The sequence below is a fragment of the Misgurnus anguillicaudatus genome, chromosome 3, assembly GCF_027580225.2.
Source record: "Misgurnus anguillicaudatus chromosome 3, ASM2758022v2, whole genome shotgun sequence".
NCBI classification, from domain to species: Eukaryota; Metazoa; Chordata; class Actinopteri; order Cypriniformes; family Cobitidae; genus Misgurnus; species Misgurnus anguillicaudatus.
In genome coordinates, this window is record NC_073339.2 from 34,534,542 (window position 1) to 34,757,219 (window position 222,678).

The 222,678-nt window shown below is 37.4% G+C and overlaps 10 protein-coding genes across 31 annotated transcripts; 7 read left to right on the top strand and 3 right to left on the bottom strand.

The window, feature by feature from the left end:
• Positions 1–220: 220 nt before the first annotated feature.
• Positions 221–90,479, top strand: sorbs2a (sorbin and SH3 domain containing 2a). Of its 16 annotated transcripts, none has more exons than XM_055205661.2 (28): positions 221–352; positions 43,662–43,717; positions 44,317–44,412; positions 46,939–46,965; positions 47,167–47,291; positions 49,169–49,693; positions 50,285–50,677; positions 52,978–53,098; positions 57,175–57,350; positions 58,018–58,084; positions 58,244–58,294; positions 59,873–60,077; positions 60,169–60,283; positions 62,592–62,675; positions 65,000–65,056; positions 68,790–68,836; positions 70,397–70,557; positions 71,220–72,875; positions 74,156–74,217; positions 74,435–74,532; positions 75,068–75,182; positions 75,375–75,503; positions 77,497–77,667; positions 78,055–78,858; positions 79,430–80,326; positions 84,971–85,008; positions 85,103–85,209; positions 88,328–90,479. In XM_055205661.2, the coding sequence occupies exons 2-28, from the start codon at positions 43,708–43,710 to the stop codon at positions 88,387–88,389; spliced, it is 6,399 nt and encodes a 2,132-aa protein (XP_055061636.2). In that variant the 5' UTR covers positions 221–352; positions 43,662–43,707; the 3' UTR covers positions 88,390–90,479. The 16 variants fall into 16 exon arrangements, with proteins under 16 accessions (XP_055061636.2, XP_055061643.2, XP_055061633.2 ...); XM_055205658.2 differs by lacking the exon at positions 221–352 and adding an exon at positions 12,407–12,942; XM_055205663.2 differs by lacking the exon at positions 221–352 and adding an exon at positions 12,407–12,942 and having other exon boundaries at positions 74,486–74,532.
• Positions 90,480–94,314: 3,835 nt separating this feature from the next.
• On the top strand, positions 94,315–101,434 carry pdlim3a (PDZ and LIM domain 3a). Its single transcript, XM_073865432.1, has 7 exons — positions 94,315–94,684; positions 98,719–98,877; positions 99,216–99,293; positions 99,388–99,575; positions 99,699–99,832; positions 100,570–100,678; positions 100,972–101,434. Exons 1-7 carry the CDS (start codon positions 94,592–94,594, stop codon positions 101,138–101,140), a joined length of 930 nt encoding a protein of 309 aa, XP_073721533.1. The 5' UTR covers positions 94,315–94,591; the 3' UTR covers positions 101,141–101,434.
• Positions 101,435–101,543: 109 nt separating this feature from the next.
• Positions 101,544–103,521, top strand: LOC129444785 (uncharacterized). The gene is made up of 3 exons (XM_055205680.2): positions 101,544–101,914; positions 102,255–103,146; positions 103,248–103,521. The coding sequence occupies exons 1-3, from the start codon at positions 101,899–101,901 to the stop codon at positions 103,315–103,317; spliced, it is 978 nt and encodes a 325-aa protein (XP_055061655.2). The 5' UTR covers positions 101,544–101,898; the 3' UTR covers positions 103,318–103,521.
• An 869-nt stretch (positions 103,522–104,390) lies between these two features.
• Positions 104,391–112,315, top strand: ufsp2 (ufm1-specific peptidase 2). Its single transcript, XM_073865410.1, has 12 exons — positions 104,391–104,541; positions 104,715–104,793; positions 104,940–105,117; positions 106,408–106,465; positions 106,564–106,718; positions 107,555–107,747; positions 107,853–107,999; positions 108,263–108,427; positions 108,543–108,667; positions 109,010–109,086; positions 110,548–110,672; positions 112,057–112,315. The coding sequence occupies exons 1-12, from the start codon at positions 104,539–104,541 to the stop codon at positions 112,141–112,143; spliced, it is 1,392 nt and encodes a 463-aa protein (XP_073721511.1). The 5' UTR covers positions 104,391–104,538; the 3' UTR covers positions 112,144–112,315.
• ankrd37 (ankyrin repeat domain 37) lies at positions 112,241–114,303 on the bottom strand. Its single transcript, XM_055205682.2, has 4 exons — positions 114,077–114,303; positions 113,726–113,878; positions 113,531–113,622; positions 112,241–113,233 (listed from the first exon to the last, which is right to left on the bottom strand). The coding sequence occupies exons 1-4, from the start codon at positions 114,098–114,100 to the stop codon at positions 113,011–113,013; spliced, it is 492 nt and encodes a 163-aa protein (XP_055061657.2). The 5' UTR covers positions 114,101–114,303; the 3' UTR covers positions 112,241–113,010.
• Positions 114,304–115,370: 1,067 nt separating this feature from the next.
• cfap97 (cilia and flagella associated protein 97) lies at positions 115,371–123,200 on the top strand. Of its 2 annotated transcripts, XM_055205685.2 has the most exons (6): positions 115,371–115,587; positions 116,098–117,031; positions 117,128–117,417; positions 119,169–119,210; positions 122,438–122,585; positions 122,686–123,200. In XM_055205685.2, the coding sequence occupies exons 2-6, from the start codon at positions 116,125–116,127 to the stop codon at positions 122,790–122,792; spliced, it is 1,494 nt and encodes a 497-aa protein (XP_055061660.2). In that variant the 5' UTR covers positions 115,371–115,587; positions 116,098–116,124; the 3' UTR covers positions 122,793–123,200. The 2 variants fall into 2 exon arrangements, with proteins under 2 accessions (XP_055061660.2, XP_073721553.1); XM_073865452.1 differs by lacking the exon at positions 119,169–119,210 and having other exon boundaries at positions 115,374–115,587.
• Positions 123,201–125,564: 2,364 nt separating this feature from the next.
• On the bottom strand, positions 125,565–127,982 carry slc25a4 (solute carrier family 25 member 4). The gene is made up of 4 exons (XM_055205686.2): positions 127,795–127,982; positions 126,483–126,969; positions 126,260–126,400; positions 125,565–126,181 (listed from the first exon to the last, which is right to left on the bottom strand). The coding sequence occupies exons 1-4, from the start codon at positions 127,903–127,905 to the stop codon at positions 126,024–126,026; spliced, it is 897 nt and encodes a 298-aa protein (XP_055061661.1). The 5' UTR covers positions 127,906–127,982; the 3' UTR covers positions 125,565–126,023.
• A 1,228-nt stretch (positions 127,983–129,210) lies between these two features.
• Positions 129,211–177,028, top strand: LOC129444791 (EF-hand calcium-binding domain-containing protein 6). Of its 4 annotated transcripts, none has more exons than XM_073865460.1 (20): positions 129,211–130,287; positions 130,768–130,862; positions 132,707–132,807; positions 132,895–132,972; positions 136,786–136,929; positions 138,589–138,720; positions 138,808–138,941; positions 139,327–139,472; positions 139,575–139,771; positions 145,277–145,384; positions 145,764–145,829; positions 146,658–146,768; positions 159,123–159,222; positions 160,312–160,436; positions 164,160–164,270; positions 165,064–165,307; positions 165,419–165,591; positions 167,826–167,973; positions 169,818–170,103; positions 174,974–177,028. In XM_073865460.1, the coding sequence occupies exons 1-19, from the start codon at positions 129,978–129,980 to the stop codon at positions 170,064–170,066; spliced, it is 2,772 nt and encodes a 923-aa protein (XP_073721561.1). In that variant the 5' UTR covers positions 129,211–129,977; the 3' UTR covers positions 170,067–170,103; positions 174,974–177,028. The 4 variants fall into 4 exon arrangements, with proteins under 4 accessions (XP_073721561.1, XP_073721563.1, XP_073721559.1 ...); XM_073865462.1 differs by having other exon boundaries at positions 169,818–170,066; XM_073865458.1 differs by lacking the exon at positions 174,974–177,028 and having other exon boundaries at positions 169,818–170,623.
• Positions 177,029–178,144: 1,116 nt separating this feature from the next.
• Positions 178,145–180,977, bottom strand: helt (helt bHLH transcription factor). The gene is made up of 4 exons (XM_055206685.2): positions 179,720–180,977; positions 178,974–179,078; positions 178,772–178,868; positions 178,145–178,682 (listed from the first exon to the last, which is right to left on the bottom strand). The coding sequence occupies exons 1-4, from the start codon at positions 179,747–179,749 to the stop codon at positions 178,237–178,239; spliced, it is 678 nt and encodes a 225-aa protein (XP_055062660.2). The 5' UTR covers positions 179,750–180,977; the 3' UTR covers positions 178,145–178,236.
• A 3,340-nt stretch (positions 180,978–184,317) lies between these two features.
• On the top strand, positions 184,318–219,812 carry acsl1a (acyl-CoA synthetase long chain family member 1a). 3 transcript variants are annotated; one of them, XM_073865490.1, is made up of 21 exons: positions 184,318–184,400; positions 196,193–196,435; positions 203,170–203,279; positions 203,372–203,436; positions 204,329–204,430; positions 204,567–204,666; positions 206,015–206,190; positions 206,271–206,303; positions 206,382–206,433; positions 207,511–207,584; positions 208,073–208,150; positions 208,601–208,735; positions 208,818–208,952; positions 210,796–210,891; positions 210,982–211,054; positions 211,140–211,228; positions 211,753–211,864; positions 215,330–215,478; positions 215,638–215,739; positions 218,489–218,560; positions 218,674–219,812. In XM_073865490.1, the coding sequence occupies exons 2-21, from the start codon at positions 196,236–196,238 to the stop codon at positions 218,812–218,814; spliced, it is 2,094 nt and encodes a 697-aa protein (XP_073721591.1). In that variant the 5' UTR covers positions 184,318–184,400; positions 196,193–196,235; the 3' UTR covers positions 218,815–219,812. The 3 variants fall into 3 exon arrangements, with proteins under 3 accessions (XP_073721591.1, XP_073721581.1, XP_073721588.1); XM_073865480.1 differs by lacking the exon at positions 184,318–184,400 and adding an exon at positions 194,176–194,394; XM_073865487.1 differs by lacking the exons at positions 184,318–184,400; positions 208,073–208,150 and adding exons at positions 194,176–194,394; positions 208,191–208,268.
• The last annotated feature ends 2,866 nt before the right edge of the window (positions 219,813–222,678 follow it).

Genomic DNA, 222,678 nt, shown 5'->3' on the forward strand with positions numbered 1-222,678 from the left:
TCTTTGTTTGAGGAGAGCAGATTTCTGCGTTATCTAACAGTTTTACTGATCTCACAGTGTTGCAATATCAGCATCTATCAGTACAAAACACTGCATTGCACTGTAGTACACACAGACTAAAATGAAAAAAGTTGTGAGAGAAAGAACGAGAGAGAGAGAGGGGGGAATCAGAAAGAGGGAGATCAGCTGTACATATTCTCATTTACACACTGGAATCTACTTATAAAGAAACACATGCATAGATACTATAGGACATTTATTATAAAGCGAGAGAGTGAAAGCAAGTGGGTGCGTAATAAGGTTTCAGGACACGCTGTAGCTGGATTTGGATTGTACTGAAACTCTAGACAAGGTAAGATCTTTGCGTGTTTGCTGGCATGCACTTTTGCAGTTTTAATGTGTTATGTTGACATCATGATTTCCTAGACAAATAATTGTGCTGATGTCGTGGATGTGTGCTTGTGCTCATGCAAAATGTCAAAAAAGTATGTTGCTGTTACCTGTCTGTCCCTCTCTCTATATATTATTATATAAAGACATGTCTGTCTATCTATATATCTGTCTGTATATGATGGTGAAAATGAGGTATTTAGCCTACATTGTTACTGTAATATTACACTGTAGTAACAAGCCTGCTATCTTGTTCCCCAACAAAGCATAGTGTTTGGAGGTCAGCTTACTCCATTGTATGCCTACTTATGTTTGCGTGTGTGTGATTGTTGTTGTTATGCTGCAACTTACAGTACAGTATGCCTTAAAAAAGCACTCTGGGTTACTTGCAGACAATTCAATTGAAATCCTCCAGTACAATAGAGCTAAAATAGATGCTTAGACAAGACAGATCTTATAGCGAGCTCCAATAACTGAAAACATCTCAGCATACTATCAATCACCTGCTGAAATGACTTTTAATGGAATGTCAGACACGGCTTGACATTCGTGTATGGACCATAAAACCCTCATCGCTTTATATGTGAATAATTGGTAGAGTCTGTGCTTTGTGATTGTACAACAATAGCTCATGGATCTTTTTCACATTAGGAGGCTGCAGTACAGTCCAATCGCTGACTCAGCCACACACACATAATGTGCCCCTCGGGGTAGCAGGGCATCAATACTACACCCGGATCAGCAGCATAGCTCAGCACAGAACAGAGTAGAGTCTCTAATACAACACAAAACAGCAAGAACAACATTAAACTATATAGAAAACATTTCAGCAAAGGCATTCTGGATGGCGTAAATCTTCACAAATGATTTGTTGAAATATGCTGACCCCACAAGACCCTGAAGCATTCTTAACATGACTTCAGATAATCGCTGTTTCTTTGTACAGTGTGTAAACAAAGTCTTTTTAAGTACGTGGGATGAGCGAAGCCATTAGGTTAAGCCGTTTAAGTAAGTCATCACTCCTCACTCATAACGCTTGCTCTTTAAAAAAAAAAGTGCCTTAGGTAGAGGAAGTTGAACAGCCTGGTTGTCCCTTCCAGGAAATACCAGTTTGTTGGGAATGTGTGGGAATGAATTCTTAAATTCATTCTTGGCATTTTTGTCAAACTTGACTCGGATCTGGGAAAAACATAGATCCCTTTTTGGATATGATGATGATGGAGTAAATTTGATCTTTTAAGTGTGATTGAATCTTACAGGATTGCTTCCAAAGAAGGGCAAGAAACAGCTGTGTCTATCAGCTTTAGGTAAAGATATCTTTCATTATTACAACGATTGTGAGAAGACTTAGTTGAGATTTCTGCAGTCAATTTTGAATTTGATCCCTATTGTAATATTCTATTAGGTTGCTGGAATTGATTGAGCCATTACACGGTGGCGGCCGGTGACTTTTTTTTCGAGGGCGCTCGATGCGAAGTTCGTCACAACATGTATGTAGCCCATCATGCATGTGGTTCGTCATTTCAAAATATGTGTTCTACGCGTCGAATGATCCTATGTGCATCATGTGTCTTGTCAAAATAAGTGCCTGCTGCAGATGCGTCTAAAGGGTTTATGATAAAAGAGACTGGCATAATCTCATGCGTAATCAGAGTTTACTGTTAAGGGAGTGTCTTGTGTGTATTTTGTGAACGTGAGCATCTCATAATGGGTTTTGAAGCATGTGCAGCAGGCACTTATTTTGAACAAACACGTGATGCACATGGTTCAGATGATGCAACAAACACATACAGCGGGGAAAATAAGTATTTGACACATCAGCATTTTTATCAGTAAGGGGCTGGACACACCAAAGCTTTTTCGCCCGCGGCTGGCGCATGTTTTCAGTAGTTTCCAATGGAAGCTTGGCGCTTTTCAAATTAGCCAGCAGCTAGTGGTTTTCTTCCGCACTGAAACCCGGCGGTTTTTCCGTGCTCAGCGCTGAGCACCGATAGTTGAAAAATGTTCAACTTTGGAAGAAAAGCTCCGCTTGTCAATGTCAGTTCTCACGCGGCCGTCCAATCACAGTGGAGGAGGGGCGGGACAAGTTAGCTTAGCTGAAGAAAGCTGGCACTCAGCTGAAAAACAGCTGGCATTCTGCGTTGTCCAGGCGTTTTCAGCCACGTTTAAATGTTTTGGTGTACACAACCCCCAAGGGGATTTCTAAGTGGGCTATTGACGCAAAATTTCCACCAGATGTAACCATCAAGCCAAATATTAAATTCATATAAAGAAATCAAAACATTTAAGTATACAAGTTGAGTCATAATAAATAAAGTGAAATGACACAGGGAATAAAGTATTGAACACATGAGAAGAACAAGGTGCAAAATGGGATAGAAAGCCAGGAGATCACCTGCAATCTGTCAGTATTGAGAGTATATCAGTAATAATTGATATCAGCTGCTTTTGTCCTAATTGATGGCCTATAAAGGTTTCTCATTACCCAGGAGGCACGCAGGAAAGACTTCATGATGGGTAAAAGCAAATAACTCTCTCAAGATCTTCATAATCTTATTGTTGAAAAGTATGTTGATGGGAATGGTTATAGGCGCATTTCCAGAATGCTGAATATTCCTGTGAGCACAGTGGGGGTCATTATCGGGAAATGGAAAGATCATCACTTCACCATAAACCAGCCACGATCAGGTACTTCACATAAGATCCATGCATGCTCACCACGCAAGACTCCATTGCTGAACAAATAGCATGTTGAGGCTCGGTTAAAGTGTGCGAAAGAGCATTTGGAGAAGCCTGTGGATTATTGGGAGACTATAGTATGATCAGATGAAAGCAAAATTTAACTTTTTGGCAGTCATTCTACACACCATGTTTGAAGAAGAATTGGCGTTGGCCACCACCCCAAGAACACCATACCAACAACAGTTAAGTTTGGGGGTGGAAGCATCATGGTTTTGGGCTGCTTTTCAGCAAGGGGTACTGGCAGACTTCATATTAGTGAAAGCAGGATGAATGGAGCCGGGACATTCTGGATAAAAATCTGCTGCCATCTACCAGAAAGCTGAAAATGAAAAGAGGGTGAACATTTCAGCAAGAAAACGATTACACATGCAAGGCCAAGGAAACAATGAAATGGTTTGAAAGAAAGAAAATCAAGTTGCTTGAATGGCCCAGTAAAAGAAAACGGAAGATCAAAGTTCCTAAAAGAGGCCCATGGAACCTTCGAGATTTAAAGACCATTTGTGTGGAAGAATGGGCCAGAATCACTCTTGAGCAATGCAGACGACTGGTCTCCCCATACAATAGGCGTCTAAAAGTTGTAATCACCAACAAAGTATGAAATTAAGTGTGTTCAATACTTATTCCCTGTGTCATTTCACTTTATTTATTATGAGTCAACTTGTATACTTAAATGTTCTGATTTCTTATGAATTCAATATTTGGCTTGATGGCTACATCTGGTGGAAATTTTGTGTCATAGCCCACTTAGAAATCCCCTTACTGATAAAAATGTTGATGTGTCAAATACTTATTTTCCCTGCTGTATTTTGAAAACACAAGCAACACACATGACAATCCGAACACATATTTTGAATTTGCGCCCCTTGGATGAGCAGTCACGATCCGCCACTGCCATTACCTAATTACTAACCAATAAAAAACTGGGTCACTTGAGGTATGTCGTTGACCTATCTATCTTTTCCTGACCCCACTTTGCTAAATAGGACGTGTTTGAATCAACATCTTTTTTCTCTCCTGGAACCTTCTATTGTACAAACATTCGGTCCATTAACTACCCCTAAAATTAGATGAAAATGATCGATGAGAATGTTGAACGTCTCACATCCCCAAACCGTTGACGTAAGGCTTAACATCTGGTCCACTGGAGGAGACAATCTTGCCAATCATAGTTGTGGGTGTGTCACCTGAGGCTGAGACTAAGCAAGCCCCATCAACCTTAGTTAGCACTAAAGTTAATCTAACTCTAAAATCTAATAGAAATGTTGTTGTGACCAAGAGGACCGCTAATGTAGGAACAAATTATTTATTCAAAACTGTAATGATAAGCCTTTTGTGTATATGTGTGTGAATCAGAAGAGATAAGATTAATCTTAGCCATGCAAAACAGACAATGCTGTACTACAGCAGAAATTGTGTATCATCTTGTGTATGTGTGTGCTTGTGCGTTGGTGTATTTACATCCATATTGCAATATAGCAATCTTGTCAGCATCATCAACATATGCCAGTGTGCCTCAGAGGCAATCTATAGCATCCTCTTTTCATTATTTTTTGATCGATTCATATATTTTGCCACTCATAATCTCTGTTTGAAACTTAAAATTGCAAGTTGCTGAGTTATTTCAAATGAAGTCAAACTGACTTTACCTACAATCTCTCTCTCTCTCTCTCTCTCTCTCTCTCTCTGTCTCTGTCTCTGTCTCTGTCTGAGTGTGTGGGTGCTAGCTGTTATAAAAATGGTAGAGATGCTGATTGCTAAGTGCTGCTGAGAGCGTCTTTGTTTATATGTTCTTGTTGTGCAGAGGTGGCTTTGATGTCTACTGCGTGAGTGAGGAATGGCACTGATAGTGTGTGAATCACATCTTAGCATAGCAGGCCATCTACTGAACAATTTATGTCACCAATTTAATATTCCATATACTTCCATTTATAGCAATAAGGCCTGTTTTTAGGGTTTGGTATTTGTTTCATTGTGGGGACGAAATGTATAACAGAACAGCCAACAGGGAAATGGACATATTCAATGTCTCATTATAAATCTTTCAAAGATGATTCATAATAGAAAATGTGAGTGATGAAGTCCTTGCCATGCTAGAAAAAGACATGCATGTGCATTGGTGTCCATTATTGTGTAAAAAAATGGGAATATTTTCCTTTCCCCCATTCTTTGAAGGATCTAAGTGATGCAGACGCTCACCATGCCAGAATCACACCTCTCTTCTCACTTCTGCTTCATCCGCTCTTCTCCACTCCCCCTTTCCGCTTTTCTGAAGTTCTCTCTCAATCTTTTCCCTGAGGTTTCTTTCTCACTTAATATCCAGACATAACAACATCTCTCTCTCTCTCTCTCTCTCTCTCTCTCTCTCTCTCTCTCTCTCTCTCTCTCTCTCTCTCTCTCTCTCTCTCTCTCTCTCTCTCTCTCTCTCTCCCTCCCTCTCCACTTTCTCAGTATCAGGCAATGAATGCATCACATATTTAGATTGGTTTCAAGAGTGTCTAGTGAGGGTTGAAGTGGATGGTTAAATATATGTGTGTGTGTGTGTGTGTGTGTGTGTGTGTGTGTGTGTGTGTGTGTGTGTGTGTGTGTGTGTGTGTGTGTGTGTGTGTGTGTGTGTGTGTGTGTGTGTGTGTGTGTGTGTGTGTGTGGTCAGACTCTGACTCTAATCTCAGGCCTTAAGGTCTGTACAGTGGCCGAGAATGTGTGTGTGTTTCTGAGGGCAGTTATGTAACGCTAGAAGCAGACTGTAGGGTCTGAGGAATTATGTGTCTAGATTTAGATGATTTCTGTAAAAAGACACAATATCATAACACAAAACAGCTATTGTAAATGTGGAATACATCTATGCAGTACTTCATTTGCTGTTTTTTGTTGTTTAATATTACAGTTTTTCTGAATTGCCAAAACAAATTTTTAGAAACCATCACTCATTTTCTCAAAACCTTAAACACAAATCCCAATTTCAAACAAAATTTACAGAACCCCTGACTCTTCCAGCAAAATCAAACAATTCCTTCAAAACCATTTCACTTGTACTCAAAATCAAACTAAGCTTTCAAATCATACACACATAAGTCTATAATATAAAACACTACAAAGCATCCATTAGACACTACCTTAAAATATGGAAAACACAACATCCAGGACATCTGCTTACAATGTTTACTGTACATAACAACACACTTGACAAATACTGTTAAAAATCTATATTACTGTAATCACAAGTTTAGTTTAGTTAATATACAGTAGTGAATACTTTACTGTAAGTACTGCAAGTAATAGTAAGTTTTCAATATTACTGTATGCAGCACTTGTATTGCGTAAGTCAGCAATATAACTGCAAATTTTGCCAATTGCATCGTCTCTGGTGTCCTTTTCTTCCTCATACTCTTCATCTGCCTCTCAGACTGTTTCCAATCCACACAATTGGTAAAAAATACCATTAGATAAAAGTGTGTAGAATTTTGAGTTGTTGTGTTTACTCGATGATAACGGTGTTGTAGTTGTGTTCAACTTTTGCCTGCCTGTGTTTAGCATTTATAAAACAAGTGCATTGCAGTGTGAAATGTGTGTTTTAATGAGAAGTTTGTGTTTAGAATTTTGCAAAAAGAGTGCATGATTTGACAAATGTGTTTAGGCCACTATGAATTTGGTTCAGAGATTGGGGTTTAGTGTTTTAGCATTTCAGAAAAACTGTAAAAATATATATTACACATGTTTGAGAGAATGAGAAAGATATTCTTGTACATTCTAATTGGAACATTCTTCTAATTTCTGAAAGTCTACAAGACATGCTCAAGTTTATCATGTGTCATAAGAAACATTTAATAAAGCTCACTAAGACCTAACCATTGAGGATGTAGTGTGATCATGTGCTAACAAAGTAAAGAAATGAAAACATTCTGCAATAAAATCTCAATGATTAAAGCACACCCGGGCCTTTCTAAAAAAGAATGTTCATTCTGTTAATACATGATCAATACCGAATTAATTCTGCTTGAATGCGGTGCCAATAACATGATTGATGTTACAAATAAAAAGGGGATGAGAGAAAGAAACAAAGAAATGCAGCAAACACAGACATGCAGAGTGATACAAACAGTCCCACACTGCAAATAAATCAATTTCTTACTTAGTATTTTTGTCTTGTTTTCAGTAAAAACATCAAAAAATTCTTAAATTACTCTAATTAAGAATATTTTCTGGATGAGCAAAATGACCTAGGAAAATAAGTCTAGTTTTTAGACAATAAATATATAAAATTTAAGTAAATTAGTGCTTTAAACAAGCAAAAAAATCTGCCAATTGGGTAAGAAAATTAATCTTGAAATAAGTTTACTTTTTATAAACACTTAATTCAAGAAAAAAATTCTTATTCCATTGGCAGATTTTTTTGCTTGTTTTAAGCAGAAATTCGCTTAAAATGTATATGTTTTGTCAAAAAACTAGACTTATTTTCTTAGGTCATTTTGCTCATCAAGAAAATGCATCTTAATTTAAGAATTTTTTGATATTTTTACTGAAAACAAGACAAAAATACTAAGAAAGTAAGAAAGTCCTTTTTTTTGCAGTGCAGTGCTTTTATATTAAAAACAAACCCAACTACCGCATAACTTATGTCCATATTTGACCCAAACATGGGTTGAAACAACCCAACATTACTTTTTTCATGTTTAAGGGCTATAATTGGGTCCCCGGTGTTTCTATGAACCTAGAAAATGTGAAAAAGATTAACCCATTAACTTAGTTTTGTTAAACCATTCTCTGCAAGCATGTGAAAAAATAGAATAGAATTGAAATTTGACTCCCCTTGTGATGTCAGAAGTGGATAATACCGCCCCTTTATCTGCACTATCCAACCACAGCACTGCCATTTAGTGCTGAGATCAGCTCATTTGCATTTAAAAGGACACACCCAAAAATGACACATTTTTGTTCACACCTACAAAGTGATAATTTTAATAAATTATCTGTATGGTTTTAGAACTTCACTGACGTACCATGGGGACACCAAAGATTTATTTGACATCTTATAAAAGTCTTGTAAAATGTCACTTTTAAAGGGTGGTCACACTGGACTTTGAGCATGTGAATATTTTTCGGACGTTGCTGCAAATATGGGCGGGAAGTGATTTGTCCATCTTTGCTTTACAGAGTGAAAGGTCATGACGTGACATGTTTTCTACTTGTCACATGTCTCCACGTAATACAAATTCAATGCGTTACAATCTATACATTTTATCAGTACATGTGTTTCCTGGGATCAAACCCATGATCTGTACCATCTGAGCTACAGGAATACCGTATTTATTCTTCCCTGTAGTTTTTGCTTAGACATGTAGAAACTATATAAACACCATAATTGATGGTTTATTCAACGCTGTAAAGCTGAACATCTCAATCTGTTTAAGTGATCACAAGTACAGTTGTATGCAAAAAGTTTGGGCACCCTGACAATTTCCATGATTTTCATTTATAAATATTTGGGTGTTTGGATCAGCAATTTCCAATCCGAACAATAAACCTCATTTCACTCCTAAAATATTACTGTGCCCTTCAGTTATTTGATAAATCAAACTGAAACTGCTGATCCAAACAAATATTTAAAAATGAAAATCATGGAAATTTTCAGGGGTGCCCAAACTTTTGCACACGACTGTGTACTGTACCAAGACTGAGAACATCTCAATCTCATTTCTCTCAACATCAAAGGTGAGTCGAAGAGCTCTCGAACCTATTCATTACTACTTTCCCAAAAATGACCTCATGCTGGAATGTTCCTGTCTGGAAAGCTAAGCGGGCAGTGATACATTATCAAGCACAGGGAATGCGACGCTTTCTAGAAGCAGATCACATGTGAACAGTAGCTGGAGATAAGGTGATATTTTTTCCTGTGTGCTTCATCACATATGCAGACACAGACAAGTGTATGTGTGTGTAAAGAAAGCATGCAGAGTGCGTTTTGTGGTATTTTTAGTACCCACATGTGAGATAATTAAAGTGCAGGGTGACGTCATGATTGGTGGGCTGTGATATGTGTCACCCTGCATGCGTATTTGTCTATTCACGTGTATGCGATTTCAGTAACACTCAGGGTGTGTACTGTGTGTCTGGATCTTAGTGAGGGAAACCAGCATAGCTTGGTTTTAACCCAGCTACCAATCAGGGTGGCAAGAATTTGACTTTCTGAGTAACTCATAAAAATGTCTATGTTTGTTTTTAGTCAAATGACTTGGACAAGTGTATAGGCTATAAGCTTGTTTTAATTTAATATACACCATTTTGTATAACAATTGAACACAATTTCATTTAGAATATATCAGTTTGTTGGTGTTTGTTCACTGACAATCACCACATCCTTTCAAAACAAGTTTAAGAGTTTATATTGAAGATAGATATTAAAAGCATGTGTTAATCACTACTGTGTCTTTCTTTGCAGTGGAAGCTGGCGTTTTGTTAAATCACAAACAGACATTTGTAGACCTTTAACCATTAGGTTATCTCCTGTTTAAGTGTTATTTAAGAACATCTATCTATAGGCTTTACTTATGGAGTGGTTTGTCGCTGACCCCTCCATTATAACCACATACAATCACCCTTGCAGTGCACTCCCTCAGGGTCCTATGTGTTGATGACTGGGCTCTCAAAAACATCCCCTCAATGTCATAGCGATTTTCCAGTCCAGATAACCAAGAGCTCTGGCTAGCTTCTGAGACTAGACGCATACACACTGTCACTCACCTGCGCACACACACCGTTATATTCTATTGCAAAGGTCAGCTATGAGTGAAGAGATTTATATTTGGACATCTTTGATCTGTAGTTGGTAAAGGTGATACTGATGTGTCGTGTGACAGAACTGAAATTTGTGCTAAATACACTGTCTGACTGGTACTGGTACACCATCTCTAGGCCTATATATCATCTCCAGTTACACTAGCGCCTCTCCAAATCAGAAATAGATAGATTGCTTGGTATATGGGTTAAACCTCTAACAACAGGATTTCTCAGGATAAATCAGATTAAAGTAACACGTTTTTAACAACTGGTTATAGGGGGCGGATTCAGAGTGTACAATAATAACTTACCTGTAAGATAGCTTACTGAGGTCTCTATGTTCAACAAATGTGAAGACAGATGTGACATTTACTGTTTTTTAAGAATGCCGACAGATGAATATGATCAGAATAAATGTGTCATTTTAAACACAATTAGTGCATATGAGAAGAATGTCTATTTTATTATAAGAGGAGATAAAACCAAAAGCCTGCGATTTTGCTCTCGGTTTCAGAATTCCAAACAGATGATGACTAAAGGTCCTCTGTGGAAAAACAGAAAAACACATTTTAATATTGCATGAAAGCATGGCATCCACCCATAATGAAGCCTTTCTTATTGCTCACTGTCTCAGTGACTGCCAGATTACTGTATTGGGTTTTAGTGTACAACATATATGTTAAATATATATATATTTTTTACACTTTATCACTTGTATGAGGTAAAAAGCAATATTTTGTGTGCTAAATAAGCAATCTAAGATAACAATGAGAGTCATTTTTGTGATTTATTGTTTTTAAACATAAAATCATTCTACACATGTAAAGAACATTCTGTGAAAATATAACTTTGATATATTTGATATCGATTGAGTAAGACCATGACAATGATTGAAATCAAACTTCGATGCTCCTAATCTCCTAATTAGATTATGAGACTAAAGCCCTATTCGGACGGGATTAGTTTTACAGGGGGACCTCTGAGAAAATCATGCTTTTCAGAGGTCCTCTGTGTTTTTAATCCAGTCCGAATCTGCCATTTCTGTGTTTTTCTCTTCTACGCAGCGTCTGAAGTTTGCATATTATATATTATTTCTCTCTCCAAGATCCACTCGCGTGCATTTTTGTTTATGATAAGATTATAAAGTAGCGCGTGAGGTGCCGTTCTATGCTGGTGAATGATCTCAGCTTCAGAGTGGATATTTGATGAGCTCCCTGATCTCTGCTTTAATACAGTTTTCAGACATTCTCATCGTGATTGTTTATATGCATTTAAAACCTGCATTTTGAGGAGCTGAACGATATATCTTGTTGGGATGACGCACGGGTATTTTTCGTTTATTATAGCTCAAATGAGCACGTGACGCAATATTCTTTTATGCTGCTGAATGATCTCCGTTTCAACGCAGTAAGTAATAAGCTAACTTACCTGATATCTGCTTCAGTCCAGTTTGCTGACATTTCTTGTCGTGAATGTTGTAAATCCCTCATTTGAAAGAGTTGAACCAACTTCATGTTGCCCACACTATGGCACGTGCGTCATTGTTTATGCGTCTCATTTATCATTTCCTGATTACTGCGTCAATCTAGTTTGCAACATTTCTCGTGGTGAATGTTTATATGCATGTTATCTCTCGTTTTAAGGAGCTGAACCATAACTTTTGTTGTGATGATGCGCGCATCCTCACTATGACACGCCCATTACGGCATTCTTTCGGCTTTTTGTTCACACAGAGGGTTATCCGGGTATCTGACTAGGTCCTCTTTCCGGCAACGATCCCAGAAGATTAACGGAACGAGTTTTTGTTCACACAGACCCTTGTCTGGCAATTTTACGGGAATTTTCCGGGACCAAAGGTCTGTGTGAATGGGGTTTAGGTCCTCTTTCCGGGAACGATCCCAGAAGATTAACGGGACAAGTTTGTGTTCACACAGTCGCTTGTCTGGCAATTTTACGGGTATTTTCTGGGACCAAAGGTCTGTGTGAATGGGTTTATAAGAGTGAGGCTCATGAACGTTGGATTACCCAAATGTTTTTTTAGCAATGTTTTTTCTTCATGTTGGGTTTAAGATGTAGTTTGAAACACTTTTAAATAAAAATATTTTAATTAATAAATTTAAATTATTATTTTTTTAAATATCCTAATTTTGCTAAAGCTGTTACAAATAAGAAGACGGGATCTTTAATATTCTCTGGAGTATAAAGTGTGGCAACTAGCCCTTGTCTTCCTCTATCTTTTACACCCTGCATTCCTACAAAAGACTTTCAAAGCGATGGCTGTGATGTAAAAGTAATTTCAATTATCAGAGATGCCTTTCAGTTGTCCCATGCTCTGACTTTGTACATTTAATTTAATACAGGCCTATCACTGTAATATAACATCTTATTAGTGCAGTGCTTTTGCCCTTGAGTGTCAGAAGTGACCTCAGCATCTCCCATCCTGCATGAGGCCAAGCGCTGATTGAAATGTTCTCGTTGCCATGGTTACAGAAAACCGCGAGGGACCAATGCGCGGCGCTGCTCTCCATCTCACACACACAGGAGGGCACAGACTCTATACGCCATGCTATAAAATACTCCTATTTCCTGAGAAACAAGGCAGCGGTCGGTATTCATTGGACGACGTCTGGATAAATCGCTATTCGTGGACTTGCCCAGTGGGCTTGTGGCGCGCTCGCACGCGCGCGTCGGTTCGAGCATGCACAGCGGGTGTGATCTTGCGTTTCCATCTCCACCTCCTCCCGGAGCCGACACGGATAGGCGTTTCGTCATGTGTAAAGAGACAGTTTTACCGCAATGCTATTCCAATAGCTCTCCAGTTCCGCACGAGAGCCACTGACCCGCGTCAAGAGAAAGGGAAGTCCATGCGCATTCACGCGTTCATCTGGAGTCGACTCAGCGGAATAGGAGCAGGTGGGCGCTTTCTGGACTTCTTCACTCTCATCTCTGATATTAATGGACTCATATGCTGATTAGAACGTAACTGCGGGCTCTTGGGTTTGGTAGAGGACTCCGTATGCGCGTGTGTTACTCAGGGTAAGAAGGCTGCTTTTACCGGTGACACTAACTGAATTATAGCGCAAATGCAATGGAGTTGAGGACTTCAAAAGCACAGGTTCTCAGAGGCATCATTTCAGAGGTAGAGCATGATTTGGGAGACATAATTTTGAAGCTGATTTTGGAGGCATCATTTTAGAGGTAGAGCATGATTTTGGAGACATTATATTGAAACTAGAGAATTGTTTTGGAGGCATAATTTCAAAGGTAGGGAATGATTTCAGAGGTAGAACATTTTATAAGAAATAAAAGGCAAAGCAATTTAGATACAGATTTCAGAAGTCAGCAACTCAGCATTGCCCCGCTCTATGCATTAACAGAATGTAAAGGTGTGTGCACCAGAGATGCGGTGTTCATTACACAGACCACATCAAAACAAAATGTAGCTGACAGATGTTGAAACACCCCATGTTAATTTATTTCTGTAGCTCAAATATAGTGCATTACATGCAATGTATAGATCAAATGCACTTTGGCTTAAAATGCTAAATGTAGCTGCTGTTTTTCATTTTGAGGAGTGACACATAAAGTGCAATACAGCTTTATTCAATAGTTTATTCAGGAGTATTGTCATCTGTATATTGATCAACCTACTGTATAGTGAAATTGTTCTTCTCCAGATCAAGCAGCCGCAAGCATTATTTAAAAAGATCTGTGTTTCTAGTTGTCTTAGTTGACACAACAAGTGTATTGAGATGTAATAGAGTTGTGTCAGTTTTGTCCTCTCATTCCGATCATTTGACATGTGGATTGAGTTTGTGCAGAGAGTGAAACCGATTACCAGTAACTCAATCTAGCATGACCTTCCACAGCAACAAAAGAGCGCTTGTGTCCCAAAATCCTGCGCCAAGATCCTTTGGCTTAATTGATTAACATAACAATTAAGCAACATGTCATTAGCAACTCGGTGAGGCGAGTATCACTGATTATGGTCAACTATGTGGCTTTGCAGTAGTAGTTGGGATTATGTTTTTTTATGCTTAAATAGTTAGTCCGGACCTATTTGTTAATAATCTGATGTAAGCATAATTTTAAGCAAAGCAAAGTCTATTGCACAACTGTAATGCGCAGTGTATTAAAATCCTACCTGGCTTTAAAAGTGTATATATAAATATGCTTTACATGATCTTTACTTAATATCCTAATGATTTTTGGCATAACAACCTATAATTTTCCCCTATACAATGTATTTCTGACTGTTTCTGTAAATATACCCAAGCTATTTATGACTAGATTTGTGGTCTGGGGTCACTTCTGGCGAATAGATATAACCAAAATGTTGGGTTGTTTCAACCAAAAATGTGTTGGGTTTGCCCCTTTTTGGATCAACCATGGGTTGAAAGCAACTTAGCCTTTTATCAGTGTAAATTTTTTAAAATCCATTCATGTCATACATTTTATATGCTGTATTTTATATTTAGGCATACAAAGCGACTTACAAGTGAGGAAAACCAACCCAGTATCACGAAATTATGTACATAGCCACGTAAAGAGTCTTTTCCGTGACACTGACACGTTTTTCCGCCTTTTCGTGTGAACATGTCACCTATTTCTGTTTACATGTCATTGTCACGTATTTGTTACTCAACTGTTTTTTCCTATTTTCTTACCATTGTCGCTTTGGTTTAGGGTTAGATTTACATAATGACATCCTTACCCAAACTCAACTCTAACCCTAACGGCAGACGACAATGGTTTAAAAATCATAAAATATAAAAAATAAATCATGAAAAAATATATAAACCAATACTTAAAGTGACATCCTAACGCAAACACCAAATCTTATCCTAAACCGAAGCGTCAACGGTTTGAAAAATAAGACAAAACAGTTAAGTAACAAATACGTGACAATGAAACAGAAACAGAAATACGTAAAATGTTCAAGCGAAAACGTGTCAGTGTCACGGAAAAGACTCACAAATTTTCGTGACTATAGATACATAATTTTGTGATACAGGGTTGGGAAAACAATATAGCAAGTCATAATTCATTTTTATTAACTGAAAATTATTTTGATACCATTGTCAAGTCTAACCATCATAATTTTCAATTCAATAGTGCTTTTCACAAAACATTGTGTCAACACTGTAAAATTCCGTAGAAATTGCAGCTGGGTTGCCAGTAATTTGCCGTGGATTTCCATTTGTGTTGTTTGCTGGCAAGAGTTTGTTCAGGGTTGGGTGAACATTAAACATTTGCAGGTCTTTGTCTTTACAGAGCAAACCAAAACTAACAGCCTCATGCAAAGCATTCTGTGAAACAAAATCTGAAGCAAAAAACAGAAAAACATTGATGATGATTTCTGTTTCCCATGAGGCTGTTAGTGTATAGTTTTATTCTGTAAAGATAAAGACTTGTTAATATTTAACATTTATTTAACTTTGAACAAACTCTTGCCAGTAAATAACATAAATGTAAATCTACGGTAAATTACCGGCAACCCAGCTGCAATAACATTGAAATTTCTACAGATTTTTTTTACAGTAAAAGCAGCTTTATAAAAAATGTGCATGTGTAATACTGTATTTTTACATACAGTATACCTTTACGAGTATTTTATTGCCGCTTCGTTGTCTATTAAAGGCTGTTAATTGAAAAATTAAGGCAACCCTTGAAACCCAAAACACTTCTCTCTGAAGTAACATTAATTCTTCACCATTCACATTCATGGATTTTTATAGCTTACAATCTAATCTTCTGAACTCACTATATGTTCTGTCTATAAACGGACTTGAAGCATGTTCACAGAGAGAGGTTAATACCCAGAAAAATCCACACCAGAGGTAAAAACTTCTGTAACACTTTAGACAGACAGACGCATGCACCCAGTGGTGCAAAGTGCTAAAGAAAGCATCTCCATAAAGCCAATGCTGAGTGTTTGTGCGATGAGCTCTGCATGCCTGTAGCCAAGGTGCCTGTATACATTTGTCTAATGTTACTGGGTAGAGAGCCCTAGAATAGTGCCGGATAAAAAGTACAGATCATCATCACATCAAGAAGCAATGGAGATATTGGAAATGTTCTGGTTGTTATACTGAGATGTTTGATCACACTTTTGATCTATAACTAAAACCATTGGACAAATGGGAATACAGTAGGTACAGTATATCACATTGTCCGCTGTACTGCAGATGATTATACTGTACATGTTTACTCAACACCAGTGCTTTTTATAACCTAACACTTGATGTGTCAGGAATGTGTAGCACATATTCACTGTGATAATGGATTGGGTGTTGAAATGGGACAGTAGAGGTCCATTTATTCTCACCACTCAGTTTGTGTGAATGTGTTTAAATGTACGTCTTCAACAGACTGTGTCTGTGTATGTTTGAAATTAAGTGTTTATAGGATCAATGTGTCGTATCTCAAAGAAGAATTGCTGCAATTGTGTCATACATTATTTTGTTATTCTGTTCTGACAGATAGATGGAATCAGTTAAATTAATTGTGTAATTACACTGTAAAAAGTGAAAGTTAAATTAACTTCAATTGGTAGAAAAACAGATTTTTTTACTTAAATTTTCTCAATTTAAAGGGACACTCATTTTCCAGCTCCCCTAGAGTTAAACATTTGATTTTAACCGTTTTGGACTCCATTCTGATCTCCGGGTCTGGCGGTACCACTCTTAAGGGGATCGCACACCAGCCACGCAGCTCAGCGCCGCACAGCGCCGCGCCGTTTAAAAAAAATGTAACATTGTTTTTTATGAGTATTTGCACACTGGCGCCACCAGGTGGTGCCTGTCCGCGCCACCCAGCTTTGACTCTGGAAGTTGCTCAAATCCCTGTCGTGCCACACAGCGCCACTCACATAGTTTAACATTAAATAACATCATATTTGTCCCAAATCATTAACGATTAACATTGGCTGCTAACGTATACTTTGCATTTTGAAGTAGATGCTATAGCGCTATTTAATGTGCACTTCCGGTTTACGATACCTCCAAGTTGGCCCAGACGCAACGCTGAGCTGCACTGCCGGTGTGCGACCCCCTTCAGCATAGCTTAGCATAATTCATTGAATCTGATTAGACCATTAGCATCGTGCTAAAAGATAACCAAAGAGTTTGGATATTTTTTCCTATTTAAAACTTGACTCTTCTGTAGTTACATCGTGTATTAAGACCGACATTCTGGCGTAATAATCAAGGACTTTGCTGCTGTAACATGGCTGCAGGAGGCGCAATGATATTACGCAGTTCCCCAAAAAGTTCCTTTAAACACTTGCACATGAATGTTTTTATGCAAGTAGATGATAAAAATATCTGATGTTAAGCTTTTCCTCTGGACTATGAAAATGTTTTTGTTGCTTTTGAAGCTGCCTGGCTGCATTTCTAATATGTCATGTCACAGTGTCATATCACAGCGAACCGATTATGTAAATTAAGTCAAATAAATAATTGGATTAGGATCAGATTTCCTTTTACCCCTAGTACCTGTTTGTACTTTCCTGACTGTACTTTTATCAAGCTCCCTGAACATTTTCTCACCATTACATCATCTCTGTGTGTGTAGTGTCAGTTTGCAGCTTGTTCTGATATCACAGTCATCCGTGGCATGCACAGTAGCCACAGTCACGTCCTTTTTCATCAGCGCTTACTGGCCAGCAGACAGGCGTATCAGAGGTTGTGTCATACATCACCCACTAGACCACTCATAGACACCCCTGTGTTTGACATATTGCTGGATTTGAGGATTGCTTGATTTTAGATTAGTTGCAAATTTTAGATTACAAATTATTACACTTTTAGATGTGCAGAGAGGTGTACAATTGTTATGGTGTTTTTTCTATATTAGATGTACAGTACAGCTGCTTAAATGATGTACTGTAATGCTAAAACAGCTGATAGCTGAATGTGACCACACAAAAACTCATATAACGTAAATTAGCCTGCACTGAGAGCATTTTGATAGGGTGATGTATGTTTATAAGTGCTATTTGAAATGCTAGTGATAAATGCTGTTGAACATCAAGTCCTGTTTTAAATCTACCATCGTTTATATGCTCTTCTGTAGTTGAACTCGAAAATGTGTTATAAGGAAAAGGTTTTGGATTCAGTTTCAGAAAACACACGGCCTGGTTTCATAGACAAGGCTTAGCTAAAACCAGGACTGAGCCTTAGTTAAATTTAATGTTTAAAGGTGGGGTGCATGACCTCTGAAAGCCAATGTTGACATTTGAAATCACCTAAACAAACACGCTAGATAGACCCACCCCACACATACGCAACCCAGGCAACGTTTTCGGGTAGCCTCCTATGGAACGGCTGAGATTCCACAAGGATGCGTATTTGTTCCTCAGACGTTGCACAATAAACGTGACATCGGAATATATTCATTATAAATCGTGAATGAAAAGTGAGATTCAAACGAATATCCCTTAGTGAACTAATTGTATACAGTATTTATATCGTAATTCGGTCAGAAACGTCAAGATTGTGAGATGAACAGATCGTCTTGAATATTCCATTTCCTTGGACTTTTGGGGATTTATGAACAATTTGTTTTGGACAATTTCACCGAAGCGGATAAAGGGAAGATTTTGAAGGTAAGTAAATATCCTAAATCGACGCAGCCCGGTTCAGGTAACTAACAACTAGATTACAGTTTTATGACTGCTATAAAACATATGATGCTTTGTGTGTGGGCTTAATGGAATCCTGAAAGTCTAAGCTTTCAAACGATGTGCCGCATGACCGTATATTTTGAAGATTTAATGCTTCAAAGTTACAATGACGTTTATGCAGCCTCACGTGCAAGGGAGGGGGGTGTACGGCACAGTGATCCTTATCAGGTTAATAGACATGCCTCTTACTGCTGATTGGCTACAAGTGTGTTTTGTTACTCGGCCCAACTCCCTTTTCCAAAGCGTTTCTCAAAAACCGCGCACCCGCCTTTAAGCATCTTTTATAGACGGTTTCAGCAGCAACAACATAAACAAATTACTTTTGTGGACTCAACGCAACATCCTGTAGACTTCCACATAGAATCAATAACAACAGAGTACTTTTACAGTAGTTTATTTGTCATAACAAGGAAAATGACAAGTAAAGTACCTTCGTTCAGATATCATATCTAACGCGTATCAACTATTACAATGAGCTTACGTTAGGGTGTAAAATTAATAGAAGTAATTATACAATTTAGCTACAGGTCCTTGAATTCTTGCATGGCTGCCAAACCTCTCCACACAGTTGTGATCCATGTTTGTCGTCTCCCCTCATCTTTAGCAAACCACCAAAACATTTTATTTTTGACAGGTATTTGTTTCAGAGATCTGTTTAGCCACTAGCCAGACCGATAAAAAAATATGGAAGTTCACTTCGGTTCAGGGACATAACCGCGACAATGCACATGCGGTAAAGCCATCTATAAACATTCTCTAGAAAAAGACATTACAGGTGTGTATCTTCAGACAAATCAATGGCACCGGTCTATTTTAAAGAGCACCTATGGTCCGATTCATGATTTTATATTTCCTTTGGTGTGTAAGTGTGTATTAGCACATGTTAATGATATGCAAAAGGTACAAACCCCAAAGTAGACGATGACGAGTTATCGTTTCCAACGTATAACTCTTTTCTTGGACTACAACAAACACACGGACTGTAGGCAACAGTTTACTTCCTGGGCTTGTTTATGTAGACAAGACCGACATTATCATAATTCATTCCGCTTCTGACTTACAGCCTGTAAGTTAACTCCTGTTAGCATTGCATTGTGAGCGAATCTTTCAAACATGGTAACACATTTCCGACTGACGTCAGAGGTAATCAGGCCAATCACAACGTACAGATTAGCTGGCCAATCAGGGACACAGCGCTTTTCAAATCAATGAGTTTTGTACAAAATCTGTGTGTTTCAAAAAGAGTGTGAAATCTGTATCTACAAAAATGTACGTTAAAATAATGTGTTTTTTAACATTACCACATAAACCACGCGAACACATTGTATTTTACCAAATACACAAAATAACATTGTTTGTTAGCAATGAAATAGGTGCCCTTTAAGATCAAGTTATTTTCAGTTGAGACAACTCAAACATGTGTTTTAGTTTAGGACTAGCCTTAAAGGGACCATTTAAAATATACGCCAAAAAAAAAATCAATTCATACTCCACACTCCAAACAGATGGGGGCAGTATACCTCCAGAAAGTGAGTTGGTCTATTTTAATTTAGCAGCTGCTAATTTAGCAGCATATCAAGTCTGATTTACATTAGAAACTAAGTTATCATTAGTCACAAAAAAAAACATTCGGTCTCATTAAAATTGCAATGTTTTCCACTACGTTTCGTGTGTCCATTTGGTGTTCATTATCATCGAAGACATTTCAAGCTTCTTAGCTAATGTTACATTTTAGCATCAGCTTGGTAGATAACGGGTGAAAACCGGATCGGATCCGTGGGTAGAGCTAACTATTAAACTCTAACAGCTAAGGATGCACAATAATTTGCATGCGATAGTCATTGCGCTTCTCGTCAGTGAAGCCGGTTTCTTGATTAAAAGTGAATCGCCATCAGCTGCTTTCGGATGGAGCCACATTTACTGCACAAAGCCGTAGTTCATGTACAAGCTGAGCATAGGTTATCGCAATGCCTATTATAAGTGAACTTCTAGCGAAATACTAACAGCATCTTACTTACCAATCGAAAAGAAATGTTGTCATTTCGGAGTTGAACCTCATTTCTTTCATGTCCATTAGTTGTCTCCAGCGATGAAAAGCAGTGCCAGTATTTACTCTGGTTCGGTTCCTTTATTTATCATATTTTATTTGTGATTCCGAGCGCGTTGTGATTCCCTGCAGCAAATGGTTGTGGTAGTGGTAAATGTCTCTTGCTTTAGCCATTCTTCCGCTCTCTTCCCTGAACTAAAATACGTCCGAAAACCCTATTGCAAGGCAGGAAGGCATGTCCGATTCCATGGCTGTCCGAATTGCATTTCTCTGAGCTGCCTTCATGCTTCTTAAGTCAACAAGTCAGCTTCGGACGCAGCGATAGTAGTAGAGGGCTGTACTCCCACACACGCGACTTATTTGTGTACTGCAGTTTGGCTGGCGGTTATGTGCGTGGCCCGCATACCGCCTCCCATGGTCGAAACTGGTATTACAACACCAGTCGGGCTGTAGCTAGTAATTTAGCATGCTAATTCAGATTGATATTTCTGCAGCACTACCTTGTCATTTTTTTAATGACATCTTTGCCCTTATTTCTTCTCATTCTTTTGATGCGTGTAGCTAATTTTCTAAAATCTTTTACATCAATTATTACAAATGGCACCTTTAAGCCTTGTCTGTGAGGGAATGTGATATAAAATGCGATATAAGTCGCTTTGATTAAAATTGTCTGCTGAATGTATAAATAATGCATTTTAATTAACGGTGCAGTGTGTAACTTTAAAGCTCACGTAACACACGCTGTTTCTGCATTTCTGATATTAATCTGGAGTACCTATGGAGTAGTATGACATCCTTTATATCTCTGAAGAGTCTTTAGTTTAATCAGATTTATAAAAGAAAGATTAGCTTTACCGAATCTTTCCGATAACGTACGAAAAAATGAAGGAGGAGTTATAACACGGGAGGAGCGAGTCATACAACACTATACAACACTGTTTTAACTTATGATTCACTACATGTTCGTGTCATTTATATAATATACACGCGCCTATTTCCAACATAAGACAGAAGTCTTACTTACCACGTGTAACTCGTCATGACCCGGTTCTGAAAATCCACCGCATCAAACACACACGCAAAACTCCGCTGCTAATCCGGATAATAAACTATATCCATTGTTTCCATAAGGCTGGATGTCTTCTCCTTACATCCAAAAACACACTTCTTGTTGTGCCATTGTTGACTTTTGAAATTAAACAAGGCTGAGTGGCATGATAAGCTGTTAGCAAGCTCTAGCGTCTCCCGCTGACTGACGGCCGGGCGGGGTCTTCCGGGGGAAGTTTTCCGGCGGAAGCCCATACAAAGAAGTGATACGTATCGAAAACCCCCGAAACGTCAGCCAGAACCGTAATCGAAAAAAATTAGCCGAAACTTGTACGAACCCTGGCGAAGTGCATTCGGCACAGAAATACTCTGAAACACGCCCAACTGCATTTTTGACACTTTGCCTACGTTTAGCATGAGGAAACAACTCTATAACTGTGTTAATAAGTCAGAATGCTTGAAATACCATTAAACCCCCCCTTTAAGAAGGATCTGTTGACAGAAATGCAATATAATATACATAACTATATTATCAGTGGTGTACAAAGACCTTTCATAATGAACCGTTATGTTTTTATTACCTTAGAATGAAACGTTTTATCTACACCTTACATGGAAGTCGCCATTTTGTGCCGCCATGTTTCTACAGAAGCCAGACAGTTGTCTCCAACAAAGACATGTTTGTCCTGTGGCGGCTACTGTAGCTTCTCTAAGCATTTCAAAAGCGAGGGGTGCTGCAGTGGACCGAGTCGTTGCTTTCAATTCACAACTTCACAACTTCATGCAGCTAAAATTTACACACTGCACCTTTTAACACTACAATAATATATAACACTTTAAGGCTCTTTATAGCTTCTTAAATTTCCATACATTTTAGCAGATGTGAGAAAGTTGGGTTACTAATTGCAACAAGAACTGAATGCATGAACCCCAGAAGAAAGTGTTTTCCTATAGTGGTAATCTCTGAATGTTAAGACTTTGACAAATATTCTGAATCCAGCAGAAAAGGTCAAATAAAAAATAAGAAAATCAGTGCAGTGAAAGAAAGCAGGAAGAGACATTTGACATTTATTCTTTTATAACAGTGTGTGTGGAATTTCTCTGACTGTATGCGCTTCAGTAAGTCATTGATGTCAGCTATAAACATTTGACATACGATTTTTTAAAAGCAAGTGCATGCTGTAATGTAAAAGCTGGTCTTTCAAAGCAGTGGCTGATGAGTGGGTCAGCACAGTTGCAAGTCATATTACGGCAAAAGCTGCAGTAAGTCTCCTAGGGGGAATTGCAGCATTTCAGCCTGTGCTAAGTCAGAAAGATTGTCCTTATAATTTTCATTTATCACTGCAGACCTGTCTAGTGCTCTTATATTGCCATAGTAAAAAAACAAGTGCATCTCTCTATGAACCTAAAGCATACCAACCATTCTTTCTTTCTTCCTTCCTTCCTTTCTCCCCTTGTTGTGAAAGAAGGTTGTGGTTCAAGTCCAGCACTGAAATAGAGCATAAAATGTCAGTGTGCAACTTAGACCAGAGATGCCAAATAAAACGAATAAAATAAATCCTTTAAAACCTGCCCGTTTACATACATTCTTTATTTTATGACCTGAACTGTGAAGTTTCTTAAAATTTTCAGCACACAATGGGTGCATGAGTAGACAGAATTTATGTGTAAATCAATTCTTATGTAAATTATCGCATTCAGTTCAGTCAAGTTTACATATTATTGTGCCGAATAATTTATTCATAAAGCAAGTTGGTAGGATGTGCACTGTTGTCTCTTATGTCTGTTTGCATGCCTTTTACTTTTTTTCTCTAGAGATGTTCTGAAAGCCACCTTGACTTTATCACCCCTAAAGTACATAGAGAGTGAGATCATCAATGTGTCTATTGTATACACATACACACGTGCACACCTGCACCCAACAAATTGGTTACTGTTGGAATTCTCTGCATCATTGAATGCACAGTACAGGATAGCACAGTAAAATGTCCATCTATCTCTGGCATTGAATTAAACATCCATAACATCATAACATCCACAATCATGTTATTTGACACAGTTTTTCTCGCGTCAGTGGAAAAATAAATGCTGGGTTGTTTCCACCAACACATCTGTTGGGTTGAATCAATCTATGCTGGTTTATTTCAACCCAAAATGCTGGATTGTTTCAAGTCAAATGCACTTTTCTTGGTTAATTTAAACAAACGCTTGGGTTTGTTCATATTTTACCCAGTCATGCATTAAAACAACAGAGAGAGAGAGACAGAAAGAGAGACCAAAAGAGAGAGAGAGAGAGAGAGAGAGAGAGAGAGAGAGAGAGAGAGAGAGAGAGAGAGAGAGAGAGAGAGAGAGAGAGAGGATGGTTCTGCAGGCTCTTTATGTGTATATTTTCTCTTTTCCTCATTCTTTTGTTTATCTGGTTTGTTTAAGCTCGCTGGCTCTCACCACAACAAGCCTTTAAACGAAAGCACAGGAAAACAGTCAGTTTGAGTTTCAGGAGTCTGGGAATGGTACGAAACTTGGCCCGACAGTGTATGCAGACACAAATACACGGGCCTTTAAAACTTCTGGTGAGGCCCCCGTATTGATGTAACGCTACTGTATAAGCTACCCGTTTCCCTCACAGAAAGTGTTATTTTTAAAACAATACATAAAATTGGCTTATTTACAAGCTTTTCAGTTAGTGAGGACCACTTTTGACCTTTTAAAAAAAGAGGCTGCACAAATATAACCGAACCTGTTAACATGCACACACATCCAAAGTTGAATTTGATGATGGCAAAATCTATTTTCCCATTCTAAAAACTGGATTAAACAATAAGAATTGAGTGGGCCTGTCAAACCCTTCTTGATATACAGATTTGTTAAGGATTAAATAATATTAACACTAATGTGTTATAACAATTGATAGTGCATTACAGTTAAGATCTTTAGAGATGGAAGCTTTAGATTCATTATACTGGTGACATATATATAGTTCAGCTGGAATAGCTGACTGATGTTGCTTTAATACTGTATAATGATACTTAAAGGAATAGTCAATTTTCTTAAAAGAAAAATCCAGACAATCCACTCACCACCACGTCATCGAAAATGCCGATGCCCTTCTTTGTTCAGTCGAGAAGAATTTCTTTTTCCTTGAGGAAAACATTGCAGGATTTTTCTTATTTTAATGGACTTAAGGGTATAAGTTGTGGCATAAGGGTCTTATCTAGCGAAACGAAAAATAAAAAAAAATCCACTTTTAAACCACAACTAAATTATGATTTTTCTTTTAAGAAAATGGACTATTCCTTTAATATAAGGAAACTGAATAATACTGAAATATAATTATTGCATTTATACACTTTCAGTATATGCTTTCTGTATGATTCACATCTTTGCAAGTGTGTATTTTGAGTGATCATGCACTGCAGGCAGGTGCATAGATTACACGGAGGACATGTCCCGCTCACTTTTTATAAAAAGTAAATTCGTCCTACGCACTTTTTTATTGGAGAGTTGTGTTCATGTTGAGGTTTTAATGGAGCAATATACTGTATTTAAATGCAGAATGATTTAAAATTCAAAGAGGCAAAATAGTCTATAAATGACGTTCACATTTCCATGGCAATCCATCATTCACTTGTCATGTCATCATCACACAACCTAACTACTCCCATGACTCGCTAACATTCATAGAGGTTGCGATGAGTTCAAAGCTGCAAATACTCTTCACTCCTTTTTTACGAAAAAGGTCAAGCAGCTTAAGTTGGCATCTGGTATTCGAATTATGTTGCACAATGTTGAGTAACTCTGCCTGTTACTTTTGTTGAATAAAGTTTTGTTGGAAATTATATTGCTTATTCACTTATTTTCTGTGTATTTTGCTTAACTCTTTTATAAAGTCTTTTGTTTTAACAATTATATCAAAGCCTTACAAATAAGAATAAAGACAATGTTGAACTAAGATTTTTCAGCGTTTACGGCATGTTTAACTCTGCCAATTCTACATAATATAAATCAATGAAGTATAATCTTAATTTATGGTGTGCTCTATCATTATTGCACTAATTTTACATTTTATGTGTTGTCAAGAATGAGCAAGAAACAGACAGCCTTGGTTTGTCACACAAGAAAAAGAAACTTCACATGTGAACACAGATGTGGCTTTAAACTATGGCTGCTATTGTTGCTGTTTTTTTTTTTGTGTATAAAATCTATTAATACACAAGTGTTTGTAGAATTATACACTCACCTAAAGGATTATTAGGAACACTATACTAATACTGTGTTTGACCCCCTTTCGCCTTCAGAACTGCCTAAATTCTATGTGACTTTGATTCAACAAGTTGCTAAAAGCATTCTTTAGAAATGTTGGCCCATATTGATAGGATAACATCTTGCAGTTGATGGAGATTTGAGGGATGCACATCCAGGGCATGAAGCTCTCGTTCCACCACATCCCAAAGATGCTCTATTGGGTTGAGATCTGGTGACTGTGGGGGCCATTTTAGTAAAGTAAACTCATTGTCATGTTCAAGAAACCAATTTGAAATGATTTGAGCTTTGTGACATGGTGCATTATCCAGCTGGAAGTAGCCATCAGAGGATGGGTACATGGTGGTCATAAAGGAATGGACATGGCATTTACAGTAAACAATGCCCAATTGGCACTAAGGGGCCTCAAGTGTGCCAAGAAAACATCCCCCAAAACATTACACCACCACCACCAGCCTGCACAGTGGTAACAAGGCATGATTGATCCATGTTCTCATTCTGTTTATGCCAAATTCTGACTCTACCAGCTAAATGTCTCAACAGAAATCGAGACTCATCAGACCAGGCAACATTTTTCCAGTCTTTCCAGTCCAATTTTGGTGAGCTCGTGAAATTGTAGCCTCTTTTTCCTATTTGTAGTGGAGATGAGTGGTACCCGGTGGGATCTTATGCTGTTGTAGCCCATCTCCCTCAAGGTTGTGCGTGTTGCGGCTTCACAAATGCTTTGCTGCATACCTCAGTTGTAACGAGTGGTTATTTCAGTCAAAGTTGCTCTTCTATCAGCTTGAATCAGTCGGCCCGTTCTCCTCTAACTTCTAGCATCAACAAGAAATTTTCACCCACAGGACTGCCACATACTGGATGTTTTTCCCTTTTCACACCATTCTTTTGCTTTTAAAAAGCTTGAATTTAACTCAGGGGGACTTAAAAAAAACTACTGTATCTTCGTAGATTTGGTCTTAAAGGAACAGTGTACAAAAACAAATGTTGTGTACTTTTTACTTTATTGTTGTCTTTTGAGGTTTAGTGACACATGTCCATGTTTCTACATATCGTATGGGTCTGTTTGATGTGTGTGTGAATGAAAGAGACATTGTTCATGTTCCTTTATTGTGCCAAGTCTTCATTGTCTTTTAAGCTGCACACAAACTATGTGGACAAATGTCCAATTAGAACTGAGTCTTAATGAAGTTCACGCTGTGCGTATGTGCATGAGGCAATGCGCCTCATCAGTGTCCCAAACTGAAGAATCACATTCTTCTTACATAATGCTCGATAGCCTTTCAAATACTTTCTCTTATCAGCCTTTCTTCCATCTCTCGTCTTAATTTATGCTTTGTTTTCCTGTGAAACAGCTATACTGTACTGTACTGTAATTTGATTTCTCTCACCGTACCACATGATGCAATTTTTCAAAAGTTTTATTTTTCCCATATAGAAGTTCTAGGCTATTAGATCTTTCTTTGTTTGCTTTTTCTGTGTTATGTTCATCAGTTTTGTTCCCTCTGGTGCATGAATATTTTGTTGGCTCAGTAAGGAGTAACAGGTTACTCACAGTGAATATGTCACCAGGGCTTTACTGCTCTGAGAAGATGCTATATTATGTAATCAAAAAAGCTTACGGTACAATGGCTTTCAAAGGGTCCTTGCTATCTTTTATGTAGTGTGTGCTTGTAAGTTACATAAATGCTGAATAAAATACAGTTTCTGAGCAGTAAAAAATGTATAAATTATGCTCTTTAACTCAGATCTATATTTAATTCAGATCTACTCAGACTCTATTCAGTTTAAGAGAAACAGTTTTCTGTTTGGAATAACATACAGCAATTAATAGTTTCCAATAAAACCAGGAACATTTATTAGGAATGTAAGGAATTGTTGAGAAATTCCGAATTGATAGTGGTTTAATGATTACAGTCTTTAGTGGCCTATTGCTTTTTTCTATTCCTTCCTAATTGTCTGTGTATTGTTCGAGTAGCCGGAGCCTGCTTCTATTATTTTGGATTACATTTATCTAAAAACACAGTTTGGGGACTGCGGCAATTCATTAGCCTTTATGGTCTGGTTTGGTTTTGGAGATTATAAGGGCAAAACTTATGGGAAACAAAAGTGCCTTGTTGCAGTCAACTAGAATATCTGTGGTCAGCTAGGAAAACAAGAGAGCAATCTGGACCGAGCAGCTGGTATTTAACCACCCCGCGTATTGCAAAACTCCTTGCAACCCTTGATGCAATGATTCCAAGGTTATAAAGCTTTGACGAATAAACCACAAAATACCAAACAAATATCTTCATACTCTTTCAGAAGCTGTTTCGCTTGGAAAAAATGAAATGGACTCTTCGTTATTTGGAGGGGTTTTGCTTTTGCATGGTGGTATAAGAGGGACTCAAGACTGAAGACAGGATTTCCTTTCACAGTCGGTGTGGATGAAAGCATCTGTCAAATGCGTAAAAGTAAACGTACTGTGAATATCTTTTAAAGCCATACAACTTTTTTCTTATTATCTGAACATTTCAACATCCTTCTTAGCTTTCTTTTGTGTGTTCAGTTCTTGAGTTTCACCAAAGTTTTTTTTAAAGAAATCATAGTTTAAGTTCCTACCTTAATGGCCTACTATTTTTGGTGACAATTTAAAGTGTGAAGGACGATAAACTTAATGCAAGAGGCAGCCAGAACTTGACTTTCTTGGGAACATGTATGCGAACAATACCCAAAATGCTATATTTAACCTGAAAAGGATCACTGTGCCATACGGCACACACCCTCCCTTGCATAAACGTCATTGTAACTTTGAAGCATTAAATCTTCAAAATATACGGTCATGCGGCACATCGTTTGAAAGCTTAGACTCTCAGGATTCCATTAAGCGCACACACAAAGCATAATATGATTTATATTTACTTACCCTCATAATCTTCCCTTTATCTGCTTCAGTGAAATTGTCCAAAACAAATTGTTCATAAATTCCTAAAAGTCCAAGGAAATGGAATATCCAGGCCTTTTAATCCAAAACGATTTGTTCACCTCAAAATCTTGACTTTTCTTACCGAATTATGAATACTGTAAACAATTAGTTCACTAACTGACATTCGTTCGACTCTCACTTTTCATTAACGATTTATAATGAAATATTCAGGTGTCACGTTTATTGTGCAAGGTCTGAGGAACAAATACGCCCCCTTGTGGAATTTCAGCCGTTCCATAAAAGGGTACAGTTTAAAACTTTTAAGATATAAATATTTTTCTTACACAAACCCATTGGTTTGCTTAATGTATTAACACACTGGGTGGATTCCATCCAATGACATTATAAAAAAAAATATTAAAATAACTCTGGGACGGCATAAGGATAATTAAAGGGATACTTCACCGATTTAGCATTCAGCTTTGTATCTGTAGAAACCCGGCAGTATTACTGAATGACCATGTTTCCCTCCCTCATTTCCCCCTGAGAGGAGAGATATCTGCATTTTGGTTCTGCAAAAAAGTCCTCCGATGATGTAATATGACGATTTTTGCATCATCGGAGGACTTTTTTGCAGAACCAAAATGCAGATATCTCTCTTCTCAAGGGGAAATGATGGAGGGAAACATGGTCATTCAGTAATACTGCCGGGTTTCTACAGATACAAAGCTGAATGCTAAATCGGTGAAGTATCCCTTTAAATAATATGATGACTTAAAGTCGCCATGAAACAAAAGTAGCACTTGTCTTATTTTCACCTTGTTGACGTACATACAAGTGAAATGGCTTCTAAAATAAAAAAGGCAGGGCTGGATTCGTCAATCGAGATCTGATTGTATCATTTAAAGTTGGGTCATGTTGCTATTTGCTAGAGACAACTTAGTAAAAAAGTTTGTTTTTCTGTGGAAACATGGCGGCACAAAATGGCAACTTCCATGTAAGGGGACCCTCGTGTATGTAGATAAAATGTCTCATTCTAACGCCTGTTTCACACATACTCCGTATGCAGTGCGTTTGCGGTACGTAATTTTTTACGTAGCCATGTTAACAGGTTAGAGCTTTCACACAGCATACGTATGCGGTCCGTCCTGTCCGTTGCAGATGCGGTGCGGTGCAGCAGTGCTGCGATCGTTTCGGCAGCTAGTCTATTTTTGCTGTATGGCACGCAAGCTGCACGCGCTGATTTAAAGTGATAGCACGTGTTTTGTGGTCAGAATGAACACGGATTTACACAAAAATGCAGTAATTTCACTCTAAATGGATGTAAATAAAGTTTGTCAGTGGTTTTTCTGTAATCTTATTTGTTTAATCCCAGCATGAAGCAATTAAGGCAAAACACTTACCACGAGTTAAAAAATTATATGTATGACATGTTAAATATTCTACTTATATACATTGCATATACATAAAGTATGCTATTAATTTTACCATTGTTTAATTATACTAACATAGTCTTTTAGTTTTTATTTGTAAAACAACAGTAACCAAATTTATAACAATATCCATAACCATGGAATTTTTAGTTAAACTAAGGTAATACAAATCATAATCAATCTGACAAAAACCGTTTTGTCAACCGTTAAAATTATGGTTATTTTTTTTAAAGAGAACTATACAAAATGATCTGTTTGATAGACGGGGAAGCGCACCTGTCAATCAGCGCTATTATAACAGAGCGAGGCGAGAGACGAACGTGCTCAGTAATATGGAATAATGTGTTGATCTGGAATGGTTGTAAGAATACATTTGCTTTAAATATAATGTTTGTCATACAACGTTTTTGGAGATAATAATGATTTTTTTCAACTGTTATTGAGCTTATTTAGACTTGTTGCAGTTATAACAGCGTGTTTTACCTCAGAGTTTGTTTCAGTAATATTGCTGTTTTTCCGGTAATAATACAATTTGCATGTCAATCTTGCTTCCTTGTCTGTTTATTCATGTCATTATGCTGTTATTTTAATTATTTGAGAATATTTCTTGCCATATGAGCTTCATCGCCGTTATATAAATACTCTCGTCTATGCAAATATATAAATAGTATAGGAAATGTAGCCTATAATGTAACCATGCTTGTCACCTATATTTTCTCTTCAAAAGTTATAATGCTAATTTATATTTATGATATATGTGGAGATAAATAGACCTTTGATCCTTTCATGTGTCCTGACCATTACACTAGAGATTTTAAACATCCTAGTCTATCAAATAATATCTATTGTTTTGTGAAGAAAAAAAAACACAGCAGGCTATTATATAGCTTATTGATGAGGCGCTTTTCAACAGAAAGTGTCAATCACATGATTATTTGATACGCAGAAGCAGCGGTTAGCAACGCACTGCAAACGGAGTATGTGTGAAAGCACAACGGATGCTTGACGGATCGCACCGCATACGTACTGCAACACGCACCGCAAACGCACTGCATACGGAGTATGTGTGAAACAGGCGTAAGGTAATAAACACATAACGGTTCCTTATGAAAGGTCTTTATACACCCCTGATAATATAGTTTTGTATATTATTTTGCATTTCTGTCAAAAGATCTTTCTTAAAATTACACACTGCACCTTTAACCATGTTGTTTTTTGTCACAGTTTTTTTGTGATTTTTCACAAAAGTTTCGCAAAATGCCTTTCAGGAAAATTTTCTTCTAAAAATATATAAACACACAAATAATATCAAATGAAAGGACAGACCCTCTGCTTTCAAACAAACAATAAGCAAACAAACCAAACGGGGGAAAAGAAACAACGTTTCATCCTATCTATATTTTTTCTCTACTTATAAATTCTTAAATATTTTTCTTCAAAAATATTTTTTAGTAAAAAGCTGAAATAATTGCATTTTTGTGAAGGAATTTTTTTTAGAGATCAGATTAAGAACAATTATCAAAACATACACAGAGTTTAAAATTAGTAAATTTTTTTTTTTTGCTTCAGTTTTTTATAAATTGGGTAAATGGTATTACAGATTAACATAAAACCTCATCAGGAACAGTTTTTTTATGCAAATGTTTTCTCTTAATTGACGATATAACTCATCAATGGTGAGGAAAGAGTTAATTTCATTGTGACTTTAATGGTAAATTGATGAGAGAGGGGTTCGTTTAAGGTGACTTACATCCAGAAATAGCTGTCACTTACTTCCAACTTATCAAAGAGTGAAGCATGAGTACAGATAGGTGAGTCTGGTATATAAAACTCTTTATCTACCCTTTTGGTACAGCTTTAAATAGTTGTATACACACCCACAGAAATAGCACTTTGGTGGTGACAGTCTATAAGTGTGCCCACCACTGTGGCCTTGACATGTCACAACCTTTCCCCTTTAAGAATGAGCAGTTACCTTATCTCAATCACGCTTTTAACGGTCCCCCCTGTACATTTCAATACGCATTAAGCATTTACTGAACATTATTTTCATACTTGTTTAGATGCACTTGTAGTAATTTTATTTTGTGTCTATTTGAGTGATTTCCCATAATTGTTTGAGAGTATGAGGATAACACATGGACTAACTGTGTGTTTTGCTTTATAAAGGGCTGTTTCTGAATACAGAATCTCTTTGCGGTTGTGGCTTTCACCAGCGCAGGCTTTTCTATGTTTGTCCCGGTCGCTGGATCATGTTCTGATCATCTTGGTTAAAATAATACGAGACAGCGCCGAACTGAATTAAACTTGACTAAGGGAGCACTGCTTTATTTCAAAGCATCATGAGTGCCACATTTAACTGTGGTGCCCTGGGTTACACACAAACAGTTAACCACAACATACAGTAAAAATAATCTACTGCTTCTGCCTTAGACCACATTCTCGATTTAAAAATAACAAAATATATAATAAATATCCATCTGCGGTGAACACAACCATTATTGTGTTTATGGCGTTAACTAAACATTAAACAATGCCTCTAATACATTATTGCTTGCATTTCCTATTAGATCGCAGTAACAAAATTATCCTATAATTCTATTTATGAATGATTGAAGAATAGCAGGGCTGTCAATTGATTTTTAATCAATTTAAAGGGATAGTTCACCTCAAAATGAAAATTGTTATTACTTACCCTCACACTCTAAAAATGGCTGGGTTATTTTTTACTCATAATGCGTAAATATTGGACAGAACACATGCTGGGTTAAAATGCCCCAATGCTGGGTTGTTGTTATGCAACCATGGGGTAAAATAAGCAGTTGGTTTAAAGATGCAATTTGTATTTATGCGCCGCTAGATGGCGCCAGATCAGATCAATAACAATGATGTTGTTTAATGACGCTCTGAAGCAGCGTGGAATTATGGGATTTGTAGTCTTTAACTCAACCGCTGATGGCCATCAATCAGACGCGAACGAGAAATGATGTTGATGGATAAGGTAATCAAGTCTTATAAAAGTTGCGTTTGATGACATTGTTTATTTCATTATGTAAGTTTATATGTGATGTTCAAAACGAAATTGTTAGTCATAGATGTTACACTTTTAGTCCAAAATTCGATGGTTAACACAGCACAGAATTAAGTTTCAACTTACAATCTACAATGATTTTTCACATAATGTATTGACAGTACAAATCTTATTTTGAAGTGTCTTAAAATGACCATTTATATTGCTGTACAATACCTTTTGATGTGCATATCGTTCGCGGGAAGACGCGCTGATTACAATAACGTTACACACTAATGTTGTGATCAATATAATAGCATACGTTTTTTGAAGGGTTACGAATCAAAACAACTCACCCATCGCGTAAAACACAAGCAGGATCAGAATCTCTGTCTAGTTAAATGTTGTCGTGAAGCTCTCTCCATCCAGATAATGCAACAACAAATTGATCCTCTCTCGTTTTGTTCCACACTCTTCTTGGGTCGTTTGGTTGGACCGTACGCTTACAGGAGCTGACACAACCAGCGGCAGGTGGTAAAGAGTTATCCATAAGTTCATAAGCAAGCGCGTAGCCCGACAGGCGCTAACGCATAGTTCCGCATTTGTCCACGACACTGGCTGCGTGCGAAAACTCAAGGCAGTGATGACTTGTTGCCTCGCTGCCTCATGAGGAAATGACTTCGGAGGCCTGAAGGCAGCTCAGAGAAACGCTTTCCGACGCACTTCAAAGGCAGCGTGTTTGAAATATAAACAGAGAGCGCCTTTGTGATAACTAATCACATATTTGAAAATTACAATACTAATTTCTCGCTAGAAATGCAATTAAAATGTGTAAAAAGTGAAAATATATGTTTATTTTCACTAAATTTGTGCTCCAGTTGCTTCCTTGGCTGCCATTTTATATTTTCGAACTCGACCACTGTTGTCATGTGGTTTTTACGTCAGTAAAGGCGGTGACAAAGGGTCACATGGATATTAACGTCATTGACAGGAGACACTGCCCCGTGTCAATGGCAATTTTCTCACGATTTACAAGTAGTTGAAAACATTACAGATATTAATATATTGATATATTGATATATTAATCAGCTGGACAAAATATATAACACTGGCCTAGTGGTTTTTGGACATTTTACTGCAAATATCTTACAAATTGCACCTTTAAAACAAGCGGTGTTTTCTGTCCAATATTTACCAACTGTGGGTCAAAAATAGCCCAGCCAGGGCCGTACACAGGCTTTTATAAATACCGAGGTCCATATACGTTTTTTTCTAGGGCATGCATCCCAGGAAAAAATGTGTCTGCTCTACATATATGAATTTTAATACATCAGAAAACCAAAGAATCAAATAACTATAGATTTCAAACCATGTCAGTATGCAGAAGACTTGTGTTGGTCATTAGAAATACATTGTCATAATTATTTTACCATCATGGGCACACTGGGCTGTGCGAGTAAAGTAAACATAGGCTAAGTGAATAGAATCATTTTAGTGAATTAACTAAAGGCTATCAATAATTAGTTTATTAAATTAATTCACAATATGCACATACTTATTATACACTTAATATGCTGAAATACAACATCGGTAATGCAGTGGTGGAACTAAAATTTTATAAATGGGTTGGCCAAGGCTACTTTAGAGGGTCCATATCTCATGAAAGAAAACTCTAATTATTAAAAAATCATAAATGAATCTATGATTACTTCACATTACCCCACATTAGATAAATATTCTTCTTGTCCTGCATGCATTATACTAACTTTAAGATGTAAACATAATGCAAGGCTGAATTTTAAACTTCTCACATCTGATATACTGTCTGTTAATGAAGCAAAATGCTCTGTGTTAACTGCAGTAACTTTAGTAAAAGTTGTTCAGGAAATCAAAATTCCATGATAAACCTTAAACTTATTTAAATAGCAGAGCTCAATACTATAGGAAGAAGTTATAGTCAGGAGTGATTTTCTTTTGTAATTTAATTAACTTCAACAGGTACTGTTTATTAGGCTTTAAGACCGAATGCAATAAAATGTTTAAGCCAAAAGATGAACATGGGCTAATTTAAACTCCGTGCACCCGCGCTACCAGTGGATGAACGTTGTACCGCACACGTGATGCGTCGCGTTTTCAAGTTCAAGCTTAGCAGCAGTCCAGTACAACACAGTGAATCTAATCATTATATAGTAAAAATACCACTTCAAGAATTAAAGGAAGGGTGGCATTGAATTTTGTTAATAAACACGCTGAATGAGTGAAAGCAGCGCATTAAATTTGCACACCCATGTGGCTCAGTTGCAGTAATGTTTCTTGTCTTGTCACCTTGACAATCACTGCGGTTTCATATTTCTCGTCATTAAATTTCTCGCAGACCTGTTGGCCTGTGACATCACACTACCTCGAGATCGATTTAAAAGCATACTGAGTCATTTACTGTTGAATCTGTCTCGCGGTGCTAAGACGTCACATGCCGATCGGTCTGCGCAATGCAGCAAGAAGCTAAACGAGCGCTGAACGTTGAGTCAAATAAGACGAGCATCAGAAAATGACAGAGGTCCGCACCTCGGGGACCTCAATGGTGGGTACGGCCATGAACCCAGACATTTTTAGAGTGGAAGTTGTTATAAACCTGTATAAATTTCTTTGTTCGCCTAAACCCAAAGGAAGATATTAGTAATCAAGCAGGAAACAGGATCACCATTGACTTCCATAGTATAAAAAAACTATTATCAAATAGCTTTCTTCTTCAATCAGACGGTTTTGTGTTGTTTCTGGACAGACTGTTACAGATTGCGACACACATTTCCTGGAAATCCTGTGTAATTCAACCATTCAGAGGACTTTGAATCTGCTAAAGTGTTTTTAGATCAGTGTACATCAGACATTCACCTAACGGTCCTGAGGCTCAGACTACAAAGTTGAAAAATGTATAGAAGAACCATCTGATCATTTAGCAGTTGCTTTCATCCAAAGAATCTTACAGTGGTACTGTACGTTTTATCAGACCGTGCTTTCTTTGTGCTTTTGGAATTTTGTGCAAACAAATCAAAACACAAATGTAGTTTACATGCTGCATACTGTGCCAGACGCTTCACTGGGCTAATAGGAAGTTGAATGTGGTTTGTGGTGCGCAGGAGAAACCACCAATGAATCAGCGTCTCTGACAAAAGGAGGCAGAGAGTCTCTGTGGTTCGGGCGGGGATGGTGCAGGCAGGAGCTTAAAGCATTTAGACACACACACATATTCATTCAGGCATTCAATAGAATGCTAATGACAACGTGAGTAAAAACCAAAACAACTTTAGAAACCCAAACAGCCTCACATTTTTCTAATGGCACAAGCGGACCTGCATGACAGCAAAACAACCTCCCATAACTTCCCCTCCTCCCTGCTGCTAGCTTTACTTGGCATTTTTAACCTCCCTGAAGATTAAAGAACTGCAAATCAGACTTAATATCAACATTTGTTTTGTCGTTTCAGGACAAGCTCGATATTGCCCTTCCTGTTTTGAAGAATCTGTCGTCAAGTTATGTAGAGTTGATTTATTTGGCTGACTCAAATGGTCCTTTAAATCTGTCATGGTGTTTTAAAAATATCCCAAAACAAATTCTTTATGTGCAGTTCATTGGCGGTCGATGGCGGCTATTTCTGTGTGATTTTATTTATGCTTACTTGACAAACACACATGCTCACACCCACAACAGATTCATAGTCTGTTACAGTTTTATGTTTAACTCAACGGCTATATGGAATAAAATACGACCTTATAATACAGACATGTTTTCTGCCACCAGCTGTGTTGGATGAAGATGATTAAGTGTCAAAGACATAAACAATAAATATACGTCAGTGCGAGGTGTTTTTCAAGGCAGCTCAAACATGCATTTTAGTGTGGGACTAGGATAAGCGCTGTTTAGAGTTAGTTCACCCCAAAATTAAAGTTTTGTTTTTTATTATTTAGTTTGACCACCTTTTACCTTCAGAACTGCCTTAATTCTACGTAGCATTGATTCAACAAGGTGCTGAAAGCATTCTTTAGAAATGTTGGCCCATATTGATAGGATAGCATCTTGCAGTTGATGGAGATTTGTGGGATGCCCATACAGGGCACGAAGCTCCCACTCCACCACATCCCAAAGATGCTCTATTGGATTGAGATCTGCTGACTGTGGGGCCATTTTAGTACTGTGAACTCATTGTCATGTTCAAGAAACCAATTTGAAATGATTCGAGCTTTGTGACATGGTACATTATCCTGCTGGAAGTAACCATCAGAGGATGGGTACATGGTGGTCATAAAGGGATGGACATGGCCAGAAACAATGCTCAGGTAGGGCGTGGCATTTAAACGATGCCCAATTGGCACTAAGGGGCCTAAAGTGTGCCAAGAAAACATCCCCCACATCATTACACCAACACCACCAGCCTGCACAGTGGTAACATGATGGATCCATGTTCTCATTCTGTTTACGCCAAATTCTGACTCTACCATCTGAATGTCTCAACAGAAATCATCAGACAAGGCAACATTTTTCCAGTCTTCAACTGTCCAATTTTGGTGAGCTTGTGCAAATTGTAGCCTCTTTTTCCTATTTGTAGTGGAGATGAGTGGTCCCTGTTGGGGTCTTCTGCTGTTGTAGCCCATCCGCCTCAAGGTTGTGCGCGTTGTGGCTTCACAAATGCTTTGCTGCATACCTCGGTCGTTATAAGTGGTTATTTCAGTCAAAGTTGCTCTTCGGCCCATTTTCCTCTAACCTCTAGCATCAACAAGACATTTTCGCCCACAGGACTGCTGCATACTGGATGTTTTTCCCTTTTCACACAATTTTTTGTAAATCCTAGAAATGGTTGTGCGTGAAAATCCCAGTAACTGAGCAGATTGTGAAATACTCAGACCGGCCCATCTGGCACCAACAACCATGCCACGCTTAAAATTGCTTAAATCACCTTTTTTCCCATTCTGACATTCAGTTTGGAGTTCGGGAGATTGTCTTGACCAGGACCACACCCTATAAATGCATTAAAGCAACTGCCATGTGATTGGTTGATTAGATAATTGCAAGAATGAGAAATTGAACAGGTGTTCCTAATAATCCTTTAGGTGAGTGTATAAAATGTATTTAAAAAATCCCATGTATCGCAAGAAAGTTTATATGCTCGTATGAGGTGGTTTTCTGGCAATTCGGAAAATATGTATTTCGCAAACCTGCAATGGAAACGCGATGTACGTAAGTCCCATAATCATTATTTGAAGATAATTGTGAGACGTTGTCTCTGCAAGATATAAGGGCTTTTCTTGGCATTAATGTTTGGATAATACTCCAACGTCTTCTTCGGGAAAAAATTATGGCTAGTGTGGTGGATGTGATATTAGTAAACCTACCAACATCTGTCGACGTGATGTTTGGATTGACTTGTCGCAAGAGGAAAAACTGCTTTTTAGTCGCATTCATCGGTTAGTAAACGCCGTCCTTTCGTATTTCGACATTTAAAAAATATTGCATACGTTATGCGCAAATCTGTAATGGAAACGCAGCAAATGACAAGGGCTAAAAAGAGCCAACAATAAATATGAGTGAGACAAATTTTGTCAGATCTGAAATATTGCGCATATTGATGTTAACACGGTTGTCTGAACCCCTCTGAATCAACTGTCAGGTCAAATCTGCAGAAACACTAAATTCACGAATGGAGACTGAGAGCCATACAATAACCTCGCAGTGGATTTTATACTTTACCTCCTCATATTTCTCTCATTTCTTTATCTTTACACAGCTGCAGTTTTTAGCTCTTGTTTAGTTTCCTGCAATATTAGTGCAAAGCCCTTCGGGTGCACTTATGTGTGACAAACATTCAATGCCATCTGCAGCTTGTGTTAGCAGGCAATTAAGCTGCCATTTCCGTAATATAATGGGCTGGCTGACATGGCTCTACACTTCTCTTTGACTACTGTAATTCTGCATTGTTCAACCAGGCTCAGCTGCAAGATATTTTTCAGATTGAAGGGTGAAACAAATAGCCAAGTATGTGTTTATTTCATCAGCCTGACGTGGGTTTTGTCAGTAAACTTTTAAGAAAAAAATGTCAAAATATGTATCCCAGCTATCACTGGGGCAATACCCATTAGGTACAGATATGTATGGTACCATAAATTGTCTGAGGTAATAATGTGAACTCTTTAGGTGCAATGCTGTACTTTTTGAAAGAGTACAGCCTCAGTGACTGGGGTACATATATTTACATAGTTTTTTTTTTCATTATTCTGTATGTATTATGCATTTTTTATGACTAACAAATTATCTTTGGGTGATCATAATTGTAGGTACATTTGGTGTCCGTGTCAATTTTTTTCTGCTTTTTCAAATGGTTATATTTTTTATTATGATCACAAGATGTTGCAGGGCAGGCCATAACAATATAATATTTTCTGTACTGTCTTATATAGCTAAAAAGCATGATTTTCTGCTGTCCAAATTGAGCTAAGAGAAAACTGGGATAGTCAACTTGAAAAACACATAAACCTGGACTTCCTCATTTTATACATCAGGAATATTAAAAAAGGCACCAAATGGCTGATGTTGAGGTGTAGACAAATAAGTGTTATGGGTCATAGCATGACAAGTTGTCAATTTATTTGCCACTAAATTCCCTTCCCTTCCAGATGTCTCACCATGTACTGTATATGATGAGGCTTATGAAATATGACAAGGTAGAAAGATTGTAAACAGAGCTGGATAGTCCCAATGGTTTTCTTTTCATGTTGACCCAGAGACTTGTTCTTTTTAAAGATACATACAAACTAATTTTAGTGCTTTTAGTACTCTTTATTTTGGGGGTCAAGATGATGGTGTATACAGATAGTTAAAGGGACACTCTGCTTTATTTAATAATATCCAGCCCCCTAGAGTTAAACATTTGATTTTTACTTTTTTTGAATCTATTCAGCTGATCTCTGGGTCTGGCAGTACCACTTTTATCATAGCTTAGCATAATCCATTGAATCTGATTAGACCATTAGCAAAACTCTTTGGTTATTTTTTAGTGCGATGCTAATGGTCGAATCAGATTCAATGGATTGTGCTAAGCTTTGCTAAAAGTGGAAGCGCCAGACCCGGAGATCAGCTGAATGGATTCCAAAGCGGTAAAAATCAAAAGTTTAACCTGATAAGGAACACGGATACACGGTACACCCCCTCCCTTGCACGTGAGGCTGCATGAACGTCATTGTAACATTGAAGCATTAAATCTTTAAAATATACGGTCATGCGGCACATCGTTGGAAAGCTTAGACTTTTGCGATTCCATTAAGCGCACACACAAAGCATAAGATGATTTTTAGCAATCATAAAACTGTAATCTCGTTGTTAGTTACCTGAACCGGGCGGCGCCAATTTAGGATATTTACTTACGTTCAAAATCTTCCCTTTATCCGCTTCAGTGAAATTGTCCAAAACAAATTGTTCATAAATCCCCAAAAGTCCAAGGAAATGGAATATCCAAGCCTTTTAATCCAAACCTTTTGTTCATCTCACAATCTTGAGGTTTCTGACGCAATTACGATATAAATACTGCATACAATAGTTCACTAACGGACATTCATTCGAATCTCACTTTTCATTCACGATTTATAATGAATATATTCGGATGTCACATTTATTATGCAACGTCTGAGGAACAAATAAGCCTCCTTGTGGAGTTTCAGCCGTTCCATAAGAGGCTACATCTTGGGGAGCTGGAAAATGAGTATATTTTCAAAAAAAGTGGAGTGTCCTTTTAAGAACAACATAACATCAAATTATAAATGTAGGTGCTGTAAAGCCATGGCTACGATTTCAAAGATTGTTCATTATTAATAACCTTGTTTAGATGCTGGTTATGGTTCTAAAATTCTAACAATATAAAGAGAAAAAAGAATGAAAAAAATCCATTCACTCTATTGGGTGTACAGTGGCAGAGAAGTTGACCAATGTAAGCTGTCCGGCCGGCGTCAAGGGGGGGCATTCGCGGGCAGTGCCCCCCAAACAGGTTGTTGTGCCACCCCCCCTAAAAAGTTTTTTATTAATTTAATATATATCAAGAATAATTAAAATAAATTAAACATTGAATGTTTCATGACTTGTAATGTAATCAAATGAGGAAAATATAGTTGATATATGTTTTCTTTCATTAAAATAGACCTTAGCAATACTAACTAATAATTATTGTGCAATTAATGTGCGCTAGGTAGCACTTTTGACCAGGGGAAACGAGGCTCAGGAGGGGAAACGTATGCCAAACGTTGTTGTGAAAGTAAATAACGTCAATCAGTCATAATTGTAAGTGTTCATTCCTTCAAGGCTTTATGTGTTTACTGCTCGGTAAATCTCTGTTCCGATGTTTACTACCGGTGATCACAGCTTGACTGTGAGTAACGTTGTTCAGGTCATTTCCTGGTGGGAGGGATCAGGTAGCACAGAGGGGCGGGATGAGTTTTTTAAAACTTACTTACCGTCTCAGGCTTTCTCGACCGATTTTCAACATCGTAGACTACAGCTTTAAAGCAATATTTGCTTTGGCATATTGTTTTTTTATAAAATTGTTATGGCTGCAGTGATTCAGAGACGTCTTTCTCCCTGTGTGTAACACGGCTATCTTGGCAAGCAATAAATCTGTCAGTAGCAAAGAACTATATGACAGCTGAATCTTATTTTTATGTCATAAGGTCTCTCTCTGCCCCTCTCTCTCTCTTTAATCCATTATGATGTATTGTCCCTGCTCACCTCTGTGAATAAAGGAGAAGTTATCAGTTGTTATGAGGATTACAACAACATTATCTCATACTGGCGCTGTTTATGTGTCTGTATATTTAGTGTGTTTGTCAGAGACAGATTTGGACGCTATGATCACTATACATATTCCACACCTTATGCTGCTTGTTTACAAATACTGACCGCAGACTGTCCGGTGTCAGTCAGAGTATATTACACCAAACTTGCATACTGACGCCCACGTTTCTAGGCAGTACACATCATGGACCCATATTAAGGTGTAGGTCTCTATTTGATACACCACAAACTTGTTTAAAACAGAATATGCATCTGACACACTGACTGAATATAGTGTGTGTATATATAACTGTGCCAGATATACTGTAGACCAGATTAAAAAGCATTAAGTCATCACAGTGTTAAAATAATAAAAGATATTCTTAGTGGTCATTTATTTTTATGCATTTATCCAAAGCAATATACAGGGTGTTTGAGGTATACATTCTACAAGTTTTTACTGGGAATCAAACCCACAACATTTTTTGCTGCTAACACATTTTTTTATATTGATTTATGATTTGCGATTCTGTTTAAAGTCGCCATAAAAAGGGAGTTGCGACTGTCTTTATTTTTGTCTTTATTAAATATTTCATCCGTCGGGAACTGGTTGGATCGTTGGAAGATTGCCGTTGCTAACAAAACACGAGAACAATCAACTGCAGCTAGTGCCCAATTATAGCCATGCCCTTATGCCTTAACTTGTGACAGGAAGAGAGGAGTAGCTGTTTTGAGAGGAATTGGAGGATAACATTTTTGATTTAAGATGATGAGGTTATAAAGTGCACATAAATCATTTATAAAAAAGTACAATATTAAAAAAAAGAAAAGAAAAATGTATCCATTTCTAATTCATGGTGACTTTAAAGCAACACTATGTAGTTTCCATGTAAAAAAGACTTACAGCTCCCCCATGTGGTATCAGACACTCTTCTGCAGGCAGGGGGAGGGGCGGGCTGTGTGCTCTACCCTCCACCGCCACTTTCAGAGTGTGCTTGTAGCAGCTAGGAGGCTGCTCAGGTTGCAGCAACAGTACAATTTGTCAAGTTAAAAGCTGTTCTATCACTGAAATAATTTTAGAGACATTATTTAAAGGTAAAAAAACTACATAGTGTTGCTTTAAAGGGCACAAATTATGCCCATTTTTACAAGATGTAATATAAGTCTAAGGCTAAAAATACACCTGATTCCTGATAATATAGTCTGATACAATAGTATCTATAGCCGCATAAGCACTACAATGTGCTGACAAACACATTTAGAAATGCTTTTGGTTAAAATTAACCAGTCAGTCAGTGGACGTGGACGGGGCTTTGTTTTTGTGATGTCACTTAATCAACAGAATCAAAACAGCATGTTTGGGTGGATATTTGTCATTGTAGGTTGGTTGTGTTCACACACTGCCCACACACATGTCCAAACACCTTGTAAAAGTGGATTTATTTATTGGATTTATTATTTAAACCTTATTATCTGGTTTTTGAAATAGATGATTAGGTAAAACATAATCTTATTTGATTTTGTGATTGTTATTAAAAGCAGTTTGATGTATGTTGCAGGTGAAAGTGTGCTTCTTCAGAACATAGTTTGGTGGAGTCCTTCATCATGAATACAGGTATATCAGTTTATCACTGAAATTTTAAGGTGCATGATTGCATTTCAAATGCACAAATGTATTTTGATTTGTTATGCTTTGATTTAAGGGGATGGTTCGGCCAAAGAGTGGGGGTCGCCCCATGATTTGCTCACCCTGGGGCCACCCGGTTAACATATGTCCATCCTTTTTCATACGAACACATATTTTGATATTTTTAAAATATTTGTATTTATCCCTGGAGCCATGTGGATTACTTTTGTGAAGGATGGATGCACGTTCTCTGGACTTGAAGGAAGTAGAACCCATATTAATTTATTATAAAGATTGGAAGAGCTAGGACATTTTCAAAAATATCTGAATATGTGTTCGTATGAAAAGGATGGGCATGTGTAACTCGGTGGTATCAAGGTGAGTAAATCATGGGGTAATTTTCATTTTTGTTCGAACTATCCCTTTAAAATGCTTCCTTTATTAGATATGTATCATTTATTATAGAGACAGTTCATACAGTAATATTAATATTGTGAAAATATATAATTTGATAATGCATGTGATTGCTTTCTATTTGTTGTGCATGTATGCTTCTGCTTGTGTGCATGAGTAAAAACATAATCCAGATAGCGGAGGATGTACTCGTAAGAGTTCGTCATTGTCTCTCACTCTGTGGCCTGTGAAGAGGGTGCAGAGTTCACCTAATTTGTACACTACTACAGGTATCAGTAATGTAGCGCAGCTATTAAACAAATACAGATATTCAGAACTAGATTTAGAGGTGTGTCCTTAGTTTATCATTGTTTCATCTGTCTTTAGTAGAGTAGAAGAGATCTTTTCCCAGACCCCCTCTGTGTGCCTGTGTTACATGTATTTCACCACATACTCTTGCTTACCTTGTCTGTCTAGTTCATTTCTCACTGTAGCTTTTAAGTAATTTACAGATTTAGATTTAGAATTTTAATTTAAATCCTGGGTTATTAGAGGCTAAATTGCATTGCAGTGCCATAGGTATACAGTATTTTCACTTTCAATTTTATTTATTTAGCACCTTTAAAAACAACCATAGCTGACGAAAGTGCTTTACAGTTTCAAAATGAAATAAACACACTTAAAAAATACAAACAGAGTACAAATCAAAAACTTAACTTGAAGGCTAAGGAATATAGGTGAGTCTTAAACCTTTCATTTGTCCGAGCTGTTCTAATGTGAACAGGTAAACTGGAACCATCCCATTTAAAATCTTAAAAACAAATAATAAAATCCTAAAATCAATCCTTTAACGATCCGGAAGCCAATGGAGGGAGGCTAAGATTGGGGTAATATGCTCACGCTTTTTTGTCCCTAACTGGTGCTGCATTTTGCACTGTAAATGCTGAAGAGATGAGTCAATTTAACAGTGACTATATTGAGGCTTTATCATTTCTTTTGACAAGCAAGTAAATCTGTACATCATTCGTGTAACAATGAAAAAAGATGTTGTGTTTTTTTTTAAAATGGACCTCACAGGCAGCATGTAAAGACAAAACAACATGGGGCCCAATATGGACCCTTGGGGGACACCACAAGTAAGAGAAGCAGCAGACAAAGAAAATTCACAGAAAAACTGTTTGTCAGTCAAATATGATTTAAACCATTTAAACGTTATGCCCTTAATACCCACACATTGTTTAAGTTGAGTTAAAAGAATCATGTAATTGACCGTATCAAAGGCTGCTGTTAAATCCAAAATCACTAAACAGCAGAGTTACCAAAGTAAACAGCTAAAAGAATGTCATTATAAACTCGTAAAAATCTCGTGTAAAATCATTGAATTATCAGTTTAAAGCTCACGTAACACACGCTGTTTCTGCATTTCTGATATCAATCTGGAGTACCTATAGAGTAGTATGACATCCTTTATATCTCTGAAGAGTCTTTAGTTTAATCAGATTTATAAAAGAAAGATTAGCTTTACCGAATCTTTCCGATAACGTACGAAAAAATGAAGAAGGAGGAGTTATAACACGGGAGGAGCGAGTACGAGTCATGCAACACTATACAACACGTATAACGTATGATTCACTGCATGTTCGTGTCATTTATCTAATATACACGCGCCTATTTCCAACATAAGACAGAAGTCTTACTTACCACGTGTAACTCGTCATGACCCGGTTCTGAAAATCCAGCGCATCAAACACACACGCAAAACTCCGCTGCTAATCCGGATAATAAACTATATCCATTGTTTCCATAAGGCTGGATGTCTTCTCCTTACATCCAAAAACACACTTCTTGTTGTGCCATTGTTGACTTTTGAAATTAAACAAAGCTGAGTGGAGTGATAAGCTGTTAGCAAGCTCTAGCGTCTCCCGCTGACTGACGGCTGGGCGGGGTTTTCCGGGGGAAGTTTTCTGGCGGAAGCCTATATAAAGAAGTGATACGTATCGAAAACCCCTGAAACGTCAGTTAGAACCATAATCGAAAAAAATTAGCCGAAACTTGTTCGAACCCTGGCGAAGTGCATTCGGCACAGAAATACTCTGAAGAACGCCCAACTGCATTTTTGACACTTTGCCTACGTTTAGCATGAGGAAACAACTCTATAACTGTGTTAATAAGTCAGAATGCTTGAAATACCATTAAACCCCCCCTTTAAAGTATCCAGCACCTTTATTGTCATATTGTCATACTGTACTCTGCTGTTTAAGTGAGTCTGCTGGAAACTGGCATCTTTTTTCAAGACATGTCAGAGAAATAACTGTAAATTATGAAAAGCTGTTAGCCACAGGCAGGCAGTCAATACACATTTACAGATGCCCTACCATGCCCTTCATCACTTAAAGCTAAGCTGTTTGTAGGCACATACGAGTGATGCTCTGAATGCAAAAAAATATGTTGCAGTGGCTTTCACACATCATAGATAGACCACAAAAAACCATAAAAAACATATGTGACTTCCCATACAAACCCCTGTCATTCTGATGTATATTGATTTTTACAGTAATATTTTTACATATATTTTATCTAATTTAACTATTGTACACCATGAAAAAAATCTAAATGGTGCAAAATTTACAATTCTGCCATCTTTCTTTTCTATATTTTAAGCCATTGTTCACTCTCTTTACATGCTTTACATAAATGTTTTGTCAAATATTTTCCTTATACAGTTTGTTACAGTAACTTTTTGTCTGTGGTTATTCGCAGTAATGACTCATGTAACTGTTACATTATGTATATATTAATATATTTTTTTTTAACAGGTAGTGAATCTCAGTCATCAGATTCAGGCAAGTGTTTGTTGGATTTGTGGGTGTGTTTTTACATGAGTTTGTCTGTTGATATTGATATTTTTCAGTCAGAAATACAGACAGAAATATAAAAAAATTGTGGTTATGTATTACTGTGTGTGAATGTTTTTTCATGTGCAGTATGTTTATACATTTTTGTGTATTCTAAGTGTCCTACTAAAATAAGTTTGCTGTGTGCAGATCCCTGGCGTTCGCGCAGTGTGTCCGAGCGGTTGAGGAACGGAGATGCCAGTAGCTCGTCGCTGAGTGCCAAAGGTTTCCGTAGTGTTAAACCCAACCTGCAGGACAAGAAATCACCCACAGTGGTAATTTCCTTTTTATTATACATTTTAATTTATTTTATGGACAGGTAAATTGTACTGTTCCTTTTATGTTTTTCATACCATAGAATTCAGAACAGGCTACTTAGAGGAAAGAAAAAATTACAAATGATAAATACCGGGGTGTGTCATTTATTTCTCCAGTATGTCTCTTCTCAGGTTTCAGTTTCAAAATAAATGTTATCATCATAGTGTATACCAATGTTTCTGAATTTGTTCAGTCAAAATTTTGTGAAGTTTTCCCAAATATGTCTTATTCTTACAGCAAAAAGATACGCCATCCACATATAGTGTGTGGCCCTGACCAAAACCAATCATAAGTAGCACAGGTATATTTGTAGCAATAGCCAACAATACATTGTATGGGTCTCAATTTTCATATTTTTTATGGCAAAAATAATTAGGATATTATGTAAAGATCATGTTCCATGAAGATATTTTGTAAACTTCCTTCCATAAATATATATAAAAAATATGATTAGGAATATGCACTGTAAAAAAAATGTGCTGCCTTAAATTTCTTTGTTAAATCAACTCAGATTTGCAAGACATTTCGACTTACTGTTTTTATCTTGACAAGAGATGAGTAGCTACAACTTTTAAAATTAGGTTGACTTATTTAAAGCATATTTTGTAAGTTGTAGCGGCTCATCTCTGGTCAGGATAAATAATAGTAAGTTAAAATGATTTGATTAAATAAATTAGTTGATTAAACAAAAAAATTAAGGTAGCAAAGATTTTTTTTACCGTGTTTTTTTATTATTTTCAAATAGTTGGATATCAGCCAAATATTGTCATATCCTAACAAATCATAAATCAATGAAGGCCTATTTATTCAGATTGTGTATAACTTTCTATTAAAAGAATTATGACTGGTTTTGTGGTCCAGGGTCACATATGTTTTATAGCTGTTCTGTATATTCTTAATGTCAACAACTGTATTTGTATTTCTCTGGAATCTTAACTCTTTCCCCGCCATAAACGAGTTATTTTGTTAATTAAGAGAAAACAAATTTTTGTTCCTGATGAGTTTTTATGGTAATGTGTAATACTGCGATTATCCACTACACTGAAAAAAATAAAGGCTGGATTTACTTAAAAATTTTGTGCATCATTTTTGCATTAATCCAGTTGCTTAAAATTTCAAGTAAAACTTACTTAAAAAAGTGGATGCAAAAATGATGCACTATATCCAGCGTATTATTTTTTTACAGTGTATCCACTTACCCAATTTATAAAAAACTTAAGCAAAAAATTAATTATTAATTTTACACTACGTGTATGTTTTGATAATCGTTCTGAATCTGATCTCTAACAAAATTCCTTCACAAAAATCCAAATATTTTTAGCTTTTTGCTAAAAAAAATTTTTTTTGAAGAAAAATACCAATATAACCAAATTTATAAGCAGAGGGAAAAAATTCCCATTTTGTTTGTTTGTTTGTTTTTTGTTTTTTTAAAAGCAGAGGGTCTGTTTTTTATTCATTTGATATATTTGTATGTTTATATATTTTTAGAAAAAAAAATCCTGGAAGGCATTTTGTGAAACTTTTGTGAAAATCACAAAAAATGCTGGCGGGCAACTTTTCAAAAAAAGACTGGCGGGGAATGAGTTAATAGAAATATCTGAGAAAAAGTTGAAACATTAAAAAAGAGTTGTCAATTTCCTCTGGGAATACTTTTTTCCTATGTTTTTCAATTTATTTTGTTAATTCAAGTAATCATTTGAGTTCTTTTAGCTTAATAATTTTTTTTTCATCTGATTAGTTGTTATTGTATTTAATTTGTTTTTAGTGGGTTAAATAGCAAAACTCAATTACATTTACGCATACTCTGTCTTCATACTGGCCTTTTTTCTGTCAGGTTCCCCTGCCACCTCCTCGGAGAGAGAGCTATCACACAACTCCTAACCCTCCCTCTTACAGCTCCCTCTCAATGCTCTCCGACACCCCCCTTTCTCTCCCACACAGTGATGATGTCATTACCAAAGGCACCATTAAATCAAGTGCCACCTCGTCATACTCTTACTCCAAGAGCACCAGAACTTCCACTTTGACATCGGGAGCCCCCCTTGAGGAGCCCCCCTTCTCTTCCCAGCAGGCCAATGCTAACAGTTTTATCACTCGGGTTCTAGAAGGCAAATTGTCCTCAACTAAATTCTCTTCTGACAACCTGAACGCAGATCCCAACCCCAAATCTCCACCACAGCGAGACTCAAGTTTAGATACACACGTAGCATCTCTATCCATCCAGTTAGCTCCCCGCAGCCCAGAACCAAAACCAGAGACCCAGTCAGGGCCTAAGACTGAATCCAGGAGAAACGCACTGGACACGGCAGACCCGGCGTCACCCCCTGTTGTACCACCAAGACCAACGGGCATTGTGGTGGTATTACTGTCATTTCATTTACCGTGATTTGTATACTTGTCTTTCTTGAACTAACAGACTTTAAACATGGCAGATTCACTCTCACCTGATTGGACATACTGAACATTCACAGACACCACAATGTATGAAAGCACATACTGATAATTGGGTCATTCTAGGAAACGAGTGTCTTTTCCAGTTTGATTTCGTTTGAATAGCTTAGACAATATATGCCATCTCAAGGTAAATCTATACATTATATATTTGGAGTGTTATTGTACCCTTATAATTGTTAGGATATGGTTCCAAATAATACAAGGTGTATATGTTGTCCATTTCTTTAAAAGGGAAAAACATGAGGGTTTGGCATACACATATAAGGCACCCAGATCACACGAATGACCCAATTACCCATTTTGTTTAACTACATTTTTATCACCCCTCTTAAAAAATAACTCATTCCTTTCCACAGATTCACCTGCTCTTCTTCACATTATTGCTCAACATGGTTCGATCCACCTGTGCTCATGTTATCTCACTTCCTGCTCACCAGCGTTGCTGTGCGTTCACCTAATATTTTTTTCTTCCCTTTTATTTACCCGCTTCTGTCAGCGTGAGTTTTCCCCAGTTAGAGGGGGCACCAGACCATTCACCTCTGGACCACCCTCCCCAGACCCAGCGGCTCGTCGTTCACCGTATAGCCGGGCCAGTCAGGACTCTCCCGACTTCCTCTCTGGGCTATTGCCCAAAGCCCTCTCGCCTACGCCCTACACCCCTCTGGAACGTTCCGGACTAATGTCGGCCTCTCCCATCGCATCACCAGTAACCGTATCAGCGCTGAGTCATTATTCATCTTCCACCGTCGGCTTGGAGGAGCTGCAGATCTGCGGCTTGGACTCCTCCCCCACAACCACACCCACCCCGTCCCCAACACTCAGCCATGCCTCCAATGCCCCCGACGAGGTTCCCGACCCTACCGCCCCATCAGCTGCCACAGGCACTAACGTAACTATCACGCTCAACTGACATTGCTTACCTCAATCTGATGTCACATTTGAATCAACTCTTTTACTGTACGTCCTTACTAGTCACTCATTCATTTATTGTTCAGTGTCATAATAACCATTAATATGTCAGCTTTCTGCAGATGGCTGCCTTGTGTTGTGCTTTTTCTGTGTTTTTACTGTGTGCTCTATGTATGCAGTTGTCCATTGTGTTATTGTGGGCTACTATTTATGATACCCAATTAAAGTCAACATGAAATGGCATTCACAACCCATATCATTGCCTTAAGGTGCCATGTTTCCAAGTGAATCAAAATATGTCATTTTTATTCTTCGGGGATGGATTGAATCGTAAAACTTACGAGAATAGAGCTAGACCTGAAGCCGGGTTTACAGTCAATTTTGAAGAGAGTAATTTATTTATTTTTTAATTAAAGATGCAGTGTGTAATTTTTAGAAGGATCTCTTGACAGACATGCAAAATAATATACAAAACTATATTATCAAGGGTGTACAAAGACCTTTAATAATGAACCGTTATGTGTTTATTACCTTAGAACCTGGGAATGTGAATGAAGAAGCGATTTTATGTTGACCTTAATGTTTCAGTAAATGTGTGACATTTTTGATGTTTTGGAATATGAATGTATAATGCGACCATATTCCAATGCTAACACACTTAACTAAATACTGTAGGTTGTCCTGCACCTGTTATTGTTTTGTGGTCTAAAAAATATTATTATGTAAGGGGACGTGTACACCAAGGTGTTTTCACCTGCGGTCGGTGTATGTTTTCAGTTGTTTCCAGTGGAAGTTCCGTGCTGTGCCCACAGAGCTGAAAAATGTTCAACTTTGGGTGAAACGCTCAACTCGCTAGGGGATAGTTCCGGTGTTTGGCACTTTGGGTCTCGTTTCTGGTTTGTTTTGGATGGGCTGCAGTGATGGACACTGAAGTTTTGACGGTGGGTTGTGTCTTGACTTTTTGGCTCGTTTGGAAGTGTCTCTTGACTGCTTCAGGGTGGAGGTCGGGGGCCATGCACGGGCATGTCGTTGAAACAGCACTTAACGTCCATTTTCAAAACTGTGCTACTCACCGAGTGGTTCATGGTGTTCGTTGATGATTAAAAACAAATATATCAGTGCAATGTATGATTTCAATCCGTGTTATTTGGTATAGTGGAACTATTTTTTAGATAGCTCACAACTGCGTATATACTTCCACTCTATATTTGCGTCTGAAGCGTTAGCACACTTCCGACCACTTGATGGCGACAACCACTTTACAAGGACGCTGAATGGAACTCAGTGTTTAGCGTATAGACAGTCACAATCGAGCTCAACTTCAAATCCAATGCTGGTCACTGAGCCATCAAATATGGGAAAAATTTCTTCTGAGAGAAACCGAGCGAAAAAACTACAACCACATGTAAACAGACCCTTTTCCGTTTCCGGCGGCGGAGTGATATATCAGCGAGCAATGAGTCTTCCAAGAGAAGTCAATGGAATTTTACAAAATGCCAAATAAAACACGACAGAAACTGTATTTCGCTACACTACTTGTTTTTAATCATCAACGAACACCATGAACACCACTCGGTGAGTAGCACAGTTTTGAGGTGGGCGTTGGGTGTTGTTTTGGTGACGTGTTTGTGCATGGCCCTTGACTTCCATTCGGTCGGGAGACGCTTCTGGACGGGTCAAAAAGTCAAGACACGACCCATTGTCAAAATTTCAGTGTCCATCACCGTAGTTCATCCAAAACAAACCAGAAATGAGACTCAAGGTGTTAAATACCGGAATTGTCCTTTAATGTCACTTTTTACTCAGTTGTCCAATTACATTGGAGGAGGGGCGGGACAAATTCCACAACAACCAACCAGCGCATCGTAAAACAACTGATAAACAAAACAGAAGTATCAGAGTATACAAACCGTTTAGCTGAAGAAACGGCCCAGTTTTGGTGTACATGCCCACTAAATCCATTTTTTCTCTCAGAACTGCAGATGCACCAGCAAAAGCTTTTTTGTTACTCTATGTAATATAGATTTAATACTGCAATACAATGTTTTTTCTCTATAATAGTGTCTTGTGTATTTGGTGACATTTGCCTTTTCATTGTGTGCTCTGCTGTCTCTCATATTTCTAACATTGTGTTGTTTCATAACATTCATCCATGCCTAGTTGTTTAACTTAAGTGACTTCACATTTTATTAATTAACTTTATTAATCCCTGAAGGGAAATTAATATTACTACACATGCCATGAATCCATTTCTTATAAACAGTTTTTTTTTTTGCCCAGGGTCAGATGACAATGAACGGCAGCTCTCAGTCTCAAAGGCCCTTCTCTCCGCCTGCATACCCCCCTCCTCCACCAACCTTCAGCCCAGGCCTAGTAAAGGTCCAGCAGGGTAGGAGTTCAGGTGAGTGAGGCTCAAACAAACCTCCAGCTATTCTTGCAATGAAGAATGCATTCAGAAAAATATCTATTTTTTTGGATGTTACATATGCGACCCTGGACCACAAAGCGGTTGAAAATATGTACAAATATAAATATGCTTCAATGATGGTTTGTTAGGATAGGAAAATAGGATACAACTATTTGAAAATGCAAAAAATTAAAAATATTAAGAAAATGGCTTTTAAAGTTGTCCAAATGTCCTTAGCAACACATATTACTAATGATATAAATGTTTCATACTAAATGTTTGATATATTTATAGGAACCGGACCTGGAACTAGATCTTTACTTTATATAATCCTAATATTTTTTGGCATTAAATTTTTTTATTTTCACCCATACAATGTTTTTTTTTTTTGGCTATTGCTACAAATATGCTACAAATATTATGACTAATTTAATCTGGGGTCACTAATAGGAGCAAGAAAATCCAAGATCAATTCTTAAAAAAACAATAGACCATTGTACAGCAAAGGAAAACTTGACGGGCTGTAGACTAAGCAATAAAACTATGTATTTTTTGAATATAGTTTCTTTTTACTATATACCTCAGAAAAACGGAATATCTTAAAAAAATGCAAAGGCTCTGATAAAATTAATAATGCGCTAATAACATAAAAAATAATAATTATTATTTATAATGCGCTTTTCTTAAACCCAAAGAGCTACAATACTACTAAGCATAATATACAAAAGAAAATAATAATAATAATAACCAAATAAAATAATATTATAAAGAAACAAAATAAAAAACAAGAATAATAAAAAATTACCATTTACAATAATCCGCCTTAAAAAGAAAAGAGTCTTAAGAGATTTTTTAAAAACAACCAAGAGTTAAAGAGTGTCTAATCGTTCTGCATTAGGCAATGACAGAGAAGGTAGATATCTGGCAATGTTTCTTAGATAAAAAATGCAGTTCAAAAATAATTTTAATATGAGCATCAAACAATAACTGTAAGTCACAAATAACACTTGGGAGAAAGGAGTACTTAAATTACAGTCAGTATTAAAGATTAAATATATTAAATTATTGAAGTCTTTTAAAGATTCTTTATCAGTACTGCCCGATAGTCTCCAATTTAAAGTATATTATTAAAAAGTGAGATAGATAGAGTAAAAATCTGTAAATTTTCCTTAGGTACACCTAAAGGCTGATTTTTTTCCTTTTTTTTGTGACAGGGATTTTTTATCTTAATTGTATGTACGTTGTATCAAAGATTCAAATTTTTAAGTTAAATTTTTAACAAATTTTAGTTAAACCCAAAACTTGAAGAATGTGTTTGTTCATACAGTGAAAGTGAATGGGACCCCACTTATCACGCCATCTTGCAGACAACTGCAAGTGATGTGATTATAATGGTTTATGAACATGAGCGCTAACATGTTTTGTGTCTGTGTATTGACTGAGTCCCAGTTCCAGTGCTCTGATTTAATGGATTTGTAATGTACATTTCTTGTTAGGGTCCTGGCAGCTTGCATTGCAGTCCAGTCCTCAGGATATGATGCATTTACATCCATTAAATCCCACCAGAGCAATCAATACTTGAACAAAATAGATTTGAGGATAGGCGACGCACTGACATTTGTATGCATGTGCTTATATTAGAAAAGCAAATTCATACTACACTGTAACAAATCTTTGCTGCTTTATATTTTTCAGATTTACAAATCATGTCAACTTATTATTTATTATTTATCTTGACTAGAGATGAGTTGCTACAACTTCAAAGTTGACCACAAAAAAGTAAACTTCATTTTATAAGTTATAGACCGTTTCAGCAGTAACAACATAAACAAGCGGCTGTCACGGTCCGCACGTAACTTCCGGTAAACGCCGCTAAGAATAAATAACAACAAAGTTCTTTAAACGTAGTTTATTTATATAACAAGTAAAAAACAACACATAGATTACAAACCGAAACATTTGTTATTTTTGACGAGGCATTTGTTCAAGAGATCAGTTTAGCAACTAGTCAGGGCCGGGTTTCCCAAAAGCATCGTAAGGCTAAGTAGATCGTAAAAACGATCGTACGAATCATCTTAGAATTACGGTCCGTTTCCCAAAAGCTTCGTAGCTTAAGTTGCACTTAAAAATCATCGTAGATCTACGAGTGGTCTGGAGTAATCGTTAATTCATAAGTGCATCGTAAGACAACAGTGTTACAAGGTAACCTGCAGGACAACCAGCAAATTACACTCCTGCAATGACGATAATGTAATGTTTAAAATGTAGGCTATATTTATTTATTGGGGTTTTCTTTGCTTATTTGTTTAAATTACTTTAATATAATATATTTAAAATTCAAATGAAAAATACAATTTAAATGACTAAACATAAATGAACAAAGAAGGAAAACGTATTTGGTACAATTTTGGTAAAAGTTGGTACTAGCAAATTGATAATTTTTTTTTTGAAGGGTTGGCATCTGATTAAAGAAACCAAATAAATATTTACGGTACAATGCAATACTCCATAATAATAAATAAACATAGATAATAAACAACAAATAATAATATTAATCTAAACTATAATATAAAATGCAGAAAGCATTTTGCAATGGGACAAGTCCTAACTAAATACGAAAAAGGATATTTCATTATGAACAATTTTAAAACATTTAAAAAGTCATTGAACAATAATAAAAAATATTATAAAGAATATTAGTGCACATTGGCTAAAGATCATTAGCCTAAACAAACTTCTGCTACAAATTCGAATCATTCTAAAGGTGACATTTCAGCACTTGAGAAACGGATAGCGACTCGTAAGTAGCACTTAAAACCCAGCTGCAAGCGATCATTTCACGTGCATCTTTGGGGAACGCACGTAAATGAACAACGAATGTTCGTTAAGTAGCTCGTAGAAAGCGCTCTTAAGTGCTAAGTTCAATCGTTATCGGGAAACCCAGCCCAGACCATTAAAAAAACTAAACCGGAAGTAAAGTTCGGATCCAGACGTGTATCACGTGCGTCCGATGAAACCGTCTATAACAACTCATCTGTAGTTATAACGATTCATCTCTAGTTAGTTGGAATGACTTGTAAATTTGAGTTAATTCAACAAAGCAAAAAAATTTTTACAGGGTACTGTTTTTATTAATGAAAAAAACAAGCTGAAAAATGTTAACACTCTAAAAAAAATATGCCTTGATATTACTGAAAACTTGCATATTGTAGATCTAAAGAAATTAATGTAACTGTCTTATTTATGCTGTGTTTCATTATGTATATGCTTAGTCAGAGTGATATTGTGCCATGTCAGTGGTTCTTCTAATTAGAAATTACTATGAAAATGTACAGTACGCGCTATCCTGAAACATGTTGTTTATTTTTTATGTCACTTTGTCACTGTCTCTTCTTATTTACTTCAAAATATAATATTTTCCAAACACCCCTCTCACTATCTATACCAAGATTTTGCTGTTTTTGGTGTGTACTGTAGTGTGTAATGTAGTGATAGACCGATATATCGGCCGGCCGATATATCGGGCCGATATTTGCGAGTTTTATGTGTATCGGCATCGGCCGATACATGGCTGCCGTGTTTGCCGATTTTTCCGGCATAATTTACAGACAGAGTGCTGGAACCCGCAAGCGATTGCAGGTCATGTGACTAAAAACAACCAACCTTTTCACGACAACATTGAAAGCTCGGCTTAACAGCTGATCATAGCTGAACAAAGTGGGGTTTTTTTTATCTCTATGGGGCGGTTTCCTGGACAGGGATTAGACTAGTTCTAGACTACAATAAATGTAAGAACTGTGCAAACTAATAACATCTCTTTTTAACAACATGCCATTTTTTACATAATTTTTATGATGTAAATTGAGTGAGCAAAACCAGTATCGGCTCCAAATATCGGCTCCAAATATCGGCTCAAGAAAATCGGCAGCCTGTATTGGTCATCGGCTAAGGCTGATGAAACAAAAATCGGTATCGGCATCGGCACTGAAAAATCCATATCGGTCGATCCCTAGTGTAATGTAAAATAAAGTAAATCAAAGTAACAAGTAATATCTCTCTCTTTCTCTCAGAGGGTTCAGAGACAGTGAGGAGAGAGACAGTAGTCTCTGGACAGACAGTGGTCAGTAGCTCTGTCCCCATTGCCCGTTTCTCAGAGGAAGAGAAGAAGGTGTCCATCATAAAGGCTCCCCATTACGAAGGCATTGGACCAGTGGATGAGTCGGGCATTCCCATTGCCATCCGCACAGTGAGTGATATCCACTATACACATTTTTCCTATATGCACATGATATCTTCTATATTGGTTTCACTGTTGAGATTCGTATGGTCGTACAAAACCATGAGAATTTTAGATAAAAACAATAATGAAGGCCTATCCCTAAAACCAACGTCACAGTGACATTGGGGTGAAGCACATCGTACTGTATATAACCATATAAATAAGATACAATTTATACAAATGAAGCACCTTAAAAATTATTACGAATTACATAAATTTTTTTTGTAAGACCCTGTGTAAACTAACAGAACCAGCCAGCGTTGTGGGTCATTTTCTAAATTGAGATAAAAGAGATAAGTCATTAGTTATCTGTTTTGAGGGAAGTGTACTTGATTTGTGTTGGGGTTGTTTTGACATTTGATCCTCTCATTGTGGTTGAAGGAATGCTTTTGAGCTGTGAGCAATTCAGACTGTCTGTCATTGTGTGTGTGTTTGTTTGTGTGTGAGCTGAGGAGAGCATTCCTGGCTCTTTCCAAGCAGGTTACTATGTTACTCTCTCTCGCTCTCGCTCTCTCTTTCTCTCTCTCTCTCTCTCTCGCTCTCTCTCTGTCTATGATTGTGACTTTGATGGTTGTCAGCTGATGACAAATGCAACGTATTTTGCTTGTGCATGTGTGTTTGCGCTTCTATTTAGACTGTGGACAGACCCAAGGACTGGTACAAGACCATGTTCAAACAGATCCACATGGTTCATAAAGCAGGTGTGTATGATGTGACAGAGTGGGAGGGATGACACAACATGCCTGTCATTTTGATTTACCAACACAAACATACACTCATGTACACTATATATGAATGTTATAAACAACTTAAGCAGAATTTTTTTAGTTTAATTCTGTAAAATTCTGTTTTTCTATCAGATGATGACTATGCAGACACATATAATGCCACATATGCTGTCATAAACAACGGTGAGTTGAAGTCTATAAAAATGGCAACCTCAAGATTTGATGTTAAAGGTCCCGTCATTTCTGTGTTTTTGAAGCTTTGATTGCTCATGTAAAAACACGGTATTTTTTTACACAATTAACTTATTTGTATAGCACTGTTTTCACTGTCGTCACAACGGGCTGATGTCTTCCTTGTTCTAAGTCCCTCCTTCAGAAATACGTAACGAGTTCTGATTGTGTAGTTTGTTTAGTGTGTTGTGATTCGATAGCAGCTTAGCTTGCCATTAGCTTAGATGGCGACTGACGTATTCCTGTGGGCGGAGTTAGGTCAAAAAAACTGTTCTAGTGACGTCATTAAAGCAGGAAGTAGAGGGCTGTAGTCCAAACCGGCCATTCGCTGTAGGCTTTGAAAGGCGAATTCTGTTAAAGAAAATAAATTGCCTGACAGTGAACTTTGAGCTTTATCATTTTACAGGTATTATTGCTGCTACTCAGTCTCACGAGGTTTCATGATATAGTCACATAATTTTTTGATTCTTTTTTCGTGATATTATCACAAATGTCATTGTTGTTTTTTTTTTGTGATCATATCACGAATTCCTGTTTTCATGTAATTATCACGTATTGGTTACTCAACTGCTTTTTCATATTTTTAAAGCATTGTCGCTTCAGTTTAGAATTAGATTTGGTGCTTGCATTAGAATGTCACTTTATGCATCGGTTTATACTATTTTTTTTCTGATTTATTTTTTTATATGTCGCCTGGCGTTAGGGTTAGAGTTGGGTAAGGATGTCATTTTATGTAAATCTAACCCTAAACCGAAGCAACAAAGGTAAGAAAATAGGACAAAACAGTTGAGTAACCAATACGTGATAAACACGCGAAAACAGGAATTTGTTATACGATCACGAAAAAACGTGGAAAATCACGAAAAAAGAATAAAAAAATTACTTGACTATATAACGAAATTTCGTGAGACTGGGCTGTATTTATGCTATTATACCAACATTACACACTGACTAAGGTTTTAAAAAATAGGATAAGAAAAAAGGTAACCTTTAAAAGTCAATACCTGCTTAAAATGTGACACTGTTACAGTCTGCAATGTGTACTTTAGATTATCAGACTTTAGCCTGGATTTCACAGGGTCATATATAATGTAAATTAAACAAGTGTTAATATATAGTCAATAAACATTTTCCCAAAGTAGATACTGATGCATGGGTGGGTCGCATTTCCCTAAGGGGTTAATTTTCTAATAATGACCAACTTACTGTATATTATTTGCCTTATTACTTTTACCACTTAAATCAGTATACATGGACATGAAATATTGATTTAAGAGTAAGAGCTCTATGTCAACGTTTCAGCATTTTGATTACTAGTAGCACTATTACAATAAATAAATAAATATGAAGTTAAAATAATTGATAACATGCAGCTAAACATAGCCTAGCGGCTTTACCCTGACTAATCCGAATCCATTATTTCAACAGCTTTGTAATATTGATGAATTAAAATTAATTACTTTATTTTTATTTTTAGAGATACACATTGCTTACTGACCTGTCATACTGGAATGATATTGTCTTTTTTAGACAACTACCCTGCTGTCCATGCTCACCCACCACCTCGAACACACACCTACCGGCCTCTCTCCAGAAATGCCTCAAACCCACCAGATGATGCCACCCACCGGGAGCTTTCACAGTCACCGGTGCCCCCGCCGCCCCCTCCGATGCCCTCTCTCCTCCAGCTCCGCTCCCGAGACATGGACAGGGACAGAGAGTTCTCACATGACCCGTAAGACAACCCAAATTACTGTACATGTCATGTTTCCATACATCTGACCAGTCTTGATGTCACTCTGGACTTTGTATGTCCTCATCTGCAGAAATGAATGGGGTCCAATGGATCGCAAAGTGGACACGCGTAAATACAGGGCGGAACCGCGGAGCATCTTTGAGTACGAGCCTGGAAAATCATCCATTCTTGAACAGGAGAGACCTGTGAGTGATCTTGATCAGACAAATCATTTCAATATGAGATTTTTATTTATATAAACTGGAAAAAATTAGACACAATCATACACTGTCAGAAAAAAGTACAAATCTTGGGCTGCACTCTTTGAAAAGGACCTAATGTGTACCACTTAAAAATATGCAGTGTACCTTTGAGCTACAGTATCAATTCTGTACAGTATGTACTTTTAGGTACTAATTTGCACCCTTTGGGTACAAAGGTATACACCGCCCTATAGTGACAGCTTTACCTTTTTTCTGAGAGTGTATAGGTTGAAACAATGCAGCAGTTGAAACTGGTCTCTATTGTTACTTTCCCACTCACTTAAATTTCATTATTTATGCTACAGTAGGACGTCAGTTTAGATTTATGTTTTAGGCCTGATTCAATGTTTATTACATTGTCGAACTCAAATTTTCTGGCCTGCTGATTCAACAACTGTTCAGGCTGGGTTTTTCCCTTCCATGGTCATGGATCATTTGACCAAATAATGGAACATTAGCTTTGTCTGGAACTTGCTGATGGTAAGCAATGTGCTTTTGAAGAAAGCTTTCTTTTCTTTCGTTTGATTGATCATTTCGTAGGCAGAGCTCATCAATAAAGAAGGCCTGAGTGCTGAACTGTCACTACATGTTGAATATTAATCATGTACACTGTGTATTACATATGTGTTCAATAACTTAAAGGGACATTCCACTTTTTTTGAAAATATGCTAATTTTCCAGCTCCCCTTGAGTTAAACATTTGAGTTTTACCGTTTTGGAATCCATTCAGCTGATCTCCGGGTCTGGCGGTACAGCTTTTAGCATAGCTTAGCATAATCCATTGAATCTGATTAGACCATTAGCATCACACTCAAAAATGACCAAAGAGTTTTTCCCGTTTAAAACGTGACTCTTCTGTAGTTACATCGTGTACTAAGACCGGCAGAAAATTAAAAGTTGTGATTTTCTGGGCAGATATGGCTAGGGCAGGGCATAATATCATTTATCATGCCATGTTACGGCAGCAAAGTCCTTGATTATTACGCCAGAATGAGAGTATAGTTCCTAGCCATATCTGCATATATAATCGCGGATTGTGATTTTCTGACGGTCTTGGTGCATGATGTAGGAAGAGTCAAGTTTTAAATAGGAAAAATATTTAAACTTTTGTTAATCATTTTTTGGCGTGGTGCTGGTGGTCTAATCAGATTCAGTTGATTGTGCTAAGCTATGCTAAAAGTGGTACCGCCAGACCCGAGGATCAGCTGAATGGATTCCAAAACGGTAAAACTCAAATGTTTAACTCTAAGGGAGCTGGAAAATGAGCAAATTTTCAAAAAAGTGGAGTGTCCCTTAAACATTCATAGGCGGAAATCCCAGGGGGACAAGTGCAAACTTTTTGTCAGCTAAATCCCTTTGACCTAAATGATTTACTTGAAGTACCCCCTGCAATTTTAATTTCAACAACACTTATTTTTGTCATTTTTCATTATTTTATCAGTATTTATTTACATAGTGATATTATTACCAGATTAATCTTTTAATAATTTTCTTTAATTGTTAAGTTCTTAGTTTTCGTATTGTGTTGTTGTTATTTTTTTAGTAAGTGTTTTATTAAGATTGTTTTATTTTAAAATAATTTGTTTACATTTTACAAGTTCATTATATATTTTTTTCCCATTTTGCTCATTCCCCTCCTGCAGCGTTCCCCTTCTTGTGTCACTTTCACAAGAAATTTCTGTCTCGCTGTGTTTTAAAACCCAAAAATTATCCAAAAAGTAATGGCTCAATTTAGTGGTTTCTGAAAGCGTTTTTGATGCTGTTTTGCAATGCAGATGTAAAATGCTAAAAGCCCATCAGACAAAGCTGTGTGGTTGTAGGAAACAACGGGAAGTAAATGTCAAGGGCTGAATCATAGCATGCCGTCAGCAGAAGCACAGTGGATGTGGCAGTGTTTGATGCCCCGGGTGGCAAAAGGAGTGGGCAGATTACCCAGCACACGCAAACATACTGTAGCTTAAGGCGGAAAGTGAGAGAATCAGAGATGCAAAAGGCAACTTGTCGCCCTCTTGTGGTCATTAGTGAAAGGCACAACTTGCAATAATTATTGTTATTAATAATTTGTTTAATAATTTGACATCATATTGACATAATTGTGTGATCATATACCTCCATACCCACAACAAGCTCCTCCATCTCTTCTTTACATCTTGCTTGTTGTCTTACTACTCCTGATTCCCATCTTTCCATTCTTTTCCGTCCTATTTACTTTTTCTCTATGTACCTCTCTTCCATGTTGCTTCTCACGCAGGGGTTTGATTTAAACCCAGATGACATAGATTTAGAGAATGAGCCTTGGTTTAAATTCTTTTCCGAACTGGAGTTTGGACGGCCGGTAAGTTGAGTGAGGGTGCATGCTGTAGTAGGCTGTTATCTCCTTGTCTTGTACACACATGCTGTGGTGTAGTGACAAGTGTCTTTGTGTGTGATATTTTGATATTGATATCAAAATATGAAAATATGTGTGTGCATAGGTCGCATAAAAGCACTGATCCTTGCACTGACTTACCTTAAAGGCCCTGGTATACTCACAGCAAAGTTTTTCGCTCACGGGTGACATGAAGTTCAATAGTTGAGTAACAAAAAAAGAAACAAAAGATCTTTTTGGTGTCACCCACTCGTTTTAAAGCAGAATTTAATTTAGTGATGCACGGTCAGAAAAAATGGCCAAAATATGTACCTAAAGTGTCCATATTAGTTCCTCAGTGGTACATATTGGTACCACAAAGGTACATATGTAGACCTTTTAAATGGTACAGTTTTGGATATTTCAACCATTTTTTCTGACAGTGTGGACAAAGTGAAGAAATAAAAGAAAAAAAAGAAGTTTAGGCTAGACCCACCTATTACATCTTGCCGTGACAGTGACCAATGACAGTTTGAAGGGGTTAAACAACAGTACATTGAAGGTTTTATTGACAGGTTATTGCAAACAACCTAAACTAAATAAAAAAACAACCTTGTGGGCAGATTTTGTCTAAAGTTACATTGCACCTTTTCATTTCGCTTGAAGCATATCAGGGCCTCAACTTGCACAATAACAAAGCTTGAAACACCTTGCAGGTGATACGTCAGATACAAATATGTCTAATGTCTAACAACTAGTCTAATATCCTAACTTTGTTCTCGGAACTGTAGGGTGATGTAAGCGAAACTAGAGGTCCTTTACTAAATCCATAAAGGTATTTTAGTGCCTTATAATCAGATGATAATTTGACCTGTCATACAGCAAGCCTGCTCTTATAGCTTATAGCTGCAGAACTGTGCAGACAATTATTAATATATAATAAAATATATCTTGGTAATAATAAATAGATGAAACAGTGGCCCATAACAGATTTAGAAACCATAACCACATCTGAATATACACTAATGTCCTTGCTTTGAATTAAACGTCATACAACATCAAGTGGCAATTATTGTAATAAAATTACTTTTAGGTTTTATGTACACCATTTCATTCCAAATAAGTAAATGAAAATTTGACTTTAAAAGTGAAGTTGGTTTGGATATGCAAATAACAATGACATTTTATCTTTGCAAGGAAATGTATTCATTTTATATGTGATTAAGGTGTCCAAGTACGTCAGGCTTACTGTATACTTTTTTAGGTTAAGCACAGTTTCTCCAGCTAAACACCACTGTAAAAAAGTTTGCATTTAAATTTTTAAGTATAATCAACTCGGATTTACAAGCCAGATTTTTATCTTGACTAGTGATGAGTTGCTGTAACTTATAAAAGAAAGTTGAATTAGCTTAACTTGTTTCAACTTTATTTTATAAGTTACAGCAACTCATCATTAGTCAAGATTACAAAACAAATTTAAAATGACTTATAAATCCAAGTTGATTATACTTAAAAATTTAAGAGCAAAAAATTTTTTTTACAATGCTGACTTGTTTACTGGTTCTTTACCATGTCTAAACAAGCGCGATAAAAGGCCCATGTATAGTTGACAGATCAGTGTTTATAATTTGTATTAAAGGTGCAGTGTGTAAATTTTAGCAGCATCTAGTGGTGAGGTTGCGAATTGCAACCAACAGCTTAGTCCACTGCTCACCTCTTGCTTTTGAAACACATAGAGAAGCTGCCACCGGACAAACATGTCATCGTCGGAGACAACTTAGTAAAAAAAATTGTGTAGAAAAATGGCGGCACAAAATGGCGACTTCCATGTAAGGGGACCCTCTTTGTATGTAGATAAAAAGGTCTCGTTCTAAGGTAGTAAACACATAACGGTTCATTATGAAAGGTCTTTAAACACCCCTGATAATATAGTTGTGTATATTATTTTGCATTTCTGTCAAGAGATCCTTCTAAAAGTTACACACTGCACCTTTAAATACAAATTATAAATTAAATAGCATTTATAATTTGTACACACAACTGGCATTGTGTGAAAAAGACCCTTGAAACCTTAAATTCTGACGCAGTTCTCTAATTTTCACGCTTGTGCTTTCACAGTGTGTGTGTGTGTGTGTGTGTGTACAGTATGTGTGTGTTTTGTGTGATCTCTTGGTTTCTCTCCATGCTCTAACTTTGTCACTTTTTCCACATGTGTCTTTTTCCCATGATGCACCTGCTTCTGCACCTGTCCACCTCATCTTCACCCCTGTCCTCCTCTCGGCTGTTCGTTCACTCGGGTGGGGGGCTTTTAGCCTCCTAAAAAGAGGTTGGATTATAATCCTGACTACTCCACACATGCTGTGGCACAGGTAAATGACCTCCTGTCCATCCACCCCTTTCCATACAGTTTGCTATTCTACTTTGTCTTTTTTCTTGTCCCAACTTTTTTTTTCTACCCACAATTATACTTAGTAGTATGATTTAAAAAACTCAAAATCGATCCTTACCAAAAACCATCTGACATCTTGTCCCCAGGTACACCTTTTTGGACACATCTTTGTTGTTTCTTGTGCCTTTTTTAAGTTATGCTAATTTATCTTTACACACTTTCTCACTTCTTCTTTCTGTGCGTGTGAGTGAGGTCGTCTTAGAGATAAAAGAGAGAGAGAGAGAGCCTGCAGAAAAGTTACTGTAAAAAACACTTTTATGCATAAGCGATACCCCGCATTCCTTAACAAGGTAATTTTGTGACTATATTTATTTTGGGGGATTTAAACTTTTAACATTTAACAGGTCAGGTGTGCGGTTATCGAAAAATATTGCATACTTCGTGGAACATTTCTCAAACAATCAGAATAAAGCCTTCAACACCCCATGGTATAAGTCACAATATCAGACTGTCACTACACTGTTATTGTGGGCCAAAAGAACTCACCACAATGATTTTATCACGGTATATATTGAAAGGGGTTTTTTTTACAAATAGATAAAAATACTATGTCAAGTTCATCTTTAGTATTATTTATATTTTGGGCTGATTTTGCTTTATTTCTTTGCATTTTATAAGTGAACATGTCGTGTGTTAAAGGGACACTCCACTTTTTTTAAAAATAGGCTTATTTTCCAGCTCCCCCTAGAGTTAAGCAATTGAGTTTTACCGTTTTGGAATCCAGCCGATATGAGCCGATAATGTGGAAAAACAATGAAATTATCAAAAAAATATTTTTAGCTAATTTCAAAGAACAGACATTAAAAAAGAATCTCCCAAAGTTTTGTAGTCCAAATAATTGAGTAAAGGTGTTTAAATGACTGTTAAAGTTGAAACGTCACTATCTCTCCAAATATGGTGTTACACGTTGTTTTTAGAGCCAATCAGAAATCTACATAAACGCTGATAATTGGTCCAGCCATTCTCCTGTCAGACTCGCAGCACTCTGTACCCAATACTTAACTCCTTTATAAATTTGTTACACTGTTATTGTCAACTAGCCTACACAAAGATATGATTGCACAGGCAAGCATTATTTGTTTTCTTTTTGCTTGATCTGCCTCTCTCAATTTCTCTCATACGCACACACACACACACACACACACACACACACACACACACACACACACACACACACACACACACACACAAACACACACATTTCCATGTTTTGTGGGGACATTCCATAGATATAATGTTTTTTATACTGTACAAACTGTATATTCTATTCCCTTCCCCAAACTTAAACCCCAACCATCACAGAAACCTTTCTGCTACTTCACATTTTCAATAAACATCATTCTGTTTGATTTATAAGCTTGTTTCTTGGTTTACTGTAATAGCATTTATATTAATGTATTTGGTCAAATTAAGCTGTAAAATAAAAATGCAATGGATTTTGAAAGATATCTACAAAAAACGGGCAAAAAACTTTAAAGGCTATTTTCTAAGGTTTTAGTTGGAAAAAGAGGACAGACAACCTTAATTCAAATGTCTATATCTTTAAAACCATTCAAGGTATGACTTTGGATATCATTTGAAAGCTTATGATCTCCTCTCCTCTTTGATACCAAAATCTAAATTTTGAAATTTGGGTCACTGTGACTGATTTTGCTGGATCAGGTCACATTTAGACAATCCCCGCATCTGGCGCACCGCTTTTAGCATAGCTTAGCATAATTCATTGAATCTGATTAGACCATTAGCATCGCGTTTAAAAATAACCAAAGAGATTCAATATTTTTCCCATTTTAAACTGGACTCTTGAACGTGTACTAAGAACGATGAAAATGTAAAAGTTTTCCTGCAATTTTCTAGGCCGATATGGCTAGGAACTATACTCTCATCCTGGCCGTACCATGTGTGCAGCAGGCGCAATGATATTGCGCAGTGTCCCCTGCTATCGAAAGTAACCAAGGGGACTATTTTCAGGCGCTGCGTAATATCATTGCACCTTCTGCAGTTATGGTACTTGATTATTACAGCAGAATGAGAGTATAGTTCTTAGCCATATCGGTGTAAAAAAATTGCACCTTTTCATTTTACATCGCTCTCAGTACACGATGTAACTTCAGAAGAGTCAAGTTTTAAATAGGAAAAATATCAAAACTCTTTGGTTAATTAATTGTGCTAAGCTATGCTAAAAGCGCCACCGCCAGACCAGGGGATCGTCTAAATCAGGGGTCTCCAACCTTTTTTCATTGGAGAGCTACTTTCTAAAAAATAAAAGTGGTCGAGAGCTACTTGTGTCACGTTATACATAAAACACCGGTCTATTAACTCACTGTGATTTGAACTCTTTCCTGCCAGCATTTTTTTTTTAAAAGTTGCCAGCCAGTGCAAGCATTTTTTTGGTATCTCTTGACATTTTATGTTTAAATATGAGATGATAACCCATTGAACCTGTGACGACGACTGTATTTTCGTTTTATCAAAAATGAATCCGAAAATGACGGCATCCATTTAACCATAGTGCTTCGACTCGAGATGTGCGCGGATCGTCCGGTTGCCATGGCGCGAGCTTCACAGCGTTGCGCGGATCGTCCGGTTGCCCCGGCGCGGGCTTCACAGCGTTGCGCCTATCGTCCGGTTACCGCGGCGCGGGCTTCACAGCGTTGCGGAGATCGTCCGGTTGCCGGGGCGCGGGCTTCACCGCGTTGCGCGGATCGTCCGGCGTGGGTGCGCGGACTTATCTGTTTGTTTTTGAATCATAAATGTTAAATTACTGATGTCATATGATACGCCGGTCTACACAGCTCAACGCGACGTCAAACATGTACCCAGTCTTTACTACCACAGGCGCTTGTAAAACTAACCAGACATCCAAATGCGGCATAACCACAGAAAATAAATAAATAAATAAACCCGCGAGCGAGCTACCTGCAATTAAGACGCGAGCTACCAGTAGCTCGCGAGCTACCTGTTGGAGACCCCTGGTCTAAATGGATTCCAAAACGGTAAAATCAATTGTTTAACTATAGGGGAGCTGGAAAATGAGCCTATTTTCAAAAAAAAGTGGAGTATTCCTTTAATATCGGAATGAGTTAATTGTTTTTTGTTTTTTATTTGAGAAGGATTTTACATTGTTTAAAAATTATTTTGTGTTTTAGCATATAACATCAGAAGCAATGCATAAATGCACTTTCCAGTGCCAGATTTTCATTGTAAAGCTTTCTAATTGACCTGTATTACTGTGTTAAAGTCGCTGTTGTTAGTATTGCCCCTCCCTCCTTGCATTGGATCAAAGTCGCACATGGATGAGCCAGAATTAACCGGTCAGACTGCTGTATTGTGTTCAGATTTGTTGTAATTTACCCCGGCTGTGTCAAAGGAAAGGAGGCGTGGCTTTGTGCAGCCTCTGTACGGTTTTGTGTGCTGGCTTTTGTTGGTCTGTTTCGAGGGTCTTATTAACTCTTTCATTCTAGCAGGAGGTCCCAGTTCATTTTCCTGGTCTCTTAAGGTGGTATAGAGAGACATGGAACCCTTGTCAGTCACGGCTATCTTTGCGCATGCGGGGGGAAGGTTTTGAGCGTGGCGCAGGATGAGAGAGTAATGTTATGCTTCTTTGTTTCCATGGATCTCACTCATCCCTTTTGTTTTCTGTTCTCTTCCAGTCATCACTTTATCTCTCACCTTCGGAACGACCCGAGAGGCCTTCAAGGTAAGTTCCTGTATTGGGTCTTACCCTTGTTTTTCTCCCTAAGACTATTTTATTTTCTAGAGCGATGCTTAGTGGTTATCAACTGGAGGACAGAAGCTGAGCATCCTCAGTGTAATGCAATATCCTCATGTGTTTAAGAGATATACAACTCTTTATTTATATGTGTGATTTTGTGTGTATGTTTTTTCCAGTTATTCACATCCTTTGCTATGGGTCATTTGCATTTGTATCTTTATACCTCCTGTTTATTTTCTCTGTGTATTGAGGTGATGGGGTCATTACATTGTTAGGGTCTATAAGCCATTAACAAATTAGTTATTTTGTTATTTGATACCCAGCCTGTAAAAACCCAGCTAATTATTTTTTTAGTAATTGAATGTAATATAAAAACAAATCAATTACGTAATGTAACATTCTGTGAAAATTTGACCTTGATATCTTTATTGACCATGTCAATAATTGAAATCAAACTTTGATGCTCCATATTACATAATTAGATTATAAGACTTTTGCGTTGATTTCACAGACAGTATCACATTTATTATTTTTATGTTTAAAGGAAGACACCACCGTTTTTCAAAATTTTGCTATGTTCTTACCTCAACTTATAACAAATTAATACATACCTATCTTTTTTCAATCTGTGCACTTAATCTTTGTACAGCGCGTTGTGAATGTGTTAGCATTTAGTCTAGCCCCATTCATTCCTTAGGATCCAAACAGGGATGAATTTAGTAGCCACCAAAAACTTCCATGTTTTGCCTATTTAAAGACTGTTACATGAGTAGTTACACGAGTAAGTATGGTGGCGCAAAATAAAAATAAAGCGATTTTTTAAGCGGATAAAAAGGAGAACTATATTGCATGGCGGAAGAGCACTTAGTTTGCAGCACTTCGACCTCAGGCGCAGTAACATCATCACTACTGACTACTCCACCTCTCGCTCAAACTTCCATCAATATTACCACCTCTCGCTCAAACTTCTGTCAATATTACTGCACCCGAGGTCAAAGTGCTGCAAACTAAGTGCTCTTCCGCCATACAATATAGTTCTCAGTTTTTATCCTCTTAAAAAATCGCCACGCTTTTTTTTTGCCACCATACTTACTCGTGTAACTTGTAACAGTCTGTGTTTGGTGGCTTTAAATTAATTCCTGTTTGGATCCTAAGGAATGAATGGGGCTAGGCTAAATGCTAACACATTCACAACGCACTGTACAAATATTAAATGCAGGCATTAAAAAAGATGGGTATATATTAATTTGTCTAAGTTGAGGCAAAAACATAGTAAAATATAGAAAAACGGTGGTGTTTTCCTTTAAACATAAAAATAGTAATATTACACAAGCATGCTATATTATTGTATTTATTTATTTATTTATTTTCATTTTAAACCGATGTAATGTGCTCTAGAATTAATTATTTCAGTTTAATATTGTTTTTAATTCTTTGTAAATTCAGAAATACTGAAGAGTAAATATTATATATTGTAGTATTTAAATAAATATTGTGAAGTCAGAAACCTTTTTTTATCTACATTTTTTATTTGGGATTTTTTAGTTCTGCAAGCGACTACCGGAAAAGACGGAAGTCCGAGCCATCTGTCACTCAAGCCAACACAAAAAGTGAGCAGAATGCGCGTCCAGTGGACTCCCACAAAGCACAGTCACTGAAGAAGCCCACCATACGCTCATCCCCCTCATCACCATCTAAAGCCAAAGGTAAATGTAACACGTAAAGTAATAGCACTGATTACTATTTTTAAATGATTTTCCAGTGTAGCTGGAAAAAACTTCTGTAGAAATTACAGTATTACTGGGTATTACTGGCAACTAGCTGCCAGTAACTTACTGTAGATTTTACATTTGTGGTATTTACTGGCAACAGTTTGTTAAAAAGTTAAATGAAAATGAAACATTTCAATCTTTATCTTCTTCGGTAAGTTACTGGCAACCAGCTGCATAATTACAGCAAATTTTTACAGTGTATGCATAAAAGAACTTATAGCATCTTGAAGAGTTATTTTTTGTGGAGCACTAAATTAGTTTTGTTGCCAATTTGTGGTAAAGTGATTTTTATAAAAAAGCCTATCTGTATGTTTTATTAGTTTCATACCAGAAATCAAAATAAGTCTCTATAATAAGCTGGCAATGAAGGTGGTTATACAAAGCTGGTGTATTATATTTATTTTTGATAAAGAACATAAAATGTGAGGCTTCGCTTTTTCCTCTTTGCCTTATGTTGTAAACTTAAGAGTTTTCTTACTAACTCTAACCTGTTTTCTTCTGACTCTCACTGTCTCTTATACTGTCAGCTAAGCTCACTAACCAGCTCTCCTGTCTGCTCTTTATCATGCTGCGCTGGATGTTGTTTTGATTCACAGCTGGAGACGCTACAGAGTCTCTCTCTTCCTGTATGAGCTCTCCAGGTATGGAGCGTCTCTCTACAGATTCCCTCTCTCTCTCCACGCCAACCTGGCGTGGCTCCAAACGCTCCATCTGCTTCAAGAACGGCTGGCAAACAAGCCGACACGAAACTGCTGAGACTTGGAGCAGTGCTGATGACGAATCTGGCGCGACCCCTACGTCACCACGGCTGAAATCACGCAGCTGTGATGATTTGCTGTCTGATGGACATGGTGCTAGTAATGACGGAAGAACGTTGAATTCTGTGACTTCTATTCGAACTGAGAGCACAGGTTCATTGCTTGATGAAGATGCCACGCAACCGCCTCAAGTAAAAAGTCTTACCTCATCCCCCAGGGGTCGCCGACATCACAGACGTAAGATGCCCCATGATGCCCCTGGTTTCCTTCAGCTTTACAAAACCATGCACCACATTGACCGTGAGCAGCTCTTACCCTCAGATGTGATTCGTTCTGTACGTGCACGAATCCTTGAGTTGGAACGGCAACAGCAGCAGCAGAGGCACAGCCTCCATGGCTGGGCATCTTTAGGTCAGGAGGTGCCACGACAAATGGTACCCAACCGGATATCGGAGTATGAGCAGCTCATCCAGAAATCGAAGTCCATGCCAGACCTTGGTGATGACACTGTCCCTTCAGGCACCACAACTCCAGGGTCCTCGAGGGCCAGCAGTTGTCCCAAGCGACGTTTTTCCGTTGAATCACTTTTGGAAGAGGACGACAGTCCAGAAAAGGCACGGAGTCCCCCAGAGGGACAGCCAAGATCAGGACCAGACAGCAATAACCTGGTGCCAGTTCGTGAAAAGAACCAACAACATCAAGATTACTCAGACAGCGAACAGGATGCGTGTGCTTCCGAAATAAGCGACATCCAAATAGAAGGATCATCGTTGTGCAGTGAGAGCGACCTTGATCATTGCTCGCTCACCTCATCTGAGAGCTTCTATGGTCATCATGGGCATCATCACCACGGACACCGTTTCCACCGACACCATCACGTGCACCAGAGCTTGGGTCAGAGTCAAGGTTACCAACATCGCCACCTCATCAGCTCCTGTAAGGGTCGCTGTCCAGCCTCGTACACACGATTCACTACCATGTTAAAGCATGAACGCCAACAAGAAAGGGCTCGGCAAGATTCCCGCCCTGTTACACCTCCACCAGGCCAGCAGTCCCCAGGTGAGTCGGGCCTTTCCAAACTTGCCTTCCTGGTCAGCCCCGTGCCTTTCCGCCGAAAGCGAGGCTCCCCACCCACCCATCGGCGACACTGCAGAGGTGGGGGGTCAAAATCCAAAGCCGCAATTTATGAGGCTTTAGATGCTGCGTTGCAGGACATTTATGACCACATAAGGGCAGAAAAGGGGCAAGGGCCAGCAAGGTTGCCAGATGATAGCATACTGCGCCGGTTACTGGAGGAATTGCTACCAGACGTGCCCAAGCGTAGCTCTTCTTTGCGGGTTCAGAGAGGGTCTGGCTCCCCCTCCTCTTCCCACATCCACCAGCCTTACCATGGAGCCCACCAATGTGCCTCCTATCAACAGCAACACCACCATGCAGACGCCTCCAACAACAACCAGCACTCTAATGCTAATGCTAATGCGCACTGCTACTCAGGTGCTGTCTCATAAGCTTGTTTTTCTTCAGTATCATTATGTCAATACCTCAGTTGTTCCCAAATAGACACATGCAAACACTTTCGCTTCTTTTCCACTAAGTCACCATGTTGTAGTATCAAGCATCTTGATGAAGCATATTTAGTCTGGCTATTCGTGCCGGTTCCGCCGGGCGCGTCCCGGGCAGGATTTCGGGTGCGTTCTCCGGAGGTCGCGTTGCTTGACTCCATACATCATTGAGGTTCCCACATTTCAGTTAAAATACATTAGAAAATTGAAATTTAAGACATACAATCATTGTAGTTTCATTCTTACCTTGAAATGTAACGGTTGCTTTTCTGAAATTGAACCTGAAATATTAAACCTTGATGACGTATGCGGTCGACCAACGTGACTTCCGGAGAACGCACCCGAAATCCTGTTCGGGACGTGTCCGGTGGAATTGGCACGAATGGCCACCCTAAGCATATTAGCTAGGCATCTCCTGTCATCTTAGTATAATGTATGTAATATCAAACAAGCAAGAGAGCTGTAATATTGAGACAAAATAGGAGGAGAAAATATGGATGCTGTGGCTTAAAAAATTATAAATGTTTTGGAGGATATTCTCAGACTTTAGACCTGGTGTCTACACCAAAAAATGCTGGGTTGTTTCAACTCGTGGTTGGGTAACATATGGACAAACACAACCGCTGGTTTAAATGAACCAATAAATGTCCATATTTGGTCAAGTCATAGGTTGAAACAACCCAGCATTGGTTCATTTTTCTGTTCATATTAAAGGAGAAATGTTTGTTACCATACTTACTAAAGTGTTTGTGCTTTACAAAAATGTGAAAATATTAAAGTGGAAAAGAAATGTCAGCGGTTGTATGTTTATGATCCCATACGTGCTACAGTATGCATGATGTTTTTACTATGCTTAATTTATGCTTTTTTACCTTTGCTTGCTATTATCTTTATTTTTTTTAATGTATGCAGTACACAATTGTTTTGCCACTTTTCATTTTATTTTTCTATATTTATATTTTTTAATCATTGTTTGATTCACTGTTCTGTGATGGCTGTAATATTAAAGGGGCTTTTTTCAATGCATGCGGTTTTTATGCTGATGTATCCTCCTGATTATCATCTCGTAGTTTTTGTTTGACCCAAAATGTGAAATAAATGTGCATTTTTAAATTGTCTAATGTTCCTTTTGGTCACACTGGCGTCCATGTAGTGTTACCATGGACACTATCACCTGTTTTTGTTCTATTGATCTTTTCATTTTTCCCAAAGATCAGGGGTCTGACACGGGCCGTCTTACACCACAAAGCAGAAGACTCACACCGGAAAGAGAGGTAGTACTTTATCATCTTTTATACAATATATACTTTTTTCATTAGAATTAATCGAAGACTAATATATTCAATCTGAATCCTTGTTGTACAGCAATTTTAAGCTTATGCTATTTTGTCTGCTTGTGATCTTTAATAGCATATTCGTCTTGGTTACAGTTACACAATACTTGGCTTAATGTTAATGTTTAGGCTGATGGTATTTCTGCTTGTCTCGTAGGTCTTTTCTAAGCAGATGACCTATCTTATATTGTCTTCTCTTCTCTATCAGAAACAGTCTGCCAGGGCTATTTATGATTTTAAAGCTCAGTCTGCCAAGTGAGTATAGATCCAAGAGTCTGTCTGGTGCATGTTAATGACGTCACAACATGTTCTCAATTCACTGAAGGTTTTAGCATGGTATGCTGTATCAGCTTTTTGATTTTTTTGCTTCGTACATGTTTGCAAGCTTGCTGATGCCAGACTGTATGGCTGCCATGAAAAGAAATGTTTGCATTTAGCTTTTGGGCTTCTGCTTCTTTATCACCTGCTATTATAATTTGCATCTGGTAGCAGAACCGTCAGTCATTGCATGAATATTTTCACTTAAATGCAGACGCCTGTACAACCACTAAAGAAATGTCAGCACCTATGAATCTTTAGCTAAAATTTGCAAGTCACTATATGCACTAACATTTATTAGACTCATCATTAATTATTATGGTCATATATTGCATCACCGATCTGTTATATCTGTAAGTAGTAATGGGAGTCAAGCTAAACTCACAAGTCACTGGTTTAAATGTGTTATTGTTAGACCTATACAATGCATGTTTAAGCTCACACATTTTTGCACGTGTGCGTGTATTCGCAGGGAACTTTCTTTTAAGAAAGGAGATGCAGTCAATATCATCAGACAGATTGACAGTAACTGGTTCGAGGGGGAACACAAAGGACGGATTGGGATTTTTCCCATCTCATATGTAGAGGTCAGTAATTTGGCTCATGTTCATCACTGCAGTGATAAATATTTAGTTTTTTATATTTCTTTATACAGTGACATCTATATTCACATGTTTTGTTACTATGGCAATCAAAGTAGATACACCAGATATTGACCAGGTTGTGAACAATCTAATCTACATTTATTCTTTATTACATTTTTTCATTCTCTTCTTTAGAAGGTTGCATCTCCAGAGAGGAGGCAGCCTGTCAGACCTCCTCCCCCTGCTCAGGTTAGAGAAATGGGAGAGGCCATAGCTCGATACAACTTCAATGCTGACACTACAGTAGAGCTTTCTCTTAGAAAGGCAAGTGATTTACCAAGAGGATAAAAAAATTGTCAGATGAGATCTCTTCAATGTATTTTTTCTCATAGACTGCAATTAGATGAAATGAAAAGCAGATGTTTTAATCTGAGCATAGTTTCATACATAAATTTAGCATAGTTTCATACATAAATTGTTTAAAATGTTCATTATGAACTCATTTATATGATATTCTTCCAAGACTATTTAAACTGAGCTATGCTATCTGTATATTTGAAGATTTTGGTTCCAAAATGCAATAAAGCCATTTTTACTAATTTCGGTAAAAATGTGTTTTCTATACCAAGAAAGTGACAAGATGAAACCACTATTTTCTGTTACAAAAGTTCACATAGCATCTTTAGGTTATAATAACATAAAAAACTTCTAATCCATAATTTGATTTTTAAAGATTTATTATAAAACTGATTATTTTTTCCACAAAATGCAATAAATCCTTGACAAGTTTTTTTCCAAAATGCTATAAATCTATTGAATCAATATATAAATGGGCATTCATCTTTGCCATGTTATATTCATTTAGTTGACTAGTATACACTGGTTAAAAAAATAAACATTAATGGCATTAATCAAAACACTTACTTTTTCATATTAATAACACTGTCATTGTCACTGGACTGGCGCTTATCGCGTTTTGGATAAAAAACGGAGAAACGATGATAGAATAACATGCCGGTTATCAGATTTTGTGTAAAATTAAGAATTAGCTTTTTTAATACTGACCAGAGTATGTGAGCGGTGCGGTGCGGAGTGGGAGCGGAGCGAGGAGTGGAGTGGGATGATTTTGCCAGGAGCGAGGAGCGGATTTTTTGAATGTCGGAGCGTCGTGATTTTCTCTCGCTCGAAAAAGCTCCACTATTGCTCAGTCACGAGCAAGAACCAAAAACACTGTGAGACAAGGGAGGGACACTAAAAATGTTTCTAAACATATATTTTGGCCCCAATTGCATTTGTTTTGTATTGTTTAATTACACAAAATTAATATAATATCATGTTATTTATGATATTTTTAATTATATTTTACTGACCCCCTCGCGATTTCCGCCTTTGCATTATATGATGGACGAATTCATAAGTTATTAATAAGCACAGTTAAAGAAAGACAGAAATAAAGAGTTTCTGAAATACTACAGTGCAATGGGGCAAAATACAAATGTATTTTAAAAGGTAATGATAGCAAAGAAGAACGCGAGTGCGGGAAGGTGATTACAACATCAAAAGATTCCTTGTGTAATCTTAAAAGGCACGTGTCAAGAAAACACACGTTTTCTGCTTACACTTGGAAAGAAAATCTAAAGGTCGGTATTAATACAGCTTTAACAACCTAAACCACCAACAAAGAATAAAAGAAAAAGCCATTTAAATTTGTAAATAATTTGCGGCATTTACCTTGCTACAGCGCGGTCCGTGACACAGTTATGCCATATGCTTTATTAGAGTTGGACAATAAATTGCGCAGTCTGCTACAGAACTGCAATTGACTCTGATATTTTAACGAGCCAACGAGGTTGGTGTTGTTTCAAAAGAGAATTAAAATTTACAATGGAGCGAACACGGAGCGAGGCGTTAATAAGGAGGGCGTGGGGAGGGAGCAAGGAGCGGAATATTGTACACCCAGAGCGTAGCTTGAGCGGAGTTATTATGAAATGCTTTGAGCGCGGAGCGCAAATTCTTTCCACTCCACTCCGCTCACATACTCTGATACTGACCTGATACAATACTCATTTTGGCTGTAATTATTTTTTTTAAATGGCGTTTCTCGCGTTTATTCATTTATTATACTATTCAATTTATAGCTGTATACACATACTGTATGGAATCAATTGTCCCATATGTGTGTGTTTTAATATTGGAATGAAATATTTGGGAACACCATTTATGCTTCCGGAGTAATTAAAAAGCGCAACCTTTGAGCAGTAACATTTTCCTCTTCCCAAAACATTCCTAACCCTATATGTGCACGTGTCTGTTTTAGGGTGAACGGGTGATCCTCTTGAGGAAGGTTGATCAAAATTGGTATGAAGGAAAAATTCCTGGCTCAAACAGGCAGGGTATTTTTCCAGTGTCCTACGTTGACGTGATCAAGGGCTCCCCATCCAAGAGCCCCAGTCACCAAGGAGACGCGCACACATACAGGGCACAGAAGGTAAGACTGCAGCACCATTATACACACATCCATACATTAATGCATGCACATCCACAAACAAATATGACAAATATGATGTATATTTTTTGGGTGTGCACCCTTTTCAGGTGCTCAGTACCTCTTAAGCAGGTTTGTGTGTTATTGTATAGGATTTTTACGTTTACGATTGTTAACCTCTGTACTTCTCATGTTGTTTGATGAGGGTAAGTTAAGTAGGTTACTTTTTAAATTTCTTTTTTCAGTGTGTGTTTGTGTATTTCATACAGGCACAAAAATCAAAAGATACTCTGTATCTGTCCTATATATCTGTCCTTATTTAAAGGAAAAGTCAAAACAGCATTATTTAAGCAAATAAACTCATAATTGCTTTCTTTCCCCCTGCTAAAGCATGACACAGACTCCTCCCCCCAGTTGCTGTGGTTCGATTATGCCACTAGGACACACCTCCGAGCAGTCACTAGCGAATGGCTATCCCTCACACTGGGTGTCTCTACCTCTTACCCATCGTCTTCTTGTGGCAGTCCAGTCCCCCCCACCCCTCCTCCCTTACCCGTCGGCCTACAATGCACAAGCCCCCAACCTCCTACTCCACCTATGAGAAAATTCACCCCATCACCACAAAACCCCTCCTCAAAGTCCTCCCCCATATCCATACAAAGACCAATCATAGACTCCTCAAATATTTCTCTATATTCCCATGAACATCTCTATGGGCATAGACTGAAATCACTAGATTTCGGTTTACCTCAGAAACTGATCTCAGACCATAACCAGGAGCTGTTCAGACCAGTACAAAAATTGCCTGGTGGTGGTCAAAACTATGACCCATCAAGCCTTATAACCACACCTGATCCATATGACCAGCTCATGTTTTTAAGACGTCAGCTTTACAATGAACTTGAAGTCAGGCTGGCTAACCAATCAGCAAGCATAGTTAATCGCGAGGTGTTACCGGATTGGTCAAAGTCTGAGTCTATCAGTGCAAAGCAAGAAGCAGTAAATATAACAGATAGAGGTCATAAGATCTACGAGAAAAAGACTGAGAACTTGTCAGTCATTTCAAATAACAAGTCAAACTTTCACAGCCCTATAACTGAGATAAAATGGGAGGGAATTCCTGAGTTGTTCATACAGGAAGAAGATGATGAAATAGTCAACAGATCAGGCTTGGATGATGTTTCAAAAAAAGAGGTAGTGAATATTGTGTGACGTATTATATTAGTGCATGACACAGTTTACTATAGTTGTGTGTACTAGAACACCCTCTAATCATCATTCCAAATCTCTTACTACAATTAAAACCCATTTTTTATTCAAAATTTTTATTTCATACACTGTCAAAACAATTTTCAAAATGGGCACTGTCCCACTGTCAGCTAGGGACCATTTTTGACCATGTTTTCAGACAGTGAATTTACTGGCTATATTAAAGGGGCCATATTTTACATTTTGGTGCATTTAGGACTGGCATGTCAACATGAGGCAGTCAAGTCTATGCATGTGGTTGTGACGGAGAAAAAACATGTGAACAAGTTTTTGGTTTTTGCTTTCAATTAATGGTTTTGGCATACATTGGCTTAATGTATATATTTACATATTACATTTAACTTTTTCATTTCAATAGTTCAAAGGAAAGAAATATATACCTTAAAATATTTTTGCATGTACAATAATGTGGACTATCAGGCCCAAAATTGTAAATTTGTAAGTAGGATATATTCATAGTGGAAACACATATTCAGCTCTGTCCTTTTTTTGCCAGGCTGACTCCTCATCTGTTGCACAGTGCAGCACCTCCTCTTTCATTACTTCATCTCTCCCCTTCACCTCCTCCCCCTTTACCACTCAAAATTTCTCACTTTCTCTTTACACCACTAGCTTTTCTCCTCCTCATATTAAATCATCCAACTCGACTGTTCACTCCTCACCTCTGTCGGCTATTAAACCCATTCCATGCGTGTCACCTCCATCCACACTTTCTTTGATACCCTCTTCTTTCTCTGTCCTTCCATCTTCCTCGTTGTCTTCCCCTTCAGACTCTCCTCTCCCTCCATTATCTGTCTCCTCTCCCCCTCCTTCACCTCCACCTTTCACTCCAATCCCTTCATCATCTTCTCCTCCTTCGACTCCTGCATTGAAAGTGTCTCCACTTTCCTCACCACTTCTCCCATCTTCCTTACCAGTGTGTTCTCCTCTGTCATCTTCACCTCCTATTTCTCAATGCCCTTCATCTCCTCTGTCCTCTCCACCCCTCCTCCATTCTTCTGTCCATCCTCAACATTCCTCATCTCTTACCACATCCACTAATGTCTCATCTCAAATCGTAACCTCTAACTGTCCATCATCTTCTCCTCACTCATCCCATATCCCTCCATCTCCTCCTTCATCTCCAATTCCTTCTCATCCTCCTCTTTATTCTTCCAGCAAGCCTCGTCTACCAACCATCCCCGCCTCTCCCCCCTCCTCTCCCTCTCCTCCCCCTTCTCCTCCTCCATCTCAGTTTTCCTCAGATCTAACTCCATCATCTTCTTCTGCTCCTCGCTGCTCTGCTTCTTCCTCTCCCTCTGTCCCTTCTCAAACCTCTCCATCCATCCCACCATCATCTCCCTCTGTTCCTCCCCTCTCTCCTCGTTCACAGCCTCGCTCTCCTAAGATCAAGGTAAAATAGTGAAAGAAAGAAAGAAAGCTTTTCTTGTGTATATTTTAACAAAAAAGCAAGGTTGCTGTGGGGAGCATGTGTGTATGAGTTGATGTATAAGGCGCTGCAATATGTCTGGTCGTGTGTGGTGAATCAAGCCCCATGATTTACTTACAGTTTAAAGGTATTGCGGAGGATTTTCTATTTCCGGGTGGATCATCAACACTATTGGTCCTCCTTAATGTCAATCAGGAGTGTTGTGCAATTGCATTTTTTAAAACGTGGAGAAGGCGGTTCTTTTCTAAAATTCGAGAAAATCCTCCGCTATACCTTTAACTATACAGAATTGTGTGAGTGTGAATATGCATGCAGTTGACCTTATTCATTAGATGAATGAAGACGGGGTTGTGAAAGAGATGTACACTGTTTTTAGTGTATGCAACAGTACAGTCATTTGAACAATTGCCTCTAGGAACTAGCCTAGATTTTATTATATAGCATCTGTCTTGACTAAGCTTTAGATTAGTGATGCACCGATGTATCGGCCACCGATATTTATCGGCCGATTTTTGATGAATTTGAAACCATCTGCATATCGGCAATAGCACGAGAAAGGCTGATACCGATTGTTTATGAATTAACTGCATAAAGAAATCCATTATATGTAAAAAATGAGTTGATGTTGTTAATAAAATAAATGCTGAATAGCAAAAACCACCTTTGAAGGTTGTCATGCTGTCTTATTATATTTGTTTTAGCTTAATTTGTGCCTCTCTTATTATGTTGGTCAGTTGAATGTTAATTAGATCCAATTCATGTTCAGTAAAAATAATTTGATGCAGAAATGAACTAGCTAATAGACCAACTGTATAGTATGGTATACAAGTGTTTAATATCGGTATCGGCATCGGTATGGGCCACAAGTTGTCTGTTTAAATCAGAATCGGTATCGGCCCAAAAAATCCTATCGGTGCATCCCTACTTTAGATACAGCGTGTTCGCATGTGTGTCTTTCTTGGACTGCACATATCAAATCCCTAATAATTTAACCCTGGAGAACCCAAAAAAATGTGTCAGCAATTAACATTGGCCAAATTTGACCCTGTGAGTTCTTCAGGGTTAAGACTTTGGCATGACGGTTAAAAGTAAAATGGAATTAACATCACACTAGGAAAAATATTTTCTTTATCAGTGTTTGTGTCTTATTTTCCAGCAAAATTCTAAACATCCTTAAACCAAGATAACTGAAGACTGTCTTCCGTCCTTTCGAAAACATGATACACTAAAATACGTTCATATGCTAACATATTATTTCTTTAACTCATTCCCCGCCATTGACGAAATATCTCAACACTTAAGAGAAAACATTTGCCTAAAAAAAACGTGTTCCTGGTGAGTTTTTATGGTAAACTGTAATACCGTGATTGTCCACTAGGTGGATAAATATGGATTACCCAATTTATAAAAAAACTAAAGCAAAAAATATTTATAAATTTTACACTCCGTGTATGTTTTGATAATCGTTCTGAATCTGATCTCTAACAAATTTCCTTCACAAAATTTCAATTATTTCATCTTTTTGCTCAAAATGTTGTATTTTTTAAAGCTCCACTGTGTACTATTTTTAGTTAATTCTTAGCAAAAACCCATGTTTTCTTTCAAAAGTATGTGCTCATTCATGTGTAATTACGCCCACCCCACTAATCAAAGTGTTCTCGTAAGTGTAGAATCTGCTATTTAAAATACATACGGTCGAGTCGCTCTCTGGCTGAATCCATGTTGTGCCTCCATCTTTGAAATACATTCGCCGACGAGAGACATTCCTGAAATTCAAGCTCCGCCTTTCGCGCTTTCAGACTACACTCACGCTGGTTGCACGGAGGTTGCATGTGTAGGCGGTATACGTCATCAAGACAGACTTATTTCAGAATATTAACAATTATAAAGCTGACAATTATTCTTAGTTAATTGTAAATTGATGTAATATGCTTATGACTTGCGAATGTAATGCTCAGTTAATTTAAATAAACCAGGCTTGATGACGTATGCAGCCCGGATATGCGACCTGCGTAGACTGAATCCTTCGGCCGCACGCCAGGATAAACCTGCGATCTAATGCTTTGATTTGAAAGCCTGTTGAAGACATATTCTCGAGGACATTAAAACAAGTCGCCAAGGAAGCGAAATGGGGATTTTAAACGACAACGGGACAGGAAAAACATCAAGACCAAAGTCATATTGGAGTTAGTTTTCCAAGATGAGCCTCAATGGACAATGAAGTTGCTACTTTCTATTTTCACCACAGGTAATTCAGCATATTCGTTTACATCTATACAGTCTATGTTGTAAACTTGAAGTTTTATAGTTCCTTGGCTAACTATAGCATGGTTATGCAGTTAGTGTAAACACGCATGTGGTTTAATGTGTTCGAACAGCCACACGCCGTCTCTCCGCCCATTTATGTAATCTGAGGTACTGAGATAAATGTTTTTCATCTTTTCTGACCTCTAACGTAGCACAAACACACGGTGACAGCGCTATTTTTAGCCTTTCATTGATAAAACGCCGCTGATCTGCGCGTCTTTCGTTTCATTTTACAAGCGTGTGAAAGTTGTGCGATCTTATTTCACCAATATCAGAGAAAGCTCTTACATATACACGGACATGTAACCTTTACTTAAAACATAAGCATTGGACTCTGACATATTAGTTTCGCGTCCATTTAAACCCGTCATTACTCCAGCTCATGATTAAATGACAGGAGAGGAACTCGTCCACAGACCATCTCCTCAGTAATCTGGAAAGAAGCGGTTGAAAATGGACAAAAAGAGACAGATTTAAACACCAAGTGTAAACGTAATGTCTTTCTCTCGTCCACTTGTGATCTGATCGACGAAAACGCATCTAAATACCAAGTGTAACAGCCCCTGTGATATTTTTCCTCGCGTGGATGAAAAAGGAGTGTCTACGTTTATGGTTGCTTTTTGTATGTGATTTTAAGCGGACATATCATGACAATCAGACTTTTTACATGTTTAACATAAATCTGTGTGCTTTGACGGATCACAGGCAAAGGACAATGCAAATTGTTCATTTTTTTTCAATGCTTTTGCTTTAGCTACTGGAAGCCTTGTTAACCTTGGCATGACAGGGCCACCGTACTAGTTAAAACGTGTTCCGAATGGGGGGGGGTTAGAAAGTAATAATCAGTTGGTTGTCATATAGAGTTTTACCGCTAGATGGGAGTAGATCCTACACAGTGGGGCTTTAAGAAAAATACCCATATTTAAGAGTTTATAAACAGAGAAAAACATAAAGATAGGATGAAACTTTTTTCCGTTTTGTTTGTTTGAAAGCAGAGGGTCTGTTCTTTCATTTGATGTATTTGTATATTTGTTTATATTTTTTAGAAGAAAATTTTCCTGGAAGGCATTTTGTGAAACTTTTATGAAAATCTCAAAAAATGCTGACGGGCAACTTCTCAAAAAAAAGAAAATTAATAAAAAATAGAAAAATTTATATTTGACTTTACAAAATATTTTGATCTTGAACTGAATAATAAAAAATAAGATCCCAGAACAGCATTTTAGGATACGACCTTAAGCTGCTCAAAAAAATGACAAGACATGCCAAGTATTTTTTTGCATAAATCTTTTTGGCTTAAAGGGGGAGTGCACAATGTTTGAAAATTGCTTTGGAAAAGGGAGTTGGGCTGCCTAACAAAACTCACTTGTAGCCAATCAGCAGTAAGGGGCGTGCTTACTTACCAACATCCTTGCCGGGGTTACGTATGTGTGGGGCGTGTCTGTCAAAAGAAGGTGCAGATTCTATTAGGGTAGGGACATGTTTGTTTAGGTGATATCAAATGTCAACATTGGCTTTCAAACATTGTCCACTCCACCTTTAAACATCAATGTGAGTATAAAGATGGGGTATGGAAAAATGAACCTATGAATTTCATTTTTAAACAGTAGGGTTCTTGTAGGGTCTCGACTGATAAAACATTGTGTTACCAACACAAAGGTCATGGGTTCAATCCAAGGGTGTATAGATTAAATGCATTGTAAGTCGCTTTGGATAAAAGCGTCTATAAAATACATAAATATCTTGCTTTAAATATATCTAACTAAAGCAGGAAAAAATACTGATTGACAAAAATATTCGGCATGTGTACATGAGATTAACATGAGTGGGGATGTGAATAATCCTGCATTGGATTTATACGAGGCTGCTGATCTTTGCTGATGGTTTTCATGCATTTGATTCTTGCAGACAGTTTATAAGCAGGAAGGGGTGCTTGATGGTAAGCCACCCCGTAGCCCCATTTCCACCAGGAGGCGCTGTTTATCTCCCAGTATATCACCCAGTAAAGTGCGGAGGGTAGGATGGAGTGTGCTGTGACACTAGCAGCATTGGCGGCTGGGAAATGAAGTCCATTCTAATCCTTTACATTGTATTTCTTTGGGGTTCACGTCATTGGTGGATTTCCTCTCTGTGTGAATTATAACATATCGGGTCTTCTCTAAGCTCTTTGTAGATAAAGACTTACAGAATGACGTCCTGTGCCTGGATTTGGTGTGATTTACTGACCCGTGGATGTGTTATATACACTATACTGATTCTTCTTCTCTCTATTTCTCTCTTTCTCTCTCTTTACCCTCATAGAAAATGATGCAGGATTCGTCGCATGCAAGTGGTGACCCGTTTCAAGTTGTATATTTTTAATTTTTCATCTGCAATCTAGCTGTAAATTTTCCAGCAGAATGTTTAAAAAACGTTGTTTCAATGTTTCTCAAGGTTTCAAGTTGTATACAATTACGTACCTCGTAACGAGGATGAGCTGGAGCTAAAGGAAGGGGACGTTGTTGATGTCATAGACAAATGTGATGATGGCTGGTTTGTGGGTAAGAATACTTTAAAGTTACTAGCTATGAAAACTACATATTTTTAACATGACATGCTTTTAACTGAAACAGGAAGTCAGTGCGAAACTATCAAGAAGACACTCCCTCTTAAAAAAAAAATAGCGTTTTGTTTAAGGCAGTGGTTCCCAAATTTTTCAGCGTGCGGGCCCCCTTGTGTACAGTGCATTTTTTTGCGGCCCTCCGAAAATTTTTTTATGACAAAAACAGTTTTTAAATGTAATATTTTAATTAAACAAAACATATCAAATTATACCTAGTAGTGCTGTTGGTTAGTTGGCTTATTATTTTTTAGGTTTAATTACACAGAATTCATGATAAATTAATGTATTTTATAAAAGGTCATAAAACCGAGACCCCCCTGGCACCATCTCGCGGCCCCCAGTTTGAAAACCACTGGTTTAAGGCACAGTCTGGCAAAGTCACATTTGACAGCTTGTGAGCACCACATCTGTATTATAATAAAGTCTAATAGAGTCCCGATTTAGGTATAAAATGAAAGTATATATATATATCAATATAAAAATATGATAACATTGATGTGCAATTTATGCTTGTGTGTAAGTAGCAGTTTTTGCTTCTCATCTACTCAACAGTGGTGTTTATAATGTTAAGGCTGTCTAGCTGTTTGTGATGTTTTATTTCCTCTGCACTGTTTTTGGCGTAGATTTGCACATATGATCCGCTCTGTGCTATCGCGCTGGACCCAGAGTACCCTGCTTGTGTATACGTATAAGCAGTTTACATGATGCTGACGCGATATCAGACTTTATTCACCCCCAATGTAAAGCATATTTACACTGTTGGATAAGTTCTTATCCACTAGATAGTGCACTACGATAAAAACTAGTAAATGTCTTATTTCAGGCGCTTGTAATTTCAGGTGGGACGCTTTAGCGTCTAGAGAGCATTTAATTGGACAGGAAATTTGATGAGAAGCTAAAGTGTAGGATGATGTCATAAAATTCTAGACTTTTAGCGCACGTCTCAAATTCTACGTTTTGAATGCTTATGTTTTCTGAATTTTGTGAGCGTTTAAGATCATATCGGTTTATGTATGAAGAGTTTGGTTCCGAAACGCAATAAATCCATTTTGACTAATTTGGGTAAAAATGTGTTTTCTATACCAAGAAATTGACAAAATAAAAAAAACTATTTTCTGTTACAAACTTTCACATAGCATCTGTATGTTAAAAAACAGTAAAAATTCAAATCCATAATTTGATTTTCAAAGATTTATTATAAAAACTGATTATTTTTTCCACAAAATGCAATAAATCCATGACAGTTATTTTTTCAAAATGCTATAAATCTATTGAATTAATATATAAATGTGCATTCATCTTTGCCATGTTATATTCATTTAGTTGACTAGTAGAGCTGTATAAAATGAGAATCATGATTCTTTTGCTTAAAATAAAGAGCACGATTCTCTCACGATTCTCAAGAACTTTGTTAACTTTAAAGATGTTCAACCCCTGAACATTAGTTTTTACAGGTGCAAAGAATTATGCTTCTGAAAGTTTCAGATAAGTGTACATAATCTTTAAATTCAGTTAATGTTAATTGTAGAGTGATTATGTATTCATTTTATTTAAAGAAAAAAAATTTAATATACATTTTAAGTAGACATGGATTAACATTACTTTATGGTAATGAGGTATGACACAGTTCGACGGCAACCAATCGCAAGGCAGAAACCTCCACTTGAGAGGATTCCAGAGAATGCATTCGAGCGTCACGGTACATTGACAGCGTTTTTGATGCTCTCGCTGCCGGCGTGAACGTCTATCGGTTGAATAAATCTACATGCACACTTAAAATTCACGCCCACTAGCTACTTGGGCCAAATACAGGAAAACGTAATGTAAGCAGTCAAGTGGTCAAGTGCAAAGACAGCAAGTGTGGTTATTTGGACGCAGCCAATGAATGTTTCCCCCATGCTAAAAACCCTTTCGGAAGGGATAAGATCCGGAATAAGATCCTCTTTTTGGTACTAAAACAACGTCAAGGTTCTTGTCAGACGTACCTGCGCATTGCTCTGCCTCACCCATTCTCTTTAGTTTCTGTTTCTATATGTCTAACTTCTCTGCGAATTCGGGCGAAAGCATCCACTGTACCAGTGGAGCGAACACAAGCACATCTGGTTTGCGCAATAAATGTAATGTCAAGACCTCATCCCGGCCGCTGTGATTGCGTGTTGTCGAGAGAACTGCCGAAACTGCTTCTTTCCTCCTTAAAAATATAATTACCTGAATCGTCGAAATGCTGGATTAAGATCGTTTGAGAAGTCGAATCGAGATTACGATATTTTAACGATTAATCGTGCAGCTCTATTGACTAGTGGAATATGCCATCAAAATTACTATTTTGTTTTTGTTTGTTTGTTGATCACGAAGTACAAGTAGATGAGGAAAACTAGGATTCTGTGTGTATTCAAAGCCGCCATTATTATTTACAATGCGTGGAATGGTGCACTGTGATTTGTTGAGCGGATTTATTGCATTCTGCAGAGGAGGAGGACTGGCGTTTGTTCGATTTTTTGTAAAATGAAGAATTGAATTTTTAATGCTGACCAGATACAATACTGATTTTGGCGGTAACTTAAAAAAAACTTTAAAAAAAAGGCGTTTATCGTGTTTTGGAACCAAACTCTTCATTTATTATACTATTCCATTTATAGCTGTGTACTCATATATAATCAATTGTCCCATATGTGGATATCGGATTTTGCATAAAATGAAGAATAGAATTTTTAATACTGACCAGATACAATACTGATTGTGGCGGTAACTATTTTTTTAAATGCCGTTTATCGCGTTTTGGAACCAAACTTCATATATCCTTAAGCCTAACGTATTTATGCTAAAAGGTAAAAGTTTCATTTTGATTTCATTGAGACTTTATTTAATAAATAATACTTAATAAATTATCCCAGAAAATTTTTATATTTGACCCAACAATCAAAAGCATTTCGGGTTGAAACAACCCAGCATAGGTTAATTACAACCCATCAGGTTGGGTTCATCCCTTTTTAGCATGTATATGCTATAAAATGGACAATACTCGTATTTTTACGCTTACTTGTCTTTGTTTTCAGGTACGTCCCGAAGAACAAGGTTATTTGGAACGTTCCCAGGAAACTATGTTAAACCGCTTTAACAAATAGGAAACAATGGCACAACTACGGCCACTCCAGTGCCTACTGTGAAGGGCCAACAAGGCACCTCACCTTTGAAAAAGTGTGTGTATCCGTGTGTGTGTGTTCACAAACAAACTTTTCACAAAAAGTTCTGCCATTTCTGCACATACAAACCACTGATGTTTGTTTTACCTTCAGCACTTTTGTTTTGTGCCATTTCACATTCTCTTCACTGATCCTTCATCTGCTAATCTGACAACAGCACACTGAACGTTTTCCTGTTATTTAGGACTATTTAGGTGATATTAATGGATGATGTAAGTCAGAGTTTAGATGGTAAAGATTCAGACAGCAATGAAGAGGTCAGTAGATCAGTATACATGTGACAGACCTCAGCCATCAGTGTTAACCTGTTTGTGTGTGAATGAGCGTGTGTAGAACGTAGACTCTACAGTAGATGAGTATGGATCATATGATTTAAACGAAAAGTGGCATCATGGACACTGACTTGTGTAAAAAGCACAGAGAGTTTGCTCCTGTGTGGCCAAACAAGTGAAGTGTTCATGCTAAAAGAAGATATTTTACACATGAATTGTATCAATACTTTTGGAAACAATCATAACAGACTTTGCCATACAGATCTACTAAGTGGCAATCATTCATATAGGATGATGTTCAAATAATTATCAGTGAATTGTGAGTATTTGTATAAAGTGTCATTTAAAGGTGCTGTGTGTAGATTTTAGCGGCATCTAGCTGTAAAATTGTGAAATGCAACCAACGGCTCAGTCCACAGCTCAACCCTCCACAGGTCTAACATGTCATCTTCTGAAACAACATAGTGACAAAACAAGCTCCATTTGTCCATTTAGGGCTACTGTAGAAATATGCCGGTGCAAAATGGCCACTTTCATGTAAGGGGACCCGTTGTGTATGTAAATAAAAATGCCTCATTCAAAACCTAGGGTAATAAAAACATAACAGTTCATTATGTTAGGTCTTTATACACCACTGATAATATAGCTATTTATAATATATAACATTTCTGTCAAGAGATCCTCCTAAAAGTTACACAGTGCACCTTTAAAGAACGAAAATGAACATTCTGAAGAAGAAATGTGCTTTTTTTAAATTTGCTAACTTAAATGTTTGATCAATGAGCTTGTTTTCTAATTTTTACTTCAAAGTTTTTGAATCATAAACCAGGTGAGTTAGTCACCTGACTTTCCTATGGTAAGAAATCATGTATAATACGATGAAGTCACTGCTTGTATAAGAAATGAATGGCGTTGTTACAATAACAAGGTGAAACTGCTACAGTATATTTAAACTTTTTCTGTAAAATTCCACAAAATATAAAAAATTACTGATTTTCATTCAAAGTTGTTTATCACTTACACAATGTAACTTCAATTCAAAGGATTCATAAAACTGCATCATACTCTTTAACAGAGAGAGCTGGTGGTCTTTGTTTATTATAGTTTTCTGACATTTGGGTCAAATGAAGCTTCATGTTTAGTTTGAAGGATTTGGATATCAGTATTTTCTGCACTAAGTGTATCACTTGTGTTATTGTGTTCTCATTTGAAAGCATATAGCTTGTGTTGCATTGGCTTTGACCTGTACAAATATTCAGTATATGAGAAGTGTGTCTATGAATTTCGCACACAGCAGAGCAATCCTAAAGCACCTTAAACACAATTGTATTATATTTTCTTTAAAGCTGAAGTGTGTAATTTTACAACTTTTGACGCTTAAAACTGTAAGTAAGCCATTTGCATTTTTTTCCCCCAAAAGCTTACATTTTGTTACTTTGTGGCGTTATCAAAACATTGCTCTGTTTGTTTGAGCAGGCTGATATTAGCTCAACCAATGACATAAGGATTGTGGTGGGACTGTTTTTCTGGCCATTAGATGTTCAAGGGGAGTGTATAAAAACTTGTTTGAGTAACAATAGCATAAAATTGCACACTTCACCTTTTTTATTACACTATTTGCTTTTTCTAGCTTCACTGCTGTGTTTGTTGACATTTGACTTTGTGTCATTTTTTTTGTATTTTACTGTACATGAATTTCACATACAGTACATTATAAAGTCCTTCTTTTCACACTCTGCATCTCATTTTGATTTCTTTCATCTTTGTTATCCATCCCATGTGCCAAATATATTATACACACTTAATCTCTTTGGTGCAAAAAGAAAATGTATGCAAAAAAGTAGGTCAGGAATATTTTTTTGGATTAATAAATGACTTTCTTCCGATACACACTTTAGTCAAACTGGCGTCACGGGATTTTTTCCGTTTGCCTATGCTAGAGCCACAAACTATTTTACTAAGGACTGAACCTTTTGTATGATATTTATTCCTTATAAGCTTTTGAGCTGATGAGTTTGAAAAATTTTTAAATGTCCTGTCTTACTTTTTATTTTTTACCTAAATACTGAGATTGTACTGTAGATATACACTCACCTAAAGGATTATTAGGAACACTATCCTAATACTGTGTTTGACCCACTTTCACCTTCAGAACTGCCTTAATTCTATGTGGCATTGATTCAACAAGGTGCTGAAAGCATTCTTTAGAAATGTTGGCCCATATTGATAGGATAGCATCTTGCAGTTGATGGAGATTTGTGGGATGCACATCCAGGGCACGAAGCTCCCGTTCCACCACACCCCAAAGATGCTCTATTGGGTTGAGATCTGGTGACTGTGGGGGCCATTTTTAGTACAGTGAACTCATTGTCATGTTCAAGAAACCAATTTGAAATCATTCAAGCTTTGTGACATGATGCAATATCCTGCTGGAAGTAGCTATCAGAGGATGGGTACAAAGTGGTCATAAAGGGATAGACATGGTCCGAAACAATGCTCAGGTAGGCCGTGGCATTTAAACGATGCCCAATTTGCACTAAGGGGCCTAAAGTGTGCCAAGAAGCATCCCCCACACAATTACACCACCACCAGCAGCCTGCACAGTGGTGACAAGGCATGATGGATCCATGTTCTCATTCTGTTTACGCTGAATTCTGACTCTACCATCTGAATGTCTCAACAGAAATCTAGACTCATCAGACCAGGCAACATTTTTCCAACCTTCAACTGTTCAATTTTGGTGAGCTTGTGCAAATTGTAGCCTCTTTTTCCTGTTTGTAGTGGAGATGAGTGGTACCCGGTGGGGTCTTCTGCTGTTGTAGTCCATCCGCCTCAAGGTTGTGCGTGTTGTGGCTTTACAAATGCTTTGCTGCATACTTCAGTTGTAACAAGTGGTTATTTCAGTCAAAGTTGCTCTTCTTTCAGCTTGAATCAGTCGGGCCATTCTCCTTTAACCTCTAACATCAACAAGGCATTTTCGCCCACAGGACTGCCGCATACTGGATGTTTTTCCCTTTTCACGCCACTCTTTGTAAACCCTAGAAATGGTTGTGCGTGAAAATCCCAGTAATTTAGCAGATTGTGAAATACTCAGACGGCCCGTCTGGCACCAACAACCATGCCACACTTAAAATTGCTTAAATCACCTTTCTTTCCCATTCTGACATTCAGTTTGTAGTTCAGCAGGAGATTGTCATAACCAGGACCACACTCCTAAATTCATTGAAGCAACTGCAATGTGATTGGTTGATTAGATAATTGCATTAATAAGAAATTGAACAGGTGTTCCTAATAATCCTTTAGGTAAGTGTACCTATGATAAAAGTAAAAATACACTACAGTCATTACAGTAAAATACCATGCTGGTTTAATAGGGATGAATGGATTCAGCAGTGACAACATAAACAAACAATTTTTTCAACTTCAGATGAAACAATCTATCAGTCCTTCCAGAAAAACACAAGAGTTTTTTGTGATTGTTGCGGGCAAAAATCCTTGATCTTGCGGCAATGTGATGGAATATGCGGAATATTTATGCATTTTTATGTGATGAAAAACTGTTTGGAGCTTTTGCAGCTTTTTAATGATGTTCACGTCACACAACGTCACTTTACAACGTTCCCATGGCAACAGGTGATATGGCTGCGCTTGTGTGAAGTAAATGCAACATTTTTCAACTTACTGCTAAGATATATGTGATTTTTGCTACGAAAATGCGGGGATTATGAAATCATGCAAGCCCCGCATATTTTGCACACGGAAAACTGCCATTTATGCTGCGGCGTATTTGAAAAAATGCAGACTATGGCTGATTATGCGTTGAATCATACATTCGCATAATTACGTTTTTCTGAAAAGTCTGATCTATGTTAGAATCATCAGGTTTTTTGCCACTTGTAGGGTCATAAGGAGTGCAACCTATAGTAGCATGCTATTGGCAGGCCAAAGGGAAATACCCTAGATAGGTGGCCAGTCCATTAGGAATACACCATCTATACTACCATACATCACAAAAAATCTGGGTTGTTCTTAACCTATGAGTGGGTCAAAATGAGACCCCACTGTCATGCCTGGGAACTCCAATTTCCACCAGTGTACTGTAGATATAATATACTTGCAGCTTTACATGTTGTGTCTCAATCAAACATTTTATTTTATAATTGTTTAATTTTGTAACATTTGATAAAGTTTGCTTTCTCTTTGGAATAATGTGCTTTATCTTCTAAATACACTGCAGGCATTGGAGGAAGTTACAATGGAAGCACTATAGTTTATCAATATGACATAGTTGATACCATCAATATATGCCACCGTTTACAGGTGTCTCATGTCATGTGGAAAGCGCCAGTCAAAAACCTAATGGTAAGTACTGCGCACCTGCAATTTGCTTATAAATCTGATTTATTTCGTCCGATACTGATATAATCAGTGATAAATTGTAAATCCTTACATTTTTGTTAGTAATATTAAACTTTGATAGTGCAGAAGCACATTGGCTGCAAATACACAGATGAAGGCTTTAGCAAAGGCCATGCAGTCGGTGTAGCCAGAGGGATTATGAGGATCAGATTTACTCTGTGACTTTTTTATTTTCTTTGGCCACATACCGAAAACCTTATATGGAATAAACCAATCACGCTTGCTAAAATCTAATTTCTGCCAATGTCCCAGTGGATATACTCTATAGTTAGAAAAAAGTTCACTTGGATTATAACAGAGTGCAGTCTTTTTAATGATGGTATTTGTTTAAAGGAATGCTTCAAAATACATAGAAAAAAAGGAAACTTAAGTTATTAAAGTTTACATTTGGAGTCATGGAGAATTTAGTGCATCATTACTGAGAGCAAAAGTAAAAGTAGGCCTTTTACTTTGTAGAACTGAGCAAACAGGGCTGTTGATCATAACTAAATGCGGAGGATGAGAGAGAGACACATCCAGATTTGTAATAAAAGAATGTGCCTGTGAGACTTCACAAGCCTCCGCTTCATTCACTTACCAAATATGGGCAGAAGCAGTGAGCTCTGTTGTCAGGTCCATACAAGCACCCGGCCTGCCATGTGGCCCCGGTCACCAGAGGGCCGGAGTGGGAGGCGATGGGCTGGAGTTCTGCCTCTGTGTCCTTTGGCTGTATTTAGTGCGATTGATGTTTCTCTTAAAGGCTTTGATCCAAGATCAGTTTTCCTTATCTCATGTTAGAAGAACTCTTGGAAACTTTGAATTAATGTTTTAATGGATTAAAAATGGCGAGTTTGAGCAATAGCCAGACAGGATGAATTTTTAATGCTGAATGCTTCGTCAATGCTAAAAGGATGTAGATCTTTCTGGTGAAGTTTATACAGTTCACAATATAAACAAAGAAAGTTGTTTATCTTAAAAGTCACGTTGGGAGACCAGCACACCATGCTACTGTAGAGACCAGCATCCAAAACAACACATACTGGTTACCAGCAGCAACTGTCTTTTCAACTGGGGCAGTGGATGGAGTCAATTGGGCAGTACCTTTTTCGAAAAGTACACCTATATTTGTACCTCAAAGGTACATAAGTGCATATGTATGTACAGACAGTATACTAATATCAGCTTCTGATGGTTGACTGTATATGTAAGGTGAGATTGTAAACAGATGGTGCAGAGATATCATGAGAAAAATAAGGGATTTGAGGAAGGGAGGAGAGTAAGATGAGATGGAGGGAAAAGTGATAATAAAATTTAGAAAGGAGAGAGAAAGATCGAGAGAGCCCTCGCACTGTAGGAGTGGTTTCTCATCTTCTCTTTAAAGGTCCAGATCCGAATAAACCATCACTCTCTAGAGAGAGACTTATTGTGACACACACCTGCTGGGGATATGCCGTTTAATGTTGTGTTGGGAGGTCCAGCACCATGGGGTTTTCGGCTTATTGGAGGAAGGGACTTCAGTCAACCTCTCACTATAGTCAAGGTAAGTTTGTGAGTTTTGTGCAGTACTTTATTATAGAATATGCAAAAATTCGTTTGATTTATTTTTGTTTTTAATTTGAGTTCAATTTGACTAAAAAAAATATTGGCAAAGTGTGTGTGAGTTGTAAAAGACTCACTGTGCATAAATAATAATAATACTGTAACAAAAATGCTTGACAGTTATAAAAACACAAAATGAATAAATAGAGTACAAAATACTAAACAGATAAGTAAAACAATAGAAACAGACACAATGTAATACTAAAATTTATACGACAAACATGAAATGAGCTTTGCAACACATCCTATCCCATCATACCAGGTACCACCAAAGCATTTATTGGAAGAGAACAATGGCTATTCTGATCCTATTAATGCTACACAGTGTGTGTGCAGCTAAAAATGTTCATGATGAATCATTCATACTAACATTTGGATCCTCGCACGGTCGCACCTGTTGTGGCTATACAGAGATGTGTATTCTACATCCAAACAAACAGACAAAGTGAAAAAAAGGAAAAAGAGTGAATGTTGTGTTCACTTCGTAAAGATATAGTTCACTCAAGAACAGAAAAAAACATCATTATGTATCAAACCAGTGAGACATCTTGAAGGTGGGCATGACTTTCTCTTATCCTGTGGAAGACAAAGGGAATTGTTGGGGATTTTAGGGAATTTGATTAAAATATCACTTGCAGTAATAACCAGTGGTCCTCAAACATGCCCCCCCCCCAGGTAAAGTGCATCCCTTTCAAACCCCCCCCCCCAAAAAAAAAAAAGAAAATGCATGTCATAAAACAATCTTAAAGGATTTGTCCATTTTCTTAAAAAAAATCCAGATAATTTACTCACAACCATGTCATCCAAAATGTTGATGTCTTTTTTGTTCAGTCGAGAAGAAATTATGTTTTTGAGGAAAACATTGCAGGATTTTTCTCATTTTAATGGACTTTAATGGAAACCAAAACGTAACAGTTTTAATTCAGTTTAAAAATGCAGTTTCAAAAGACTCTAAATGATCCCAAACAAGGCATAATGGTCTTATCTAGCGAAACGATTGTCATTTTTTAAAGAAGAAAATAAGTGTTACATATATGAAATGCACATTTGCAGACCATTTTAAACCACAACTTCTCGTCTATCTCCGGTCCTGTGACCTCACGCAATACATCATCACGTCGACAGGTCACGGAGGACGTATGCGAATCTACGCCCCAGTGTTTACAAGTGTGGAGAAAGTGGACCGTTCCGAGGTTGTTGTATGTGGAATGATACTAATTAATGTCTTTGTGTAAGTTTATTGTCTAAAATGGTCGTTTGTGCGTTTCATATATGTAACACGTGACCTCTCGACGTGATGATGTATTGCGTGAGGTCACAGGATCGGAGATAGCCAAGAAGTTGTGGTTTAAAAGTGCATATTTTTTATTTTCTTCTCAAAAATGACAATCGTTTTGCTAGATAAGACCCTTATGCCTCGTTTGGGATCGTTTGGAGTCCTTTGAAACTCAGTTGAAACTGCAATTTTAAACTGCATTAAAACTGATAAGTGTTGGTGTCCATTAAAGTCCATTCAAATTAGAAAAATCCTAAAATGTTTTCCTCAAAAAACATAATTTCTTCTTGACTAAACAAAGAAAGAAATCAACATTTTGGATGACATGGTGGTGGGTGGATAGTCTGGATTTTTTTTTGGGAAAATGGACTAATCCTTCAAACTTGAAATTTGAATTAAACAAAACATATTAATTGACACAAGGTACTCCTGTTTGTTAGTAGCCTTTTTCTGAGGTTTAATTACACAGAATTTAGGATAAATTTATGCCCCCCTGGCATCATCTCGCATCCTGCCCACCTCCCATTTTAATAACCACTGCTTTAAAAAAAATTGTGAGCAGCTTTTTCAAATTAAAATTTTATTTATGTATTAAAAACGGCATCTTTGTATGATAATCATCTCCAAACAAGTGTACTGTGCTCAGATGCAAAACACTCTAAATGCATCAGACTTTGGATTCTGGCAACAAACCAGTATTTTTAAATGGCCTGAGCCACGGATTAAGTGTATTTGGAAAAGTATTTGATGAATGTATAATACGTGCCTAGTGCATTTGGTAAATGTCATTATTTCATTTATGATGGAGGTGGCGTTTACAGGCATTTGCATCTGAGCTCCACATATTTATTTGGGATGTTTTTAAGATTTTTGCTGTTTTAAATGTCCATTAGTCTATTGTGCGATACTGAAGATCTAATGCTGAAATACACAATACAGTTACTGTACAGATCTTCTTGCCCAGATGTTTTATATTTGGTTTTAATGAGATTTCACATTTGGAACAATGTGTCTCCAGATCAGTGTGACAGTGTTTCTTAATCTCAACATCACAGAGCCATTTTTGGTCAACCACCCTCCTGTCTTCTCTCTCTAGACCTTGGGAGTCGTTTTAACTCGCAGCTAGCTGTGTAACCTGGAATTTATTAATCAAAGTATGCTGTGTTACCAATAGCACATCTGGTCTGTGTTCAAAAAGCAGAAGATTGGCTTCAGAAATTACAACGGACTGAGAAGAAGAAAGAAGATGAATTTTAATATACTGTATATATATATATATATATATATATATATATATATATATATATATATATATATATATATATATATATATATATATATATATATATATATATATACAGTGCTTTAGTTCTGAGAGCTGATAGCAGTAGGACATGGGACTATTCCTGAGAGCATGTTTACGGTGGAACATAGTTTGCACATGCACACATACCATTCATGGCAAAGACTTAAACATACACATTCACTCTGGCTTATACATAAACAATATAAAGGTGGTTTATGCTTATGTGGTTTTGGATTAGGAACTCATCAATTTCTTTATGCATTAGAAAGTAATTTATTGGCACACACTGCATCAAGGCTGTAACCACATGCAAAACATTGGAAAGACCAAAACACAAAAGCGTCTTTTGCAGCGATTTTTGTGTGAGCATATCAGTGAACACCCCTGACCACTCGGTGAGTTTCACGTCTTTGTATATGAAAGTTTAATGCATTTTAGGAAGGATTGTTCCAGTGCAGCTATGCAGCCATTGTAGAGGTGGGAGGTGATACAATAAACACCCGAAAATTCTCAGGCCAGCATCATATGTACAAATTTCAGTCAAAACCGTTCTATTTCATCATAAACAATCTGAAAACAGGGCTTTAAGTGTAAAATACCAAACTTGTCCTTTAAACGAGTCGTGGAATGTAAAACTGTGTTTACCTAGGCATAGATGAATAAATAGAGTTCTGTACATGGTAATGACATTTAAACAGGACTGTTTTCTCCTTCTTATGTAAACCTTGTGCATGCAAAAGACAGCTGGAAAACTGACCAATTTCAACATAACACTGACATTACAGTCACAATTAAATACAATGTTGTTACAATGCTAGGAACAAAGTTGTGACTGCTGAGTTAGCGCTATATGCTAGTTAATGCTATATGCTAGCTTTTATGCAGAAGTTCTACTATTAACTTAGTTACGTTTTGCAGGTCCATACTGAACCCCCCCCCCCACACACACACACACACACACACACACAAACTTACCACTCAGAAACGTCCATTAACAATTATTTGATTATTCCACCTATCTTTGTTTGATACAGGCTCAAACATAGAGGCTGTTTACACACACACAGAGCTACTGAAAGGAGCTTCTCTGTAAAACAGCCTATCAGAGCAGAGCTCAACCTTATTATTCCTGACCCTTTTAAATAAGGTAATAATAGACTATTTCATTCTAAAGGCAAATTCTAGGGTTTTAAATGGACATGTTAAAACCATCTCTGGATAATTTTTGCACTTAATAAAGCCACATGCCTTCTATGTAGATATCAAAGAACCGAAGTGACCGATAATAGATGTAAAAATCATTGCGGTTTACACAGTGATATTTCACAGCACTTACTTGTGAATAAGATGCTAGTTTTGTGCTAAAATTACCTCAACCCCTCTGTGCTTTCAGATATCTCCAGGAAGTCAAGCCTCCAGAGTCAACCTGTCTCCGGGTGACATTCTCTTGGCAATAAATGGAGTTTCTACACAAAACATGATGCACTGTGAGGCTCAGAATCTTATAAAGGATGCGACTTATCAGCTTACTCTTACTGTTGAAAGACCAGAGGTCACCTATGCTTATATAAATTACTAGGCCCTATGGGGTAGTTTCCCGGACAGGGATTAGTTTAAGCCAGGACTAGTCCTTATTTTAATAGAAAATATAACTAGTTTTAACAAACATGCTAAAAACATTACCTCTGTGCTTTTTGAGGCAAAACCAAGGGCATTGATGTATTTTAAGATGTCCGTGCAAGTTTTTTTCAGTTTGGACAGTTCTTACATATATTTTAGTCTAGGACTAGTCTAATATCTGTCCAGGAAACCACCCCTATATAATGTTGATTAGTACAACTCACTTTCTCATTTATGAACTTGACTCTATAAATGTCTTGCAGACCAGAGACAAAATTGTGGTCACCCAAAGTCACAAAAGATGGCCAAACCAATCAGTATAAAGTCAACTTAGAGGCAGAGAGACATGTATGTGTATGTTTTCCATGTGTTTGCACAATGACATCTTACTGTAGTTTGATATAACTTACTGTAAAAAAACAACAACATTTTTGCTTGACAGGAGCAAAGTCCGATTGGAACGGGCCATAATCGTAAGGCGGCCCCTTTTGTGGCAGCAGGTAACATTGATGACACGCGACAGGTGGTGAGCCCAACGTACAACTCCCCTATTGGCCTTTATTCTTCAGGCAATATCCAGGATGCCTTACAAGGACAACTCAAGGGCCTCATCCATAGCAAACCAGAGAGGTGATTTAGAGACCATTTCACCTGTGTGCCTAAACCGGAACAAAACCTATTTTTTATTTATTAAAAATGTACATTTTATGTTATTGTGTTATTTTTGCATAATTTGACCAAAACAAATTTTAGTCCCAGGAAACTTAGCTGTATAGAGGAGTCAGCTGTGTATCAGATGCTGCAAAGAGATGAAGATCAGGAAGAGCTCCATGAACCGCGACAGTCTGGATCCTTTAAAGCATTACAGACTTTTATCAATAGTGAAGGTATGACATACACACACAGGACAAATGAGAAATTGTATTATAAACAATTTAGTAATGAAAAATTGACAACGGGCCATTGAATTATTCAAAAATAAGGCACACCCAAGGTGGTAATGTAATGCGTCACAACACGAAGCTGAGTTACACCGCGGAATAATTGACGACGGGCCATTGAATTATAAGAAAATAATGCACTTCCAAGGTGCAATGCGGCACGTCGCAAAGTGTAGTGCCGTTACACCGTGGGTGTGCATTATTTTCAAATAATTCAAAGGACCGGAGTCAATTATTCATCTTATACCACAGTTACCACAAACATTGCTCTGGTGCCTATTTTTAAGACATTTGACAAGTTAGGTGTGCGGTTATCAGAAATTAATGCATACACATGGAACATTTCTCAGCCAATCAGAATACAGCATTCAACAGACCCGTGGTATAATTTCAAATAATTCAAAGGACTGGAGTCAATTATTCCATTTATACCAAGGTTACCACAGACAAGACATTGCTCTGGTGTTTTTTTTAAAACATTTGACAGGTCAGGTGTGCATTTATTCAAACCAATCAGAATACAGCATTCAACAGCTCCATGGTCTAATACTATAACTATAAACGATAACACACACTGACATGCAAAGCACAATTATTATACAAAATAAACCATCTTGTGGAAATGCAGAGCCCTCAAAATAAAACTGAATATTAAATAATCCATGCCATATAATTATTTTCAGGTACACGCCCATTAGTGACACGGAAGGTCCGCGCCCCCACAACCAAACCTTCTCCCGCTGGGAACTTACACAAACTGCCCATGTGTGATAAGTGTGGTAACGGTATTGTGTAAGTTAGACATATTAATGCACATCTACAATTGTTGCATAAAGTAACTATGGGTAAAAGTGTGGTCCAAATCTGACCCTGCCTGTGTAAAACCCAGCTAAAGTGATTTTTTGTGATTTACTGTTATAAACTCATCCTACATAATGCAAACATTATGTGAACATTTGGTGAAAATATAACCTTGATTTCATTTATATTAACTGAGTTTATTATGAGACTTTAGATTATTAGACAGACAGGGTCACTTCTCCCATCCCATCTCTAATCTGCTTTTTGTCTGTGTGGTTTTTCAGTGGGATGGTTGTCAAGGTTCAGGATAAGTATTGTCACCCAGACTGTTTCGTGTGTACAGACTGCGAGGAAAACCTAAAACATAAAGGATACTACTTCATAGATGACAAGCTGTACTGTGAAACTCACGCCCATGCTCGGGCAAAACCTCCTGAGAGTCCTGACCTCTGACCTGGTTCATTTAGACTTCAATATGGGTCAGCGACTGTTGAGTGCATGAACATTTTAAATAAAGATACTGAAGTCTCATCACAAAATACATTTTATCCAGATACTAAATCACACAAGTTTATGGATAGCGAATTAATAGATTTTGGTTGTTTTGTTTTGTTTTGTTTTGTTTTGTTTTGGTTGTTTGGTGTGTGCTGGGATGCAGTGTTTTGCACTTTGTATAAAATTAGTGTTAAATAAACAGAGATTTTATGACTAAAGATTTTAATTACCATAACTTGGAAACACTATGCATTATGTCTCCTACTTTCTTATTTCTAAATTCTTCCTATACAATATAAATATATTATATACATTATCTACAAACATTACACACATAAAGAGTAAAAATGCAAGGCGTCATTATGCGCAAATTGTTATTAGAATTATCAATTAAATAATTTTTGAAAACAGCAAAATAAACAAATTGAGCTGGTTTCCCACAAAAACTAAATGGATCCCCAACAAACTAAATAATAAATAACTATAAATTAACAGACAACTAAAACCAGTAAACGTTTCAGTAAATGTAATAAATTAATAATTGTTGTTAAACGGAAATGCAAAAAGGCAAAAAAATAGGTACCAATTATTGTTATTGTTTCGGCAAATACTTTAATAAAAGTAATAAATTGACTTTTATTAAGTTGCCAATCACGTTGAAATCATGCTCACGCAGGATCTTTGACTGAATTTAGGCCACGCCCCCTCAACGAACAATGGCCGTCAGCAAAGGTAAACGGTTGATAATTTTACGGATTTACAGAATTATTTACTAAAATAATACCTTATTTACACTAAATTAATATTGATTTACACTTAATTAAAACACATAAATATAAGGAAAATATAATAAAACGACAATGTAATAAAAATAAAAATATACCATTATTATTATATTAGGCTAGCGGTAGCTAACGTTAACGTTACATCAGATGTCTACATTTCACATCTTTACATATTATTTGAACTAATACCTATGAAAATGGCAAATAAAATAACACACAATGCTTTGTTATATAAAATATTTGTTTATTTTCCTATCATAAACTATTAATTAGTTGTTTGTGTACAGAACCAAAGCACATTTGCAGGTACAGCAAGAACAATGCAATAATGCCACACAATGAGACGTTTACTGTAAACAGAAGATTTAAAGGACCTATAACGCATAAAACCAGCTCTCCTGATTCTAGTCCAGCATCTAAGTCAACTGAGACTCATTTAGAAAGGTGCACGCGATTAGAGAGGGAAAATGTTGAGGTGAACAATAAGCTGAAAAAGATGAAGAACTATTGCAGGGAGTGCAAAACAGATCTGCAGAGATTTGTGAAGAGATTTAATGAGTTCAAAAACATCAACAAAGAGCTGGACTCAAAGAACAGACAGCTGCTTATCAAAAACCAGCAAATGAGGCAAAGAGTTACAGATGTCTTAATGGAGAAAAGACCTCAATTTGAAGACTTAGAGAAGGTCACAGGTCAAGAGAAGCCGCAACTTACTGGGACAATTATTCAACTCCAACGAAAGGTAAAACACTTGACAGAACAAGTCAGGGAAACTTACAAAATCCAAACTGAGACTCCACAAGATTCACAAAAGGGCATAAGCCAAGAGAAAAAGACCCAACTACAGCAAGAAAACAAGACCTTAAGAGAGACACTGGAGCACAACAGACAGGTGTTAAAAGATGCTGAGCTTAGAGCAGAGAGATCACGGATAGAGAAAGATGAACTGGAGAAATGCTTGCTCACCGTGCAGACTGAGAAAAATTTACTGCGACAGGAAGTGACACAGCTCCATAAGGAATATATGAGCCTTACTAACAGAATCTTACTGCAGCTGCAAGAGAATAAGAAAGCTAAAGTCAATGATGTAATGAAACAGCAGGCTTTTAGGGACAGCAGTAGAGAAGCATGCATTACAAATCACCACAGCAAAGCTATACACAGTTCAGCACTGTGTAGGTAAGTAAGAATACAACAAGATATAAAAAATGATTATTTACATTGTAATGATTCTTATTATGTTAGTATGGAAAGTTTTACTGTTTTATTTATGTGGCTAGGATGAAGCCGATGAAGATGTTATATGAGGATGAGAGAGATACAAAAACTTGGAAACCTGAAGGACAGTAGTCTTTCTCCCTTAAAAGATTGTAAATTGCATTGTTATTATTTTTATTCTGAAGTGAACTTAACTAAAAAATTGTCAAGTTAGTAAAATATTTTTTTTTTGTTTTTGACAGTGCTCTTGCATTAAAAATGATATTTGTTTATTGTGTCATGTGTTCCCAGTTTATTTAAAAGTTGTTTAAAACCGTAATAAACAAATAAAGCAAAGAGCTTGGTGCAGTGCATGATGGATGTGTTTATAACCTAAAATCTGTTCACCCATTGGAGAAGTATAGGTCTCTGCGGAACAAAAAAGGGGTGTTTCCCAATTTTGGGGCATTTTTAAACTGGGATTAGACGTTTTTAAACATCCAATCAAAAAAGTACAGATACCCTGAAAAGCCATACATCGTTATTTTTTTAATACTTATTTCAGTTTGAAAATGCCCCAAAATTGGGAAACGCCTCTTTTTGTTCTGCACAGACCCCAGTCTCTCTCATTGGGGAATTCAAGTATGATGCCAGCCTTGGTTTGGTCAAAATCCCATATAAATTTCCCACAACTTTGTTTTTTGTTTCAAATGCCAACTGGTACAGAAGGTTATAGATCACATAAATAATAAACATACAATCTTTCTGTTAAAAAAAAAACTGTCTACACAGTTTAGGACTAAAATGTTTTTTTCATAATATTAGAAACCTTTTGATCTGAAGGGATATATCGGATTCTTAAAATTAGTTGATGTGCAAATATAATTGTGCCTATGTCTTTCATTAAATTTTTGATTTAAAAATGCATGATATGCCCTAAATAATAAAGAAAAACTGCAAATAAGAAGCTTGTTTTTCTGCATATTTTAGGCAAACGTTTAATACTTTGTAAATGCTAAAGTATAACATAGTTTTTTTTTTTGTTATTTCATTGTGTTTAAGAGTTTACTATTATTCTAAATGCAGAGGAAAAGAAATAAAACAACAAGTATATGACGCTGAACATTTCAACAGTAATGCATATAGTTAAATTACAATACAATACAATACACCTGAGGCAGCTTTCTGTCCTTGTTTAATGAACTTTTACTATTGAGCAGTCACCTTCAGGTCAGTAGGGGGCAGTAAAAGACTGCAGTAATTTCAACGCTGCGCTGTATCAAATATGCGAGGAAGAGACGTGCGTGTCGTGATACGTCATCAAACATGTCAGCCTCCGAGTGACAGCAGCTGATTTGATCATTGGAAATTAAAATGGTAAAATATTATATTTGTAATACAGATTTCTTTATGTCATTTCGATATTTCAGTAGTTGCATATAACGACGATGTAAATATATCATCCACTAGTCGATTTGTTAACATATGTTTTGAGAGATCTGCATACTGTGACAAAAACAACCATATCTAAGTGATCTTGATCTTCTCAGGTTCATTCAGAGGATTGCAACATTATTTTCCGGGTCAGAGGCATCTTGGAGTTTGCTTGCCAGCTTGACGACTCTAATGGTAAAGTTATTCAAAGACTTTGTAATGCACTGTCACGTTGAAGTACTCAACCTAAAATCTCAGCATAGTCCTAACTTACTTTAAATGAATACTGTAATATTTAAATATTGCTTGCTTGCTCCAAAGTGTCTCTTTGCTTTTTACAGAGGCACAGAGCACCATCTCAAAAACTTTTCAGAGTCTCCGTTCCAAAGTATCATCAAATAAGCTTGTATTCAGTGTCACTAACAGTCCAGTGTTAATATGGCCAAACAAGAGTTTCCAGTCGAGCGTGGAGAGTTTGACAGAGACATCAGCATGTGGAGATATTCTGAAGTATATAGAGTACGTTGTGCCACCTCTTTCCTTTTTCCTCACTGATAAGTGAATAATAAATGTGCATGAAGGTGTCTTTACACAGGCTGCTCTGTGCCCGCATTAAAATTCTGTGTAAAGATGCAATCCTGCATAAACGCTAAATGATGCTGACCCACCTCAGTGTCAAGACAGTTCAGATGAAATGCACTTTTCTTCATGTCATCATTTAGTTTCATGTTTAATAGCATAATTTCCTATTTGCAAGGGATAGTTCACCCAAAAATGAAAATTATGTCATTTACTCACCTTAATGTTGTTAAAAACCTATATACATTTTTATGAACACAAAGGAAGCTATTTTGAGGAATGTTTGTAATCAAACCATTAATGAGCCCCATTTACTTCTATAGTATTATTTTTGCCTACTATCAGGGTTCCTATGGTTCCTTGAAATCCTTGAAAGTTTGTTATATCTTCTGTATGCGAATGTTGATTCTTACTAAAATGCTTTTTTGCATAGTTGTGAAAACGTCTCTGGTTAGGTATGTAACTGTTGTTCCCTGAGAAGGGAACAAGACACTGCGTCTCTCTTGCCATACTTCCTACGTCCCTGTAACGCCGTCTTTGGCAGTATTTCAGATAGCAATATACTTCCTGGCTTCCTTTTCACCCTGTCTTTGTTGTTAAGCCTCACCATTGGTTGATTTTGATATACACATTAAGCCGTGCCTACCCCTGGAAGGGTCACCAAAGTGTCACCGCTGTGACGCAGCGCGAGTTCCCTCAAAAGGGAACTGTAATAATGTATCTTAAAAGGTAACACGATGTAACCTTGCTCTCACTTGAAATGTTTCCCCACATTTAGTCCTTCAATTTGAGGGTATTGGACCTGGAAAGTCCTTGAAAGGTCATTGAATTTGAAATTAACTAAGGTGTGGGAACCCTGTACTATAGAAGTTACAAACAGTCCTCAAACTATTTTCCTTCGTGTTCATAAGCAAAAAGAAATTTATACAGGTTTAGTACAACATGAGAGTGAGAAAATTATGACAGAATTTTTATTTTTGGGTAAACTATCCCTTTCAATAGCACTATATATAACCGTTTGATTACACCTGCAATTATGTAGTACTGTCTTTTCTACTACATATTTACCACAAGCTGCTTAGCAAAAAAAATTTGCGAAAAAATAAAATAAACTTGAATATGTGTATTCTTTTATTATGCATTATTATGCATTTGTAATATACAGCCATCTTTGCAGAATATGTAAAAACTGCTTGAGATAACAAACTCTGTTTTTTCTATGTTTCACAGGTCAGATAACAGTGGAAGCAAGAAGGCCTCTAAAAAGAAAGATAAATTTACTGGACCTGTAAGTCCTGGCCAGATTCTTCAGTATTAAAATAAACATTTATTAATTGTAATTATTTGATCCATTAACGCTCACTGTTTTCTTTTCATGTGATCTAGACTGTAGTGAATATGAAGATGTTATTTGAGGTGACAGAGCCTGCTGGGAATGAAGCTCCTAGTCTTAACAGAGTGATCAGACAACAGCATTGTGTGAGGATGCCACTGCCTATGGACTGCGTTCTGTCTATAACCAATAATGAAAACCTGGCAAAGTGAGTGGATTATTATTAATCTCTTGACTTAAAGTATCATGATGGTGAGAGTAAATCCCAAAATAAGCATTCTGTTATCTTTCATTTGGTTTCTTTTGTGAGGCCCTAACAGGCGCTATTCCTCTTTTCAATGCAATTAAAGCTTATAGTCAACATAAAAAGTAGTCCATATAACTTGTGCACTTCTGGAAGTCAAAATTTAAGATCACTTAAAATGTCACAGTTATTCAATTTCATTGGTTTGCATAATAGAAAATTGGTAAGTACAAATCGAGATAGGAGCTAATAGTTTTTACTGATGTCAAACATGGTGCAACGCATCATCATACACCAACTAAAGTCAAGAGCCAATTTTCTTTAAAACCCATAAGGTCTGTAAAACCATTGCTGCTTTTTAAATTGCCAAATTTATGAAAAAACTGAAGCCAAAACGTTATTTACTTATTTTAAACTCTGTGTATGTTTTGAGAATCATTCTGAATCTGATCTCTTACAAAGTTCCTTCAGAAAATCGCAAATATTTCAATATATATAAACTTTTTTTAAGGTAAAATACTTATATTTAAGAGTTTATAAGCAGAAAAAATATATAGATTGAATAAAAAGTGTTTTCCTGTTTTGTGTGTTTGTTTGAAAGCAGAGGGTTTGTTCTTTCATTTCATATATTTGTATGTTTATATATTTTTAGAAGAAAATTTCCTGGAAGCATTTTGTGAAACTTCTGTGAAAATCACAAAAAATGCTGGCAGGGAGCATTTCAAAAATGGCTGTTGGGGAATAAGTTAAGCATTGTTAAATGACATTGTTCTGTACGATGTGTGTGTGTGACTAAACAGTGCATGTAAAGGACTAGTGGAGGCATTAAGTAACCAAGTATCAGACATGGAGGAGGTTGTGCTACGGTATAGGAAGGGCTCTTCTCTCCTGGTGCCGCAGCCATTTCACTTTCAGCTCCCCGAACCTGCTGGACTCAACACCGTGATCTATCCTGCAGGAGTACCAGACAGTCAACTGCAGGCTGTTAGAGAGGCAAGACACATGCACGCATACAGTACACACGGAAGTTCAAAACATTGACGTTTAGTAGCAAATCAGGTGTGATTTCTCCCAATTGAATAAGCTTTTTTTATACAGGATCTGCACAGGAAGTTTGACTTGCCTGGTGACAGGCCATGTCTCAGACGTGCCAATGCCTTCCGATTTCCTGATGAAGCATATAAAGACGGTTACCTGCGCAACCCCCATGTACACCTTAACCCCCCTAACATTGAAGATGCTAAGGTAAGGCAGTGGTTTTACATTTTTAAATCAAGTTAAAAATACATAAGCATTACATTTGTTGGGGAGCCACCTACTGGCAGACCAGGATACACACTACTTGTCAAGAGTGGGACTTCATAGTTTTTAAAAATGGTTTGATGAATTAAAAATATTACAATATTATACCTGCTAAAATAAAAAGATAAGACAAATAAAATGAGAGATCACATTTAGCTTTGGTCTACTCCACATTATAAACTCCTGTTTCTTCTTTCTTTCTGTAGCTGTATCTAGTGCAGGGTGTGTACAGCTATCATCACTACATGCAGGATCGAGTAAATGATGACGGCTGGGGTTGTGCATATCGTTCGCTTCAGACCATCTGCTCTTGGTTCCAGCAGCAGGGATACGTGGAGACGGCTGTTCCGACACACACACAGATCCAGCAGGTACACAAACCCTCTCAGTAACTGTCATGGTATGGGCTGTTGTTAAAGACATAGACCTGAGAAACTGCCTGTATTACAGCCACTTTAAAAGTATGTGTTTTTGTTGGCTTGTCAGGCTTTGGTGGATGCAGGGGATAAAGAGCCTAGTTTTGTCGGCTCACGTCAGTGGATCGGCTCCATTGAAGTTCAGGTTGTACTTAACCAGCTGCTTGGGGTCACTTCAAAGATCATGTTTGTCAGGTAGACAAAGTTGTGTGTGTGTGTGACATGATGGTTTATGTACATTTTATGCTTTTGGCAGACATGTTTATCCAAACCGCATTATAGTGCATTAAAAAAATAAATTTGATCAGTATGTGTAATGTATATTTCCTGGGATCAAACCTGTGATGATTTGCACTGCAGATGCATTGTTCTACCAAATGAGCTACAGGAATACATTGATGGAAAGATAACATTAATACATTTTAAACTGTTAATGCAATATCAGTGGAGACGTATTAGAAAATTTGATGGACAATCTGTTGAAATAAATACAAATTTTCTGAATAGGTTAAATTGCTATGTTTGTCTTTCTGTTAGCCAAGGATCTGAGCTTGTAACCAAGGGCAGAGAACTAGCCAACCACTTCCAGACTGAAGGGACACCTATCATGATTGGTGCGTTAATATTATTTTGGCTCCTCCCTTCATCTTGTAATTGCATGGGAATATATTTAATGACACAAATACATGAACCTTTTTGTAAAATAAACAGGCACATTTTCTAATAATGTAATCTATTAAAGACTTTTTTAAGATGTTAAATAAATCTTTGGTGTCCTCAGAGCACATATGTGAAGTTCTAACTCAAAATATCCCACAGATCATTTATAATAAATAGTAGTGATACACCGATGTATCAGCCGCCGATATTTATCGGCTGATTTTTGATGCATTTGAAACCATCGGCATATCGGCAATAGCACGAGAAAGGCCGATACCGATTGTTTAGTAATTAACTGCATAAAGAAATCCATTATATGTAAAAAATGAGTTAATGTTGTTTATCAAATAAATGCTGAATAGCAGAAACCACCTTTGAAGGTTGTCATGCTGTCTTATTATATTTGTTTTAGCTTAATTTGTGCCTCTCTTATTATGTTGGTCAGTTGAATGTTAATTAGATCCAATCCATGTTCAGTAAAAATAATTTGATGCAGAAATAAACTAGCTAATAGACCAACTGTATAGTATTGTATACAAGTGTTTAATATCGGCATCGGCCAGAAGTTGTCTGTTTAAATCGGCATCGGTATCGGCCCAAACAAATCCTATCGGTGCATCCCTAATAAATAGCATGTTAAAATTGCCACTTAGTAGGTGTGAGCAAAAATGTGGTGTTTTGGCTGGGCACTAAATGGCAGTGCCATGGTTGGATAGTGCAGATTAAGGGGCAGTTTTATTCCCTTCTGACATCACAAGGAGAGCCAAATTTCAATTGCCTATTTTTTCACATGCTTGTGGAGGATGGTTTAGCAAAATTAAATTACTAGGTTGATCTTTTTCACATTTTCTAAGTTGATTAAAGCCCTGGGGACCCAATTATAGCACTTAAACATGGAAAAGTCTGATTTTCATGATATGTCCCCTTTAATAATCTCAGTTACACATTAATAAGGGTCCATGAATCATAATGAACTAAGACCTAAATTTAGTACTAAATTATGAACAAATTAATAGTTATGAAATGTACTATTCATAAAATAATGAAGAGTCATCAACTTGATATGTTTATTAGTGGTTCATGTTAGTTAACAATGAATTCATGTGTTAAGTCATGAGTCATGTTGTACTTAATGATGACTCTCCATTAGTTTATGATTCGTACGTGCCATTAAAGTTTGATTTTAATAATAGATTTCACATTAATTTAAATCTTTGACATGGCCTTACTCTGTCAATATTAAATATATCAATGTTATATTTTCACAGAATGTTCTTTACATCATGTTGGATGATTTTGTAAAAAACTGTAAATCACAGAAGAAACTTTATATGGGTTTTCAGACAGGTTCACATGTGTATAAAAACTAAAATTACTAATCAAGTTAAATATAAAGCACATTTCATTGTCTCCAGGTGGGGGTGTGCTTGCACACACTATTCTAGGTGTGGCATGGAGCGAGAACTCTGGACAAATCCGGTTCCTTATCCTTGACCCTCACTATACTGGTGGAGAGGAATTGCAAACCATCATTGACAAGGTGCGTTTGACAACTTAAACAAAGCTTTACATTGTAATCCTAAAGGTGCATTGTGTAACTTTTAAAAGGATCTCATGACAAGAAGCAATATAATATACATACTATATTGTCAGTGGTGTATAAAGACCTTACATAATGGACTGTATTGTTTTATTACCTTAGAAAGAGCAGTTTTTGTCTACATACACATTACATGGACAGCGCTGTTGTGCTTCTACATTAGCCCTAAACAGACAAACTGATCTACAGAGCATGTTTCATCCCTACATTGTCTCAGGTGACGACACGTTTGTCTGTGGCGGCTAACATATGCGTTTTGAAATTAAAGGTCATGTTCTTGGTGACCAAATTTTTCAAACTTTATTTATTTTGTAATGTCGCTGATAGAGCATAAATAATACCTGCCGAGTGATAAAGCTCAAAGTTCACTGCCAGGCGATATATTTTCTTTAACAGAAGTCCCCTTTCAAAGCCTACAGCGAACGGCTGGTTTGGACTACAGCCCTCTACTTCCTGATTGAATGATGTCAATAAAACAGTTATTGACTAAACTCCGCCCACAGGAATACGTCAGTTGCCAGCTTTGGCTCAAACGGCTCTGCTAAGCTAAGCTGCTGTCGAATCACAACACGCTAAACAAACTACACAATCAGAACTTGTTACGTATTTCTAAAGGAGGGACTTCATAGAACAAGGACGACATCAGCACGTTTTTAGGACAGTGAAAACAGCGGTATACAGATAAGTAAATTGGGTGAAAAATACAGTGTTTTTTTACACTTGAAACATGAACACATGTTATATTACGCACTGTAAACACAACCATAGCTTCAAAAAAAAAAAAAAAAGGAAAACGGGACCTTTAAGAGGTGTGCTGTTGGTTGCAATTTAAAATCTCACCACTAGATGTCACTGAAATTTACACACACACCACCTTTAAAGGTGCAATCAGGAAACGTCATCTAGCAGTGAGACTAGAGCCGTTTCTCAATGTCAAGGATACTTCCTTGGCAGGACTAGTCCTTACAAGTCACTTTCTTCAGATTCTAGGCGAGGCTCCTTTTAAGCATTCGGAGAACACGTTAAATGGAACAGGCTAGCAAGTGCACGTCATTACGTCATTGCGTGATTGAAAGGTGTGCATACTTTTGTATATAATATTGCATTTCTGTCAATATATATTCCTAAATTTTACACATTGCACCATTAAGTTTGAGTTTGTCTCCATTATACCAGTTGTATAGTGCTTTTTATGAGATTTTTCTTTCCTTTTATTTCCTTTTTCCAAATCTGCTGAGTTTGGGGTTTATAATGTTTAGTCATCTTTATTATTAATAATATATATATATATATTTTTTTTTTATCGCTTTCTGTTTGCATCCAGGGTTGGTGTGGATGGAAGGGGCCGGAGTTTTGGGATCAGAATGCCTATTACAACCTCTGCCTTCCCCAGAGACTGAAGACAATCTGAGTCACGTACAACACACTGACTCGCCTTTATTTGTCCAGGAATTAGTGAACTGGCAGGACATTTCTTTGTTTGAACAAGTACAAAACAATAATCTCTGTGACGTGAAAGCTGAACGGTTTATTTAACATTCTTTGAAATATTTCATTTTTAAAACATTGCTTTGTTTTTCCCATCACACTCTTGGTTACACTCATTGAAGTTTGTCCATATAACTATATAAATTGTAAAAATGTACTTGAAATTCCTGCCCAACAACAAATTCATTTTTATTCCAACTTCACAAACTCGTTTAACAACACAAAAAATTACACTTTTACATTTGGCAGATGCTTTTATTCAAAGTGATTTACAGTGCACTCAAAATATTTCATCAGTATGCATTCCCAATTTCCCTGCTATCAGACCCACACGCTGCTACTGCTAGGCTTACAATTGAGCTACAGGAATACTAAAATAAAGCATCTTCAATTGAAACCACTTGCCACATTCACAGGTCCTTGAATAAATTAATTCCTTTAATGTCTCCCTAAACAGCACATGACTTTTTTACTGGTGTTTCCTACAAGTTGCTGTGTTTAAAGGTATGTCCATCCAACAAGGAAACATTGCCCTGACTCCCATCTCGTGCATGCTAGCAGGTATCCGGTCTATGTAGAGCATGCCGCATTCCCACATCAGAATATATTCCTCACCCTAAATTACTGACCACAGAACAGGCCCAAATGTCCTTCACTGTTAAGGCTACAGTAATCATATTCTGACATAGACACACCCATCCATCTGTTCACCCATTGAGTTCTCGGTTTCATAATGGCTGAACAACAGGGTATGGATATTACTCGAATGATCCCCTCTTCATGGGAGCATTTACGACCAGTCGCAAGCTTTCTTGCAGTCTATGGTGTCAGACATGGTGCGCCCTCGTTTCTGCCCCGCCAAAGAGTTGCTCGGCTTGACCGGCAATGAGGATGATGATGGGATGTTCCTTAAGTCTTGTGTTCTACGTTGTGTACTTAAAAACTTAGCGCACTCATCGAACCCACAAGACCAAGCTATATCTTCGGCGGTCTGTCCGGAGTTGTTGCAGATGCTGAAAGCCAATAAACAGAACTGTTAGAACAGTGCTGTTACAAATCTTGTAATGAAGCAAAAAAAATAATAAAAACTGAAGCACCATTTACTTTCATAGTAGTTAAAAATAATATGAAATTAATACAGGTTTGTAACAATGTGAGGGTGAGTAAATGATGACAGAATTGTCATTTATGGGTAAACTATCACTTTAATAGATGCTCTTTAAATAATTATCCAACATTTAGCTGTATCTTTTGGTTAGTACAAGAATGTGCAAACTCTTGAGATCATAAAATGTCAATGATTTACTTACTTGAGTTTTGCATCACTCGCCATCAGCACACTTATGCACTCCACACTTCCAGATCTGGCTGCTTTATGCATGGGTGTCTCTCCATTTGCATCCTTTAAAAAAAAAGTGTAAAATTGATTAACATGTGACAAGGCTGTGTGCAATAACAGAGTAATGATGTATCTGCTAAAAGACGTTTTGGAGAGATGACGGTACCTGCTCGTTTGCATCAGCGCCTGTCTGGAGCAACCACAGCAAGCAGAAAGCTTGATCTCCGCATGCTGCTAGATGTATAGGTGACTGCCCAGAACCATCTAAACCACCGTTTACTGCAAAACCGCTTTCAAACAGATAACTCGTGCAGTCCATCTGTGGTAACGTGCAATGAGGCATAAAACACGTAAATACAAAGAATGAACAATTAAACTTCCTACAAACAGAACAACAACAATTGCATGTTTGGGTCCATCATGATATCTTAATTCTTACGAATGGTATAGCACTTGTTAGACAACGTAATCGATCTCTGTAATATACAACAGTATTTTAATTAAATGAATAACTTACCGATTCAGCCTCGAGTAAAAACATATCTGATATCTGGTTACTAAATCAGTATTAAACGGTTGAATTAATATGTGGTTTCGCTGAAAATTACACCGTAATCAGTCTGTTGTTGCTCGTCGGTGTTCTGTAATCAAACAAAAGTTGCACGTGTAGTAAAAGGAGAAATGCTTTTCAGATCACGTGGTTTACGCTGTCAACCAATCAGCATCAAGAGCCTGTATCACGTATCCTCGCATTCAGCCGCTTACACAGCTCGTGAAGTTGTGCGGTTCCACACGTACGCACGATCACGGACAAGCGCGTGTCATGTCAATCAATTAAATGATTCACTGATTATTCTTCAGAAGTTTACATGTGAAGCAATACGTGCATTTAAGAAAGTCGTTGTTTACGTAATGGTGTCATGGTATTCAGAAAATAAATTGTAATTTTAATTAAAGTACCGCTGGGTTGTGCACTTCTGAATAAAATAAAATAAAATATTCTTAGATGCAAGCTGTCAGTTAGAATAAAATTTTGTGTTGTATTACACTTTTTGGAATTTTTATTAGGTTATTTTCTCTTTTTTTTTGTAACAGGCATCCCACAAGCACAACACATTACAAGAAATATAGAAGGGTCTCCAATCGCGGGCGTTGTTTTCATACTAATCCTAGAAAACATATCAATAAACTCAACATTTCGCTAGATTTGGGCGTAGCTGTATCCTAATTAGCCAGAACCGTTATTTTTTTATCCTCATCCCACCCCGAAACCTAACTCTAAGCCCAACATCTCGCGAGATCTTGAGACATATATATATATATATTTTTTTTTTTATTGAATACAAAATCAACATACAACAAAATGGCATAAACAACAGTATTTGTCTTGTAGGCGAGGTGGGCTCAACATAAATAAATCAAAAAACACAGTAATACAAAAAAATTAAAAATAAATTAATAAAAATAAATGAAAAAATTAAATAAATAAATAAAACCTTAAAACAGGTTATACAATATAAACAAATTATACAATTTAATTGCAGTTCGCTTTTCCATTTTTGAGAGGGCTAGCTTAAGCCTTATCTGGGAAATCGCCCCTTAATGTTAAATTTACCAAGGTTTAAACCATAGGTTTGTTTTGTTTTACTTGTTGTGAAATCATAGCAACCACACATTAGCATGGTCTCGCTACAGGAACCACAGTTTAACCATGATACTTGTAGTTAAACTGTAGCTATAAAAAATTATAATAAATCCGCCAAAACATGACTACTTCACTTTTGGTTAATATTCATGATGATGAGACGCGGAACTAGTTCAGGAAGTTACGTCACTTAGCTACAGTCGCTAGAGAGCCACGCACCATCTGTGCAGCAGGGACTGCTGTACGAGTGCGCTTTGCTTGCATGTTCAGATTTTATCTGTAACAATAGCTCGTGTTAAAAAGAAACAAAATGCAGTGCGTCACATGCGTGTTTTAGAGACTTTGCATGACAGTGTCGCGGTACGGCATGTTTTTGTTTTGAGGTAAGCATCGCTAGCACATTAGCCGAGCAGGGTTGCATTTACGTGCTTGAGTCATGAATGTATAACTTAACGTTACATGCTTATTATACAGTAAAGCTAAACAGAGCAGACTGAATTGGTTTTTAAAGGCTTTAAAATGAAGTGTTAACATGTTTATATTCAACCCGCTATAATTCATCTCTGTGGCGACGTTGCTAAACCACTTGTGCTTGTTAAAAACTTGTCATAGAAACTTGTCCCTTGTGTGTAATTTACTGCTAGTAAATACTGGAGGGTTCAGCAAGACTCACTCTCTTCTATTAATATAGAAGTATTAAAAGTTTTAATATCGCTTTTCTTTACTGCCTTAAGATCTATAGGTTATGAGTGCCCAGAAAACACAGGGGAGAGTTGTATAGTGTTGTTTACATGCTACCCTGTTATGGGAAAATGTAGTGCTGGAAAATATGTTTTCCTTTGTTAATCTATAGCACTTTGTTTTTAATCTCCATCATACTTGTTTTTATCCAGTTACCATTGTGAAGACATACGACAGACATGTACAGTCCCAAAGAGCTGGAAGAAGAAGTGGACCACTCGTTCTTTGACAGTGACTGTGAGGATAATGGGGCTGGAGATGGACAGCTCAGTAAACAGGAGAGCTTACAAATGTACAATGAAAGGAAAGATAAAGAGATGCATGTTTTGATGGATCAGATCGTGACTGAAGATCAGAGTGGTAGAAATGCAAAAGATAAGTCAAAATTGGAGGATGGTGTACATCAGGAAATCAAGAGGCGCAACAAAGAGAAACAATTTGACAGGAAACAAATCAGTAATGTACCTTTGAAACAATCATTACCAATCCCAAGTGCCAAAAACTCAGAGATAAGGAGCAACAGCCAATCAGATGAAGGATCAAGTGTGAAGTCATACTCATCCGATGAGGAACGTGAGCTTGGTAATGAGCACAGGACACTCACGAAAAACAGCGATGGGGATATAAATAGTGATGATGACGGATACCATCGGAGTGACGATGAAAGTGAGGAGGAAGACAGGGTACCAGAGACACAATCATCAAAACTTAAGGGGCACGGCACACCTAAAAAAGGTGCTGTTAAATTACGCAAGCGGAGCTGTAGCCGTTCCTCGTCGTCTGATTCTGAGTCCTCCCACAGCAGTGAAGAGAGATGCTCAGTTTACTCGCACAAATCTCCTATGAGACATCACAGGGTTGGTTCAGCTCACAGGAGAGACAGCGATAAAGAATCAGAAGAATCTGAGGATACGGTCACAGATGTTACCCCTCTCTCAACACCAGATGTTAGTCCTGCCCAATCCATGGATTTGGTTCTGCCTTCTGAAACAAATATTCAGCAAAATGTTCAGGGGATGGCGGAAGCGAATGAAGAGGTTTCTGATGACCAGGGCAGTATAAGTTCTGAAGGTGATAATGAACCAGGTAAGCTCCTGCATGTAAGACCTTGACACATACAAATATTTGAGATTTTTTGTTGTTGTTGTGGCTAGTTATTCATAATGGCTTTCTTTTCTGAAGAACCACTGTTACAAATAGAGAAGCAATTGGACAGGGTGCTCGTCTCCAGCGCTGGTAGTGTTGGCAGCAGACGTAAAAACTATTCTTTTAGTAACGAGGAAGTTCAGAGGATCGACCGGGAGAACCAGAGGTTGTTACGCGAGCTCTCCCGTTCATCGGCACGCTCGCGTAGTGGCAGCTCTATCATCTCAACCTCCAGCAGTCGTAAGAGCAGTGCACCACCAATGCGCCTTTACCACAGCGCCATCAACAGACAGAAAGAGCAAGAGCGCATAACGAAGGAAAACCTGGTTAGTTCAGTGATTTATTCAGATTAATTTAAATCTACACTATGGAGTTTTTTAGTGGGATCTAGTAGTGAGATTGCGAGAAGCTACGGTAGCTCTCACAGGACAAACATTTCACCATTAAAGATAACATCGGGGCGAAACGCCCGCTGTAGATCAAGTTTGTCTGTTTAGGGCTACTGTAGAAACATAGCGGCGATGTTCATGTAAAGGGGACCCGCGGTGTATGTAGATTAAAATGATTCATTTTAAGGTAATAAAAACAATACAGTACATGATGTAAGGTCTTTATACACCACATATCAGGGGTCTCCAACCTTTTTGTGAGCAAGGGCTACCACAATGGATAAAACAATGTGGAGGGCTGCTTTTTGATATAGTCTACTAAAAACTTTTTGTTTTACTTGTTGATTTAATTTAATTTTACTTGTTGATATGTTTTAGTATTGTTTAAAATGTTAACATGCGTAAACCAAGCCAAGCTAATATAACAAATATGTAATAAATAAATAAATATTAAAATTGAGACTATTAATAGAATTTGCTTTGGGAGGCACCTCACAGACTCTGTGCGGGCTACCTGGGGACCACGTTGGAGACACCTGCCACAAATAATATAGTTATGTATATTATATTGCATTTCGGTCAAGAGATCTTTTTAAAAGTTAAACATTGCAGTATAAATGATTAAATAATGCTTCGCAGTATCAATATTTAAATTACTTTAAAGATATTGTTCACCCAAAAATAAATTCACCCAAAATTCTCTTATACTATACTAATCCCCATGCCATGTGTTTATTATATATATGCCTTCTTTTCTTTAGCTGCACACAAGATTTTCATAAAAATATGTCATCGCTTTATGTCCATATATAAGATTGAACATATTGAAGCTTCAAACATTGATTATAAAATTCTTATTAAAGTAGACTGAATAACTCCAGTTGGTTAATAAAATGATTATATTTTTAACTTATTAGTGAAATTGAAAACGAGAAACACATTAGTGCTAAAATTTAAAGGGGACATATCATGAAAATCTGACTTTTTCTATGTTTAAGTGTTATAATTGGGTCCCAAGTGCTTCTATTAATGTGAAAAAGAAAAACCCAGTAACATAGTTTTTGTTAACCATTCTCTGCAAGCATGTGGAAAAATAGGTAATTGAAATTTGGCTGACCTTGTGATGTCAGAAGGGGATAATACCACCCCTTAATCTGCACTATCCAACCACGGTACTGCTATTTAGTGCAGAGATCAGCTCATTTGCATTTAAAAGGACATCTCCAAAAACGGCACATTTTTGCTCACACCTACAAAGTGGCAATTTTAACATGCTATAATAAATGATCTATATGGAATTTTAAACTAGAACATCAAATATTTATTTGACATCTTAAAAAGTCGTATTAAATGTCCCCTTTAAATATGGTGCCACTTTGATAAATTCAAATCTCATTGGATCTTTCATATCTCCCAACTAGTTACACCAATAATATTTAAAGTTACCAAAATGCAAACTCCAAAATTGATTTTAGCAGCACTAATGTGTTTGTTTTTGTTTATATTTTGCTAATTAGATTAAAATAATAATTGTTTTCTCACACATGTATTATATCCCACTGGAAATTCTTTTATGATGGATGGATGGATGTGTTTTCCAGAGCTTTAACATGCTGAGTCTCATGTAAGGTCATAAAGTAAAGTGATTGCATATCTTTATAAAAATCTTCATTTGTGTTTATCTTTAGAAAGAAAGTCATATACATCTGGGATGGCATGAAAGTAAATATGTAAATATGATTTTAATTATTATTTTTGGGTGGAACTGTTCCTTTAAGCTGGCTTGATTGGTGTGTATATATTTTTTGACCAGTAGAGGGAGTTATCAGCTATCTTTTCAGTAACAACATTATAAACTTGCCTCTAACTTTAACTCACTCCAAAAATGTACTGCAAGATCATAGATTTACATATTTTTACTCTGAGAGCTGCTCCATCTTGATGAACATTTTGGGAGATGACGGTGTCCAGGAAGACAAAAAAAAATCTCAGATTTCAGAAAAAATCTGAGATTGTGTCTGAGTGACTTCATACTGTCTCATAGTTGTGACATGTTTATTTGGATTCTGTCATTTACAAAGCTGTTTTCCAAGCTTCTTCTATCAGATTTTCCAATTGCATCCTGTCCTTTGAACATCTTCATTCATTTACTAGTGGTCAGAGAGAGAGTTTATTTTAGTAATCTGAAAAATTGTGTTCATGTAGTGGGGGAGGAAATGCACTGTCATCCGCAGCCAATGAAGTACAGAGATGGTTACCACCTGACTGAGACGAAATGGGACAGGTGGAAGAAGTTTTGCGCACATGCTGGGTCTGACATTACAATTAATTCAACCCCTTTTCATACAAACCTGAGTGGCAGAGAGAGGTTTATTGAAACTTTTATAGTATTAATATAATATTTATTTTGGGGGGGAATTAATAGTACTGTGGTGCTTAAGAAATGAGGCTTGCAAAATGTTAATTTTTTACAATTTTAGTATTTAAATGGGTATTTGAACTGGGTTGTGCATGGACGGAGACTTTTGTACCATATTAGTGTATTTACATACTTTATGAACCGTATGTTGTAAAACCATTATTATTACCAAAAAGTGCATATTTGTGCCTCAAATGTACCCAAATATAAGGAACTTTTTAAAGAGTACTGCTCCAGTGACAGTATTGAGCATTTTTTTCTCACAGTGTACCCTAATGTTGTATATAAATGCATATGTTTATGCATATTTTAAATTCTTTATTTTGTTCAGCTTTCAGCAACCCATGGTCAGTAAAAACAACATAATATGTGTTTGATTGTTGTACTCTCTAAACTATGTTTAATGTTACACATTCTCTTACTGCCATCCTTACAGACTTCTGTAGTTCGATCTAAGAAAACTAAATACAAAAATCCCTCAATAGAAACCTAGTAGCGGTTACCCAGACTGCATGTTCCTGCAGGTCCTGTTAGCGTTTTATTACCTAGCAACAATGCCAGAACACAAGAACAAGACTAGAAGACGGCCTCTCTCTGTTTCTTTAAGAGCCCTGGACAAGCTGTCCTCTATTTTCACCTTTACTCTATTTTCAGTCCCGGCTCTTTCATGGGTTTTGCTTACTGAGAGATTTCCAAAGGGCTGTTTGTACGGACGTACAGAGGCATGGCAGCTTGTGACATTCTGATCCTCAGCCACTGGTTATTTTTATTCTCAATGGCTCACTATGATTTTCCGAGTGTGCAGTTGTAGACGCCTCAAACATTTTGTTAGAGGCGAGTTAATGTGAGGTCATACAGCAGATAGTTGTCTGACGTTTTCAGTTTTACATGTAATTTCAGTCTATTTCCAGGTTATAATATACCCCTTAATTAAATGTAAAAAGTAGTATTTTTTGCATAAATTAAATGATACACTAAAAAAAATGCAGCATAAAATTTTAGTTAAAACAACTTGGTTTTGCGAGTCAATTAAACCTAATATTTTAAAGAGCACCTATTGGCCGATTCACGTTTTTAAATTTTATTTGGTGTGTAAGTGTGTATTGGTACATGTTAACGATATGCAAAAGTACAAACCCCAAAGTAAACGATGACGCGAGTTATCGTCTCCAACATAAATCTCTTTTCTTGGACTACAACAAACACACGGATTGTAGGCAACAGTTACTTTCTGGGATTGGTGATGTAGTAAAGACCGACATTATCATAATTCCTCCCGCTTTGCTTCACAGCCTGTAAGTTAACTCCTGTTAGCAACCAAATCTTTCAAACATGGTAAGGAGCGTCACATTTCCTGCTGACGTCAGAGGTATTCAGGGCAGTCACAACGTACAGATTAGCTGGCCAATCAGGGACACACAGCTTTTCAAATCTGTGCATTTCAGGAATATAGTGAAATTTGGAGCTACAAAAATGTACAGTATGTGGATAATAATGTCTATTTTAACCATAAACCACGCAAACACATTGTATTATACCAAATACACAAAATAACATTGTTTTTTAGCAATGAAATAGGTGCTCTTTAAGTTTTGACTTGTGATAAGTTGACATAACTTAAAAAAAACAAGTTAAAATTGTTTAACTTAATTTAAGTTTTTTAATAGATTAGTTTTAAGTATTTCTTATGCTGCGTTTACACCAGCCGCGTTAGAGTCGTAAACCGCGAGTGATTTCAATGTTAAGTCAATCTGAATACGCGTTGACGCGCGTCTGGAGGTCTCTCTGCCCGGATGAGGCGTTAGGCGCGGAAGACACGATTCCGCTCGAATTGCACGAACTGAGCGCCTGGCGCGGTATGTGCAAATAGTGCTTTTTGTGTATTTTGCGTTTGACCTAAATTGCCGGCTGACGCCCGAGTTGAAAAATTTTAACTTTGGCGGATTTTCACGCCGCGTTAACCAATCAGGAGCCTGCTTGCTGCTGTGGTGGCAGCCCCGCCCGGAGTCACTCATTCAACATGGAGGAATGCTTGATATTGTCCGTAAGCAGTCACCTGGAGCTATACGACACAAGTTCTTATTTCTATAGACAGCAATAAAAATGACCTCGCTTGGAAGAGTGTCAGTTAGGACATCTGGCAGCCTGGTAAGTTGTAATACAATTTTCACTTTTGAGTCACATGACGTTTATTGACACGCGGCATTTATTTTCACCCTATAGTAAGGTTACCAAATACAAACCAGTAACTATCTCGATAAATGCACAGTCAACATCAGTCATCTTGCAAACAGACAACTGCATAGCACTTGCCCCTACCACAAGAAGTGGATTTTGCCGCAAATGCTTGCGTTTTCCGCGCGTCTACTTCGCTCTAGATGCGCAAATGCATTCAAACTGCTCAAGCGGCAAACTCTGTGCGGTAGACGCGATTTTGACGGCTGAAACGCGGTTGGTGTAAACGCAGAATTATGGTATAGATTGGTCAGTATTTAAAACATTATTGGTAACCAATTGTGTATATAACTGTGTTTTCAGGCATTCCTTAAGCGTCTCGAATCTGTGAAGGCCACTCCTGGCTTAACCCGAGATGAACAACTATCAGATTACCAGCGCCAGTGTCGATACATTGGAACGCACGCTACAGCTATTCCACCACTAAAGACGAAATCCAGCAAGACATCTGGTATGTGCCAACATGTACCTCACAAACTATAGTTTGCATGATAGATTGTTGTGTGTGTTAAATACACAAACCTGTTGTAACTTTTCTTTCATGATCACAGGGAGGAGTTCTAGACCCTGCAGTAGTCCAAGACCCTGCAGTAGTCCACACAAAGCTAGACCAGAGACGGCTAAACTCAGAGCAACACCACGACCTGCCTGGTCCTGATCTCAAGATATTTCTTAATTTCTCTCTGGCCTATTACACTTTAACCTATGTTTCTGTTTACGGTCCGCATCATACATTCTGAATTAATGTTTTCTGGATTAATATTGTTCATTCTGAATTATCTTGATTATACGCTTCGGTTATTGTAGGAGATTTAACATTCAGGGACCTTCACAGCATTCCACTTTTAGAGACATTCAGAGTCAGTCAGTGCCTCTATTTGTGCAAAAAAAACTTTATTTATGTTTTAAGATTACTATATATAATGTATGTGCGTAATGTCCTGATGTACTATGATAATGATAGACATGGGGATTTTTTTGCAGTTATCACAATAATTAATTGTCACAGTCTGTTCATAAATGGTCAGTCTTGTAATCTAATGCAAAATAAATGCTTTATTTGTTATGGTGATGTCCAGTGACTCATTCCATTGTTTGGTAAGTAAGAGTGATTTGTTTCTCGACCCAGCCGTATGACACTTAAATACCAGGCATTCTGACATGATACAAACATTCAGACAGTGCCCCAACAAACTAGCATGACAACATCTGTCATTTACCTGTCACTCTTAAACCTGACACTTGTGAACAGCACAGAGGAAGACACATTTATGATTGTTGTAGAAGGCTTTGTTAAGTCATTAGACTTGTGTTTCTGTGGCTGGTTACTGTTACTAGCTGTAACTAGATGCACTAATAATTTCATAGTACTATTATAATATTGAGTAACGCTTAGTAACTAATAAATTACATTAACAACCCTCATTAATGTTTAAATAAAAGATTACACATTATTAATGCATTTAGTTGTATTAAATAGTCATTGAACTTCTATTCATTCAATATAAAATCTTTCTAACATTAAACTTCAAGTCATGTAATGTTTGTTGGCTGTTTTTTAATGACAAATATTCTAACTTGATTGTGGCACTGTTGTCTCACAGCAAGAAGGTCCACAGTTTAAACCTTGGCTGAGTTGAGAGGCTTTTCTGTGTGAAGTTTGCATGTATGTGTCAGTGTGGGTTTACTCCGGGTACTCCGGTTTCCTTTCACAGTCCAAAGACATGCAGGTTAGGTGAATTGGAGATGACAAATTACCCTTCCCTCAAGAGACCAACTTGTGTGGATTAACTTGTGAATAGATTAACCTGTTTTGCCATGAATATAGCTATATACAGTCACCTAAAGGATTATTAGGAACACCTGTTTAATTTCTCATTAATGCAATTATGTAATCAACCAATCACATGGCAGTTGCTTCAATGCATTTAGGGGTGTGGTCCTGGTCAAGACAATCTCCTGAGCTCCAAACTGAATGTCAGAATGGGAAAGAAATGTGATTTAAGCAATTTTAAGCGGTCTGAGTATTTTACAATCTGCTCAGTTACTGGGATTTTTATGCACAAGCATTTCTAGGGTTTACAAAGAATGGTGTGAAATGGGAAAAACGAACAGTATGCGGCAGTCCTGTGGGCGAAAATGCCTTGTTGATGCTAGAGGTCAGGAAAATGGGCCGACTTTGACTGAAATAACCACTCGTTACAACCGAGGTATGCAGCAAAGCATTTGTGAAGCCACAACACGCACAACCTTGAGGCGGATGGGCTACAACAGCAGAAGACCCCACCGGGTACCACTCATCTCCACTACAAATAGAAAAACGAGGCTACAATTTGCACAAGCTCACCAAAATTGGACAGTTGAAGACTGGAAAAATGTTGCCTGGTCTGGTGAGTCTCGATTTCTGTTGAGACATTCAGCTGATAGATTCAAAATTTGGCGTAAACAGAATGAGAACATGGATCCATCATGCCTTGTTACCACTGGGCAGGCTGGTGGTGGTGGTGTAATGGTGTGGGGGATGTTTTCTTGGCACACTTTAGGCCCCTTAGTGCCAATTGGGCGTCGTTTAAATGCCACGGCCTACCTGAGCATTGTTTCTGACCATGTCCTTCCCTTTATGACCACCATGTACCCATCCTCTTATGGCTACTTCCAGCAGGATAATGCCACAAAGCTCGAATCATTTTAAATTGGTTTCTTGAACATGAGTTCACTGTACTAAAATGGCCCCCACAGTCACCAGATCTCAACCCAATATAGCATCTTTGGGATGTGGTGGAACGGGAGCTTCGTGCGCTGGATGTGCATCCCACAAATCTCCATCAACTGCAAGATGCTATCCTATCAATATCATTTTTTCAACATTTCTAGAATGCTTTCAGCACCTTGTTGAATCAATGCCACGTAGAATTAAAGCAGTTCTGAAGGTGAAAGATTGTCAAACACAGTATTAGTATGGTGTTCCTAATAATCCTTTAGGTGAGTGTAGATGCTGGAAGAGATATACATAAATAGACTAATTCAGTGGTGCTTAAACCCCCCCCCCCCCCCCATGTACGGTGCACCCCTTCACCTACTCTTCCCTCCAAATAAATGTATGACATAAGCATTCTAAAACTTAACATTTTAATTAAACAAAAAATACAATTATACAACATATTGCTGTTGTTGGGTAGTTTTGTCTTTCTGAGTTTTAATTACACAAAATTTATGATAAATTAATGTATTTTATAAAATGACATAAAAACGGGGCCCCAGTTTGAGAACCACTGGACTAATTGATAATACTGTTATTAGACACAATCCTTTTGTGATTTATAAAATGATTATATGAATCCAGTACATTGCTCATTTAAAATGGATTTGACTATAATTTCATTGTGTTCCCTAATGTGGCAAATGTGAAAAAACAAAGAAAAAACGAAACTGTATATGTATTTCTTGTTTATTCTTATTAAAAGAACACATAAGGTGGAACACACCACATGAACAATCAAACTTCCAGTGTACAGCCACTTGCTTCAGTCGGTGAGTAAGTGTGGTCAGCTAGCTGCAGAAGAAAAGAGCCACTGTAGGGCATGTAGACTCTATTATTAGAGAGATTTAAGGTCAAATAATTTAAATAAATAAATCAAGGAAAAAATCACTTTCAATCTGACCAGACTGAAAGTCATCTAAACTGAGGGCCATTGGGACTAGATTTAAATATATTTACAAGTATCGGCGTGGAGGGTGCAGTGGTCTCGTACTATCACGTGATCACAACCCACCCCTGGGCCAGCTTGGCTAAGTACACCCCTCTTCAATATCTTCCTGGTTACAATTAAAACATACACGTTGCTAAAGGGTTTCCTTGGGTGGGAAGGACAAGATGAATGGAGAATGTTTATGTGAACTTCTTGATCTCGTCGTACAGGACCAGTACAAATGCACCGCCCATGCCTCTGAGCACGTTGGACCAGGCACCCTTGAAGAACGCTTTGGGACCCTCATCCTTGATGATCTTTTTCCAGCAGTCGATTGTGCCCTTGTACATGATGTCAGCTGGGGAACCAAATGTAAAAGTAAGCAATTTGTACGTAAAGTCTGATTAAACATTTAACTGTTGTAAATGCATCCTACCTCCTTTGCGTCCTGACTGCATCATCATACGACGTCTGACGGTGTCGAATGGATATGAAATAATACCAGCGGCAGCTGTGACAGTCTGGGCGATCATCCAGCTAATAACAATGTGTGTGTTCTTGGGGTCGGGCAGCATACCTGCGTAAGAGGTCAGCAATGTCGTTCACTTGTATTTGATACAATGCAAATCCACATCACGCATCCCTCATGAATTGCATACCTTTAGCTGTATCGTAGACACCAAAGTAAGCAGCTCTGTAGATAATAATGCCCTGGACGGACACATTGAAGCCCTGATAAAGACCTTTAATACCATCAGACTTGAAGATCTTGGTAAGGCAGTTACCCAGACCGGAAAACTCTCTCTCTGCCGCGCCTTTGCCAATGTCAGCAGCAAGCCTTGTTCTGGCAAAGTCGAGAGGATAGACGAAGCACAGGGATGTGGCACCGGCCGCGCCACCAGAGGCCAGATTACCGGCAAAGTAGCGCCAGAACTGGGTGTTCTTGTCCACTCCCCCAAGGAAAACCTTCTTGTACTTGTCCTTGAAGGCAAAGTTAAGGGCTTGTGTTGGGAAGTATCTGATGACGTTGGCAAGATTGCCTCTCCAGAAGGACAAGAATCCTTGCTCTTTGGGAATTCTCACTACGCAGTCGATGATTCCTTTGTACTGTTTGTCAACTGTGATCTGTTGGCTGGCATGCTGGACCTGTGATGAAGAGTGGTACAGAATGAATTGATGAATGGAAGGCACTTGTCACGTGTGAGATTATCCTTATCCTTTCTTCTGTATTTAGAGGATTTTTATATATGTTCAGTTAATCTCGGAAACCCTACAGTTTTTCCTAAAACCTTACAAAAAAGTCGAATAGTTTATACACGTTAATTACTTACACTTGGGGATTTAGCTGACACGTGCGCGAGGTTCACTTGGCGTCACACTCCACTTGCGCGCGGGGTTTGAGTATTGGGTTGCAGCCTTCAGACTATTTTTAACTTTAAACTTACACCAAGTATCGAAGCCCTTTGCAGATACTATCTCAACACACAAGATTGGCTTTTTTTAATCCTGGCACTGACAGAAAGAGTGACGGAAGTCGTCACAAGGTCATATATTACAGTAAAACTTATTAAATGGTTTGGTTAATTCTTCTAACAAAACAATTATTTTCGGCACTATGACTTTAATGTCTGCCTTATTAAGAAGCCATCAAAAAGCATTGCTTAAACTTTAAACTGGTGCTGAAAATCCATGCTTTTTGCCAATTCCGTTACAAAGTAGCACCACGGACAGCGACACAACGCTAAATGCGTCATTTTTGTCATTAATTATTTTAACATTTTCAAACAGAATGTAGTATGTTTAAGCACGTGCTACCCACTCTCTATAACTTATGCCGCTTCATGCTCTTCAAAGACTTGCATGCAACTTTTTATAAGCATTGTTTCCAAGGCTATAATTATATATAATGCAACTATTAAAGTATTGTGTAGCTTTTATTATAATTATGATCCAAATAACTTTAAAACTCACCTGCAGTAGCAGTTTGACTCTTTCAATAGGGGCAACTGCTGTCTTGGAGATGGCAGCGGCCACACCACCTGCCATGAAATCTATCAAGAAGCTGATCGCTGCGTCAGACATGATGTCTTATATCCTGGAAGACCACCGAAAGACCCTACAACAACCCTTGCGAAGCCCCTTCAAATGGACGAGCTCTCTTCTGGGCTCCTAATATATCTCGATTCATTATCGCGAGAGGAGCAGATGATTGATACATGCGGGACCAAACAGAAATTCAAAGTTGAATAAATACCCGGGTCATGGGTCACGAGTCTTACGCAAGTGCATTAAACTTTTGTCGCCGGTCAGCATGGGGACATTTAAAGGGCGAATTTTATTTCTGATTTTTTTAAGCATGCAAATGTCGAAAATGTAACTGCTGGGACATGTTGCAATAAATGTGTGAGAAGCATTTATTTGACCACAGAACCACAAACAACGTTTTCACCCAATGATTTACAGAAACATTAATAATCGGAAGTAAAATGAAATAAAAATTACATTATTATTATTATTATTATTATTATTATTATTATTAGCCTATTATAAATTAGTTGATTATAAACCGTTTACCGACTGAATTTTATAAAAAGGAGTATAGCCTATAAACACCCATTTAGGTCAGTGTACAAAAAGTAGCCTATAATCTGTATTTTGTATTATTTTAAAATTATGTTTAATTAAGTTTTGTTGTATGCTAAATGTTAGCCTAGGCCTATTTTTAGGGTTCACTTTAAATTTCAAATTTTCAAGTCTGATTTAATTGTTGGTAAAATTACCTTAAATTTTCAATAGACCTTAATTTAAGTAATTCACTATAATATAATATAATATAATATATTTCACAGTAAGTTTTAAAAGCGTATTAATTCAACTTTGGGAGCGCTTTATGAATTCGCACGTGACTTCCACCAGCACTTGCGTCAAATTACTCGTCAAATTATTTTCAACACCAAAACAACTAGCACGTTTTCTTCTGCGATTTATCCATGCAAAGTCAAAGAGATTAATGAACTTACTGCTGTGTGACAAGACAGAAATGTATTTGGGCTGTTTATTTATTTATTTAAATGTCTTTTGAAGTTAGTTAAGTTAAGTATAAGGAGAGCATTGAAGTAAGGATTTAGGGATGTCCGCTATCCCTTGATGAACCGGTTGAACTTGAGCCACTTTACCAAATGAAGACTGAACAACATAGCCTACCTGTTGTGTTACAGGACAGTCACGGGTTTTTTACTGTGTGTGTCCTATTATAGATGAAGTATACACGATAGATACAGAGTAGCCTACAGTGTGCACTTTAATAGGCTGTGGGTTAGGGTTAGACTAAATAAAATACTGTATTATAATAATACTTAATTTTATTAATATATTATGAATTGCAACTCTAACAATATGTGTTATATTTACACAACAATCTGTAACATTTATATAATGTGTCTCTATTTGATCAATCCACAGATCCCAGTGCAAATAGCTTCCATTATGTGAAACCATCATCCCAGTTTTTATATGTACCCCGTGTTAGTTGGCCCGTTGCCTGGCTACAGTACAGCTACATTGTCCTTCAAGTGTTTTGAACATTAATAAGCTACAAACAAAGCAGAAGACTTTAAAGCAGTTTTTAAACACAGTGAGAGTCAGACTAGGTCGTCATTAAAATCAAATAGCTAGCCTACTTTTCATTTGTCGCTTTCTTTCTTTGCCAGACAAAGATTCAAGTGCTTGGAGACTGAAACTTGTATAATATCAGCTTAACTGGTTAAATCTAATGGCCTCAAAAAGCAGTAAATTTTAAAGTAAAGTTGGTTGGAATTAACCTGTAATATTAACGTAGAGATAACTATGCTACATGTTATCATTAAAGAAATGCGCGCGTTTGTTTATTTCCTCTTGGTCTTGTGTAAGAACATTTAGCTCTCGTGCAACTTGCGATCGTAGGCGCGAGGACCAGAGCGGTTGCTAAGGGCAACCTGCCTTCTCTTCTGTAAAACAGTAGAAGACAGGACCTTCTCTTTGAAAAGTTGTTCAGTGTTGTACTACACGAAACTTTTGAGCATTTAAGCAGATAAAAACTATACTGTAATATATTGTGATATATTGTGATTTACTTTAGCTTTGGTGTGGAAAAAAAGTTAAAACTTTCAATCAGGATGTCCATGGCGGATTCTTTACGGCTCCCAGCCATTCAACATCCTCTATCAAGACTCGGAGATCCAGACCTCATCTCCCTCCGGGGTTATTCAGCAGACTGCAGCAGAGATTACAAATGCTGGATGCCCAAGAGAGGAATCAGACCTCAATCTCCAGGCACAGAGAGTCTGGATTCTGCGTTCCGCAGTCAGAGCAGCAGAAGTGATATCAGCTCTGTGATGGAGAAACGAAAAAGAGGAGGATTGGATATTCCAGAAGAGATCCCCGAGGGAGAGGAGGTTATGGATAACCCAAAACTACCCATCTATCGTGAGTCACAAGCCTGACATTTGTGTAGCCTCCCTGCAGAAAAACTAATGGATTTATGGTCTATGTTTATATGACGAATCTTAAAGATCACGACTGCTTATATTTGTAAATCCTCATCTAGAATCGAATTGATAAGACCAAAATAGGTAATTTAATTATTATGTGTTCATTTACATCACTGTCCACTCGAGGGCGCGCTCTCATTAGGGGAATATGTTTGGTTGGCACTGAATCTATAGCCACGGTGTGTTTTCCCATTTTATAATTCACAGGCGTTCATGCTTTTTTCAAATTGTTGCGTTACACGTGTACAAATGTTAAGTTGTATTTAAAGTGATTATTGTTATTCAACGCACCAAAGCCTGCATCACAGATCCCTAACTGTTCTTTCATTCTTAATCCTTGATTTACAGATATCAGTTAAATAAGTTCATACTGGTTGGATTAAATACAACATTTGGCTTTGTGTGTGTCATGTAGATCACAAAATGGCATCTGATCATCGCTCCTTAAGTAGGGTTTCTCATACGACTTACTCCAGCACCGAAGCAGGGTTGGCAGATCAAACTGATCAGGTAATTACCTCACCATCTAATTTATGAATTTGGTCATAATGAATATGGTCATAATATCTAAACCAGCCTTAATTTGTACTATCAAGCCCCCTCTACATTGTCCAATATTTGAAGAAGAGCTTAGTATACAAAGATGTAAATTTGTTATAACAATAGTTTTAGCTTATTTTAATGCTTATTTTGTGTTAATAATTTTAAATCATCTTGAGGCCCCCTTTTTGTTTAGTCCTGGCTCCTGAGCCCCTGGTTAAGAAACATTGGTCTTAAACCACACTTTAAAATGAATTAATTTAGTTTCATAACAAATAAGACCATTCGGTTATTTTTTTCTATAATGTAATTTTTTTTATTGTTCTTGTTATGTCTGTAATATGAAGGATGTTATTTTAACACTTTACAAAGTGTAACAATTAACATAAAGTCAATAGTATAACAAATAGTCCGTTATATACAATAGGATACATAAAGCATGCTGAAATACAACAACATAAAATATCAGAACAAATTGAATTATAAAATATCTGGACACATTGTAGTTAATGCAATAAACTGCATCTGAGGTTATTCTGCTATTATTCCTATGAACATAGTAAAATGACTCCATAGATTTACTGATCTTGTGATTGAAAGGTACTATTTGAAGTTTAACATAACACCACAACATGATTTCACAGGGTTTTTATATTATAGGGATAGTTCACAAAAAAAGTTGTTCCAAATTTCTTTGTTCTGCTTAACATAAATTTATGAAGAAAAACTTAACGAATATTTTTTGAAAAACTTTAACCAAACAAATCTGGGGCACCATTCACTACCATAGTATTATATTTCCTACTATAGAGGTCAATGGTGCCCCAGATTTGCTTGGTTACAAACATTCTTTAAAATATCTTCCTTTGTGTTCAGCAGAACTAAGAAATGTATACAACTTAACAACTTGTTGAGTAAGTAAATGCTGGCAGAATTAACATTTTTTTTTTGCAAACTATCCCTTTAAGTGCTGTGCATTAAGCATATTTTCTAGTATCCCCATGTGTTTTCCTCTCAATGAAAGGGTTGCTGGCCTGTGCTCTTCCTTCTGACATCAAAGCCTGACATTAACCCATTGAACGCAAAAGAAATAAAATCTCAGCTGCTCTCAGCAGCCAACAGCAATGCATAACAGAGTTTACCGAGGAGAGATATTAGCAAAGAGAGTGAGATAAAGAGATAGAGAGAGGGAATATATGTGCAGACGGGTGTATGAGAGAAAAAGTCCACAAATCTGCAGGTGTCTGTCTTTTGGAGGGGCTGTTGAGTGTGATTAACCCTGTCAGTCTTATTCGTGGACTTCTGTCTGCCTGACCGCCTGAACTTAGCACACAGGCCCCTTCGGCTCCGCCTGGTCACGAGAGCTGCCTTAGTCACACAGCGGGGGCACACAGACTCCCGTCACAAGTGTGGGTGTGTGTATAAACACGCACAAGCCCTTCATCGCATCTCGCTCACAAAAGAAGCTTAACGTGTGTCACTCATCATATTTAATACATCCAAAGCATAAAGCCCTCTACAATTTGCTTTTGAAATTGCAAACATCATATTATGATTATGACAGGATTTACTGTACAGTAAGACATACTTCTATATCAGTCTATGATTGCTTAGGTCATGTTAATGTGCAACATACTGTAACTTTTTAGAAGCAAAGCGTTACTAAAACTATTTGTGTTTGTGAAAATAAGTAGCTTTCATTTTTGTTACATTTTTATATTCTGTAAGTGCAACAGGGTGTTTATGTGTAAAAACAGTGTCGATTGTCTCTGAGCTGACAATTATTCTTAACAATTGGGTTTTTGTTTTTGTAGTTGGAGGATGTGATTAAAGAGCGTATTCAAACCACAGGTGCTTTCACCCTCAAAATGCTGTTTAAGAACAGCCACCCTGATGGCAAACCTCTGGTCAACAGGTAGAAGAGTCAAAACACAGATATGCACAAACACACATTTAGATATTTATGATAGGGGACTGTTTCCAATTTCTCACGGTTTGGTAGGTCTGCTTTACTTGAGATTCTCACAAAGTTCTTGAGGCGCCATGTGACAGCTAAACAACTGAAAGACCTTCTACTACGGTAAGTACCAGTAAAAAAAATTGAAAAAATGTGAGCATGCATGTCAAAAATAGCCTTTAGCACAGTAAAGACAGCTATGAATTCTCCCTAATAATTTTTTAAGAAATTGTAGAAATTGATGAACTTTTGTAAAGGATTACTCAGCTTTCTTTAAAAAAATCCAATAATTTACTCACCCCCATGTCTTCTAAAATGTTGATGTCTTTCTTTGTTCAGTCGAGAAGAAATTAATTTGTTTAAGAAAAACATTCCAGGATTTTTCTCAATTTAAAGCTCCCGTTCTTTCTGTGTTTTTGAAGCTTTGATTGTGTTTACAGTGCACAATATAACATGTGTTCATGTTTCACATGTAAAAAACGCGGTATTTTTCACACAATTTATTTATCTGTATGTGCTGTTTTCACTGTCCTCTAAACAGGCTGATGTCTTCCTTGTTCTATGAAGTCCCTCCTTCAGAAATACTTATCGAGTTCTGATTGTGTAGTTTGTTTAGTGAGTTGTGATTCGATAGCAGCTTAGCTTGCCGTTAGCTTAGCTGGCAACTGACGTATTCCTGTGGGCGGAGTTTAGTCAAAAAACTGTTCTAGTGACGTCATTAAAGCAGGAAGTAGAGGACTGTAGTCCAAACCGGCCGTTCACTGTAGGCTTTGAAAGGTAAATTCTGTTAAAGAAAATATATCGCCTGACAGTGAACTTTGAGCTTTATCATTTAACAGGTATTATTTATGCTATAGCAACATTACACACTAACTAGGGTTTCAAAAATGGTCAGAAAGAATGTGACCTTTAATAGACTTTATTGGACCCCGACATTTTACAGTTAAAATGCAGTTTAAAATTCCTGTTTCAACGCAGCTTCAAAGGGCTTTAAATGATCCCAAACAAGGCATAAGGGCCTTAGTGAAACAATCGTCATTTTCGACAAGAAAAAAAAGTACTTTTAAACCACAAGTTCTCGTCTTACACTATCCGTGTGACATGCCAGCGCGACCTCACATAATGTGGCATGACTTCGAAAGGTCAAGCATGACGTATATGCGAAACTACCGCCCCAGTGTTTACAAGTGTGGAGAAGAGCACCGTTCTGACGTTTATTGTATGTGAAATGATATTAATTCACGTCCTTATGTTAGTTTATTGTTTAAAATGGTCCGCAAATGTGCGTTTCACATATGTAACCTGTAACCTTTTGACATAATGACGCATTACGTGATGTCGCAAGTCGAGAAGTTGTGGTTTAAAAGTACATATTTTTTATTTTTCTTGCCAAAAATGACAATGGCTTTGGTAGATAAGATCCTTATGCTTGGGTTGGGATCGTTTAGAGACCTTTAAAGCTGCGTTGACACTGCAATTTTAAACTGCATTGAAACTGTAAACTGTTGGGGTCCAATAAAGTCTATTAAATTTAGAAAAATCCTGGAATGTTTTCCTCAAAAAACATAATTTCTTCTCGACTGAACAAAAGAAGACATCAACATTTTGGATAACATGTGGGTGAGTAAATTATCTAGATCAGTGGTTCTCAAACTTTTTCCGCAGTCCGCCCCCAGTGTGTACGGTGCATACCTTCGCCGCCCCCCCAAAGAAAATTTATGACAAAAACTGTTCTTAAATTTATTTTTTAATTAAACAAAACATATTAAGTTATACAAAGTAGTGCTGTTGGTTAGTAGCCTTATTTTATAAGGTTTAATTACACAGAATTCATGATAAATGAATGTATTTTATAAAATGTCATAAAACTGAGGCCCCCTGGCACCATCTCGCGGCCCCCCTGGGCAGGGTCGCCTTAACCTAATGTGAGGCCCCGGGGCTAAGAGGTGTTGTAGGCCCCCCTTCCCCTCGATTTATGGTCTATTTTTTTTTTAAGTGTAATATCTAGGTAATCTACATATCAAAATGCATTAGTTTCTTTCGAGACATACAACAGTGAGTTTTCCCTCTTTGAGCCAGAAAACACCATAATATTGTTATTAACACATCACTGAGCCTACTTGAGCATAAACACAAGACACTTTATTTAACAACCACACACAGTAACATGTGGTGATAATAAAACCAAAATGTGTGAAAGTTTATATGTTTATAAACTTTATGTTTATATCGTTTTTGGAATATACAAATTTGCAGAAAATTGCCAATCACTAACTAAATGCTCACCACAGTTTTAAAAATATAAGAAGTTAAAGTTAGTTTTAAAGTGAAAATGCATTAATGATAACAAAAGATAAGTCTTTATAGACAGAATCTTGTTAAATGCATTAATGATAACAAAAGATAAGTCTTTTATAGACAGAATCTTGTTTTTTAATCATTTATTTATTTTGTAGGCTATTGAAGATATAGTATGCATTGTATTTAGTATTTATGCATACATAAGCATGTAAAACGACCAAGTATGAATATGCACAAGACAGACAGGGAACATACCTGTATATAAGATCTTTAGATAATGAGATTATAATGGTGCTATCAGGGGATGATCATTTGAGATGGTCTTGTCGCTCTTTACTTTCTTGCACCTTTACCGTTGCGTCTCTTTCTCGTTTTTCTAAACCAACAGATGTGTGTACTGAGCTAACGTCGCGTCAAACTACTTCGCTCCAGCTGCGCACGCGTCACTGATATAAACGCGAGTAAACTTAAACTTTATAACAACTAACAGCATAATGTGCGGGAACGCCTTTCTTAATTTAGCCGCACAGTTTCTTGCGCACGTTTGGAGAGACTTCTGCATGCCAGAGACTCAGACAGCTGCAGGAGCACAGAGAGAGCGAACGAGCGAGCGCGCGCACGAAAGAGAGAGAGACCTGCACCTCACTTATGCCTATTATGAAATTTCAGAAATTACTCTTTCATTTGTTGGTGGATTATTTCCCGTTTCTCTGTCACACTCAGTCTAACGTGCAGGAATGTCAAGTTGACAACGCGCACTTAATTACATTAGGCGGAATAAAAAATATGTTACGTCTAACATTTTATTTCACGTTAAGTTACAACGGACCAATCAGCAGCCATGAAACGTGCAATTAGAGTGATTGACAGAAAACCTGACAAGTTACATAACAATATGACCTTTTCAGCTCATCATGAACGCAAACTTGGGAGGCCCTTGAACTTGGGAGGCCCCTGGGCTTCAGCCCAGGTAAGCCCGTGCATTAAGGCGGCCTTGCCCCTGGGGGCCCCGGACCCCAGTTTGAGAACCACTGATCTAGATATTTTTTAAGAAAGTGAAGTAATCCTTTAACAGTATGACAGTGTAGACTAACAGTCAGTGTTTTAGACATATCTCTGTCCATGACCAACACAATTTTTAATACATTTAACAAATTCGTATGAATTCTACCAAATTTGAAAATTGTGTTTTGTGAAAATGTGTTTTTAGCTCAGTTAGATTGGGTTTAGGGGTTGCTTATCAATATTGTTTATATTATATTATAATAATTGTACAGTTTTGTATGATTATCTTCGTACAAATTCATACACTGTTAGAATAAATAGTAAAAAAATATGTACCTCAGCTGTCACTGGGGCTGTACCCTTTAAAAAGGTCCTATTATGTACCATGACTCATGAGGTACAAATATGTATACCAATATGTATCTTTGAGGTACTAATTCATTCTATGGTACCAGTAAGCACCTATGAGGTATTATTGTAAACTCTTTAGGTGCAAAGCTTTACTTTTTGAAAGGGCGCCGCCCCATTCACAACTGGGATACAAATTCAAACCATTTTTTTTATTTGACAGTGTACGAATAAACCAACTTGTGCGATCAGGTTGCCATGACTGTCCTATTTTTTTTTCAGTCTGCACCTCTCTGATAGAGCTCTTATCAGTTTTGAGGATTTTTATGGTGCACTAAGAGACCCAGAGCCCAATAAAAACAACCCAGTAGGTTCGCTCACGATCCCTCAGATTCTAGCCCTGCTGAGAGGGCCCGCACGCAACAGGTGAGATCCTGATCTTACAGTCCTGACATGCTACAATCTTGCATTGCTAGTCAATAAATGTTTTATTATATTTTTAAAAAACTATATCACGATGCTGGAAAGTGAGAAAAGGAAAGAATGAATCCTATGCAATTTGCTTAACTTGCATATCAAATGTTACTAAAGCATTTATTAGAAACATAAATTGCATGTACTGTATATAATGATCATTGAAAGCTAAGAAAAAGAGAAATGATAAACTATTTTAGGGGTTGAGAGTCAGAGAACACAGACTTCACACTACAGCAGGGAGTGATATCTTCTGTTAAGATGGACAGTCTGAGAAAAGATGATCATCAAAGCAGCTTACCCCTCTGAACCCCCCACCCGTACTACTGATACTATTCTACTAACTGTTTAAAGCACCAATGGTATACAATGGAGTGTGTGTGAAGGTTTGCCAGACCAAGACATACTTTAGTCGTGAGCAAGAACTGAAATCTCTGTGACTAATCTCACACATTTCCCTCTCTTTCTTACACACGTATACTGAAAATGACAATCTAAGTGAGATATAAGATGGGTAAAGTTAAACTAGACGGATTAATAAAATAGAAAGAGAGGATAGAGATGAAAGAGAAATAGATAATTCCTGAATCACTGTTTTAGAGGACATGTTCAAATAAAAATCAAAACATGAATAATTTGCTAATTTACATACTTATTGTATACGTAAGGGAGAGCAGGGCACAATGTAACACAGGGTTAATTGCAGTGGCGGCTTGTGACTGCACATCCGAGGGGCGCAAATTCAAAATATGTGTTCGGAGTGTCATGTGTGTTGCTTGTTTTCAAAATATGTTTGTTGCGTCACGTGAAGCATGTGCATCACGTGTTTTGTCAAAATAAGTACCTGCTGCACACGCATCAAAATCGTTTATTATAAAAGAGACACTCACATTTACAAAATACACGCAAGACACTCCCTTAACAGTAAACTCTGATTACACATTAGATTATGCAAGTATCTGGCAAACGCAAGCGTTTCTTTTAAATAGTGTGTTTTGGAGGCATGACATTTTTTTTCATCTTACATTTTTTATTTTCGATATTTTAATTTGGTGTGTAAGTCACCAAATCCATCCGTATATTATTTTAATCACTGCCTTTTTTACCTAAAACATAACACCATTGTGAAGCAACTGATAGCTGGGATTGAAATTTTTTTACACAACAAACCTTAGGTTGACAATGATAATGAAATGTAAATAATTTAATTAACAATAAACAATATCGTTCTTTAGTAGACAGAAATTGAATTATTTGTGTTTAATTAACTTTTTTAGCAATTTTGCAACCAACCTTGTCTGTTAATGAACCCCGCCTATGATGTAAGTTGTAACGTTTGCACTCCTGTCACTTTCAGTGTAATTGTACGAGAAGGGTAGGTCCTACAAAGAAACATTTACGTTTTTATTTTTAACAGAGATGTGTGTTTACTGTGTAAAATAAATTACACTATAACTGAAATATTTTTTGAATGATCGAGCCAAAGCCAAAGTGTTACTTCCCTTCCGTGAATAAAAAACTTAGTGTATATTAAAAAGTGATTTAAATGATGTTATTTAAAGTTAATTTGAGTTCCTGAATGCACCTGCTTAAAAACTCATCTCTCTATAGGTTTCTGGAAAGTATGGAGGGTTTGTGTAAGTCTGACACTGAAAGCTGGATTTCTGCACAAGAGTTTCGAAATATACTCAATAAACTTAAACTTCATCTGAAAGATCCTGAGTTTGAAAAATTATGGAAAAGGTTTGAATTTGTTCTTTCTTTACTGTATCTATTTATTTCAACATGTAGAATATCACATGCTTTTAAAGTCTTTATCTCATTTAACAGGTTAGATGTGGATGGATTCGGGGCAGTTAAACAGACTATTTTACTGAAAAAATTAGGATTGAGCAGAAGAACTGAAGCAAACAATGAGAGAAACAACCACGTCTCTATTACAGCTAAACCTGAGGACATGAAATGTAATCAGATATATATTACCTGCGGCATTTAATATGTACAATATCCATAGTGTATAAACATAAACTAACCTCATGTTGAAACATCTAAACTTAGAATTAAATTGAAATATTTCTAATATTTATTAGAAAAAATGTGTGCCAGTTAATTTAATAACAAGCTGCTTAATGCAATCTATATTTTTAGCTTTAAAGTTATTATGTTCGAAGAGAGAACCTGAAAGCTGTAGTCATACACAAATTTACAGTTTACCTTTGACTAAAAGTAGTAAAACAACAGTCAGCCTATAGAGGGCGCATTGGCCTCATTCCTTCAGGGTAAAAAATGTGACCTGTCAACTAATGTTCATCTAATTCACAATAACCTGTCATACCTTTCTCTTCCCAGCATCTTCTGGTAGGCCGCTCTCTAAGGCAGAAGAAGAACGTCACGCATCTATCGCCATAGAGACATGGCTGAAGGACAAATTCAGGGAGGGAGCTCAGAGCATGAAAGCGGAGTTTGAAAAATTGGATGCTGAAAATAGTGGAAAGGTAACAAACAACATTAGACCAAGCTGGACATCAGTAAAGTCTTTGGGTGGCTTCTGAGTGGTGATGTCATGTATATATATGAACATAAAGTGATTATTGCAGGTGAAAGGAGAAGGCTTTCTGAAGGTCTTAAGGAAGTTTGATCTTCACCTGAGGAGGGAGCACCTTGGCCTGTTCTTGTCTCGCTGTGGTCTGAAATTAAAGAAGGGTTGTGTGCAGTACTTAAACTTCCTGCGTACTTTCCAAGACAGAAGTTCAGATGGAATCACACACAAGATCATCTCTAACCCAAAACACCGGTCAGATTTTCATCCTTACGATAGTCTTATTATCTAATGAATTGATTGTGCAATGAAATTCATAATATTAATATGTGACCCTGGACCAGTCATAAGTAGCACAGGTATATTTGTAGCAATAGCCAGAAATACATTGTATGGGTCAAAATTGACCATATATCGTAAAGATCATGTTGCATGGTCATATTTTGTATGTTTCCTACAGCAAATATATCAAAAATGTCTTTATCATCGCTAAGATGTGTTGCTAAGGACTTCATTTGTACAACTTTAAAGGCAATTTTCTCAATATTTAGATTTTTTGTCACCTCAGATTCCAGATTTTTAAATAGTTGTATCTCGAATATCATCCAAATATGTTCCTTTCCTAACAAGCCTTACATCAATGGAAAGCTTATTTATTCAACTTTCAGATAATGTAATCTGATTCAACTAATCAGATAATGTAATTTCAAAAAATTACCCTTGTGACTTGTTTTGTTGTCCAGGGTCACAATTTGGAATTGGTGTAGTCTTTTTGACTTTTATAATTTCATAAATCACTTAACATACAGACTCACTTCCATTTGTACATGCATAATATAAATTCAATCAGTAATTTCGGATAATCTCAGAACTAAATTTACCCATTTTGCAGAAACTTTCACTTAAAGTAACGTACAGTGTATGCATCTGTTTCTACGTAAATGTGTGCGCCGCCATCTTTGAGATTTTCTGTTAATGACTTCCGGTGAGCCACTAAAGCTAATGGTAGTCTAATGCGAAGGACACAAGTGTGCCGTATTGACAGGCTGTTTAATGTTTATTATAAAATCCAGGAAGACCGACATAATTTGTGCAGTTAGGGTTTGCCAAAATAGCTACAAATGCAGTACATCTCTACAAAACATTTGTTTTAACCACAATCCATGCACAAGAACCGAATGTGTATGTGGCGCACATGCACTCATGATCTGTATTAACAAATCCATCCAGTAAATACAATTATTTTTTAAAAACAACTAATATTACGCTGATAAAAATATGCTGATTTATTTATTCTGCTACTATATATTATTACAAAAATGCAATTACAGTACAGAATATATACGAAATAATCTGCTTAGTTAATGTTTATAATAGTAATGTGTTTGAGCATACTTTTGTTATGTTTTAAATGAAAAAGCAAATACTTTAAAAAGCAAGCAAATAATTTCATAAGCTCATGTCTCCACCTAGTGCGTAAGATGTAATAATATTTTCATAAAACGAAAACAATACTCAATACATGAAGTAGTTTAATATGTTTATAATGGTTTGTTCAAATAACTTACAATGTGTCGGACCGCGTGAAGCCCGACGTGTCGCCATAAACAAGTCCATTAAAAATTGCCGTTTAAAAAAACTCACACCAGAGGGACAGTTGTGACATTTTAAACCAGCCCCTGTAAAGTTAAAAACACGAAGTCTTGGTAAATTCCATGTACAAACACTCGACTGACTTTCCCATTGTAAAGATACTGGTATGTCTCTGTGCTTTTATATTTGCGCATTGAAGACCCGTGACCTCCGATTAACAACACAAAATGCTTGGATATATCTGCATATATCAAGCCACTTCTTAATTTCATCCTCACACTGGTTCATACATGGCAGGTGTAACTGTTTAAATCATGTTTTATGCATGCTGCCACTGCACTGTTTTCTTCCGGCTGGCTATTGAACCGGAAGTCTCGCACCGGAAAGGAAATACGTCACATCACTTACGCATTTGAGAATACAAGAAATGCATTTTATCAGTATGAGTGTGTTCCCTGGAATCAAACCCATAACTCTTGCACAGCTAATCCAATGTTATTCCAGTTGAGCTACAGGAACATCTATGTAAACCCTATTGATGAAAACCAAGCAAAACAGTATATCCTTTAACATCTCACACTTTAATAGGATTTTCGGACATAGGAAATGAAACATTTCCACATTCAATATTGATTCTGACAGTGACAGTGTATGGGGGTGATAGAAGCCCTGAGTATTTTCTGTGCTTACACTCAACCCAAATTACACCGAAGCATCCAGCGAAAGTGTCTTTAAGCCTTGTAGTCAAACTCTTTCCAGCTCTAACAAGCTTACGGTCCATAGTTCTTCCTTGCCCCGGGTCACCCAGCACACAGGGATCAGTAAACAGCTGCAGGGCCCAGACCGACTGTGTTTGGTTTGATTGGGGTGGTCTACAGCTTAAAGGATTGGCGGTTGAATAAAATGAAGCAAGCAAACAGTTGCCATCTATAGAGCCTTTAGCCATGGTGACAATGATATACAGTGGCCCTATGATGTATTTAAACACATGAATTTCATTGCATTAGATAACAAAATGGGGATATACAATCTTTTTCTCTGAATTCTTTTGCTATCCCCATTGGGTCAAAAGGTAATTTTAACTGAATATACTGTCCATTCCCACAGTTTTGATAGATAAAAATCTACATTCATTGTGTCAAAAAGGGACAAACAAAGCTGTTAGTGTTAAATTAAGGTAAAATTAAGCCAGACACCCAACAAGGGGATAAAACTACCCAGCATTCTGGGTTGAAACAACCCAGGAGACGTTAAATTGGGTTGGGTTCTTCCCTTATTGACCCAAAGCTGCGTTAAAAATAACCCTGCATTTTTAGGGGGTGCGCACACCAAAGCTTTTAAACGTGGCTGAAAATGCCCAACGGACGCTGATTGACATTTTTTTTCTGCCGACTGCCAACTTTCTTCAGCTGAACGCTTTGGTTGCTGTAATAATTCTGCTTTGTTTATCAGTCGTTGTACGATGCGCCGGTTGGTTGTTGTGATATTTGTCCCGCCCCTCCTCCACTGTGATTGCACGGCCCTGTGAGAACTGACATTGACGAGCTGAGCTTTTCACCCAAAGTTGAATATTTTTCAACTCTCTGTGTTCAGCGTTAAGCGCGGAAATAACATTGAACGGCAGCTTTCAGCACGAAAAAAAAAACGCCACCGGCTGGCTTTTTTTGAAAAATGTCGCACTTCCATTGGAAACAATTGAAAACATATGCCGGTCGCCGGCGTAAAAGCTTTGGTGTGCACGCTCCCTTATGCTGCATTCACACCAAATGCGAATAGAGCGTCTGGCACGAATTATATTTCAATGTTAAGTCAAAGTAAAGACACGTTTATGAGGTCTGGAGGTCTCGCGGTGTGAATAAGGCGTTTGGCGTGGCACTGTCTAGTTCGCGCAAATGACACGAATTGACGCTAATTGACGTGCAAATGACGCAAATTGACATGCAAATGATGCGAATTGAGCGTTGCCGCGGGAAACATTGCGAATTGAAAAATCTGAACTTTGCTGGAAAATCTCGCGCGTTAACCAATCAGGAACTTGCTCTAGTAGTGACGTGATTACAGGAAGCGAGCGGAGTTGCAGAAGCACCTCCCATGACACAAATTTCCACGTGAATGTCTTGAATTACTCGGATTTCGAATGAAGCGAGTAAACTCAAAATGTTCAAGCAGTAAACTACGCACAAATAATGCATTTTTGCCACCTCTACTGCATTTGGTGCGAATCCAGCATTAGAGTGTAGTATGGGCAAGTGACCTTATTTTTTCAATTTAAAGAAAATGTTGTGATTATTCTGGGAATGGTTTATGAGTAGTATACCTTTTAATCTTTTAACTTATTATTACTAACATTTGATATGTATTGTAATAAAGTGCATGCATTTTTTAAGTGTGCCTTAGGTGTCTTGATATGTTTGGGGGGCATTGTATAAGTAAGAGTTAATTGACGACGGGTCATTGAATTATAAAAAAATTATGCACACTCAAGGTGGTTACAACGCGGGTTTGCATTATTTTCAAATAATTCAAGGAACCGGAGTCAATTATTACGTTTATACCACGGTTACCACAAACATTGCTCTGGTGCCTATTTTTAAGACATCTGAAACATTAGGGGCCCTATTTTAACGATCTGAAACGCAAGTCCGAAGGGCAAAGCGCAAGTGACTTTGTGGGCGGATCTTGGGCGCTGTTGCTATTTTCCCGGCGGGAGAAATAAGTCTTGCGCCGGGCGCAAATCAATAAGGGGTTGGTCTGAAGTAGGTTCATTATTCATAGGTGTGGTTTGGGCGTAACGTCAAATAAACCAATCAGAATGCTATCCAACATTCCCTTTAAACGCAAGGGCGCAAGTTCCATGGCGGGTTGCTATTATTATGACGGATTTGACAGGCCCACGCCAGGAGCGGTTCACAGCCAAGGAGACCGACGTTCTTGTAAGAGCAGTCAAAGACAGAGAAGTTGTTTTGTATGGGGATGGGAGAAACCCGCCCAAATCAGCGTCGGTTAAACAGGCGTGAGAGGAAATAGCCGCAATTGTCTCATCAGCTGCGCCAAGCACTACAATGATGTCAGGAGACGGGGGGATCCCAAGCTTGCCAGTTTAAATCGGGCACGCCGGGCACACAGGAGGACATCGCTGCGTCCACCCTCACCGCTGAAAGGGTTTGGGGGCTTTGAAATCGGACACAAGAAACGCAAGCAAGGTCCAACCCCAAATAACACTTACAAATCAAGTTCACATAAGGTTTCTTATGAAAACATTTTAATTATTATTTAGATAAAATAAACGTAATACAGCCACACAAAAAACGTATGAAAATATTTTAATCGTTATTTGCATGATAATTGTTTAACGCTGCCACACAAAATAAATAAAAAACTATCACCACAATGCTCACCACAATGATTTCCCTTATCTCATGTATTAATATTTTTTATTGTAACAATTTATGATTTAATGATTTCCCTTATCTTATATTTTTTATTGTAACAATTTATGATTTGCAAAAATAACTGTTGCATCTGTGTAGATTAGATAAGCAATGCGCGTTGTGCATGCTATACATTATGGTCAAGCATGCGCCCTTAAAATAGCATAATGAACTACGCGCAACGCGCCAATGACTTTAGACTAGTTTTTTTGGTTAGTAGCCCAATTGTTTTTTGAAACTGCAAAATAGCATAAGAGATGGTTTGCGCCGGAGCACGCCTCCTTTTTTGCGCTGAACCGCCCAGGGAGCGCAAGTTCATTCCCTAGTTTGCCGACGTGCGTCTTTGGAGGGAAAAACCCGCTGTGCGCCAGTGCAAAATACGAAATGATACATGCGTCACTGACAAAGTAAATTGCGCTGGGTGCAAGATAGGGCCCTAGGTGTGCGGTTATTGAAAAATAATGTCCATGGAACATTTCTCAACCAATCAGAATACAGCCTTCAACAGACTCGTGGTATAATCCTATATATGTTAATGTCACACAATAACTTACAGTATATCTATTTGTAAAACTTTCTGTTGATTTCAACGTTAAATGTTTATACTAAGATAAGTTAACACATTTCTTGAAGTTCAAAGACATTTGGGAAAAATACTTACCAAAGGTGAAAATAGACACTTTATAATGTTTTTTAAATATAAAAATTAGTTATATAAACTGGTTTCCTTTTGCAGGTTTCATTTTGATGAGAACAACAGTTGTGTTTCAACTTTAAGTGCAATAGAAGCCAAATTAACTCGCTTGTTTCAGTCCGAGTACCTTTCCCTCCTTCAGACCTTTCAGTAAGTAAGATCTCACTCATTCTCCCTCTCTTTCTACCATTCTCACTTTACTTTCTGAGGAGAAGACCTTATTAACCCTCTCAAAAACTTTGCACAGGTCTTGAGTAACTCACAAGGTGTTTCCTTAAGGGTCAAAGGTTGACAAGTTTTTTAATTGTCTATTTAATTAAAACTTCACATGGTTAACCAAGAACCTCATAGAAACTATTCAGTTCAAATGAATATCCTTCAAAACAACATCAGACCCAAATCCTTTACCTTGAAATCTCATTATTTTTCTGTGTGCACTGCTGCTTATGCCTTTAGAAAATGCTTTCTATTGCATGTAGGGAAGATAATGCATTTTCATTTACAAATTTGTATATGTGTGTTTGCACAGGAAAATTGATAAGTTCAATAAAGGAATTATTACTCAGGAGGAATTCAGAGCAGCGTTTGAGAGCAGGTAAACTCTCTCTCTTTGTTTCAATAAAATCTTTCTCACCAAACTTATTTTTTCTTTCCCTTTTTATTAACTTTTTTTCTCTTTTATTTATCATTGCTTCCTATTTACAGAGGCTATTTCTATTTCACCAATTTACTTTAATCCACATCTTTGTGAGTATTTAAGGCCAAAATTATTTCTTATCCTTTTTTAGTGCACAAAAGTTAATATTAGTTTGAGTAAGCAGCTTTTTTAGTAGATTTTAAATGTAATGCCTATTAATTAAAATCCAAGTTTTATATTTATATATTTGTTTGGACATGTCTTTTCTGATTTCCATTGGTACCCTGTAAAGAAAAAGGTGCAAATGGTTTCAGAAATGTTTAATTTTAAAACTAATTTCATCTCCTTGTTGGGGTTTGAAACTGTCGTTTAAAACACATTTACCTCACCATAATCCTCTTTATTTGAGTGTGTAGTACACGTAAGTCAGGTCTGAAGCACATTACCACAATTTTATTCATAACATTTGATAAGTTCATTTGTCTTTATCTGTGTTTTCTGGAGCGAGTGAAGGTTGTAGTTTGTTCGAGTGAATATTTGAGGGTGTACATATGTGTATGTGAAGTCTAATCCCTTGATTGACTGGCCGGTGCATGTTCGTCTCTGTGTGATGACCGGGTGAAGAGGGCAGTTGACCTGTTGACCTCCTGACCCCGTAGTGTGTAAGAGGGTCAATGAGTGGCGTATGCTTAGGGCCGGCTGAACTGATCGACCCTTATGAGCGGGTTCTCTGGCTTTGGTGACACCGGTGACCTCATTCTGACCTTTCTCTGACCTTCTCTGCAGGTTTGGCCTGGAGATTTCCGACCCTCAGTTTGAGCAGCTGTTGGACAGACTCCCTCTTGACCATCGCGGAAATGTGCAGTACCCGATCTTCATGGCAACCTTTGACACCAGGTATTTCCCTGAATTATCTATCTGTCTGTCTGTCTGTCTGTCAAAAGAAAAGCTTTTGCTATTATGTATAACTTAAACTTTAGTAGTCTGTAGTGGAGCTTCCCTGACAAAGCACACATGACACTGGAATATTTGCTGATATAATGTAGTAATATTTTTTAGGTAAATTACGTGTAGATAAACAATTTTTTAAAGAAATAATAGATAATTTTCTATGGATCATCTCATTTTATAATTGGCTTTTTCCCATTTCCAGAGCTTGCACCTAATCCAGACCATACAGAAAAGGCCATAATACTTTTAAACTATGATACCATAATACTATTATACCATGATAATATAAAATTATGCTCTTGTTGCTCAATTGTGGCCACAACCACTGCATCATTTGTATTCAGGGTAAGGGAATAGATTAGTTCAGTAGTGACATCATGCTTCAGGGTGGCTCACCCACCCACTTTGTGTTCTTGTCATTGCATTTAACTGGTAAAAACAGTAGGAAAGACTTGTAAATGCATATTTATCCAGTGTATAGGTCTTTGTAGTTTTAAACTCAACTGAATTCATTAAGTTTACACTGTAAAAAGTGAAAAGTTGGATCAACTTAAAAAAAATACTTCAATTGGTAATACCTAAAAATTACTATTTTTACTTAAAGTATTTTAACATAAACATAGAAGTTGAAAAAAATTTATTTTTAGGTGTTACCAATTGAAGACATTTTTTAAGTTGGTCCAACTTTTCACTTTTACAGTGTGTAAGTCATATTTCTATTTATTTAATATTCAAAATAGTAGTCAACCGATATGGTTTTTGTTGGTGTTGTTGGTTTTTGCTGAGGGCAATACCGGTATTAAGAAAGCTGGACGATATGAGGCTGATATAACACAAATTAAACTAAAACATTTGTTATGCATAACATTTATAAATATACTCTTTTGAAGTACATAAAGGGCCATTCCACTTAAAAAAAAAATTTTCCAGCTCCCCTAGAGTTAATTCTTACCGTTTTGGAATCCATTCAGCTGATCTCCGGGTCTGGCCCTACCACTTTTAGCATAGCTTAGCACAAACCATTGAATCTGATTAGACCATTAGCATTGTGCTAAAAAATAACCAAAGAGTTTGGATATTTTTCCTATTTAAAACTTGACTCTTCTGTGGTTACATTGTGTACTAAGACCGACAGAAAATTAAAAGTTGTGATTTTCTAGGCAGATATGGCTAACTATACTCTCATTCTGGTGTAAAAATCAAGGACTTTGCTGATGTAACATCCCTACTGAAACATCCAGCTAAGACCAGCATAAGATGGTGAGCTGGTTTTAGCTGGTCTCCAGCTTGGTTTTAGCTGGTTTTGCTGGTGTAGGAAGCTGGTTTTGCTGGTGAAGCAAGCTGGTCTAGCTGTGTTTTGCTCACATTTTAAGCTGGTCTAGCTGGACTTAGCTGGTCAGGCTGGAATACCAGCTGGCCCACCAGCATGACCAGCTTTGTCAGCCTGGGAGGACCAGTGTAAACCACCTAAAACCAGCTACCAGCTTATGCTGGTTTTAGCTGGATTTTTCAGTAGGGATGGCTGCAGGAGGCATAGTGATATTACGCACTGCCCAAAAATAGTCTCCTGTTATTGAAAGTTACCAAGGGGATTATTTTCGTCTGCTGCGTAATATCATTGGTCTAATTAGATTCAATGGATTGTGCTAAGCTATGCTAAAAGTGGTAGCGCCAGACCCGGAGATCGGCTGAATGGATTCCAAAACGGTAAAAATAAAATGTTAAACTCTAGGGGAGCTGGAAAATTAGCATTTTTTTTTAAGCGGAATGTCCCTTTAAAACATATTTACAAAACATAATTAATCTGACATCTCACGGTACTGTTTGAATAAGTGTGTTGAACTAGTGTGGTGTTGTGTGTGACACGACATAACGTCATGTTAAAAAGTGAATAATGATTGGTCATTTTACTGTCTGTCAGACTTTGGCTTTACATTAAGTATCTGAGTGTCTTTTTTATTACAAACATCAAGTTTAAGTAATAGAGAAATTTACTTGCCGATTAAAAAGTATCAAAATATCGTCTGATATATCGGCATCTGCAATATATTGTTCTATGACTATTCAATATATTAGTGAGATATGAGATTTTGGAAGTATGACAACCAAAAATACCACTGTTCAACACTAAACACAATCCATTGTATTTTTAAGCAACATACATAATTAAAATAAAGCCTTTAAATATATATTACAAAAATCAAATTAATTACATGACTTAATGATTCAATAATGGTGTGTAAACACAGCTTATACCTTGGAAACGGTATCACAAAAAATGTTAATGGTTTTGAAACCTTGACTCTTTAAAACCTCAGTATACCTTGAAACCGGTAACCGGACAATGCCTATTAGTGAATTTCCATGCATTTTGCATGTTAATTAACAAAGAAATTGAATTGGAATCAACTGAATTTAAGAAAGATATTGTAATATGTAAAATACTATACCCAAATATAAAAATCCACTTATAATTCCTCACCCTCATGCCATTCCAGATATACAGTATATGACTTCCTTTCTTCAGTTGAACACAAACATATAATTTTATATAAAAATGCCATCATGTTATCTTCTTATAGTCGGTTTCATCACGCATTGTCGCGGTTACGGACCTGAATTACTTTATTGGTCTGGCTACCCTGCTGAAAAAAAACAGCATCAAACTAGCATTGACCAGCATGGGAATTATGCTGGTTTGGTGCTGGTTTAGCTGGTGGTCACCAGCATACCAGCACCAAAACACAACATATGCTGGTCTTCCTGGTATGATCAGCATGGGATGCTGGTGCTGATGCTGGTTTGGTGCTGGTTTAGCTGGTGCTAATGCTGGTTTGGTGCTGGATTAGCTGGTGCTTATGCTGGTGCTGATGCTGGTTTAGCTGGTGTTCACTAGCGAACCAGCACCAAAACACAACATATGCTGGTCTTGCTGGTATGCTGGATTTTTCAGCAGGGTAGTGGCTAAACTGATCTCTGAAACAAATACCTTGTCGAAAATAAAATGTTTTGGTTTGCTAAAGGCAAGGGGAGACGACAAGCATGAATCACAGCTGTGTGGAGAGGTTTGGCAGCCAGGCAAGAATTCAAGGACCTGTAGCTAACATCCTTGTACTGTATTAATTTTACACAGTAAGATATGATATGAACAAAGATAATTAACCTGACATTAATTAAATCCATTTGCTGTAAACTGAACGAATACAAACGTATTTATCGCTGCAAACCTTTCGCCTTTTCGCATTTATACGAAGATGCTTTAAAACTGTTGCATATGAGGATTAGGATGTGACCACCCCGAAGGACCCATGTGAACTCCACTAACCTAATGAATGAGCAACAATAACCAACGCAATGTAAACGTTTCTTAAATAGAACATAGTAATGAATTTTAATCTGCTAGAATAGCAGCTCTGAGACGGGCGGTTTTACTGCGTGTGTGTGTGTCTAGCGGGCACGCATCAAATTGGGGCAGGGTATGAGCTTAGCTGCTCATTTTATTTTCCTTCTCAGTGTGTGTAGAGGATAAAGACCTAGAAAACCAGCCTGGCTTAGTTGACAGGTGACAAGGGTTATACTGAATGGGGATTTTGTAATACTAACAGTGGGGAAAAGGCCCATGCACCAAGGGACCTCCTGAATAGAAAGAAAGAAAACTTTGGAACTTTTATAAAACTGAGAAAGGCAGATCTTGCTCCGCCAATGACAGCTACAAACTCTCTCTCTCTCTGTCCCATGAGGAATGCTAAATCATTCATGCTAAAACTAAAGCTGATCTCGGTGTCAGCAGTTCCTGTGTGGCATTTCCTCTGTTTGGATGAAAATTTGACATGTTAGTCAAACAGAGCATTAGCCGCCGACATTCAGACCTTGGCAGATTAACATCGCTCACATCCCGGACTAGCTTTCTTTTGAGTTTAGTGCATTACTCTAAGCATTTCATTGTTACAATATGCAACAAATAATTGTATTTTGATAGATTGTTAAAAGTCTGGTCACATCTACTATTGCTCAGGGGATGTTTGCAGCAGAAATCTAGTCATATTAATAGGAATTTTGTCTGATGGACCTCTGGTGGCAAACTTTTTTTTGTGTCTTAGCCATCCATTGGCACATTAACGCCACTTACACACATAGGGCCCTATCTTGCACCCAGCGCAATTGAGTTTGTCAGTGACGCATGTATCATTCGTATTTTGCACCGGCGCACAGCGGGTTTTTCCCTTCACAGACGCACATCGGCTAGGGACTGAACTTGCGCTCCCTGGGCGGTTCAGCGCAAAAAAGGAGGCGTGTGCCAGCGCAAACCATCCCTGATGCTATTTTGCAGTTTCAAAAAACAATTGCGCCACTGACCAAAAAAAAAAAAAACTAGTCTAAAGTCAGTTGCGCTTGTTCATTATGCTATTTTAAGCACGCATGCTTGACCATAATAGCGTGCACAACGCGCACACACTTTGCTTATCTAATCGACACAGATGCAACAGTTATTTTTGCAAATCATAAATTGTTACAATAAAAAATATTAACACATGAGATAAGGGAAATCCTTGTGGTGAGCATTGTGGTGATAGTTTTTATTTATTTTGTGTGGCTGCGTTAAAAAATTCTCATGCAAATAACGATTAAAATATTTTCATAAGTTTGTTGTGTGGCTGTATTACGTTTATTTTATGTAAATAATAATTAAAATGTTTTCATAAGAAACCTTAATGTATGTGAATTTGATTTGAAAGTGTACTTTGGGGTACTTTTGGGACTGCTTGCGTTTCTTGGCTTTCAGCGGTGAGGGTGGACGCAGCGATGTCCTCTGCTGGCGTCAGGTCGTGTGTAGAGGCAGATCCACCTCCCGTTACACGGCGTGCCCTATTTATGCTGGCAAGCTTGGGATTTCCCCGTCTTCTGACATCATTGTAGCGCTTGCGGGGCAACATCCTGGGGATGCCAGCTGATGAGACAATTGTGGCTATTTCCTCTCACGCCTGTTTAACCTACGCTGATTTGGGTGGATTTCTCCCATCCCCATACAAAACAACTTCTCTGTCTTTGACTGCTTTTACAAGAACGTCGGTCTCCTCGGCTGTGAACCGCTCCTGGCGTGTGCCTGGTAAATCCGTCATAATAATAGGAACTTACGCACTTGCGTTTAAAGGGAATGTTGGACGACGTTCTGATTGGTTTATTTGACGTTATGCCCAAACCACACCTATGAATAATGAACCAGACCAACCCCTTATTGATTGACGCAAGAGTTATTTTGCGCTTCGCACTTGTGTTTCAGATCGTTAAAATAGGGCCCTTAGTGTTCACAAATGTGTCATATAATAATCTAGGATGCATCTTGCGAACATATAGATTAGGACTATACACTAGTGGGAAAACAGGTTGTTTTGGTCAGTAATATTCATGAGCCTCTCTTCTGATAGGCCTGTTGTTTTATGAGTGAAATACATAACGTTACCCATGGAAATACACTAAATTTTAGTTATTGTACACTAATGGGCAGTTTACGACTCCACCCACTGGCAATGTTTGAAAAATGCAAGAAAAGTGGGCAAACCCCAACGTAGATAGAGGGGACGAACTAAGCTCGTACCAAGGTTGTGATGAGATCGTAACAAGGGCGTGGTGAGCTTGAACCTGCTTACATCACGTCATACTGCTTACGTCACATACCGCAACATCCAATAGGAAAATTCAACTGCAGTAGCCATCGTTTAACCTGAAGAGGGCAGCACTCAGACGTTTTTACACCATATATTGTAGCATTGAAACACTTTATAACCAAATGTCAAAAAAGTTACTCAAATCAATGAACAGCACTAATAAAGCATCATTCTTACAGATCATTAACAAAAATGTTGGTTTAGGGTTTAGTTACTCTTTAAATGTCCTAATACAACTAAGGCCTAGTCCTGGATTTATCTAAACCTTGTCTGGGAAAATGCCCTTAAATGTTAGGTTAGTAAACCAAGAGACAGAGACTAAGAGATTTCAACAAAACTCAATAAAAAATACAAATAAAAAACAGACACCAACAGGGCATGTGTTTGTAACTTAGGAAAACAAACAACGTCTGAGACTGTAATGTTACAAAACAACACGTAAGCATCAACTTAGCATCACGTTAGTGTTGCATAACTGTGAACTCTTTGACTGTAACTGATGAGAGACGGATGACTTAAACTCCACTGCTTTGTTCTCATTGGTAGTCGCTCCCAAAAGTCGCTCATAATTTGCATAAAGTTGAACATTTCTCAACTTTGTCGCACGACTGGACATGCCCCATGTCACCGGAAGCGCCAAGTTTCCATTGAAATGAATGAGATTGCGTCGCTCTACTACTGCTAGTCGCTGGTAGTCTGAATGCAGCTTTAGAACTCTGTGTATGTTTTGAGGATCGCGCTGAATGGGATCTCTAAAGTCCTTGTAAAAAATGGAATTATCTTAGCTTTTTGCTCAAAATTTGGTGTTTTTGATGTTAATTTCAGTTTTCTCTGGCTCCATAATGTATCTTTCTCCGCCAGTCTTACTGTTCTTTACTGGGTTGCTTCCGCGTTTTATAAGTTGGGTAAGAGCACTACCTTGGTGGATAATAGCGGAAATTCGGATTACCGGAAAAACTCGTCATTGGCAGGGAAGCGTTTTTCTCTTTATTGACGAGTGAACTCATCAATGCCGAGGAAAGAATAATTCATACTTTGTTGGGTCTAACCTCAAATCCAAAACCTGTAAGTAAACTTTTCACACAATATAAGTAGGGTTGCACGATAAATCGCATCCGATTGTCACGTGCGCACCTTGTCAGTAACCGGCAGCTGGTCCTGAAAGCAGGTTTACTTACGAGTTGTGGATTTGAGGTTGGACCCAACAAAGTAGGGACTGCAAAATCTTTGATGAGCAGATTCTTGGAGAAATCGGCACTGAACTGTACCACATTGTCGAAGCAGTCACTTGTGAAATATTTAGAACAGACGGCTAAGGTCGAACTAATTGTTGTGGAATTTCGGAATGAACATTAACAATTGGTCTCATATATTAATGTTTTTCAGAAGCCTCTGCACTGATTGAAATTCCTGACATCCATCAATTAAAAAGCATTTTCTCAAAACGCTGTGATATTCCTTGGGGGGTTTGTCTGGCAAAAGGGGGTGGGGCAGTGGACGGTTACGGTGCTCGGGGTTGTGAGTATTCCTGACGTCACGTTTTTAAAGAAGTCACAATGGCTTCTGAAAAATCCCAGCTACTTCAAGCAGGCTGTGTGAATTTGACCCCAGTTATCATGAAAAAATCCATGAAATTTCAGATTTGACAATATGGGACATTTAATCATCACCTTTGTTTTGGATGTTTTTCATACAGCTGGAGAACTAAAGGTACAAACAAATGAGAAACAAATGAGGCACTTAACATATACCACAAAGGACAGTTTATGTGTTAAACGACACATGAAATACTGGGGGAAATCTGAGAAGGAAACAAGCAAAGTCTCCATGTGCTTCAAATATACACTCGTTAAGGAGATACATGTACTGTCAGGAAAAAGTAGAAAACTGTACCTTTTGCTGGGGTGGTACCCTAAAGGGGGTCGCACACCAGCCGCGCAGCTCAGCGTCGCATCGAGTCGCGTCTAGGACAACTCGGAGGTATTGTAAACCGGAAGTGCACATTAAATAGTGCAAGCTTCGTCCGATAGCGTCAGATCGCGTCTACTTCAAAATGCAAAATATACGTTAGCAGCCAATGTTAATCTTTAATGATTTGGGACAAATATGATTTCATTTAATGTTAAACTATGTGAGTGGCACTCTGTGGCGCGACAGGGATTTGAGCAACTTCCTGAGTCACAGCTAGGCGGCGCGGAATGGTGCCACCTGGCAGCGCTGGTGTGCGTATACTCATAGAAAACAATGTGTTTGATTTTTTTAGAACGTTGAGGGTACCACTACAGTGACAGAAAAGGGTTTGCAGAAAGGCCATAAAAACACAACTGAGATCGCTGCAATACCCCAGTTGTGTTTTATCTACTTCTTGCGTTCCTGCATGCATATTAGTATGCATTGACGTGACAATGGTGCTTGTACTAGTTATTAGAGTAGTATTTAGTAAATTTCTTCTGCCTCAGTTCAACTTGATTCTTCTGTCTCTCCCAGTGGTCTCAAAGCGGGCTGGTGGTTGTCGGGCCCCTCACAGTTTGTGTGGTCCATGTGATGAGAGACAGTGAGATCAGGCAGTCGTGGGATGGGTAGTTGTCGGATCTTCGTGTGGGAACCTCAGACGTCAAAATCCCAGATATCCCACCCTAATCTCCGCCAAAACATTTAGTTTTTCCTCTTTCTCTCTCGTATCTCACTCTTTTTTTTCTTTTCCTCCCTCCACCCATTTGGGGCTTTAATTTTTATTCATGGGGTGTGAAGGGGTTGAGACGGGGGTGTGGGGACAGGATCGGGATAGAAGGGGATAACTTCTTGAGCTGGGTCCAGGGCTCAGACCAGTGCTGGTGACAATGGCCTCAGTGTTGTGCTGGGTGTTGTGAGCAGGCCGTTCGGACATTCTTCCCCTGTCAGTGGAAGCAGATCTGGGAGGTAGTGGTGCCCGGGATTACCATCTCATTAATAGCAGCCATGACTTTTGTTCAAAGCCCGACTTGTGTAATGTTGCCGTGTGGATGATGGGTAATCCGTTGAAGCTGCAGCTGTAGGGAACACTGGACACACAAATGCACGCATAAACACACACACAGTGAATGCACAATGTGATTCATTTCTATGAATGAGATATGCATACATATAAAATCATTGATGTTGAGATTTGAAAGTGACAAAATTTGTTCCCAAAAGTGAGCAAAACCTGACAAACCTTAACAAAAAATATTTTTATTGTACAAATATGGTTAGAGTGTGGGTTATGGTTAGATTATTTACAATTAGTATCTGTAATCTCATCACACATTTTATCCTTCACACTTGTCCTCTCTCAGACGGTGGCCAAGATTAAAGGGAACAATACAGTTTCAAATGTGATAAATGTGCATCTACTTATTCCCTCTCTCACTCCTCCACACATCCTCAGACGAGATGAAATGAAAGAGAAATAAGCTGCCCATTCATTCACCAGTTATCTCTGTGGGTATCTTCTCTCTGCGAGTGACTCGGTCCTCCCTCAAGATCTCTCTTCTTTTAATGTCAAATCCCTCAATGTCTGCTTGTGGAGAATAGCGTGTGCGTGAGAAGTTTAACCGACCCCTCGTCTGTTAAAACAACACAATGTCTTTCCTCTGCAAAGTTCAGTCGTCTGAGGCTGAAATGGGGTCTGCTGATGGCTCTGAATCTGATTTGAAGGCTGGAAGAATTAACATGTACTAAGGTTTAGAGTCACTACTTGTTCTCTGTTAGTTTTTTTTGACGTTTTGACATTTTTGATTTAGAATAGTTAACCGACGTAACACAACTGAAACAATGAAAATTACGTTGTGACTAAAGTAAATTTAAAATCAATTAAACTATGTTTAAAAATATTTTGCTTCGCTGTATTAAATTCTCTGCTGCCTTAAATAATTTATGTTTGATCAACTCAAATTTACGCAACATGATCTCACGAAAAGTTATGTTATAGTCATGACAATTCTGATTAATTTATTCATGTCCATGGCACGAAATTCAGCTTTTTTCGTGCCTTGACCACAAATGTCTTTTTCGTGTCACTCGCACAAATTTCTATAAATAGTTTTTTTGTGTCCGTGGCACGACTTTCTTTTTCGTTTCATTTTATGCATTAGAAAATTAGTTTTCTAATTTCGAATTTTTCCTATTTTTAAATCATTGTCGCTTGGGGTTGGGTTAGATTTGGGGGTTGGGTTAGGATGTACTTTTATGTATTGTTTCTACATGTTTTTCTTCCAGTATTAAAACTTTTCTTACCTGGAGTTTGGGTTAGAATTGGGGTTTGGGTTAGGATGTCTAAAAATGTAACAGAAAGTGATTCTAAATCCAAGCAACAATGGTAAAAAAAATAAGAAAAAACAATGAGAAAACAAAATGACACGAAAAAGAAAGCTGTGCCACGGACACGAAAAACTATTTATAGAAATTTGACACAAAACAAGAGATAAGTTGCTACAACTTTTTATTTTATAAGCTATAACAACTCATCTCTAGTCAAGATAAATAATAGTTAGTTCAAATAACTTAGCTGATTGAACAAAAAATAATTTAGTGTAGTTACTCTATGCCTAGAATTTGTAAAAATGTTTTCTTGGCTTTATATCAAGCATCTTGAGGTCTCACATTGAGATGTTTTTAAACAGTATTGAAGAAGTTCTGATCTTTATTATGGAGTCATGTAAGTGACGCATTTTATAAAACATTCATTTGAAAAAGTTTTAGTTTTCTAATGAAAGAAATATTTAGGGAAATTATTAGCACAATTATATTTTTGTCTACAAAATAATTTAAAACATTTAATAATAAACATTGCAGTCAACCCTTAAGTGCAAAATAGTAGGTATGATAGTCTGTGTGATATCTAGCATGTTTGAAGGTATCATTTTTATGTCATTTTACAGCTTAAATTTGGGATTAAGAGCTTTCTTAGTTGCATTTTTAATTTAATTAAAAATTATAAATTGTCTAATAAACTGAAATCTATATTATGAAAAAGTCATATTTTAATCTTTAATTTTAATATTTTTTTATTAAAGAATGTTTTTTTATTAAATAACTTTTTTGTATTTTATACATTATTTTTTATCAGTACTGTATGTGTGTTTCACAATACCAGATTTGTATTAGTGTTTAAAAATGGTTAAAAAAAGGTGCCCCCTATAAGCAAAAAAGATTAAAAAAGACTCACATGTGAATTAACTTGCACTTAATTTGACACCAATGCAAATGTTACTCAATGCTGATGACTAAAATAACTAGCCTTTTTGCTTTGTTACCAAGAGTATCTTCAATTACAACAATCTCCCGTACTTCTGTACACTTGTAAAATCACTCAAAATATTTAATTTGTAACAATGCTTGACATAGAATCAGTTGAAAACGTTTCAGTTTATAAATTAAATTTAGCTTTTTTTAGCAAGGGAACAATCAGGACATTTCAGTGTAAATTTCCATCCAACTTAATAGATCTTTAATTTATTGTGGTTTACTTGGAGTGTGTGTGTGTCGGTTTTTTGGCTTTGCGTCAATGTCACATCCTGCTGTGTTGGTTTTGTGGAAGGCCTGTTGGACATGGAAGTCCTGCTGAGTTGTCCGTGGCTGGGTCAGGGGGTCTCTTCCCTCAGTTTCCTGTTAGTCATCCAACAGGTCCGCTAATAGACTTAACCTCTGGCTATGATCGGTGATCAGTATTAAGCTCTATATAGTTATCTTATGAGTTAATGATTGGCAAATGCAAATACTCTATATGGTACCATTTTAAGTAACCTTTCACACAGATCTTCAGGAAAAACATTCACATAAGTAAATGTTTATAAAAAAAAAACATTTTTGAGCCAAAATGTTTATCTTCATAATGCTGCATTGAGACTGCAGTGTCTTTTCTGGATATTTTAGGCGTTTTTTGGTGCATTACGTGTGAAATAAAGAATTCCATTCAGCTGTTAAAAAGAGCAGATTGTCTTTGGCATGCTAACAACTTTGTCATTGACTATGCACAAACACAAACACATTGCCTCTTGCAGTCAGCGTCATTTCTATTTATCTCTCTGAACTCCTAAGAAGGTTCTCATTTAAACCAACTGTGTCTTTTAAATCCCACCATCTTTCTCTTTCCCTGCTCTTTCTTTCTCTTTTTATCCACTTCGGCACTCTTTGCTCTACCCGTGACCTCTCAAGCCAGCGGTCCGCCCGCCTCGTTCGGACTGTGGCCTTAAGATGGCCCAGGACACTTCCCCAAAGCCTGGGGTGTGGCCGTCCTCTCTTGAGCACAAAAGAGCTACGGCTATCCGCTCAGCCGAGCCTGGCCCCCATCAACTCATCCGAGCGCACAGAGAACACATTAGCCGAGGCTGGCCTTTGTGCCTTTAGCTTTTCTCATGTGCTTCTTCATAGCTCAGCTAAGACTTCAAGACCATCAGGTGTCTGCCTGGTTTGACCACTCCAGTTGCTTTCAAAGCGGTCAGTTGGAGAGTTTTAGTGTCAGGTCCTGTAGCTCTCCCCGTTCGCCACTCAAGCGAAAACTGTTGGAATTCTGGGAATTCTGAAGCACAAAGCGATTTTTCTTACAAAGTTTGATCTAAACACCAAAGAAATGGCCTGAAAGACTTTGTGTTTCTTTCTCTTTTCGCTTCTTTAGGAAAGGAGTTCCCAGCCTTTTCCAACCAGTTGCTCAGCCTGCCGCTAATGATTCAGATGAGGAGAAGGGATTAGTGGAACAAAATCGAAGTGACCTTGAGGTATGATTGGACGGTTACAAGATATGATTTCCATCCATCATATAAATATATAAAATCCCCCTGCTTCTAGTACTGTATTTTCAAGTTTCTATGAAAAACTGTTTAGTTCAACATGATCTTATGGAAAGTCGTGTTATAGTCGCGAAAAATTTAATAAATTCGAAATTAAGCTTTTTTCGTGCCTTGAGCGCTAATGTCTTTTTCGTGGCACTCGCACACATTTCTATAAATAGTTTTTTGTGTCCTTGGCACGACTTTCTTTTTCGTGTCATTTTATGTATTGTTTTCTCATTTTTCCCCTCTATTTTTAAATCATTGTCGCTTGGGGTTGGGTTTAGATTTGGGGTTTGGGTTAGGATGTAATTTTATGTATTGGTTTCTCCATGTTTTTCTTTTGCTTTTAAAACTATTCTCGCCTAGAGTTGGGGTTTGGGTTAGGACGTCTAAAAATGTAACAGAAAGGGATTCTAACCCCAACCGACAATGGTAAGAAAATAGGAAAAAAAACAATGAGAAAACAATACATAAAATGATACGAAAAAGAAAGCCATGCCATGGACACGAAAAACTATTTGTAGAAATTCATGCGAGTGCCACGAAAAGTTCAAGGCACAAAAAAGCTGGATTTCGTGCCATGGACACAAATAAATTAATATTTTTGGTGACTATAACATGACTTTCTGTGAGATCAGTTTGGTTTAGTAATTTAATATGTTTTTTTTCTAATAAGATTATGAATTCTGGTATGTCCTGTCTTAATGTATGTCTTTATCTATACATTTGTGTGAAAATATTAAACAAATAATAAAATCTGATTGTATGAGTCGCCTTTAAAGCCTCTCTGACATATTGTTTACAGAGACGTCCTACATTTTATTTCGTAATGCTCCAGGTTGCTACACTGGGATGTTTTAACCCATAGTTGGGTCAAATATGGTTTATTTAAACCAACGGTTGGGTCCATATTTTACCTAACCATGTGTTGAAACAACCTAGCATCAACAAATAAGCAGTATATTAAAATATAATCATTTCCCAATGAGCATCTAACAGAAGTGTGTCTACTGAATCATGAATCTAATGTTTCAGTTGTTTAGGCTGGTAAGGAGTGTGGTGGCAAGCCGTTACAAAGATTTACTGAGAGAGTTTGAAGAGCTGGATGAGAAGAATACCAGGCGTCTCACACAAGAAGACATGTACCGGTTACTTAAAAGGTTTATTATACACACACACACGCACGCACGCACAAAGACATTAGACTTTTTTCATATCCTAAATTAAAATAACACATGCCATGCATATCATTAGTCTATTAATCTGAAAATCAGCCACAGTAGCCAGTAAATACAGTATGTGCATTAAAAAGTCGTTGATTTGTTTTTAAGCATAATGTCTTTATTAGCACCTGTGTTTGCGGTCAGTGCTTCAGAACTAAACTATGAAAAATGCCTTATATGGTTGTGTCCAAACACACACAGCAAATATATAGTGGAATGTAGACTGCATTCCTCATCATTGTCTATAGCACCCATGCCAAATTGGTAAATCTCTGTCTGTGGTCATGAGTGGTCTGCAATGTCCACCCAAGTCCCAGCACAGGCTCCTACGGAGCTCGTGCATCCCTTTGTCCCCTAAAGGACGAAGTATAGTACATTTTTTACGTGAGATCTGTTGGCACGGTGAAGATATTAGTCTGTAGGCTTATATTGGCTACTTTACACTTTCTTCACTCTCCAGTTTTTTGTTTTCAAAACCTCTAACCCTTAAACTATATTAAATTTGTCCCACACAATTTCTCTCATGAATTTCCTTAGCACATAAAGTGGATAAAAATGACTTTGTATTGATGCAGGTCCCATAACATGAGACCAGAATATCATACAACCCCAAATCAGAAAAAGTTGGGACACTGTAGAAATTGCGAGTAAAAAAGTAATGGAATAATTTACAAATCTCATAAACTTATATTTTATTCACTATAGAGTATAAATAACATATCAAATGTTGAAAGTGATACATTTTGAAATGTCATGCCAAATATTGGCTGATTTTGGATTTCATGAGAGCTACACATTCCAAAAAAAGTTGGGACAGGTAGCAATAAGAGGCCAGAAAATTTAAGTGTACATATAAGGGACAACTGTAGGAGGGACCAATGTTTAGGAATAGGAATGTTGTCCTATTCTTGTCTAACACAGACTTTTAGTTGCTCAACTGTCTTAGGTCTTCTTTGTTGCATCTTCCTCTTTATAATGCACCAAATGTTTTCTATGGGTGAAAGATCTGGACTGCAGGCTGGCCATTTCAGTACCCGGATCCTTCTTCTAAGCCGCCATGATGTTGTAATTGATGCAGTATTTGGTCTGGCATTGTCATGTTGGAAAATGCAAGGTCTTCCCTGAAAGAGACGACGTCTGAATGGGATCATATGCATCTAGAACTTGGATAAACCTTCAGCATTGATGCCGCCTTTCCAGATGTGTAAGCTGCCCATGCCACACGCACTCATGCAACCTCATACCATCAGAGATGCAGGCTTCTGAACTGAGCGCTAATAACAACTTGGGTTGTCATTGTCCTCTTTAGTCCGGATGAAATGGCATCCCAGTTTACCAAAAAGAACTTCAAATTTTGATTCGTTGGACCATAGAACAGTTTTTCACTTTGCCAAAGTCCATTTTAAATGAGCCTTGCCCAGGAAAAACGCCTGTGCTTCTGGATCATGTTTAGATATGGCTTCTTTTTTGACCTATAGAGTTTTAGCTGGCAACAGTGAATGACACGGTGTATTGTGTTCACTGACAATGTTTCCTGGAAGTATTCCTGAGCCCATGTTGTGATTTCCATTACAGTAGCATTCCTGTATGTGATGCAGTGCCGTCTAAGAGCCCGAAGATCAAGGGCATCCAGTATGGTTTTCCGGCCTTGACCCTTACGCACAGAGATTGTTCTAGATTCTCTGAATCTTTGGATGATATTATGCACTGTAGATGATGATAACTTCAAACTCAGAAAACTATTTTTCGCTGCAGCATTGGGGGAATTGGTTTATCTGCCCATCTTGACCTCTGAGAGACACTGCCACTCTGACAGGCTTTTTTATACCCAATCATGTTGCCAATTGACCTTATAAGTTGCAAATTAGTCCTTAAGCTGTTCCTTTTATGTACATTTAAATTTTCTGGCCTCTTATTGCTACCTGTCTCAACTTTTTTGGAATGTGTAGCTTTCATGAAATCCAAAATGAGCCAATATTTGGCATGACATTTCAAAATATCTCACTTTCAACATTTGATATGTTATCTATATTCTACTGTGAATAAAATATAAGTTTATGAGATGTGTAAATTATTCCATTACTTTTTTACTCACAATTTCTACAGTGTCCCAACTGTTTTCTGATTTGGGGTTGTATAAAGCCATATCATGAGACCAGAAATAATAAATTCATATAAATTTAGGAGACTCTTTTGACTTGGGCCAATGAGTATCCATCCACTCAAAACACGTCAGCATTGTGATGATGACTATTTCAAAAATAAAATTATAAAAATTTCCCTCAAAAGTCATTTATTCACTACTGTGTTTTTGTCTACAACGCACATATTACAGGTCAATGACGAAGATATCCCAGATGATAAAATTAATACCCTAATATGGACTTTGTAATTATGCTGGTTTCTCGTGTTTTTGAAAACTTTTGTACAACTCTCAGTAAAACTATTGTAACCATAATGAAATACACTTGAATATATAGACGGTTTTATTGCACGTGTTAAACGTCTGGATCTGAACTTTACTTCCGGTTTCGTTTTTTTTAATGGTCTGACTAGTTGCTAAACTGATCTCTTGAACAAATGCCTCGTCAAAAATAACAAATGTTTTGGTTTCCTAGGTAAACAATGTGTTGTTTTTTTGCTTGTTATATAAGTAAACTATACGTTTAAAGTACTTTGTGGTTATTTATTATTAGGGGAGTTTACCGGAAGTTACGTGCGGACCGCGACAGCCGCTTGTTTATGTTGTTACTGCTGAAACCATCTATACACTGTAAAAAAATTAGCTGTAATTATGCAGTTGGTTGCCAGTAACTTACTGTAGAAGTTTAAGACTGAAAATGTTTCATGTTCATTTAACTTTGAACAAACTGTTGCCAGTAAAGAACATAAATGTAAAATCTACAGTAAGTTACTGGCAGCTAGTTGCCAGTAATACCCAGTAATACTGTAATTTCTACAGAATTTTTTTACAGTGTAGTTTTAATCATAATTTTTTTTTAAATTTAAAAATTATTTTCAAGATAAAATATGTGACTCTCTCTGTGAAATCCAGGTCAAAATCTTATAATCTAACTTTTATGAGGTTAAGAGCATCAAAGTTTGATTTTACATTAACTTCAATCTTTGTCATGGTCACGTAGTCACGTAGGTTTTTCACAAATTTTCACGTGATTTTTAGGAAGAAAGTAAATCACAAAAAATACTTTTCACACAAGACAGGGTCACATACTGTATATTTTAACAGCATATTTATTTTTAGCCTTTTATCAGTCTCTGAACGTTTACATGGACTAGACATTTATGCCTCACAGCTATACAGGAGCACTTTTTCTTGCACCTTTCCTTTCTTGCATCTCTTTCCTTTAACCACTTGTTTTTATTTTTTGCCTGATTTCTCTCTCTTTTTCTCGACCTGTGAACTAAACCTGTTGTTGTGCACTAAACTAAACCCTTCTGAACTGTTTACCCCATGTGAGAACCTCTTCCATTTCTATAAATTATTTATCTGTTTATTTACTCTGCTCCCTCCTCCCCCATGCTGTTTTTCCAGTTCCTCCTTTGACCCTCTTTGTGATTTCTCTCCCACCCTCTTCTCATTCTTTTTTCCACATCGCCCTCTTTTATCTCTCTATTCATTTTTGGGCTGGAATATGGCAGCGGGCCTAAAAGGAGTCGTGGTCTGAATGGGGGGCATCGCGAGTGGATTTGCATAATCTGTGGCGTGGCACTGGTGCACGGAGACAGAGAGACGGTGCCAACCGGTCCAAGGTGAACTGAACTCGCCTCGCCAGCTCAGAGATTAGTGACACTAACAGGCTTTACTGCAGCCCAGTTCACAGAGGGTTTGGCTGACATATCAGTGCCAACTCCTCTGGCTCCCACAGTGTGTGTCTGATGAGAAACTGTTGCTTCTGTCATTGATTTCTACACAGCGGAGGCTCATTTATATGTTCGCTTGCTCACACACATACAAATGCACACTTGTCACAGTAAAGCGTTTAGCCTAATATGGGGCATCTAAAAAGGACTAACAAACATCAACAAGCCACATTATGCATCTTGAGACACATCAAACTTGCATTTTAGTCTGGGACTATAGGTTTAAGCCTTGTCTGTGAAACTGTGCCATAGCTAAACCTAAGTTTGACCTAAGTAGAAGATCAGTTTTTTTTTGTCTTTTATATTCAACGTAAAAGTTTGAATTTCAGGATCTCCACCATTTCCAAGACGTTTTTAGAGTGCATGAATACTGTAAACTCGGTCGGTCTATTGAACCTGAACCTATTGAGCTTGAATGGGTTCTTCAGGCGTGACAGTATGTTTGTGTATTTGTGTATGAGAAACTGTTGCTTCTGTAATGTTTGCTGCCAAGTTTTAGCTTGAATTAAAGGGATGAGGGGGTGTAGAGGAGGGGTACAGTGTCTGTATTCCTCTAGGAAATCGACGTATACCTACAAACACTCACACACTTACATTTTTAGATTATGACTCACACTTGTCTCTCCTTTATCCCATTCTTTTCCCTCTCATCGTTTTCCGCTCTCCTTCTCTCCCCTCCCAGGTTAGAGCTCCATCCCGAAGTCACTCGCGGAGAGGTTAGGAAGTTATGGTCCTCGTTGTTCACCCAGCAGGATGGAACTGTGGACTTTCAACAGTTTATTCGTCATTTTGGACCGTCGCCCAAATCCTGCTGTTTCCCTAATGCCAAGCACAATCCACCCAAACGCGGAGATAATGACTTCATGCGCCTCTCCAAAACACTCAACTGCGTCTCAGATATACTCGTGGATTCTTTACGGGCCAAGGTGGGGGGTGCCGTGCAGTACCCTTGCAATGGGAGTACTTCTTTGTTTGAAAGAGTAGAGTTGAGGTTTGTGTGGGTTTTTTCAGTGAAAAGAGATCTCTTTTTCGAACAGGTGGAGTTGTGTGTTTCTGATCTCTGGACTGAGTTTTCCGAAATTGATTTTTCTGGAAGCGGTTTTGTGAGAAGAGAGGAATTCAAAGAGATCCTTATGAATCTCTGTGTTCTGCTCAGCCAGTATGAGTGTGATTTATTGGCCAAGAAGTTTGACATTAACCACGACGGCAGGTATGCACCCACGCACACAAGCAGTATTAAAGGATTAGGAAAAATCCAGATAATTTACTCACCACCATGTCATCCAAAATGTTGATGTCTTTCTTTGTTCAGTCGAGAAGAAATTATGTTTTTTGAAGAAAACATTGCAGAATTTTTCTAATTTTAATGGACTTTAATAGAACCCAAAATTTAATACTTAACTCAACACTTAACAGTTTTTTTCAACGGAGTTTCAAAGGACTATAAACAATCCCAAACGAGGCATAAGGGTCTTGTCTAGCGAGGCGGTTGTCATTTTTGACAAGAAGGGTAACAAATATACACTTTTAAAGCACAACTTCTCGTCGTGTAGATCCGGTCGTGATGCGCCAGCTGACCCCACTACGTCACCGCAATACGTCATGACGTCAAGAGGTCACAGAGGACCAACGCGAAACTCCGCCCCAGTGTTTACAAGCGTCTTAGAAGAGGACCGTTCCTACGTTGTTGTATGTCAACTGATACTAATTAATGTCTTTGTGGCAGTTTATTGTTTAAAATGGTCCGCAAATGTGCGTTTTATATATGTAACACGTGACCTCCCTTCGTCACTACGCATTTACGTTAGGTCGCGCTGGACCAAACCTTGACGAAAAGTTGTGGTTTAAAAGTATATTTTTTTTGTTTTTCTTGTCAAAAATGACAATCGTTTCGCTAGATAAGACCCTTATGCCTCGTTTGGGATTGTTTGTAGTCCTTTGAGGCTCCGTTGAAAGAAGCTGTTAAGTGTTGAGTTGGGTATTGGATGTTGGGTTCTATTGGGGTCCATTAAAGTTGGAAGAATTCTGCAATGTTTTCTTCAAAAATTTCTTCTCGACTGAACAAGGAGGGACATCGGCATTTTGGATGGCATGGTGGTGGGTAAATTGTCTGGATTTTTCTTTTAAGAAAATGGACTAATTCTTTAAGAATTTATGAAGCATTATACTAAAGGGGGTCACACACCGCACGAGAAGCGTGCGTCGCATCTAGAACAACTTGGAGGTATCGTACACCAGGGGCCTTATGTATAAAGCATGCGTACGCATGAAATGGGGCTGGAAACGTGCGTACGCCAGTTCCCACGCAAAGGTTGTGATTTTAAAAAAACAAACTTGATGGTAGAATGGGCTTGCAGGGTGGGATATTAGGATGATTCATGTACGCACACTTGCAGGTGATCTGTGATTTATAAAGGGAACATTGCTTTGTTTTAGAAGTCTTCATAATTTTTGGTGTATGCCATTTTTGGCTTTTGTGCGTTCGCAGACTTTTAGTAAGGATCTTACGCACAGTTTTATACATGAGGCTCCAGAACTGCACATTGAATAGCGTGAGCTTAGTCAGATAGCATCTACTTCAAAATACAAAATATACGTTAGCAGCCAATGTTAATCGCTAACGATTTGGGACAAATATGATGTTATTTAATGTTAAACTATGTTAGTGGCGCTCTGCGGTGCGACAGGGATTTGAGTAGCATCCTGAGTCACCGCAGACATCATGCCGCCGGCCGCACATATGTAGAAAATAATGTGTTCTGTATTTAAATGCATGGTGCCGCGCTGAGCTGCGCGTCCGGTGTACGACCCCCTTAAGGTTGCACAGTATTATCAGCACATCAGTATTATCAATGGCTTATAAATGTATTAAGCTAGATACGAAAAAAATACACTAATGGGATTTGCGATATTTAAGGAATAGTCTATTCATTTTCAATATTAAGATATGTTATTGCCTTGGCTGAGGGTTGTTGGTGCATCCCTCTGTCGTCTGTGTGCGTGCGCGTGGGCGCTGGAGCGCGCTGGGACGCTTCGATGGCATTTGGCTTGGCCCCATTCATTCAATGGCACCAATCAGAGACAAAGTCAGAAGTGACCAAACACAACAACGCTTTTCCTATTTAAGACGAGTAGTTATACGAGCAAGTTTGGTGGTGCAAAATAACACGTGGCGCTTTTCTGGGCGGATTTGGAGGAGGAACTGTATTTTATGGCGTGGTAGCACTTTTGGGAGTACTTCGACTCGGCGCAGTAACACCCTCCCTCTCCCATTATGAGAGGGAGAAGGGGAGCGGACTTTTCAGGCGAGTCGAAGTGCTCCCAAGGGTGCTATTGCGCCGTGGGATATACTTCCTCTTTTGAATCCGCTTAGAAAAGCGCTACGTTTTATTTTCTGTGTGAAAGGGGCTTAACTGTGATACATCTGATTTTTCATCCTATCAGAGTATCCTATGTAGAGTTCCTCAAGCCTTTCCTATCCCAGAGTCAAACATGGAAGCATGGATCCAACATGGCAGCTGCTCTGCAGTCTCCCAGAGAAACTAAAGAAATCTCCACACCGGGAACATTAAGCCGCAGGATCAGGCGCAGGGTAATGTATTGCTTCTAGGTGGTATCATTTAGGTGTCTATATTTACATGCGAGTTCCACATGTGTATTTTATGTTTATGTAGTGTGTTTTTGTAGCTCCACTGGTAGAGCATTGCTTTATCAGCGCAAAGTTTGTTGTGTTAACACACATGTACACTCTAAGGCTTTGTCCACACGAAGCCGGTGCATTCCCTATCCGATCATTTTTTTCCTTGTTCTAAAAAAAGAATCCGTAAACACGAAACCACTGAAACCGACTGAAAGCGGTGTAGTATATATGCCGGACCAGTATGGGGCGCTGTAATTCTGCCACAGATATACACTATACACGAAGAAGAAGACTTTGAGCATGCGCATAACCAACGTATTGTTGTCCATTATCGCTTGTTGGTCACCACAATTGCATAGAAGCAATAGATTTTGCTGTAATAAAGCTAGTAGGCTTTAGTAGCTTCTGTAGCAAAAACACAATCACGTAGTCCGCCGTTATTGTTGTTGCTGTTACGTGTGACGCTTCCGACACGTGATGTGATGACGTTTTCGCTTCACAAAATATACGTATTGGCTGTACACACGAAACTGCAAGGGTGTCGATTTCAGATTTATCCACTTTAGGCCCGGTTTAAAAACTCTCTCAAAACGCCAGATCCGTGTGGACGAAACGGCAATACGATAACAAATTTATACGTATACAGTGATATGCGTCTCCGTGTGGACAACCCCTAAAAATAGTGGTTCAGTGCCTCGTAATCATAAGGGAAACACTTTAAGTGGCACAGTATATCAGGGGACATGTGGTCCATAAGCTGTGAATGTTCTGCATACCCAAAAAATTTGTGGACTTGCTAATTCATATTAATACTATAAACAAATTCAACCACAATCTTAATCTGGCACAGTTTTGGTGTGGTCCCAACTAGCATCCCTGCTTAATAAATTCACTGCTTGCCGCAGTATATCACCTACTGTATGTACAGTGTTGTAAAGGTTACTTTGGAAATGTAACAGAATATAGCTTACAAGTTACTCTATTTAAAATGTAATAAGCAATGTAAATTTTTAATTCTTGCCAACAAATTAAAACCATTTTATACAGAATGCATGGCTAATGTTTTAATGGCACAGATTAAATTGTGCAATAGAGATATTTTTGTCCTTCTGCACCCGAGTGTAATAATTTTGCATAACATTTATGAAAGCAAATTAAAATATTGAAATAAAAAACACAACCTTCAGCAAATTTTATGCTGTTTGCATTAACACAGCCAAAATGAAAAAAAAAAAAAACGCCACATTTAAAAGGACCAAAATGTCCATGCGAGCACTTGAGGGTTAAATTACATAATTCCATTACATGTAACTTCTAGTTACTGCCCAACACTGTCTTTCTAGAACCAAAAGTGATCCTATACCACTTAAGGGCGTTTCACACGGCTAGGGGCAAATCGCGGCTTCAGCTTTTCTCTTGTATTGGAAGCGTTTTGTGCAGCATTTAGTGCAAATGTCTGTATCTTCAACAGCGCCTGCCATGAAGTGCCATGTCCGGAAAAGGGACAGGATTTTGGGTGCATGAGCAAGGCGTGTGGACCAACTCCGCTTCACCTCTCTAACAGATGACGCTTTCCGCACATCTGCTATTGAAAAAGAACTAAACAACTGAAACGGCCTTTATGGCATAGCACCATATGGTTCTTCAGCTATATAACACTTAAAGTGGATCCGCTATGAATATGAGCCAATGAACCACTTTTAGTGCTTTTAGCACCATTTTTGTAAATATTCATACGGTGTTTTGCATAACAGCATCTGTTAAGTACAAATGTCACATTTTTGTTTGTGTTGTAGCTTCAACGTAAGCACAAAGCCCTGCGGAGAGCCTGTGACCGATTGGACAGCTCTGAGACTGGGCTTCTGTCTGCGGCTGAGCTGGGTGCTGCACTACAGCTGTGTGGAGTTTGTGACAGTCAGGAAGAGCTGAGGTCTGTGTTCTCCACCCTTCACGCTCACCCCTCTGGACTGCTGGACTACCGCCCGCTCTTAATAGACAAACACAGGACCTCCAGTCACAGCCAGCTAAGCCAAAGGAGTCAATAGGTCAGAGTTCAAAGCAAATTATGGCTACATTGACATAGTAAGTGTGTAGCTTTTCACAACAGTACAGATTAGAAAGAAAAGTTAACATTTAATCTGATCTTTTTCATCTTATTTGCTTCACGGCAGCTGTAATGGACACAATCAATGGATTATTAATATATTAGTTTATATTAGATATCCTTAGACTGATGCATTGTATTTCATTGGTTTTTATGTTGTGTGCATGTTTCTCTAACATTGCATGAACAGTGGCACACATTTAACATCACAAAATCAAAGCTACTGTTTCTCTGAAATGTGTTAAATAAGGGAACACGCCCAGATTTTGGGAGTTTGGCTTGTTCACCGTGTCCCCCAGAGTTGGATGGGTCCGTGCATGCCTTTCTCGTCTCTGTGCGTGCTGTGGCTCTGTCTGATGCAGCTCCCGCTGGCTTGGCTTGGCGCGGGGACTGGGGGTGAATGGCTCCGGCTGGCGTGCTGCTCCCAATAAGTGACAAAATGGCGCGAACATTTTCCTATTTATGTGTTGATTTGTATGGTCACACCGTGTACAGATAACAAGGTCATATGAGACACAGTCATCTTTTAACAGTATACATACTGAGAACTATATTCTCAGAAGGCGCAGCACTGCTATCACTCCGCCCAAGTAGCAGTGCTTCACTTCAGAGAATATAGTTCCCAGTATGTATACTGTTAAAAGATCACTGTGTCTCATATCACCTTGTTATTTGTACACGGTGTGACTGCAAATCACAGCACATAAGTAGGAAAATGTTTGCATTATTTGGGATGTCGCTTGTTGGGAGCAGTGTGCTGGCTGGGGCCGTTTACTTCCGGTCTTTGTGCTGAGCTGGGCTGGCGGGGGCTCCGTCAGACGCACAGAGATGAGAAAGGTATGTATGGACTTATCTAACTCTGGAAGATACGGTGAGTAAGCTAAATTCCCAAAATCTGACTGTGTTCCTTTAAATTAAATTTGAGTTTGCAAATGCAAAGAGTATGTTAAATGATTTGAACTACACAAATAGTATACATTATTCAATCACTTAGCTTAGCATGGGTATACATAGCATGGGTATTCAACAGGGGATCTGAGGACCCTTGGGGGTTTGTGGTGGTAAAATTAAATTAGGCATTATAATGAAGAGCATAACTTTCCACAATAATCTATTCAGTTAAATTAGAAAAAGTATCATTTTAAAATCTTTGTAACGTATCCTCCATAACAAAGTATGTAAATCGAGTCTAGAGTCTTGGTCCCTGTACTTCTTTTCTTTCCATAAAGAGGTTTTTGGTCCAATAAAGGTTGAAGGCCTCTGGATTTTATTGTAAACTTGAACCCCTCAGTCTTTGTTAGTCTTAGTTTTTAAGCTTTTGAATGATGATAATTAAATTATATGTATTTTCACTTTAATTTTTGCAGCCTTTTATACATCAAAACAATTAAAATTTGAATAAAGTGTTTCTGTAAGTCGACTGTAGCAATGTGTAAGAAGCACAAAAGTCATGGGTTTGATTCACAAGGAACACAAATACAAATGTGTGGATTAAATACACTGTAGGTTACTTAGCAATCTACCAAATGCATAATTGTCATGTAATGTAAAATTGTTTTGAATTTTAAACAAAAAACAATACAGATACCAGTTTGACAGCAAAATGTATATATTACAAATTTAAATAAAACCTTTCAGGCTGATGCATTCCGCTGTAAACATGCTTTTTTTAATTTACTTGAAAGTGTCCATAATACTTTACTAAGTGAACATGGTATTATGTAACAACACAAAATGTTTCACATGTATGTGCTACCCTGCAGTTTCAGATGTGTTCAGAAAGGACCTTGGTAACATGACCACTTACATATAAATAAATCTTTAGATTGTAAGATGCTCTTTGACTGCCTTTATTTAAGCATTTTACATGACAATAGTTAAAATCCTGAGCCATTTTAGCTCTGCTTGATTTGTCTTGATTCATACGGTGTGATGAAGCTAAGGACTCTAATTTTACCTCCCTCCACTTAACACAGTGTTCCCCTCTGTGGATTTAAACCAATATTGGCTTGTTGGTCACTTGGTTCCTTTTCAACGCTTTCGTCTTTTAATTTTCCCATCTGCATACCCTCTTTGTTGCCATTCACCTTTTTCTCTTCTTTTCCATACTGACGTTTGGCAAACAGTTTTATGTTATGCATCTAATAATTTGTTCATCCACCCATCAGTCTGTCTGTTCATCCATCAATTACTCGCTCTGACAGTTGAACTTTTAATCTGAAGGAAGGAGAAATATGGATAAACGTTTATTTGTAACTCTTTTATTATTTAGGCATATATGCAGATAAATATATATTTAGCCATATATGCAGATAGATATATAATATGGATGGATGGATAGATGGATACATAGATAGATACGTAGATAGATACGTAGATAGATAGATAGATAGATAGATAGATAGATAGATAGATAGATAGATAGATAGATAGATAGATAGATAGATAGATAGATAGATAGATAGATAGATAGATAGATAGATAGATAGATAGATAGGTAGGTAGGTAGGTAGGTAGGTAGGTAGGTAGGTAGGATGGATGTATAGATAAATGGACGAACGGATGGATGGATGGATATATAGATAAATGGACGAACGGATGAATGGATATATAGATAAATGGACGGATGGATGGATATATAGATAAATAGATGGATGGATGGATGGATGGATGGATGGATGGATGGATGGATGGATGGATGGATGGATAGATAGGTAGATACGTAGATAGATACATAGATAGATAGATACGTAGATAGATAGGTAGGTAGGTAGGTGGATGGATGGATGGATGTTTAGGTATATATGCAGATAGATAGATAATATGGATGGATGGATAGATGGATGGATGGATATGTAGGTAGGTAGACAAACAGATAGGTAGGTAGGTAAATGTTTTTGTAAACTGATAATCTTGACCAAATAATGAAGGTAAACAGCCAATAAGAAGCCTAGAATAAATGGTAACTCAGACATTAGATAGATGATAGATAGATAGATGGAGTGTGGGTGGGTGGATGGATGGATGGATATTTAGGCAGATAGATAGGTAGATAGGTAGGTAGGGGGATGGATGGATGGATGGATGGATATTTAGGCATATATGCAGATAGATATATAATATGGATGGATGGATGGATAGGTAGGTAGACAAACAGGTAGACGATGGATGGATGATGGATGGATGGATGGATGCATGGATGGATGGATGGATAGGTATATGGATGGATGGATGGATGGATGGATGGATGGATGGATAGGCATATGGATGGATGGATGGATGGATGGATGGATGGATGGATGGATGGATGGATGGATGGTTAGGTAGATAGACGGATGGATGGATGATGGATATATAGATGGATGGATGGATGGATGGATGGATGGATGGATGGATGGATTGGTATATGGATGGATGGATGGATGGATGGATGGATGGATGGATGGATGGATAGGCATATGGATGGATGGATGGATGGATGGATGGATAGGTAGGTAGGTAAATGTTTTTGTAAACTGATAATCTTGACCAAATAATGAAGGTAAACAGCCAATAAGAAGCCTAGAATAAATGGTAACTCAGACATTAGATAGATGATAGATAGATAGATGGAGTGTGGGTGGGTGGATGGATGGATATTTAGGCAGATAGATAGGTAGATAGGTAGGTAGGTGGATGGATGGATGGATGGATGGATATTTAGGCATATATGCAGATAGATATATAATATGGATGGATGGATGGATGGATAGGTAGGTAGGTAGACAAACAGGTAGACGATGGATGGATGATGGATGGATGGATGGATGCATGGATGGATGGATGGATAGGTATATGGATGGATGGATGGATGGATGGATGGATGGATGGATGGATGGATGGATGGATGGATGGATGGATGGATGGATGGATGGATAGGCATATGGATGGATGGATGGATGGATGGATGGATGGATGGATGGATGGATGGTTAGGTAGATAGACGGATGGATGGATGATGGATATATAGATGGATGGATGGATGGATGGATGGATGGATGGATGGATGGATGGATGGATATAAATAGATGGATGGACGGATGGATGGATGGATATATAGATAAATAGATGGATGGATGGATAGATGGACAGATAAGCAAATTAGATAGATAGATGGATAGATGGATGGATGGATGGATGGATGGATAGGCATATGGATGGATGGATGGATGGATGGATGGTTAGGTAGATAGACGGATGGATGGATGATGGATATATGGATGGATGGATGGATGGAGATAAATAGATGGATGGATGGATGGATGGATGGATGGATGGATGGATGGATGGATGGATGGATGGATGGATGGATGGATGGATGGATGGATGGATGGATGGATGGATAAATGGACGGATGGATGGATGGATATATAGATAAATGGATGGATGGATGGATATATAGATAAATGGATGGATGGATGGATAGATATATAACATAGATAGATAGATAGATAGATAGATAGATAGATAGATAGATAGATAGATAGATAGATAGATAGATAGATAGATAGATAGATAGATAGATAGATAGATAGATAGATAGATAGATAGATAGATAGATAGATAGATAGATTGATTGATTGATTGATTGATTGATTGATTGATACGTAGATAGATAGATGGATAGATGCGTAGATAGATGCGTAGATAGATAGATCATTGTTTTATTAACGTAATGTTTCGTCTAAGCATTTTGTCCATTTGTATGCATGTGTGCATGCGTTTGTTCTCTTGTGCTCAAGCTTATGCCTGAATTCTGGCCCTCTGTTGAGGAGCTTTGATTTCATAGGGCTGATTATTTTTCTTCAGGTCCACTCAAGGATGAAGCCCAAGGAACCCAAGATTGTCTTCCTTTCAGCCCCACCACAATGGAGCAACCCCCTGCCAAACTACCAAGAAGTCCCCCGCCTTCTCCAGAATCCCTCTCTCTTCCTTTTTCTTTCCTTGGTGCCATACAACTTACTTAAAGAAAGACTTGAAGGCGGTGAGCTAAATACAAGCTTTGAAAGGAGGGTCCCGTGCTTAAGTCGCTATCTGGAGAGAATTACTCCTGTCTGGTACCAATCATAATACTCCAGGAAGTTTTATTTTTTTTCTCTCTGCACGTCTTTCTTACAATACCGTACCTGCACTAATACTGTAGTAGTATCCCTGATGATTTTAATCATGTTGGTTTCTGGGAGTATTTAGGGTGTCAAAAGCGGCAAGACGGGGGAGGAAAGGGGTGTGGCTCACATCTTCTGTGCCATTGTAGAGGCCAAAGAAAGTAAAACCCTCTACAGTTAGGAAGGGAGGGACACAAGTGCCAACATCTCAGAAAAAAATCAGCGTCACGGCTGAGTGGAACTTGGTAAAATTATATGGAATGAGAGCAAGTTCTTTTATTTTCCACCATGGTGGCCATTTCTTCCCTAAATTAATCCCGCTCACATTGAACAACTGTCTGTCTGATTTGGTTAAATCAGTATGGAGACAATACATATTGTCTGGACAGATTCACTTGTGACATATTATTTATTCTGTATATGGTTTATATTGAACTAATGTAGTTTCCCAAGTTTTAAATGATTTACAGCCTAATAATGGCTTTATCAAATGTCGCTGCACCCCATTACAATAGATTATTTACAGTTTTGTTTGCTCCACAAACAATATTTTTTTGTGTTGATTAGTGTGATTTTCATTTATCATATCAACTATACAGCATAATATTGTTATTACAGGTATTACACATTAAGGATAATAGTTTCAAACTTTACTAAATATTAAACTTTAATAAAACTTTTAGAGAAACCTGTTTGATCCACATCCAAACTCACTTCCTTATATAGGATGAGAAAGAATTTAAAAAATGTCACAGCATCTTCAGGAGAAATCGCAAGACTTATTTAGCATTTTTGCTGATTTTTTTTTTAACAAACATGGATGTATTCGATTGAATCAAAATTATAGAAAATAAATTATTTAAAAGACGTTTTTGCAATAGACATAAAACTAACTTTACTATAACAGCAGACAAACGGCACTAATTTCTACAGATTTTTCTACAGATTACCCATATTTGTTTTGTTTGTGTAATTTGGGTAAGGTAGAATTTTAAACATTATCTCATTTAGCCTCTGTGGTAAAACATGAATTTACCCATTTTGTCTCCTTTCCAAAAATATTCTGTATTTGCCCATCTGATTTGTTATTTGCATTCTATTTAAATATAGGTGGAAGAGACACTGGGGCGGGATTGGGGGATTGATTTCTGTCTAAATAGATTCTCCTAAAAAGAGGCTTATTGTCAATCACAGGGTCTCAGACCAGCAGACCATTACGCTAAGTGTTAATCTGAGAAATACTACAGTCTAGTGCACTGATCATGAGGATGAGAAAATAAATGACAATATATGGAAACAGTTTGAATCCATTTCACTGCAATCTATATATATATTCAGTATATACATATTAAATTTGACTTAAATGTTTTTCTCTTGCAATGAAAATATGAAGAAATTAGAAAAAAATAATCATGAAATCTTAATGGGTTTAATAAATGTATGGGTTCCATTTTTTCAACATATAAAACCCATCATGTATGAAAACGATCCATTGCAGTTTTCTTTTCTTTTAGTGGCTTAAGTTATAAACGTGAAAATAAAGATTTTAAAAGGGTTCTCCACAGCAATGCTATAGAAGAACAATTTTTGGTTCTTCAGTCAGGTCTACACCGTTTCATCTGACGCACGTGCTGTGACGCGATACGCGTCTGGTCCGACATTTACTTCCTGTTTCAGTTTTTTAATGGTCTGACTATTTGCTAAACTGAACTCTTGAACAAATACCTCATCGAAAATAACAAATGTTCTGGTTTCCTAGGTAACCTACGTGTTGTTTTTTGCTTGTTATATATTGCTTGTTATATAAATAAACTAAGTTTAAACTACTTGTTGTATTTATTCTTAGGGGAGTTTACCGGAAGTTACGTGTAGACCACGGGTGCCGCTTGTTTATGTTGTTACTGCTGAAACCGTCTATACAACTCCATTAAAGATCCTTTTGTGCACAGTTTATGTTTCTTCATGATACCATAAAGAGCTTTTATTGAACATTTATTTTTAGGAGTGTATGTAACATTTCCCCCCTAATTAGTTTTTTCTAGGCCTGCTGTTTTAAACAGGTTTTTTATAAATATGCCTGTTTATTCATTGTCCCCCAGTTTCACAGACAGGGCTTAAGGTAGTCATATACTAAAATACATGTTTGAGCTGCCGCTGATTTTTCTCAGATACACACCAGTAACAGCTTTTCTGAGGCATGTTAATAAAAGATGCTTAAACATCTCAATTTAACTAAGGTCTATGGCTTTAGCTATGCCTTCTCTGCTGAAAAAAACAATAAAACCATTACAGAAAATTCGAATGGTTTCCATTAAAATACCAATAGCTTTTACCATTAAAACCAGTGCACTGTAGTGTGTTTTGAGCCATATTCCGTTCCAATACATATTCCATTAAAACCAATACACCTGAATATGCGTATAAATAGCACGAAGTGTAAAACTCGTGCAATACATACGCCAAATTCCACTTTGGCGTGCATATGATACGCCAGTCCTTCCCATTCACTTAAACGGTGCATCTTTTTTGTCGTTTTATTGGTTTCTCAATTTTTTTCTGTTTTTAAAACCATTTTCGCTGTACCATTCGAGACCAACAAAAACCAATACACTGTGTGTTTTGGGCCATATTCCATTGGAACCAATAAAATTCTCAATAAAACCAATAAAACCATTAGAATTTTTTGTAATGGTTTTATTGTTTTTTCAGCAGGGTTGTCTTTGAAACCTGTACGTTTGATGTAATCGACTCTAAACTTGATTTTTTAAAAGCTGATTTTAAAAACCAGCATTCTCAAATGAGCACACATAGTCCAAACATCCCATAGGCTACAAATACAGACAATTCCTTTCAATTATACCACAGATAAAAATAATAATTAAATCCAAAGTTATTTATTAAATCCAGTATCTACATATTAAAATATAAAATGTACACATATAAATAAAGACACATATTCAGTTGTATTTACAGGGCAGCGTGTTGTGCATTGTGAAAGCTGAAGGCGTTGTGGTGCGAGTGCCCGATGAGGTTCATGTAATGATGATCGAGTCCTTGAACGGGTGACAAGTATGCGCCGTGCTGAGACACTGAGGGATACGCGAGCGTGGGACTGCGCGCCGAACTGTGCCAGGAAAAGTGTCCGGGTGGGCTTTGCTGAAAAACAGACTCAGTCGGGCTCGAACTCTGGTACTCCAGCTGGCACAGAAGGTCTGTGGGATCTGATGAAATGGTGCCTAATGCGCCAAACACGGGCTCGGTGACTACTTTGGACTGCAGGAAGGCAAGGATCCGCGCGTACTTTGTGTCTTTGGTCTCCATGCGTTCCACCGTGGTCAAGTAATGAACGAGGTTTTTCATGCACTCGTGATAGCCGTAGTGGAAGTAATTTGCAAATTCTGTCAGCAGTTCTCCTGAGATAGCAAGAAAGGTTGTGAGCAAGAAGTCTTTTGGATTTATACTATACATATATGCATATTTAATGATTTGTTTAGATATTTACCTTTTTCTCTCCCGCGCGGAAAGTCTGCCGAGTGGAGCGCGCGTAGATACTGCACTGTCATCTCCAGGATTTCTGCTTTCTCCAGTTTTCCAGAGTTCTGTTTTAATACAATGCAGAATCTGTCAGATACATTTTTCATAACATTCAACGCAGATATGAGCAATTTAAGCGATCAAAACATTCACTGTTTGATAATGCGCACCTGTTTAGCCAGTGCCATCGGAACCGTCTTTCCCAGTTCGTTTAGACATCGGTTGATTCGGTCTCTTCTTCTTTTCTCAATAACCTTATGAGAAACAGGAGTTTTCTGTGGAAAGGGAACATGTTGTAAATTAAGTTACTTACACACAGTATATGGCATACATTCTGAATGTACTTGGATAGGCCTACGTTTCCAAAACAAGGTTGAATTAGTGTCTAGTGTAAAAGCAATCATGCTTTTACACTAGACACTTGCTTTTTATATTAAAATCTGAGTAAAAATCTTATTTTGTCCCTGGGATACCCTACAGTAAATTACACTTAATCAGGAATATTTCAGCATTTCAACTTGCGTTCCATGGCAACGGCGCGCACCGCACCCGACCCGAGTAAGTAAATCGCTGAAATAAAATCCCTATTTTTAATTTTTTATTTCAACCGTGCGGGGTTTACCTACAAATGGCATAATTATAGAAAATAAAAGTTGTTTGTTTTATAAACCCACAAGCCCAGTAGATTAAATCCATATTTGGTACTATATCCAAACGCGTTTTTGGGAAAAAGGTGCGCGAGTAGCGCTGAAAATAGGAAAATTATGACAAAATGAAATAGCTACTTGATGTGAAAAATGTAAAAATATATACAATTTAATTATAAAATTCTTTATTGTAAAATCTTATAAACCAAATTAAAACAAACAGGCCTAATCATTGACCTCTTATATGCGCAAGGAAAGTATCCACATACCTTGCGATCCTTCATCTTTGACGCCATCATTTGATGAAACAAGGAAAAATGATAAAACTAAAAATACTGTAGCCAGACTCTATATGTCGTCCTCTTTCCAGAAACTTTTTAAACTGAGGTGAGCAGCACTGGAAACAGTCGCTTATAAAGCTCTCGCCCCGAAGACTAGCGCATTCATTGCCTTAAATTATTCCATAGGATTAAAGGCATCCTTTTGGTTAATGTGTGCACTTAGGATCAGTTAAAGAAATAGTAAAACCTGAAGCTGTGGGCTAGCGGGGGGCAGACCTACTTTGTTAATCCACGTGGCCTATCTAAAGACACGTGATAAGTTGTAGAATACTATTTGCATAGTAAGAGCCCATGATGGCCACGGGAGCCTCGCGAGCGCAGTGCGCGCAATGAAAACAAAGCCCCTCGAGCGAGGCGTCCCTTTAAGTTCCACGTCGCGTTTCTCACACGATCGCCTGTTTATGGGTCCCAGCAAGCGATCTTAACTTCCATCCCGAACCCGTCTCAGGTTTAAAGCCTGTCTACTGTTATTATAGTAATTAAGTAAGCACATAATAGGCTGTTCCGCCGAGTTCAGGGGAGACCTTTTGGAGACGGAGTCCCCCCGTTTGTTCGAGGCGTTTCTCACACGACTTGGTGACACGTCCATCTTTCATGGGCTACGGTCGGGTTTTGTTTACATTCTCTTAGTTTTGTTAGAGGCCTCGGCAGGTGTGGGGACCCGGCCTGGCACACGAGCGGCCCCTCCGACCATGTTAGAGACTCCAGCCGTCTTTGGCACACGAGGGTTACCCACCGCTGGATTCCCCTCAGAGGGGCTCAATTTGTATCCTATTATCCTATAAGAAAATGTCTATTGAGCGGAATGAATAGTTTCATTGGCCTAAATTTTAATAATGCAGTGAAAGAAAAGAAGAAATAAAGAAGAATGCAGCTGGTGCTGGCGCGCATTATTCTCCGTCACCTGCGCCTGGAGACCCCTATTCATTTGCCTAATTTCGGTCAACTTAACAAACTTTGGAAGAAATCAGGCTGGTATTGTTGTGTAGGGTGAAGCTTTCTGATCGAATTAACAGCATGTTTTGATCCGGTAAATGTCATTAGAAGAAAGAAACAATCGCGTATAGAGGGGTCTGGGTAACGCGCCAAGTGGCGACGCCAAAGCGCAATTCATGCCACAGGGGACTTTTGTACCCCCACATTGCTCAAGTTTGTGCCAACAAAGGGCATTATTTCATACTTGAATACATTTCATACAACAATTGGCTGTTTTCATCAAACATATTTTCACAGCAAGGTTAACAACAGGTTTATTGTGTTCACTCAGACTCACAGTCTTCATGCGCCAAAACGACTGGCTCTTCTGCTTTATTCACTGGGAACGTTTTAATCCGAAAGGTTGGCCATAGTTTAAAGTACTAGTGTGCATCGTGAAGGAAAAAATCAAAGATCTGGGGATTTTTTTCTCTTTTAGAGAATTAAAGCTTATTGGATACTCAAAGCAATGGAAAGTTTTTACATAGCGCGCAATAGAAAAGCACCAGTGAAGTAGACTAAAGCATAAAATCCCATTACTTATTGTTGAATTTACCACAAATTTTATGCAACCGCTCTCTGGAGCCGACACAACAAATCTTTTGACTTGCTTCGGATCCTGTAATGTGACTATTTTTGATTTTGTTTTAAAAGCTGTTAGCAATGCGTCAACAGAATTTTCTCCAAGGACATTGCAATTTAATTGTCATATTTAACCGAAACAACAAAGTACAAAAAAAATACTTGCATTGTCAGTAAAGAATACGCTGATTGCTTGCAATATTTGAGGAAGAAACACTTAACAAAATAAGTGGGAAAAAGTTGGAAACCTAAGCAAAGGTCCCGCCGTTCGATTTAAACACATGTAAATATATTAGTAAGACTATAAGTACAGTTATGCACACTTCGAATGCGCTTACAAAATAATTACTTTTTAACGAATCTATATTGCATAAATTATTACTGGACATTAACAAAACTGTATTTCTCGTGTTTATCTGTTGCAAAAAATAAAAATAATAAAAAAGAAAACTTCACCTTTTGATAAACTAACAGATAAAACTGGTTTAATTAGGATTTATTACATTATTTAAACTCATTCAAAAGCAATCTACATTAACATTTCTAATAAATTATTACAAACCTACTTTTTCGTTAATTATGTGCGTCTGGCGGCTATATTCAATATAGGCTATATTTATGACAGACATCTTTTGTTTAAAATAATTTTCATGAAAAAAATAAAGCAATTGTAAAGCTGTCTAAGTCTTTATACAGTATATGTATGCTATACAATCGATCATAAGTGCATTAAAAAATAATGTTCATTTTAAAACCACTTAAACAATCTGTTATGAGTCTCTCTCTCTCTCTCTCTCTCTCTCTCTCTCTCTCTCTCTCTCTCTCTATCTATAAAAACGTTTTTCCTATAAAAGTCAAAAACGGCCCTAATTGTCGTATCAATGTTTCATTGAGGTGGAAAGCTGTCTTAAAGCTGTCCAAACATGATCCAATATAGGGATCAGAGTTTTAAATGGATTCTACCTGAAAGCTGAACTCTGCCTGTAAGGATCTCTCCATGTGAAAGAGAATTAGAAGAGCGCAGTCATGCATGTCACCCTGATTACAGCAGTACAGTTCGCCTTATATCCCAACCAAACCAAGACTTTTCAATGAAAATCTAACCAGACTGAGCTTTCCTTTTGAGACAGAGGGGAATGTTTTCGTTTGTCTGGGGAGTTGCTAAGGCAAAGCTTTTTAAGGGTGATTTTAACAGTCCTGACTATTGCCCTGCATGTGCTACTGTCTTTCCTCCGCGCTATTTTTTTCCTTGCCTGTATTGAAAGTTGTTATAAAGCCAAAACATCACATTTTATTTTTTCCTAATGTTTTCTTTAAATAAAAAATATTATATAAATAAAATTCATTTCATATTTACAATCTTAAAAATAAAGGTTCTAAATAGGGTTTTGCGCAGTAAATAGACGAACCATCTCTGTTCCCTAAATAACCTTTCAGACAAAATATTCTCAACAAAATATTGCTAAGTCTGTAAACATAAATTAGTAGGGACCTTTTTATTGTATGTAGTAGAACATACTATTTGTATACTTATGTCATTTGGCTACAAGTATCCAACACGTTTTATGTACATAAAAAAAGGTTGAAATTTGGAGAACTAATCCAACTGCAACTACTATAATGTCTATTTCTTGGGATATTTTGAGCATTATAAAGACAAAACGTCAGTATAATTTTTTTAATGTAATGTTTGGACAAACATTGTGTAGGTTACATGCACTATGCATATATTTTATTTATTTTTATATGTATTTGCTTATAGGACTTTAGTACACAACCATTTTTCACGTTCCACATTTCCACGTTGTTTATTTTTTAAAGCGCCATCATTTAACTTTAACATCAACTTCAGAGATCTTTAAAATAATAGTAATAATAATAATTAATAATTTAGCACTACTTCTAGGTATTATGATTCGTTTATTAAACAACTGGGCATATCTGATAGTAGTCTACGTATTGATGTAGGCTACTTTTTGTGACTGCAATACAAATGTAAGTAGGCTAACTCTGTCTGAATACCGTAAACACAGTAGTAAAATAACGTCATTTGTGTTTGCGAGAAAATTTTACGATGATGGGAAAAATGTTGATCCTCATGACGAGGTGTTGTCATGCAAGATGCATTGACCCGTGGTGACCCGAAGACAGAGAAACACACAATCCTTTAGCTTCGCGCGCCACCGTGAGTCTCATCTGCATCACTTCACACGAGACAGCATTGTTCACGCATCACAATAGATCATCTATAATACTTAAACATTCAAAAAATCCTTCAAGATCTAATATAAAACTATTGTTCACTGAATGAATTATACTGGTGAAACTTGTCTAGTGCTTCTTGCTTTTTCCTCATAAATTCGTCTGTGATAACTTATGATTTCACAGCTTGCTCACTAGAGGGAGCCATATAGTAATAAAGTCATATGCACTCTTAAAATAATGTTTCTGCAAAAGGTCACAGCGATGTTATAGAACATGTTTTGGTTTCCATAAAGAACATCAGAGGTTCTTAAAAAACTTTTTTCTCATACCTTATTGTCTAAAGAACGTTGTTAAAGGTTCTTTATGAAACTATACAGCTAAAATAGTTCTTTAATTGACACTTTAATTGAGCGTATAAGGTGTCCAACATTTATACTTTAACTGTTTACAAAACATACATGACTTTTGAATGCTTAACAGACATGAACATGAATACCATATCATAAATAAATGGTATAAATAAAAACATAAACACTTTTCCAGAAGAATAGGGTTTACAGAAAAAAATACACACTGTAGACTACATAAATAAAATAAAAAACAGAAAGCAGTTTCTAAAAATAAATTTTGCATTTACACCACCATCTGTTTATCAATGTGCGTATGCAACTATTTCCTAAATATTGACCAATGCAAAGCATTTTTTTTTTTTCAATTCATACGCGTCCACATATGTTAAGCGGATTCTGATTGGTGGAGCGGCCGGTTTCGTATCTACAGACAGCTCGGAGCGCCATATCCGTCTCTTGAATAACAGCTGTGTGGACGCAACATTTGCACCGTTCAGGTTTGTCAGATTTAACTTTAATTTTGTCTGAAATTGAAAGTTGTATGTTGATTTGAATACGGAATAACTGCCTTCAAATGTTCGAACGTTTTTGCCTTTAATACAAACGATCGTATCGATTAATCTCAGACTCATGCATGCATGCTCGATTTAACATTGAATGCACTGATGACGACGTGTCATCACACAGCAGAGGAATGCGTTTTGATGCAGAGGATCTGAATGGTATGGGAAACCACGCGTCTTTACGCCACGAGCGCAATGGTCAGTAAAGAAGATGCTTATTTGAAACACGTTCATGCAAGATATGCGTTATCTGGTGTCATTTTCTTACTACTCCAATGCCTGAAGATACGCGGGGATCCGATGTGAAGATTAGAGACAAAAAGAGAGGAGGAGGAGGAACGCGTTTTAAGACGCGCGCTGAGGGTCTGCCTTGCGCGCCCCTTTGTTAGTTAATTAGATAATAGAGAAGTAATCGGATGGGGGAACAATGGACCCCTTGTCCGCGGTATGTCGTGCCATCACTCCTTGTCGTTTAACCTCCTGCTAATCACATGGCACCCTTAACAAGCCATTTAACTCTGTTTAACTCAGACAGTGTGCCTGATTTAATCAGCATAACCAAAAATAAGTGCCCTAAAATGAAGTTAACAAGCTGACTTTAAATATAATAAAAAGCATCCCAATAGAGCATGCTTATGCAACAGGTTGATAGTGACAAACAGACCTCCTAGCAAAAAAAACTGACCCCATTTGGTTCATGCAGTGGTATAAAAATGGACTTACATTTTTTCCAAAAGATCTTTACCTCCCCAGAGGAAGCGTAGGCCTATGCGTGTTTTATAAATAACAATCCAGGGAATTTAAACTTGTTCAAGACTGAAAAGCACATTCTGGCGATGGATGTCACATCACTTTTGATAATTATTTACTAATCTTGTTATAAGAGCCTGTCTGCACATGTTGCTTTATCTAAGACGGCTGTATCGTTCTCCAGATCATTGTATGTTAGTTATTTTCCATATTCCTCATTTTGTGCTGAGCTGAACAGATAGTGCTTGCGTAGTGGGTTGACATTTTACAATTTTGAGCAGATGTGCGGATTTCCGTAAGCCACAAAAATGTAGAATATCGGCATCGGACACTCTCTGGAGGTCAGAATATTTGGTTTGAGATTACACGTTTTCCCTATTTTCTCTTCAGGGAGGCGGTTTGTTATGCATCATCAAGGGTCATGTTAACCCTTCCTATGAGGAAAGTCTAAAGCAGGTGTCGCCAACCTTGTTCTATAGACTTGAAGTTACACACAGTACTGGAAACATAACTCTTCATCTTTTCTTGATCTCATTATTCTTCTGTAATTTGTTGAAGTCTATATAACGGTTTGCAGGGTGCTGTTACAATAGTTGCCTATTAAAGTAAATAGTGAGGGACTGATGAACAATTCAGATGATTGCAGTCCCAAACTCAGATAAAAAGGTACACAAGTTGTACCATTTTGTCACTGGGACAAAAAGTGTACTTTTTGAAATGGTACCACCCCAGTGACAACTTTTGTACCTTCATGCACCTTTTTTTCTGAGAGTGCACCTTATAGACAAAATGTCAGTCAGCCTGTTTTAAGTTTCAGATCTTTTGAAATTAATATCAGTTTATTGTTTAAGTCTTTATTCTCGCAAAGAGCAAATTCACCCTCTGGCCTACAGGAAGTTTCTTGTATAGTATTCTGCTTTCGCTTGTTTTATATTTTCAAGGTGTGGTCAATTTCTGACAAAGGGTTCAAGTATGGCCAAGCCCCCTTTAGGCCACAATCTAACCTGGAGTGTCTCTGTTTGTAGTTTATGAAAGATGATAGTAACTGGGTGTACTGAGGACAGAGAGATTCTATCATACAAAACTTACCAATGCACCAGAAATAATATAATTTTTTACCTGCTTTAAATCAATATCCTATTGAATTCTTCCTCTATATCTTGTAAAATCAGTCCCTAGCTGTCACTGGGCGGCGGTACCCTTTCAAATAGTATACCTTTGCTCGTAAAGAGTTCATATTAGTACCACAGCAGGGCTCCAGACTGCAACCAATTTGAGAGTGTGCGACTGCATTTTACATCCAGTCGCACATGTGCGACCAGTAAATTTGCCTCCCCCACCCTCCGTATTTTTTTATACATTAAACGTGGAAGGGGCACGTCAATGATCAATGAAATGAGCAATGAAATAATCAATGAGACGCGAGCGCACACGCATACACACACACACACACACACACACACACACTCGCGTCTCATTGAGTGATGCCTGCCTGTGAGGCGGCCAATGCGTGTGAGAAGAATAGGGAATGGCCACTGTAAGTGGCTAAAATGTGTGGAAGGGGAGGGCCTAGAGATAGCAGAGCGCGCGTAAACATCTGTGGGAAGGAAACGGAGACAAATATCATCACAACCTGATATGTGGGTGCGTCTCAGCTATGATCCAGCGAACATATGATTCGTCTTCCGACCTGCGGCTAGTGTACCAGTGCCAGAGTCTACAGTGTCACCATCAGATGATGATGCAGAGTCAGAGGTTTGTGTGGCGAAAAAAGGCCGCACTCACCATTTTCGAGAAGACTGGCTGAAAGAATTCAGCTGGCTGAGGTACTGTAAGCAGTTGAAATATATGAACTGCGAGTACTGCAGCAGCTACCCCAGAACTGCGAGGAACACAAAGTTTACCGATAGTACAGGCACTTCACAGTTTAAACACAATACACTGATTAAACACAATCTCAGCCTAAAGCATAGTGCAGTGGTTCTCAAACTTTTTCCACGCGCGGCCCCCCTTGTGTACGGTGCATTCCTTTGCGGCCCCCCAAAGAAATTTTATGACAAAAACTGTTCTAAAATTTAACATTTTAATTATACAAAACATATTAAGTTATACAAAATAGTGCTGTTGGTTAGTAGCCTTATTTTTTTAGGTTTAATTACACAGAATTCATGATAAATTAATGTATTTCATAAAATGTCATAAAACTGGGGCCCCCCCTGGCACCATCTCGCGGCCCCCCTGGGGGCCCCGGACCCCAGTTTGAGAACCACTGGCATAGAGTATGCCGTGACATGTTTATAAAAAAGCAACGCCACTGCCGTTTGCATTTAGAAGACAAATTACTGTAAATCAGAGCACAGATGAGGCAGAGATGATGTTGAAATTTAACACAGCCTACTTCTTATTCTGAATGTATGGTATTTTATTTACTATTTGTACTGTCATGACAGCAATGGTGCTGTCAGTTTACCTTGTTGCATCTTTAAAAGTGCAGAATAAAATGTGACTTTTGTAATTTCTGCATCCATTATTAAAGTAATTATTAGTAATACAGTGGAAATTAGTAGATTTGGTTTGCATGTTGATTTACGGTGTGCGCCACTAAATTTTCTGGTTGTGCCCCTAAAATTTTCAGTTGGGGGCCACTGTGCTCCTAGTGAAAAAAGTTAGTCTGGAGCCCTGCACAGAGGTATATACTGGTACAAAAGAGTGCATTTTAGAACCTCAAAAGTACATCAGGGCAAGAGACTAACTTTTTTCACTAGGAGCACGGTGGCCCCCAACTGAACATTTTAGGGGCGCAACCAGAAAATTTAGAGGCACCGTAAATCAACATGCTAACCAAATATTCACATTTCTACTAATTTCCTCTGTATTACTCATGATAGATGCAGAAAACAATGTGCTGTTTCAAATTCAGTGTCACATCACAAAAAAAGGTCAAATTTACTGGTCGCACATGTGCAACTGAATGTAAAATTCAGTGGCACTCTCAAATTTTGGTGGCAGTCTGGAGCCCTGTACATATTGGTACCAAATGTATTAGAGTCCGACCGATATGCTTTTTCTTTATGGGGGGGGGCACCGATACCGATATAAGGGACTATAAAAGCCTGATTACGATATATCTGACAATATTCTTTATGCGTATATTATATATAGTACAGTATCAGTCACTTCCCATTTGTGTGTCCAAACTTTTGACTGGTACTATAGCCTATGTAGAATATAGTATATACAACACAAAACGTATAATAAATTTGAATTAATAAAAACAACCAAAAGATTTTTTTCACAAATCTTGTGTTATGTCTGGTGACACTATAGTTACCTGCATGGGTCGCAAGTAGTAAACAATAGAGCTATGCCCTGCTGGACAGACTAAGTAATTACACCATGTACAAGCACTTATCTGCGTAAAGCTATGGCCACACTAAAAGATTTTTAAAATCGTATCAGATTTTTTAAATGTGAGAAACCACAAACATGATGACAAAAAAATCTATGATTTAACAGTTTTGTTCCTGTGGTCATCACAGACATCTTTAAACCCCCTTTACAAACAACGAGACAAGCACAAAGAAATGTCATTAATACTGTGGACTGCTTTTTTTTACATCTCTGATGTCCATCTCACTTTGGACTGTGCCTGCTGCGCCATGACTGCGATTGTTATGGTTTCGTCTTACATCAGTTCGCTTTCTGATTAGGTATCATTTTGTTTCACGTCACAATCTACAGTGTGCGTGTGCGTTTGTCCTCGAGGTTCCCTTCACAACAGGATTGCCGATCGTACATTTTCAACAGATTCAGACCCTCTTAACACACCAGGCACCACAGGATATAATTGTTTTAACCACGAAGACAATCGGGACTTTGACTGGGATTGTCTTAAGTGGTAAAAATCAACCCAAATTCAGCCGATTGATATGTAGATGCACTTGTAGTTGAGTCTATGTTTAGGTCACTCACATAGGTCACCCAGCTTTAGCTTTCTCTCCTTCAGGCTGTCCATAAATAGTTTCACAGCTGCTATGATGCACTCACAAACCACAAAGAAAATGGAACACAACGTTATCATTACAATAATTGTTGGTCAAATAAAAAATGCTATTCAGAGTACACGCATTAATTGTGATGACACTAAAGGTCCATTTTGACTTGTTTGCTATTGCTAATGTTTAACTTTGTGGCCTTATATTTTGAAAAACAAAAAATCCTTAAACATTTTCCTGTGTTGATTTAAGGGTGTCACGATTTCGATTTTAAATAAAATTGATCGAAATTAAGTCACAACCTCGAACTTCGAATTAAAAAATGGAATCATCGATGCTGCCACGCCCCCATGTCACGTCCGGACGTCTTGCCAAGTGGGAAAACACACGTGTTGAGTGCTGCGAGTCAACCTCCTTTAACTTAGCTAGCTACAGCCAGTCAAAAGATAGCATGGCAGATGCAGGAGACACCACGCGAGCTGCTCTTTACATAGGAAACAAAAAATAAACAGCAAGCGCCTCCGGCTGAACTCAATCAGAGCATGCGCGTGTGCACAGCAGAGCATCATCTGTGACAGGACGGTCATTTCTCTGAACTTAAATCTGTTTATTTCAACTTATTTCAGTTGCTTAAGAGTTATTAAAACAGCATTTAAATATGACTTCTTGGTGTCTGTATAGTCTCACAATCTCGTCTGACGGTAATAAAAGCGCGTTTTTAAGGTGCAAAGTACTGTGTCTAAAATGTGCCTTTAAACAAGATATTGAATGTTAATTTAGGAGGTTTTATGATGATGGTATGTGTCTATTTAAAAATATCACTTTAATATACGTATACAGTGTGATGAACACTCTAAAGGTGCAAAAGCCGTCACTGGGTCTGTACTATTTTAATATCTCTTTGAAACGAAAGGGTGCATATTAGTGAATGAAAGATACATTTTGGTACTTAGGTACATATAAATGGTATACATAAGAACCTTTTTAAAGGATGTCATCCCAGCTTTTGTTCAAGTGCTCAGTTGACTCTGTTAGTATGAAGTTTAAGTGAGCTCTCGTGTGTCCAAAAGCAGAGGAAGCTTTTACAGAACTGAAATATAAATGTGGTGGTTTGACCAGGAAACATGCAGAAAAGCATTAATATACATGTACGTGAAGTGTGTTTTAAGTTAGGTATACAGCTGTTTGTTTTGCCTTACTCTTTTCTTTCTCTGTCCCTCGTCCTCTCTCTCATTTTTTCTTTCTTTGGCTTTTCCATTAACTTCCATTTTTGTGACTTAATGCTTTGGAAAACCTCTGCCTCAGACTTAAATAATCGGTTAACATTTGTATATTTTTATATTATGTGTTTGGGTGATTCTCACGAAATCCAGAATTAGAAGGTGCCCAGCATCAGACTTTTTAAAAAGCCCTTTAAGCCAATTTTTTGCACATATAAGATTAAGGTCTGAACTTACTATAACCATTATTTTTAGAGGATTTAAAACATATTTCCTAATAGAATTATTTACATTTTTTAGATTATTATTATCAAAAATTATTTTTTACCGCTACATGATATTACATTAAATATATGCATTTACAACTCATGTTTCGGTAATGAGAACTAAAAAGTTGTCTTGGTACTATGACAACCAAAATTTGAACTTTTATCTGGATAGAAAAAATAAGAACTGCTTAGCTGGTAGCCATCTTGAGTGTCACAGTCAATTATGTCCCTTCCAACAAATTTTTTGTTGAATGTTAGTTCATTGAGGGCTTAAACAATGATTGAAAATTGTTGCGGAGGATGAGAAAATTGGTCTTGGACACATTTATATTCCTTATTATTGTCTCTACATTTACCAATGATCACCAAATACCACATGTTTCTTTACTGTAAATGTTTATAGTATATAGAAGCTTTTTATTTATTTTTTATTTTTTTATTATAAATATTTCCATGTCAAAGAACCCAAATCCAGTCATGGACACGTTGCGGGAATGAAAATTTTCCTCTTTAATGTGGAAAAACAAGAAAATTGGTTTGTATGACTATGATGTCATTTGAAATCATTTGCAAAATAGTACATGAAGAGAAGTTTGTAACTATGCTTCTTACTTGGCATTTACTTTTTGTTTTTTTATCAAAATGTTTCATGACACCTCATAAGTCTAATTTCGCGAGAATCACCCGTTTACTTCTTGCTTCCTCCCTTTGTTTTCCCCCATGTGCAGAAACATTACAAATCGGATCCTTTCCAAATCTCAATTTTCTTTTGGATATGAGATTAAATACAGCTAATTTACAAACTATGCCAAAACTCTTGCTTCAAATCTTTTTCTTAAAGAACAGCTTGCTCTCGCATAGCTAAGGAGATTTGATTGAATGTTCAGTTATTTTTTCATTTAAGTATCACCTTTGTTTCAAAGTACCTTTCTACAAAAATAGCTTAAAAGAAATAGAACTGTACATAAATTTGAGACAAAATATAGAGTCAAATATCTGTCAGACTTGGCAAATCTGAGCATAGTTTGTGACACTTCTGTTTCTTCTGAAACTGTACTGCTGGAGACATATGTGAGATTCTGTGCATTTTTCTCAAAAAAAAAAAATCATATCAGAGACTGAAAGTTTGCATTTTCTATCCATTTAACCTCATTGCTGTGGATTTTCTTTACATAATTCACTTTTTAACAATGTCTCAAACTGTACGCTTTTACTAAAATGTACTACAAAGTGAGTGAAATAAATAAAAGTCACATTCTGTGTGTCTGTCTTTCTATCTGTCTCACTCTCAGTGGGGTGATTGTAAGTGTATCTGTCATTGGTTTGAGCTTGTAACAACAGTCCATGTATGGAGAGAGTTTGGGTTTCACTTGACGGCATACACTGCCTGACCTGTCATATGACTGGCGTGACATTTCCCATCTGTGATCCAAACACAAACATACGCACACACTCACTTTCACCTTCTCAGAAGTCTCCCTGTTATGAATTATACGGTGAAATCACTATTACAGCAGCATCACGTTAACACAATGGAACACAAACTTTGAATGACGTCTAAATGAGAGAATTTGGGAATAAGGGTTCAATAAAACCTCAGGATCAACTCCAAAAGTCCAAAGGAAAATTTATATTTGTATTATTATCATGATAATTAAAGGGATAGTTCACCCAAAAATGAAAATTCTGTCATTATTTACTTACTCTCATGTTGTTACATACAAACCCACATACACTGTAAAAAAAATCCGTAGAAATCACAATGTTATTGCAGCTGGGTTGCCGCCGGTAATTTACCGTAGATTTAAATTTATGTTATTTACTGGCAAGAGTTTGTTCAAAATTAAATAAATTGTAAATATTAACAAGTCTTTATCTTTACAGAATAAAACTATACAATAACAGCCTCATGCAAGACATTCTGGGAACCAGAAATCTTCATCAACCTTTTTCTGTTTTTTTTTTGCTTAAGATTTTGTTTCCCAGAATGTTTTGCTTGATGCTGTTTTTTAGTTTTACTCTGTAAAGACAAAGACTTGTAAATGTTAAATGTTCATTTAACTTTAAACAAAATGTTGCCAGTAAATAACATAAATTTAAATATACGGTAAGTTACCGGCAACCCAGCTGCAATTTCTACGGATTTTTTTTTCAGTGTAAATTTATTTGTTCTAATGAACACAAGGGAAAATATATTGAGAAATGTTTGTAACCAAACCGTCCGTGGGCCCCATTCACTTCCATAGTAGGAAAAAATAATACTATAGATGTAAATGGTATCCACGAACGGTTTGGTTACAAACATTTCTCAAAATATATTCCTTCGTGTTTATGAGAACAAAGAAATTCATACAGGTTTGTAACTGTGTTTTTAATTTTGGATGAACTATCCCTTTAAGCACATTTTACTCCCCAAATTCTAATTCAATAGAAATAAATACTGTTCATAATGGAGGGTTTCGGCTCTAAGGATCCCCCTTTGACTTGAATTTAGTAATACCTAGATAAAAGATGTAGAAATACTAGGGCTGGGTATCGATTCAGATGTTCCAGATCGATTCGATTCAATTTTCGATTCCGGTTCTCGGGTAGGTTTTTATACTCCATTCTCGATTCAACTCAATGAATATAGATTTAATACATATACTATATTAATAAAAAAGAACAGTCAACAGCAGTTTACAAGTGGGTAGTTAATAAAAAAAATTAAAAGCCACAACACTAACATTGAAGAAGACTAGTAATTAGATTAAAGTTAATCTTTCGTTCAATGTTTGCGGAAATAAATATGAAAGAAAAATAATCGATTCTGCTCTTTGAGAATCAATTTTTATTAAACCACGTTTTAAAAAACGATTAATCTGAAAATATTTTTTTAATGGCCGATGCAGATACTGAGAAAGCAACATGCCAATTGCCTATAGGAGGCGGATATAACACACATGTAATTACAGTAAAAGGACATACAGAAAATTGGTGAAACTATAGAAATATTTGTGATCCTGTGTGTAATATTCAAGCTAATGTATTAGAAGCGTCAAAGTTTGATTTCAATCTTTACTCATGGGCCTTACTTACTTATTAAAGACATCAAGGTTACATTTTCACAAACTGTCCTTTACATTATGTAGGATGTATGCCCAATTTTGTCATATTTAGTGGTAGACCAATATATTGCCATTAAATATGACTAAATATGATTCAGCCATGTAAATATCAAACTTCCTGACACATGTGGAATGTCTTTACTTTATCTCTTATCTTTGTTAATGACTGTATTGTGTTTGTTTCTGAGATAAAAGCCGGTGTCATGCGTATGTTCTGGTGTGGGATGCCTGTATCTCTATGTGTTTTGATACATTATGTCGAACCCGCACGCATACACGTTACATGTGGCATAAATAGAGATAACAGATAAAAGCATTCGACATGAGATCTTCATAGAGCTGGGGAGATATACAGGAAAGAACGAGAAAAGAGAGATTGATGTGTGAAAGAGAGAGAGAGACCCAATGTGGTTGTAGGGTCATTTTTCTATTCATAGCCGATAGTTTCCTTTAGCACTGTATTATAGGTCAGTTTAACCACAGCAACATACTGTAGATATGTGTGGAAACTAAGCAGCGTGTATGAAAGACATAAGGGTTATTTTTATAAAGACACAACATTTCTGTGCGGGAACTAGAGATATACAGTAAGTGTTGATGTTTTGATCTCTCGCTTTTGGTCCTTTAAATAAGTTAGGATGTGTGTTTTCACAAGGTTGATGATTATGATTTATTAAATGTATAAATGTTTTGCTCTAGTAAAGCGATCTGGTTTCTTTTATTGTTAGGATTAGGGCTTGATTTGGTCTGTGCAAAAGTATGCAAGTGCATATCTTCTGCGTGCAGTTCAAGGGCGGTATGGACGACGTGAGGTCAAAGGAAAAAGTCTGCTACACTGATCTGATTTTGAGCATTTGTTAAATAAATTCTGGTAGCCTATTTCAGAGGGGGTGAGGTTTAAACATTACTGTACATTATTGTTGTCCTTTATTCAAGTATGCTGTAAATTATACAAATGTGCGGGGTTTCTAGAGATGCTTTACATTATTCAGTTAGTAAAGAATTGCATAGCAACGGTATAACAAGCGATTTATTATAGATATGTTTTTAAAGTTACTAATAAAAACACAAACACCTGTTGTATTTCTCTCTGCGCAGTTTCCCATGCTTACCATCATATGATCAGCACTGTTTGGATGGTGGTGTATTTATAGATCTAGGTGAGAAGTTAGAGGATAAATCTGAATTTAAGCAAGCCGATATCACACAGAGCTCTGTAAGTGTCAGCGTGTTATTGGCAGGACATTAATACTAGTGATGTTCTCAGGCTTTATTACTCATTTTCACCCTCTGTAAGCTGAAGAGTGCCGTCGGAGATATTATCAGGTTTAATTGGCAAATGCTTCATTTGTCCAGTAAGCTATCTGTGTTGAAATGAAGGCTTTCAGCACTAGTAGACATTTGTCTGAAATCGCACTGAATGAGGGCTTCTGACTCTCTATAATTATGAAAGGCTGTACAGAGAAACCGCTGCTGGAAGCTATGGACTGATGCATATGAAATATTTATTGAATTTATTATTATAGCCACAGAATCCTTTATTCTCTGCAGACAGAGCGAACAAAGAAGAAAACATAAAACAGGAATGAATCCATTGAAATAATCTGTTAAATTGTTCTCTGATACCTACATAGAAGGTATGTGGCTTTATTAAGTGCAAAAATTATCCAGAAATGTTTACGTGTCCATGTACAACCCTAGGATTTACCCCTAGGAGTGAACCAGTCAATTATTACCTTATTTGAAAGGGTCACGAATGATAATGTTGAGCTCTGCTCTGGTTGGCTGTTTCACGGAGCAGTTCCTTTCAGTAGCTCTGTGTGTGTGCAAACAGACCTTATGTTTGAGCCTGTATCAGACGAAAAGAAACAAATAATCAATTTGTTAATGGACATTTCTGAATGAAAAATTTGTGGGGGTTTTGTCAGTATAGGCCTGCAAAACGTTACTGTAACATCAATAGTAGAACTTCAGCCTAAAATGCTAGCATATAGCATTAACTAGCATATATTGCTAACTCAGCTTTGTTTTCAGCATTGTATCAACATTGTAATTAATGTGTAATTTAGTGTTCGGGCGTACATGAACATTACGACTGTAACCTCACAGTCGGTGTTATGTTGAGATTGGCCCGTTTCCAGCAGTCTTTTGCATGCACAAGCTTTACATAAGAAGGAAGAAACATTTGTGTTTGATAAAATAAGTAATATAATAATATAATTTTTAATATATAAAATAAGTAATATGTTTTGGGGTATTGTAGTTTAAACTAATTAAATTGTTTGATAGATCTTGCATTTAAAAATGCTTTTCAAAATACTTTCCAAAAAGTTTTGTTTCTCATAAACAAACCTAAAAGTCTTCTCTTTGCATTTCTCCTCACAGTCTTCAGCAAGCTGCACTAAGTGTTTCCCACCAGGGCGGAGTGATGCAGGCCCAGGATCTGATCCGCCACTTGCGAATACCAGAGCTGGACGACTTGAGACAGTATGTGCGTAGTTTACCCACCAACACTCTCATGGGCATGGGTGCCTTTGCTGCCATCACCACCTACTGGCTGGCCACTCGCCCCAAAGCCCTTAAACCGCCATGTGACCTCAGTTCGCAATCTGTGGAGGTACAGGGTAGGTTCAGTAGTGAACTATGTCTTGATGATAAGAGACTTGATCTTGACTGACGTAAAATCTGGTCCACATTGTAGATTTTTCTGATCATAAACAGCACACTTACACATGAAAGGGTCATGCAAGCAACATGCCAAATGACTTACCACATTAAGAGAATAGAAACACAATTTTAAGTGGGTGATTCTCACGAAAACTTGGTTTTAAAAATGTCAAGCATGAAAATGTAAAAACTGCTTAAATGTACTTTTTTTCCCACCAGACATTGAAAAACAAAGTCTGGAGTAAATGGGAAAATTAATTTAAAAACTTTTACTTATCATTTAACACTTTTTGTAACATAATTTTAAAAATTAGTCCTAAAAAATCTCATTACCGCAACAGTCAGAAAACATCAACACTGACATATTTTCAAAATGACATGACAAACCTGAAAGAACATAATTTGGAGATTCTGCACATGCATTTAAAATCAAAGTATTATGCTTCTATTAATTAAATTAACATTTAATAAGCATCTGTTGCGGTAGTGATAATCAAAATGTCGTGTAAGCATTCTGACAAGACAATATTTCAAATTAACTGTAAAAAAATGATCTTACCTGGTAGCCATCTTGAAGTAACTGGTCCATGTGCTTGGTCACTCAAAATCAAACTTTATTAAAATTCTGTATGTGTGCTTAAACTGTTCTCAAAAAGTGTTGCGGAGGATGAGAACATCAGGCATGGACACATCATTTTCCTAATTTTTCTTCATTATTATTATACATGAATATTCAGTAAATATTTTTTCTGTCATCTAAAGTAGTCTAGCAAAACATCCATTTATTTTTTTCTTAATATTTTTGTGTTAATTTGATTAAATTACAACATAACGCATGTTCAAACACAGCCGGACACATTGCGGTAATGAGAATTTCAGCAGAAAATGAGATAAAATTTCCAATTATAAATTCTTATGTTGAAATCACACATTGTGCAAGGTAGAACACAGTATTGTGTTAATTCTGATGCTTTTTAATGTTACTATATTACACATTTTAAAGCTAAAATCATTAGTGCCGTGGTGTTTCAATGGTTTCGTGAGCATCACCCAAGTACATTAATTGAAATACATTTAAGAGAGCATGAGGTTGATTAAATAAGATTTAGGGTTGGATAAATCAGAAATAGATGACACTGCAGTAATGATGAACAACAATGTTCACGTATCTCCGATGGTGTTAAAGCTTGCATCACACTAGCCAGTTTTCATCCATCTTCAGTCCTAAAATTGGCGAAGTTGATTGTGTGTCTTAGCCCCCAACCCTAGTTATTCAACTCTTCTCAATCCTCCAAAGTTAATGGTCCTGCCGACTCATTTCATGGCCTCTGAGAACATCCAACAGGACTGAAAGCACTTACACTGAGTTTGTAGTTATTGGGTAAAGATAGTTCACAGATCCTCCATCTTATTGAGCCAAAGTTGAAAGCTTACAAGCTTTAGTCTGATGCAAGTTTTAAGATTTCAGTGATTACTTGCAAACTTAAAACGTCGAGTTGTTGCACTTCGGTGTGGTTCAGCAGTACAGACTGTGGCTTCCTCTGGGTTCACCCAACATGTGAAGTGGTTTCTCTCGCTTAAGATACCAGCTGCAGTATGTTTTTTTTTATTGTAAAGCTTTGCATGTGAACACTTGACTGTCCTTGTCCACATGCATACATTAAAAAACCTCTTAAAACAGCTGTATTTTCTTGGGACCATGTCATTTTGTCTCAGTAATGATCCTGTCTGGGAAACAAAGGCGTTATGTTTGTGCGTTAGTATATGTGTTTAAAAAATGGGTACATCCCACCCATGGCTTTTTTGGCATAGTCCACTTTAAACAACATTCCTTCCTTTCCTACTTTCTACTTTGCATCTGCTGAGCGTTTTTGCACATGCTTTTGCATGTCTGTAATATGGTAGATCATTCACAATGATATTTAGCACTTATTTTTTCACCAAGAACAAAAGAAGCGTATACAAATATATTTTGCATAATTTAAATGAGTTTTATAGTATAGTAATATTTCACATGGCCCTAAAAATTCTTATCATAATGAAAAAAAGAAAGAAAGATTCTAATTTGTAAGCATTTTTACATTAAAGGATTAGTCCATTTTCTTAAAAGAAAAATCCAGATAATTTACTCACCACCATGTCATCCAAAATGTTGATGTCTTTGTTCAGTCGAGAGGAAGTTATGTTTTTTGAGGAAAACATTGCGGGATTTTTCTGGTTTTGATGGACTTTGATGGAGCCCAACATTTAATACTTAACTCAGCACTTAACAGTTTTTTTCAACAGAGTTTCAAAGGACTATAAACAATCCCAAACGAGGCATAAGGGTCTTATCTAGCAAAACGATTGTCATTTTTGACAATAAAAAAAAAGTACTTTTAAACCACAACTTTTCGTCTAGGTCCGGTCCAGCGCGACCTAACGTAAATGCGTAGTGACATAGGGAGGTCACATGTTACATATATAAAACGGACAATTGCGGACCATTTTAAACAATAAACTGACACAAAGACATTAATTAGTATCAGTTGACATACAACAACGTAGAAACTGTCCTCTTTCTCAACACTTGTAAACACTTGGGCGTAGTTTCGCGTTCGTCCTCTGTGACCTCTTGACGTAATGACGTATTGCGTGGGGTCACCTGGCGCATCACGACCGGATCTACATGACGAGAAGTTGTGGTTTAAAAGTGTATATTTGTTATTTTTATTGTCAAAAATGACAATCGTCTTGCCAGACAAGACCCTTATGCCTTGTTTGGGATTGTTTATAGTCCTTTAAAACTCAGTTGAAAAAACTGTTAAGTGTTGAGTTAAGTGTTAATTGTTGGTGTCTATTAAAGTCCATTAAAATGAGAAAAATCCTGCAATGTTTTCCTCAAAAAACATAATTTCTTCTCGACTGAACAAAGAAAGACAACAACATTTTGGATGACATGGTGGTGAGTAAATTATCTGGATTTTTCTTTTAAGAAAATGGACTAATCCTTTAAGTATTTGTTTCATACTGGCTTGAATTGAACATCATTAGACGTTTGGTTAAACATCTTTGTCGGTCTTTGTGAGATACCTGTGTACACAGGCTGTGCCATCAGAGAAGATTTGAATCCTTATAGCTTCTTTCATACAGAGAGCTGAGGTTATAGGTGTTCACAAGATCACAAGATGTCCATCACTGCTTCTATAAATGTGTTTAAGAGAAACAGCAGATGTTTGCTATGGTAACACAGAGAAACAGTCATAAAGTCAGTGGACTCATTACTGAATGACCTGCTGTAAATTCCTTTAGAGTGAAGTCTCCTTTATCTGCTGCAGGCTGTTTGAAATCCTAACACGGAGCAAAAGATGCTTGAATCTAGTTCACCAAGTTACCATACAGTAAAAGTAAATGTTCCTGGGAATGTCAAGGTCCAAAATGAATGATGAAAGTATCTTAACAGGAGTGTTAAAGGAATAGTCTACTCATTTTCAATATTAAAATATGTTATTACCTTAACTAAGAATTGTTGATACATCCCTCTATCTTCTGTGTGCGTGCACGTAAGCGCTGGAGCACGCTGCGACACTTCGATAGCATTTAGCTTAGCCCCATTCATTCAATGGTAAAAAAAAGTGCTATTACGCCATAAAATATAGTTCCTCTTTTAAATCCGCGTAGAAAAGTGCTACGTTTTATTTTGTACCACCAAACTTGCTCGTATAACTACTCGCCTTAAATAAGAAAAACGTTGATGTGTTTGGTCACTTCTTACTTTATCTCTAAATGTTACCATTAAATGAATAGGGCTAAGCTAAATGCTATCGAAGCGTCGCAGCGCGCTCCAGCGCTTACGTGCACACACACAGATGATAGAGGGATGTATCAACAATTCTTAGTTAAGGTAATAACATATTTTAATATTGAAAATGAGAAGACTATTCCTTTAATGCCAGAATAAAAGTTCAAATGTTTTAATTAATGTCCGTGTAAAGTTGATATTAAATGTGTATACAGTTTGTCACACCTTAGAAAATTGATATATTAACTCATTCCCCACCAGCCATTTTTTTTTAAGTTGCCCCCCAGCATTTTTTTGTGAAAATTTTCTTCTAAAAAAAATATATATATAAACATACAAATATATCAAATGAAAGAACAGACAAAACGGGGATTTTTTTTTCATCCCATCTATATTTTTTGTCTCTGCTTATAAACTCTTAAATATGGGTATTTTTCTTTAAAAAAAAAAAAACTTTAAAACATACACAGAGTAAATAACATTCTGACTTCAGTTTTTTCATAAACTGGGTAAGTGGTACCGTTAATCGCGGTATTGCAGATTAACATAAAAATTCATCAGGAAATTTTTTTTATGCAAATGTTTTCTTTTAATTGAGATAACTCGTCAATGGCGGGGAAAGAGTTAAACACCCAGCTAAATTTGATTGATTAAAAAAACCACAAGTAAATATAGACAGTTTCAGCAGTAACAACATAAACGCTTTCGTGGTCAACACATAACTTCCGGTAAACTCCGCTAAGAAAAAGTAACAACAAAGTACTTTAAACGTAGGTTATTTATATAACAAGCCAAATAAACATGTAGATTACCTTGGAAACCAAAACATTCTTTATTTTCGACAAGGTATTTGTTCAGATTAGTACGGAAGCCGAGAGAGACCATGCACTTTTATTATTTTTGCTTGCTTGTTTTCTCATGATCTCGACATAACAAAAGTTGCATTCTTGAGATGTGATTTAAGCTTACGTGTACTCGATAGTGATGGGAGAAACGAAGCTTTTCGAAGCGTCGAATCAATTGAACCAATTGCTTCGAAAATTGATTCAGTTTTTCGAAGCAGTTCGAAACACCACACACGCTGGCGACCCCTGCTGGTCAAAATAGTGTAAAGCAGATATGGCCAAACATTTTACACCTTTTTTTCTACAAAATAATAGCAAGATTTTTATTAAAATATGTTAAAAAAAATTATTTAACTTAAGACATAGTTAAAAGTGTATTATGTGTTTTAAGTTTTATTTAGGGCAAACAAATCATTAAAACTAACTACCCTTTTAATTATGCACATTTTTGTCATTAAATCTGTCTATAAACAATAAATAGACAAAATGGCAGCATTATTAGTCAGAAGGATAAATGTTTTATGAACTTTTATAATAAAACTGGCCCGAGTTCACCGAAACATATTAGACACTGGTCATGTGATCAACTCCCCCTAGTGGTGAACAATCGGATTTTCGAAACGTTTCGAAACAGTTGTGACGGAATGAAGCCTCGTTTACTAAAATCACGTGACTTGGGCCAGTTTGAAACACGCTCCGAACCACTGATTCGAAACAAAATATTCGTAAATGTTTCGAAGCCTCATGAAGCAGTGCTTCGAAAACGACCATCACTAGTACTCGATAGAACATGTTGTTTTGTTTGTAAACAGCAAAAACATATTTTGCTAAATTAGTATGGATGAACAAATGAGATTTTACTTGGATCAGAGATTCGCTCAAGCTGAAATAGATTTGTCAATATTTACAATTTTACAGTGGTGAATTTATGGACCGTCTTTAAGTTACTCAATACACGTTTCTACTTTTAACAGCATTAAATGGAATGACTGAAAGTCAATAAACAGTCACAAAACAAACGTGTTTATGTGGTTGTCAGCTATAATGCACACTTTTTAGATTGTTGATATTTATTTAAATAAACTGTTAAATACTATTGAAGATAGAAACGTGTACAGTATTACTTTAGAGATGGTCCCTAAATTCACGAACATGAACGTCCAACTTTATTTATATATTAAGTCTATCTACACATTAGTGTGGTAACGGCGAAGACCCCAACTCGTATACATTAGCAGTCCACTTCAAAATAGACTAAATATTATGAACAGGAAATTACATTATGACATTTGGATTATCATGGCAGGATAACGAGATCGTTTTCTCAAGATCATGAGAAAATTAAGTCGTGATCACAAGAAAACAAGCAAGCAAAAATAATAATAGTGCATGTCCTCTCTCTGCTTCGGTAGTTTAGCAACTAGTCAAACCATTAAAAAAGCTGAAACCGGAAGTAAAGTTCGGACCAGACGTTTATCGCATCACCACACGTGCGTCCGACAGAACATACAGGCAGAATTCTCTGCTCTCAAGCGCTGAGGGCGTGTCCACTGTCTGCACTGAAACCACACCAAAGCTGCTGTCTCTCTCAACTTTCAAATACCGCTACAACCTGAATGGATACTTGCAATTAGGGGCGGGGCTAAAACATGGGTTGAACACAAAAATGTGGAAAAACTGTTTAACGCTGTTTGAATTGAACTTTCCCTTAGGGATAGGATTTGAGCACTTTGGCAAAGACAAATATTATCAGGAAATAATTACCATTCCTTGAATGTCAGTGTCTTTTTTCAGTAGAAATTACAGTATTACTGGGTATTACTGGCAACTAGCTGCCAGTAACTTACTGTAGATTTTACATTTATGTTATTTACTGGCAACAGTTTGTTCAAAGTTAAATGAACATGAAACATTTTGAGTCTTTATCTTTTACAGTAAGTTACTGGCAACCAGCTGCATAATTACAGTTATTTTTTTACAGTGTATTAGTGCAGTGTTTCATGTTTTGATTAAGTACAGCAAAGCTAATTCTAAACGTCAGTGTTTCTGGTTTTTGTTTTTCAGGGTAGAGAACATGCTCGAAGATCTATTCTGCTAGACAGTGATACATACATGTCCTACTACTATAGTGATGCTCGGACGATGTATGAGGTTTTCTTACGAGGACTGAGAGTGTCTAGTATGTGCTAATTAAAGTAAATACTCAAACCAACCAACATTTGTATTCATAAGTACAAAAGTATAAAACACCTTTTCATTCTCATTTTACAGATAATGGTCCTTGCCTAGGATCACGGAACTCAAATAAGCCATATAAATGGCTGTCTTATAAAGAGGTATATATTCTGCTTTTTCTCCCTTTTAAACTAACCATGGTATTTGGTCTATTGATTACAGTTTTACTATACAGTAACCATGGTTTATCAATCCGAAGTAGGCGAAAAGTAGTAAGCAGGCCGAATAGTGTCCAAATGTTCACAGTATTCCAGTAGGCGAAAGGTACCTGGATGACCTACTACTTCCAGCAAGATTTTGGAGTGTGCATTCAAAGGACGCGCCCGGGAGAGGAATCACTCAACAAATAAGAAGACAGACAGGAATTGTGATTAGAGATGCACCGATATATTAGCGAATAATCAATATTGGTCAATAAAAGCACTTTTTACACTATCGGCTATCAGCTAATAGTTTAAAAACAGCAGCTAGTCATGGTCGATATATCCTGTCAATCAAAAGAGAACAGGAAATGCAATGTATTTGAGCTCTGTGTATAGAAAATGTAAGGAAACATCACTAGTTTTGATGTATAATATTAATAGTCGTTATATGAATGAATAACATTTAGAAAATGTAATCTTCAGAATTCAGTTTATGCTAGATAATATAACCACCAAGCTATTGGTATCTGCAGATATCAGTCAGAATAGTTTGACTTGTGGAAAAAATGTCAGATCGGTGCATCTCTAATCGTCATGATACTCTCTAGAACGTACTGTCATAGTATGGGGTATCGGATGCAAGGCATGGTTATTTTCTGGTAACCTTGGTTTACTGTAACTATAGTAACCATATATTTTTAAATATAGTAAAACCATGGTTATTTTTGTAAGTGTAAATACAAAAGCACTTTTAAAATGTTTTACAAAACTAGTCCAGCCACTCTATTATTGTTTAAGTTATGCTTTGCATTTGTAAGTAATGTATTTGTGTATGATATTTGTACTGCAGGTAGCAGACAGGGCCGAGTTCATAGGCTCTGCGTTCCTCCATAGAGGTCACAGCAAATCAGAAGACAAATACATCGGGATCTTTGCACAGAACAGACCAGAAGTAACCACATGTTAAAAAGATTCCCATATTAGAGCTATTAAATATTGTAAAGAAAGTGTTTTTTAATATAATCCTTATTTATTTATTTTTTGTCTACCCTAATTGCATAACATAGTGTATGTATGTGTTTTTGTAGTGGACAATTTCAGAACTAGCGTGTTATACATATTCTCTGGTGGCAGTTCCTCTGTATGACACTTTGGGCACAGAGGCTATCAGCTACATTATTGACAAAGGTGAGAGAAGACACATGTACATTATTTGTTACAAATTATTATTTATAATCATATTTTAAGTAATAAAATATTTACTAATGTCTATACTTTGACATTTTAAAGGAATAGTTAACCCAAATGTGAAAATTCTCTCATAATTTTACCAAATGTATATTACTTCCCTTCTTTAGCTGAACAGAAACAATTTCATATTAAAACTTTTATATGGGCATCAACATGGCAAAGGTCTAGTAAGCAAATACTTCAATTATTAAAGTAATTCAGATAACATGTTTAAAAATGATACATTTATGAGAGGAAAAGATTAATATTTTGAACTTATTTAGTGATGCAATGATCCCAATGCACAGACTGATTTACGAGCTAGTGAACTAATGAGACACACGGAGCGTGATTCAAAACAGCGCGTTCGTGTGTGTGTCCAGGTCCGTGTGTGGGTGCAGTTTCTCCATTCAGAGATGAGCCTGTTTAGAGGACCTCCATTCACTAGGTGGCGGAATAATACGAAAGGTGAAGCGGTTACAGTGCTGTTATCAGCACAATATCGCATAGCTCTTAGCCAATCAGATTCGAGAACCAGAAAGAACTGTTGTATAACATTCAATATGTTTTGTTTAATTAAAAGTTGAGTTTTTGAACAGTGTTTTGTCATAAAGTTTCTTTGGGGGGCCGCGAAGGAATGCGCCATACACAAGGGGGGCCGCACGCAAAAAAAGTTTGAGAACTACTGATCTACAGTAATCGCGATCACAAAAGCTCTTAAATGTCCAGTGTGTAGATTAGCGGCATCTAGTGGTCAGATTGTGAATTGCAACCAACGGCTCAGTCCGCAGCTCACCCCTCCCATTCGAAACGCATAGAGAAGCAACGATAGCCGCCACAGGACAAACACATCATTGTGTGAGACAACAAAGTGACAAAACACGCTCTATAGAGCAGTTTGTACATTTAGGGCTACTTAGAAACATGACGGCACAAAATGGTGAATTTCACGTAAGGGGAACTGCAATGTATGGAGATAAAAATGACTCATTCCAAAATAATAAAAACAATACAGTTAATTTTTTTATGTCTTTATACACCACTGGTAATATAATTAACGTATATTATAATGCTTTTCTGTCAATAGATCCTTTTAAAAGTTACACAATGCACCTTTAAATTTTCAACATACTTTGTTCTTTTTAGGTTTTCAAATTTGTATTTGAATTCCGTTTTTACTATACAAATCAAAATGTGTACTGTAAGTGCATGTTTATTTGTAGAATTTTGACATTTTACAAAGCAGGGAGGACATGTTGTGTTGGTATGATGAAATACATTGTGGGTAACAGAGCTGTTTTTCCAGCAAGCATCTCCACTGTGATCTGTGACATGGCCGATAGAGCTCGTCTCATCCTGAGCTGTGTGTCTGGACGAAAGCATAGTGTCACATCTATAGTGATCGTGGAGGACTTTGACAGTGAGCTGACTGCCCAGGCACAACAGATTGGCATTGAAATCCTGAGTCTGAAAGAGCTGGAGGTTTGAATCCAGACACTGCTAAATTGATTCCTGTTTATATTGAATTGGTACTGTGCTAAAGAAAGTCTTTCTCTTTACAGGCTATTGGCAAAACCAATCATAAGACACCTATTGTGAGTAAAACTGAGCACTATATTGATCATTACGATGAATGGATGCTGTAGTGAGTTTTTTGGTTCTTTTAATTCTAGCATCCTAAACCAGAAGATTTGGCTCTGATTTGCTTCACCAGTGGAACTACAGGTTAGTGTTTATGTAAATATGGTAATTCTCTCTCTATATCTCTCTCGCTCCCCATCTACCTCCCCTTCTACTTATGGACAATAAATGAAAAGCTCAGATGCAATAGCCACTAAACACCCCCTTTGTCCAAAAATCATATAATGATATTGATGCGTATTATACGTTCATCAAATACCGGTTTCTTGGCAGAATCTTTTAAACGGCACGTAAATTTCCTTGTATGCACGGAAGACGAATGTGAGTACTTGGACCTGAATACAACACAAATGTGGCAGTCACATGCATCACAGGGTCCCCTAATGTGTGGTTCAGTTTTTTAACATTTTAAATTTTGACTTTCATCAATTGCAGCGTTTCGGTCTTCTATATCTATGATTTTACAGCTGTTAAGCATGAAAAAGTGGATTTTTTTAGAAGTGGAGGTTTTTGCCAAAAAGCTTGCACTTAGAGGGTTTTGCAGCGAAAGACAGTCATATTTGTTAAAGGAAAACACCACCGTTTTCAAAATTTTACTATGTTCTTACCTCAACTTAGATTAATTTATAAATATCTATCTTTTTTCAATGTGTGCACTTTTAATCTCTGTACAGCGCTTCGTGAATGTGTTAGCATTTAGCCTAGCCCAATTCATTCCTATGGCTCCAAACAAAAGTTTTTTTTGTGCCACCATACTTACTCGTGTAACTACTCATGTAATAGTCTTTAAATAAGGAAAACATGGAAGTGTTTGGTGGCTTCTAAATTCATCCCTGTTTGAAGCCATAGGAATGAAAGGGGCTAGGCTAAATGCTAACACATTCACGAGGCGCTGTACAAAGATTAAAAGTGCACGCATTGAAAAAAGATTGGTATGTATTAATTCATCTAAGTTGAGGTAAGAACATAGTAAAATATTGAAAAACTGCGCTATTTTACTTTAAATACAAATGAAATAACTAATGTGACATTTGTGAAAATAAGGCATAATAAGCATAAGAGCCTGATTGAAAATGCTCATTTACAAGAAAACCTGTCAGACACACTTGGAGGGTTTTTGCATCTGAACTTTTCAAATGTTTTGAATTTCTTTTCCACTAGGAAATCCAAAGGGAGCAATGATCACTCACGAAAACGTTGTTTCTAATTGTTCTGCATTCATTAAAGTGACACAGGTAAGCCAAGAGAATGTCTGTGTGAGCATCAGTGAACACCCCTGACCACTTGGTAAGTTTCACGTCTTTGTAAATGAAAGTTTAATGCATTTTAAAAAGGATTGTTCCTGTGCACCTATACAGCCATTGTAGAGGTGGGAGGTGATACAATAAACACCCCAAAATTCTCGGGCCAGCATCATATGTCCAAATTTCAGTCAAAACCGTTCTATTTTATCATAAACAATCTGAAAACAGAGCTTTGTAAAATAAGTGTAAAATACCGAACTTGTCCTTAAGCAAGTTATGCTAATTTATGCAAGCATGTTTCTCTTCATGTGCCTCAGTTCATGTTTAAGTGTTTTCTTACTTTATGGTCAAGTGCAACTTTCTCTCTCTCTCTCTCTTCTCTCTCTCTCTCTCTCTCTGTTATATTTGCACCATCTTGTGTCTCATTTGCTGTTGTAAATGTCTGTATGCTGTTCTGTTTCCTGTGTCTGTGTGGTTAGGAGTTGGTGAAGCTTACTCCTCGTGATGTTATCTTCTCCTTCTTACCGATAGCACATATGTTTGAGAGAGTAATGGAGGTACACACTGTTTCTCACTGTGCGTGTGTGTGTTTTACAGGTACATTGCATGCTTAACCATACAGACATTCACATCTCTTACCTACCACTAGCACACATGTTTGAGAGAGTGGTTGAGGTATGTATTACACAAGCATCATGAAACTTTTTAATCTTTTGTACCATTTGTTTATTACTAACACATTTTTTTAACATTGCAACTCAAATAATAAACACCTTTGAACCGAATAACAAATATAAGAGTTTCATATTTCTGTTTAAACCCGTTTGGAATGACTTGCCTTGTTAACTTCCATTATACTTTAAGCACATTACTGTAAACGCAGCTTTGTTACAGGCAATGTCAGCTTATTTTCTGTGTTGACACAGCGTATACTGTAATGCACATTTACAATCTACCTATGCAAATATAAATCTTACATACCCATATGAGTGTGCTCGTGTATATAGGGTGTGCTTCTGGTCCACGGGGCGAGGATAGGATATTTTCAGGGTGATATTCGCCTGCTGATGGATGATTTAAAGACCCTTAAGCCCACTGTGTTTCCTGTAGTGCCTAGACTACTCAACCGTATGTTTGATAAGGTAATTGACTTTATTTATACTTCTATATTGACTATATTTTAAATAACACAGTGGGCTTCATGTTGGTATGTGTTTTGTGCAGATCTTTAGTCAGGCCAACACTCCTCTTAAAAGATGGCTGTTGGATTTTGCCACCAGCAGGAAAGAGGCGGAGATGAGGAGTGGAGTCATGAGGAAGGACAGCATGTGGGATAAGCTCATCTTTAGTAAAGTACAGGTAATCAGAAAAAAATTTACCTAGAAAAAACACACACTATTGTACAAAACCTTTAGGCAAATGAACACACTTTTTATATAAAAAAGTTATTTTTTTAAAGGTGCAATGTGTACATTTTAGACGGATTTATTGATAGAAACGCAATCTTGTATACATAACTATGTTTTCAGTGGTGTAAAAAGACCTTACATAATGAGCTGAATCGTTTTTATTAACTTAGAATGACCTGCTTTATGTACATACACCGCCAGTCTCCTTACGGCAGTGTGCGTTTCGTCACTTTGTAGGCCCTGCCCCAAATGGTGCACTTCATGTGGACTTTCGTTCTCGTGGCGTTAAATTGTGCGTGCTTGCATAGTATAGGAGTCCGTAGTGTCCCATCCGTCATTTTTATACTCTGAAGTGTGCTCATCAGCGCCTCCTTTGCACCCTTGATGCGGGCTTCGCACACTTTACCAACTCAGAAGTCCTTGCGAAAGAGCAATCAGACGACAGAAGGGAGGAGTTCACACTGATGGGCAACTTCTCTTCCTATTTCCATCGTGACGTCTGTCCCAAAATACGTTTTTGGGGTGCCCACGTGGATTAGCGTCAAGGATCCCTAATGTCTGCACTACATGATGTCATCAAAGTGTGGACTCTGAGGAAGTCCGTAAGTCCAGATTGTGCCATTTGGGACAGGTCCGTTCTCTCAGACGATGACATGTTTGTCCTGTGATGGCTACCGTAGCTTCCCTGTGTGCTTCGAAAGGGAGGCATGAGCTGTGGACTGAGCCAGTGGTTGCAATTCACAACCTCACCACTAGATGCTGCAAAAATCTACAGATTGCACCTTTAAAGGATTAGTCAATTTTCTTAAAAAAATCCAGATAATTTACTCACCACCGTGTAATCCAAAATGTTGATGTATTTCTTTGTTCAGTCGAGAAGAAATTATGTTTTTTGAGGAAAAGATGCCAGGATTTTTCTCATTTTAAAGGACTTTAATGGACCCCAACACTTAAAACAGTTGTGGTTTAAAATTGCATATTTTTTATTTTTCTTGCCAAAAATTACAATCGTTTCGCTAGATAAGACCCTTATGCCTCGTTTGAGATCGTTTAGAGTCCTTTGAAACTGCAATTTTAAACAGGTAAGTGTTGGGGTCCATTAAAATGAGAAAAATCCTGGAATGTTTTCCTCAAAAAACATAATTTCTTCTCGACTAAACATAGAAAGACATCAACATTTTGGACGACATGGTGGTGAGTAAATTATCTGGATTTTTTAAAGAAAATTGACTAATCCTTTAAGTTATTATCTTATGTTAATTGTAATTAAAAACAGAGAAATAAACCAAATATATGTGTTATCTATGTGATCCTGTCTGTGATATCCAGGTTTAACTCTCATATCATCTCATTCTCATTGATTTCACTTTTCTTTTACAATTTCCTTCGGTGCCGCAGGTGAATCTCATTTATAACTTCTCTGTCTTGTGGCCTGTCTGTGGTCATACTATGAGGGAATATGTTACTTGCGAAAGTTATTTATGGTTTAACTACAGACAAAATAAAAAAACTTTGCTACTATATAGTTTAACCATGGCATTTGTAGTAACTACTTACAAATGGTTATCAATATGCCAAAAACACATTGTTACTACACTTACTATAAAAAACCATGTTTCATTTTTCGTAAATATCTTCGCTTTTCTCTTTTTACATATCAGTGGAGAATCTATGAAGACTATAGCTTCCTTATAATTTCCTCCAAAACAGACTTACTACATTTGTATTCATCTTTTTGCCAGTGTGTATTGGCTGAGGGAAAGTGATACAAATGTATGTGTCTCCCCCTGCAGGCCAGTCTGGGTGGGCGCATAAGGCTGATGATCACAGGAGCTGCTCCAGTATCTCCTACCGTCCTCAACTTCCTGCGAGCAGCACTGGGCTGTCAGGTACACACACTTCTTTACAAATTAATTAATTAATATTCCCTTTTTTTGACACAGCAGTTTATTATTTTGGTTGTAATGGTTGTGTTTTAGTTTTATGAAGGTTATGGTCAGACAGAGTGTACTGCGGGATGCACTTTATCACTTCCTGGAGACTGGACAGCAGGTAAGACAAAGACTCTGGACATCAGATACATTTACTGTAATGAATAGTCGCATGCAAATAACGTTTTTGCAATCTCTGTATTTAGGTCATGTGGGGGCACCGTTGCCCTGTAACTTTGTAAAGCTTGTGGATGTGGCTGAAATGAATTATTTTGCAGCAAATGGAGAAGGAGAGGTATGTCAAGAGTTAAAATATTTAATCTTTTATATTCCTGGTTAAGTACAAATTCACAAATTTTGGGATGTAAATTGGAGAATCAACCTTTGTGATATTTGAAACAAATGCTGTTTCAGAGCTTAGCTTGGTTTAAATCAGAAGAATTCACTTTATAATTGATTGTTTTAGGAGTGGAACAGTGTACATCTCAGTTGATTGGTTTATTCAATTCAATTCAATTTTATTTATATAGCGCTTTTCACAATTTGGTAATTGTATCAAAGCAGCTTTACATAATAGATGCAGTGAAAAGCACAGAAAATCGACAGATAGCACAACATAATAAACGATAGCACAAGCAGTTAAATTTGCTACGGCTATAAATCAATATTATAAACAAACGTATTACTAATGTAACGTATAGAAGTTAAGCCCGAAAAGGCTGCCTCCCCGGGTTGAAAAACCCCCTAGGAGAAAAAAACCCCGGAATTTTAGCCGGGGAAGTAAAAAAAGTCATATCTTTGTTTCTCTGTCCTCCACAGGTGTGTGTGAAAGGATCAAATGTGTTTCTGGGTTACCTGAAAGACCCAGAGAAAACATCAGAGGTCATAGATAAAGATGGGTGGCTGCACACTGGAGACATTGGAAAATGGCTTCCGGTAACTTCTACATCTTCTCTCTTGACTTTTGTTTTTATATACTTATTTATTCTGCCATTGCAAGTAACAAGTAACCTTGGGCCCTATTTTAACGATCTAAGCGCATCGTCTAAAGCGCACAGCGCACCATCTAAATGGGCGTGTCCGAATCCACAATATCATCAAAACATTATTTACAAGTATGTAAGAAAAGGTTTGTACTGTAAAAATACTTTATTTGTAACAAACAGGAGATAAAGAATTTACAAACGGCTCTCTGCACCTTTCAGCACTTGGACAGCGTCAGTTTTTTTTAAGCATTACTTAAAAATGTTTCTCATCTCACCATATCCACAGGTACAGAGTCATCATATACAATAAATCCGTGAGGTAGCATTTAAAAAACAGATGCATTTGTTTAAAGCAAAGCATTTATTTACTTATCAGGCTGCAGGTGAAGCAGCTCTTTGTGCCCTTTAACGTCTCATAATCTGTCCTCATTTATGTCCAAGAGACTAAATAATAATCTTTTACATTCAATCCTTTAATCTTCATATTTAAAAAGGTTTTTGTGCTGCTGCACATCAATGTATGTGTTAAGGAAACCCGCGTTGTCGTTCCATTTATAGGCGCATATTACTAACACGCTCTTCAAATAACAAAAAACATATTGCGCCATTGACTTTAGACTTTAAAGCAGGTTTTTGTTGGTCAATGACGTAGTCTATTTTAGTTGCCTCAACATAGCAACGCGCCAACAATGTGCCTGAACACACCTCGTTTCTACTTCAGAACGCCCATGGGTGCAAAAATGGACGCAAATGCATTTGCTATTTAAACAACGTGGCGCTAAACGTAAAAATTACCATTGCGCAGGGTGGAAACTAGCAAAAGACACTTGCGTCGCGCATTGCACTGCATTGCGCCGGATGTAAGAGAGAGCCCCTTGTGTTTGATTCAGGGAATTGGCTGAATTTCAAATCAATCTGACATCAACCTAGATCAACAAACAACATTTAGCTAAACTGCACTCTAAATGAAAACAACATTGGTTTGACATTTCTAAAAAAACTGATATGATCAATGGGAAATATTATTTTGATCACACTTCCTCATTGTCCAGATCATGTTTGACAGAACTTAAATGGACACTCAACTTTTTTTGAAAATATGGTCATTTTTCAGTTCCCCTAGAGTTAAACCTTTAATTTTTACCATTTTGGAATCCACTCGGCCGATCTCCGGGTCTGGCGGTACCACTTCAGGGCTCCCACGTGTTTTGGAGAACTTGGAATTCCTAGAAATTGAATGAGTAATTTTCCAGTGCTGAAAAACACATGGAAAATAAAAGAAAAAAGAAATTGTACTGGAAAATCTTGAAGTTGTCCTGGATTTTAAAAAGCATTCTTATTTAAAGGGATAGTTATCATAAAACTCCTGTCTTCATTTACATTTAACAATTTTGCAGATGCTTTTTTCTACAGCAACCTACAATTCGTATGCACTGGGCAGCTATCACATCAAAGCAAACAGTGGTAAAGTCCAGGTCGAACTGGATGTGCACGAATGTTCGAATATTTATTTCTGAAAAATAATCATTCGAAAATTAAAAATACTATTCCATTATCCGTATTTTTAATGAGAAAAGAAAACTGTGTGACAAGGGTTAAGCCTTTATTAGAATTGTCTGTCTTATTTAACTCTTTTTTTACTTCATATCTAATGACGTATAATATACAGAATATAAAAAATATCATATGTAGGCTAAATCTTTGTATTTTTTTTAAATTTGTATGTGTTCCTAAATCTTTGTTCACTAACATCTCAAGCTATAGTTCAAATATCTGCCAAATGCGTATTAAATACACACAGCGGCCTGCAAAGAACGCATTATATACTTGGTGAGCATCAGAATTCAATAACATTACTTAATTACATAAAAATTAATACAATGTAAAATGTAATATTAAATGTAATATTTAACTTTTAAGTATAACCATAACCAATTGGAGCGGTTTTTGTGCAGTAATCAGCAAGATTAGTAAATATCTTCCGCAGATGATGGTCAAGTAATAAACAGGACAACAAGCACTTTGTTTTTAGAATCTCAAGAGTCAGCATTAAAGTATCAAACCATTTGCTTGATTTATTATAAGATATTCTTGTCAGATCAGGTTTGTTACAGAGAGTTGGCAGCGTTTTTTATCCGTAGGCTTGTTCTGGCTAAGAAACAGACTTTCAGTAAATAGGCTTATATGCAAATTTTTCTTATCAAGAAAATGAAATAAACAAGAGAATTATATACCACATACTGTCAGTTTACATCAATATTATATTCTCTATATAGTTTGTTTGTGTTGAAACTATTCAATGATAATTATAAGCTTGATGTTAAATTGTGACTTAAAGGTGCAGTGTGTAATTTTTAGAAGGATCTCTTGATAGAAATGCAAAATAATATACAAAACTATATTATCAGGGGTGTATAAAGACCTTTGATAATAAACCGTTAAGTGTTTATTACCTTAAAACGAGACCTTTTATCTACATACACCGGGGGTCCCCTTACATGGAAGTCGCCATTTTGTGCCGCCATTTTTCTACAAAAGCCCTTAACAGACAATTTTTTTACCAAGTTGTCTCCGACGATTACATGTTTCTCTGGTGGGGGCTACTGTAGCTTCTCTTTGTGTTTCAAAAGTGAGGGGGACTAAGCCTAAGTTGCAATTCACAACCTCACCACTAGATGCTGCTAAAATGTACACACTGCACCTTTAATAAAAATGTAAAAAATGACATCTTAACTTAATTTAAATAAATATTCAAATGTTCTCTTTTTATGAGCTCAAATATTAGAATCTGAAAACTACCCATCCCTAGTTGGAACCAGTGACCTTCTGGTTACCAGTCCGACTCTACCTGACCTTCACTGACCTGCAGATTGATCCCAACCTGTATACATTTCTTTGTTCTGCTGAACATGAAGGAAAATATTTGGAAGAATGAGAGTAACCAAACAGATGTATTTATTTATTATATATTATATCAGTAATTATTTTACCTACGATAGCAGTAAAATTAGGTCTGATTGGTTACATAACTGATGACAGAATTTTTGTTATTAATGGACTATCCCCTTAAGAAACAAGCAATAACATTTAGAGTTTAAAAAAGTTCGTAAGCAGAAAGCGCTCTGTGTAGGAATGTCAAGTTGAAATACTATGATTGTAGGCTATCCTGACATAAAATGACCATTGCGAAATTTGGTCCTGGCTCCTAAAACGTTGGTCCTACATCTATACGCTGGTCCTCCGCTGCCAATGACTGTTTTTACAACCAGTGCACCCTGATGATTTTTACTGACTTGGGCCATAGAAAACGGGAATATTTCAATATTTCAGGAATATTGTGACTGTACAAAGTCTTTTTATCAATTATTCCATACATTATTACTGCACTGAGCATTTATATTATATACTGTTTCCGAATGGCACTTTAAAGATTGTTGACAGAAAGAAGCACATCTTCAAACTTGCCCAGGGTGAATACATCGCTCCAGAAAAGATCGAGAACATCTACAACCGCAGTGATCCCGTGGCACAAATATATGTACATGGAGACTCTCTACAGGTGAGAGAATGAGACCAATAAATGTGAGACCTTGTGTTTAGTCAACCTACTTTACACAACAAAGACCTACCAATCCAAGTCATAAGACATACATCATAAACACTGCAATAAATCAGAGCGTGTGCATATACTGTGTAAACCCATACCATACTTTTTCAGGCGTGTTTAGTGGGTATTGTTGTACCTGATCCAGACTTTCTGCCAGGATGGGCGAAGAAAAGGGGTATTGTGGGCTCCTACACAGAAATGTGCAAGAACAAGGTAACACGCGTTTCAATAGGATTTTCGTGGTTTTTTTAGTAATGGTGATGGTTATTAGCAGTGGTGTAGTCTAGATTTTTGTAGTTTTTTCCCCCTCTCAGATGAAGTAATAAACTGGACTGATGATTGTCAAAGTATCGCGGGAGTGATTCAATGCAGACTTTCCGTATGATTTGTCCAATCCATCTCGCGGTACTTTGATGCCATTCACTTGTGGGTTTTTGTAGCGCAACGTGAAGTCAAATACCACCCGTCTGCTTACAGTCACATCGTGCAGTGCCGCATGTAATATATAAAATCTGTCAATTTATAAATGAAAGTTCTTCACCAAACAACGTTTTTTTAAGTGGGTATACGGAAATCTTTGACCTTTCCAGTGGGTATACGGCATATACCTGTGTATCACATAGACTACACCACTGGTTATTAGGTAAATGTTTTGACCAATTTTTAAGTTGCTTTGTTTCAAAGCCTGTGCCAACTGAAAAAATGTCAATGTAAAACATTTATATTAACGTATACCATTAAAGACGCTCTATGACCTCTAGCAGCTAAACTTGGCAGTCTAAATTCAAAATATTGAAGCTATTCTTCGGGTTGCCAGACACGTACACGTGCGCAACTATTGATGGAAAGCATAATTTTATCTGCTAAATTTCACCTTTGCAATGTTTATGTTAATTGCAAATTAAAAACCTGTTTGTGTGGATATTTATACCTCAATCTGCAGCTCATTTCAAAGATCGTCGGGTGTCCCCCGGAATTCAAATTTGTGGTCTTGTTTAAAGCAATACTCCAGCCAAATGATTTACTCAACCTCAAGCAATCTGATATACATTTTTCTGTCTATCTTTCAGATTTTGACTTATTTGACACATTTTGAGTTATTTTAATAAACATCCTTTCTCTTCCAAGCTTTATAGCGATAGAAAACAGGGAACAAAATCTGACTTAAAACACCAAAAAAGTGCATCCATCCTACACAAAAGTAACACAAGGGGTTAATAAAGGTCTTCTGCAGGGAATCAGTGCGATTTTGTAAAAAAAAATATCCAAATTTTAAACTTTATAAACTATAATAACTAGCTTCCGGAAACACCAGCATCTTTACAATTTCCGAGTTTTAGCGGAATGAACGTTGGTTGCCATATTTTGCGCAGTCACTCCTTTAAATCATTTGAGTCCAAGATGGCGTCATTACCAGAAGTTAGTTATAGTTAATGAAGTTTGAAATCTATATATACACTCACTTAAAAGATTATTAGGAATACCTGTTCAATTTATCATTAATGCAATTATGTAATCAACCAATCACATGGCAGTTGCTTCAATGCATTTAGGGATGTGGTCCTGGTCAAGACAATCTCCTGAACTCCAAACTGAATGTCAGAAATGGGAAAGAAATGTGATTTAAGCAATTTTGAGCGTGGCATGGTTGTTGGTGCCAGTCTGAGTATTTCACAGTCTGCTCAGTTACTGTGATTTTCACGCACAACAATTTCTAGGCTTTACAAAGAATGGTGTGAAAAGAGAAAAACATCCAGTATGCTGCAGTCCTGTGGGCGAAAATGTCTTGTTGATGCTAGAGGTCAGAGGAGAATGAGCCGACTGATTCAAGCTGAGCAACTTTGACTGAAATAACCACTCGTTACAACCGAGGTATGCAGCAAAGCATTTGTGAAGCCACAACACGCACAACCTTGAGGCGGATGGGCTACAAGAGCAGAAGACCCCACCGGGTACAACTCATCTCCAATACAAATTTTGCATGAGCTCACCAAAATTGGACAGTTGGAAGTCTGGAAAAATGTTGCCTGGTCTGATGAGTCTCGATTTCTGTTGAGACATTCAGATGGTAGAGTCAGAATTTAGCATAAACAGAATGAGAACATGGATCCATCATGCTTGTTCCCACTGTGCAGGCTTGTGGTGGTGGTGTAATGATGTGGGGGATGTTTTCTTGGCACACTTTTGGCTCCTTTGTGCCAATTGGGCATTGTTTAAATGCCACGGCCTATCTGAGCATTGTTTCTGACCATGTCCATCCCTTTATGACCACCATGTACCCATCCTCTCATGGCTACTTCCAGCAGGATAATCCACCATGTCACAAAGCTTGAATCATTTTAAATTGGTTTCTTGAACATGACAATGAGTTCACTGTACTAAAATGGCCCCCACATTCACCAGATCTCAACCCAAAAGAGCATCTTTGGGATGTGGTGGAACGGGAACTTCTTGCCCTGGATGTGCATCCCACAAATCTCCATCAACTGCAAGATGCTATCCTATCAATATGGGCCAACATCTCTAAAGAATGCTTTCAGCACCTTGTTGAATCAATGCCACACAGAATTAAGGCAGTTCTGAAGGTGAAAGGGGGTCAAACACAATTAGTAGAATTAGTATGGTGTTCCTAATAATCTTTTAGATGAGTGTATAGATTTCAAAAGTGATTACCTGCAGAAGACCTTTATTAACCCCTTGGAGCCATGTGAATTACTTTTTTGAAAGATGGATGCACTTTTTGGGGGGTTTCAAGTCAGAAGATGTTCCCTGATTCATGTTTTCTACCATTTATAAAGTGTGGAAGAGCAAGGACATTAACTAAAATACTCCTAATGTGTTCGTCAGAAAGATGCTGGACATGTATCTCAGATTGCTTAAGGGTGAGTAAATAATTTGGCTGGAGTATGAAATAAATTTATTCAAATATTCTTAAAGAATCTGTTTTGGTGTGTTAAAACAGGAATTAAAAAATGCCATTTTAGAGGATATCATCCGCCTTGGTAAAGAAGCTGGACTGAAATCTTTTGAACAGGTGATATAATCTAATCTGTTGTATCATAAAATAGATATGTAATATTCAATATTGTTATTATTTTGTATGACATTACGATCATCTTGCGTCTTCAATGTAATTTGTATGTATAGGTAAGAGACATCGCTCTACACACAGAGATGTTCAGTGTTCAGAATGGACTTCTCACACCAACACTGAAAGCAAAGAGAACTGAGCTGAGACAACACTTCAGGGATCAGATCGACCAGCTCTATGCCAAAATCAAAATGTGAACGACAAAGACCCCCAGCTACACCGAGAGCAAGAGTTAAACCCATCTCAGATAAAACTAAAACACTCCTGAACTTGCACACTTGATAGCGTACAGGACGGTACACACTGTTGATGTACTCTTGAATTCAATGAAGTACGATTATGATTTTCACCATTTGGTGGCACCACAGTCTTCTATCATAAAAGGTACGGTTGGATCCTGCCAGCAAATCTCAAACATTTCAAGAGCCCTGCAGCTTGATCATGCTGACAATTCAGAAAAACTGGAAATGAACCAATCCAATGCCTTAGGCCAGTGAATGCATTTGTGTGTAATAACCATACCCAGAGCACACCCTAAAGTCTGCTTTTACAATTATGTAAAACAAAAAGACAGCATGGGAACACTGATTTAACTTTTATACCAAAGTGCTTACAAGATTTTAATCATTTGCAGGCATTTCACCCTATTTAAAATGTGAAAGTTTCGAGTTTTGGGTAACTTACCACAGAACTGTACATGAACATTTACTAACATATTTATATGTGGAACACAAACTGGGATGTCCTATAAATGTATTATTTGGATCGCAAAACATCACTGGTTTTTGTTTTATTTGGTAAACCATCCCAGACAGCAGACGACTCCTGATCTGCACCGGATCCGGCCCGGAGTTGCTCTTGTCTGGGATGTGTTTGAGATATTTTTGTCTGTAAATATAAATGATGCCCTACAGTGAAATATTTTTGCTTCTCACCTAGCAGGTTTTGATAGAAATAATAGTGATTTCCTCTGACAGCAAGATCTATATGATGAATTGGTTCTTGTTGATGCTCAAATTCCACTGATAGCACTTTGAAATCGTGAATTGTGCCTCTTTTCTAGTGTGTAAGCCTTGTACATATATCTATTTATGTGTTTTTCATTCTTCATTGTATTCTGGTTTACATAAATTGTGCAAACGGTTCTTTGTAGCATGTGGGTGTTAAAGAAATTAAATGATGGTGTTGTCTTTTACTAGTTTGAGCGGTTTATTCTACTATTTGTTTAGTTATGTCATATTTACAATGACTGCAGTTGGACTTGTATAAAAGTAAATAAGGATGTGTGCATTATGATAATCATCATCTCTACCACATCTTTAAAGGTCACGTTCTTCCTGATCTCATTTCTGAAATCCTAGTTAGTGTGTAATGTTGCGATATATTTTCTTAAACAGGCTTCCTCTTTCAAAGCCTACAGCGAACGGCCGGTTTGGACTACAGTCCTCTACTTCCTGCTTTAATGATGTCAGTAGAACAGTTTTTCGACTTAACTCCGCCCACAGGAATACGTCAGTTGTCAGCTAAGCTGACGGCAAGCTAAGCTGCTATCGAAGCACAACACACTAAACAAACTACACAATCGGAACTCGATACGTATTTCTGAAGGAGGGACTTCATAGAACAAGGAAGACAGCCTGTTTTGAGGACAGTGAAAACAGCGATATACAGTTAAGTAAATTGTGTGAAAAATACCACGTTTTTTACACACGAAACATGAACACATTTTATATTGCGCACTGTAAAAAGAATCAAAGCTTTAAAACACAAAAAGAATGGGACCTTTTAAAGGGTATGTAATATGCAAAATGAACTTTTGCATGGCATTTGAACATAAATGTGTGTTGGCAGTGTGTGAACACAACAACCCTACAATAAAAAAAACCAACTTCCTTTTTATAATCACCATTAAACCAAAGCAGTCTCATTAGACATGCTGTTTTGATTCTCTTGTTAATGTGATGTCACACTGATAAAGCCTTGTCCACAGCTACTGACTGGTTCATTTTACCCAAAAGCTTTGTAGGGTATGCAAACACGTTAAAGCGGGGAAAGATGCTGATATTTCAGGCTGTATTCATGGGAATCTGGGGCCTTGTTTACAAAGTGTGCGTACACACAGATTTGATCGTTAAGTGTGCACGTAAAAATACACAGCAAGTCCAGATTTATAAAAACTGTCTTTGACATGGAAAAACTAGCGCTAGTCAGGGTCTGAGCAGACGTACACACTTTTGCTTGTCCTATTGCTGCAGGTTTTTGGTAATATAAGCCATTCTTGCTGCTTGAAAAGGATATAAACATTGACAGACGCTCTTTTATTGCGTCAATGACATTCATTTGTTTAAAGGCGGACATTTGCTACAGTTCAGGGGCATCATTTATAAAATGCTGCGTAGAAACATGCATTTGATCTTACGATCATTTATTAAAATGCATACGTGTGATTCATAGAACGAACGTACGCACAGAAAATGAGGGTACCCCTTTCTTTCAGATGGGAAATCTATAAATCGCAAATGATATCTTTAAAGGCGGAGTCCATGATGTTTGAAAGCCAATGTTGATATTTGAAATCACCTAAACAAACACGCCCCTACCCCAATAGAATCTGGACCTTCTGTTGATAGACCCGCCCCACACATACGCAACCCGGCATTTGATTTGATTTGATTGGCTATAAGTGTGTTTTGGTAGTCGGCCCGTCTCCTTTTCCAACGCGTTTTTCAAACATCGTGGACTCCGCCTTTAACTTGTGCGCAGCTGAGCAGTTTCAGATCTCCGCCTTTAAAGGATTAGTCCATTTTCTTAAAAAAATCCAGATAATTTACTCGCCACCATGTCATCCAAAATGTTGATGTCTTTCTTTGTTCAGTCCAGAATAAATTATGTTTTTTGAGGAAAACATTCCAGGATTTTTCTCATTTTAATGGACTTTAATGGACCCCAACACTTAACAGTTTTAATGCAGTTTAAAATGGCATAAGGGTCTTATCTAGCAAAACGATTGTCATTTTTGGCAAGAAAAATAAAAAATATACCGGCGCGACCTCACGCTATACGTCATCACGTCAAGAGGTCACGGATGATGTAGCGGAACTTTGCCTCAGTGTTTACAAATGTGGAGAAAGTGGACCGTTCTGACATTGTTGTATGTCAAATGATACAAATTAATGTCTTTGTGTCAGTTTATTGTTTTAAATAGTCCGCAAATGTGCGTTTCATATATGTAACACATGACCTTTTCACGGCATTACGCAATTACGAAGTTGTGGTTTAAAAGTGCATATTTTTTATTTTTCTTGCCAAAAATGACAATCGCTTTGCTAGATAAGACCCTTATGCCTCGTTTGGGATCATTTACAGTCCTTTGAAACTCTGTTGAAACTGCCATTTTAAACTGCATTAAAACTGTTAAATTGGGGTCCATTAAAGTCCATTAAAATGAGAAAAATCCTGGAATGTTTTCCTCAAAAAACATAATTTCTTCTCGACTAAACAAAGAAAGACATCAACAGTTTGGATGACATGGTGGTGAGTAAATTATCTGGATTTTTTTTTTTTTTAAGAAAATTGACTAATCCTTTAAATGCTGGCTAATTAATGTCATAAAAGAGTGTCTGTCAATGTTTAAACCCTTTTTCGAGCAGCAAGAATGGCTTATTTTCCAAAAACCTGCAGCAATCGGACAAGCAAAAGTGCGTACGTCTGCTCAGACCCGGATGTTGTGCTAAGTACTTTTCCACGACAAAGACATTTTTATAAATATGGACTTTGTTTTGGATTTTTGAGTATGCACACTTTACGATCAAATCTGTGCGTACGCACGCTTTATTAATGAGGCCCCAGCTGTGCAAAATTTCAAGCTTATTTGTTATTTATAGTTTTTATGTCTGAAAGTGAGGTGTACGCGCATTTTCCAGGCATACATTCATTTTATGAATCACACATGTGCACTTTTGAGAAACAATTGTGAGATCACATTTAGGACATTTTCTACGCAGCATTTTATAAATGAGGCCCCAAATCTATTTTAACCGAAACCTTTACTGTCTGTTGGT

Coding starts and splice junctions, on each gene's coding strand:
- sorbs2a (XM_055205661.2), top strand. Junction 47,292..49,168: donor ACAAGAAATCACCCACAGTG/GTAATTTCCTTT, acceptor TTTTTCTGTCAG/GTTCCCCTGCCACCTCCTCG. Junction 85,009..85,102: donor TCGCATGCAAGTGGTGACCC/GTTTCAAGTTGT, acceptor ATGTTTCTCAAG/GTTTCAAGTTGTATACAATT.
- pdlim3a (XM_073865432.1), top strand. CDS start 94,592: ATGCCGTTTAATGTTGTGTTGGGAGGTCCAGCACCATGGGGTTTTCGG. Junction 94,685..98,718: donor AACCTCTCACTATAGTCAAG/GTAAGTTTGTGA, acceptor CTGTGCTTTCAG/ATATCTCCAGGAAGTCAAGC. Junction 98,878..99,215: donor TTACTGTTGAAAGACCAGAG/GTCACCTATGCT, acceptor TGCAGACCAGAG/ACAAAATTGTGGTCACCCAA.
- LOC129444785 (XM_055205680.2), top strand. Junction 103,147..103,247: donor CACAGTTCAGCACTGTGTAG/GTAAGTAAGAAT, acceptor TTATGTGGCTAG/GATGAAGCCGATGAAGATGT.
- ufsp2 (XM_073865410.1), top strand. Junction 105,118..106,407: donor GATATTCTGAAGTATATAGA/GTACGTTGTGCC, acceptor TATGTTTCACAG/GTCAGATAACAGTGGAAGCA. Junction 106,719..107,554: donor AATAATGAAAACCTGGCAAA/GTGAGTGGATTA, acceptor GTGACTAAACAG/TGCATGTAAAGGACTAGTGG.
- ankrd37 (XM_055205682.2), bottom strand. CDS start 114,100: ATGTTTTTACTCGAGGCTGAATCG. Junction 113,879..114,076: donor TTTTACTCGAGGCTGAATCG/GTAAGTTATTCA, acceptor ACGTTACCACAG/ATGGACTGCACGAGTTATCT. Junction 113,234..113,530: donor GCGAGTGATGCAAAACTCAA/GTAAGTAAATCA, acceptor ATTGGCTTTCAG/CATCTGCAACAACTCCGGAC.
- cfap97 (XM_055205685.2), top strand. CDS start 116,125: ATGTACAGTCCCAAAGAGCTGGAAGAAGAAGTGGACCACTCGTTCTTT. Junction 117,032..117,127: donor TGAAGGTGATAATGAACCAG/GTAAGCTCCTGC, acceptor TCTTTTCTGAAG/AACCACTGTTACAAATAGAG. Junction 119,211..122,437: donor GATGGCATGAAAGTAAATAT/GTAAATATGATT, acceptor CTGTGTTTTCAG/GCATTCCTTAAGCGTCTCGA.
- slc25a4 (XM_055205686.2), bottom strand. CDS start 127,905: ATGTCTGACGCAGCGATCAGCTTCTTGATAGATTTCATGGCAGGTGGT. Junction 126,401..126,482: donor TGTCTACGATACAGCTAAAG/GTATGCAATTCA, acceptor CCTCTTACGCAG/GTATGCTGCCCGACCCCAAG. Junction 126,182..126,259: donor GCAGTCAGGACGCAAAGGAG/GTAGGATGCATT, acceptor TTGGTTCCCCAG/CTGACATCATGTACAAGGGC.
- LOC129444791 (XM_073865460.1), top strand. CDS start 129,978: ATGTCCATGGCGGATTCTTTACGGCTCCCAGCCATTCAACATCCTCTA. Junction 145,830..146,657: donor AGAGCAGCGTTTGAGAGCAG/GTAAACTCTCTC, acceptor CCTTCTCTGCAG/GTTTGGCCTGGAGATTTCCG. Junction 146,769..159,122: donor ATGGCAACCTTTGACACCAG/GTATTTCCCTGA, acceptor TCGCTTCTTTAG/GAAAGGAGTTCCCAGCCTTT.
- helt (XM_055206685.2), bottom strand. CDS start 179,749: ATGATGGCGTCAAAGATGAAGGATCGCAAG. Junction 178,869..178,973: donor CGATGGCACTGGCTAAACAG/GTGCGCATTATC, acceptor GTATTAAAACAG/AACTCTGGAAAACTGGAGAA. Junction 178,683..178,771: donor TCCGCGCGGGAGAGAAAAAG/GTAAATATCTAA, acceptor TTGCTATCTCAG/GAGAACTGCTGACAGAATTT.
- acsl1a (XM_073865480.1), top strand. CDS start 194,330: ATGAAAGACATAAGGGTTATTTTTATAAAGACACAACATTTCTGTGCG. Junction 206,304..206,381: donor CCAATCATAAGACACCTATT/GTGAGTAAAACT, acceptor TTTTAATTCTAG/CATCCTAAACCAGAAGATTT. Junction 208,151..208,600: donor TGTTTGAGAGAGTAATGGAG/GTACACACTGTT, acceptor TCGTGTATATAG/GGTGTGCTTCTGGTCCACGG.